The following is a 234,658-nucleotide window of genomic DNA, read 5'->3' as shown; positions in this document are numbered from 1 at the left end:
CTAAGAGATCGTTCTCAAGGTATTCTTGGATTATCACAAAAGAACTATATCGAAAAGATTTTAAGTAGATATGGCATGGAAAATTGTAGACCAATGGACACACCCGTAGCTAAAGGAGACAAGTTCAGTCTCAAACAATGCCCTAAAAATGATATTGAGAGGACAGCAATGTATGATAAGCCTTATGCATCAGCACTAGGGAGTTTAATATATGCTCAAGTCTGCACACGTCCTGATATATCATTTATAGTGGGAGTGTCGGGTAGATACTTGAGCAATCCAGGCATGGATCATTGGATAGCTGTTAAACACGTAATGCGTTATCTGAAGAGAACAAAGGATTACATGCTCACTTATCGGAGATCAGAAAATTTGGAGATCATTGGGTATTCTGATTCCGATTTTGCGGGATGCCAAGATAGTAGACGCTCAACTTCAGGCTGTATCTTCACTTTGGCTGGAGGAGCTATTGCATGGAAGTCTAACAAACAGACTCTTGTAGCTTCCTTAACAATGGAGGCATAATATGTTGCTTGCTTTGAGGCATCCAAACATGGCATATGGTTGCGAAACTTTGTCACTGAGCTTCGTATAGTAGATAACATTGAAAAGCCATTAAAGATATTCTGTGACAACAAGTCAGCAGTATTATACTCCAACAACAATAAGAGCTTGGCAAAATCGAAGCATATAGACATCAAGTTCTTAGTTGTCAAGGAGAAAATTCAAGAAAAACAGATTTCCATAGAACATATAGGAACAGAGTATATGCTAGCAGACCCATTAACCAAGGGATTGATCCCTAAAGTCTTTCATGAGCACACTGCTCGGATGGGTGTCAATAGTTGTGATGTCTTGGTTTAGTGGGAGTTTATGCTATATGTCCTATGACAGATATTGAGTTATTTTTTCTGCAGAATTAAGTTGATGGTTTATTTCATGTTATGTGAAATGTTCATTTTGCAATATTTGTATTGTGTTTGATCTCAATAAAGTTGGACCAGCTGGAAATAGACATGCATGAGATCACTTGGCATGTAATTTCCATATTACTCATCCAAATTTGATTTATGTCGTTGAGTATATTAGGATGGTGATTGGCGTGGTTTAGTCACGGCATTTAATGTGATAAAAGCTGCGGTAGTTCCATATCTAATGTATGAGACGGACCAGATTGTTAAAGTAATGAGAGAAATAGCATTCAGATGCGCGCATAAAGTTTATAAAGATGTGATTATGTCAAGAAATAATATATGTATAGCCCAAGTGGGAGATTGTTAGGAAATTATTTGATTTCCTAACTTATTTGTGGGCAATACATATATTAATTATAATCACAAATTATGCTATTTCAAATTAAATGACTTATATAATGATGATCTCATTTATTATTTTAAATGCTAATTGAATAAGTCATTATTACTTTTGATTTGGAATTAAATGAGAATAAAACCGGATGTTATCTTTTGTTCCTTAGATAATTATCTTTTTGGATTTTAGATATATTATCTTTTGGGATTTAGATACTATTTTATTTGGGCTTAAGGGTTTAATGGGTGCCATGCTCAAATATAAATAGACCTTCAGGATTTCGGTCCCCAATATATCAAAGCCGCCTTTGTTGCTCTTTCCCCATCAAAAGAGTTACAGTTCAGCCACCTAGGAATACAGAAGGCTTTGGTTGAGGAAGATCGAAAGAACCACAAGATCCAAACTCTTCCGATCGTATGATTCATGTTTATGAATTCAGGTACGCTTCCGCATTATGATATGATATATTTTTGATGATTCAATATGGATGATCTGGGTTATTGAAAATTAATTTATTCCAACAGTATTTCCCATTTTTTCTTTGCATTAAAACTTCCGATGGTGGTTTGAAAAATTCCTAGTAAAACAATTTATAACGTGCGTTTAAAATTTAATTTATATTTATTAGTTATTTATTTTAATACTGATTCATATTAATATAGTATGTATGTATTGTAAGTGGAGTCCTAAAGAAAACGTATATTATGCGCTACACTGATAAAAGAGGAGCCATTTTTGGAGAATGAAAACTTTGGAATAATTTCATGAGTCTACTATATATGTGAAATGGGAAATTGGCAATTTCAAATAATCGTATTAGAAAAGGGCACATGACATTTCTCAAGAAGGCATTCTTCTATATAATTAACTGTTATGGATTATTATATTATTTTCTTTCTGAAATTTTAAAAAATAAATGATTTGTTTTTAACCCGAACTCCGTTATATATTTTCAAATAATAATTATATCTTTAAATCCTCTTAGATTTTGTATAGAGGACGCTTCAATAAAGACGTCTAAAACGTCTTTTTTTAAAGATATTTTTTAATAATTAAAATTTAACACATATAATCGATTAAATCGTGTTATTTTTTGTCAAAATTAGGCAAATAAATTAATTTGACTAAAAAATGGTTAATCAAATTTTGAATCGGTCTAAATTAATATTATTTTTCATAAAAAATGATTACAATATCCCTATTATAGAAAATGACTAAAATATTCTTATTATATATATTAATATTCTTATTATATATATATTAATTTAGACCGATTTAAAATTTAATTTATTAATTTTTTGGCTAAATTGATTTGTCTAGCCTAATTTTAATAAAAATAACACAATTTAATTAATTATATATATTAAATTTTAATTTTTTAAAAAATATATTTAAAAAAGACGTTTTTAACATCTTTATCTAAGTGGCCTCCATTTTATATATATGTGCTCATTTTTTTTTTCTAATTTCTCTGTTGGGCAACATTTAAAAAACATTTGATGAGAGAAGGGAAAGGATAATCAAATGGAAGTGGAATCCAAAATTCATAATAATAATAAATTCCTAATTAATTAATATAAACGGTTTAAAAAAAACCACTAATCCCCATGAGTTTAACCACTGATAATGGAGCCTAATTGTCATTGACCACAATTAAAGCTCGTATATTCTGATTTAGGCTTCATTAAGGAAACTTATTAATTTCATTATTTTGGTACATATTTGTAAGTAAAAAATTTAGGATTTATTTCCATATGATATTCTGTTTTTCTTTTATACTATGTATAATTATTGTATACTATCTTGCTTAATACTTTAAATATTTCTTCTCAAAAAAAGGAATTAAATATTTTCACAATAAAAATACATCTTGTGAAATGTATTCTACTAAGATTTTTAGCATATATTTTCTTAATTTTTTTAATTGATGCATATAGTCGAGGAGAATTATTTTCCTAATATAAAAATTAATGGCATATTAAAATATAATCAATATTTAGGTGGTAAATAAAATTTGGAATAATATCTGAAAAATTATTTAAAATCATTAAATTTTTTAATCACAATAAATAAAAGTGATGATATATTTTAACATTGTAATTTTTGGTGTTTTTCAAAAGTGTGGAAGATACACAAATTGAAGAGTCCGATTTCTATACTTCAAGTTTTTTAATTTTTTTAACAGAAATTTCTCGGTCTAATTTCTGTTCTTTCACAAATCTCTCGGTTCGATTTCACAAATCTCTCAGTCTGATTTCTGTATCCTCACAAATCGGACGGTCCGATGTTTGTTTATCTAATTAAATGTTTTACATTTAAGAATAACACCCCATCAACCCACATTTTAAAAAAATACCGTTGCTACTCCAATATAAAAAATAAAATATGTACCACGAAACAATAATTAGAATAAGTAATAATATTATTTTTGTTGTGATAAGATAGCCTGAGGTGTATGCCCATTTTTCACAAGGCTCATGTTTCCAAAGAGAATCTTATTTAATGTAATTTGAAAAACTACTATCATATATGCCTATAAATAGAGGCTTATGTCTCTGATGATAACACATCAATAAAAAGCATTTCTTTCTCTCTCTACGAAGCTTTTCTTTCTCTTCATATTACAAATATAGTATTAATATATAAATCATAGTTATTATGGTAGGATGATATTAATATTAGTGAATATTAATATTAGAGTCTTTCATTTATATTTCTTTATTTTATATTTCTTATTTAGTTATTTCATAACACGTTATCAGCACGAGACTCTGATCAAATTTTTAGGAAGACTCAGGTAACAAATTTTCATTATGTCGAAGCTCTCTCATATTGAATTTAATGCTCTTGATATATCTGGAAACAATTATTTATCATGAATATTAGATGCTGAAATCCATCTTGATTCAATGGATCTTGAAGATACCATTAAGGCTGAAAATAATGCATCCCAGAAGGATAAAGCCAAAGCCATGATTTTTCTTCGTCGTCGTGTTGACGTATGATTGAAAAATGAATATCCCACATTAAAAGATCCTGCAGATCTGTGGAAAGACCTTGAAGAAAGATACAATCATGTGATACTTCCTCAAACCCGATATGTTAGGGAAAACTTTCTTGACCTTCCATGTCTCGAATGTGCTCCTGCAGCAGCAGTATCGAGAAAAAGAATTTAAAAATATTCTGAGTTAATTTCTTGCTTTCTTATTGCTGAACGCAACAATGAGTTACTTTTGAGAAATCATGAAGCACGCCTAGTTGGCGCCGCCCCATTTCCTGAAGTAAATGCGGCAATTAACCCCAGAAGAGGTAAATGGCAAGATTTTGATAACAAGAAAAATTATGGAAGGAAAAGAAATTATGTTCACAAGAAAGATCTCACCAGAAGTGGGATAAAGAAAAAAATATTGGGCCGAATAAATTAACAGAGAATAAATACTTCCGTTGTGGTGGAAAGGGTCATTGGTCACGTACCTGTCGTACCCCAAGGCACCTTGTTGATCTTTATTAAGCATCCTTGAAAAAGGATGACAAAGGAAAGGAAACAAATTATGTTTCAAATTATGAAAATTCTATCACTCATTATGATGTATCTAATTTCTTTGAGAATCCTGAAGGAAATATTGGCTATTTGATCAATGATGGAATAGTTTGATATGTGTATGTGTTTGTTAAGTATTCATGTGAATAATTTTACTATGCATGTACTTCTACTCATTTTATTATTATCATTTGTCTTTGAAGAAAAATGGCAAGGACATATTCTGAAGATATTTGCCTTGCGGATAGTGCAAGTTCGCACACTATTCTTAAAAGTGATATATATTTTACCCATCTTGTGCCAAAAGAAGAGTATGTTAATACTGTTATTGGCTCATGCAATGTGATAGAAGGCTCCGGAAGAGCTATAATTTTATTTCTTGGAGGAACAAAATTTATAATAAATAATGCACTATTATCTATGAAGTCTCTAAGAAACTTGTTAAGTTTCAAAGATATTCGCCGAAATGGATATCATATTGAGACAATGAATGAGGGAAATCATGAGTATTTATGTATTACAACTCATGATTTAAATAAAAAGGTTATATTAGAAAAGTTACCCTCACTTTCATCTGGATTGTATTATACCAAGATTAGTGCAATTGAATCACATGCCATTGTAAACCAGAAGTTTACTAGCCCAAATGAATTCATAACTTGGCATGATAGATTGGGTCATCCGGGAACAACCATGATGAGGAGAATTATTGAAAACTCTCATGGACATTCACTAAAGAACCAGAAGATTCTTAAATCTAGTGAATTTTGTTGTGTTGCATGTTCTCAAGGGAAGTTAATTTTAAAGCCATCACCAGTAAAGATTGGATTTGAGTCCCCTGAATTCCTAGAAAGGATTCAAGGTGATATATGTGGACCTATTCATCCACCATGTGGATCTTTTAGATATTTTATGGTCCTGATAGACGCATCTTCGAGATGGTCACATGTGTGCTTATTATCTTCTCGCAACCTGGCGTTTGCGAGATTACTGGCTCAAATTATTCGATTAAAAGCACAATTTTCAGAAAATCCAATCAAAGCAATTCGCCTTGATAATGCTGGTGAATTTACTTCCCAAGCTTTTGATGCTTATTGTATGGCTAATGGAATAAGTGTTGAACATCCAGTAGCTTATGTTAATACACAAAATGGGTTAGCAGAATCACTTATTAAGCGCCTCCAATTGATTGCTAGACCCTTGCTTATGGAACAAATCTCCCAACCTCGGTTTGGGGGCATGCTATTTTACATACCACAGCACTTATTCGTTTGAGGCCAACGAGTTACCATCAGTTCTCTCCTATGCAATTAGCTTTTGGCCAGCAGCCAAATGTCTCCCATTTAAGAATATTTGGGTGTGCGATATATGTTCCCATTGCACCACCTAATCGTACCAAAATGGGACCCAAAAAAATTTGGGGATATATGTTGGATATGATTCTCCCTCTATAGTGAGGTATCTTGAGATACAAACGGGAGATGTATTTAAAGTCCGGTTTGCGGATTGTCATTTTGATGAATCAAAATTTTTAACATTAGGGGGGAGAGAATAAGCTTCCTAAAAAGGAACTTAATTGGAATGCATCATCGTTGATGCATTTAGATCCTCGATCAGGGCAATGTGAACTAGAAGTTCAAAAGATTATACATTTGCAAAGAATAGCAAATGAATTGCCTGATGCATTTTCCGATACAAAGAGGATAACCAAATCTTATATACCAGCGGAAAATGCCCCAATTCGAATTGATGTCCCAGTAGGACAAGTAGCCACTGAAGCAAATTCACGCCAGAAGCGTGGCAGGGTGGAAAATGCCCCAATTCGAATTGATGTCCCAGTAGGACAAGTAGCCACTGAAGCAAATTCACGCCAGAAGCGTGGCAGGCCTGTCGGTTCCAAAGACAAAAATCCTCGAAAGAGAAAAGAGGTAAATAATATTCCTGTTGAAAAAGACATAGTAGAGACACCTGCAGTTGTCCAAAATTCTGATATAATGCCAGAAGACGTTCAGGTACCTGAAAATTGTGAAATTGACGAGATCTCGATAAATTATGTCTTTACAGGAGAGAAATGGGACCGAAATAAGACAATTGTCAATGAAATATTTGCATATAATGTGGCATTAGATATCATGCATGAAAGTAAGGATCTTGAGCCAAGATCAGTCGAAGAATGTCGACAAAGGAATGATTGGCCAAAATGAAAAGAAGCCATGAAGGCTGAATTAGACTCACTTGCAAAACGTGAAGTCTTTGGACCTGTAGTCCGTACACCTAAAGATGTAAAACCTGTTGGATATAAGTGGGTATTTGTGAGAAAACGATATGAGAAAAATGAAGTTGTGCGCTATAAAGCCCGACTTGTGGCACAAGGTTTTTCACAAAGGTCCGGTATAGATTATGAAGAAACGTATTCCCCTGTAGTGGATGCGATAACATTGCGTTATTTGGTCAGTTTATCTGCATATCATAAACTGCATATGCATTTAATGGATGTGGTAACAACCTATTTGTACGGCTCATTAGATCGGGATATCTATATGAAAGTCCCTGAAGGACTAAAGATATCTAGACCATCCAATGAATATTCGCAAGGGTTATACTCAGTCAAATTGCAAAGATCTTTATATGGTCTAAAGCAATCTGGACGAATGTGGTATAATCGTCTTAGTGAGTATTTGGCCAAAAACGGATTCAAGAATGATGATATCTGCCCGTGTGTTTTCATAAAGAAATCTGCATCTGGATTCATTATAATTGCTGTGTACGTTGATGATTTAAATATCATTGGAACTCCTGAAGAGATTCCAACAATTATAAAAACTCTAAAAGAAGAGTTTGAGATGAAAGATCTTGGAAAGACTAAGTTTTGTCTCGGCCTGCAGATCGAACATACAAAAAATGGGATCTTTATTCATCAAGCGACATACACAGAGAAGATCTTGAAGAGATTTTATATGGATAAGTCACATCCATTAAGTACTCCAATGATCGTAAGATCTTTGGACGTGAAAAAGGATCAATTCCGTCCTAAAGAAGAAAATGAAGATATCCTTGGTCCTGAAGTACCATATCTTAGTGCCATTGGAGCACTAATGTATCTTGCTAATAATACGCGACCTGACATATCATTCGCGGTGAATTTACTAGCAAGATATAGTTCCTCTCCAACTAGAAGACATTGGAGTGGAATCAAACAAATTTTTCGATATCTTCATGGGACGGTTGATATGTGATTGTTTTATCCCTATGGATCCAAGTCACAACTAGTTGGCTATGCGGATGCTGGATACTTGTCTGATCCACACAAAGGGAGGTCTCAAACAGGATATCTGTTCACATATGGTGGTACAGCTATATCATGGAGGTCCACGAAACAGACGATAGCAGCAACCTCCTCGAATCATGCTGAAATACTGGCGATTCATGAAGCTAGTCGCGAGTGTTTTTGGCTGAGGAGTCTGATTCAATATATTCTGTCATCATGTGAACTAATTGATCATAAGATAGCTCCAACTGTCTTGTTTGAAGATAATACAGCATGCATTGCTCAACTTAAAGGCGGATACATCAAAGGCGATAGAATAAAGCATATTTCTCCCAAATACATCTTCACTCATGATCTTCAAAATCAAGGGATAATTGATATCCAACAGATCCGCTCAAGTGACAATCTGGCAGATTTATTTACAAAGTCACTCCCAAAATCCTCCTTTGAAAGATTGGTACATGAGATTGGGATGCACCGATTTCGAGACATTAAATGATGTCGGCAAGAGGGGGAGACTGTATTCTTTTTTTCTTGGTCAGGTTTTTTCCCATTGGGTTTTTCTTGACAAGGTTTTTAATGAGGCAGTCCCTATCACTAAAGGATGTTGTACTCTTTTTCCTTCACTAAGGTTTTTTCCCACTGGGTTTTTCTTTAGTAAGGTTTTAACGAGGCAATAATCTTAAATGGTCATCCAAGGGAGAGTGTTGTGATAAGATAGCCTGAGGTGGATGCCCATTTTCCACAAGGCTCATATTTCCAAAGAGAATCTTATTTAATGTAGTTTGAAAAACTACTATCATATATGCCTATAAATAGAGGCTTATGTCTCTGATGATAACACATCAATAAAAAGCATTTCTTTCTCTCTCTACGAAGCTTTTCTTTCTCTTCATATTACAAATATAGTATTAATATATAAATCATAGTTATTATGGTAGGATGATATTAATATTAGTGAATATTAATATTAGAGTCTTTTATTTATATTTCTTTATTTTATATTTCTTATTTAGTTATTTCATAACAATTTTGTCATTTTTAACTTCAAAAGTCAAATTTAAAGAGAGCATTCACGTCACACAAACAAACAAGAGTAATGTAATAAATAATATAAAATCGTAAAAAAATAAAGGAAAAAAGAAACTATTTCCTCCTTCTAATATTACTTTGCTTGGATTAATTATTACTATTATTATAGTTATAAAAATAAAATTAAATATAATTTAAAAATAATATTTCATAATATTAACTAATATAAAATAGAATAACAATAAATTTTAACATTTACATAAATTAATAATATAATTGATAATTTAACAATAATTTTTAAAAAATAAAAAATAATTAAATACACACAAAATGACAATAAAAGAAACAAGAACAGGTAATTTTCATTATTCCTCTAAAGATAATTATAAACTAAAATTTTAAGATACAATTGTCAATATAAAATACATGTTAAAATATAAAATAATATTAAAAAAATTAAATAATACATATATTTAAGTAATTAATTTTTTGTGTACACATCAAATTTTGAACAAACTTTTATAATTCATTATTCTGCAGAATAAATATTTAACACATATAAATACCATTTATTACGTTAAATATATACATTAGAGCATCTCTAATAGAATATTTTAGAGTATTATTTTTGATATTTTTAAGAAATAAATTGAATAATTAAAATTTGTAAATTGTAATAGAGTTGATTGATGAAATGACATCAATATTAACTTAGAGATATGATATTACCTTGATAGAGAACTAATAAAATTTTGCTATTTATATAATAATTATGTTGATGAATAATTAAAAATAACATAAAATTCTAACACATATTTAAGTAATTGATTTTTTATATACACAACAAATTTTGAATAAACTTTTATAACTCATTATTATGTGAAATAAATATTTAATACACATAAATATCATTTATTACTTTAAACATATATATTAGAACATCTTCAATATAGTATTTTTAGAGTATTATTTTTGATATTTTTAATAAATAAATTAAATAATTGAAATTTGCATTAGAGTTGATTGATGAAATGGCACCGGTATTAACTTAGAGATATAATATCACCTTGATAGAGAACCAATAAAATTTTACTACTCATATAAGTATATTGATGAAATAATTAAAAATAACATAAAATTCTAATACATATATTTAAGTAATTAATTTTTTGTGTATACATCAAGTTTTGAATAAACTTTTATAATTCATTATTCTACGGAATAAATATTTAATACACATAAATACCATTTATTCTATTAAATATATACATTAGAGCATCTCCAATAAAGATTTTTTAGAGTATTATTTTTGATGTTTTTAAGAAATAAATTGAATAATTGAAATTTGCGTTGGAGTTAATTGATGAAATGACACCGATATTAACTTAGAGATACAATATCATCTTGATAGATAACCAATAAAATTTTGCTACCGATATAATTATGTTGACAAAAAATTAAAAATAACGTAAAATTCTAACACATATATTTAAGTAATTGGTTTTTTGTGTGCACATCAAGTTTTGAATAAACTTTTATAACTCATTATTCTGCGGAATAAATATTTAATACACATATATACTATTTATTACGTTAAATATATACATTAGAATATCTCTAATAAAGTAATTTTAGAGTATTATTTTTGATATTTTTAAGAAATAAATTGAATAATTGAAATTTGCATTAGAGTTGATTGATGAAATGACACCATACACTAGTATTAACTTAGAGATATATACGATATCACCTTGATAGAGTACTAATAAATTTTTACTACTTATATAATTATGTCGATAAATAATTAAAAATAACCTAAAATTCTAATACATATTTAAGTAACTGATTTTTTATATACATAACAAATTTTGATTAACTTTTATAATTTATTATTATGCAGAATAAATATTTAATACACATAAATATCATCTATTACTTTAAATATATATACTAGAGCATCTCTAATAGAATGTGTTTAGAGTATTATTTTTTATATTTTCAACAAATAAATTGAATAATTGATGAAACTTGCATTAGAATTAATTGATAAAATGACACCCATATTAACTTAGAGACACGACATCAACTCGGTATAAGACAACTAAAATTTTATTATTCATATAATTATGTTGATGAAATAATTAAAAATAACATAAAATTCTAATACATATATTTAAGTAATTAATTTTTTGTGTACACATCAAGTTTTGAATAAACTTTTATAACTTATTATTCTGCAGAATAAATATTTAATACACATAAATATCATTTATTTCGTTAAATATTTACGTTAGAGTATCTCTAATTGAATGTTTTTAGAGTATTATTTTTTATATTTTTAAGAAATAAATTGAATAATTAAAATTTGTATTGAAATTAATTGATAAAATGACACCGGTATTAACTTAGAAATATGATATCACTTTAATAGAGAACTAATAAAATGTTGCTACTTATATAATATGTTGAAGAAATAATTAAAAGGGATAAGTATGATTTTGGTCCCCAACGTAGAGGTTGAAAATTTATTTCGTCCTCGGCCTTTTTTTCGCTATAAAATGATCCCCAAGGTTTCAGTTTGTGTTAAAATCGTCTTTTTTACCAATTTTATTTTTTTATTACCAAATTACCCTTTATTAAAAAAATAATAAATAAAACAAATATAAAATAAATAAAAAAAGGAAAGAAAGGAATAGACAGAATCGGGGGAGGAAAGAAAGGGGGTGGGACGAGAGGGGGGAGGGAAAGGGAAGAAGGGGGAAGGGAGAGAGCACCGCCGCACCGCCACCGCACCACCGTCCTGCCGCACCGCCGATCCCGCCACTGCTCTTCATCTTCAGGGGGGTAGGAGGCGAGAAGGGGGGAGGAGAAGGGAAGAAGGGGGAAGGGAGAGAGCACCACCGCACCGCCGCTCTGTCGCACCACCGCACCCGTCCTGCCGCACCGCCGATCCCGCCACTGCCTGCTTCTTCTTCTTCTTCTTCCTCTTTCTCGCCGCCCCGCCGCTCTTTCTTCTTCTGGATTTTTTGTGAAATTTTTGGATTCTTTGGGAAATTTGTTGTAGAATATTATTGTTGTTGTTGAAATTTGAATTTGGAATATTATTGTTGCTGAATTTGTTGATTATTATTTAAAGGTCATGTTGCTTGATTTTTCTGATGATGATGATGATGATGATGATGATGATGATGATGATGATGATGATGATGATGATGATGATGATGATGATGATGATGATGATGATGATGATGATGATGATGATGATGATGATGATGATGATGATGGTGGTGATTTTTCTGGAATTTTTTTGTGAAATTTCTGGATTCTTTGGAAATTTTCTGGTTGATTTTGGTTGGTTTTGAGAAAAGTTCTGATGATGATGATGATGACCATGATGATATTGGTGGTGGTTCTGGTTGGGCGTAGGTTCTGTTCTGGTGGTGGTGATGGTTAATTTTGGGGTGAAAGGAGAAGGGTATTTTCGTCCGAAGGATGATTTTAAAACAAACTGAAATTTTGGAGACCATTTTTGAGCGAAAAAAAGGTCGAGGATAAAATAAATTTTCAGCCTCTACGTTGGGGACCAAAATCATACTTATCCATAATTAAAAATAATATAAAATTCTAACACATATATTTAAGTAATTGATCTTTTGTGCACACGTTAAGTTTTGAATAAACTTTTATAATTCATTATTCTGTGGAATAAATATTTAATACACATAAATATCATTTATTCCATTAAAAATATACATTAGATCAGAGCATCTCCAATAAAATATTTTTAAAGTATTATTTTTATATTTTTAAAAAATAAATTAAATAATTAAAATTTGCTTTAGAGTTTATTGATGAAATGACACGAGTATTAATTTAGAAATACGATATCACTTTGATAGAGAATTAATAAAATTTCGCTGCTCATATAATTATGTTTATGAATAATTAAAAATAATATAAAATTCTAACACATATATTTAAGTAATAAATTTTTTGTGTACACATCAAGTTTGAATAAACTTTTATAACTTATTATTCTGCGTAAAAATATTTAATACATATAAATGCTATTTATTACGTTAAATATATACATTAGAGCATCTCCAATAAAGTATTTTTAGAGTATTATTTTTTATATTTTTAAAAAATAAATTGAATAATTGAAATTTGCATTAGAATTGATTGATAAAATGACACGGTATTAACTTAGAGATATGATATGACCTTGATAGAGAGCCAATAAAATTTTTCTATTCATATAATTATATTGATGAATAATTAAAAATAGCATAAAATTCTAACACATATATTTAAGTAATTAATTTTTTGTGTACACATAAAGTTTTGAATAAACTTTATAATTCATTATTCTGTGGAATAAATATTTAATACACATAAATTTCATTTATTCTGTTAAATATTTACATTATAGTATCTCTAATTGAGTATTTTTAGAGTATTATTTTTTATATTTTCAACAAATAAATTGAATAATTAAAATTTGCATTAGAGTTTATTGATGAAATGACACCAGAATTAACTTAGAGATACAATATCACCTTGATAAAGAACTAATAAAATTTTACTACTCATATAATTATGTTGATAAAATAATTAAAAATAACATAAAATTCTAACTCATATATTTAAGTAATTAATTTTTTGTGTACACATCAAGTTTTGAATAAACTTTTATAACTCATTAATCTGCGAAATAAATATTTAATACACATAAATACCATTTATTCCGTTAAATATTTACATTAAAGTATCTCTAATTAAGTATTTTTAGAGTATTATTTTTTATATTTTCAAAAAATAAATTGAATAATTGAAATTTGTATTGGAATTGATTGATAAAATGAAACTGGTACTAACTTAGAAATACAATATATCCTTGATAGAGAACCAATAAAATTTTGCTACTCATATAATATGTTGATAAAATAATAAAAAATACAAAAATGCTATTTGTACACTAAAATTAGTCACTAAAATCAGTCACCAATATATTTGTGTATAAATACATGTGTGATTAAATTTATTTTCAATGTATTTATATTTCAGCATGTATTTTATACTAATGACTAATTTTAGTGGCTGATTTTAGTGTACAGGTAGCATAACTTATATAACATAAAGTTCTAACACATATATTTAAGTAATTGATTTTTTGTGTACACATCAAGTTTTGAACAAACTTTTATAATTCATTATTCTGCAAAATAAATATTTAATACACATAGATACCATTTATTCCATTAAATATATATATTTGAGTATTTCTAATAGAGTGTTTTTAGAGTATTATTTTTATATTTTTAAAAAATAAATTGAATAATTGAAATTTATATTAGAATTGATTGATGAAATGACACCAATATTAACTTAGAGATACAATATCACTTTAATAAAAAAAATTAATAAAATTTTACTACTCATATAATGATGTTGATAAAATAATTAAAAATAACATAAAATTCTAACATATATTTAAGTAATTAATTTTCTGCGTACACATAAAGTTTTGAATAAACTTTTTTTAATTAAAATATTATTTGTATATTATTTAAAGAAAAATATTATTTGTATATTAAATTAAAATTAGTTATTAAAATCAGCTATCAATGTATTTATGTATAAATATATGTGTGACTTGATTTATTTTTAATGTATATTTATATTCTATATGTATTTTATACTGATAACTGATTTTAGTGGCTAATTTTAGTGTACATGTAACATTATTCTAAATGAAATTAAATTATAATAAATGAATAATAAATTTTATTATTCATACAGCGTCATAATTCAGAAATTCCAGTTTTTTCTTGCAGAGAGAGAAAGAGAGCAAAGAACATTTGATTTTATTTTTTATTTCCTTCCTCTGCTAAAAAGACGCAATAAAAAGCAGTGTTTTCTTCTTCTTCTTCTGGCGCTTTCTGCATACTACTGTTCCTTCAAGCACCTCCATTCTCTCTTTCTTCTTAAATATTCTTCCTCCTCTTCAAACACAAGCTATATAAAAAAAGCTAACACCTTTGTCGCAGGAACAAGCTAAAACGGTGTCTCATTTATGGAGCAACACAACCCTCAACAACCCTCTAACCCCATTTTGGACCACACTAGCTCTTTCAACAACAACACTATCGTGCCGAACGAAGCAAAGGTGGCGGCGGTGCCTGATTCTGGAGGTTCGGACTCGGTGTCAAGACCCGAAGCTGGAGGTTGGGAGCAGCATCATCATGGAGTGGTGGTTGTGAAGAGGGGGAGAGGGAGACCTCGAAAGTACGTCGACACAGACGGCAGCGGGGGAGGGATGATGACGTCTCCGACGTCAGAGCCGCCGCCTTCGGGGTTTGCGGAAGCGGTAGCCTCCCAACTTGAGAGCCCTGCGGTGAAGAGGGGAAGAGGAAGGCCACGTGGTTCTGGAAAACTGCAGATTCTGGCCTCCATTGGTGAGTGTGTTTCTTTCTTTCTTTCTTTCTGTTACTACTTATTACTACTGTTTCATTAGTTTTTCCCTTCAAAAATGGGCTTTGCATGATTTTTTTGGTTTGACTTTATTGAGGAAGGGGTGGTCAAGTGGTTGAAATCATGAATGTAAAATATATATATTTTTTGACAGAAAGAAAAACCATCTTTCATCCGTAGAAAAACTAAATAACATTTACAAAGACGATAAAAACATAAATTTTATATTGATACCAAAAAAAAAAAAAAGAAAATATAATACTAGATTATTGAAAATGTTAAAAGATAAAAATAAAGACAAAAATAAATTTTTTGTGTTTTTAGATTTATATATATGTACTACAAGATAGCAAAATATATCTTTTTCTTCTCCATATAGGTTTAAATATTTTTTAGATTTGACAGTTTTTCTATGAACAATAACATCTTCTTAAAATATTTTTTTTTTTAGATCTGAAAAAAAAATCTGTAACATCCAACTATCATCGACAATTATAAAAAAAACCAAAAACACCACCACAAAAATGAAATGAAAACACTACATATGAGTTATTAAAAGAGAAACACAGAGTTAAGCTGAGGTACGAAACACGATCTGCGGTGAGAATCGTAGAAGGAGGAAAAAAAAGAGAAAAGGAATACGAAGGGGAGAGAACAATTACAGAAAAGTTATTTTAGATCTAGATCTAGATCTTAGATCTAGATTTTAGAAAAATAAAAAACAACAATCAAAGAAAAGTAACAAGGATAAGAGAAGAAAGACGAGTGAGAAGAAGAAAGAGTGGTGGGAGGGTATGGACGGTAGGAAAAAAAAGAGGAAGAGAAGAAAGGAAGGAGGTGTAAAGGGAGGGAGCAGAGGAGGGCCGCTGCAATGGCGAACAATTACAAATCTTGCGACGTGCGAAGGAGATAGTCGGCAGCGACGAGCCAGAGACACAACATGCAACGGAGATAGACAGTGACAGCGGCAGCAACATGCGAAGGAGATAGACAGTAGCAGAATGAAGAAAGATAGACCCAACAAAAATCAAATACTAATTAATGTTAATTATTTTCACGAAATTCTGTACAATAATGATATAAGACAAAGACTACCGTCAATACATAAATACATTTACATTGAAACTTCTAAAGTTATGAATTGAGAATAATTGACACAGATGATAAAGTTTTTTCTTGAAAAGACGTGGATTCGAGTCTTTTATTAACAAGACATAATAAAAAACAACAAAAATATATACTATCTATGTACACATAACAAAAACATCACTGTCCCCTTTCTTCTCTGTAACCACCACCATGGCACCATTACCACTACCTGATACTAATTAATGTTATTTGTTTCATGAGATTATGTACAATAATGATATAAAATAACAAGACACGTCAATATGTAAATGCATTTATATTGAAACTTCTAGAAATTGTGAATCCAGAATAATTGACACATACATGTGATAAAGTTTTTTTCTAAAAAGACGTGAATTCGAGTGTTTTATTAATAAGACATAAGACATAATTAAAAAAAAAAACAAAAAATACTATGTACACATTACAAAAACTTCATTGTCTCCCTTCTTCTCTGCAACCACCACCATAACGCCATCACCATTCACCACTAACTTTCTGATACTAATTAACGTTATTTATTTCACGAGATTATGTATAATAATGATATAAAATAACATATATTTTCTTAAAATTTTTAATTGACATATAGTCAAGGAGAATTATATTCCTAATATAAAAATTAATGCCATATTTAAATCTAATCAATATATAGGTGATAAATAAAAATTGGAATAATATTTAAAAAATTATTTAAAATTACTAAATTTTTTAATCACAATAAATTAAATTTTAATTGACAATATCAAAATTCACACATATTTTCTTTTATATATGATAATAGTAATAATAACTAATAAGATATCAAATTTACTGACATACTACGAAATTAGTATCAGTAATAATATTATTTTAGGTGTAAATTCTCTCAATTTTTTTCTTTTAATTATTTGGTAAAGTGTGATCTCACAAATTTTTTGACAGAAAAAAACTATTTTTCATTCATAGAAAAATCAAACAACATTTACAAAGATCATAGAAACATTAATTCTATATTGATACCAAAAAAAATAAATATCCTATATATTGAACTATAATTTGATAGAAAATACAATATTCGATTATTAAAAATCTTAAAAGATAAAATCAAAGACAAAATTAAATATCTTTTATTTTTAAATCTACACATATATGCTACAAGACAATAAGAGATATCTTCTTTTTCTCCATATCGGTCTAGATATTTTTTAGATCTGAAAGTTTTTCTATGAACAACATCTTCTCAAAGTATTTTTCTTTTAGATCTGAAAAAATCTGTAACATTCAACTACCGTCAGCAACCATAAAAGAAAACCAAAAATACCACCACAAAAATTAAATGAAAACACCACAGATGGGTTATTAAAACAGGAACACATAGCTAAACTCAGGTCCAAAATACGGTCTGTGGTGAGAACTGTAGAAGGAGAAAAGAAAAAAAGAGAAGGAGTATAAAGGGGAGAGAACAATCACAGAAGAGCTATTTTAGATCTAGATATGGATCTCAGATCTAGATTTAAAAAAAAAAAAGAAGAAAAACCAGAAACAACAATCGAAGAAAAGGAGCAAGGATGAGAGAAGAAAGACGAATGAGAGGAAGAAAGAGTAGTGGGAGGGTATGGACGATAGAAAAAAAAAAGAGGAAGAGAAGAAAGGAAGGAGGTTTAAAGGGAGGGAGCAAAGGAGCAGAGGAGGGCCACTGCAATGGCGAACGGTTGCAGATCTTGCGATGTGCAAAGGAGATAGTCGGCAACAGTGAGCCAGCGACACAACATGCGAACGAGATAGATAGTGGCAGCGGCAGCAAAATGCGAAGGAGATAGACAGTGGCAGAATGAAGGAAGATAGACCCAACAAAATCAAATACTAAGTAATGTTATTTGTTTTCACAAGATTATGTACAATAACGATATAAAACAAGACAAAGACTACCGTCAATACATAAGTGCATTTACATTGAAACTTCTAAAAGTTATGGATCGAAAATAATTAACAAAGATGATAAAGTTTTTTCTTAAAAAGACGTGGATTCGAGTCTTTTATTAACAAGACATAATAAAAAACAACAAAAATACTATCTATACACACATAACAATAATATAATTGTCTCCTTTCTTCTTTGCAACCACCACCATGGCACCATCATCACTACCTGATACTAATTAATGTTATTTGTTTCATGATATTATGTATAATAATGATATAAAATATCAAGACAAAGACTACCGTCAATACGTAAGTGTATTTATATTGAAACTTCTAAAAGTTGTGAATCGAGAATAATTGACACGGGTGATAAATTTTTTTTTTAAAAAAAGACGTGAATTTGAGTCTTTTATTAATAAGATATAATAAAAAAACAAAAAAAAATACTATGTACACATAACAAAAATATCACTGTCCTCCTTCTTCTCTACAATCATCACCATAACACCATCATCATTATCTTCCTGATACTAATTAGTATTATTTATTTCATGAGATTATGTACAATAATGATATAAAATAACATATATTTTGTTAAAATTTGTAATTGATGCGTATAGTCAAGGAGAATTATTTTTCTAATATAAAACTTAATGCTATATTAAAATCTAATCAATATTTAGGTGATAAATAAAATTTAGAATAATATCTAAAAATTTATTTAAAATTATTAAATTTTTTAATCACAATAAATTAAATTTTAATTGGCAATATATCAAAATCCACACATATTGTCTTTTATATATGATAGTAGTAATAATAACTAATAAGAAATCAGATTATTGGCATACCACGAAAGAATAATTAGTATCAGTAATAATATTATTTTGGGTGTAGATTCTCTCAATTTTTTCTTTTAATTATTTGGTAAAGTATGATTTCACATATTTTTTTTGTCCCACTTAAAGAATGAAAAGTGAGAGATCATACTTTACCAAACAATTAAGAAAAAAAAATTGAGAGGATCTATTTTCATAATATTTTGTCCTTTTAAACTCAAAAGTCAAAGTTGGGGAGGACATTCACGCCACACAAGCAAACAAGAGTAACGTAATAAATAATATAAAATCATAAAAAATACTGTGTGCACAAAGGAAAAATATCATTGTCCCCTTCTTCACTACAACCACTACCATGACACCATCACCACTACGTTTCTGATACTAATTAATGTTATTTATTTTACGAGATTATGTACAATAATGATATAAAATAAGAAGACAAAAACTACCATCAATACATAAGCGTATTCATATTGAAACTTCTAAAAATTGTGAACCGAGAATAATTGACACAGGTGATAAAATTTCTTCTTAAAAAGACGTGAATTCGAGTCTTTTATTAACAAGACAAAAAACAAAAATACTATCTATGTACACATAACAAAAATATCATCGTCTCCCTTCTACTCTGCAACCACCACTATGACACCATCACCACTACTTTCTTGATACTAATTAATGTTATTTGTTTCATGAGATTATGTACAATAATGATATAAAATAACAAGACAAAGACTACCATCAATACGTAAGTGCATTTACAATGTCATTTGTGATGCAGGTGGGTTTGTTGCAGAAACAGCTGGTGGAAGCTTCACACCTCATGTGATGATTGTTGGTACTGGAGAGGTAAGTGGTAACACAAAAATTAGACACTGCAAAACGATTAATTGTTCATATTTAATTTATGATATTTCAGGATGTGGTAAGTAGGATATTGTCATTTTTCCAAAAAGGCCCTCGTGCTGTTTGCATACTTTCAGCTACTGGTTCTGTGTCTAGTGTTGTAATTCGCCAACCTGGTGGTCTATTGAGATATGAGGTAACTATCAACAATAAGAAAGACATTGTTTTTCTTATTCTTTCCCAATTGATTTTGTGTTACATATATATACAGGGTAGGTTTGAGATTTTATCTTTATCTGGATCATGCACCTACACCAATGGCACTGGTAATGCATATCGCAAAGATGGCATGTTGAGTGTTTCTCTTGCTAAACCTGATGGCAGGGTTTTTGGTGGTGGCATTGAGAACTCTTTGATTGCTGCTGCCCCTATTCAAGTAAACCATTTCATATAAACATGTTCATATTTCATTACTACTGTTCTTTATGTTTAAAATAATGTTATTAGTTTTCAATCATAGATAGGATTCAAAGAATGCTTTATGCCAATGGCTAGTAGTAGGCTTTCCATATATAGAAGCAACTTGGAGTTATGGTGTTTGTATACTGTTCATACCTTTTGGTGTGGTTACGAGCTTACGAGATTCTGGAATCCTAACTTGAGTTATGTCTACACTAGATCGGGAGGACAACCTGCAAAGCACTTCGATGCTTAAGTCAGTAGTGCACTTAGAATGATTGTAGTGAATTATTCCTTACCTCATGAGTTTTCCTTTTTCCTATGTTATGCCTTTCGGACTGCCTGGATAGCCAGGGCGGTTCGGTTCGTTCGGACGGTCCAGTCCGTTTGTAACCGTTAGGCATTTACGATCTTAAATGTATGTTTCGATGTCATAACAGCTTTCCAAGATAATGATTCTATTTATTTTAATGATATATCTATTATCCATTAATAGAGTTGGTAACGTACTATTCTAATTTAATCGAATTCTCAGTATACTATTCTTGTCCAAAATACATACATTATATCCAAACACATTTTATTACTTGTTAGCTTAATGATTTACCGTATTGTTCAAAGCATAAACTATATACTTTGAGTCATTATTAATTATTAATGTAACCTTGCAGCTTGTTTTGGCCACTTTCAAGCAAAACATCAGCAATCAAATCAAGAAGAGGTACTCATCTGACCCTTCTTCTGATGGTGTCCCTTATGCTGCTGCTGCCGCTGTTGCTGTCATGCCGGATATTCCAAATTCCTCAAGGGGTAGCCACAAAGTTCTTAAGTTGTCATTGCAAGAACAAAGTTTCCCTTTACCACCAGGAACAACAAATGCAGTTCAAGATGGTGTCACAATTGTAACAACTAATGACATAGCAGATAATGTGACTCCTACAACAACTAATGGGGTGTCAAATAATGTCATTGCTGAAGATCTCAACATGCATTCTTCTTCAATCGAGGATGCTATTGACCTTGACCAAACAGCCTCACCAGCGGATGTGGATACTAATTAATGTTATCTGCTAAATGCTTTACAGAGTCTGAAAAGTTGAGTTGTTTATCTAGTTTTTGTAGGTAACAGAGAACTATTTATGTGATATAAACAAATTTAAAAATTACAAATGTTGTAATTTGTTTTATTTTATCAACTTTGTTTATGATTGTTAATGATATTTCTCGTACTCTTTTAGTGTAAGTAAAGTTTATTCTTTTCTTTCAGAAAAAAAAATGGCTCTGTTTTTTATTTTCTTGGGTGGAACTCATCATTTAGTTTATTTTTTTATTTGTGAGATAAATTGGACAATTTTCAATCCTAAATATTATAAACTCACGCATAATTTGCATTTACACGCACATTTAAGAGTTTTATCTACTATTTGTCCATTACTAAAGTTCCAAATTAGGTGTAGAATATTAAAAGCTTTAGATCCAACTCATTATCTAGTTCAAGTTAACAACTTTGGAGTTTGATCTGATTAGGCTACAATTTGGTTCTTAAAAAGACGTTGATTCGAGTCTTTTATTAGTAAGACCTAATTAAAAACAACAAAAATACCATGTACACGTAACAAAAATATCATTGCCCGTTTATTCTCTGCAGCCACTACCATCACCGCTACTTTTCTACAGTCATTCAACTAATCAAAAAAATCAATCAAATAAAACAACACAATATCTAATAGGCTTTTTATAGTATAATTGATCAATCTAACAAACATTAATCAAAATTCATATAAATAAACAATAAAATAAACATAAAAAATGTAAAGAACCAAAGGAAGAAAATGTAGTGGGAAATACAGGTGGAAGAAGAACACGATGTCATGAAAAAGAGGCAAAGATAGATGTACATCTATAGAAGAAGAGGAAGAAAGGTACATCTAGAAGATGGCAGTGAAGACATAGATTTGGACGCCAGACACCACATTGAGCAATGGAGGATGCCACCAATTCTTGTAGAGGTAGCAGTGGTGGAAAAGACTGATGAACAGCTGCAGATCTTGCGACGTGTGAAAAAGATAGTCGGCGGTGGCAGCACAACGTGCGAAGGAGATAGACGGTGGCAAAACAAAGGAGAGCCAACAAAAATCAAATACTAATTAATGTTATTTGTTTTCACAAGATTATATACAATAATGATATAAACAACAAGACAAAGACTACCGTCAATACATAAGTGCATTTACATTGAAACTTCTGAAAGTTGTGAATCAAGAATAATTGATACAGGTGATAAAGTTTTGAGTAATACCCCAAATAGGTCCCCAAGGAATTCACGTTTAGACAGATTTGTCCCCAAGAAAATTTAATTAAAATTTTGTCCCTAACCTTCTTAGCTACACACCAGATACGTCCCCACACCAGGTTCAGCCGGTCAGGTCTAAGATTGACGTCCTACGTGGAGGTAACTTGGCTGACGTGTCGGGTTAAGAGTGACGTGTCACGTGGAGGACAATTTGGTCCCTGTGCTTGCAGGACAAAACGACGTCGTTTTGGGGCAAAGGAGAACGACGTCGTTTTTTATGGGACAAATAGGTCCCCGCGATGGAGGGCAGTGCAACCAAACGATGCCATTTTATTTGGGGGGCCAATTTGATATACAAGTCTCTTCATATTCAATTGTTTGTGAAATTACTCCATACCCCATTAGCTCTGCTAGGTTTTACGAAGAAAACTCTTGCATACCTCCATCAACATTGTGCATACTCATTGCTCTATTCATAGTCACTGGTGACGTTGATCGTGAAAGTGGTTGTGAAGGAAGTTGGTTCAACACTCAACCGATCAAGGTAAGTGAAACGTTTTTTTTACTTAATTATTTTTGAATTTCTGATTTTGGTTGCATGCATTGTAGTGGATAGTTGTAGTGATTAGCGATATTGGATATAATAGAAAATGAGTTGTACTTGTTTATTTGTTGGCATTTAGATGTCGGAAGATGTGGTCCCAGTGTTTCATCATGGTGGAAGCTTTGTTCGAGATAACAAAGGTGTCTTGGTGTACATTAATGGGAAGGTGGAAAGGTTTCCCCCAATGGATGTTGACCTCATTTGTTTCTTTGACTTGAAGAAACTTTTTCTGGACTTGGGATACCATGATTATAAAGCTATGTACTGGTATGATCCCACATCTAAAACTCTGAAGTCTGGTCTACACCCGATTCATGAAGACAAAGAAATTAGAGCGTTACAGAAGAATAAGATACAGAATGAGGATACAGATGAATTTTACATATATTTTGACCATCCAGTACTGGAAGGGGTGGAGGAGATATTATCTGATTCTGATGAAGGTGCTGCGGAGGTAGTTGTTGAAGATGCTGGGTTGGACAATGATGCAGACATTGGGAGTAGTTCTAGTGATGATGATGGGTATGAATCTACAGAAGATGAGCCATATAAGCCCCCACCCTCAGGTTATGGATTTTCTGATTCAAGTGAAGATGAGGGGTGTTAAAAAAAATAGTGGAAAGAAAGGGAGAAAATGTGATAAGGGAAAGAAAAAAACTACAATGAAAGCTTCAAAGCCAAATGTCAATGTTACCAGAGGTTCCAAGGCTAAGACCCAAGGTAAAAAAGCAGGGTATAAGAAAGATGGATGTGCTGTAAGTGGTGGAAGTGGCCTGAAGTGAGGAAGAATGGTGATGGTGGGCCAAGGGCAGTTGGGCCTGACAGTGATGAACCAAGCCCAAATGACAATAATGGGCCTCATGAAGTTAATGGGACTGAGCCTAGGAAACCTTCAACCTTTGCAGAGGAGATTGGAGTGGAGCCAAGGGATGAGTCAGAAATTGATTTTGAGTATGAGTCAGAGGCCTTCTTGACTCCTCCAGACTCAAGTGATGATGGGGGTAAAGGATTTAATTGGCCTCAATATGATCCAAATGCAGATTTTGGAGAAGTTCAATTTCAATTGAGGATGGAATTTGAGACTTTAGACCAGTTCAAAAAGGCTCTAAAGGACTATACTATAGCTGAAGGGAGAAGAACATTTTACATGAAGAATGATAAGAGGCGGGTGAGAGCAGCATGTGTTCATGGAGGGTTGATGGCTGGAAAGGAGATACAGAAGGATAAGGCCAAAGCAAGACTAAGAGCTAAGAGGGAAGCTAAAGCAAAAGAGGGTGGATCAAACGGAGGCCAAGAGGAGAATTCAGTTGATGACATTCCAGCTGTGGCCAATTCTACTGAAGCTAACCCTGATCAAAATGCTATCAAGCCAGGGTCTGAGGCAGTAGGTGTTAAAGAACAAAATGCTAGCTAGCCAGGGTCTGACACAATAGGTGATAAAGCACAAAATGCTAGTAAGCCAGGGTCTGAGGCAGTAGGTGACAAAGCACAACATGAGAAGAATGATTGTCCTTGGATTATTTATTGTGCTAGGAACTCTAGGTCCGGGGCCTATCAGATTAAGACCTTTAATCCTGTGCATACTTGTGGTAGAGAGTTTGGAAGCAACATGGCCGATCAAAATTGGGTTGCGGAGAAGTTGGAAAAAAAGCTTCTAAGTCAGCCAAGGCTAACCCATGCAGAGGCTTGGGATCATATCAAAATTGATTATAATGTGATTATTAGTGATAAGATGTTGTACAGAGGTTTGAAGATAGCAAGAGAGAAGTATGTTGGTAATGAGAAGGCTCAATATGGAAAGCTTAGAGATTACCTACAAGAACTACACAGAAGCAATCATGGTTCAACTGGTTCAACTGCTCTGTTAGCAGTGGAGCCAATTCCCCAGTCCCCTCCACTGTTTGACAAGTTATATGTGTGCTTGGATGCGTGTAAAAAGGGGTTTAGGGCTGGTTGTCGACCGTTGATAGGGTTAGACGGGTGCTTCTTGAAGGGTTATTACGGAGGACAACTGCTGTCGGCGGTGGCACAAGATGCCAACAATCACTTTTACGTGATTGCATACGCAGTGGTTGCTAGTGAGACTAAAGAAAGCTGGAAATGGTTTTTAGACTTGTTGCAAAATGACTTAGGCCCTACTGCAGTTGAAGGGTGGAACTTCATCAGTGATCAGCAAAAGGTAAATGCTACCTTTGGCAAATTTTTTGTTACTGTTATGTTAAATTTACTCTTAATTTTGCAACAATGATTAATTTAGTTATACCACACTTCAATTTTGTATAGGGTCTGATGCCGGCGATGAAGGCGGTTATGCCGAATGCCCATCACAGGAACTGTGTTAGACATATATGGAAAAATTTCACCAATAAGTACAAGAGCAAGCAATTGAAGAATGTCGTATGGGCTTGTGCTAAAAGCAGTACGAAGGCAGAGTTCAAGGAGCACATGATGAGACTAAAGAAGGTAAACAAGGATGCATGGGCTTACCTTGCAAAATTCGACCCTGGATGCTGGACAAAATCACATTTTAGTCACTGGCCGAAGCTAGATAACATCACCAATAACATGACAGAAGTGTGGAATGCCAAAATAGTACACTACAGAGGAAAACCCATTTTGACAATGCTGGAAGAATTGAAATGCTACATCATGAGGAGGATGGCCCAGCATAAGAGAGTTTTGAGCACCTACACAGGCATAGTGGCACCAGTGCAACAAAAGAGGATTGATGACATCATGAAAGAATGCAAATACTGGACTGCTCAATGGACTGGTGATGATGCCAGACAAATTTTTGAGGTGCAGTATCACATGAAGAAAGTGGGGGTGGATCTAGGAAACAGTACATGTTCCTGTAACATGTGGCAACTTACAGGTAATTGTTACATTTTACTTGTATTAATTTCTTATATAGTGCTCCATTGGAATTTTTCTGGGTTTGAATCTTAAAGGTTATTTTCTATGGTGTGCTTAACATGCTGTTGGGTTTGAATTTCTGATATATTCATCATATGTTAATCACAACTCTAATTTACATGAGACACTAGGCATCCCTTGTGTGCATGCAATGGCTGCAATTGGCAAAAGAGGGGATAGACCAGAGGGATATGTCCATCAATGGCTGAAGATGGATGCATTCAGGGCTACCTATGCTCACTCCATAAGCCCTGTCAACAGTGAGGAATATTGGGATAAATCTGGAGTAGTTAGTTCCATACCCCCCAAAATTAAGAGACCAATTGGGCGTCCTGTGAAGCGAAGGCGACCTGATGCAGTGGAGGACGGACCTGATGGGACAAAGGCCAAGAAGACCTTCAGAGTTACATGCTCCAAGTGTGGAGATATTGGTCACAATTCCAAAACATGCAAAGGGGCACCCCAACAAGGATCATCTTCAAAGGCCAAAGGAAAGAAGAAGCAGGCCCAGCCACAGTATGAGATGGCTGACGATTGGATTTTTGACGGTTTAGAATTTCACAAATGAAATCTCGTTGCAAGTATAGTTTCTAAACCAATCACTAATCCTTTCATACAAAAAGTTGTTTGTCACTAAAACAAACCCCTAAATTTATAAACCGAAGTATTCGAACCTCGGGTCGTTCTCCCTAGGAATTACAATGAAGTGTCTTGTTATTGGTTATGGATTATTTTGGGGTTTTGGATGAGAAGCATGAAAAGTAAATGGCAATGAAAATAAACTAACAACTATAAAAGGCTCTTGGTAAGGTGTGAGAACTAGAAGTCCTATCCTAGTTATCCTTCTCAATTGTGATGAAAATTGTTCATTGCTACCACTTAGTTAACCCTTACTAATTAAAGGAAAGTCAAGTGGATGAATTGACTTGAGCTACAAGTTCTAGCCAACTCCCAAGGAAAGACTAGCTTTAGTGCACTTCAAACCAATTAGCAATTTCTCCAATTATCAATCAACAAAGGAATTAGATAACTCAAGTGTCACTAATTACTCTACCTAGGCCAAGAGGAACAAAACCTACTCTAAAATCCAACCAAGCATTTCATCAAACACTTGGAAGGCATAAAAGGAAAGCAAAGTAAATTGGTAACAAAAATAGAATCTAACAACAATTATGGCAATGAATTAACAACAACAATCAAAAGGAACACAATTATTATGAATTACCTCTAATTGAATTGAAAGAAAATAGAAGGAGCAAAAGTAGATCTACAACAAAACATAAGAACAACATAAAGGAAATTACAACAAAAGAATAGAAGAAGATTGAATGTAACTACAAGGAATTGAGAGATAGAAGTGGAAAAAAGCAAAGATTAAAAACATAGATCTAAGAATTAAACCTAATCCTAATCCTAATTCTAGAGAGAAGTGAGAGCTTCTCTCTCTAAAACTCTAAACTAAAAGTGATTAGTGGTTGGAAGTGATGATGATTGGTCAAAAGTCTTGATCCCCTTAATCCTTCATCCTTTTATTCCTTTCCCTTAGCAATTTGGCGCCAAAAATGGGTTCAGAAACCCTCTCAAATCGCCAGGCACGTGTTGCATTAGTGAGGTCATGTGCCCTCATCGACGCGTGTGCGGACGGTACGCGTGCGCGTCCCTGGCTAATTTCTGCGATGTGCGCGCGAGCGCCTTGTGCGCGTGCGCGTGCATGGCTGACTTTGCTTCTTTGACTTTTTATGCTTCTCTCCACTTGTATGCTTCCTTCCCTGCTTCCTTTGATCCATGCATAGCCTATTTCAATCCTGGAATTACTAGCAAACACATCAAGGCATCTTATGGAATCAAAGAAGAACTAGAATTCATCAAAATAAGGCTTAAAAAGCATGTTTTTACACTTAAGCACAAATATGGGAGAGACAACAAAATCATGCTAATTCCTAGGTTAAATGTGACAAAAGGTTATCAAAATACTCTAAATTCAATGCAAAACAAACCGTCAATTTGGGGTTTGTCAACCTCCCCACACTTAAGCCTTAGCATGTCCTCATGCTAAAATAAGAAGGAACTAAGGGTTATGACATTTATTGAATGCAACTAAACTATATGAGTCCTATCTAAATGCAATTATCTAAAGCAATTGGAAATGCTTAGTTCAAACAAATCAATTCTCAAGAGAGCATGTGTAAGCACAAGAGCTAGGCAATAAGGACTAAGTCCAAACCACAATTGTATTGAATTGTCAAAAAGAGCTCAAACTTGCAAGAATATAGATAAATTGGGTGAATACATGTGATTGAACTTTTGAACCCTCACCGGATGTGTATCCGCTCTATTCACTCAAGTGTTTAAGGGTTAATTCACTCAATTCTCTTCTAATCATGTTTTCCAAAATTTGATTTTCTTCTAACAATCAACACTTATTCAATGCATGCATACATTCATCATGAGGTCTTTCATTTAGGTTGTAATGGGGTTAGGGTCAAGGTAGGATCATTTATGGTCAAGTGGACTAGGATTTGAATCTTTGATTAGCATAGACTTTCCCACCTAACCTATTTAATGACCTATACAAATGCTAGCTATTCTAACTACCCATTCTTCACTTTTTCTTACATACTCATGCATTTTCTTTTCATTTCACAACACTTATGCATTGATTCTTATTGAGGTGCACTTTGGGGCATTTTGTCCCCTTTATTGCTTTTCTCTTTTTTTTTTCTTTTTCTATATACATTTTTTTTTCTTTTCTTTTCATCATTTTTTTTTCTTTATATATATATTTTTTTCTTTTTCTTCTTTCAAACTAAGTACAAGAACATCAATGCATAAGGTCTCTACATTTAATCAATACATGAATATGTGCCCAATTCCTAAACATAAAGGTGTACTGCCCCTTTTTATCCCATCCAATGTTCCCAAGCCTCACCAACTTTGAATAATAAAACACTCCCACTAGCCTAGGTCAATCAAAGATCCAAACAAGGACTTTTCATTGGTTTTCCGCCTTAGGCTTGTAATGTGCTAAAATAAGAATAAGTTGGTTAAGCATAGGCTCAAAATTGGCTAACAATGGGGAGTAAAAGGTTGGCTATTTGGGTAAGTGGCTAATGAAATAATGGCCTCAATCATATAAATGCACAAACACAAGAAATAAACGGATATATAGAATCAAGCAAATCAAGGATCACAATCATGGAAAGAGAACAATTTCACACAAGAATGGAAAATAAATGGTTATAAAATGTATCCACACCATTAGGCTCAAATCTCACTTGCTTATGTTCTTAGCTCAAAAACCATGTTCCAAAATAAATTCTTTCAAGCAAGTTCAACAAAAATTTTCAAATTGGTAGGTTACCCTAAAACGGTTTCTTGGAAAGAAAATCATCACCCTAACCAAGTAGTCCTAATAACAAAGAAGTGGTAAGAATATGTACAAATTCTAACTAACATGCAACCTATCATGCAATGCAATAGCTAATCTAATTAAAGAAAATAAAAAATTTGGTGTTGAAAAGGAAATTTTTACCCATGGAGATCGGTCAGACGACCTCCCCACACTTGAAGATTGCACCGTCCTCGGTGCATGCAAAGGAGAGCAAGGTGGATGGGTTGCTACAATTGATGAGCTTCTTCGAAAGGTTGTGCGAATGACTTGTTCGTTGCCCCATTTGAAAGCTTTTCCTTTCTCCCTTCTTGGTGGCCAACCTAAAAGGAAAGAAGAGGAAAGAAAATTAAGCCTACAACAAAGATATCAAAGTAAATAAAATATAGGCGGGGGCTAATGCCAAATAAGAGTATGATTTCCCACTACATGTTAGCTAAGCATGTGAGTGAGGAAACAATGTAAGTTAAGGCATATCATTAAGCTCGACGCAAGAGTAAAGTTAAAGTATGAAGAGTGTGTTGAGCATCAAGTTCAAATGAGAAAAAGTGGGTCATGAAAGACAATATGAGGTCATATCAATGCACAAAGACACAAAAGTCATACAAGATGAAGCATTGATTTAAAAGTTTCATCACCCAACAATATCAAACAAGTCAAGAAGCACCAAAATAATGTAAGAAAGTCTCAACAATTGAGTAGGAAAGTTCAACACCATTATTAAAATGGAAAACTTAGAAAATAAAATGAGAACAAGGTAAAAAAAAAAACAAAATTAAAATGCAATGAATGAAGATAAGCAAATGCAATAAAAGAAAATGGAGGAAAAGAGAGAAAAAAAAATTTTTTTTTTGTTTGTTTTTTTTTTTTAGTATTTTATTTATTTATTTATTTATTTATTATTATATTATTATTATTATTTTTTTTTATTAAATTTTTTTTTCATTTATATTAAAAGAAAAAAAAAATTCTAAGAGAGGAAGAAAAAAAAAATTAGAAAGAAAGAAGAAGAGAAGAGGAAAGAAGGAGAAATGAGGAAGGAGAAAAGCAGGGAGCGAATCCGCGCGCGCGCGCACAGCGCGCTTACGCATGGATGCAGCAGGGATAATCCGCGCGCGCGCGCACAGCGCGCTTACGCGTGGATGAGCTTGTGCTCCCAGCACAATGCTGGCACAACGCGCGCACAACTCTCTGGTTTTTGTACCAGAAGTTGCGGAAGTGCAATGTGCGCGCGCGCACAGCGTGCTAACGCGCCGATGGCCGTTTTTTTTTTTTTTTAAAATGTTTTTGCACCAATCTCAGCATTCTAAACCTCCAAGCATCTACCAAAACACCCTAAAACCTTATTTAACATACTAAACTACCAATTAAACTCAACTATCTAAACAAAACACGAAATTAAACTAATTCTACCAATATATACAAAAGAGAAAATGAAAGGATTTTACCATGGTGGGTTGTCTCCCACCTAGCACTTTTGTTTATTGTCCTTAAGTTGGACTTATGGGGAGCTCCTCATCAAGGTGGCTTGTATTTGAATTCATCCTTGAACATCCACCAATGCTTGGACTTCCATTGTGCTTCATCATTCAAAGTTAATAACTCCAAGCCTTGATGGAGTTCTTCACAAACCGTAGGCTCCCAAAGTTGATCCTCTTCTTGTAATCCGGGATCCCACACTTTATTTTCACACCCATCTTGAAGTTGATCATCATTATTAATCCATCCGGGTAGTGAACAAGATGAATTCTCTATGAAGTGCCCAACAATCCTCCTAGACCCATCTATTTGAGCACTACTCCAACCTTTATATCTCATGTTTGATGCATCAACCATAATGAGCCTTGATTTGCAACGCCAACCACGAAACATCTTTCGCTTACGCTTCATCCCACAAAGGATCCTAAGTTGACCATCCGTTTCAAGCAAGCCATACTCAAGTGGGACAATAAAGCTAATAGAAATGAATTTTACCCACTCAAGTGAAGGAGTAGATGACAACCTAGGCAAGGATGCTTCCAAAGATCTTGACAAAGCATAACCAACCCTCGTTCTTCTATTTCTAGGGACTTCCACCTCTTCACAAGATCTCTTAATCTCAATTCTTTGTTCAACAATTTTATCTAAACCTTTTCCTTTACTCAAATCGTAGTAGGGAGGGTGAGAGAAATTTACCTCCTCAACGCTTTCAAATCCAACCGGAGAAGGTTCTTCATGCTTAAAGGATTCTTCACCACTAAGACTTGATGCTTGATCTTCATCACCAAGGGGACTCAATTCTTTCTCTATCCCATCCAAGTCTTCATATGGGATATGCCTTGGAAGGTGTGCACTTTCCTCCCTAGCATCAATTTCAATCATCTTGGAGGGGTTTTGTTCCCATGGAGGCTCCGCATCTCCTAAGTCTTCTACCACTTCTTCCTTGTCTTCAACAATTAAAGCCTCCTCCAATTGTTCCAATACAAAGCAACTTCTGTCATTTCCCACCGAAGTTTCCAATCTCTCCTTCATGCTTTGTCCTTCATTCGATTCTCCACATGTAGCCATGGGAGTTCCTTGAGTGTTCAAGCATTGGGAGGCTAATTGATTTGTTACCGCATCCAAGGTGGCCATGAAATTTTGCACGTCCCTTTTCATCTCTTCTTGCCCTTGAACAAGAACACCAAAGGTTTCATCCATTAGAGATTGGGGTGGGTGGAAGGGTTCATTAAATTGGGGGGAGGATTCATAGTAGGAAGGTGGTTCTTCTTGGTAGGTTGATTCTTCTTGGTAGAGTTGTGGTGGTTCTATGTTTTCCACTCTTTCCACTTGTTGCACAACACACTCCATGGTTGCTTGAAATTGATCCAATGCTTCCTTGAGACGATCCCTTGACTCTTGTTCCTCTTGGATAATATGATTAGGATCATGTGGCTCTTGGATCAATGGATATGAGTATTCTTCCATGGAAGGTTGTGGTGGAAAGTAGTATTCATCTTGTGATTGAAAATTTTCATATATTGGAGGTGGTTCATCTTGGTAATAATGTGGAGGAGGTGGCTCTTGAAAATATTGATGTTGGAATGGTGGTGGTTCCATGTATGGTTCATATGGCTCATAAGGTGGTTGGTATGGTGGGTAAGAATTAGGGTCATATGGAGGTATTTGGTGAAAATAGGCTTGTGAGTGTAGTTGAGGTTCATGTTAAGGATATGACTCATAGGCATATGGTGGTGGTTCTTGAAAGTCACAAGGAGATTCACCATAGCCATTGGGTTGGTATGCATCATAGAATGGCTCTTCTTCATAGTGCATTGGTGGAGGTTGTTGCCATGAAGATTGATCATATGTATATGACTCCACCCACCTTTGGTCATCCCATCCTTGATGCACATCTTCATTGAAGTTCCCATTTCCTACAACATAGTTGTAATCACACTCATAGCCAAAGTGAGAATTCATAGTAAAAGTAAAAATAAGAAACAAAAGCTAACAAGAAATAATGAAACAAAGTCCTAGAACAAGCAAAACTAACAAGCAATCCAAAAATCAAGCTATTCACAATATTCACATATATACAATAACCAATAACATAACACCATTGCAACTCCCCGGCAACGGCGCCATTTTGACGAACGGATTTTTGACGGTATAGAATTTCACAAATAAAATCTCGTTGAAGTATAGTCTCTAAACCAACAATAATCCTTTCATGCAAAAATTTGTTTGTCACAAGTACAAACCCCTAAAATCTATAAACCGAAGTATTTAAACCTCGGGTCGTCTCTCAAAGGACTTGCAGGGTAGTGTTCTTGTTATTGGTTATGGACTTGTTTATTTTGGGGTTTTGGATGAGGAATGTGAATAGTAAATGGTAGGAAAACTTTATTCACAAAATGGTCTTGGCAAGGTTTGGTTGTCAAGGGTCTTCATCATTATCACTAGCCACAAGTATGGTAGTTGCAAGGATTAATCCCACTTAGTCATCCTTAAATCGATTAACAAAGGAAAGTCAAGTGAGTTATATCAATCCTAGTCCATAAGTCCTAGCTTTCCACTAATTGGATTAATGAAGGCTAGAGTTAATGGCTATCAACTATCAATCAATTGGACACTAGTGACTCAAGAAATCCTAAGTTACCTTCTCAAGCCAAGAACATAAAATTCTAGTCTAACATTCTTCCAAGCATTTAATCAAACACTTGGAAGGCACAAAAGAAAAGTATAGTCAATCACAACAAGAATGAATTCTAACTACAATTGAATGTAAAGAATTAACAACAACAATCAAGGAAATCACAATTATCATGAATTACCTCAAATTGCATTATTGAAAGAAAATAAAGAGAACAAGAGTATCTCAATTATAAAACCTAGAAACAAAATAAGAGGAATTACAACAAGAGAATAGGGATAAAGAGAAGAACCAAAGTGTAGCAATCATCAATTGAAGGTAGAAGTAGAAGGAGACTTGAATTAAACCTAGAACTATGAGATCCTAATCTAACCCTAATTCCTAATCCTAATTCTAGAGAGAAGAGAGAGCTTCTCTCTCTAAAACTCTAAACTAAAAGTGATTATATGTCAAAAAGTGATGATAATGATGATGATTGGTCAAAAGTCATGATCCCCTTAATCCTTCATCCTTTTATTCCTTTCCCTTAGCAATTTGGCGCCAAAAATGGGTTCAGAAACCCTCTCAAATCGCCAGGCACGTGTTGCATTAGTGAGGTCATGTGCCCTCATCGACGCGTGCGCGGACGGTACGCGTGCGCGTCCCTGGCTAATTTCTGCGATGTGCGCGCGAGCGCCTTGTGCGCGTGCGCGTGCATGGCTAGCTTTGCTTCTTTGACTTTTTATGCTTCTCTCCACTTGTATGCTTCCTTCCCTGCTTCCTTTGATCCATGCATAGCCTATTTCAATCCTGGAATTACTAGCAAACACATCAAGGCATCTTATGGAATCAAAGAAGAACTAGAATTCATCAAAATAAGGCTTAAAAAGCATGTTTTTACACTTAAGCACAAATATGGGAGAGACAACAAAATCATGCTAATTCCTAGGTTAAATGTGACAAAAGGTTATCAAAATACTCTAAATTCAATGCAAAACAAACCGTCAATTTGGGGTTTGTCAATGGCTGTTTCTCAATCAGTCCCATTATCTCAGGTAACATCTATTGCATTAGTTTTCACTTGCAGAGTCTTAGTTTGCATTATATTGTGGAGTTGACTATTGCCCTGTACGCGGGGACCTATCTGCACCATAAATGTTATTCTATAGGGACTTAATTGTCTTATAAGTTATTTCTTGGGTACCTAACTGCCTTATAATTGGTTATACAGAATGAAAGATCTGTAGAAGGTAGCCTGGAAATTCCTAATACTGCCTCTCATGAGACTCAAACTGAAAATCCTCCCTCACAAGCCACAACTAATGTCTCAAGCAAACTTAAGGTATGCTACTTGTAATTAGATTAATGTGTATGTTGAAAGTTGTAAGAAATATACTGATAACCATCTTGTAAATTTCAGGCTCAGCAACCGTTCAGACGTCCGAAGCAAACAATTAGGAGGTCTCAGGTACAGGAGAGTGTCCGTGCAGATACGACTGCAGCTACCACCAGTCAGACAGCATCTGGAATGTTTAAATTCATCCCAACACCAGGCTTGAACCAATCTAAGAAGAAATGACCCTTTTAGGAATTAGTGGGCAACTTATTATAAACACTATATTTTGTTATGTTTGAGGAAATAGAACCTCTTTGCTTGGTTTGTTTTGTTTTGGTGTTCTGTTATTATAAACACCATTGATTTGGTTCTGTTTGAGGAAATAGAACCTCTTTTCTTGGTTTGTTTTGTTTTGGTGTTCTCTATGTTTAATACAGCAGACCTTTTGTTTAGTTTGGTTTGCTTTTGGTGTATGTTGAAAGAAATAGACCTTTGTTTTGGTTCATTTGAGTTATGTTGCTACTGAATCAAATTATTGTGTACTTAAAATGTTTTGAATATCAGTTACTTCACCCATTTGAAATATGGCTGCAACAACCCAAAAGCAATGTATTTCTATTATCCTATTTGACCACAGTTGAGTTAATCAATATAAGGCATGTCCATCTAATATCCATCTAACCATGAATACACATTTCAATACAATAACTTGATTATTAACATAGAATCCAGTTTGCCTAAACAACCACCACAAATATGCAAAACACAACCACACCTACTAATGCACCACATATTACACCACTAAGAAAGTCGAACACATTATGCTTCTTCACAAATTGGTTATCCACATCTTTCTTCCACAATAAATCCTCCAATTGCTTCACTCTGTCTTCCAAGCCATCATTCAACCTTACAACACCTTCATCACCCGCACCAGTGTCCACAGAAGCCAATCTATGCCCTTCGACTACATCCTCCATCGCATACCCAAAAATCTCATCAAACCATGCAAAAAATTCACAATAACCTTGCTTCTCCTGCAATCACAACAACATGGCAAACAATTTTACAAACCCATGGTAATTATCACACATGACACAACAAAAACACTCTCCAATACCTTGAAATATGGACAACCAAAGAAGAACCTATTCGGGTTTTCTGCCGTGCGCGACCTGCATATTACAGCTAATGTCCTGCAGAAGCACTTGGGATGTTCTCCTTTTCTCAGTCGACCCCTCCCGATTCCAGTCGTCCCACTGTCAGCACTCAACTCGCCAGTAATGCTTCTTCCACATCGTCTCCGACATCCAGTTGACGTCGTTCCTCCACTAGTCATCATCAATTCCAGCAACCATCATCAACTACACGACCTAATTTTAAATTGAGCCCCCAAATAAAACGGCATCGTTTGGTTGCACTGCCCTCCATCGCGGGGACCTATTTGTCCCATAAAAAACGACGTCGTTCTCCTTTGTCCCAAAACGGCGTCGTTTTGTCCTGCAAGCACAGGGACCAAATTGTCCTCCACGTGACGCGTCACTCTTAACCCGACACGTCAGCCAAGTTACCTCCACATAGGACGTCAATCTTAGACCTGACCGGCTGAACCTGGTGTGGGGACGTATCTGGTGTGTAGCTAAGAAGGTTAGGGACAAAATTTTAATTAAATTTTCTTGGGGACAAATCTGTCTAAACGTGAATTCCTTGGGGACCTATTTGGGGTATTACTCTAAAGTTTTTTTCCTAAAAAGATGTGGATTAAAGTCTTTTATTAATAAGACCTAATAAAAGACAACAAAAATACTATGTACACATAACAAAATTACCACTTCCCCCTTCTTCTCTGCAACCACTACCATTACCACTACTTTCCTATAGCCATTCAACTAATAAAAAAATAAATCAAATAAGACAACACAATATCTAATAGGCTCTTTGGTCTTTATAGTATAATTGATAAATCTAACAAACACTAATCAAAATTCATATATATAAACAATAAAATATACATTAAAAAAAATAGAGAACCAATGGAGGAAGATGTAGTAGGAAATAGAGGTGGAAGAAGATGAATACGATGTCATGAAAGAGAGGCAAAAACAAATGTACATCCAGAGAAATAGAGGAAGAAAGGTACATCTAGAAGATGGCAGCGAATACAGAGATCTGGACGACAGACATGACATTAAGCAAAGGAGGCTGCATTGATTCTTGTAGAGGTAGCAATGGCGGAAAATACTGGCGAACAGCTGCAGATCTTGTGACGTGCGAATGAGATAGTCGGCGGCGGCAGCACAACATGCAAAGGAGATAGATGGTGGCGACGACAACAACATACAAAAGAGATAGACGGTGGCAGCAGTAGCAACATGAAAAGGAGATAGATGGTGGCAGAATAAAGGAAGAGTGGTAGAAGAGGAAGAAAGGAGGGCGATGGTGCTGACAACGACGTCTGAATTCATCATCTAGTTTATTTTCTTATTTGTCAAATAATTGCATAACTTTCTGAAGGTTCTAGAAGGCTTAGAGAAGGGGGGTTGAATCTATAGCTTTCTTTAACTTTGAATAATTAAGCCTTAAACACAGATCTTTGAACTTGATTTTTGTTAAGTTTGTGCAGCGGATCAGGAGACAATTTTATTTTGTCTCATAAAAACCAAAAAATAGAACTTAAGTAGAGAGGAAGAAGATGACATAGCCATGAATCCTGATTCAGTTATCTTGTGCAATACAACCTACATCTAGTCTCTACCACAAAGTTGGTGGAATTTTCACTATGATCCAAGTATTATATACACCAATTCCCTAGGACTCATCACAATCCTATCTAGGTACACAAGTTTCAACATAAACTTGACTTGGTTATACTAATACCTAGACTCACCACACTAAGTTTTTACCCAACTTAGCAAGGGATACCTCTCATGTACAAGACACAAGACAAAAAATACAACAAAAAAAAATCTGAAATTACTCTTGGCTTTTCTCTCAAGTATATCTCTCAGCCTTTTTCACTTTATGGCTTTTTCTTAATGCCTTTCTTTCTTGCCTTTTACCTCTCAAAGAAAACTAAGAAAGATATATATTGAAACAAAAATACAAAACAGTAAAACATGAAGGAGATGATGAATAACAGCTTTGACTCTATGCACTGAACCCAGCATCTGAACTCATAACCTTGTTCTACATCTTGGCGGAGTGCTCCCTTTAGTGTAGGTGCAATGCTTCCAAGACTTTAAACTCAGTAGTAAGGATTCACTCTTTGCTTTCTTTCTCGGGTTCTCTCTCCTTTCTTTCCAAACAGATTCAATTTTTCTTTTTGTACTTTGTTCTGAGCCAAGATTAGCGTTTCTCCTAAGTCAACTTCTTTGACCTTGAGCTTTCAGAATTCATCCATTCTCTTTCTTCAATCAACCCCCAAAATTAGGGATTTCAAATCTGGTTCTTGTTTAGACCGAGGAGTGCAGAGCAGCAGAGATTGAGTTTGCTAAGTGATATTCCCAAATCCAAATCCTTGAAAATGTGCTTTGGCTCCAGGTAATAATTTTAACCATTGATTCATAGCAGAGATTATCAACCACTATTTTCTTCATTTTCCTTTAAATGGCATTGCAGAGAATAGGAGATGAAGTGAAGAAATCAACTTGCATGCAAATGGAAATTATTTACCTTTACCTCTAATTTAGCTTAACATGCTTTGATTTGTGTGATTGGACCTTGCTTTCTTGGTTAACCTTTCTCTTTCTTTCTTCTCTGGTGTATGAACTTGAGGATGAAGCTCTCTCTCTCTCTCTCTCTCTCTCTCTCTCTCTCTCTCTCTCTCTCTCTCTCTCTCTCTCTCTCTCTCTCTCGTGTGTTTACCCAAAGTGCACTTGTGAACTCTTGCTGAGATTTGATTCAATGATGCTTGATAATAATTGGCTTGGTTTGTGGATCAATATTCCATTCAGGATACTTGAGTCCGTTAAGCTTCGTTACTTTGGGCTGCTACATAATTATTTGGGCCTGCATCACTCAAATGAAACAATTCAAACCAATTGGGTGTTTAACCCAATAACTCAATATTTGTCATCATCATTAAATTAATTGTATTATAAACTCAACAATCTCCTCCTTGATGACAAACATAGTTTTAAAAGAATTAACGGTTTTTCTTCGTTTAGAAAGGATTTCGGATTTTGATATCAAATCTATTGTTTTGAAAAAATGCATAAGGCGGTTATTAATCACTGTAACGATTTTATTTTCACGTTTCCTATTATGGTAATTCTGTAACCCCATAGTGAGAACTCTTTCGAGGACGATATTCTCACTCCCCTACAGGTCTTTTCTTTTCAGGTTATGGATGACGAATTTCGGGAGAGCTTAGTTATTTCATTTCTGTTTAAATGATGTGTTGTGTTGTTTTAGTTACTTTTTCCCTCGCCTTTATCCTTATAATTTTTATAAGAGGGATAAGAATTTGATTATGCAATAATTGTAAAATTATATATATATACTTTGTAAGTTTTGATATTAGTATGGATGTAAGTTAACTTTTAAAAAGGCTTTTGAACGGCAATAGCTAGGGTGTTACAACTCTCATTTGGTTCTACTTTTGATTTTAAGGCTATTCTCTTTTTCTTTGAGTATTGGCTTGTGTGTGTGGTTTCATAAGTAAGAAGTTTTCCTCTTAGCTCATCATAGGTTATATGACTCAGGTTGTTACTCTCAACTAGGATAGTGGCTTTTGTTTTCCACTATTTTGTGAGGCTTCTAAGGACTTTTCTCACTAGTTTGTTCAGTGTGTGTTATGTCCATAGCATCAAGGCTGTTGATGATGATTAAGTATCTCTCAAACATCTCATCAATACTTTATACATCCTTCATGGTAAACATCTCATATTCTTTTCGCAGCATATCAATCCTTATTTCTTTGACTTGTTTGGTACCTTCATGTGTAACCTAGAGTTTCTCCCATATTTATTTGGCAGTTTTGCATATAGACACCTTTCGGCACTTCTCGAAGCTGATAGCACAATGTAGCAGGTTAATAACTTTGGCATTCAGTTCCACCTTCTTTTTGTCATCATCGTTCCATTCGGCTTCCTCCTTTGGAGTCACCACTCCATCAGCACTAGTCTTTGTTGGGATTTTGGGACCATTCACCACTATCTTCCATATATTGTAATCTATTGATTGAATAAAGATCCTCCTCCTCTCTTTCTAGTAAGCATAGTTATTCTCGTTGAAGAAGGAAGGCCTGTTGTTTGATTGACCCTCTGTTAGCATGTAGGCCACAGTGGTTGTGCCCAAGTTGTTTGCCATTAGACCTTTACTCCAAGCTATTAAGCTTGATTCTTGAGACCTAGGCTCTTGATACCAATTGAAGGTTCCAGGAGGTTTAGAGAATGGGGGGTTGAATCTATGGCTTTCTTTAACTTTGAATAATTAAGCCTTAAACACAGATCTTTGAACTTGATTTCTGTTAAGTTTGTGCAGCGGATAATTCAGGAGACAATTTCGTTTTATCTCATAAAAATCAAAAAACAAAACTTAAGTAGAGAGGAAGAAGATGACACAGCCATGTAGCCTGGTTCAGTTGCCTTGTGCAATGCAACCTACATCCAGTCTCCACCACGAAGTTAGTAGAATTTTCACTATGATCCAAGTATTACATACACCAATTTCCTAGGACTCAGCACAATCCTATCTGGGCACACAAGTTTCAACATAAACTTGACTTGGTTATGTTAATACCTAGACTCACCACACTAAGTGCTTACCCAACTTAGCAAGTGATACCTCTCATGTACATGACACAAGACAGAAAATACAACAAAAAAAATCTAAAATCACTCTTGGCTTTTCTCTCAAGTGTATCTCTCAGACTTTTTTACTCTATAACTTTTTTTCAATATGTCTCTTTCTTGCCTGTTACCTCTCAAAGAAAACTAAGAAAGATATATATTGAAACAGAAATACAAAACAGTAAAACATGAAAGAGATGATGAATAACAGCTTTGACTCTATGCACTGAACCCAACATCTGAACTCATAACCTTGTTCTTCATTTTAGCGGAATGCTCCCTATAGTGTAGGAGCAATGCTTCCAAGACTTCAAACTCAGTAGTGAGGATTTACTCTTTGCTCTCTTTCTCGGGTTCTCTCTCCTTTCTTTCCAAACAGATTCAATTTTTCTTTTTGTACCTTGTTCAGAGGCAGGATTAAGGTCTCTCCCAACTCAACTTCTTGGACCTTGAACTTTCAGAATTCATCCCTTCTCTTTCTTTAATCAACCCCCAAAATTAGGGATTTTAAATTTGGTTCTTGTTTTGACCGAGGAGTGCAGAGCAGCAGAAATTGAGTTTGCTCAGTGATAATCCCAAATCCAAACCCTTGAAAATGTACTTTGGCTCCAAGTAATAATTTCAGCCGTTGATTCACATCAGAGATTATCAACCACCATTTTTTTCATTTTCCTTTAAATGGCTTGCAGAGAATAGAAGATGAAGTGAAGAAATTAACTTGCATGCAAATGGAATTCATTACTTTGGACTGCTACATAATCATTTAAGTCTGCATCACTCAAATGAAACAATTTAAACATAATTCGATATTTAACCTAATAACTTAATATTTGTTATACATCATTAAATTAATTATATTTTAAACTCAATACTTTCAATCCTAAATATCACAAATCATTCACAATTCATATTTACACACATATTTAAGAGTTTTATCCACTACTTAACCATTACTAACATTCCAACTTAAGTGCAAAATATTAAAAGACATTATTTTACCACTCAATCAAAGCTTTTGCTTCAACTCATCATCTAATTCAAGTTTATAACTTTATCTAGTGATGCATTATTACTAGAAAGATCATGCAAAAAGCTGCACTGAAGAGTTGTGACAGGATGTAAAATGTTTGTCACTTGTGAATTGTGATTGTCGCTTAGATATTTCTAGTTTCTAACCAAAGGTTGACAACTAGCAGATGACCCATACATACAAAATTAGAAACCATATATTATAGTATTACGATACAAAGTTTGGCAAATAACATGCTGAACTATTTGAGTTTGCTCCCACATGGAATGGGCATGGGCATGTGCTGAATGCTCCATAGCTTATTATGATTACTTGAGTACAAAATTTGTATATCGGATTGGACTATAACCATGTTAATTGGTCTAATAATTTGTAAGTGATAGTAAAGAATCTTAGAGGGATTCAGGGCTTATTTATGTGATGAAATTATAAATTTAATTTAATAAAAAAAAGACGCATAAATAATTATATTTTTATTTTTATTTTTTTAGACAAAAGTTTAAATTTTTTAAATTGTAAAAATTTTGATATCATATCATAAAATTATTTTGTCCTAATATTACAGAAAGGCATGCATTCCCTTCACTAATATTACAGAATTTTGTCCTACAATTGAGGTTAATTATACTTTGGTTTTCCTCTAAATAAAGCCTCAAATTTAGGGCATACAGATTTTCCATTTGGATTCCACTATCAGCCCATGATCTCTATTTTTCTTCCTTTTTTCCCTCTCCTTCAATTGAAACAACATTATTATTCAAAAGAAGACAACAAATAAAATAAATGTAACGTTATTTATTTCAATAGCTTATGCAATGAATTCTACGTATGTAATTAATTGGCATAAATTATAGTATATTTCTTTTTTCAAACTCTTGTCTCAATGATCTTCCGCTGCCGAATAATAATCCCTCCATTATTTTTTCATGGACATGTATGTATGTTCTTTCTCCGACAATTATCACCTCCAAATTCGATAAATATGACCACCATTATCACATTTTTTTTATTAACAATAATGCTAGGAACCAAGATGGTTCTAGCAAAAAACCAGCCAAATATCTTTGAGTGAATCTAAAACCTCTACGTGAATGGTGTTTATGTTAGGCATTAGGATATTTTTTGTCTTTATAAATTGGATGATTCTGAATCTGTTTTCTGATTTATCATGTTTTAGGCATTTGGAGAGGAAAAAAGAGCGAAGAGACGAAAGCTAATTGAATCAGTTTCTGTAATTCACGTTGCAATGATACTAAACGTATCTCCTCCTAATTTGAATGTGGTGAAATATTTAATAACCAATATTTTAAATCATAAATAAATAAAATTAATTACTATATTTATAATTAATAAATTGTTCCATTCTTAACTAATTTAGAGTTGGTTCCATATACTTTTCCTTTTATTTTTATTAATTATTTGCATGCGCAACCATATATCCTACTCCACAAAATCCCTTGACAGTTTAATGTCCTTGTCTACACATATTTTTCGTTAGACTAGCGCACTTATCTTAAATCACGGTCTAAATTTCTGAAACATTAATTGTGCCAAATATCAAGGATTAATTTGAGTGTTTCTTATTTTATATTAATTTCTAAAAAATAATAAAAAAGACATACATGCATCTAGATTTTTTGAGTTTTATTATATCTATATTTTTAATCTATCACTAATCAGCTACTATATACTATAATCAATATAATTTAAAAGGTTTTTAAAACCAAATTCATTCTCTTTCCCACTTTACAACACTAAGATGCTTTATTTATTCAACAATGCTAGGAACCAAGAGGATACCCGTCAAATGTCTCTAGGTGAATCTAAAATTATGGTGTTTATTTAGGATGTTTCTTCTACTAAGTATCAGAATATTTTTTTTCATACTAAATGAATGTTCTTTTATATATTTTATAAATTTTTTTATATACTAAGAATCAAATTGTTGGAAGTTTCATAATCTCCGCCCCTATTTCTCCAACGTATCATTTAGAATTTTAATTTGGGATGAGAAGTAATTAATATCAAATATTATAAATTAAAAACAAATAAAATTAATTAAATATAATTATAAATTAGTTAAGTTGTTTACTTTTTGGTTGATCACCTCTTGGTTCCATATACTTTTCTTTATTTAAATTAGTTTGACCGGTAAAATAGGATGTATAAAAACTTAAAAAGCATTTCTGAAATTTCTTCAGCATATCTTTGTTTGGTCTTATTAGCCGATTACTTGCCTAAGACTATTAAGACATGTAACAAGAGCATAGAAAAATGTTTGTTGATGATTGTCCAAAAAAATAAAAAAAATAAAAGAAGACAAAAGTAAAGAGAAAAAAAAAAAGAAATTGGCTTTGGATAAAGTAACTACAACCTAATTTGGTTTATATATGCGTAAAAAACAGATCGATTAGGTAGGCTAGAAAAATTAGTTTAATTAGAATAATGTTAACAAAGAAAGATTATATTTTAGGATGCCTCTCTTTTATTAATTATGACACTATTCATATTTTTAGGTCATTAAACTTAAACGTTAATTTTAGAGCATTCTTCGATCAAAAAGAAATCACTAAGACTATATTCATATATTTGCTACATATATATCTACATATTTATTTTTTAAAAAAATATTTTTTTAATAGACAAAATTTATTTTATATTTAAATAAAATTTTTAAAAAGAATTTTTAAGTATTAAAAAAAATTATTTTTTTAAAGTAAAATATTGCTAGCTTAAAAAAAAATCAAATAATTTATTTTTTTAATAAAAATATTTTTTTTAAAAGACGTATCCAAATAAATTTTAAATTGAATAAAAATACTTTATTTAAAAAAAATACTTTTTTTTTCACAAAAAACCAATTTAAACTAGCACTATAACACCTAAAAATAAATAAGTATGAAGCTATATTGTAGGACCAAGTAATCAGATACAATATATAGTTTAATGTAAGCTGTGTTTCTTCAACAGACATAGTAGGACCGTGTAATCAGATTTGGTTACTCATTTCTTTCTTATTAGATTATTAATAATTAAACTACATATTGTGAACAAAGATATGTAGGGTGTATTTTCATGCTTCATTTATTTATTTATCTACATCTTTAAGCCCATTTTTCTTGTATTAAAGGGCCAAGTGATGAGAAAGAAAAGGGCCTACATTATATTATATATAGTTATATACTACATATTGTTGAAGAGGTGGTAGTTGGTTAATTGACCGTTATTAATGGCAAAAAAAAAAAGACCTCCGAATGGTGAATTTAATTTTTTATATAAGAAATTCGTAAATGAAAACATTTTATATAAACATGTAATCAATATATACTATCACATCATCAATTAAAATATTTGACTTAATTACATATTAACATATTAAAGTCTTATAAATACTGATATTTAATTAAATAGCATTGTAACAATTAAAGTCTTGTTTCTATATGTGATTGATTATTGTAGAATTAAGATAGTAAAGACTTTGTGAAAGTGGGTTGTGACTAAGTATGTATATATAGGACAAAATTAATAGTTTCTACAACTAACCAATTGAATATTATTGATTATTGTTGGTTTTGGGTGAAATATCGAAATCATAGCAACTACATTTGGAGGCAATACACGAGGCCAGGGGTGCATCAGTGCATGAGAGAGTTCAAATTCAGAGCTTGGCGCAAAATAATGCGCATGTTACTGGGAAAATGGAGATACAACAATACCCATAACCAATCAAATGAAGACTTGTCTAAGTTTTTTGTTGTTTTGAAAGCGATGCCTTTCTTTGTATTTTGGTGCATTATGACTAGTTACTCTGTAGCCATAACTTGGTGTGTCTTGTTTATATTTCTTACTAGTTTTTATGAGAAGAAAAAGAAAGGTAAAAACTCAGATGAAGTCAACTTCATATGAAGTTGATACCTGAGAGTCGTTGGATTAAAATTTAGTCAAATCAGTCGAATAATTTAATGGCTCTCAGATATTAACTTCACGTAAAGTCGACTGCACCTGAGTTTCCACCAAAAGAAAAGAGCATTATTAGAAAAAAGAAGAATGGAATTGTCCAATTTGACTGCAAAAGTTGTTCTTGTTCCAAATTTTCTTGATATTCGTCAAACTTTGGATATTTATGGTAAACGTGGTCATTATGCCGAAAGGTTATATAAGAATATATGGAAAAAAAGAAGAAGCCAAGTTTGGGGTCTAAAAAAGGTAGGATTATAAATTGATCTAGTTCAAAGGATCAGAACTCAAGAAGGGTTGTATGTAGGGTTTAACTCATTTCGATGTTTGTTTTGAGGGTTAACTTTGGGGACATAAACCCATGATTCAGACGACTTTGTTTCATGTATTCCTTGACTAACTTTGTTTCATTCACATTTTTCAATTTTCACATTAGAAAGTTAGCTTATTTGTCTTTTAAGTTTAGAGTCTCCGATCCTAAAAATTAATTATCAACGATTTTTTAAAATTATATTAGATTTAATAGAAAATCTTAGAGACCAATAATTTTTAGTAATTTTGATCAGTAATTAATCAGTATAAATACTAAAGTATCTTTAATAAATAAATATTATTGATTTATGCGTGTAGATTTTGATAAATGTAGGATGCAAAGTATGTTGACTCATATGTATAAATTCTGATAAATATATGTGTAAATTATATATTTTATGTGTACAAATTATTGTTGATTAAGTACGTATTAACCTAAAAATGATAATATTTGACAATCATATAGTATTGTTGTTTACTTAATTCTAAATAATATGATATTATTTAGTCTATTTGGTAATGTATTAGAATCACATATTATTTCTTATAGATAAAGGCTAAATAATTCTTTTATTATAATTTTTTATCTTCAACTTGATGAGTTAATAATTTTTAAGATTGAATTTGACTAATTCTTAGCTTTAATATATATACTTTTTAATTTTCCCCCCTTATATCATGGGGAGGAAAAAAGAAGATGACTACTACAATTAAGGAAAACAATGCAAGAAACAAATTATTAAAAGAAGGTAGGGTAGATCCATAGATGTCTATAGTGTAGTCCACACTCAATGCGATAGCTAGGTCACATTTTTAATCTTTCTTTTCACATGAATTAGTTATGTATGGTTATCATCTGTGATGAACAACAATAGAGCCGAAAATTAAGATGCCAAATAAAAGGTTAAATAACCACATAGAAGTGATACTTTTATAGTTTCTAGGTATATTAGAATCTACAAACTCAAAATGTATAAATAATTTTCACTAAGCTTAAATGCCTGCCCGCCCCCAAATTTGGGACTCGGTTAAATAATAATAATAATAATAATAATAATGAAAGTTATTTAGAAATTCCCTACTACCTCTAGAAGGAAAAAATAGGGCATGATTAACCTTGGTATATTGTGCAAAATAAGCTTAAATTTTAGGAATTATTTTAAAGGTAAAATTAAGTGAAAAGTAAAAATTATAATTAAAATGTTTAAAATATTGTGTATTATATATGATGTTTCTATTTTTTTACTGTAAAAAGAACAATAATATTTATTTTTCACTAAAATATACTCTTCACTAAAATTATAATTTGACCATTATTTCCTACTAGTTTTGCAATGAAAGTAATTTTTTCTTCTTTTTCAGCACTACAAAAAATAAAAAATTTGCGATAATTTTTTTATAAATTTGTGGCGATTTTAAACTGTCGCAAAATAACATACTAGCGGAGCATTTTATATGTCTCCCAATCAATGATAGTCTCATATTGCTAAAAGGAGACAATAATAATCATAAAAAAATTAAAGAAGCACAAAATTAGCTATTTTGACAAGACAACAGACATAATTCCTTAATCAAAGGGTTATTATTAATTGTGAGGTGAATATGCCTACCTAATTAGATAGAGAAGTCCATAATTTAAAAAATCAATACTTCAGTACGGAGTATTTTACTTAGCATTAATCTTCTAGAGCGCTAAATTTCATGTCACTCATTAATAACCTCACGTGATTAATTAGTTCTTCTAACTTGCATTTGTGAAGTAGGTAAGTATTATTTCCCTTTAAAATGACCGAGTTAAACTAATAAACAAGTACTAGTAGTAATTGAGTCATCATGCTAGCTATATATAATATGCATATATAAATATAAATATAATTTAATAATTAAGATCGAGTTAACACCCGCATTGTGCATGGGCCTGATATCTATGACTCGTTATATATATATATACTAATTAGAAAAATGAGATGAGCTAATTAAAATTACTTTGTGTACATACAACTATATGCTAAATTGCACAAAATTGGCTTTAATTTTAGAACATCATCGTCGTATGTAACATCTAAGTTGTGCAAAACAAAACCAGTTCGGATAAGATAACATGCGAAGAGTTAATGATTTAATCCCAAAATTAGAATTGTGTATGTTCTAATGAAATGCCGGAATAATGAACAAAAAGAATATAATATTGATTAACCAACTTGAGTTGGTTGAGTGGTCAGCTCACTCGTCCGCTTAAGCAAGTGTCGGGGGTTCGAATCCCGCCTTGTGCATGCAGCAACTTATTGGCCATTTGCCAGCGGCAGACTCTTAAATGGAACTCAGATCCGCGACGGATTAGTTCTTGATTGGGGGGAAACCAAAAAAAAGAATATAATATTGATTGCAATCTAATAAATTGAGAGTTATTATTTGTATATAAAAAAAAAATAAATAGGGACCTAGGTAGAATAATGTTTGGGAATATTCCATTGTTACTTCTATTGAAATGTTGTGGTTTTCAGTTTTCTACGTATCAAGTCTCAAGTGTGAAGTCAAATTACGATAAGCGTCCACAATCACATTATGGGACCTTCTTTTTTTCACTGTTGAATCATGCTACTTTTTTCCTCCCTCGTTTTAAGATGAGAATTTATCAATTATATAGTTTCAAGTTTACTGATATTTTTGGAATTATTATTATTATTATTATTATTATTATTAGATGGGATCACAATGGATTGTACATTACTACATTTATATCTTTTGAGATAAAATTGTGGTGACTAGTATTTTTTTTTTTTAGTGAATTTATATAATTAACAATTTTTTACTTTTTCAGTAATATATATGCCTTTTCTTATGTTGATTAGATACAAATAAAATCATGATGTTAATACTTCATGCACATTACAAGCTATGCTTTTGAGTTTTGACTAATTATAACGCATAAAATATGGGAAAATTGCCTCATAGAATGGCACTACACGCGGAGTGATTGCATCTACATGAATTTCTTCCCTTTCCATGCAACTAAAAATCTAAAATAAGTAAATAACCATACCTACATGAAATTAGAAAGCAAATACATATATCTTTATACTTTCTTTGGTTTATAATTTAATTTTTAAGTTTTATTTTAGAGTTTTTTATTTTTAAAATTTTACGAGAAAAACGTAAAACTCAGGAAAAATTAGAGACTTAATATGTACACATTATTAATTTGTAAAACATTGCCCCCTTTCTACTTACGTCACTCCGCCACTGATAAAACTATTACAAAATAATAAATGGTATTTTTTATTGTTATCTTTTTTTTTTCTTTTACAAAATTCTTATAAAACATTAAAAATAAAAACACAATCCTAACATACCCTTAATTTTTCACACTAGGACCATATATAATATAACAATAGATAAGTATGTATTTAAATAAAAAATATAATAGTTAGTTGTCTTTATACATTAAATTCAGTAAATTTTTTGTTTTTGATATTAGAGTAGTAATGGTGTTTTTTTAAAATGTGGCCGTTAGGTGTTATTCTCAAATGTAAAATTTTTTAATTAAAAAAAATAGAAATTGGACCATCCAATTTATTAGAGGTACAAAAATTAAACTGTTCAATTTGTAGATATACAGAAATCGAACAATTTAATTTATGTTAAAAAAAATTAAAAAATTTGATATACATAAATCGAATTTTTTTATCTGTAAGCTTTTTATAATTTTAAAAAATATAAAAAATTACAATGTTAAGATATTTCACTATTTTTACTTTCATTAAAAGAAAACCGAATTTAGTACATAGTTGAAAGTTAATTTAAAAGAATAATGTAATAAAGTAGTGTTTTGTGTCAGACATTAACTCTGATGACAGATCGCCATTGGTCAGTGTGACTAGCTAGACACATAGTGAAGACCGAAGAGTATAGGAATGAATATTCCTTAATTGAACTCATAATTGCTACCACATTATCCAAATATTAAAACGACAATAATCATATTAGTAATGTGCAGGATTTCAGCTCAGTGTAAAGTAAAGAACAGAATATGCAAGCTATGAAAGTTTGTGTTCTTTAAGTAGCTTTTACAACCCTGAAGACTATGAAGTATGATTGGAGAAATTTACTAAAACAGTCTTAAAAAATTATTCTACTAGTCTAGTTCTTAATTTATTAAGGATTGTGTAGAAATTTTTTTAAATTATACTTTATTTCAATATTTCATCTCTTTTATAATTGTGCATCTAACCAAAATTACAAATGAAAATAAAAGTAATAGTAATGCACTACCAACTCAAGCAAACAAACTATTTTGCTACATAAACTCGGTTTATGTATTATACTTGTCATATAAAAATTTTGCTAAAAAGTATTTTAAATTTATTGGCTGGAGCCTGGAGGACTTAAAATAAAACTCTCTAACTCTTTCATTAATATAGAAAAAAAGCTTGGCAATTTCTTTCTCGTTATAGAAAGAAAGACCCATAAAATACTCCAATTTTACATAATTTTTTTTACGTAAAATTAATAATTAAAAATTATTAGATGAAATTGATAGTTAAAAATTATTAATAATTTGATAAATTTAATTAAATTATCACGTAACTATTCTTAACTATCTAGTTTTCAACTATAAGAAAGGAAGATGTGTAACCAAGATGGAACTATAAAGAAAGCCCTTTGTCTCTTCATTTATTGCCCTTCTTCACAAATCACAACCCCCTCCTTTTTTCTCACTCTCTCTGTCTCAGAGTGAATGCCTCTGTTTTTCTCTGTTTCAACAAAGAGAATGGCATTTATTCATCTGCACCAATTCTGAAAAAAAGTTACTCCAATTCACACACCACATTACAAAGAAAGAGGAAGAACCAAAATCATTTTCTTCTTTCCATATATAGATTTAGACACCAGAGAGAGAGAGAGAGAGGGGTCTGCACTCTGCAGCATAAAAGTAGCTTTAAGAATGGGTGAGTTTGATTCGCAGCCGAAGTTCATTATCCCAGAGAGAATCCAGGGGGTGAGTTATGACATAGCAGGGCAGATAAAGATGATATGGGAAGTGATGAAAGCGCCATTGATAGTGCCAATGCTGAAGCTTGGAGTGTACATATGCCTTGCAATGTCGCTGATGCTGTTCATGGAGAGACTGTACATGGGAATCGTCATAATCTTGGTCAAGCTCTTCTGGAAGAAACCAGAGCAGCGTTACAAGTATGAACCCATCCAAGATGATCTTGAACTTGGAAGCTCCAATTTCCCTGTGGTTCTCATCCAGATTCCAATGTTCAATGAGAAAGAGGTCTTCTTAATTTGCTTCCATTTGCTTATCTCTATTCTCTGTTTTCCTCTGCCTCCTCTGTTTTATTTCTGTGAAATTTGGTTGGTTTTTTGAGTTCTTTTTCTGTGTGTATATATAGGTATACAAGGTGTCAATTGGTGCAGCTTGTAATCTTTCATGGCCTGCTGATCGTCTTGTCATCCAAGTTCTTGATGATTCTACTGACCCTGCAATCAAGGTAAAAACTTTTACTAGAAATGGTATGATTTTTTAGTAGAAAGTAATATGAGTCTTAGGAAACATGTGTTGCTAATAAGAAATGAAAAATAATGCAGCAAATGGTGGAGATGGAATGCCAGAGATGGGGAAGTAAAGGCATAAACATAACATACCAAATAAGAGAGAACAGAACAGGATACAAAGCAGGTGCACTTAAAGAAGGTTTAAAGCGTAGCTATGTCAAACACTGTGAATACGTTGCAATATTCGATGCTGATTTCAGGCCTGAACCTGATTTCTTGAGAAGAGCCATTCCCTTCTTGATTGGCAATCCTGACATGGCTCTTGTTCAAGCTCGTTGGAGATTTGGTAAATAAAATCCCAAACTCATGCTTTCTTTCTTCAATTACTTTTTGGAATGAGTTGCTTAGTAAATTAAGTTAGTCAAAAATTAATAACTACCTGAACGTACTTATTGTTCTGATGATAAAGTTAAAAGGTCACATTTTACTTCCCTTGATTTTCACTTTGACTTCACTATTCTTTTTTACTAACTAGTAATATTCTAAGATTATTCTCTTACACAATTTGTTCTTTTATGAAATCCTTGTATTGATAGTGTCGGTGGCATATCATTATGTAAAGTGGTTTGAATGAAATAATAATTTTGTGGAATTTCAAGTTGGATAGTTGTGTAGTAGTGTGGACTTGTTTTTCATCTATGATGGGTTGACCTGACTTAGCATAGAAAAGAAGAAAAGAGGGACCCACGGAGACAAATCCTTCAATCACGGGTAGGGACCACTCCTTGTTGTTCCCCCCCAAAACAAGTAAAATAAAAAGTGAAAAAAGAAAAAGAAGAAAAACCAAGACTTTATGGCAGCGGCAAGTGGCAACTTGGTCGTTTCAAGTTTCAAAAATAGTAATAAAATGATGCTAAATTTCGTAGCTACAAATCCAAAAAGCTCACTTCCCACGTGCTTTCTCAGTGTTGAAAAGAAGAAGAACAAGAGACGGTAGTAGCATGTGGCTGATCACTGTTACGTCACATGCACGCTAACCAGTAACCATAACTCAAATATTCTTATGACTAATAAACTTTGCTACACTTGTACCCACGGAAGATGGTTTCCGTGTGCCAAGAGTAACCAAACGTTGGTCCGTAAGGGTATTCTTGGCACACAGAAGCCATCTTCCGTAGTTATAATTGTCGTTTTATTCTTATATGAGTATATTTGTCAGCATCTATATCTTTTATGGGTACAAATGGTAATTTATTCTTGTCTTATTTTACATTTTATAATTAAAAAATATTAAGTATAGTAGAATGGTACTAAGGGTGATGAAAATGTGTGACAGTGAATGCGGACGAGTGTTTGTTGACAAGAATGCAAGAGATGTCGTTGGATTACCATTTCACGGTGGAGCAAGAAGTTGGATCAGCAACACATGCTTTCTTTGGTTTCAATGGGACAGCGGGTGTATGGAGAATAGCAGCAATTAATGAGGCTGGTGGCTGGAAAGATAGGACCACTGTGGAAGATATGGACCTTGCTGTTCGTGCTAGTCTTAGGGGCTGGAAATTCTTGTACCTTGGTGACCTTCAGGTACCTCCCTTCATTTCTCTTGTAACAAATTTTCATTCATTCTCTCTCTTACAACACACTTTACACTCATTCAGGCCAAAAGTGAGCTTCCAAGTACTTTGAGAGCCTTCAGATTCCAGCAGCACCGTTGGTCTTGTGGTCCTGCTAATCTCTTCCGCAAAATGGTCATGGAGATAGTAAGAAACAAGGTTGGTTTTTTCCATTCACCTGTACTCGACTTTTCTCTTTCTATCGAATCGTTAGATGATAATTTAGTTAAATATTTATACAGAGAGTGAAGTTTTGGAAGAAAGTGTACGTGATATACAGCTTCTTCTTTGTACGTAAGATCATAGCTCACATGGTGACATTCTTCTTCTACTGTGTGGTGCTTCCCCTGACAATTCTGGTCCCTGAGGTTCGTGTTCCAATTTGGGGTGCTGTTTATATTCCTTCCATCATCACCATCCTCAATTCAGTAGGAACACCGAGGTCCATTCACTTGTTGTTCTATTGGATCCTTTTTGAGAATGTCATGTCTTTGCACCGAACCAAGGCTACATTTATTGGTTTGCTTGAAGCTGGCAGAGCCAATGAATGGGTTGTCACTGAAAAACTTGGAGATTCTGTCAACAACAACAAGAACAAAACAGCAGGAGATGCTGCTAAGAAGACTAATGCCAAATCCCCCAAAAGAACTAGATCCAAATTTGTCGAAAGGTTAGTTCTTATTATTATTATTATTTAACTTTATCCATATTCATTGCAAAAATAATTGTATCCATTTCTGTTTTTTGTCTTGGTTAGAAAAGTTTCCTCATCTAATATATTTTTTATAATCTTGTTTGAACATGAACAGACTTAATACATTGGAGCTGGGATTTGCAGCATTCCTCTTCATCTGTGGATGCTATGATTTTGTGCATGGCAAAAACAATTACTTCATATACCTCTTCCTTCAGACCATAACATTCTCCATTGTAGGATTTGGCTATGTTGGCACCATTGTGTAAAAAATGTACACTTTTGTGTCCACATCTCTGTTAGTTACTTAGTTTTGCTCCTTAAAAAGAATTGCATAAAGCGAGGGTTGATTTAAACTTCTAGAGGAAAGTCATTTTTCACTTTGTAAAAGACAAATTCTTCCCATGATTTCACTGTCAAAGAAGATCCAGAGAAATCACAGGGAAAAGTGATGTGATTAGTAGAATTTGCATTAGAGTGTCTTGAGGAAAGACAACAAGTTTAGTCAAAAAGCTCTTAAATTAATAGTCTTAGTATTAGACAAGAAATAGATAGTGTGATTTTCATTGCATAGGTTGTTTTGTGAAATTTTACAGTTATTACATAGTTGAAGAGGGATCCTCTTTTTTAAAATTTTCCTTAGTTTGATTGAGGTTAATAATCTAATAGGGAAAAAAAAAGAGGGGTTGCACTTGTTATTCTCTATTTGTCATTGCTGATTCCCTAAGAAATGAAATTTTATTGTTATATATGCTATAATCTGATAATATTTACTTATATTACCTTTTCTCTCTTTTATTTATTTACTTTCTTCTTGTGAAGGAATAGCATGGGATACTATATTTTCAATTTTTGTTCCTTAGAAAAGTGAAGATAGCATTTGGTGGAGAGACAGAGACAAAAAGACTGAGACTAAGGTAGCGTTTGGTGGAGAGACAGAGACGGAAAGACTGAGACTGAGAGACAGAGACTAAGAGACAGGGATTGAAATAAATCTCAGTATTCTGTTTGGTGCAAAATGGGAGACAGGAATTGAAACAAAAATAAAACTCTAATTTAATTTGCACAAAGGGTAAAATTGGAATTAATTAATTGAAATGAAAGTATTTTAGGTATAAAATGTTATTAAAGTTTCAGTCTCCATCTCTAAAAATTTTAGTCCCCTGTGTCTCTACTTTTTGGAGGTACTGAAATACTGAAATTTTAGAGACAGAGACAGAAATTTTAGTACCAGTCTCTGAACTAACAAACACGATACTGAGTCTCAGTCTCTCAGTCTCTGTCTCAGTACCTCAAAACAAACGCTACCTAAGAGACAGAGATTAAGAGACAGAGACTGAAATAAATTTCAGTATTCTGTTTGGCGTAAAGTGAGAGACAAAAATTGAAACAAGAATAAAACTCTAATTTAATTTGCACAAAGGATAAAATTGAAATTAATTAATTGAAATGAGAGTATTTTAGGTATAAAATGTTATTAACATTTCAGTCCCATGTGTCCCTACTTTTTGGAGGTACTGAAATAGTGAAATTTTAGAGACAGAGACAGAAATTTTAGTACCAGTCTCTGAACCAACAAACATGATATTGTGTCTCAGTCTCCCAGTCTCTGTCCCAGTACCTCAAAACAAACGCTACCTAAGATAAGGGATGAGATGCAACTAGAGCATGTGCTGCTTTGTTTTGTTGTCTAAACCTTACTATCAATCATATTTTCCTATCATCATTAGACTTATGCATCAACTGACCAATATTATCAATGCAAAAGGCTCAATCATAACTCCATCACAACCTTGCTTCACAATCAAAAAACACCCCCCCCCCCCCCTCTCTTTTCTCTTTTGTTTTTTATTTTTTAATCAAGCCATGGTATCCTTTTGGCGACATTCTTGCGTATCTTAGCATGCCTTGTGCCCAATCATATGACACTTGTGATCCCAGGTATCATGAATTGTCAATTTTTGGTTACGTAAGACAAAAGTTTTGTATGATCAACTTTACCTTTCATTTTCTCTTTAGGTAGCTTTAACTTTCTGTTAATAAGAAGAAAAATATTTGTCCCGGCCACATGCAATACTAATCCAAACATTCTTGATGTTAGTTTTTGTATCCTCAAATTTCGTCTTACAGGACAGTGTGACCCTAGTAAAAACGTGCTTGAGCCAATCACTACTCTTTAATGTCCAGTTTGAAAGTTGGATCATAACATTAGTATAACAAGATGGGTGTCATACAAATAAATTTATTTTTAGCCATTGGTTAAAAAGGTTATCAATTGTTGTCTACTTTATGCTAAACAAAACATACGAGGTAAGGTTATATTATCAAAACTGGTAGTCATTTCATAGCATTTTTGGTCAAGAAATTGGAGCAATTGGGCCATGAATACCATAAAGGCAAGTTCTTGGGCCACCAATAAACATAATGAAGCTTGATCGACAATTTGGGGTAAAAGTAAAATGCTGGCTGTGGGGTTCGAACCCACGCGCACTTATGTGCAGAAGATCTTAAGTCTTCCCCCTTAACCTCTCGGGCAAACCAGCTGAGTGATGATTGTCTTTAATATAGTTATATTAATTGAGATGAAATGAGAATCTGCTGTATTAAATGAACTAGAACTCGAAGGCTCTAGAAGGTGCATGCAGCGATGTCTTCTTAACCGAAGCCAGGGAAGAAAGCAGCAGAAACCCTAGATCGAAATGGCGGAGCATCTGGCATCGATATTCGGGACAGAGAAGGACAGAGTGAACTGCCCCTTCTACTTCAAGATAGGGGCCTGCAGGCACGGCGACAGGTGCTCCCGTCTGCACACAAAGCCCAGCATAAGCCCGACGTTGCTGCTCTCCAACATGTACCAGAGGCCCGACATGATTACCCCGGGCGTCGACGCCCAGGGCCAGCCCATCGACCCCCGCAAGATCCAGGAGCACTTTGAGGAGTTTTACGAGGATCTCTTCGACGAGCTCTCCAAGTACGGCGACATCGAGAGTCTCAACGTCTGTGATAACCTCGCCGATCACATGGTTGGCAACGTCTACGTTCAGTTTCGCGAGGAAGAGCATGCCGCTAATGCCCTCCGCAACCTCACCGGAAGGTTCTATGCCGGCCGCCCCATTATCGTCGATTTCTCTCCTGTCACCGACTTCCGTGAGGCCACTTGCAGGCAGTATGAGGAGAACACTTGCAACCGCGGCGGTTATTGCAACTTCATGCACTTGAAACGAATCAGCAGGTACTTCTTTGTGTTTGCCTTTGCTATCTATCGAGTTTAACATTGCTTAGGACATAGCCTGCCACGACTATGATACATACCCTTGATCAGAATAATCTTATTAGTTTTATGTAAAATAAGGTTAATGATCAGAATGCTCTTTTGAAAGATTGCACATAGGTCAATTAGATCCCTCAAGGACGAGATATAAGGTAGTTAGTATCTGTTATTTTGCACTATTACTGAAGCTTTTGGGATTCGCTGTGTCGCGATCATGAGATAATTTTTGGGATTGGGTTAGTGGGTTAGTCCACTCAACTCTGATGAGATTTTGTTTCCATCAGGGACTTGAGGCGTCAATTGTTTGGTAAGAGCCACCGCGGCAGGCACAGCAGAAGCAGAAGCAGGAGCCCTATTAGGCATCGGAGCCATGAGGAGCGGTCCCACCGTAGCCACAGCAGGAAGTATGATGAAAGGGATCACTATTATGAGAGCCGTAGCAGGAGACACCGGAGCAACAGCCCTGGACATAGGAGGGGGAGGAGCCACACTCGAAGCCGAAGTCCTGGAGGAAGGAGGAAGCGCAGTCCAGTTAGAGATAGTAGCGAAGAGAGGCGTGCTAGAATTGAGCAATGGAACAGGGAGAAGGAACAGAAAGAGAATCCTAGGAAGGTTAATTCTGAAGAAAATAATGGTGGCCACATTCAGAATGGTAGTAATGAACATCAGCAGCATGAGCAACAGCCCCATGACGAAGGATATGGATACTGAACTTTTGATGCTATTATGGTTTGTGTCGTCTCTCTCAATTCTCTTATGCATGTTCTCTTGCCCTAGCAGTAGGGAAAAAAAATTAATTCGAAACTAGACCACCCACAAAATAAATGTAGCTTATCACCCATTTTCCACTGTGCAGGTGGTACAGGTGCACTGTTCTGTGATATGGAATGTGTTCTCTTCTCACCCCCCACCCCTTTTTCATTTTGTATACATGATGCTTGATTTGATTGTATGTTTGTTTGTTCTATTTCATGCTAGGTTTTTCAGGAACTTCTACTAACTCATTAATTCAGCACAATTCTCTTTGAAGTGTTTTTTCTTTTTTTTTTTTCCTTTTAATTTCCCAAAAATATTATCAAAGCTGCTTTTTGTTGCATAGGGAGCCCCCTATTTCTTGTTTACACTGCTTGTATGTACTCGGTAGCTCTATAGGTAATGATGTGTAACATTTCCTGTTTCCCTTGTGTTCCTACAAATTTTCATACGCTCTGTCCAAGATTGTCGCAAATATTGGCCCCCTTTTTGTTTTTACCTTTGTCTCAACTCTCAATTATTTTGTTTTGGTTCATTTTGTCCAATGTTCTTAGAGTTACTTTCTTAATCCATATTCACAAGAATTAAGCAGACGCCCCTCAGTCCCATCTCCCAACAAACACAAGTTCTTGTTAAGCCTTGGATCTTGTTAGTGTAAAATGGAAACATACTTTGTCATGTTAAAGATATATCCTCTTTATTTTTTAAAAACCTTTCATTACAAAACCAGATTCCTGTCTTTCTTTCAACCTAAATATCTTTTTTACAAGGGATCGGTTATTAGTTTTACCATTCAGTTGATCATGTATGCTTGTTATTATGGTTGATTTGCATGTGTGCATGAATTCTTTTATTTTACAGTCAGGGACTGATCTCCATCATACATGAAGGGCTAGTGAACGACCAATTCAATGGTTCTGTATGGGTTTTGTATTCTATAAAGCTTTATTTTTCTCTAAAAAGTCACTTTCTTACATTATTTACAAGTTTTGCAGGTTCAGGGTTTCCTTCCTTCTATGAACCGAACCATTGATTTAATGCAATTTTACCGTGGAATTGTGTACAGGTTCTTGGAGTGCGCTGCAGGTTCCTGGTTTGATGATCTTTTCAACAAGCAATTTCGGGTGAAGCCGTTACTGGCATGTTTGTTTCTTGTAATGGCAGGCTATTTGAAATGGCTTTTTATTTTCCTAGCTTATTAGGATATATATGGTTCAGAGTTCAATTGGAGGCTGGATTTCGAACTTTAATTATTTCGTTATGTTGTGACTGTAAATTACCGTGGATGGTTAAAATGTATGATTAGCTTCCCTTTTATTTGTTTTTGCATTGGTAGAGAGGCATTGTTGTCATACTCGTATTAGGTGGTGGAATTGAGCTAACTCGGATATAAACTAGATTAAGTAGACTCGGTTAAACTAGGTTAAACTCGCAAGTTTAGGAAGAGTTTGCGAGTTTATGTGCCATTCGTTAATGATGGTGATGATGATTTAATGCATGAAGATTAGTCCATGCGAGTGGTTTACAAAACGAAAAGATTTTAAGGAAAAAAAAAACTAGGATATTGAAGGAGGGAGCCAAAGGAAGACGATGAACGTAATTAGGTAAATATGAATCTAACCATGGTTGCGTAGTTTGTTTGAGTATTCAGAATATTGGAGTTGAATGGTGTAGAACTGGGTTCACTATCTACCATGCGAGCCCCAAAATATCGTTTGCAAATGACCGAGATTCAAGTTCATATCGTTTTAAACAACGAAGGACGAGTTCCAAATCCCAATAAGAGCATTAAGGCTCAAATTTAAAACGAAGTTTTGATCCTGACACAAAGCATTTTTCATTGTTCAATACATAAAAGGTAAATGCTATTGTGTCTAAAATATGGTGTTTATCTACTAAAAATAGTCAAAAATCAATATTTAATTTAAAAGATATAAAAATAAATAATTTTTAAAAATTCAAAACTTACTAAAAAAAAAAATTATGCAAAATTTAGGCATTAAATCATAAACACCATAGAATTAGCCTACATAAAATAGCCTTAACAATGTCTTTAGAAATACCAAGAAAACAAATAAAAATCATGTAGTTTGCGTTATGAAAATCAAGGGGAATCAGAAAATAGTCAAAACAAGTGGTGCGCCATGGACGTTCTCAGCATTAGAGAGTAGCTCAAATTTGAATAATAAAGATAATTAATATATTTTAACTCAACTAATACAAAATAGTTGTCCAACAAAATTTTTGAGAACTTAACGAACTAGTAGCCTCTCTAGCAAACAAAATTTAGTAAACCTCCTATCCAAGCGTTCACCTTATAACCATTACACCGATTATGATATTCCAATGCAATTAAAGCAAAAATTAGTACATATAAGAAACTTCATGATCAACGACCACCCTTCTTTCCACCCTTTTTCTGCTGCTGTGAACCAGTTTTGGGTGACTGGAACTTCCCTGCGCTGTTCGGATTTCCACCTTTCTTCACGGGGTGAGGAGTTGGTGCATGTGCAATTTTCTTGCCACCTACAACACAAAGCACATTAAATATGATGGTGCACTTGGAATGCTATCAGGTGAGCATGCATGACATGTCGCAATATCGCATTGTAAAGATAGCTAATAGTCTCACCAGACTTTTCAGGAGTTACATTCTTAGCTTTCTTAGCAGCAGGAACTGGAGTTTTTGTTGCAGACACATTTGGTCTCTTCTTGCCCTGGTCGACCTTCAAAACATAAAGCTATGCATTTAGTTTTTAATGTCCAATAATAATAATACACAAGACAATATATGAGGAAACAGGACCACACAGTAATGTTACCTTCTTCACAGGTGTCTCTTCATCTTCATCACTCCCGTCCTCATCACTATCAGCATCCATCTACAATTATCAATAAAGATTTCCACAAAATTAATACTTGAAAAGAAGCGCAATGTTTTTATTTTTCCATTTAAGTTTCAAATAAAATCAAAAAGTAATATCAAAGTCATTGTGTTACCTCACTTCCAGATTCATCCTCATCATCAGACTCATCGTCAACGTCATCATCGTCGTCATCAGAGTCCTCGTCCTCTTCATCTTTCTTTGGAACAGCAACATTGACTTTCTTTGATGGGGCACCACTCACATCCTTTTTTGGTTCAGCAATCTTTACCTTTTCAGACTTGGTTTCAACTTTTCCTGAATGAAGATTAATAATTAGTTACTCACATCATAGAATGTACAAGTAAATAGTACATTTTGGATTGATCAGAACTATCAACCATTATCTTTGAGATTCAATGCAGCCTCTTCCTCATCACTCTCTGTACAAATCAAACAATGCAACAATGTTTGAGCAAGTGAATCATAAATCAATAACAATTCATCAAATTTAAGAGATAGGTCTGTGCCATACCTGAATAGTCATCAGAACCAAAATCACCAGGAACGCCCTCATCAGTGCCACAGGGAACACATCAAAAGTCAAGGAAAAAACATTCACAAGTAACAACACAAATCATTCAAACTTGCACTTTTCATATTCAAAATTTTCTAATGACAGGGGACCAAGACCAATTCAAAAACAACGAATAAATTAACATATACTAGTGGTGTAAAGGATATCGATCAGCCTTATATCCACAGAAATAGACACTGGCACTCTTGCAAGTGTGGGAAAGCTCAGCCTCTTGGTCGAGAACCAAATCCAAGGGTATTTGGGGGATTTCCTCCCTGTTCAAAGTTCCCAAAACAAGCTTCTGCACTCCAACTTTGAGGTAGACAACCACAGGCTCCTTAGATTTCTCATTCTTTGAGGCCTCTCCCAGCGCAACCTGAAAGGGGAAACGCTTTAGAAGATTTATTCCAAAAAACACGAGAAAACAATAAGCATGAAAAGAAGCGAACCTGAGAGATGTGGATGTAGTCATTAGCTACTTCCAACTCCTCTATTTTAACGCAATCCCCTGGCTTAACCTCAACACCTATTTTATTTTATTCAAATTAGAACAAAGATTACAGTGCCATAAACATAAAATGTTTCAACTATGAGAGTTTATAAATGAATTTTGGTTGGCTTTGAAGTAAAATCATAGCACAAAAAAACATTGAAAGAGAGAAGTTTACCCCAGAACTCCATTGAAATTGAAATTGAAACGCGTGATAAAGAGGAGCGAGTGTGAGGGGGGAGCGGCAATATGTGATGGTTGAAAAAATGAGAGGAGAAATGGTGTTAAGGGTTTAGTATTTATAGTGTCTTGCTAGCTACTAGGGTTTTTCTCATTCTATTCCTCCCCCCGCCTCTTTCCTTTTTCTTTGTTCTTTTCAAAAATACTTTTTTTTTCTCTTTTTGTTCGGTAGTTGGGCCTTGTTGAATACCCGGGTGAGTGTGTTCGTCATTGCTGGCTGGTGATACAAATAAGTGGGCTTACAAAAACTAGAGGGAATACTCTTCCATAGCCCAAAAACCAACAAAAAAGTTTTTGTTCGTGTATTTTGGATGAGTATGAAGTATAAAAAACTTGTCTTATAACAAAGATGGTTTGATTGTATTTTTAATAAAAAATATTATTTGTACACTAAAATTAATCATAGTGTATTTCTATATAAATACATATGTAGTTTAATTTATTTTTAACATGTATTTTATTTTATATTTTAATACATATTCTACACTTAGTAGAGTGTACGCGATTTTTTGTGTGAACAAATTTATTGGTGATATATCTCTTCAAATCATCGTTTATCTCTTACTCTTTTAGTTTACAACAACTGTTGAAATAGATAATCTAGTATTTTTTATGGTGGTTATAGCTCTGCTCGTTATAAATGTATAATAGCTAATTAGCTATGCAGGTAAGCAACTATGATAAATATATGAAGTTGAGGGCCTCTTATCTTTCGAATTAGCATATGCCTTCACTGGGTTCTTTTTTATGTCGACTTTCTTTTCAGTCTCAATAACTATTATAGAATTTTTTTATAATAAAAAAACAGTTGGAAAGTATAGAGAGGTATTGAATTAAGTGAAAATTCACAAGCATACAGTAATGTTGATAATTGATAATAGTTAAATAATAATCTAATCAATTGTGCCAAATCATTTAATGATTATTGGTTATTAACTTCACATAGAGACAATTATATTAAATTTTTACCATTAAATTATTGTAATTGAAAGTAGGTGAAATACAAATTAAAAACCGTAATTGTTTAGGTAATTGTATGTTTAGAGTTGTTTGTGAAGCATTATTCCTCTTGAAATTTGATCCACACATCCCAACGGAGGTTACAAATAGTCTGGGTACGAATTCTCACAATAATAATAAACTTTTACCATTGCAAAATAGACCTTAATATGTTCAAGTGCGATTATCAACTGTGTTACTACAATCCCAGTGAAATACACCAAAGTAGTAGATGGTATAATACAAAGACTTACAAGATGGGCTTTGCTTGCCACCAAGGAAACGAACAGCAAACAAAAATATTCAAAGAAGATAACAAAGTAGAAAGAGTGACCCAAAAGGGAAAAGAATCTAATGAACTAAATAGCTTTTTTTTTTGTTATGAATCTAACAATCATACACGCATAATGCATTCCCTCACTTGTGCTAATGCATAAATGCATTCCCATGCCAACATATCTAAAACTAGCACCCCACTAAATCGCCGACCTAATTTTTTAATAATTTTTACAAAGCAACCAGCCAATGATACATGATACTTTCTATTATGCAAGGGAAAAAAAAAGATTTTTTATTGCAAAAAAATCCAAATGAACAGCATTCCTCAAGTTCTGAGCCAACCAACCAAAAAAGGAAACGGTTTCAGAACAAGAAATCAATGAACCTAAGCCAACCACCGCCCTTTCCTCCTTTTTGAACCTCTTTCGAACACGAACCAAACGACGCCGTTTTCCCTCCGCTGTCCGCGGTGATGCCAGAACCGCACCTCCTCGGACACAGGAAGAAGTTTCTAGATCCAAGCTCCCTCAACTTATCATCCCTCTCCAAACCTAAACCACAAAATAATCATAAATAAATACTATATTCACTTTTTATTATAGACTCCAAAAAAAATGAAAATAAAAAGAGGAATATATAATTTGCTTACTTTCTAAGCTAAACTGAGAATAATGGAGATCGAAGTGGGACGGGTCGTGGGATGGCAGGATTGGGCGGCGGCCTTCCTTCACGTATTGTCGGACCGCCACCGCAACCAAATCCGCCACCGTGGATTCTGGAGGCATGACCACCTGCACGGGGCCAAGGCTCCCCATCATCGTCACCTTCACCAGCATCTTCGGTGGCTCTCTTCGAACAAATTCAGGCACCGTCGCCGTCGCCTCGGGGAGTTTCCTGTGTGACACTAAGTCCGGCATCGTCTTCGGCCTCCGAATCTGTCCCCCAGCGGACATGGTAGCCGGGGCCGCCGTGGCCGCAACGTGAAAAGAAGAAGATTTCTCCGATAACAACCTTCCACGGCGGTGAGAGTCGACGTGGGCACTCCGCTGGTTCTTCATGATGGAATATAAGAGCTTGTTTTTTCTTCTACTGTGGTTAATTGGTTGGAGTTGGTTAGCAGTTACCTCAATCGGCGGTACCTAACGAATCTGGGGCGGGGGAAGCCCAGGGAGGGAGAAGGGGGCGCGTGGTTGGGAGCTATCATAACCAGAAGGGTAGAACCGTAAATACGCCAGAGTGAGCTTGAAAGAATGATGCAAGAAGAGTGAGGTACAGTTTTGCGGGCTTTAAGATAGATTCTGTGGGTTTTTATAAGATAGAGAGAGAGAAGATGAGGAATTATGGAAGAGTTGAGTTTCTTTTTAAATTAAGAAAAGATAAGAAAGTATCGTGTGTTGCCAGTTTAGGTTGGGTACACTCTTGGGTTAGGCAACCCTGCTACACCTGTATGGACCAGATTCACTGGGGTTACTATTATTCTCTTGCTGTTTTATTTTTCTTACAAATTATTATTATTATTACCCACTTTATAACCTATCAGTTGACTACTTTTATTTATCATATAGTTTAAAAATACTAAATACTATAGTATGAACCAATGTAAATTAAAAAAATAATAAATTTTATAGTTAATCATTTCAGTTGTTTTTTTAGTCTTATTTTACGTCTAAATATTTTTATCAACAAAAATTGTTCACAGACATACATGTGAAATTACTTTTTTTTTTCTCATGAAAAATAACAATAACATTTTTTAATCGTGATGCAGAAATTTTTTAATTTTGACACAATTTTTTTTTATTTTAACACTAAAATTTTTTAAAATTTTAAATTTGATGTTGTAAATTTTTTTTAATTTCTTTTCTTTTTTTTTCATGCATAATTTTTATATTTTTATTTATAAAATTATGTGTTTTCTCTTTAAAAATTTGTATTTATTGTCAAAAAAGATAAATCAAAATAAAAAATAAAAAATTACATAATTATTTTTTTATTATTATTTTTTATTTTTATTTTTCTTAGAGGATAAAACAATAAGAATTGTGTGAGTGTGAAATAAAAAGAACTGTAAAAACAAAAAGAAAGAGAAAGAGAAAGAATTTTTTTGAGAAAAACATAAAACATAAAATGTGTAACACCCTAATATTCAAATTCTTATGCTCGAATTATAAGTCAATAATAGTAAGGTGGTACGACTCTTAAAGGTGGATTATAATACATATACATCTATATAATTAAAAGGATTTAATTAACAAGAAGCCTGAAAATGAGCAAAATAAAATCACAATCGGAAACACTCTCGTATCAAAGAAAAGAAGATAAAATGTATTCGGATAACGAATCAAGATAAGGTATAACAATAAGGAAGAATAGAATAAAGACAAGGTATATATATGTATATAGACATGAGTATAATAGCCACTAGTCGTGACTTGCGGAGTCTAGGCCAACTAGGATACAGTAATAAAATCAGTTGACAACAGTAATTTTTCTATCTCTCAAAAAATATACGTCAAGACCTCTATAGGTAAATTTTCAAAAGGATTAAATAGATACATAGCATAAGTTTTTCAAATGGAGAGAAATCTAAATAAAATAAGTAGAGAATCCAATAATCTTCGCTATTTTTCAGATAAACCACCGTTCAATGCTAAGAACCTGAACCTGCATCTGAAAAACAGAGAATATATACATAATGAGAACCCCCGACCTATTAGTTCCCAGTACGGTAAAAGTGTTAAATAAATATAATGCACTATAATACGAACTCACTAAGTATCCTAATATCCCTTTCATCAATTATTCACCCTAGGTTCTCACTAATCCATAACTTAGGAAACTGTCCTAAGGGATATTAAGTCTAATTTAATCTCTCATCTTTTCCGACCTTCCAAACTTTCCAACTTCCAATTCATTACAGAACCAACACCAACTAATTCGACTCAGTGATTATATATCAATACTTCACATTTTCACCTGAAGCAAGTGAAATCACTTCCCTGTCCCTTAAATAATCTCTTTCAGTATTTATCATTGTTAATCAGTTATCTCATCATTTTATTTCAACAAAGACAACCCTCAGCGTCAACTAATATCAGCATGAGAGACCTCTCAGTTGTACAAACACAAGCAATGTAAACAAGTAATACACAAGTAAGACAATTAATGCAAGTAAGCAAGTAGCAGTTAAGCATGTAACATATTCAATTAGGCAAACTCATATAATTAAGTAAACCCAAACAAATCAAACATATGTGAATGATGTATGCCTGCCCTATGGCCAACGAGCTCATCATCGGTTATACAGCCAATGCAACCCGACACACCCAATAACTAACCTGGATATCGTCTTTCAACACGAAGGGAATCCTCAACCTTTAAGGAGGGAATCCTCAACCTCCCATTTTAGAGAGAGACTGTGATGTAATGATAGAGAATCCTCAACCTAACTTATTCACACCACAGCCAGGAATCAAATCGAAGGGAATCCTCAACCTTCTCCATTCAATTTTCCGATATAGCAAGAAAGGGATTACTCACCCTTATCTTGTTCATCATAGCAAGAGAGAGAATCCTCTATCTCAACTTACCCTTCCCAACATTCAAATTAATAATCACATAGTTAAACCGAAAGGAATTCTCGACCTTCAATCCAATCCTCTGGTGCGACAAGTGGGGGAATCTTCAACCTCAAACTTGCCCACCCTAACAAGAGAGGGAATCCCCGACCTCAACTTGTTTATCACAGCAAGTGAGAGAATCCTCAATCTCAACTTGCCTTTAAGTGAGCGGAAAAATACCAGCGTCCTCACAACGCAAATGTTATTACCTCTTTAATTATAATCGCAACACGAGAGAGGGAATCATTTACCTCAACTCGCCTATTCATCCCGGTATATAGTTCCCGTCACACTTCACCATCATCCTCATTATCAATCTTGTGATCATTGTTATCCTCATTATCAATCTCATCTCAATTCATATTCAATGTTAATTAAGTTCATTTATCATTATCCATTCATAATCTTCATATATCACTTAACATCTTGTTCATTGCTCCCAATTTTACTAACTCAATTTAACTTTATCCCTAAGACCCTAACTCGTTCATCCTCGATTCCACCGGCACTAGGCTCATATCGAAATTTATAAAGGTTTAGAAGGCCAAAAGAATGGTTGAAAGCCATAAAAACCCATTTTTCCAAATTTTGGGTGTTGCGTACGCATACATGTGGTATGCGTACGCACAAGTTGAAACTTGGGTGTCTGCGTACGCATATAAAGGTCCACGTACGCATACACCCAATTTTGGACCATACCGCATACGCATGCAGTGTCCGCGTACGCGGGAGAACTTGGCAGAGGCCAATGCCCATGTACGCATGTCAAAGGCCGCGTACGCATCTATATAAAAAAAAATCTGATATGTTGCAGAAATTAATTTTTCAGTCCAATTTTTAAAACCTCGTAACTTTTTCCACAAAATTTCTTTTTTCGACCATTTTTGAACCGTTGGAAAGATCGATAAATGAATTTTCATAAAAATATAAATTTAAAAGTTTTTCGACTTCGAGGACTGAATTACGGCCCACCGAAGTTGGCCCAAAATCTTTTTTTTTTTTTTACCAAAAACACACATTTACCAATCCTTCCAATTGTTCACAAGCCAAATTTGTTTTTCTCAACCACAAACCAACCTATTTCAAATTTTTACACTCAACCAAATTCAAACCTTCTCCAATTATACAATTCAACTCAAATTCCACCAATTTCCCATCTCAAACCTCAATTTCTAATTTCCTAGCAATCATGCCTAATTTTCCATCATTCATTATCAATTTCCATTCAATTACATACGTCATCACGCAATTCAATCATCACTTACCGTTATTACTTTTTTTCTGGCGCCCAAAATTCACAAATTAATACATAATCCACAAACCAATAATCATTATTCAATTCATCAAATATTTCAACACTCAAACATACAAATTCACACAATTCTCAATCCAATCATTAATTTCTACAACGTATCAACTGTATATATCAATACTAACTAATTACCAATCAAAAACTAATCTTAGAGGTATCTAACCAAGGAATCCTCATCACACCATATGGTACTTAAATGAAACTTAAACCGTACCTCTTGTAGTCACAATAATTTGACATTTCCTTGCAAATTTTTCACCAAGCACTAGCTCCAAGCTTCACCAAGAGTTTCACAGACCAATTCAAGTCCTCACAGTGTGCCAAATTCACCCAACAGCACTAACATAACCAATTTCACATATACATTTTGTTAGGATTTAAAAAATCTCATAAATCACAAGATTTGGAGGATTCTTACCTTAACTCACGAAAATAGTTGATGAAACTCATCAATAGCTTATATTAGAGAACTCATAAATAACAAGATTTTCTCAAAATTTAAAGCAAAACTCAAAATTACAAGGAAAAATAAAAATTGGATAGAGGAGAACAAAATATTCACTACAATACCTAGTTAGAATTGAAGAGAATGAAAAGAGGGACGTGTGGTCGCAAACGGCTCGTCAATCGGAGTTTCGGAGAGAAAGTTATGGTGATTTGAAGTTTAGAAAGCTAGGTTTTCTTTCTCTCTTCTCTCTATCCGCCCCTCCCTCTTATTTTTAGGGTTAAATGAGGTTCAATGTCATAAAGGATGCTTATATACCTTGGGTTTGGGTCTCACTTGGACCCGGTTCACGTATATGACTTGTTGGCCCAATTTTAGACCAAAACATTTAAGATTAGCGTTTTAAAGTGCGTTTAGATATTTTTATTTTCTAAATCATAAATTCTAACTATTTTTTCTTTCTCACTCATAAATTATTTCTCATCTGTAATATCGGACAGATCTCAATTGGTACTGCCGATCAAATTTTCATTGTGTGTTTTCTAAAAAAAATTCACTGAATCCAAATATCATATTTAAATTGTCAAATTCTTATTGCGAATTTTTTCTAACTATTGTTGCCCATATTCAATTAATTACTTAATTAATTACAGTTTGATCAAATTTTACAAAATATCACCAAAATTTCTTAACCGTGACACATAAAACAAAATGTTACAGTTGATGAGTTTGGACCACTGATAACCATCAGCAATTATTTTTTATTCTTCTTATTTTTATTCCTCCTTCATGCAGAATTTTTCTGTTTATATTTATAAAGTTATATATTTTTCTTTTAAAAACTTTTGTATTTATTATCGAAAAGAATAAACCAAAAAAGTAAATAAAATGTTGCACAATTTATTTTTTTTAAATTTGATTGATTTATTTATTTTTTATTCTTCTTAGAGGGTGAAACAATAAGAATTATGAGAGTGTAAAACAACAAAAAAAAAAGAAAGAAGATAATGAAAAAGGTCAACGAAAACAGGGCGCACGTGATGGTGTCGGAAATTCGGAATAGCAGAGTTTGTATACGCGGAAGGAAAGGATGAAGAAAAAGAAGTATGAGTTGTGGAGGTTGCTGTCGTGAGGCTTTGATGTGGGAGAGAGGGAAGGAAAAAGAAGAAGTTGTGGAGATTGCTACCATGAGGCTTTGGCTGCCATGGAACTTTGGTGTAGAAGGAAAGAATAAGAAGAAGTTGTGAAGGCTGTTGCCATGATACTTTGGTGCGAGAGAGAGGGAAAAAGAAGAATAGGAGGTTGCTACCGTGGGATTTTGGTGCGGGAGAGAGGGAAGGAGGAAGAAAGAAGCAATTTTGGTGCGGAAGGGAAGGAAGAGCGGAAGGTAGAAGAAGTAGAAGTTGTAGAGGTTGCCGTCATGGGACTTTGGTGCGGAAGGGAGAAAAAGAGAAAGAAGAAGAAGAAAATGTTCTATGACAAAGTGACGCCATGTCAAGACTTCTATAGCTGATTCATCGTTGGAATGATGCTTAGGATTATTACGGTATCCGAAATTCTACGTAAGAAACCACAATAATAAAATTAAAATCTCAAAAATCACATTAAATAATCACGTAAATATCATGAATTATTATGAACTCTAATTTACTCTAAGTCACAATTAAAATGGGAGAAGTCAGCCAATCATAATGAATGTCATATTTGAATTTGACAATTACAAATTAAAGTTAAATTCATAACGTCTATTTTCATATTTAATTAAATAAAATTAGACCAAACCCCCGGCCCCGAATTTTTTTTCTACCCATTGACTGAGAAAGAGAAACCATAAAGCCAAGGCATGATAATCCAATCCAAAAAAACAGATTGAAAATAGAAATGGAAATTTTTTTATAGAAGTAGAAAATTGACAGGTTAATTATGTCCCTAAATTATCATAGGCATTGTGGTATTCAGAGGATAGAAAAATTGAAGGACATCATGCGCTGAAGTTAATTTAGAACAGATATAGGAACAGATATAGGAAGTTGACGAACAGATATAGGAAGTTGACGAACGTTGCCGCAATAGGGCACCAGTGACTGAGATTGAACTAAACCTTAAGTTAATTTTTAGATTAAACCTTTGAAATTTAGGTATCCTCATGAAAAAGATCATAATCTTTAACCTTTTAAATCTTAAAACTTTAAATACTTAATTGCTAAATTTTAATGTTGTGTAAGATTGTGTTATTTAAATTAATAAATAACAAGAATATACCTTTTAGTTGAAAATTATACATTGTTACAACATTTAAGATAGCGAAATTCTTTTGTGCGTTAATGATAAGGAGATAATTAAATAAAAAAAAATTACATTAATATTAATTATATAGTTTCATTTTTACAAATACATATTTATCTATTACATCATTGTTAATTACTTAATTTTGATTCGTTTGTTAATTACAAAAGAAAGGAATATATTCTTACAAAAGAAAAACGTGTTTATTTATGTGGAGTGAATTTCATGGATTAGAACACGTGGATTTTTGTTTGTTAAATAAAAAAACAAAAAACAAAAAATGAGGATGGTTCGTGATAAATCCAGACTTACAAAGAAAAGACAGGAATACAGAAAAATAAAATTATATTTGACAAAGAAGATATGGACAGAGATATTGTGTTTAGAGACATTAAATTAATGTATTTTGTATTCATCCTGATAGAAAGAACACAGAGATACTAATAAAGAACACAATTTATTTTTTATTTTTTTATTATTCTTGTTAATTTTTTATAATTCTATTTTTTATTATTATTTTGTTCGTCTCAAATTTTTTGAATGAAAGAAAAATGAGAATAAATTGAATTTTCATAGTTTATCACCAAACAAAATATAAAAATATAAAATTTTGTATCTCTGTCTTTTATGTCTTGTTCTCAGTATCTTGTCTTTGTCCTGTTCTCATAAACAAAAGCAGCCTAAACCCTAAAAAAAGTAAATATATGTTTAAAAAAAAAATTACCGTTGAATGACCGAGGTTCCCATTCAAATTTTTTTAGTTATTAAATAATATTATATATCTAATTTTTTCTAAATTAAGTTCAATCAAATTAAATAATATAATTTAAAATAATATTAACTATAACTAATTTTTATTATATTAAATTAATTTGATTAAATGTAATTAATAAAATAACTTGGATTTATAATATTATTCTTAGTTAGAGTTATTATCCATCTGGTTGGATAGTAGTGCACTTCAAGCATACTATGTGGCACATGTAATCTTTTCAAATCACAAAATTTCGGATAAACGAATCCACAAAGATTGTAAGTTTTATACGAGAAGTAACTTCAATGATGCTTGTTACGTTTCTGCTTTTAATAAACAACATGATTGGTGAACGGAGAAGATTCACATGCTATCTTACCTTACTTAATTGGTAGTTGAAGATTATATATACAACCATTTGCATGCTCTCATTTATTTATTTATTATGATAAACCTAAGATACTAATTAATAAGCACTCGAAATCACTTACAGGAACAAATTTAGCTTAACCAAAATTCTTGGGTTTTAACACCAAATACATAGCTCCACTTCACTACTTGGTTACTTTATAGCCTGTTCAACTAAGGTTGATTTAGATTAAAAAAAAAATTCTCTTAAAAAAAAGATACTAAAACAATTCCAGTAGATAATGGTCAAAATTTTGCGACAATTTTGGGAAAATGACCGTAAAACGACAACCTGCGGCGCATATAGCGACGGTTAGGAGTTGGTATTGCAATTAGGACTACATTTAATGACGGTTTTGCTGTAGTGAGAAAAAGAAAAATAAATACCTGTAAAATAATAGTATATATAGCACAAAAAATATAAACATAAGTTCCATGCCTATTTGTCTGTTATAGGGGAGGCTACAACTAAAATTTGTGAGGTGCTCCAAGTGTTGAACGTTGAGCATTGAGCAGAGCAAAATACAAGACATGCATAATAGCAAAGAAAAGAAAAACAACTTGCACAACCACACACTGTTTAATTTGTCCCACACTGATAATATACAATCCAAATATGCTCATATTTTGTTCCCTTTCTTCAAATCCTATCACTTCCCAATGCTTTTAATTGGTTTTGGTACCTCTATTTATCTGAATTATTCTATGTATGTTAAAAGTACATATTATTTTAGTATATCTTAAATTCATTTAGGTTAATATTATACTTTTAAAAAAATAACCTATTTATTTATCTATCATGCACACTCATTAGAAAACATACAACTTCGTTCTTACGTTGGTTGGATATCTTTTTCGGAAGCATACAGAATTCTACATGCTTTATACAATCATATCCTCCCAGCTACCAAGATATATCTTGTGCAGCATTATTTGGGACTTTGGGAAAATAATTGTGATACGTATTCGCCATAATTTATTTATTTTTAAGATATTATTAATGATTTGGCAAGGGTCTCAAACTTTGGATTCTCTCATATCACGTGCACGTGTGTGAGATATATAATTTACCTAACTTAACCATACTCTCGTAATTATTACTATGTCTTTTGAGGACTTGATTAATTGATTATAAGTTATGCTACTTTGATAAATAAGTTTGTTTACTAAAATTGAACTTGCCGTGTATCTCATCACAATGACTAATTTAATCAACATTAAAAAAAAAAAAAAAAAAAGCTTAGCCTCAATTATTGGTGGGGCTTATGGTACCGTGTACTCTATTTATGATAAATGACTATTTCAGATAGACAAGCTGTGCAACTGTGCAAGGCAATTGATTAAGTGGAAAATTGTTATGTATATATGTTATTAGGTGCGAATATTAATTTAAATTAATTTATATTTTATCGAACAAAAAATAATATGCGAGGCAATATGATTCTTTTTCCTATATATTTATACATAAAAACAAAAAACATTGCTGTAGCGACGGTTATAAACGAGACAAAGATGTCACTGTGTAGGGCTGCCATATATAAATTAAAACAGTGGCCTAATCCAGAATGATCTATATCATATAATAAATGAATATTCCAAAGTCGTTAAAATTTTTATATGTACTATCACAATAACTTATGAATTCTGATTAATTTTTTTAGAAAAAGGAAAGAATCACCGCAACCTTATCATATATGATATATGCATGGAGAGCCATTCGTTAAATCAAGGCTTTATTAATGTATATAAGCGAGTGTGCTTCTAAAACGATGCTTTTATTTTCTTACTGTGAAACTCTTGGTATTTGCTTTGTGTTTTAAATATAACAATCCCGCTACGTTACTGTTGGGCCAACCGTGGGGAGCTATCGACAATGGGGAGAATTCGGGGAGGAATCAAGTGAGAGAATATAAGATGAGAAGACACCACATCCAACTCAAAACCTTAAGGTGTCAAGTTAATGGGTCTCTCATCTTATAAACTCCTCACTCTTCCATGCTTTCTTTGATGTGGGACTAACTCCAACACTTCTCACACTTGCAACACTAACAGTTACCAACAGTATTTCTGTCAATATCTGCCAACTCTTATTTATAATTGTGTTTAATGAAAGTATCTTTGTAGATGTGTCTAATAAAAATATCTTTTTTATGGATGTGTTTAATAGAAATGTCTTTATAGATATATTTTCTGGATGTGTCTGTTTATATATGTGTTTAAAATATAATAATTAATTATTGTTGGCAATAAGTTGACAGATAATATGTTGGTATCTTATACTTTTCCTAAATATAATGAGTTTAGATCTCTGAATAAATTTTTCATTAATTCTTTTTATATATTTTCCATTTATACATCATAATAATATTGAATTAATAATCTATAATACTCTTTATAATAACTAATATCCTAACATTAAATATTTTTGCTTTATATTTTGACACAATAAACACAAAAATAATTATAATTCAATAGTTAAATAATATGTAAGCAGTATGATTAAATTTTTACACTATGCTATAATTATCTTGGAATTATCTAAAGAATTTATTGTGAAATAAAATGTTAAAAGATATATATACATTTATTTATATTTTAAATTAAACCGTAAATTGAATTATTAAAAAAAAAGTGAAATAATATTTATATACATTACTCTATAAATTAAACAGTGTGTCTTTCCCATCGTTATTGTAATGTTGTTCGAATCGATCCATCAGCATTTGAATAATTAAGTAAACGCAGTAGCCAATCATAAGCTTTAAACTAAATTAAAACGCAATATTGAAGTGACGGCATCTGTCACGTAGGGTCTATGAAAAAGACGCATGCAAAATGCAAGAGACATATTCAATTAACATTCAATTGCCTATTTGCCTCTATTATATGAGTAGGGTCATTATAAACTTGGTTTTTTCGCAAATTCAAAATCCCATACTATTAACTTATAATTCTGTAAACTTATAAGATAAAAACTCAGGTGTAATCAATTTTATATAAAGTTGATAATTGAAAGATGTTAGATAAAAATTTAGTTAAATTATTTAACAGCTTTCAACTATCAATTTTACGTAAAATTAACTGCACTTGAATTTTTACTAATTTATAAACAATAGATAAACTTAATTAATTTAAATTTTAAAATTAAAATTAACTTTTATTTTTTAAATTATTTATGCCATTCAAAGAAAACGTTATTTCTCTATACTTTCTCGTTAACTTATTGTTTAAAATGTATGATTATAGCATTAGGTTAGCTTTGTATGCATTATTCATAGTAAAAAATATCGTTGTTAGACTTTTTTTAGTTATCAGCTTATGAGAATCTTCATTTATGATATCTCAATAATTAAAGCTTAACAAGGAACTTAATTAACTAATAACTAATATGCCTTCGGGCGTATTAACGAATGTGGTATGCAATTTCCGTTACATCCATCTCTTAATATCATGATGAAAGGTCAGTCATATAAACAATTATTTATATTTATTTGCTTGCGTTATAGCTAGTAATATTTAATCTTTTATCAAATGGCTCTTGGGCTTTGAATATATATTACATGCTTCTTTATATGTTCATGTCACCTATAATTTTACATCATCCTTCTCATGTATGCAAGTAACAAATAAATAAATAATATATAACAAGGAAGTCAAGCATTATTATTCGTCATTATTCAGTATTTTGTTTGGTTTAAGAAAAATATGCCACGTATCATAGTTTTAAAGACAAATTTTCAAAGGGCACTAGTTTTGATCCAAAGGAAAAAAAAAAGTTGGGATTATATGAAGGATAAAACTTGCTCCAAGTTATATTTATTCTACTCTTGAATAGTTTTTCTTTTATATTTATTCTTGGTCCCACTTATAAAATTAATGGTAAGAGATCACACTTTACTCTCTAAAGTAAAATTCAAACTTTAGAGGATCCAAATCCATCCAAATTAGTGTTTTTAATTAGCTGGTTAAAAATATTTATATGCCATTATATATTCGACAACCAACATAAAAATATAGTCGAATCCCCATGACATGAATGAAAGACATTATATATATACCATTACATCACAAATGATGCACTAATTTGCTTTCACAAATCTTGGGTAATTAGTCAATATTTTATCTTTAAATTTGTCTTTTATTTGAGTTATTATTAGTCAATTACTCTTTTTTTTTTTTAACTAAAATTTTGGTTTCCTAACATTCTCAAACTCACATTGCAAGTTGCTACTTGCTATACAACCATGTAATTATGTTTGAAGAGGTCACTCTCTTCTGCTTTAGTGTAGTTGGATGCATTGAATCCTTATCACTCCTACAATATTGGTAACATGGGGTGCTTGCTATAATAAGCCTATAACACTAACTACATGCAATGATTCATGGCCATTGAATATTCTTCTCTTGCAGTGATGCTTTCTCTGTGCTTTGGGACCCCAACAACATATGTGGACAGAATGTTGGATATAATCAGTGGACCTTAATGTCTTGGTGTCTTACACTTGTACTATTTATTATATGGACATGCCACTTACTCTCAAAAAGATGATGCTAATCGTCAAAACCAATTCTGTTTAGTCGGTTTGACTCTTCTTTTTGGATGGCTAGAAAATAATACCAATAATAAGGGATATCATTGGGAGTTTGATTACATTGAAATTGTTTGTGATATATGGTTTGATCTTAGGAGGAGAATGGAGACACATGGATGAAGTGAGGATAGAGATCAAGAAAACTTTGCTGATAATCATCACAAGGGACAGTCCACCGTCTACTGATGGAGGTTGATTATTGTTAGTTTGTTACTACCTCTTGCATATTCATTAATTTTGTATCTATTAATTAATTATTAAATAATAAAGTTTAGGAAACAAAGTGTAAATCCTTTAAGTTTTGAACTCCTAACTTCACTAATAAAATTTGATTAAAACTCAATCCCCTTTTAATTGCCTTAACCTCATTGGATGCCATTTCGTGGCCTTTTAACGAGTGTTATCAAATAGGCCACTAAAAATAAAGTGATAAATAAGTTAAGGCCTTCCCCGAATATACCGTTTCTTTGTTTAGGGTTCTAGAAATGATTTCCCGTTTCAGTCTAGTATCCAAATTATGAATAAAATAAATAATGTATTTGAAAAAAAACATGCAAGTGCAGTCTACTCATAGATATTAGTATCCAAATGTAACTTGGCCCAAAAGAAAAAAAAAAAGTGCAAGATGTAAATAAGCATAGATGTTGCTTCAGTTTATAAAACCTTTTCCTTTATCATTTCTTGTTCTTATTCCTAATATGTTTACAAGGCACTACTAGTATTAAGAGATTTCTCTGCATCGTCTAAGATCTCTAGTGTAGCATATTCTTACCAATGCTGTGAAACAATCTCGTATTCAACTGTAAACAGGACACTAAACATAATTAAATTATTGCACATATCCCATTTTTCTTCCATGATGACACATAACGCTAATTCATATCATTTGGATGGTTAATAGTTAAAATAATCCCTAAAAAATCACACATGCTTTGTCTTGATTCTCATGGAAAGATCAAGAACCTAAAATTGAACCCTAAAAAATGATACCACCTATTGGTCTTTGCATAGACTGACTGTTATATCTGACCAATTTCTTCCATAACCAAATTGATAGTTATCTTTCAGATGCTATTTTGATCATTAATCCTATCTTATTTTTAGATAAATAAGAAAAAAAGATAACAACTCGAACAGGATCTGTATCTATAACACGATCCATTGCCACTATTAACAACTATGAACATGACTTTGCTCATTAGCTTCTTCACGAGGCAGCAAACAAGGAAGAAGAAGAAAATAAAAATTGTGCCACAAACAGCATGAGGACTTATACTTAGATATGGTTTACACAACATTGGTAAATTCATCGGAAAGAAAAGAATAAGTTTGGAACACTACACTCTGGACTTGTTATTATTCTTAAAAATTAAAATCTAAGAGCGGTTGTCCATGTACCTTGCACACTAGGGCGCTTGGTTACATGCCTTGTCCTCAGTTTGATCACCTTTCTTCCCAACGCATTCCTTAGCCTCGTTGCGTGGTGAAGTACATCTTCTGGATCCATGTTCTTCACGCATATAACTCGCTCGTTTTTGTTCTCTGTAATTCCCATCACAATCACTCATTCAACGTCTAGTAATTAGCTAAGATCAGATCCCCAGAGTGAGTTGTACAATCCAAGTTTTGTTAATTAATTAACTAACAAAGAAGAAATCTTACTGTAAAAGGCCTTCAAATGTGGATGCTGACCACGAATGAGTTCAGTAACAACCTCTAATTGAGGATTCTTCTCCTTAAACACAGGCAATTCTGACTCCATAAAAGCCCTATTATTATTTAAAACAAAAGTAAGAATCGGCTCAGTAACCTAACAGTTATACAGTGATAGGAATCAGGGATTTTCGATTAGGAACGACGAAAGAAGCAGCATGTTAGTAAATGCAGCATAGAAAGAAGAAGAAGAAGGACGAAATGGAGGGTACCTTATACCTCTACTGCTTCCACCCCAATTGCAATAGCTAACAATGAGTTTCTGAAGTTGCCATACTCCTCTCAGAGCCATCACACAAAAACTGGAATGAGATTATGAGAGCTTAGTCCTAGTATGTCTCTGGATGAATATTCTGAAAAGAGGAAATAGCCAACTTAGAGGGAGCATGTGATTGACTATCAATATTGGAATCTGGAGAATTATCAACCAAATTATTACAAGATGCATTGCTATCCACATGTGCTTCTTGATTATTAATATTGTCCATAACTGAAATAAGAAAATCATAACTAAATCTAATTCTAATAACCAACAACAAGAACAACTAACACAGCAACAATAACAGCATAGCAAAATTTAACTTAGATATTGAATAATATTTAGATGATATTATATAAATTACATCTCATAATATAAATCAGTCACAAAATAATCTGATAATTTAAAGTAAATTGTTGAGATGAGAGGCAGCAATCAGCATACAAGTAATGATTCACGCACCAATTATTTAGTAGCATTTCTAGCTAAAAGTAAGTAGTAACATATCATTGTGCCAAAAACTCAAATTTTAAGACGAGCAATATGAACATAGCACCATTAACTCAGCAAGGGATCAAAGAGGAGTAGAGGACCTACCTCGGGAACACGGTATGGCGACGACGACGGCAACGGCAAAGGAGACAGGACTGAGGAGAGTGCCTGAGATTTCATTCACGAATTAGGTTTAATTTTTTTGCTCTTTGGGCTGGGTTTCTCTTTTTTATTGTTTTTGGTCAAGTCTTTGAGTTTGTTTCCTCATGGGCCCATTACTTGTGATGGTGGGCTTAAGTCTAAAACTTTTGCCATTGTGACTTTTCAATAATTTTGTTGGGCATTATTATTAGCCAATACTTATGATGTATTAGACATGAAATTATTTATCTGTATTTACGTAATAGTTTTTATAAGAGATTAGTTATGATATAATGACTACCACATTTTTTGTCATTGTCACCAAATGTTTTGAAGTGCAATATAATGATAAAATATATTTGGAAGATAATATTATAAGAAAAACTAATTAGTAGGTAATATATATTATTTTATGGTCCAAGAATATGTGTACAATTCTAAGATATTATATATTTTTATTTTAGGAGTATATTATATATTCTTTATAGCATATTATATTTAGTTTACATATTCTTTTCAATTCTTATTTGTGTCAAGGGTAGTACAATTGTCTTGATTTATTAATATATATATGATACTAAATGATTGGGTGATCCAATTAAGAATTTAACATTGATCAGCTTGAAACATCATCGTAATATAACCTTGGCATATCTTATAAACTATACATTACACCGAATCCAACTGAACTATCATGAGTTCTGCGGATTGAACACTTACAACAACCCATGAAGAATCATAAGATATCGTTGTCCCATCATAAACAATAACCTTTTTTTTTTTTTACCGAAGATATAAAAACTCGAACCCGCAACCTCTTAATTGAGTATAGAGAGACTATGCCATTTGAGCTATTACTTCTTGGCATCGTAAACAATAACTTCACTGGCTGCTATTTATGAAATATCATCCACCCAATTCATATATAAGGCGAATTAATTAGTACATAGAAAATTAGAAATAAGGGAAAATTAAAGAGTGGAAGGTAATGGGAGCGTGTCCGTCACATAATTAATTAAGGGTTTAATCGTGCTCATTAATGAAAATAACAAAAACACATATCTCCTCACCTACCACCATTTTCATCATCATGCTCACCAAACCCTCTTTCTCAACCCACCCTGCCGCCCCCACCAATTAAAATAGAACACACATATTATTTAAATCATGAGTTCCCAACAAAAAAATATTAATTATATATGGGTTGGGTTGATATTTCAATTTCAAGCATTAATAGATCCAATAAATTATTTATTAAAATATATCCCTAGCTATTATACAAAGTCTTCATATATAAAACTTTCACAGCAGTAAATTAAAGCATGAGAAATGATGTCTTAAATGTTTTCAAATAGAGTAATTAACATTTCAAACATATAGTGAGATTTAAAAAATAGTTTCGAAGCGTGAATTAGAAAAAGTGCATTTGGTTGGTACAAAGGTAAGAATAATTAACGATGATGATGATCAACTCACGAAAGACAAGTCCTTAAAGCATTTTAGGTTTCGACTTATTATGCTACTTCTCTTCAGCAATCAATTTTGAATTGTTTGAATTGAAATGTGAACATCTATCACCTTGGGTTGGTGAACACCTAGCCGAGATCTTCGTTAGAATTTCTATTGAAGGAGTTAATATTATTTTTTATTCCGCACTATTATAACTATTTACAAGAATATATTTACGTATACGTTAGTTGGTCTTTCATTTACATGCATTAAGTTGATATTAGCTGATCTCTCAAAAATTTATAAACTTAGTATATAGGTTTGTCCTATTTTCGAGTATTATTTAGATTAAAATCGTGCATGTGCTAGGTAGATAATTTAGTACTGATAATTTATTACTATTATTAATTTATTATTATTATTTACAAAATATTCTCTTTATCAAAGGTAACTAGTTAACATGAATTCAAAAACAAAAATATTTTGTTTCATTTTATAATTAGACATGACTTGCCCCGAAAGTTTAAAATTCAGTAACATTTCCCAAGAATATTTCTAAATCAAACTCTTTAGTATAATGATTTATATACGGTGAAAACTCAGGTGAAGTCGACTTCACGTGAAGCTGATATCTGAGAGCCATTAGATGAAAATTTAGTCAAATCAATCAAATCATCTAACGGCTCTTAGGTATCAACTTCACGTGAAGTCGATTGCACCTGAGTTTCCACTTTTATATATACTATACTTCATATGAAACTACTGAAAGAGCCTAGTTTTAAAAATTCTTTTTGTTAAAAAGATATTGTTAATTGAACTTTATATATATTAATTCTAGTCTCTATATACATTAAGCTTTTAGTTGGGAGAAAGTTTTCACAAATTGACAAATCATAAGGTCAAGTTCAGACGGTTTACAAAACTAAACACAAGCGCACTTAAATAAAGCATGGTTACCTTCACCTAACTAATTTGTAAATCGGATAAAGAGTCACACTACACGACTAACATTAAAAAGAAAAACGAGACAAACATATTCTCATTTGTGTAAAAAAATTGACTACATACATAATGAATAAAAAAGTTATTAGTCATGCAGAAACTTTCGACATGTATATGAATAATTAATGATTCTACAACTACATACATAATGAATTACTAATTTATTAATGGTTCTACAACTATATGTACTGTTTATTAATTAGACACTTACTATTAAACCACTCTTCCACCTTAGCCCATGACAACAATAAAGACGTCTCACGGCCCACAAATTCAGCCCAACAGAATACACAAATTAAATTATAATTTAGTCTTTATCTTATCTTATAGTTATCTTTATCTTTATCTATATCTTATCTTTATCTAATTTTATCTTTCATAGGCCAATACTCTATATATACTTAGTTTTACCTTCAGAGTTTACAATTCATTCAATCAACAATCAATAAAATTTCTTCATCTTTTTCTTTCACAATTCTTTTATTTTCCTATTCTTTCACAATTTTATTATGGTATCAGAGCTCCTCTTGAGCTCTGCTGACATCCATAGATCAAGGAGAAAGGGCACACCAGCAACTTCATCCGGAGTCTCTTTTGGACCTTTCGTCAGCCCAACACTTTTCTTTCATGACACTTCCTTTCAATGAAGAAGCTCGTCCTTCAAACCAACTTGAGCTTCTGCCAAGTCCAACTACTCATTATCTTTGTTCTTTCAATACTTTTTCTACTGTTAACAATTCTTCAAATCGAGATTCATTCTTGAATACTTGGATCATTGATTCTGGTGCCACAGATCACATTGCATCAAATTTGTCTTGGTTTATTTCTTACACACAAATTTCTCCTATTATTGTTCATTTACCAAATGGTTCTCGAACTACTGTTTCTTATAAAGGCATCGTTCAATTTTCACCATCCTTGGTTCTTCATGATGTTCTTTATTTACCTCATTTCAACTTTAATATTATCTCTGTTTCAAAAATTACTTCAGCACTCATATGTGAACTCACTTTTTCATCTTCTTCTTGCACTCTACAGAGCAACAATTTGGGGACAATTGATTTGGCCAGAATGAGAGAGGGATTATATGTCTTTGAACCTAATTTCGGTAAAAATTCATCCACTACACACTCCATAAATTCCATCCAATCTCCACCCATTACACCTTCCAATATATGGCATTTTCGTTTAGGACACCTTTCTGGGCAAAGACTTAATCATTTACATAAACAATTTCCTTTTATCTCTATGCATCATGACGAGGCTTGTGACATTTGTCATCTTTCTAAACAAAAGAAACTTTCTTTTTCTCAAAGTTTTAACAAAGCCAATGCAAGTTTTGATTTATTACACTTTGATATTTGGGGTCCGTTTCGACAAAATTCTATTCATAATCATAAATATTTTTTTACTATTGTTGATAATTTTAGCCGCTTTACATGGGTTACTTTATTAAAATCAAAAGGAGAAGTACAGAATCAAATAAAAAATTTTTATTACTTTAATTGAAACACAATTCAACTCCAAAGTCAAAACTATTCGTTCTGATAATGGACCATAATTTATTTTACCTGATTTTTATGCTTCAAAGGGCATTATTCATCAACGTAGTTGTGTTGAAACTCCTCAACAAAATGGAAGGGTAGAACGCAAGCATCAACATATTTTGAATATAGCTCATGCTCTTATGTTTCAATCTAATTTACCATCATCTTTTTGGTCTTATGCTGTTAGACATGCTGTTTATTTACTTAATAGAGTTCCATCATCCGCAATTAATTTTAAAACACCATTTGAGATTTTACTCAATCTTCCACCAAATTATCATGACATTAAAGTTTTTGGATGCTTATGTTTTGTTTCTACCCAAATGGCAAATAGATCAAAATTTGATCCAAGAGCCAAAAATGCTGTATTTATTGGCTTTCAATCTGGTTTTAAAGGGTATATTGTTTATGTTTTAGAAGATAAAAGAATTGAGATTTCTAGAAACGTAATTTTTTATGAAAAGATCTTGCCCTTAGTCACAAAAAATGTCCAATTCCAGACACTTAGCCCAACATTGCCAAACACACCTTCTCAAAAACAAGATTCAGTTAGTCTTCCAGTTGAACCCTCACCTATACCCATTGACCCAACTCCACCTAGTTCTTTATTTTCTCCAACAACCTCTCCTTCTTCCTCACTATCGTTTCCTAACCAAGTTGAACCCATGACCACCGAATCCCTTTCAACACTAGACACCAGCCCACCAGCACCTTCTCATCCCCCGTCACCTTCTTCACCACCTGAGCAACCCCATCCTCGTCATTCCGACCGGCCTCACCGACCTCCAGCATATCTCTCTGATTACTTGTGTAATTCCTCTCTCATCTCTACAAATCAATCTCCCTTAAAGTGCAAGTATCCTTTATCTTCAGTCATGTCTTTTTCTTCTCTTTCATCTTCACATAAAAAGTTTCTTTTATCTCTACATTCTGACGTTGAGCCAAAGTCTTTTAAGGACGCCAATCAACACTCTAATTGGCGTAGTGCTATGAAAGATGAGTTGGATGCTCTTGAGCTGAACAAAACTTGGCGTCTTGTTGATTGCCCTGCAGGGGTTAAGCCGGTTGGCTGTAAATGGGTCTATCGCATCAAACGCAAGCCTGATGGTTCAGTTGATCGATATAAAGCACGCCTTGTGGCTAAAGGGTTCACTCAAACTAAAGGTGTTGATTTCTTAGAAACTTTCTCCCCTGTTGTCAAGCCTGCCACTATCAGATTAGTTTTGGCATTGGCCTCTATGAAGCATTGGCCTATACATCAGTTGGATGTCAATAATGCTTTCTTACATGGGGATCTTTCTGAGGATGTTTATATGACTCTGCCACCCGGATTTATATCTCCTCAACCGAATCAATGCTGTAAGCTACTAAAGTCACTGTATGGTTTACGACAATCTAGTCGTATGTGGTATGACAAACTTTCTCATCTTTTGCTATCTCATGGATATCAGCAGACCTCATCTGATTATAGTTTATTTGTCAAATTCATTGGTGATCAAATTTCTATCCTTTTAGTCTATGTTGACGACATTGTTCTCACTGGTAATTCTATTTCTGAACTTGCTGCCATCAAGTCTATTTTACACCAACACTTCCGAATTAAAGACTTGGGCCCATTAAAATATTTTTTGGGTATTGAAGTTGCTCAATCAGAGAAGGGAATTTGCTTATCTCAGAGAAAATATTGTCTTGATCTTTTGGAGGATTCTGGTTTATTAGGTGCTAAACCTGCCTCTGTTCCAATGGATAGTACCACAAGACTATATCAAGACCAAAGTCCCTTGCTATCCGACCCTTTTGTATATCGTCGTTTGGTTGGCCGTCTTATCTATCTCACCACTACTCGACCGGACATCATGTATGCTACTCAACAATTAAGTCAATTCATGGCATCTCCTACTGAATCTCATCTTCAAGCTGCCAAGCATGTGTTACGATATCTGAAAACTAGTCCCGGCAAAGGACTTTTCTTTCCAAGGGAATCAGAAATTCAGCTTCTCGGTTTCAGTGACTCTGATTGGGCCGGATGTCCTGACACTCGGCGATCTTTAACAGGTTATTGTTTCTTCTTAGGCAGTTTTTTAGTCTCTTGGAAGACCAAGAAACAAACCACCGTTGCCCGCTCTTCCACGGAAGCAGAATATCGTGCACTTGCCAACACAACTTGTGAACTTCAATGGATAATAAATGTGTTACAATTTTTACGCATCTCTCCTATTCGCCCACCAGTTTTATATTATGATAATCAGAGTGCTCTTCATATTGCTGCTAACCCGGTTTTTCATGAACGGACCAAACATTTAGAGGTTGATTGTCACTTGGTTCGACAAAAAGCTCAAGCTGGAGTGATGAAACTTCTCCCAATTCCCTCTTCTGGGCAACTAGCTGACATCTTCACCAAGCCTTTGTCTCCTCAACCCTTCCATCTTAATCTGAATAAGCTTAGTGTTCTTGACATCTTTCATCCTCCAGCTTGCGGGGGCGTATTAAACCACTCTTCCACCTTAGCCCATGACAACAATAAAGACGTCTCACGGCCCACAAATTCAGCCCAACAGAATACACAAATTAAATTATAATTTAGTCTTTATCTTATCTTATAGTTATCTTTATCTTTATCTATATCTTATCTTTATCTAATTTTATCTTTCATAGGCCAATACTCTATATATACTTAGTTTTACCTTCATAGTTTATAATTCATTCAATCAACAATCAATAAAATTTCTTCATCTTTTTCTTTCACAATTCTTTTATTTTCCTATTCTTTCACAATTTTATTACTTACACATTGTTTGGATCGAGAGAATTTGAAGGAAAAGAAGATAGAAAGAGAAAAAATAGATGAAAAAATAAATTTTTTGTTATTTGGATGAGAAAAAAAAATTAATGTGGAACCTACTAAATTATTTTCTCTCCACAAATGAGATGAAAATGAAAAAAAATGTTATAAATATGAATAAAATTACATATTTACCTTTTATCATTAATAAATTATAATTTACATATAATATAGATAAAGATATTAATATAATTTTATATTTTATGATTTTTTTTTCTTTTCATTTTTCTTTCTATCCAAACAAAAGAAGTTTTTCTCTCTATTTTCTTTCTATCTATTTTCTCTTCATCCAAATAATATACAAATAACTCATAATTTTCTTTCTATTTTCTTTCCTCTTATTTTTTTTCCTATACCCAAACAAACCCTTAGGTAGCGTTTGTTTTCGGAGGCAGGACACGGAGACATGGACAACACTTGTTTAAAAAGTGTTTGGAAGCAGAGACATGGATAGTGGACATATTGTCTCCGAGACAGTTTTTTATACTTTTGTGTCCACTCTTTCACGAAGGACAATGATGGACACAGGATTTGAAAGAGTGGACACTGACAATTTTATAAATTTTGTTTTCCTTTTTTTCCACTATTATCCCTTTTTATTTTTTCTATTGCGTTGTTCAGAGATACTTTTTTTTTTTCCTGTTCTTTCTCTATCTCTTTCTTTTCCAGGTACTCTCTCCTTTCTGTAGAATTTTTTATTGGGGGTAGATAATTCTTTTCTTTTTATCGTTTTACTTCAATACTATTTTAACCTTATATTATATTATTTGATTTGTAATAAAAATAATAACAAAAATAATTAATCTTAAAACTTTTGAAAGATAAATATTAGCAAAAGTAAAATTGATCTTTTAAAATGTTAAAAAATAATTTATAAATTATAATTGATTTTATATAATTTAAAGAAAAATCAGTTTTTTATAAAGAAAAATCAGTTTTTAGATAAAAAAATAATTTTTTTAAATAAAAAAATATTTTTATATGCAAAAACTAATTATTTTTTCATGTAAAAATAGATTTTTTTTAAAATTAAATTTTTATTTAAAATTAATTTGGCTTATTAACTTAAACAAATTTTTTTATTAATCAAACTCAAATTTATTTTTTTGTTAATCTTAATCATATGTATTCCTACATATTAATAATAAATTTTAAAATAAAATAATTATATTTATAAAATTTATTTTAATATAAATACTAATATATTTTTTATTAAAATTTTTTGCCTCTTCAAATATTTTTTTAAGTTCTGTCTGTATTTCTACGTACTCTCATTTTTTATTAAATTAATTTGTATTAATGTAAAAAATTTAGAATCATAGGACTATTTTAGTCATTTCATATAATATTTTAATCTTTTTTATATGTATCCAAACTAGACATTACATTAGTGTCTTGTCCATCGTATCCAAACACAATACACAAAAAATATTTTTTAGTGTCTCCGTCCTATTGTCTCCGTTTCAGTGTATTGTCTCTGTTTCAGTGTATGTTCTGTCATGTCTCTACAAACAAACACAGACTTAATGACGTTCCATAATAATAAACTATATGGGATAATTATACTCACAACATACAAGTTGCTTTCATGTGTGCAAGTTGAGTGCCTCAGTGGCCAGTGCTAGCTAATGGCTAATGCCACGCTACCCCACATGTCTTTTAATTTACCGTACTAATTAACTTGAGTGGGACAACTTTATACCAGTTATCTTCATGCACCAAATCAATGTGATTAATAATCAATAATAGTTATAATAATAACTGGCTCTACAACCTGAAAGCCTAGCTACCACAACAACAGTAACAATAATAACTGAGAAGAGAGTAGTCTGTGCTTAGAATACAGAAGCTAGCTTAGTCTAGAGTGTACACACACACACACAAGAGTCAAGAATGAATTGACTTGAAAATTAAATGAAACTAGAGGGTAGTGTTTGATGTTATGGCTTTCTAAACAATTAATATTATTGTAACAAAAGACAAAAGATTTATGATACGTTCTTTTCATTTTCATTTTCATTTTCTTATTTCAATGTGATTTTAATTTGAATTTGTTCGTGGTGGGGTAGGATTTGATAAATTGAATGAATGTAAACAACATATATAATCTAGCTGTATCTTCAGAGGACCTACCATGTACTAACAACTATAACATGTATCATGTGGAAATGGAAAAAAAATGGCATATCAACATGTGAAACAACAGTTTATAAAAAAGTCACTACCTGTTTATGGTGTGCTACGTTATTCTTTAAAATAAGTGTCTAATTTCAAATGAGGCAGCCAAAGCAATACTATATGAGGTTTCATGTTGGCTTAGATATTAGTGAATAATTCTTCTCTACCAAAAGAAAATATATTAGCAATTAATTAAGCCTTCAAAAATTTCAAACAAATACTGTCCCTAACCTAAACATAAAACTTTTACGTTAGTTTATGTATATATAATATTAGTAATATTACGTATCTATTTTTTTTATAAATCAAGTCCAACCAATTTTAACAATAAAATTTGAAATAATGCTAATTATAATTAATTTTAATTATATTAGAACAACTCGGTTAGACTTACATTTGGTTCTTCAATAATGTCCAAACATAAAATATTGAGTATCATCCCAAACATAATCAACCACCTAAAATGTAGGTCGTCTTAGTTGACAAGTGCATTTTTTCATCAAAATCATATAAGGAGGGCACAACCTCACCTAACACCTATTATTTGACGAAAATCTACAATGACTCTCTCCTAAATCCTTCAACAACCCACTTTTTAAAAGCTCTACTAAGAAATTCAGATCCCAAGTTCTAAGATTGTTTGCTCAAACAAAGAAACACAAAAGTCAAATATAATTCAAAAATATATACTGTAAAATCGAATCGAACCAAAATATTAAAGGATTATCTGCACAATTTTGACAATGATCAAATATATAATCATATGGCACAATTATGTGTTCAATTACGTTTTATGAAAAAAAAAATAATAGAGAAATTGCTAAATTCTACTCTCCCTAGAGGAAGGAGAAGCAGAAGGGCTCCACGGTGTCATATCCATGGGATAACTACCCAAAACCCTCAGAAAGGAGGTGAATTCTTGAACCTCAGCCAGGGCATTCTGTGCTCTGACCTCAGCCATGGATGCCTCGAAATCAACATAAAACATGTACTCAAAGTGCTTTGCTGTCCCTTCATTCTTGTCATCGTCAACAATCCGGATCGGACGGTTACGATGCGGCCTTGACTCGATCTTAGTCAAACTGATGTTCCTAAACGCAAACGCCGAGAGCACCTTAAAGAGCACGGAGGTCCCTTTATCGTGCGCGAACACGATACTCGTCTTAAAAGGCCGGTCCGTGCGAGGAATGATTGGTTCTCGGGCCAACATCACGAACCGGGTCACGTTATTCGGGTCATCTTGGATCCCATCCGCCAGGATCTGAAGACCGTACAGCTCTGCCGCGCGTGCGCTAGCGATTGCCGCCGTGTCTCGGAGGTTGTTGGTGGCCACGAACTCCGCGGCGCCGGCGGTGTCGTCTACGGCTTCGCGAGCCACGTTGAGGCCGAGCTTGGTGAGAGTATGCTCGCACTGTGCGAGGGCCTGAGGGTGAGAGATCACGCGCGTCAGGTACTCCGATCGGACGCCAGGAAGGGCAAGGAGGCAGTGGTGAACGGGGAGCTGGACCTCGCCCACGATGTGGAGGCGATGGCGGAGGAGGAGGTCGTAGTTCCGGTGGATCGAGCCGCCGAGGGAGTTTTCGACGGGTAAAACGGCGCGATCGGCGATCCAGAGCTCAACGGCTTGGAAAGCAACCTCGAACTGATCGCAAGGTATGGCTTCTCCGTTAGGGTAGGCTTTGCCAGCGGCAGCCTCGGAGTACGCACCGGGGACTCCCTGGTATGCCACGCGCAGCTGCGAGCCGTGCATCGGTGCTGGCGATAGGTCGGAGATCGTGAGCGGCTTTGGAGGAAGCGTTTTTTCGCCGCTGACGTGGACTAGGTTCAGGTCTGTTCCGGCGGATTTGTGGCCGTTCACGGCGGCTATGTTCTCTCCTGCCGCTGTGGGGTTTGAGTCCTCGTTCTGAGAGTCGACCTTGCTGGATAGGATGGCGCATGCGCTCTGCCAGTCCGTTCGGGTCGACCCGACTCCCTGCGAGAAGCTTGCTGGTTCGAACCCGTAACCGCATTTAACCGTTATTCGGGTTGGAACTACCCGAAATGTGGGCTCACTCCCCCGGTGGAGGTAGCTGAGTGCGTTAGAATACGGCGGTGAGAGAGTGTGCATTTTTGTTCCAATTTGGTAATTAAGAAAGAGTAGGGGTGAAATGGGAAATCTAACGTAGGTGATAATCTTATGAATAAGGTAGCTCTAGCTTGGAGTTCTCTCTGGGAGAACGGAACTTCAAGCTGAGAAAAGAATGGATGCGGAGTTGAGGGTTTAAATATTGGTGCGTGACAAATTTTGAGGGTATGGTGTGTGCGTGTGAAGGTGGTTTGGTCAATCTCACACCTACCCCCCTCTTCTCTCTTTTCTATCCCTTGTTACTACTAATAGGTCCCCTTCGTTGTTAATTTTTTAAAGTATTTTATATTGACTTATAATGGGAAGTTTATATTTGCTTTCAAGCTTGGATGTTTCCTCTTTTGCTAGGAAAAAAAGGGGAAAGAAAAAGCAAAATGTTTTGGTGAAATATTCCAGGCTTTCAATCATAGTTGTGTAAAACTCTCCTAGGAATTGATAGCATAAAAACACACATGGCTCTTCTACAAATGAAGGGATTTCACGTGGCTTGTGGGTGCTTATTGATGACATGAAATCTTGGTGATTAGTGTGATGTCACCTGTATCACTTGGGTAGCGTTTAGTGAAGAGACAGAGGCAGAAAGACTGAAATTGAGAGACAGAGACTAAGAGATAGAGATTGAAATAAATTTCAATATTCTGTTTGGTGCAAAGTGAGAGACAGAAATTGAAACAAAAATAAAATTCTAATTTAATTTGTACAAAGAATAAAATTAAAATTAATTAATTGAAATGAAGGTATTTTGAGTATAAAATGTTATCAAAGTTTCAGTCTCCATTTCTAAAAATTTTAGTCCCTTATATCCCCACTTTTTGGAGGTACTGAAATACTAAAATTTTGATAACAGAGACAAAAATTTTAATATCAGTCTCTAAACTAACAAACTTGATATTAAATCTCAGTTTCTCAGTCTCTAAACCAACAAACTTGATATTAAATCTCAATCTCTGTCTCAGTATTTCAAAACAAACGCTACCTTAAAAACTGGAGCAGTATTATTATCAGTATTTGAACATTTGAAACTACACCAAAATATGAGAATAGTAAAGTGAACGCTTATGATATGAATGTGTGGTCAACATTTTCCTCTATCACATTCTTCGAACAATAAATAAGAGATAGAACAGATGATTTTAGTGACTTTTCAACCAATAAGACAGCATTCGATGCTCCATGAATGAACCTCAAATATACCAGATTCCACTAGAGACGATAACCCAACAATAATATTAACCTTGCTTCCTGTAGGAATTACAATGAAGCTGGATGAAACCGGCAAAAAAAAAAATGTGTATATATACATTCAAAATGATTTGTTATAGTCCGCTTCAAGAACAAAACAAAAAAGTTACCCAGCTGGAGATTTTGATGAATCAAAACTAGATACAATGATTAATCTAATAAATTACAACACGGATAGATCCCTCTGGAGATCTCCAATGTACACAAATTGATTTTTGTAACATGACCTATACTAATATCCATCACTAGCCCAACAGAACCATGTGAATCTTAGACTCAGTTGAGCCATTTGAAAGACTGAAAATCTCAGCCCATGAAATCATCGTTCTTCAGAGGCCAACCCACTTCACCCATCTGAAAATCCGACCAACTCTCAAGGGCAACTCGTAGTCGCTCGCAACAGCAGGTTCCCTTCTAGCAACCTCGGCCTCAGACCAAACATATACCCCACGTTCCTGCTTACTGCCAGGAACAGTGTTGTCCAGGATAAAAGCAACAAGAAACGCTATCACCATGTGTAGTGAAAACAACGTGTTCAAGACATAGTTCAGCTGCAAAATGAACCAATATCGTGTTATTTTAGGAACTTGACCCTGAATAACTGGAGCATAGTAGTTTAGAGAAAGCATTCAAGTGCAAAACGAACAGGCCCATTGCAAAACTAAAGCTATATATATATATATATATATATATATATATATATAGTAGCTTTCACCGCATCTTGAATTCACAAGTCACATGAACCCACATATTAAAATATTAAACATATACACGCACATTAACAAGATGTAATGCAGTACCAGTAAAATAAAAATAAAAAAAAAAGGAAAAAAGAAAAGATGATTATGCCGCAATTACTAATTAAATAAGAGCAGGCAGGAGAATGTCAATGATGCGGAATATACAGTCAAAACCAAATAACAGAAAACTGCAAATAACTATTCCCTATTGAAAATTATTTTAGTTTACTTCCATTCACCAAATAATTCAGATATTTAGGCAGTGAAACAATTTTATCTACTGCAGTAACCCCAACAGATGAAATAGACAATGACACTTCTGAATATCTTTTTCACAAAATTTGACACCAAGAATGCAAGCATAAGGTTCGTTAAAACATGAGAAAGACATACCCCTCCATTCTTGCTCTGTATAGGTCCATGAGAAGCCACAACATAAGGCTGGAAATAATTCGGCACTGACATGTTGGAGTTTGGAGAGAGACCATATTGTTGAAAGTAGGCAGGTATGGAAAGAGAGAAAAACAATGATAACCCAACAATGATGATATTCCGAGAGCTTCCAGCCTCACTATACCGTAGGTTTGACAAGCCCAATGCGGTAAGCATTGCCCACATAAAGCAGAGTAGACCAGCAACAATGACATCAGGAATTGAAGCAATGAAACCTCCAACCTTACCTGTTGTATAGCATAAGCATAGGTAAACACAGATTGCATGAAAAGAAGTTCTACAAGTGACAGAACAAAAAAAATATATTATATATTTATATGCACATCATTTCAAACATGATACATTGAATATTTCAAACTAAAACAAACTGCTTTCCTGAGTAAAATATATATAGTTACAGTCTTGAAGATTAGCTTCTCAAAGAACATTATTCTGAAAAGGCTATTTATGTGCAGAACCAATAGCCTCTGAGATGGCTTAATGCACATTTCGTGAAGGTTAGATCCAAGAACAAAATGATAAAAGACTTACCCACAAGAGACAACACTATTAAAAAGCAAGCGCCCAGTTGAACTGCCCTGCGGCTTCCCATTTTAGTCACAGCAATTGTGTGGACATTTTCAGTTATAGTTGTCGACCCAGTTCCAGTTCCCCAGAGACCAGCCAAGACACTTGTAAGACCTTCCAAACCAATTCCTCGACTTAGAACTCCAGGAGTTGGAGGTCTGGATGCCACCAGTAAAGAAGATGCATGGTATGATCCAACCTACAAAGTTTAAAGCAAATGAATATCAACACCACAGTATAATGATTTATTAATCCTGTATACAGGGAAAAGGGGGAAAAAAAAAGTAAAAGAACAGTAAAATTTTGATATACTGTATTGTTAATCTGATACATCAGTACCACCTTATTATTTGACTGATCATATTGTGAATATTTGCAATCAAAAGAATTCTAACACTTCATACCATGAAAGCACTACATTACTCTTCAGTATAGTTTAAACAAATGAGAACGAAATAAGGAATTAATAAATAGAGACTGACTGAAAAAATGCCTTACAAATTGACAACCACTGTTTTCTAGTTTCAATCTGATAAATTATAAGCCTACCACCAGGCTCTTTTGGTCTTTCTATTTTTTCCCTTCCCATTTACATTCATTGTTGTAAAAGCTTGCAGCTAAAATGAAATGACACATAAGTGAATAGCAATTGCAACTTTCATCAGCTGCTAGTACACTGCGGTAATAGAACCTAGTGGATGGTTAGTTTTTCTAACTTAACACAAGCAAGTTAAATTATTGACATGTTCAAAGTTAAGATAGGACAGTATCATTTGATTTATATAGACAACCCCAATAAAAGGTTAAAGGCATTGTAATCATTGTTAATCTAAATCAAGATAACAAAATACAGACCAGGAACCAGAGCTAAAAAGAGACAAGAAACTAACCGAATCCACAGATGAGATTACAGAAACCACACACATCACAAGAGCCATTTTCCAGTGGAAGACAGGTGTACCCCATTGTAGTGGATAAGGAAATCTAAACCATGGAGAGGATCTCAGTGCATGAGAAGTATCAACCCGGCAATGTTTCATCCTTGAAAAATTCTTTCTGCAGTGCTGTGAAACCATATTTGATGCAGGTATATTTATATCGCACCCTTTGTAGTTGTACAACCCTGCCTCAGTCAACATGAAAGCGAATGCCCATGTAATTGCCAGACCCAAAGGAACCTGGCATTTAAAGGGAGAAATAGCAAACAGGCATCATGTTTAGAATAAGTCAGTTGCAGTCGCACAAACTTTTGTTTCAACTACTGAAGAGTAACAGAAAGATATTTTAACATTGAGCTTACCGCGTATATTAGAAATATGCGATGTCCGAGAATAGATATTTTACGAAGGTACTGCAGAGAACAAGAAATAATATATTACATATGTTAGCAAAATGCTCAAGCAATACCATGAACATACACACAGGGATTCTGAAGTAATAATAAAATAATGATATAAACATTCAAGATGAACTCAACAACTTACAAGAGAAAAAACAACCACCACCAATATCTGTACTGCACCAATCTCAAGACATGTACCAACTATTGGGAAACCATAACTGAAAAATGAAAGTCCAACAGCAGCAATAGTGGGGGATACAACTACAGGATTGATCAATCTGAAAGGAGATCATAAAATGAAGTTCATTATCAGCTACACAGAACAGAAAATCTAAGACATAAAACGATTAGGAAGAGTGATTGAAGTTCTTAGGAAAGTAACAGGTCATAGCTCCATATTTTTTATTTAAAAATATAAAAATTAGGAAGAGTGATGCATGTAGACGGGAAGGAACCAAGTGGAAAAATTAATCAAATAAGCTAAATTAATCACAGCTTGTTGATTTTGGATTAGAATATATTGTTAAGCTAAGAAATCAATTATAAACCTTAATTAATGACAACCAACCTAAGAAATAACTTATCCACCTTTATGACAACCAGAGATATTGAACCAACCCAACATTTTTTGGGGAAGGCGACAAATAATTTTAGGTCTGCAACTGCAACATAAATCCCAATTCAAATATCCCCCGCGAGAATACTATCAACTATATATATGACATCACTAAATCTAAATGTTTTTGCTTATTCTTACAGCATTCTTCTTCACAGATTATCCTCTATAATTGCTTCTAGTCAAATTTCATAAATCTATAGGCTTTAGAACTAAGAACTAAATAGCACACAGCCCTAATCCACAACAATGCATACTGCTTGGTCAGACGATGAAGCATGTACTCATAAAAAGACAAACAGACCCCCCCCTTCCCCAAACACACACACACACATGCAAAAGAATACACAAACACATGCATACCTTACTAAAAGCGACATAAGCCCTGTATATCCCAGTAGAGCTTGAAAAGCTGATCCAATTATTATAGCCCCCTGAAGCTCCTTCATTATGTGTTTGAACTTCTGCAAACCGAGATAGAAATAGAAGCCTTATCAGCTGCCATTTTTAACTTGTTTCAACTATTCCATCAGAAAATCTTTAAGACAACTCAAATTCCTCAATAACTATATATAACTATAAAGTAGAAACTACTCAATTTCATTGGATGAACAATTGTACAAAACAAAACAGACACAATTATCTTAAAACATAAAGAAATGGACAAAGGATACATACATTTCCATTTAATCCTTGAAACTCTGGCGAGTTGATGATAGCAAGAGCCGGAGCCAAGTATACAAAAGAAGGGCCCTGTATCAATGGCAATCTGGACCCAAAAGTAATATGCAGGAGTGTAGTGACACCAGAAACGAAGAGCACAGTCGATACCACCATAGCAGTTTCCTCCTATAACCACTAACACATCAGAATAACAGTACCCCATATAACAACTTCGCCGCAAAACAAATAGACTTCAACATTTTTTCTTTTTTAGAAAAAAACATAAACAAATAAGTAAAGAATTCAACTAAGTCTAAAGTTGAAAGCTGAAATCAAATCACACTCACATGACTGCCACCCATTGCAGGAACTATTACAAGTGGAATCAGAATCAACGAACCCAATATCGAAACGTAATGCTGAATACCGTACACACCAATTGGAACTACACACAGAAGAACAATTAACATCATCGTCAAAATATATCAAATTATCAACCCTAAAAAAAACTAATAATTCCACAGAGTAAACAAAACAAGAATTTACCAAGACCAGGTGAATCTCTGAGTTCGTACTTCATGTGAGAGTGCCGAGGCACAAACCCGTCGTCTTCAACATCCACTACTTCTTCATGCCTCGACGCTCTCCTAGCATGCTGTGGCTGGTCCACCGGCGCAGCAGCCGCCGTCGCCGGTGGCGGAGCTTGGCCGTTGGTGCTTGGCACTGACCCCTTGGTTCCGCCGTCGGAATCTCTCCGCTTCTTCGCAGTCTGATCCTTCGGCGGAACCGGAACAGGAGCCGCTGGAGGTACCTTATCGGTGGCCGGCGCTATACCGTTTGCCGGAGCCCGAGGCCGGCCCGCTTCTAGATCCGCGATAGCGGGTGCGGGGTGTGAGGGCCTGGGAGGGAGCGCGAGCTGGGCGGAGTCGGTGGCATTGGTCTCGCCGGAGAATTTAGGCCTGAATCCCGTCTTCTTGGCCCACGAAGAGGGGGGCAATGGCTTGGCGTCCGGCGAGGGAGGACGGTTGCGGTGGTTGGGATCCGAATTGGACATGTTGGGAAGCAGAAGAAGGTCAGTGAAGCATAGCTTGAAAAAGCTTGCAGATCTGGCAGCGGAGGTGCAATGCAGAGCAAGAAGAAGAACAAGAAGTGGTTTTCTTGTTGTTTTAGGGTTTTTTGTTTTCCGCGCCAATGAAAGTTATGGCGATGAAATGAAATGCAAGTTGAGTATGTTTGAGCTGCCAAGTGAAGTGAAGTGAGTGTGTGTGGTGAGATTTTTTTTAGTTGGAGCTGAAAAGCGCGTTATGATTAAGTGTTTTAATTTTGTTTCGTGTTTGGTAGTCTTGTATCTCACGGGGGAAACGGTGGAACCACAAAAGTATAAGCTGGAATTCAACAAATTCATTTAAATTCCTGCTGCCCTCAGCTCCCGGAGTGACTTTGGGGAAGATTATTATATTAATTAACTACTTAATAAACTAACTCAAAATACATAAATTTCTCAACATTTAGGGTCAAACACTAATTTACCCGAATTCAATTTCATTAGTTAATTTCTTTATATTATATGTTAAAAATAGATCAATTGAAATTGAAGAAATATGCAAAAGTACAGAAAAAGGTTTTGATAGTCAGCTACATGTTTAGGTTCTACTACCTTTTCTCAAGAATAAGCTAAAATGGAGTTTTCAGCAACTCATTTAAATGTAATCAATATAGCTTGACTTGGAAAAAAGTTAGTATTTTATTGTATTTTTCAAGCAATAAACATTGAGATCTACATGCCAATGAATTATAACTCAAATGGTATAGTCCCCCATACTCAATTAAAATGCTGCAGGTTCGAGTCTTTTATCTTTAGTAAAAAAAAAAAACATTGAGATCTACATTTTGACATATAAATGGTGGTATAATGTAATTTAAGTCGAGCAGTATAATATACATACACATATATTCACATTTAGGCAGAAATTACTAGGCATAGTGGTGAATGAAAAGGAAGAGTGCAAGAGAGACCTAGTGTATTTACTACTGACAAAAGTCACAAAACTCACAAGTAGAGGTAATTTTGCCTTATATACATGTCATTAAGACATGAGAATAAATATTAGCCACAAACTGATCATTAACTCTTTTAACATCACTAACTACATTTTTTAATTTGTGCTTAATTTTCTATAACTATTAGTATTAGTTCAGCTGGTAGCAATTGTTCATTACGTAACACTTTGTACCAAAAATCACTCTCATGCAACAACTGCATAGGTTAAGGAATGATATAACTAATAAGCTCAAATTAAATTGGTTTAATAAAAAACTATATTATATGAATTATTCTTGACTACTAATTGATGGGAATGGGTTACATGTCCACCTTGAAGTACTTCACCTGTGTTAAATAAGGTTTACCTTTACTCCACAGCTAGTTACGTTGCTCCACAACTTAGAAAAAACTATTACGTGATCATAGAGTAATAAATGGATTAACTTACAACTCTATACAATAACATAGTGATTATTCACAAAAAAAAAAAAACATAAATAATCCTAGCTAGAACTAAAATTGTAATGTCATTGTTTCTTTTCTTTTCTTATTGAGTTGAAATGTCACTCTATTGTTTAGTTTAACCTACATTTTCCCCATAATCTTGCAATATATTAAATATTAATATAGTTGACTGAAATTCAAACAGAATTATTATCTCCCTATGTAGTATATATGACATAGTATTACTCCATTTATTTGTTTTTCAAAAATACATATTATCATTACTCTTTAAATTTTAGTTCACAAACTAACACATCGTAATTTCAATTGTGGTTGATTAAGAAGATTTTAGAAAAGAAAGAAGGGGGGGGGTCCTAATGTGTGATGAGTCACAAGTGACACATGTTGAAAATGAAAGGCTGATATATGATATATATATATATATATAATGGTGTGGGGGTTCCCTTCACAAGACATGCATCAGGCACCATAATTAATTATTAAGAAAAGTAGATAAAAGGGGCACCCAAATAAATAAGACAGTAAACAATAATATTAATAGTAATGATGAAAAAAATAGAAAATAGAAAATAGAAAATGCTAGCTGTAAACAATGGTGCAAAGCAAAGCAAAGAGCGAAGGATTAGAAGAAAGGAACGGCTAATTTTGGAGGTTTTTGGAGAGAGAGTGTTATGGATATGACCCAAAACTACAGCACAAGTAGCCGTTTGAAGAATGAAAGCAACATCTGTGGGACTGTGTTTAAGTCTATCTGTCTAACAATGACATCCTCCAAACCACCATAATAATTATTATTTTGGATATAATCGGAATTAACATTTCATAAAAATTTCAGTTGTTTTTGTTGTTAATAAATGTGATTAAAATATATTGGAACCTTGCTTAAGGTTTGATTTTTGTGCATTATGATGAGTCAGCGTCCAGTCATTGTATAGCTACCTGTCAATCCTGATGGGTTGGAACTTCATTATTTGTTAACAACAAATTAAAGAAAAATGTATTAGCTCAAATGAAATGATGCTGTTTCTGGTTTTCAAGATTCAGGCTTATAAAATTGACTTATCCATTGATATGCTTAAGAAAAGAAGAGCAGAAATCGGAGAAGTAGCAAGCCAGATTGCCATTAAAACCAGTATTATATACATATATTCAAAGGGGTCATCGATTGGTATTTGGTCGTTGCAACCGCGAATCAAGAATGGGGAGCATCTATTTTCCGCACTAGTGCCTTTCACCACAATTATTGATCAACACCATGCATTGTTCTTTAACAAAATTGGAACAATCATCCATCAATCTCACTACGTGAATATTCTTCAAACAAATTTATCTCACGTCGTTTCACAAAATTCAAATAAATAAATCTACTTATATGAATATTACACACACAAAATCTGAGCCATGAAATTGTATAGGCCTTATTTTCTGGGCTTTTTAAGTTTTTTTTTTTTTTTATCTTGTCTGAGCTTCTCTGATATATAATATAACATCCTTTTATGGGCCAATGATAGAGAGGAGGCTAGCCTTAAGTTGTTTGCAGCTTAGTAGCCCGCTTCATTTTTTTTACTGAAGAAAGCCCATTATATTAGAACAAAAATATAGGATACCATAGAAACAAAAAAAAAAAAAAAACATAATAATGAGAATTTGATTTTGATGTATTATAAAATATTTTGAGTGTTTATATATTTATATAATTTTTAAGTAATAATTTTAAAAATTAGTTATTTATATTAATGTAAAAATGCATGAAAAACTCTTTTACGTTCACAATGAATAAAAATTAAATTTTAATAATATTGTGAATGACCGAATGGTATGAATTTTGAAACAATAGTTTTAAATATGGAGGATAGGTTGCAATGTTAGTGACGATATATTTGGAGGAGAGACAAATTTAAAAATTTTAATATGCTGGTGTCGAATTTTATAAAAAAATTTTAATTATTTTTTGTTATCTTTTATTATATAAAAATAATTTATGTATGATATGTAATTAATGAATTACTCTTTTTTTAGATTTTATTAATATATATATAAAAATATAGAATTTTTTAATAATTTTTTTATATAAAAATTACATAGTACTCTATAGTACTCTATAAAATTATAAGATATCAATACTTTTATAGTATGTTTAGGTAAAAAATTGTTACATATCTTTTTAATTGAGATCAATTCTTTTAAAAATTTTAAAAATTTAAAAATAATTTATAAATTATTAATTATTTCAAAAATATTAGTACTTTTATAGAATATAAAATACAACTCTCAAAATAAAATTATAATTAAAATAAATTATCATAAAAAAATTTAAGATAAAAATTTTTTAATAATATAAATTTAGAAGAAAACTTAATATTTTTTACAAAACGATATAATTATTAAAATAAAATAATATAAATAATTATATTCATAAAAATAAATATATAGAAATTAATTTAAAAAGTATAAAGACTTAAAGTATATGCTATAAAATTGATTAAATTAAAATATCAATAAAAAAATTAAAATTTAAACCTATCACATTATTAAAAATAATTACATACAAAATCACTGAATATTTTTTATTTTATGAGATGGTTATTGTGTTAGAGATAGAGTCTTGTTGGTTGTTAGGCCACGTGTCATTCCCATTGCCTGTTCCTGGAAATAGAGCCATATTAGAAAGAACCAATACCATAGAATAAAAAAAAGCCGCAGTAACAGTCTTAACGGTACTGAAAACTCAAATGGTTTTGGTTCTAACACCTTCTTCTTCTTCTTCCTCTGTTTGTCTTCTCCGTCGCAGTCCCCCAAGGTACGGCGCCGTTCGATGCTCCTCCAGCGTGCAGGAGATACAGAAGCCTCCCGGAGAAGGGCTCAGCTCGGATCTCCGGGCATCGGAGCCTTTGCCTCCGTTAAAGGTAGCGAAGAGGGTTGTTCTGGTGAGGCACGGGCAGAGCACGTGGAATGCAGAGGGGAGGATCCAAGGGAGCTCTAACTTCTCTGTGCTCACCAAAAAGGGCGAGTCTCAGGCGGAGACTTCCCGCCAGATGCTCATTGATGACAACTTCGACGCATGCTTTGCAAGGTATCACTTAGTTACGGTTACGGATTCCTTCAATTTGTTACAGGTTAGTTCAGATTCTGTAGTTAGTTCATATAGTTATTACTAGCCACTGAAGTAGTGGTTGATTCCTGACAAAGTTGTATGCATATAAATATAGTGAAGTCGACTTTTGAGCATTGAATTTTTTTATAGGTGATCTCTGAGTAAACTTAAGATTTGTTTTTTGGTCCTCAATTTTTTCAGCTCACTTGATATTGGATGTATTTCTCAACATGAAATGTGAACAATTTAGCAATCGTCATTTGCTTGAGAGCTGTGATAAAAGGTTTAGAGTGGTTTTTGGTTTTTGTAGTCCTTTGGAACGGTCCAAGAGAACAGCGGAGATCATTTGGGGAGGACGTAAAGAATCAATAATTCCCGAGTATGAATTGAGGGAGATTGACTTGTACTCATTTCAAGTATGGTTTAGAATAATATAATTTAGTCATGAAAAACATATTCAATTATTCATTATCTGATTGTTATTTAGTCCATTGTAGATTGATCTAGGTCAGCTTGTGTTGTTATTGTGATCCAGGGTCTGTTGAAGAATGAGGGGAAAGAGAGATATGGTTCTGCTTATCGTCAATGGCAGCTGGATGCTGCGAATTTCATCATCGATGGTCATTATCCGGTGAGAGAGCTATGGGAACGTGCTAGGAACTGCTGGACTAAAATCTTAGCACATGATAGCAGGTCCGTTCTTGTGGTTGCTCACAATGCCGTTAATCAGGCTCTTGTTGCTACAGCAATTGGTACCTGTTTTTCTCCTTCTAAGAAAATTTTGATGATGGAAAAAAAAGGAATCTTATCAACTGGAACATTGTTCTCACCTTTTCTCCTTTGTTCCAAACAATTAGGTTTAGGGGTGGAGTATTTTAGATGTTTACTTCAGAGCAATTGTGGTGTAAGTGTGCTGGATTTCATTCCCAGGCCTGAGGGCGGATCTCCGGACATTTGCCTCGATCGCTTAAATCAGGTATGTCCGAGTCTTGACTGGCTTTGGTTGTGGTTGTGGTTGTGGACTTGTGACAAAGCTTTAAATTAGAGAAAATGTGAATTTCCTCACATTTGAGATTGTATTTAGGATTGTTATCAAACTATTTTATTAATGCAGACCCCTGGTTCACCAGTGGCTGGTGGAAAATCTGGAGGCAGAGATACAAATAAGCGGATCATACTTGTTTGTAATGGATCTACGCAGGGAAATACGGAGGTATGAACCATAGGCTAAAATTTATCTTGATAGAGGTAGCTGGCCAAATGTTATCAGTGAATATCCCAAAACTTTGATTTTTGTATTTGTTCCAATTTCTATGAAAGCTGCAGGTGATATGCAGAGGAATAAACTTTAAAACTTTGCAATAAACTTTATTTTAAGTACGTTTTTCATGTCAGGTTTTGTAACAAACTAGCTTATTTTGAACAGAATAGTTTTCCCTTTGCTGGTGATCAACCAATGAACATGCTTGGTGTTATACAGGTACTATATTTAATCATCAGAACTAGGTGTTAAAAAGTTATTTGTCTGACCTTTCAAATATTTAACAGTCCCAGAAATCTGCAGAGCTACTTCTTGATTTGAAAGTGAGTTCCATAATTAGCAGTCCTAACAAGGCTTGTTTTGAGACTGCCATGACCATCTCCAAGGTATGCTACGGTTATTTCCTGTTTAAATTGATTTATTGAAAGTATATATATCTGCTTATGAACCGACTTTAGTTATAAGATGTATATTGCATTGCATTCCTGAACTAGTCCATCTCGATTTCCATTATTAATTCGTTTGATACAACTTTAGGTACAAGAAGCTGCAGATTGCTTGGGTGCTGACTGTGTGCCACGCTATGTTGAGTTGAAGCAAATCGGTAACCTAGATGTTGAAACAATCTTTCAGCAATCCAAAATGGTAAGCAATAAAAACCTCACCAAAATACCAAGTGTTTGAACTAGCAAAGTATTTTACCAAATGTATGGTACTGATGGTTGCTTCTAATCTTGATGTACATAATTAATAACTATGCTTCATTATCGGTATGTTCTGTCTAAAGTTTTCCTTTATTGCAGGATTTATCCAATTTTCCCCCAATTCAGCCTGGATGGTTAAATAGGATTGATGATGGGTTGAGAACAACATTATGGGATCAATCTGGAAAGGCATGGCAATCCTTGTTGGATGAAATATCCGATGAATCGAGCGAAGGAGTCTTGGTAGCGGTTGCTCATCCAGCAATCCACATAGCACTAATGGGGCACTGCCTTAACTTGACCAAGGAATGGTTAGGGTCATTTCATCTAGACGAAGGGAGTGTTAGTGTCCTTGACTTCCCTGATGGCCCTAAAGGAAGAGGTGTCATAAGGTGCATAAATTATACTGCACATTTGGGGAGATGGTCCATCCCTATTACAAGATCAACAGAAGATGGTGAAGAGTTTTAACTCTATAATATTGCAAATGTATCATTCCATTTATCAAGCTGAAGTGACCCCATGTCCCTAGCATCCAAATTTTCAAGCATTATCATGGTGGTTAAATATTCAAAATAATGTAAAGACTCTTCACCATCTCCAAACAGGAAATAATATTTAAGCGTTTGCAGTGATGGACCTAGAAAAATTTAGCTATTGGGGCAAAAATATAATAAAATTTAGGTATAGATATTTTTTTTGGCTTTCCACGATATCCAACAAGATAAGGACCAATCCGTCGTGAATTTGAGTTCCATTTAAGAGTCTGCAATTGGTCGACAATGAGTTGCTACACATACGAGACAGAATTCAAACTTCCAATACTTACTTAAGTAGATGACTAAGCTGATCACTTGATCAATCCAAATTGGTTTAGATATATTTAAAATTTTAAATTAAAACTATCTATACATATTAATAAGAACTAGAAATATATACACAATCACTTATTATAATGTTTAAAATAATAAAAATATAATTTCACACACAGTATAATATTCAAAATAATGAAAAAAAAATTATAATATGACTAAATATTATTTTTCTATATATATTCTTAAACAATTATTTTACTTTTTAGTATCTCATATTTAATTGTCAAATCTACTTTTTATAGTTTTTATGGTATAAATAATTTTTTTAACCAAAATAATTACAGTATATTAATATATAGATAATATTTGTTTGAAAAATCACTAATAATTTAAGTTATATTTAATTATCAATTAATTAACTAATATAATGAAATTAATTATCACTATTTTTTTAGTTTATTTATTTATTTTTATACTAAATCAAATTTAAAGATATAATTATTATGTGTTAAGTTTAACAAAATATTTTTTTAACATACAACATGAAAAAATTATTTTTATATTTAATTTTAGGACAAACATAATATAACAAGGTATATATATATATATGCACTATTTTATAAAAAGAAAATTGATTGATTAAAAATAGTACATATGTTTTGAATAAAAAGAATACCATATCTGAAGAATTATATTTGAGCTTTTGTCTGCAAAATATTAGTACAAAAGTTTGCACGATGAGTGCTCAGCTCAGTGTTCCAGGTCAAAACAAACTGCTATTTTGTTTTTGGTGCTGAAAACATACGGCTGTTGGATTAAATCCAGAAACTTGAAAAGGAGCTCAAAATAAAAATTTGCATAATGACTTGAAATCTGCAAAGATACTAAGCATTAACAAGGTGAAGAATAATATAATCCCATAGTTGAAGTCTTGAAGAACTTGATGGCACTGTTTTCCCCCTTTTATTTTAAGATATGATATTGTTGCTCTTTTATGGTGGAATAGTTATATTAGCAATTCCATGCACTCTTTTAAAGTAAAGCTGATAAGGCATCTGACCATCTTATCCACTAGCTCTTCATCTGTTTATCCCAGCACTAAATTTATCATGTACTATACACAGTGCTACAGCAATTAGATGGTGAGCATGGATCTTCGATTAATTAAATTTCTAATAATAAGGTTTGGACTTTGGATAATAGGGGTAGCCATAGGATTTACTAACCAACCATTTATATAAAATAATGGAATTATTTGCCATTGATGCTGCATGTGAGTGTGGCAGAGTAGACATGATGCGCAAATTGCGCATCTCCTATTATTATTATTAGACGTGAAACATCTTCATTTACTTACGCTACAATTGTTCTTTCAATTTTAACTGCTAAACTTAGAATTTCAGAGGAATTCACTTCAACTATATATATGGTTGGCAAGTTCACACAAACTCAGTGATCAAGCATATCTATCATTTGATCTATCCCATCACACGGAACTGGTTCTTGAACTTGCCGACATTGTCAGCTTCTTATTACATGTAGATTTTTTATTTCTTTTTGTGCTGACACAATAATTTGTACAAGATATATCAATTCAAACTCAAAATTTAAATTTTCTTTCTAATGCTGAAATTGGACTCTTCAACAAACTTCCAAGAAGCCATGCCAAATCTCGTGTCATAGTTTTAAAGATTATGTTTCTTAAATTTTCATATTTATAGATTATGTTAGTGCATATAGCAGTTTTCTACTCGTCTACTTTGTAAGAGATTGAATTAAAAGACCAAGTAGTCGTTGTATTGTACATGCTATGCGGTGTGCTTTTGCTTTTAATTATTTGTAAAGTTTTTTAATTCAAACTTATTTAAATTTTATGAGTTTATTTGAATTTTGAGTAAAGTATCGTTTTTGTCCCAACGTTTGGAATAAATCTTATTTGTGTCCCTAACGTTTAAATCGTCCTATTTGTATCCCTAACTTTTGTAAAAGTTATTCAATGTTATCTTGCCGTCAATTACACATCATGAACGCTTTAGTTTGAGTTTTAAAAATCTCTTCTTGAAGTTAGAATACAAATGTCTGGAATTGATGATCCACTCCAAAAAATAGCTCTATCAAAAGTTGAAACTAATTCCTACAACATTTACATAATTCATTTTTCTAGGGATATAATTGAATCTAAACACAAATAGTGGGTATAATATTAAAATCAAACATATCCAAATGAGACCTAATTGAGAATAAATACATCCAAGTGAGAATAATTGAAAAATATAATCTGATTTATTAGTATAATTGATAGTAGGATAACATTGAATCACTTTTATAAACGTTAAGGATACAAATAGGACAAACAATTTAAACGTTAGAGACACAAATAAGACTTACTCTAAACGTTGGGACAAAAACGATACTTTACTCTTAAATTTTTTAGTTTAACAATTTAGTAATTACAGTTAAGAAAATACATATAATAAAGAAAATAGAAAAATTAGTTTAAGAGATTCAGGTCAATTGACTTTATATATATAATTTTTGTATTACCATATATCTTTACTCTATCTATTCCTTTGTCTGGACTTAATATTTTAGGAAAAGAAAATTTAAAAGACAAAAAGAAATTATTTGTCAGTCCTTAGTTGGCTATAAGGTCAAAAGCCTTATGTATATCCATAAATAATGAATACAGCAAAATCTCTTGTCAGGATCACCAATTGCAAGCAGGATTAGAATAATGTAATTGTCAAATAGCCATATGTGCCCATATGCAAACAAACATGCATTAAATTTAATAAAAATAAATAATCAAAAGAAATTGCTCTGCCTTCTTTTGTTCACCCACATCCATTTAATTTAATTGTTTATTTATTAATCACATGTTTTCTCTCTGAGAAATCATATTCATAAGCGCTGTTGGCTATAGTATCCAAATTATGTCGGTAATATCCTTCTGACAAGCGTATAATAGAAGAATGAGATCAAGAAAAACTTAGCAGTTAGCATTATTATTGACAGCATAAATAAAGAGTTAGTTTCCTTCAAGTTTTACTTTAATATATATTCCACATACACTAATGATTAGACAAAAATGATTGGTATATATGATCGGTAAGAAATCTTATATTCTAAAAGGATGAGAGTTTGGTTTTAATTATTAGTAGTAGTATGTGAGTTATTCTGGTAAATAACAGGCAAATATATTTGTAAAGTTTTATGTAGTAATTGTTTTGGGATAAAAGTATAAAGATTTTGAAAGTACAGCTTTACCCTAATAATAAAATTGCCAACCTATTATTTATATAGATGATATTATATTTACAAATTTTTTTAATCAAATTTAATTAAGTTGGTACAAATTCAAAAAAAAAAGTGTGTATATATTATTTTTTTTTTTGTATTTTTTCAGCATATAAATTTTTATTGAAGAATACACAAATTTATTGACATAACACATAAATTTTTGCACAAAATATAAATTTATCAATATAGCATAAAAATTTTCACACATAATATTAAAACTTTTGCACATAGTACATAATTTTTTGTTACAAATGTGATTTGTTGGTCAGATTAGTCAATATTTTAGACATGTAATTCTTTAAAAATTTTGTGCAGTGCATAAATATTTATGTGTTGTGCGTAAAAAAATTTTATATCATACACCAAAATTTTTTAATATATTTTGTTGGTTGGATCTTGAATATCAATATTTTAAACATATACTCTTTTAAAAAATTTTGTTTTGTGCACCAAAATTTTTATATTATATACTAAATTTTTTGAACTGTGTATTAAGGTTTTTGTATTATGCCTATTTTTTTAGTTGGATGTCAATATATTTAGGTATGTGATCTGTTAAAAAATTATGGATTGTGTATCAAAATTTTTATGCTCTAATTTTTTGAATATATATAGAAGAAGAAAAGACGACGAAGATGATGATAATAACAGATGATAAAAAAGAAAAAAAGAAATTAAATAAAAAAAGACGTTGAAGAAGAAAAAAAAGACGAAAATAATACGTTGAAGAATAATAATTAAAAAAAAAAGGAAAAACATGCTATGACTTAGTTAAATAAATTTAAGAAAACTTTAACGCCTAAGCTTTATTGAATTTATATATACTTCAATGAAAGAAAAAAGCAGGCATCATATATATAGACAGGTAGATTAATAATACTATAGCTAGTTTCATGTACTATGGATATTGTTGGCCACCTGCGACCAAAACCTTCGTCTCATAAATTAAAAGAATGTGGTCCATATAGCAATAGTGGTGACATTAAATACTATGCATATTTATAATCTAAGTTCATTTAAATGGAATATTAATACTGAATTCATTGGTAGTCGTCTAGGATTGTTAGTTACATTAATTCAACAACCATACATATCAAAATAAACACGAAACTGGATTATTCAGTCTTTTAGGCTGCGTTTGTTTTCGAGAACAGAATAGGACAAAACATTGAGGACAGGATAAGACAAGACACTGATGGACAGAGACATAAAATTTTGTGTTTTTATATTTTGTTTGGTGATAGACTAGAACAAATTATAAAAATTTAATTTATTTTTATTTTTTTATTAAAAAATTTGTGATGAAAAATATAATAATAAAATATATAATTATAAAAAATTAACAAAAATAAAAAAAGAAAAAATAAAAAATAAGTTGTGTCCCTTGTTAGTGTTTCCGTGTCCTTCCTGTCAGGATGAACACAAAATACACTAATTCAGTGTCTCTGGACACACGGTCTCTGTCCATGTCTCCTTTGTCGATCAAACACAATTTTGTGTCTCTGTAAACAAACGCAGTATTAGTTCTCTACCATCTCAAAACAGAAATGTTTGGTAATCAAATAAAATCAGCAAAAAACAGTCATAACTTGTCTTATTTAACATTCATTAATTATTGTGATAATTAATTAATATTAAATAAGGCAAGTTCTGTTTTTTTTTTCTACCTAGCATCAATTACTTCCACAATTATTTGTGGTTTTGAAATTTTAGTAGTAATTAAATATTACTACTAACTTTTTTAGTGTCAAATTTGTCTAACTTTTTATTTGAAGTAGTTTGAATTGAACAACATAGGCCCCTTATTAAAAACAAAACAATTAATAAAAAGTAGAAAAAGAAAGAAAAGATTAATTATTATTGATTGTGAGGATGATCTATCTATCTAGCTGGCTGGCTGGTCCAACATGTGATATTTCACATTCTCGCGGTAGTACCAAGCTTCCTTCAACTTTCATCAACAAAAGGATTCTAAAACTCTCATGGCCACATCAAAAAAGAATTTAACCAACCTTTTTTTTTTCTCTTTCAGTAAAAGATAATATGCTCCCAGTTTTTGTTGTGGAGAATTTCTTGGGTATTACATAAGGCCAAGACACAAAGAGTTTCACTTTTCAGTTGGATTCCATTCTACCCTTTTGAATTGTCACCCTCACTTTCCGTTTCAATTCTAATCCATTAGAACTAATCAGTTTTGTTCTCTACACCAAGAGGATGGAAAATAACATTCAAAAGATGAATAAATTAAAGTGAAGGGACTGGGGTCTATATCATACAAGTTAAAGTTGTTTTTGTAACGGTATAAATTTATGTGACATTCTTGAGTTTTCATATTGATATTATAAGATAGGTTAATATGATATATATAATTAAAATTTTAAGATCATAGTACGTTAAGTTAATCATGGTAGATGTATTTGATTTGATTGCGGTTTAGGTCCCAGTCCCTACCATGGATCTTTAGTCTCTATCGATAATATATTAGTTGCTAGCTAGTTGCACCACCACGAACTTTCGTAATATGAAAAGGGTGAAGGAATGAATAATTCATGGTTATTGATGAAGTGAAAAACATATACATGTGTTTGTTTGCCATCAGCTACAGCTATTAGCTTAGCTATGAAATTATGAAATTCTTATATGTTATTGATTATGCATGGTTTTTTGTTTTTATTAATTTAATTTGAGAGAAACATGTTACTACTTGGGAAGGAATAAGGAATCTAATTTATTCCACTTTGTTTGGGGAAAGTTAAAAACTGTCAATTATATTGAAATGAAACGAAAAGAAGAGTTGTTAGCATATGCCTTCTTTTACACTCCAGGAAGTTTCACAAGCAGCATGCATTCATATTCACTTTTTTCTTTTTTTTATTTATATGTGGTTTTTCTTTTTATTTCTACCTCTTCTTAATTTTTTTTCTTAAAATAAAAAAAAAATCAATTTTCTTGTACATAGGAGCACCGACTAATTTCAATGTTCAACCTCAAGTTGGTTTTTAATAGTGCAAATATAATTAAAACATAACCACACAATATTATTATTAGCCACTTACCCCTCCTCTTTGTCTCTAATTAGTTTTATAACTAGTGTGATTATTGGTACTAGATGCAGTTACGTTTAGCATAAGCAAGGGTGAGAAATGAATAATGAGGAAGGAGCATGCATGCCCCATCAAGTGGACCATAAGTCCTTAGTTTATGGGGTCCATGACCCAAACAATATGCCCTCATACACTGCTTTGTACCTCAAAAAGAGAAAGCATTCAATCAATAATAATAATAATAATGATAACACCTTGTGTGCTGCTCTTTCATCACCATCTTCTTCTCTCTCTGGATTATTTTTTATTTTCCCCTCTAATTAATTTAACGTACCACTCCTCTCTAACAAAAAATATTGTTAAGTAAGATGAAATTTCATTATTACTTAATTAATTCAGTCTTGCCAATAAAATTGTCTAGTACTCAATTTTATTTATGCGAAGAAGTCATGATGTTGGATCTATATATATATATGGTTTTGGTTGGAGAAACTACTTAAAATAGGGAGAAAGAGGGGGACTTGGATCTGTTGACCTAAGCTTTTAATTAATAATTCATGCATGGGCATGTCTTGTTCCAAATGCTTTTCTTTTATTTTTCTTTATCTTTTTCTCTACAACTGCAACCACATGATTTTTCTTTTTATGTATTAAAGAGTGTAACGAGAGCAGACCGGAAACCAATTAAAATAGTCACACCTCTTTAGAATGCATCACATTAAATATTGAGGAGTGTTAGGGGTCAATAAAGAAATAAAATGAGAATAGTAAATACCCTTGGAATGAAATTATTTATTAATTTATAATGAGTGAAATATGCTCCCATTACTAGCTATTATATGAGTTTGCATTGGGAGGAGGGGGGAGTTAGCAAATTTATTTTGTGGGACCAATATTCAGTATCACATATTCATGGCTTCCCTATTGCATTGTGTTGGTGGTTATTACAAGAAAGAGGTAAAGTTTTTTTAGCCACCAGAAAGAAAGAAAAGGGGATGACAAATCTATATACCCTATCACATTTTTAGCTTCAATTCAATGGTCCCATAATGAAATATCAACAAATTTGAGAGAGTTTTATCCACGGTTGATGACTTGAGGGGCCCCTAGTAATGGCAAATTTAGCATATCTAACTTCAATATCTCTTTTTTTCTAGTTTCTTCATTCTTCACCAAACAAGTATAGAAGTTTAGGCTTGAAGTGATGGTGTGAGCTAGACTCACACTTGGAAGCACAAAGAGTTTTAATCACATTTGGACGTACAAAGAGTGGTGTTATACTTATCCTCAAAACACTTGTTTTTTATTTATTTTATTTTATTCTGAATTTTGGTATTAATAAGAAACGTCCACAAATACCCAACAAACTAATAATTGTAGTTACGTACACAAGAAATACTTATAATAGTTGTCATTCAAAATTCCATATTGAAAAAAGAATAATGATATGGTATCATACAAACCTTCCGAAATATTTTTTTTAAATATTGAATGAAGTAAAGAGTATATATATTTAAGAGTCCGTGCTATACATTTAAATATTTTTATTAATTAAATTTAATTAAGTTGACCTAAATTTAATAAAATTGCTTTTAGACATGTGCATAAAATCAGACACATTTTTTTTTTTTTGTAAAAAATAGCACTGAAATTTTATAATCATGACATAAAAATTTTTTAAATTTTGACACTAAATTTTTTTAAAAATAACACATAAAACAGTGTTATAGTTTTTTTTTTTATTTTTTTTTTGAAAGAAAAAGAAGACAATAACGACGTTAAAGAAGAATTGTGCAGAAAAAATAACATATAAAACAAAATATTGTAATTATTTTTTATTTTTTTAGAAGAAGAAGACAATAACAATGACTACCTTAAAAACTAATTGTTTAGAAGAAGAAGAATGAAAAAGAAAAAGAAGAAGTAGAATGCCAAAAAAGAACAAATGATAATGATGATCATGACGAGAACTATGACAGTAATAAAAGAGAAAGGAAAAAAAGAAGAAAAAAAAATTTACAAAAAAAATTATGCATATGTAAATTTGATTTTGTTGGATTTGGTTAAAAAAAAGAATTGATTGCCTAGTATTTTTAATATCTTAGAATTTTAATAAATAATGATTTTTCTACTTAATAATTAAAATTATGTTTACAGAAATGTCTCTTTAAATAATTAATTGTTTCTCATAAAAATAAGAAGGAAAGTAGATTGAGTAGTAAAAAGGTAAGAAATAAAAAGGATTTTTTTTTCTTTTTAATTGCGTTTTCCCTTTTAAGTTGTATTATTCCCTTTTTTTTTTTTTTCAAATCTTGGCCACTAACCAAAGCACCTAATCACTAATGATACTGGTGATTAAAGTTTCTCTTCAATTGCGGCTCTTAATACTGCAAAACCTAATGTAACACATATTAAAGCCAAAAGTAGAACATTTATATGGTATTACATATAGTGATAATTCAAAATATAAAAATGTAGTGTGTACAAAAAGAATTTATCGAATGAGTTACGATAAATTTATTTATATAGACTGTATTATTTTACATGTTTTTAATATGTATTTAATATATATTTTATATTATTTTAGTGACATATAAGATAACTAATGTAAATTGATTATATTATATGTGTATTAAAATTAATTATTAGTATAAAATATATATTAAAGGAAAAGTATATAGAACCAACTCTAAATCAGCTAAAAATAGAACAACTTAATTAATTTTAAATATAGTAATTAGTTTTATTTATTTATGATTTAAAATATTGGTTATTAAATATTTCACCACATTCAAATTAGGAAGAGATACGTTCAGTATCATTGCAACGTGAATAACGAAAACTGATTCAATTAACTTTTGTCTCTTTACCCTTTTTCCCTCTCCAAACACCTAAAACATCATAAATCAAAAAATAGATTCAGAACCATCCAATTTATAAAAAAAAGAAACATCCTAATGTCTAGCATAAACACCATTCACATAGAGATTTTGGATTCATCCAGAAGTATTTGGCTAATTTTTGGCTGATACTCTCTTCTTCCCTAACATTGTTATATATTAAAATATAAATATAAATTAATATGTTAATAATTAATTTTAATGAAAATTTTGATATACAAATAGTATTACAAGGAGGATCAAACTTTTTAGGCATCCCTTTTTGCTTTTGCTTCCCTTTCTTTTACATTTTTAAAATTGTAGTATTAACTGGCATAACACAACAATCTCCTAATCTTTTTCCCTTTCCATAAATAAATGAATAATAAGATGCAGAGTGATGGACACAAGGGAGAGAAAGAGATAGGAGAGAGAGAGTTTGTGTCATGTTAAATGGCATTAGACCTGTCAGGACCAAATAAAATAAAATAAAATAAAAAAAACCATTTCATAACCACCTTCTTCTAATTCACCTTCCTCTGAGTTCCCCCCAAGGCACTTAGAAAGAAAAAAAACGAGAAATGTACCTTTGATCTCACTTTCATGGTTCTTAGTGCTCATGATTCCTTCACAGAATCCAAAAAACAAGAAAGACCCATAATTTGCTTCACAAAAAAGTTCAGATCTTTGTGCCTTCCCACACAGTATGAGGGACATAGTATCTTGTTTCAGTGAAAACGCAGTGAATGTGTCTAATTACACTTCATGTTCTTCAAGCTACGCATCAATCAACAACCCTTGCATCATTAACCAAACAACACTTTCTTCTTCATCACCTTCAATCCAAAACTCAGTTTCCAGTGTCTACAAATTGGTCCTCTCCACCTTGAAGCAGCTCTTGTTCACTGTCACATGGTGCAGAAGCCACTCCAACCAAGGACTCACCATAAGCTTCGGTAATCATCTATTCATACACATACAAAATTGTTGTATTTATCTTTTTTTTTTTTTTCATTTAGTAATTATATTTGTATTTGTGTAAGATAGGTAGTAATGAGGTTCATGACCCTTCATCAGCACCACCAACGTTTAGGCTCAACACAAATTCAAGGTTCTTTAGGAAGAAGAAAGGAAGCAAATTGATTGAGTTATGTGATGAATCATCATCGAAGATTGAAGTGTTTTGGGACCTGTCAAATGCAAGATATGAATCTGGGCCTGAACCAGTTGAAGGTTTCTATTTGGTGATCGTTGTTGACTCAGAAGTAGGCCTAGTCCTCGGCGGCGACGCGGCGGAGGAATTCACCTCAAAAAAGCTCAAATCGAACTCCATGGTAACGAAAACATCGCTGCTATCAAGGAGAGAGCATTGTTCAGGGACAACACAGTACACAACAAAGGCTCAATTCTGTGAAACTGGAACATTTCATGATGTGTTGATAAGGTGCACCATGGAGAATGAAGAAGGGGTGCACAGTAAGAATCACCACCACCACCATCCTCACCCTCACCCTGTTCTCTCTGTTTGCATTGATAAGAAGACAGTGATCCGCGTGAAGAGGCTTCAGTGGAATTTCAGAGGAAACCAAACAATTTTTGTTGATGGGTTGCTGGTGGATTTGCTTTGGGATGTTCATGATTGGTTCTTCAATCCGAATGCAAATGCAGGTTCTGGTTATGCAGTGTTTATGTTCAGAACAAGAAGTGGCTTAGATAGCAGGTTGTGGTTAGAAGAGAAGACACCACACAAAGATAAAGACAGAATTGAATTCTCCTTGTTGATCTATGCCTGTAAGACCTCATAAGCTAAGGCAAAAACACTAAATTATTTCTTCATCCTAATTAGAACTTTTTTTTTTGTTTCTTTTCATTTTTGTTAGTCGGATCCTATTATCAGAAATTCGACTAATGCAATTCAAAAATTGGAGTCACTTTTTAGTACAGGTTTTTAATTTGAAATCTCATCACTTGACTTACCCGGTGATGTTGGATTTTTTGTTTGTTTAACCTTGTTAATTTTTATCAAGTTCTTCTTAGTTCTTACTTCTTAGTGAGTTGTTTGAAAAGGAAAAAGAGGAACTTGCTTTAACTCTAGTTTTGCCTTTCAATCTTAAAAGGGTACACAGTCATTAATGTTTTCATGGGAAAGAGGAAGACAACAGTTTTAAGAGTTACAGAAAATTTAGTTAGTGTTTATGACAACAGAACTCAGAACAGTTGGCTATTATTCTGCAGTAAGTCTTCTGTTTGTCTATATTTGTTTTCCCTTCTGACATGTGAGATAATGATTCCCTTGAATGTTGCAAGATATTAGAGTTCTGTCATTGGAGAAAAATGTCCAAATTCTTAATATTATTTTACTTTTTTACCTCTGTTTTTAAGAAAAAGAGAATGCATAATGTAGCTTTATTTGGGGATCATGACATGATGAATATCTATGAAGATTTGTCAAAAAATTTAAAAACACCATGATGAACAATATCTTGACCATGTAGTTTGCAATTTTGTTTGTAACTATCTGTAATGTTCACCTTAAAAAGATAGAGTGATTTTTTTAATTTTTTTTCCTTTTTAAATAATTACTGTCCACTAAAGAAGCCAAGTACAAGACAGGTATAAATTATAGAAAAACTTTTAAGTGTACTGATATACTGGTGTTTCAGTAATTTTTAACTGTTGATTTTAATTATAAAAAATATAAATAATATATATGATTAAGATCAACGGTTAAAAATTAGTGAAACATTAGTGTAGCAGTATACTTGAAAACTTTCCGAAATTATAATGCATTGTCATTGGCTTGTGATATGAATATATAGTTGAAGTACCATAATCAAAGGCCATCCATAAGGTAAATTAGAGGGCCTTTACGCTTACCATGATATGATATGAATAAATTTAGAAGCAAAAACAATAAGCTAAGGTTTGGTCTTTTTGGGGGGTGTCATTTTCACATTGAGATCATTGAAACGAAACTCCAACAAATTAAAATAATAGTCTTGTCTTTAGTGGCGTGGTGGAACCTTTGATTACTTATGAATTATGATGGCCCTATTCCTTTGTCCTCAGATACCTTGACATGTGTTTATGACTCTCCGGTCCCTTCAATTCTCTTCTCAATCTCAATTATTACTACTCACTTTTTGTGCTGACATGGTAAAATACGGGTAAATTAACCATTATGCACGTTAAAATAAAACACTTAATTTAACTAAATTGGATTAATTTACTGATTAACTTACTAGTCCGCTTAATTATGTGTTGAGATTCGAATCCTGCTTTGTGCATGCAACAGTCTATTGCTAGCAACAAACTTTTAAACGGAATTTCAATCTACGACAGATTAATCCTTAATCTATCGAATTGGGAGATACCGTAAAAAACCAATGAAACACTTAGATGAGTGCATCTATAGTATTTCTCACCTAAGAGAATGCTTCCATTATGCTTTGTAATTACAAGTTAAGAACTATATATAGAATGCAAGTAATAATGAAAATGCCAGAAATTAAACAAGTCTTGCATCTTAGTGCATATATTTCTTTAGTATTTATGTTTTGGTTGGTGGATGTTTGTTTCCGTGAGTTGAGAAAATTTGTATATGTTCTTAAGAAGAGCGTGTACGCTAATTAAGTTGGGTGAATGATTTTGATAATTTTGATTGTATAGGTAAAGTAGTGAAGCATGCACATTGCATCATTATTAGTGTTTGCTATATTTTTCAAATGTTGATTTTTTAGCTACTCCACTAGACTTAGAAGAAAATCTATTTAAGTTAGGTTTGTTATCACCTTTAAGTTGAAAAGGATCCGCAATATTACTCAAATCACGTGGCTCTATGATTTACAATTAAAATAATTTCCTTTTCTTAGCCTGGGCCTAATTATGGATATAGTATCTCAATAAAAATAATGGAGGAAGTAAATCCAGCAAGTTTTGCGAGTTATTTGTTTCTAACTTGATTTGTTAGTAGTAATATTTTATTTTATAAGTTTAAAGTAATTTCGACCGAATTTTGTGCTTATTATAAGCAGTAGTTGAAGTAGTTGGTATTTGAATTTGAACTCGTATGACATGACAAAAATATGATAAAGTTTAACAGTGACGTGCATACAATCATTTGGATTGACTTGAATCATGTTTCACGTTGTCTTTTCTTATCAATTCGTCAAAATCATAGGTGCCAATTAATGTTGATTAACTATACTCAAGTCTTGCTTTAATTTTAAATTAGCGGAATGTATTTGTTAAATGATATATATGAAATCAATGAATGTTGAATTGTGGTCAACTGGGAAATGAATGTTGTATGATTGAAAACTTAAATTGACATTGTTTTTTAGAGCGATGGATTATGGAAATTATGGGAAGAAGAAGAAGAAGCATTTGTGAGAGAGTACGGAAGAGGATGAATGCGTGCGTCCAGCTCAAATTAGATGGCATGTGAAGGTGATGCGAGATTTTCAGTCTATTAATGATGCCAATAATAGAGCATGGAGTGTGTCTTAATTTTCACACTCTAGAGGAGATTCAAATTTTTGACATTTATTTAGGTTCATTTTTTTTTTGTTATCTACGGTATCCCCCAACTCGACAGATCAAGGACAAATCCGTAGAGTCTGCCGCTGGCCAATGGGTTGCTGCATGCACAAGGCGGGATTCAAACCCCCAACACTTGTTTAAGTGAACGAGTGAGCTAACCACTCGACCAACCCAAGTTGGTTAACCTAATTTCATTTTTATTGGCTAATATAATACACTCTTGCTTTTGCTTGGGCCAAATAGGGATATGAAAAAAGAGTGATGGGGGTAATGGATCAAAGCCCAAGCCCCAAGCAACTTATGATATGATATGAATGCTTTAATGCAAAATGTTGACCAAGGGATATTCAATGATGTTTCTCATGGTACGATGCACATTTCATTCAAAGTGCTGTTGAAGCACTTACAACTTACAAGGACCTTAAATGACCACCACATGCTTGTTGAAATGAATGAACATCTTTTTAAGCCAAACATGGTGGAAGCACCTTCAAGGCTTGGTCACTTTTTCCTTGCAAGATGCAACAACTCTATCAGAGATGCTGCGGCAGCAAGAGACACTGCTAATAAAGGATTACAAATAACAATTTGATCCCCTTTTTTCCCGGTACTTGTCATGTCCTTGCTGCATTTATGTAAAGGATAGGCTTACTTCAAAGATTACATGTTTCAATTAGATAATGGCATCATTTATGCCACGTATTATCGTCTAACTGAAAAAAGGATCAATGTGATGCATGATGAAGAGAGGAAGTGGCACTCGAGCTGTTATTATGGTTTTAAACTGCAGTTGCAGGTAATAGAAGCCCTCCTAGTCACCCTTAAATTCTGTTATGTACTAGTTACATTCAATAGATGAGATTAAAGTATCATATAGCAAATAATTATATAAGAACAGAGCACTCCAACCTAACTACCTAAGTACTCCCTACTCACTCCTTACATATAATCTTGGTTAGACATACCATAAGAAGAAAGCTACTAAACCAATGAGAGAAAGCTAACTAGCAAAGCCAAATAAACGGTACCAGTAAATGTTATGGATCCAACCTCGGATATGACCTTGTCTTCTGCAAAATCATATAGCACCAATAAATGAATCAAAATTAAGAATATTTGGACATGGGAAAGATCATTCAAGGTAGGACTTACTGCATTCTTTTGCATGGCATAAACAATTCAACCCGGCACCGCAGGTGTCATTAGGCTTTTGGCACCCCTTACAAATATCTGGCACATGAGTGTTGAAAGATATCCTTGCTCCAAACTTCAATTCTCCATGATCTTCACCATGTGAAGAACTTTTATGTGCCCAGGTATAATGGGAGCAGTTCAAATTTCGAGGATGAAAACCCAGACCCACTTTCTTAAGGTCTTCAATAACTAAGCATGAATAAGGACTTTTCTCATGCTCTTCAGCACCTCCACATTTATATATGTGTGTGCAGTTTTTCAAGAGTGGCAAAAAGGGGTATCTTGTGATTGAACAATTGAAGAGAATAAGTGAGTTAGGTTCTGGTGGAGAAGGTAAACCTGCTGTGACAGCCAGAGGAGAAAGGTATTGGAGAGAAGAAGTACAAGGTGAGTGAGAGATAGTTAGTAAGCTACCATTTAAATCAACTGAAGAAACTTGGAAAAGGCCAAGGGAAGTTTTGAAGTAGAGGTTCTGAGATCTGCACAAGATGATGCTACTTAACATTGAAGGACTGGGATTCAAGAAAGGTGTTTGAGCTCTTCTGATATTACCACAGTAGTAGTCTTTCTTATCATGGTTGGCTATAGAAGAACCTAACATGACACTGCATAATACTAGAAAACAACGAAGAAGGTGTAGTTCCTTGGATGCCTTCATGTTCATGTTCATGTAAAAATTGTTTTCTTGATTCTTATGAAATTATGTAGTGTTGAGTTCTTTCTAGATAGGTAGGCATAAAGTTTAGAACTAGAGAAGCTCTGATATCATGTTTTGGATTATAGTGTACAAAATTTCTTGTAAAATAATAAAAAAGCTACTTAATTTTCTTGGCCTTCACTAATCATGCTCTAATACCTAAAAGCATACTCAAAACACAATCTAATAATAATTTTTGTCTTCTTTTGCGGCAAATCAAAACACTGAACTCCCAATTTGCTACTTCCAAATTGCTTTCCAAGTGGCAGAATGGTTTGGTTTAATGGCTTTGCTTTTCCTTCTTTTGTTTGTACCAGAAATAAAGGTTACACTGCTTTGGTATATCTTTGGCCAACAAAGTTAAATTCTTTTTTCTTTGTTATTTGCCATTCCTTGACATGAAGTGGAACTTTTGAGGTCATATCCTTCATAAAGTAGTGTTAATTATTTCAAATCAGGTCATGCATGATTCAATTTCTTTAACCATTGATAATCATTTCTTGCCTTCCTAGTGTTGCTTTTATGTTTAGGCTTTTTTAGCCACCCCACAGTGAATGATTGTCCTGACCAAAATTTGTTATGGTATTCTCTTTTAATTTATCAGCAATGATTTAGATACTTAAATGGTTATATGATAATTGCAGTTCAATTAACACTATTTTGAATTGCAATCATTCAACATCTATGCAGAATGTCATTTTTTTAATAATTATCTAGTCAAGAACTGAAAAGTGGAAGATGCAATTTGAGGCCTCCTCTCTCTAGAAAAATAAAAAGAGAATTAGTTTGTGTGTCGATTGATTTACTTTTTACTAGTTTCTCTGTTACAATAATATGTTTGTGTGTGTGTGATTGATTTACTTTTTATTCATGGACAATGGAGGCCTAGAAAAAGTGCCGGAACAACATCAGAAGGTAGTGGAAATTGGAAGAGAATCATTGTTATTATCAAGTACTAACTCCTTCAAATTTACCATCAAGTTAAAACAGAAGGGAAATGAAAAAAGAGCTTATCATTAAGCATACACTTCCAAGGCTGAGACTCTAAAAACTGCTTGAAAAACCTTCATTCTTGAGGATCATATCATATGCTTATGCTTTGACAATGGTAGGTGGGAAATCCAGCACTAAAATATTCTCAACAGCAGGTGAGAATAATTTGGAAAACTCAACATGATTTGGGTGACTCTGAAATGCATCAAACTCCTCTTTCCCATTGAAAGTCATCAAGAAAGCATGAGTGAAGCCTTGTCTCAGAAAATCAGGTCCTCCGATATCTTTTCCCCTTTTAAGACAAACACAAAATTACATGAGAATTCTATGCTCTCTATGATACCGAAAGGATTATACATAGGCATCATAAAAATCTTCAGAAAAAGTAAAAACCATACCATTGGAAGGACTTAACATGCTCAATCCCTGAGACCATTTTCACCAACCCTTCAGTGAGTTCTTCAACTGCTACACCATCCTTGAACTTCACAACAACATAGTGATTGAATCCCCCCATCATGTCTCTGCAACACCACACCTATGAAGCAAAACCAGTCACAAGTAGCCAAATATATAGATATGCAAAAAAAGGATTATTTCTTTTGGTACCTTTGTCCTTTTTCTATATTCAAATCCAGTGATGTAATAACTAGTTTTATAAGTCTTGATATAAAATATCAAAGTTAGTTAATAAGATATGCAGCTAATATTTTATCACAATTTGGTCGTCAACCATCACAGTTCCAAATTTTTGTCCAGTGTCAGATTCTAGTGACTCATTTCACCATTTTTTTTGTATCAATCAGTGAACATAAAATCTTTTAGGAGACAACATCTCCTACTGAATTCATATATGTCTATAGACCCACCATTTGAGCAACTTCTTCTGCCAATCACACAGTAAAATTTGTCATGCTTCAATCCTTTGCACATGAATATGGCAGTGACCCTTCCATGTCTTTTTCCCATCTATCAAGTTTCCAGACATACACAGAACATTATGATAATATAAGGCCAAAGCCTATTGCTTCATATATTAGCTTTCTTCTCTATTTGCTTGCATGAGGAAATTATTGGACTTGTAATATATATTTATCATGACATGAGAAACGGGGAATCGAAAAAAAAAAAGATTATATTAATTAAAATGTGCATTTTTCTTATTTATTATACAATGAGATGACATAAGCATAATGTCATGGAAATAATAATTTGAGTTCTCCATCCATCACATGATGTAACGTATTTAACTACTTATATTATTTAACGAAGTATAGAAGTATTTAAAAACATAAAAACTTGGCCTCACCAGCTACAACCTATAAGGGTCTTTGTCAGGTGAATAAGTTAAACTATAATGATGTCTGAGTTATCTTCATATATTATACAATACTGTAATGATTGAGAATTTTCAAAAACTAAAAGTCAAAATAAAAAGATAGTGCATGATGTAAATATATAAATTAAAAGAGTTAATTACTTTAAGCTTTAAAACAGCTTTACTTAGACATCAGTTCAAAAAGAAAAAGAAGAAATGAAATATAGCTTTAGAGTTTAGACAACTTTCATTTTTAACCAACAAAGCAGCATGGTAACAAAAGTAAATTAAAGGAGTATACAAAGCTTGAAGCCTTCAACCAACCATGTATTAATGATCAACCATTTTTTATTTCTCATAATTTTCTTCAGAAAAGTTGCCTAGCTACTAAGTAATTAAAGTCCCGTTTCCAATATCAGTATTGAATAACTAATGATTGTTTTAAGATAATGAAACTGGTAATAATAATATGTCTTAATCAGTAACTATATGTGATGTATAATATATATTGAGCAAAAAGACATTTATGACCATGCATTATTTGTGCTGACTGTTGACGGAGCTAGATAGCTAGGCTAACGCCTAAAGACAACGAAAACAAAACTAGTCTTATAGAATTAAAGGGGAATGCATCCTTTCAATTTTTTTTAACAATTGAGGGAGTAAAGTGTGATCTTCTACCATTAATTTTATAAGTGGGACAAAAAATAAATATAAGAGAAAAAATAATGAAGGATTAGAAATTACATTTTACACTCTCAATTTTTTTTTTAATAATTGAGAGAATCTATTCTCGAATTAAAGTAATTAAATTAACCTTAGAGTGTACAGAGTAACCAACCCTAAGCAAACAAGCAATAGCCAATAGCCCCCTTTAGGTTCATTTCCAACAACACTATATATAATGAGTTTAGATATTATAGTTTTACTAAATTTGTAATTAGATTTTTATTATTTTTAATTAAATTTTTATATTGTTTTTAATTTTGTAATTAATTTTTTTATATAAAAAACGTTAATTTATTTCTTCTAAAAAAATATAATAAAAGATTTCATTCGAATTTTAATTGTGAATATCTTTAATTAATGGATTAATATTCAGTTAACTCTAATATTTTTTATATTAAAAATAATTTAATTATAAAATTAAAAATAATATAAAAATTTAACTAAAAAAAATGTTGTAAAAATTTAATTATAATTTAATAAAAATATAAAGAGTAACATAGTAATTAAAGTTATATAATGCATATGGCATGTGATGTGCCTACTAGAAATTTAAAATCCCCAAATATATCAGCAATAAGAATAATAATTGATGTAGCAAATGGTAAGCAATTTAGTATGTCCAGAGATTGAAGTGTATTTGAGAAGAAGCAGTGTGATGTTCATGTTGATGATCCCAATCCATTGCCCTAATCATAGATGGAGGGGTTATAAGCAAACCCTCAGCCATGCTATCCAAAAAAACTGGCATATTATACAATGCCTCCTCATCAAAGAACATTCTTCTTCTTGACACGTCATCATCAAATTCATGTGCATTGATCTTCAAACAAGATGAATAATCCACAATATTTGAAACTGCTTCTCTAATATGTGAAGGTGAAGATGAAGTTGGAAGAGGAAGAACAAAGGGTAGGTGAGTCAGGGAAATTGAAGATTGCGGGATCGGATATATTTAGTGCATGGTATATATATATATGTATGCACTATATATTAAAGATTGTTTGGATATTTATGTATGTATGTATGTATGTGGAAAAATATGACAATTAACGCGTAGAAGCATATAGTAAATGTATACACAACATATAAGGCACGTTCCACACACACATAAAAGTGATAAAACGGAAGCTAACCTATTTTGGTCATGTGTCTTAATTCATGGAGCTGGAGATAAATTAAACCCGCACGTCACAGCAAAACACAACTTATATTTAATTATACCCAAACTCTATTGATTTACTCGTAAACATATCCTGTACAAAATCAGTATAAATAAAAAATTAGCTACTAATTGATTATTTGTATAAAATATATAAAATAATACATGCAAAAATATCACAGAACTTACTGTTCAAATCCGTACTTTTACAAAAATGATTTTTTAAATTCAACTCGACTTCGAAAATCATATCACAAGTTTTTCGAATTGTATATAAATTAATTTTAGAATAGCTTAAGAAAAGTTCAGCACTTCTTCTAGAATGTATGTCACCTTTTTAAAATGGTTAAATCTGTCTATGACTACACCTTTTGTTCCTCTGCCTATCATTAGATTAGTTACTTAGTATGTCATGAATTAATCAAATTTAAACAGGTGTGTCGTAGCATTCTCCCTTTTCACATATCTACATAGAAATATCTCATTTTCTTCGTAAACTCAGAAATATTTAATGAACTAAAGTACCTTCATTAAACACGTGCGATAGAGGAGAGAGGAGAGAGGGAAGGAGAAAAATGGTTTATGAGAGAAAGTGAAATGTATAAAATAAATAAATGGACAAAAAGAAAGAGATAAAGTATTTTATCACCTAATTTAAAAAATGGAAGGGACCAGAGAAGTGAGAGGTCGGTCATTCACATTGCAACAAACAAAATAATTAAGGAGTCCCCTCGTGCCTCATCCAACCACACATCACACGTAATATATACCAAACTTTTGCTTTTAATTATTTTTCACGAGTATTGTTAACTTGTAAGTAGATTAGAAACAACATGGAAAATCATAATAATTCGAGTTCACAAGAAGGTGTTGAAAGACTGGTACAGTGGTACCCTCAGTAATCAATATTTCGAACATACACGTGCTGCGTATCATTTTGTTTATGAAAACAATGAAGGATATAAGTAAACAAGAACCACACATCTCAATATCTCATTCCTAGGTGATTATGAACGAAATCAATGAGAGACGTGTGTATTTTCTTTTGGATTTTTGTGATGGTCTTGACAAATGAAACAAAAAGAAACATACTGAAATGCTATTAGTCATTCAGTGGTAATATTACTGTGAAATATGTTTCATAACTGGAGCAGGTTGCAAATTACAATACATAAAACTATTTGCATTCATAGTAATCAAACGTTTTGTCTAAGGTACCAAGACTTTGTGCCTTGCTCTTGAGACTAGAAATACGTTTCCTGTGGCCACGACCCTTTTTGTGTTGTTCCCATTCATGTAATCCTCTTAGCACCCTGTCTCCACAGGCCTGCCAAAAAGCAAGTACATCATCAAGAAGCAAACTTTTATGAACCACAAAAATTAGATATTGCAAGCAGCACCTGCAAGTGCTTCAAAAGTGGCACATTGCACGTCACTAGTTACATGTTTAACTTATACTGCAATACTTTCGGCATCCAAACATGGATTTTCTGGTAGCTTAATAGTTTAAAACGAACTGTTTCCCCAAAAAGCTTTTCTGTAAGTAAATGTTTGAAATTTGTGGTATACACCAAGAATACAAAAGCAACATAAAACTGAAATATAAAAAGTAAGCAAACAATGCAGTTTTCAAGAAATTAAAATTAAAACTTGCTAGCCGGATTCTAAAAAGCATAACAGACCTTGCATATGTATCGAGTCCAGAGGTCCCTTTGATTAATTTTCACGTTGGTGTCATTTGACATGCCACAAGTAGATGACAAGCTTCCATTCTCACACAAGAAGGAACTAACTACCTTTGTAGCTGACTCAACCACTTGGTCAGTCCATACATCCTCTGATTTGCCTAAACAAAAAGTGACCTAATCAATACTTTAAAATGTTATTTTATGGCAATAAACAAAGAAAAGATAGAGGGAATATTATTAACGCAGCATACTTGATATTGACTCTGTGGAATCAACAAAATGTATGTTCCAACCAAATAGTGTTTGCAGTCTATTGAGCATCCTCTTCTGCAATGATCATAGCTGCTTTATCAATCTCAGGCTTCAAAATTCAATTTTCTTTTAATTCCAGTCATATCAATGTAGAAAGGCAAAGACAAATGTCACATACGAAACATTTGAAATTTGATCCATTATATCAATTTATCTTGAATGAACATTGTTTCTGGCCACAATATGCATTAAATTTAGATGGAACCAAGTACCGACAAGAAAGAAAAATCAACAGCAGCTTTACTAGGCCTATATATATATATTCCTGTCAAGAATGCTTGTTTAAGTAAGTCACAGAAAAAATAATAATATATATTTACCTGTCGTCGAACAAGTCTCCGGGTATTAACCTTCACTTTTTCTATTGCTTCTTCTAAAAGAATTATGGTATTAGTATCAGAGGAAGATTTCAACCACCCCATCAGGTTACCATCAAACAATTTCAAACCCTTTTCTATTCTGGAACCGTTTAACAGTTCCTTCTCTCTTTTATAGATGTCTTCAACAAGGCAACTTCTAAGAAGTGGCTCAAATTCTCGGACACCAATGGCTTGCCGCAATCCTCTAGTATAATCTGCATTCACGTTGTAAACATCATAGACTTCATTGAGTAATCCAGCATCCATCATACAGTCTACCCTCTGCTCAACATATTTGTCCAGCACAGGGAGAGATGCATCCACACATATAAAACAGCAATCATATTTTAAGTTATCAACTTGACCCCACTTCTGCCCTGCCACAAGCAATACTGATATTATTTACAAGAAAACAATGAAAGAATAAAAATATGTATTGCAACAAAAACCATCACCAATTAAGTGTCCTTTTTCCACTTCATGTCTAACACCAACTGACCAGTAGAAATAGAACAAAAAGGTATGATATGAGAAATGGGTGACTATGGAATTGTTGGGTAATCAACCAAGATGACTATAAATCGAGAAACGGCATTATATGTCATAATAATATAGACGAAGTAAGGGATATGTCATATATGAATTGCAATCAACCAATGAGTGTCAAAGAAGATGACAAACCTCTGCTGCTTTTCCTTGGAATACTTTGCTAGGAACAACACCAGTACGTGAATACAAATTAATATATTGATTGATCTGAAATCACCAAATAAACATAGTGTAGCAGTGTTATGAGCAGTGAGGCAATCCATAAGAATTTATGAAGTTAAAAAATGTACTGAACAGGAATTTTCAAGGATTGCGTACAAAACATAAAAAACCATGGAAAAGTTGAATGTGTAACTGCACTGTAAAAATAAACTGGCCCATATACACTGATATTACAATCCAACCTTTCTATGGTTATTTGGATGGATTCTATTTGCAGCAACTGGATCGATCTCTTTAAGCAGGTCATAACCATTACTTGAATTGTCATTATCGGCGGGGAAACTCATATCAGACCGTGTGGCACCTGAAAAATTACAGATATAGTATCCTAAGAAAATATGGAACTGAATGGGAAAAGAAAAAAGAAAATATTTTAGGACACTGAATATCAAAATACCAGATGGATCACCATAACAGCCTTCGTTCATATAATCTGCCAAATCGTCTAGGAGAAATGGACTCACAAGAGCCTGAAGAAGATAACAGACAAGAGTGTAAAAATATGATACAAAATGTGGAACTCGCTAACTTGAATACACAAGCATTAGTGGAATATAATTTATTTTTCCTACTCAACTCTAATTGATAATTTCAAACTTACTATCTTGCCAGAGCAATGAGCTGGTAAATTTAGACCACAATGGTCGCATACTTAGATAATCACACATAAAATATGCAATATGCACAACATGACACATAAAGATACAAATACAATCATGTAACTCAATTCAATAACTATAAGATTTTTTTTTTTTTTTTTTGAATGCCAAACCTGGATATAGTAATTTGTACCCCCAACTATAACAGGCAAGTGATTGCGAGCTAGTATTTCATCTATGATCTGAAAATTAATTAAAAAATGCATGAATATTCATTCTTAACTTCAGAGTCAGCTTAGAAACAGTTACAAACAACAGCGAAAACTTACCGGAATAGCAGAATCCCTAAACACTTTAGCTGTAAATTCAACGTTTGGGTTTACGGTACCTAAGAGATGGTGCGGCACCCCTAAAACAAAACAGAAAAGAGAAGGAAGTTTCAGGAGAGAGAGAGAGAGAGAGAGAGAGAGAGAGAGAGAGTATGGGAGGACCTTTGTGTTGGGAGAGAGGGAGTTTGTTGGTGAGGACGTCGAGACCACAGTAGACTTGCATGGAGTCGGCGTTGATGACTTCAATGGGAAAGTGTGAGGCCAGATCGACGGCGAGCTTGGACTTGCCGGAGGCGGTGGGGCCCGTAATAACAACCACCTTGGGCTTCTTTGTTCCGCCATCGATAGGGTTTGAAGTTTCACTGTCTCTGTTATTCATCGATCGTAATTCGTAACCTCACAAGTAACAACCCTTTCGCCCCTCAAACTTCAAACTTCGTGGCTCACCACTTGCTTCATTCATTCTTTGAACTCAAGTTTCAAGCACCTCCTATGTTTACTACTTTACTTTTTTTTTTTACTTTGCTTCCGAGTTTATTTTAACACGTCAAACAAAAAAGCCCAAAATGTTGAAGCCCAATAAACTCGTAAACTTTACCCAATATATGTACCAACTCAATTGAATTGGGCTTATGTATAAATCAGTGGCACTTAATCTAACCCCTTTTTGTTTTTAAGATTAGTTAAGATAACAGATTTTTTAATAAGTCGGGTTGGTGTAGTAGTTAATTCAAAAGTCTACTTAAACAAGTGTCCAGGTCTAAAAAAAAAAAAACAAGTGTCCGAGAGTTTTAATGTGCAACTTAGGGCTTGTTTGGATGAGCTTCTAAAAAAATATCTTTTTTCGAGTTATCTTTTTTAAAAGATTTTATGAAAAAGTAAAAGTAATTTTATGTTTGGGTATCTCATGCAAAAAGGTCTTTTTATCTATCAATTATGTTTGGATATAACAATATAAAAGTACTTTTTGTTTATTTATTACATGAAAAATATATTTTTTAAGGAAAAAATATCTTTTAAAAAAAGATGTAAATTACAGCTTCTCAAAAAAGATGTTTTTCTGATTTTTCTAGTGCTTTTACTTTTACTACTCGAAATTTGCCAAACACGCTAAAAAATAAAAAAAAATATTTTTTCATTGAAAAAATTTTTTTTTATCAAAATAATAGCACCCAAACAAGCACTTAGTATAAGATATACTCTTATCTAACCAGAAAAGCATAGCAGAATGTCCTAAAACTAAAGGGAAAGTCTAGGGACCAGCAGTTTTGTTGAATTTTGGCCAATATGTAACCAGCACAGAAAGGTGAGTCATTGGATGAAATCTCACACCATTAAATTATCATTGATAGCTATTTGATGGCTACTAATCACAAAAGTTGCTGGCCCTAGCATTGCTCAAAACTAAATTAGTTTCGCTACTGCTTGGATAACTTCAAATGTTAATTTCTTGGCAAAATTTTTTCTTTCGATATGTTAAATGAATTTCTAAAGTATAAACAAAGATAAAATGAACTTTGTAGATGGTGTCCTCTAAAGAGTTCAATTGTTTTCCAAACTTGTATTTTACAGCTAATCCTTCGACTTGTCCATGTTGAAAAGAATGTTTGAACATTGGAAAGTAGTATGTTTCTTTCTCAAAGATGTTTTGTTAACTGCAGGGGAAATACTTTTTAAATATTCAAAGTATTATATTCCATTTTGACATTTATTTCATTATTCTTAAATTTTGGTATAAACCCTGTTTCAACATTTAAATGATATAAACATCAGTGTAAACACAAAATATTATAAGTTAGGTGTAACTTTTTCAAGGATATCACAACTGTCTCAATATTTACAATAGTAATGTATTGCTGACACTAATTAGGTAAGTTGAATGAATGGATGGATTAGTTTAATTGCATCTTTCTAGTGTTCAATTTGTATTTGATGACAGAATCAGCACACCTCATAATAAAAAGACAAGAACTTTTTGCAGCAATTCAGAATTCAAGAGTCTAATTCACACATTTTCATGGACAATATTTCCTAATTTTTTGTCAGCAAAATAACAAACGAAATCACAAAATATGGCACATTGAAGGAGTAAAAATAATGATTCTAGTCAAAAGCACACTGAAGTAAATACAAAAAGGTTATATTAATTAGCATCTCAATGGAGGCTATCTACGTTTTTGCTTAGCTCTTCAAGCTTCTTCATCCTCAACTTCTCACTTTCAGTCACCAGCTGAAAGGAAAAAGGAAAAAAGAATGAGAATGTAAGTTACTTAGATCAAATTATCCTGTTTTCTTTTACTTAGTGACAAATATTGATTCCTTTTTATAATAGTAGAAAATATAAATAGAACTTCTAACCTCCATCAATTTTGTAACTAGTTGAGTCTTTTCTCTGTTTTTCTCATTGAAAGCTTCAAGGGCATCCTTGTATTCTCTCTCCTGTGACCCCAAAAAATATTCAAAAGGAAAAGAGTAAACAAATAAATTAAGAGTTTCATTGTTATATAAAAGTGTAACAAGGTTTTTTAAATTATTATTATTATTCAATTCAATTAAACAATTTTACTAGTAGAATAATACACATAATTGTATAGTCATAATGAATAATGATGGTAAAGAAGCTTGCTTGCATGGAGATTTTGGAATCTCCCACTGAACCAATTCTATCATTTTCTACGTGGATATTTGAACACAATTATTATGAATTATCACCATAACCACTGAAATAATCATGTTCATTTGCCTCCCAATTGATAAGACAAGATGGGGCCAAGAAAGCAACATGAGGCCACTTGAATAAAGCAGCAAAATATGGTCAATTTGATTAAACTCTATACCCAATGCTTAAGTGGTTTTGTATTAAAAGCTGTGTAACTATTGTTATGTGGATCACTTTGCCTCCTTGAACCAAATCCTATGGCTTAAGTAAAGATTTTTAGAAAAAAGTAGCAAACATTAAGAACTTGTTCGGTAACTTTCATAAAATATAACATATTTAGAAATTATGTCTTTTTGTAATTTGTTTGAAAATGTAGTTGAACAACATGAAACTATGTCACCTTTTTTTGGCAGGTCTGACCCAGTGGCTTTAACTCTTTGTTAATAATGTCTATCCTCTTGCGAATTACTGCAACATCTTTCCTCAATGGATCTGTGAGAGACTCAAGCTCCTGAAACAATGATCATATGCAGTTTCTGAAGCAGTTACTGCTTTAACATTGATGAAACAGACCTTGTTCCATTTTAGAAACACTTGTCTGTACTTGTTTCAGAACAAGCACATGGCACAACACTTTGCATTTTAAATAAACATGTTCTATCACACACACTAATATGCATAATTTCAAACTAAGCAAACACAAAATTAAGAGCAAAACCAATTAAAGAATGCATGTATCAAAGGACTTACTTCTCTAATCTCAGCCAAGCGCTTTGTTTCTTCTTCAACTTTTCCCAGATAAGTATGAACCTTATCCCTCACCTCCATTTTCTTCCTTTCAATCTCTTCTTCCTTGGCTCGAAACATCGCCAAGGCTGATCTCGACATCTCCTCTTCCCTCTCATCCCCTGTTGGACTCTGGCTAGAGTTGATCATCCCCGAGTTCCTAGCTCGCTGCTGCGCATTCAGTGGCTGCTGTTCATAAGACTGTTTTGGTGTTGATGCCATTGCTGCACCACAAAGCCACAGCACTCACTCCTTTCCCTCTTCTTTCTTATTTCTCTTTTCTTTGGAATAATAACTCTCTTTCTCTTTGCCTTGTGTGTGCTTATAAGCAACACTTGCTTTTAAGGCTATGCTTATTTTACTAACAAAACCATAGAATAAGCCCAAACAAATGGAAAGTGCCTAGTGACAAAACTATATGTTATGAATAGTTAATTAACACTGAATTTAAATTTCTCTGCCAACTTTACTCAAAAATAGCACCATCAAAATTCTAGTATTGAGTTTAAAAGGGTTTTATACATTGAAATTGAAAGTATAAACAATGTTAAATCTTTGCCTAGACTTTATTACCATTTTGTTTTATTTATTTAACTGAAGACTTAGTGAAGAATAATCTTGATGAGCATTCTTTGGTTAGGTAGCTATTTTCTTAAGTTGGTATATTGGCTAATTCAGCTAACTACTGCTTCCACAATGGTATCTATAGTTTTTATGTATGGACCAGAACTTTTTGCCAAAGACACATGAGTACATGACATATATGTATAGTTATATTACCTGCCACCATGCCTTAGTCCAGCTAATCAGATCCTATGGTTGACATAAATATGGCAATTGCTTATTGTTTTTGTTTAGTTGGAAATACAGTATAAATATAGGTGAATTTGTTTGAAAGTTTTCGAAAGGAATATTGTAATTATAATATATAAGGTGTTGTTTTCTTTAAGATAGAAAGGTGCTTGGAGAAGAAGTTTTGGTTGAGGAGTGGACAGAAAGAGTAGAGACTTAGAAAACAAGATAGAGTAGGAGAATTGGCAGCACCTAGCTTGCTAGCTAATGAGGTTGCCTTTATGACAAATCATTGATTGCCCATATGCCTGCATTTTTTTTAGAACACAAAGTTTTTGATACCCTTCACAGCTTGGCTATGCAAGAAAGGAACCTCCAACTTGTGTTCCAAATTATTGGTCTTTTGCATTGTTGGACCAAGCATTATTGACTCCACAATGAGCATAGGTGTGACAACACAAAAAGGGTTATCACAGAATCAAATTCAATTTTACTTTGTGATTAATTTTGAATACTTTTGTCAAAGTATTAATTCATGATTGAATATTGTATAGTGCTATTTTTTATACACTGACAATCTATAAAAATCAAATTCATTTACATGTGTTTCCCTCTTATTGATTTTTGCTTGAAGAAAAGCATTTGGGGTTGTTTAACATTAATTTTAACAAGTTTTCATAACCTTAATGATTTTAAGTAGGGACAAAGACAACACACGAAAATGTATGAGTTAGCAGACGATTTTCAAAACTGACATATCATCCTTTTTGGTTACTAACTGTTAATTAGCAATCACCAAAGGTTCATGTTGGAGAATGTATATTGATAATTAGTATCTTTGAGCTAATGATACACTTGAATACTTGTATTTAGCAGGAAAGAAAAAGATTAATCTAGTTTTGCCAATCATAGTGCGTCCATTCAAAGATCAGCAAAGGTATGCTCATTGTGGAATTGAATATTATACGCCAAAAAGATTAGTGTTTTGCAGCTGAGTGGTTGCAGGTGTTGACTGTCAAGCATCACCAACCACTGGAGCCTAGAGAGTACGTTGTACTAATGTCATTTCTACTCTCAGCCTCTCATAACATCTACACCATTAAGAGAATTAATCCATTTGTCAACTATAAACGAGAACGTAATCTATTCAGCTGTCAAATAACACATTCCAGTCCTAGACATGCTAGATTGCTAGCCCATTGTCACCATTGCACATTAGAGCTTTGGAACCAAACCATAACTGGTCTATCCACCACACCAACGGCAAATGCAAAATGGAAATGTTTAGGTAGTAATAACATGAGCAGATCATGACAGAACTAGTATTAAGTTATTAACCCAGAATCCAAAAAATTGTAATCTGAATAATCAATTGATTATATCAAACAAAGAGAAACATTTTCATTTGAGTTATAAACCTTTAATAGTGATCAGAGTATGCAACTAAGCAATTTATTAAGAGAACAATCATGAATGCAAAGAAAATCACTGGTCCATTTTGACCAAAAAATTCTTTAATGTTTGTGCGGCAAAACACCCCACTTCCTCAATCATAATTTGCAAAGTCATGCTTTCTTCCCAATTCCATGTGACATATTATAGATCCCTCGTCCCTGAAAAGTTGTCATAGAACAATGTCTATTAATAATCTTGCAACAAACAAAATAGAGAGTTAAAGCAACACAAACAACTTCAACTCTGAACAAATCAGACTGATAAATATGATATGGTGAATTCTGGTCGCAAAGCAAACTTACAATCATGAAAATTGAAGTTCCTGCCAGAAAAAGCGGTATTGCAACAGATGTAATCTTATCATATGGTCCTTTCAAGTGTGTGTACTTGTGAACATTCTGGTAATATTTTTGCTGCTCGAAAAGCTTTTCACGTGGTCTAAATGGTGCTTCCGACATCCTGCACAAGGCGAATGTTTACGTTAACTACACGTAAACAAAAGGGGCAGAATAAAGAAGAAAACATGGCACCATGAAATGGAGTGGAACAACATAGAATTCATATCATGATCTGAAAATGTCACCCCTACCAAACAAAGAATAAAATTTTCAATCACTCTCCATGTGTCTCACAACCATAACAGAATCTAGAGAAACGCTTGCAATAATGCCCTAATAAGAGGAATATAACAAATTGGGGATAAAACAAACATGACAAAATAAATACAATAAATGTATAAACGAGGAAGCATATTTTGATGATATTGAGCTACAAAATGATCCACCATAATCGATGATTTCATGAACAAAAGAGGGCATTTCAAAATGAACAATACAACAACAAACGTAAGTTCATTAACCTAGCCCCGATCTCATGTAACATCCAGAGTCAAATTGCATAGGGAAAATAACAACTTTACTTAATAATTCAGCAAAACACAGCACAAATGGAATGCCCCAAAGAAAAACCAGATCATAATCAAATACAGAACAATGTTTTGACAATGAATCAATGTACTAAAAGGGGGGAAAGCAAACGTTTTAGATGCAACGGATGGATACAAATTAAAATAAAATCGAATAAAAACAGAGATTCGGGATAGAAAATATTAGACTAATTTAATTATATATTTTAATATTGAGAACAGAAGAAAATTGAAAGCAATGAGATCTGGAATAGGTTACATGCTTACTCTGAGTGAAGGCAAGGTGTGATTAGGGATTGAGATTGATGCAGAGAAAATGGAGGAGAAACAACTTCAAAATGCGGGAGGGGTGAGAGAAGTGAAAAAGTGGAACTTTTTTTATTATAGTGGCTCCGTTGATCTTTCTGCTATAATCCTTTTGACCCGATCCGAACATGAATTATTAATTTAACTTTTTATTTTTTTAAATACAACAAAAAAAATATTTTTTATTATTTTAACAACTTATTAGGAGTTAGGATAAATTTATCCAATTTTTGTAAAACTATCTCAAATAAATTAATTTTATTATGAAAAAAAAGTGGTGTAATGCAAAGATATAGAACAATGTTGAGATATAGAGATATGTGGACTAGCAATGTAATAGGGTTATAAAATGCAGATTGAGTTTGGCAGAAATGTTATATTTTTTTTTTTAGAGTAACACGTGTCATGATGAATATAATAAGAGACCCAATTAGAAATTAATTTTGTTACAAAAAGAAAAGCAGTATATTGCAAAGAAATTGGATAATGGTGGGATATGTGGCTATTTTTTTTTATAAAAAAAAAATATTGGTATTTTTGTTGAAAATAGATTTATTTGGTGTAATTATATGTGGATAGATTTTGTAGGTGGAGAGTCAACATGTAGGATATTACAACACACAAGATGCGTGTTAGGCATGTGTCATCAGTGTTATCAGAATCAGACCGACCCACCAGGTCGGACCGAAAACCGTCACCGGTAATAAAGCTAGTTCAAGGTGAGCCAGCTGAATGGACACGGAAAAGAATCGGCAAGATCCGGTTTGAACCAGCCGAATTTGACGAAAACTGGCGAACTGTCAAGTTTGAAAAAATCTGGACCGGTTTCGGACTTTTTTTTTTCCCCTTCAAATGAAACGACGTCGTTTCCATTATTAAAAAAAAATGAAAGGCTGAAAGCCTGAAACCCTAACTCGATTCCCAATTCCCACACATAAAGTCCCAAACTTCAAATGGCTGAGACTGAGAGAGACCCGTTCAAGTTCAGTCCTTCTCGTACCACTCGACAGTCCCGACCATAGCCAGCTCCACCTCCACCGAATGGTGCGGCGTCGTCGACTACTGCTACTCAAAGTCGTCGTCTCGGTGGCCCTTGTGTAGCTCGGCTCATCGCCTCTTGTCCTGTGCCGCTGTATGTCCGTCGCCGTCCTCTTTTTGCTGGTCCAGTCATCCAATCATCCCTGTCGTCGGCATCGTACTTCTTCTTTGGTCTCCTTCTTCTTTGCCAGCTGTGCGTCAGCCATAAGGTATGTATTTTTATTTTTTTAAGTTATTGGTATTTAAATTTTTCAATAATTTAATACTTTTGTTAGAATTAATTGATTACTGATGTTGATTATCCATGTTGACTATATTTAATTGATTATAAATTTATAACTTGTTGATTTTTGTTATATTTTTATTCTATATGTTTTATTTATGTGGGATCGGATTTATCGGTTGAACCAATGATCCACCGGTTGAACCAATGATTTAGTAGTCTGATCGGTTCTATTACTGGTTCGATTCTAACAACTATACGTGTCATCATTCTGACAACATGCAGGATCTATATTCGACTCGTGTCATCATCCTAACAACAAGCAGGATGCATGTTGGACAACTTTTTTATACTTCTACAATACTGTAATACACTTTAAATATCAATATTCAACCAAAACACTATTTTTTATCTCCATATTAAAAATAATTTATGAAAATATGTAAATATATGGATTATCAATGTGACAGAATTATAAAATGCAACTTGAATTTGACAGAAAGATTATTTACATTTTGCATATGCAAAAGCTCTCAAATAACAAACACCTAGCTCGTTATAGACATATAAAAGATAAGACCAAATATAATTTTATTTTATTTTTTTAAATTTTTTTCTGAAAAAACTTACATTTTGCATGTGCTGACATATAAGTGATAATGGATTTGGAAAACACAATTTGTGTGTTTTTTTTTGTTTTTTTTTTTTTTGAGAATGAAACGTGTCATGATTAGTAGAATGAGAGACTCAATTAAAAATTAATTTTATTATAGAAAGAAAACTAGTGTAATGCAAATATATTGGATAATAGTAGGATATGCATATATGTGGACTTTTAGTATGTCATAGAGCTGCAATTTGCAGGTGAGAGAGTACTCACGACATATCACTCGTTGTAGGTATGCTGAAGATAAAATATTGCTCATTCTTTTTAAAATATGACTTCTATTTAATCACATTGATCATTTGTAGCTCCACAAATATCATGATCATGATATATAGAATAATAAGAAAAAATAAAAATTTATATACAAATGTCACGCCCTCATTTATATGTGGTATAATTTTACTGTTTTAGTATACTTCTAAACTTGTAGTACCTTTTATTATTTCTAAAAATTTCAATCTCACTCTCTTAAAATTTAACACCACTAATAATTATTAAAGCCTCACAAAAATAAAAGAAAAAGATGACAATGATATTTATACTTAAAACTTACACAAATCAATTTATTAGAAGACAAAGCAGAAGCAAATTATAACCTGAGTTTTTCTTAAAAGAATCCTAAAAACTTAACTTGCATTTTACAAAGAATAAAAATAAAATAGAAAGAACACAAAATTTAACTTATCCTTTTTGGGCAACAAAAACAAAAACGGGCCTGCTACACATACAATCAAAAAGGCCCTACAAGTTTTACAAGTTTCCAGCCCACACTTCATTCACACGCGCACTCATCTTTCTTTAAATGGAACGTAAACTACACGCGCCCCACTCAACGGTTGCTCTTCGCAAAATAGCGTTCCTTAATGACGCACTATTCCACTTCTCCAAGTCCTTCGAAGAAAACACAAACCGTCCGTTTTCGAGCAACATTCCAACACAACATAGGACTCGTCGTGAAGATTAGAACTCTTCATCAACACAACATAGAACTCTCGATCAACAATCTCCAGAAAAAACGAAGTTATAATACTCAAGGTACGTTACGTTACTATTTTACTCATATTGTATATTTTTCACATTTCGAAAACGAAGAACTAGGTTTTACTGTTCTTCTACATTCTTCTAGGTTTTACTGTTATTCTTGTTCTAGGTCTCATTTTACAGTTTTTAATGTTCTACTTGTTCTAGGTTTTACTGTTATTCTTGCATCTAGGTTATTCTGTTCTTCTTAGTTGTTCTAGGTGTTACTGTTCTTGTTGTTCTAGTTCTTCTGGTAACTGATTTTTGGGAGTATATTGCGTGATTTGGTGGATGTTTACTGAGTATTTTGTTGGGTGTATATTTCTGAACTGATATACTGTAATATAGTCAACAGTTGCAACTGTTCTAATATTTGCTTGTCCATGGGTGTATATTGCTTGACCTTGTATATTAATGCATGTTTGAGTGATATCTGACTGATATTTATGGGTGTATCTGACTCATATCTATGGGTGTATCTTACTGATATCTATGGGTGTATTTTTCATTTCAGAAAAAATGGCAGGCAGAAACCAAGCTGAAAAAATGTAAGAACAAATATATGTCTTAGATGAAATCAGTTTTATATAATAGAAATATATCTGACTATAATTTTGCTTTGTTTACAGCAAATCAAAGACCTTAAGCGTGCAACACATTTGTTAAGTGAGAAATTCAGAAACATGAGCGAGGAGAAGAAAACAATTGTTAGGGATTTGAGATTTGGTGGCCTGATGCACATCCCGCCGCTAAGGGTGCATCACCAAATTGTCAGATAGATTCTAAGGATATTGACACTGATTAATGTAAATGTTATATAGTCCTGTAACAAATTGAACACATGCTGTAAAAATTTTTCAATTATAATCCAGTTTATTGTAAAATTTCTTTCAATAATTAAACTCTCTCTGCTGTATTCAAAATGTATGAATTACAGGTACTATAATATGAAGGAAAACATCAAACTAAATATACACCCATAACTTGCCATTTTTTACACCCAAAGAAAGTTGAATATACACCCAAAAATCTATCCCCCTTATGCTTTATCCCTAAAACCTTGAACCCTAAACACTTAAAACCTAAACCTTAACCCCTAACCCGTAAACCCTAAAACCATAATACCTAAAACCCTTAAACTGTTGTAAAAAAAAAACAAACAGTATTTTATAACATAAAAACAAGATTCTGAAGTATATATATGTATATATATGTAAAATGTGAAATACAAGAAAATTCAGAAATACACCTAAAAGAACACTGCTTTTACACCCAAAAGAAGGCATGCTCTCGTTCTTTTGTGTGCTTCTCATCCCTGCCCAGAAGTGGTGATCCAGATAGATTGGATATATGACGGTCTTCATAGAGATCTGCATAATACACCCAAACACAGACTATAAATACACCTGAAAAAAATTAAATTTACACCTCTACTGCATATTTTAAACAAACATTACCTGAAAGCCACTTGTTGTCCACAAGACCAAAATTCAGCAGAAAATCATTCCAATTCCTATCAAATGAGTCTTTAAGCACACCCACGCTTCTCGCACTTCTCTCGTAATGTAATTCCTCACATTCTTTTCAATGAAATTTAACTCGCGATGACCCCCGGCAGCCACAACAAATGATTGGTAAGTTTTGCTTGGTCTAATACCAGCCTCCTCGTTATTCTCTATTGTACGACGAATGGACATGCTTAGTTCCCTGTGCTGTTTGAGATATTTTAGATTTCCATTTTCCCTTTCTGCTACATGTAATCAATTGATTCTTAATCTCGTTTTCCTTCCTATTTGTGCTCCGAACTCTTGTAGAAAAACCTGCAGCCTTGGTGTAGTTCCTGTAAAATTTTCCAGCATCTTCAAGGGTGGTAAAGGTCATTCCAGCCTTCGGAACAAACTAGTCATCAACAACAGAGAGAGGCTGCAAAATACACCATGTCAAAAACTAAAAATACACCCAATCATTGCTGATATAATATACCCGAACCGCAACAACTCAACTAAAATAACAAAAAAAATCACAAACTGTAAATACACAGGCTGCAAAATACACCATGTCAAAAACAAAAAATACATCCAATCATGTCTGATCTAATACACTCGAACGACAACAACTCAACTAAAATAACAAAAAAAGCCATAAACTGTAAATACACCCACACTTCTCCCAAAAATACACCCAAAAAAGTTCTGAACTACACCCGAGCGTCTGCTATAAATTCCAGATAATTAATCAAAACTAATACATTACATTGAATCTACAGATTCATGTTAACGTGTTAGTTTCACAGTCAATGTTCACAATTATTCAGCTACACAATGCTATTCAAATGATTGCAACAAAATTCAAAGTAATCGTATGTAAATCAAACCTCAAGAACTACGTTAGATTCAAATTCATAATCCACTTCGCCCTGATTCAGCTGACAATCTGAGGTTGAATCATCCATTATCTTCAAAACGAGTTCAAACTTTGATTTCAGAAACCAGAAAATCGAAAAGAAAACGAAGCTGGAGTTACAGATAGAGGAACTAACGTCAATGACGAAGAACAAACCAATGAGAAAGGAGGAGAAAAGAACGATCGAAGGAGGAGAAGAAGGAGGAGAAAAGAACAAGCAAATCTGGAAATAAGGAGAACGAAGAAGGAAACAAATCTTTTAAATTTGGTAGTTATATATACGGGAGATCTTATATAGCGCTGTGTAGCAGCGCGTTTTTTGGGTTTACTCCTTAATGAACTTGTAAAACATACAAGCCCTAATGACTTGTATGTAGAGCTTTTCTGAAACAAAAAAATGTTAGAAATATATGAGTTTTACGTTTTTTCACATACATATAATTATCCCATATAAATCTCTTCCAAGGTGTATCACTAACATTTTTTATTGTTGATATTGGATTGATAATAAAATATTTTTAAGAAATAAATTATTAGAATATTAATCTTAAATGTGATATCGTTTAATTTGAGATAAAGAAATTAGATCTTTTAATTTTTAAGAGATATAAAAAATTAAACTATTCGATTTATAAAGTACAAAAATCAATCCCTCTCATTTATAAAATTAAATAGTTTGATTTATTTTGAAAAAATTGAAAAATTTGAAATATAATAATTAGACATTTTAATTTATGAACTTTCTATAATTTAAAAAATATAAAAAATTATAATATTTAATTATATCACTCAACTTATTTTCATGAAAAAAAAAAGCCGAATTACCAAATGCTTTTGCATATCAATGAAAAAAAAAAAAAAAAACTCTTCATAGCCAAGTTATTTCAGTGCTGTAGTTCAAAAAGTGGGGACTATAAGTTATAGGTAAACGTAAAACGACGACGCATTATATACAGCTTTCTCCAGTTCGGTTTGTTTCAGCTCAGCAAGCGAGAGATACAACAGAAGTGAAACTCTGATTTCGATAGCAATGGCGTTCGCAGCATAGTAATATTAAAAATCTATAATTCCATATAATATTGTCATTCCTCTCAAATTCATTCTTCAAAACGCTCTCTGCAACCAGAACGACATGCGCTCCAAGGACAGAATAGCTTATTTCTACGACGGTGCCATTTCCTCACTTCCCAACTCCACAAACTTATAATTCACCTGCTTCGTCTCTGCTTTTTCTTTTTATTGCTTGCCCTGATTATTGTTTGGTGGAATTGAATTCGCCAAACTCTGATTAGGATTATTTTTTGTTGCAACGACGCGATTTTCTAATCCATCGCATGACGAAACCCTAACTTTCTCGTGTGTAGTCCCCCCCCCCCAAAAAAAAAAAAGGCCATGTTTGGTTGTGTGTTTATAAGGAAATTGATTGCTTAAAATTTAATATTGCAGGGGATGTTGGTAGTGTTTACTTCGGGCCAAACCATCCGATGAAGCCTCACAGGCTATGCATGACTCACCATCTTGTTCTCTCATACGAACTTCACAAGAAGATGGAAATTTATGTTAGTTACATACACTTTCTGTTACAAATTTTATATGTATTTGGGGTTATTGTTACCTCATCTGTTCAATATTGTGTGCTTCATTGCGTAAACAATGATTTCCTCAATGTATGATGCAGCGCCCACATAAAGCATATCCTGTTGAGCTTGCCCAGTTTCATTCAGCTGACTATGTTGAGTTTTTGCACAGGATTACACCTGACACTCAGCCTTTGTTCTCCACAGAATTGGCAAAATGTATGTCTTTCCATATTAATATACTATCTAGTTCGAGTGCGTATTTATTTAATTTTTTTAATTAAACTAATGCGGGGAACAGTAAATGAATTTCTTGTTGCTTGTTGAATTAGACATGAGAGAGCAGCCGCGGTAGAAGTAGTAGGTTTATTGATTTGTAGCAAGTGTTAAAAAGTCAAGTTTTAGAACTAGGCTGACATATTTGGGGATAGCCTCTTTCATATTGTTACCATTTTCTTTATTTCTCTCTTCTTTTTTATTTTATTGTTCTATCATACTACAGTGTTGCCTGATCCCTGAAGTAGACCTACATGTGGGGAAACAGCTTAGCTTTTTGTGTTGTTATTGTTGTCGTCGTCATTGTTGTTGCTGCTCTATATTTTATACCTACCAGACTTGCAAATGAGCTTATGCCTTAGTTTGCTGCTTTAGAGAAATAGGGACGGTGGCGGTGTTGTTGTTGAGTGGCATATACCAAAAAAATTAACAAGTTTCTTCTATGTTATTCATCTTTCAGATAATCTTGGAGAAGACTGTCCTGTATTTGACAACTTGTTTGAATTTTGTCAGATTTATGCTGGAGGAACTATAGGTAACATGTTTGTACTCGTGATTGTCTTCATTTTTTGTCCTGGCTTTTTTTGTTGTATAAAAAATGATTGACAAGTTGACATCTACCTGCAGATGCTGCCCGTCGACTAAACAATCAATTGTGTGATATAGCTATAAACTGGGCAGGTGGGTTACACCATGCTAAGAAATGCGAGGCATCTGGATTTTGCTACATCAATGACTTAGTTTTAGGTATCTTGGAGCTTCTCAAACATCATGCCCGAGTTCTGTATATTGATATAGATGTCCACCATGGTGATGGTGTAGAAGAAGCCTTCTACTTCACTGACAGGTTAGCTATTTATGTATATCTTTGCAAATTTGATTATTTGATAGTTATACATGAGGATATTATTATCAAGAAACGTAAAGTTGTCAAGGCAATATTTATGTTAATTAGTGAGCCGAATTTACGTTTCTTGGTAAATACTGGCCAGCCTTCTCGTGTTTTCTTTAAGTTTGTCTTTGGACTGTAGCTGTAGACAATCTTTAATCTTATGATGGCTATAAATATTATACACTTATCTTTACTCTTATGTTGGCTATAGACAAGCATGTATTCATGAATCTTGATACAAGCTTCATATTATGGTCATGACTAGCACACTTCTCAATAAGCTTGGCCTTATGTGGAATGTGAATTTTCTGCTTGGGGTTTTTCTATTTTTTGTTGAATGGTCGATTTTTTAATGACAGGGTGATGACTGTCAGTTTTCACAAGTATGGAGATATGTTCTTTCCAGGTACTGGTGATGCTAAGGTAATTTTCTTTACTCTCTATTTTTTGTAAGTTGTCTGGTTTCAGGCACCACTTGACAGTGACACATTGCTAGTTGCATATTTGTTAAAATTGAATATTTTATTCTTTGAAACATTCTGAAGCTCTATTTTTGAATGATTTGAACTGATATTACTGTATTGAAGGAAATAGGAGAAAAAGAAGGCAAGTATTATGCCATAAATGTCCCATTCAAGGATGGAATAGATGACCCTAGCTTCACTCGACTTTTCAAGACTGTAAGTCTCTCTCGCTCTGTGCATTATTTCTTACTTGATTGCATTTAATCTGAAACTCTGGAAATTTCTATGCTGTAGATTATCTCTAAAGTAGTGGAAACATATCAACCTGGTGCAATAGTTCTCCAGTGTGGAGCTGATTCACTTGCTGGAGATCGCCTGGGCTGCTTCAATCTCTCTATTGATGGTGCATATCTCCCAGTAAATTTTCTTTTCTGTTGAAAGTGTCATTGCTGGGTTTTTGTGTTGGCTCATCTATACAAATGCTAGTACCCATCCAATTATTTGGTGGCTTGGCTTGATTGAAAGATTAACTTTTGATGCTTCTTTACAGGTCATGCTGAATGTGTCAGATTCGTAAAGAGATTCAATTTGCCCTTGCTGGTGGGTTTATATCATTTTATGTTTGCCTTAAATTCACTTATTATTTTGATTCACATATACATGAGTGGACTTCTGTCACAGGTCACTGGAGGTGGGGGATACACAAAAGAAAATGTTGCTCGGTGTTGGGCTGTCGAAACTGGAGTTCTCCTTGATACGGAGCTTCCTAATGGTACACTTAATCAGCCTTATCCTGCTCTTAAATTGATACAGCTTGTAAACGTATTTATTTAAATTTATTTATTCACTGTAAAACTGTTGATGTAGAGTTACCTGCTTGATCTGACATGCAGAGATCCCAGATAATGATTATATTAAATATTTTGCACCAGACTTTTCCTTGAAGATTCCTAGTGGGCACATCGTATGTGTTTCTCAACCTTTGATTAATATTTAATCTGTATTTTTTCATTGACTTTGGTTGCACTGTCTCTGTTTGCCACATGACATTGCCAATTTACATACCAATTTAATTTGGACTTATGTGCATATGGTGTGCAGTAAAATGTTTTTTTGGAATACAACTGGTTGTTCTTATTATCTTTTGCTTTGAAATGAACAGGAAAACTTAAATAGCAAGTCATATCTCAGCACCATAAAAATGCAAGTCTTGGAAAATCTTCGTTGCATCCAACATGCGCCAAGTGTACAACTGCAGGAGGTATATTTCCCCCTGAAACAGGAACATTCATCTAGTTGAGAGCTAATTTTCTTGAAAAATATTTCATTTCTTTTCTGTTGGTTGTCTTATGATTTTACATGCAGTGTTCTTATGAACGTGGTTATAAATCAATTAATTTTTCTCGGGATTGAGGGTTAGTGTTCAAGTAATTGAAATAAATAAGTCCTTCTTATAGGCTGTTCTAATTTATTTTCCCAAGATCCACTAGTAGATTGGGGAGAATGGAATGCACGAGTTGGGTGGAAGTCGATTATACATATTAACTGATACAGTAAATATGGCTAGGCTAATCCACATTTAAATTACCTACGACACTAATCTAATACAAAGGTTTATGCATGCGTGTAAACTTGGAATATCTAGTCAATCCTTGATGTTGGAGGCACTCTTTATTTTGTTTGAATTTTTTGGTTTGGATGCAAACTTGTGACTTGCTCCTTACCTAAATTAGTAATATTTATTTGCTTGTTTATTTAAATTTTTTTTTTCAAAAATGCAAATGATTTGTGTTGCACAGGTTCCACCTGACTTCTACATTCCTGATTTTGATGAAGACGAGCAGAACCCAGATGAACGCATTGATCGTAAGCAGAAAAATATATTCCTATTCCCTCACGAGTTGGTGGCAAATCATTTGTTTATTGATTTTGATAATTTATCTTTTTCCAGAACACACACAAGACAAACACATACAGCGTGATGATGAATACTATGAAGGTGACAATGATAATGATCACATGGATATTTCATGAAGATGGGCTGAGCTATGTGGTTCCCCGTTTTTTGGTAGAGTGACAACTTCACTAGACAAGGAAAATGTAATTAGATAGAAACACCCTAGTTGTATCAACGAAGCAGTATAGTTGAACTTACCCAAATCATTGATTTTCTTTTGGGTAAAGTATACTTTTTGTTCTTAAAGTTAGTTAAAAATTTTAAAAATACTCATAAGTTTCATTCTGTTTTGATTTTATTTCAAAAATTTTTTATTTGCATCAAATATATTTTTAGTGACTAATTTTTAAAAAAATTATGACTAATTCAACAATTTCACAAGAAAAAATTTCAACACTAGCAAATCAGATATAATTATCATGTATTATTGTTAAATTTATCTTAAATTAATTTAGTTGTTAAGAGTATATTTGAAATAAATTGAAAATTTTGAAATAAAATTATAACAATAAAATTTAAGAGTATAATTGTAATTGAAATTTATAAATTTTTTTTGGCGAAGGCCTATTTTTATGGAGTGGGCATGTTCCACACACGTGTATGATTCATTATGATAACTGATAAGTATCAAGAATTGAACAAGCTTGGTATTCGAAAGAACTCGAGGATTACGTATCATTGACAATAATATTGCAATTTAGCTAGCTTACTTAGGATTGGAAGTCAATACAAGAAGTTGGTATCTTCCCTAACTTGAGAAATGCTAACATTCGGTGCTAGCTTTAGTATCAAGTGCAAGATAAATGTTGGGTGCAATGCAGCAAATGCAGATAAGAACTAGTATCTGTCCCTTGGAAGGACTTGGAACAATATAATTTTTTTCTGCTATAATATCGTGTCGGGTGTTCATTCTGGTGCACAAGATGAACAAAAGAATCGTATATATTTTATGCGTGACAATGGGTTTACATTCATTGAAATTGGGGGGTTAGGAAAAAAGGCACTAACTAAAACCACCAAAATAAATGGTAATTTTGACAATGATATAAAAACAAACATGTTTTTCACCAAAACTGGACCTATTGACCACGTAAAACGTATTAGGATTGTCGTACATGTTCATTTTCAGCCAAAATATTTTCCAGCAATGATCCGCAAGCATCTTCAAGCAAATCTAATACCTGCAATGACACATAATAATGATATAAAAGCAGAGCATTAACCAAGGGTAAATATTTTCTTACAACAGTACCTGTTTCGTTAAGTGGATTTCCAATATGACCAAACAATAATTATATGTGAAAAGGAAAAAAAAATGTATTATTTCCTGAATAAAAAGTATAGCTCACTGCTCTTACTTTAAGAAATCTTAATAATAGTTATAAGAAAGATGCATGTAGAAAATTGACCCATACCAAAATGTTCTAAGCACAAAGGATAAAACAATTTACACTTAATGAGGAAACTCTAGTTAGAAAATAACAAATGAAAGATAACCATATGACACTGGAAAGAATGTCTCAACTCTCAAGGCACCAACCGTAGAAGAAATATATTTAATTAGGCTTGATTGAACAAAATAAGAGTATTCACAATATAATTTCAGCTCTCAAACCAATTTAACTAGACATGACAGTATAATGCTTGGTCTTCTTTCTCAATCATTTAGTTGAGTTTACCAAACAATTCATTGTTATTTTCTAACTAGAGTTTCCTCATTAAGTTAATATAAATGGATCAGATGGCAATGAATAGCAGAACATGAATACCTTCTCAAACCCTTGCGGTCCACCATAATAAGGATCCGGGACTTCACTTTCATCATGCTTCTTACAATAGGAGCACATCAACTTAACCTGTATCATCATATTCGCACTAAATAAACCAAAAGTTGACAGAAGAAACAATATGAATACGAATTCCCCAAAGACAAGTGAAATTTCATAGTACCAACCTTTTTATGTGCATCATCTGGTAACTTATATCTGGCTCTCCAACTATTGAAAGACTCCAATATGTCCTCTGAGCAAAGAACAAACCCCATTACTATGTATAGCCGAAAAACAAACACGAAAACATAAAAGGTGGACTGCAGTAACATGTCACGTCTGGATGTCACATTTAACATCACAATGTTGCATCATAATGAAACATGCTGATAAATTAGAAGCTAGAACTTGAATTGACCAATTGATGTATATGTAGAAAATGTAATGTTAAGTAATCCAAACATAGTGAGACATAATACTAAGAGAGAATTGGCTTCAATCACAGTTCACTTCCACAATCCAAATGGAAATTACTAACCTATGTACTCCCTCCATTTCTTTTTATGTCACGATGAAAAATTTGAAATATTATTAGATGTTGAATCAATGTAGCTGGATAAAGTACCAATTTTCAAGAACGGGCACTATACTAGATTACCAACACTGTATCAGATGCCATTATCTAATAGGCCAAGCTACCTACCTCTGTTTTGCATGTCCATGGCTAGAATAAGATCAAAATCAACGAAATCAGATGGCTTGATCGGTCTCGAAATTGAAGTTATCTGAATCCCACGCTTCTTTGATGCTTCCCTCATCCTCGGATCCGCTTCATTCCCCTTCGAGATCAATAAACATTCCCAAATATTAATTTTTCTCTCTTTATCTTAAAATATATATATATTTTTTCTCATACATGAAGAATTCACAACATAAAGTAACGACAGCTAAAACAAAAGTATAGTGAAATGCCATAATATTTTTTCACTGTATCACCCTCGCGAATCTATCCTATAGTACACTAAAATATAGATTTGTTTTAGAAGTTTAACCTACCTCGTGATAATCGATGGTGCCACAAGAATCGATGTTGAACTTTGAATCGAGACCCCTTTTCTTAACCAAGTCCTGGAATACTCCTTCCGCAGCTGGGCTTCTGCATATGTTGCCGAGGCACACAAACAGCACAGAGAATCGCTCTCTCTGTGTTGGGGATGACGTGGAAGATGCCATTGATGCTCGAATCACCCAACGACGATAATTATTATTCACACATCGACGGTTGATTCCGCAGAGAATGGAGGAAGATCGAAAGGGAAAGGTTTTTGTTGTGATGGAGAGGGTAAAGTTTGGAACTTGAATGAGAGAAACGAGGAATGAGGATTTTGGGGTAAGGGTGCGAACTTGGGAACAGTGGCAAAACCGTAAATTTGTGAGATTCCCATCCTTGCTGTACACTGTCCTCATATTTTTCGGTTTTCTCTCCTCCTTCTTCTTCTTCTCTTCCTTCAACTCCACCATTACCATAACAATAATAACTGAACCAATACTGGATTGGGCCGATCAATTAGATTGGATCAAACTGATTGGGCTCAACCTGGCCCACCATATGGCCCAATTTGCAAACAGCTCGGAGTATGATTGTTGGGCTTGTTATTTAGTGGGGGTATTTATGTCATTTTGTCACTATCTCTCCCACGGGAAAAAGCGCGGGAAAACGCACACTAGTTCTAGCTTCAGCCTCTACCTAAGATCAGAGAACAGGATTTTCTTCCTTCGTTTTGCTCTTCAACTTCACATAACTTCCCAACTTCGCCAGAAAACTCGCCGATCTCCTGCCACCAATGAACGGCGATGCCCGGAGACGCGACCGGAGGGACAACCCCAAGAGGTCGAAGAAGCAGAAGCTGATTTGCAGTGCAGAGGAAGAACTTGAGGCCAGATTAGGGTTCGATCTCTTCTCTGAGGGCGAAAAGCGTCTTGGATGGTTGCTCAATTTTGCATCTGTAAGCCACTTCATTTTCCTTTGTTCGTTTTTTTTTTCCCCGTTGCTTCAAATGTGTGGTTTTGTTGCTACCATCACCGATTTTCCACTACCTCATATTGGTTACACTTGACTTTCTTGTTTTTATTTTCACTAACGATTTTATGCAGTTGCAGCAAGTTGGTTTTTCTCTAAGATGCTATTCCAAGGGACTGATAGTTGCTTTACTATATTTTGCAGTCTTCTTGTGAGGATGAAGAGACCCACAAAGTCTACAGTTGCGTCGATCTTTACTTTGTTACACAGGTATTGCCGTATTGCTTGTATAAAATGCTTCTCCTGATTCTCTTTCCACGCAAATAGTAATCTGGTTAGGTAAATTGTTCACTGAACGGAGTATGCTTGCAGGATGGATCTTCCTTCAAGACTAAATACAGATTTCGTCCTTATTTCTACGCAGCTACAAAGGTGAGCAAGCACAATCGCATGCATGATTGTACAGACTGCAAATTATCAGGGTTTAATCATGTGTATATGTGTTCATCAATTATCATGCTCATTGCTTTCAACTTCTGCTAATAAGCATCATGATGTTGGTGCCATTTATGGTTTGCATAACTGTAATAGAATAAAATGGAGATGGATGTTGAAGCATACCTGAGGCGCCGTTATGAAACTCAGATTGCAGACATTGAAATTATAGAGAAAGAAGACCTGGATCTTGTAAGCAATTTATGCATCTCTCATCTGCTTCAGTTTAATCAACTTTACAAATCTGCATTTCACATTATTTTTTTATGATCTGTTTTCTTGAATTTTAATTATTTCCGTAGTCTTAAAGGTCAAGTCAATGACATAGCCAGCCTTAGTATCTTGCTACTGTTTGTGAATTTTACAGTGTTTTCTGAAAAAGAAATCTAGCATTTATGTTTCTTTGAACTATTCATTTTGGCTTTAGTTCAATATTACTATGCTTGCTTTGTTTCTCCTCATAAACAAATTCTGATTTAATTCCATTACTCTCCCAGAAAAATCATTTGTCTGGCTTAAGAAAACCTTATCTAAAGCTATCATTTGATACCGTGCAACAATTGATGACTGTAAAGAGTGACCTGATGCATGTTGTTGAAAGAAATCAGGCAAAGTCTGATGCTGCAGAAGCCTATGAGTCCATATTGACTGAAAGAAGGTATATTGAAGTTTAATGAGACATGGAATTGTTGGACTGAATTATCATACCTGACTTCCTTTAACCATGCAATGATATATTTTAACATTGATTGGTTTTTCAAAGATAACTTCTCTTTTGTTATCTTGTCTGATCCTTTACTTGTTTCTTGCATGACAGAGAACAAAAACCACAGGACTTTATAGATTGCATAATTGATCTCCGTGAATATGATGTTCCTTATCATGTTCGCTTTGCCATTGACAATGGTACTTTTTTTATAGTTATTCCAATGATTTAATATATATAATTGGTATTATTAGTTACTATGACACTCAAATTCACATGTGACCCAGATATACGCTCTGGCCAGTGGTATGATGTTTGCGTGTCCAGTACTGGGGTTACACTTGAGAAGAGAACAGATCTTCTGCAGCGTGCCGAAGTTCGTGTTTGTGCATTTGACATTGAGACCACAAAACTTCCACTCAAATTTCCTGATGCTGACTATGATTTGATTATGATGATTTCATACATGGTAGATGGACAAGGGTATTTAATCACAAATAGAGAGGTAAATCTAAATTAGTTACACTGATGTTTGATCAATCTCTCTCTTACTGTTGTTCATATATTATTACGAAGCAAATCACTGAAAACATGTTTCATCAAAAACCTCTTATCAGCAGTCTCATAATAAATATTTTTTTATTTCTCTTTCTTCTCTTAACAGATTCTTGTTATTTAGATTATTAATCTGCAAATGGTTTGTGTTCCCAAGCATCCTGTATTTTAGATTTTTAGGTGCACATCAGGTTGATTAGTTTGCATCGAACTATTGAATATAATGTGGGTCTTTGATTCTATATTTGAGATATATAACTAGAGGTTAGAGTAAATAGCATAGGCATATCCAATGAATCATACACGATCTGGCAAGTTGAATTAGAGTAAACTATATAACCCTTGTGCACCAACTGTAGGTGTTAATTGATCCAGAAGTTGTGCATCCATCGAATGTATCAGAAAGATTGAACTGTTATCTTGCTGATAGCCATAACAAATTGTTATATAATTATGGTGCTTTGATTTGCAGTGTGTTGGTGATGACATAGAGGATTTAGAGTACACTCCTAAACCAGAGTTTGAAGGCTGTTTTAAGGTTACAAATGTTCAAAATGAGGTAAAGGTTTACATCAATTCATGAATAATGTGTTATTTTACGTCATTTGCTTACTAATTACTTAAAATCTTTCCCTTATGTTTTATTATGATGCTTTCTATTTTGTTCAGGTTTATCATCATCTGTTTTCCTTTTCATACGAATGAATTTTATTGCTCTTGCAGATTGAACTTCTTAGATTATGGTTTTCTCACATGCAAGAGGTGAAACCTGGTATTTATGTGACGTATAATGGTGATTTTTTTGATTGGCCATTCCTTGAGAAAAGGGCAGAACATCATGGGTTCAAAATGAGTGAGGTATGTCACAAGTTTCTTTTTGACAGTACTATAATTTATGCCAATTGTTGTTAATAGCTCACCTTGGAGAATGATTCTTGCTTCTTGTAGTCTTTGAGGCAATTTTTTTGCTTTTGACTGCAATAGTTATGACTTTCTTATTTATGCCATAGTTAATAAACGGATTTTTTTCCCCATCTTGGAAGTTCTGGGAGAAGAAGTGTTGTTTAATGGCTTCTAGTTCATATCTTATTCTGAAGAATATTATTTTAGAGGTTAAATTACTTTTCAAGGTCTTTGTAGTTTCAATTAAATTTTAATTAGATGCTTATAGTTTGAAACTTCATATCTAATTTTTGTATTGTATATTTTCAAATAGTTCTCCATGGTTTAAACATTTCTAATCAAGTGCCTATGCTATACAAACATTTTTCAAATATATCCCTCTAGTTTAAAAATGTGATCAAGTGTTTCTATTTTGGATGAGAAATTGCTGTTTTCTGCTAAAAAGTTTATTGTATAGGGACTTGATCACAACATTTTGAAAGATAAGGACCTAATTGAAAAATATTTACGTAGTATACCATTTAATGAGAGATGTATAAATTATAGGAATCAGTTTCAATTTTTTTTTGTACAATACTAAATTACAAACTTTAAATTATAGGAAGCTAATTGAAAGTTGAGTGAGCTATAGAGTATGCAGAATAATTAAATCTATTTCAGATGATTTCTCATTCAAACTTGTTAATAGAATATTTCTTTTTCAACTTTATTATTTAATCTTGCAGGAATTGGGGTTTCAGTGTGACAAGAATCAAGGGGAATGTCGTGCTAAATATGCTTGTCATTTAGATTGTTTTGCTTGGGTTAAACGGGACAGTTATCTCCCTCAAGGAAGCCAAGGCCTAAAGGTAAAAAGTTTGTATTCCTAAGTTCTCAATCTTTTTGCATATTATTTTGTCCTTTTTAGTAAATTAGTAATATTTTTAAGAGTTCAATTTTGATGTAGTAAGAAAGCTTTATTACACTATCTTTCAATTAAATTCTTCCATGTACTTTTCTAGTTAACCATATTTTTTGCTGTGTTCGCAATTGGATAATGGTCTAATCAGTTTTCAGCATTAATACATGTTTAATATGAAAGTTTTAGGTTCACATTGATTTTATCTTTGAAATTTGAAAGATCTAACTTCTCTCCACCGGCTATAATCTCATGAATACTGAATAATGCTAATGGCAGTTTTCATTGAAGACCTTATTTAAGTTGAAGTCCTCTCAAATGGAATCATCAATGACTTCACAGTAAATTAGTAGGCTGGAAATTTACGATTAATTCTCGACTACTAGATAAGAGAATTATAAATAGTTTTGTCTAGTTACTGATGGAGGATGTGCTATTTACATACAAGAACAATAATGCCTTGTCCGACTTGGTGGGGTTGGCTATCAATTTGAATAATGTAATTTATTTAACTTATTAGCTACTTAATCTAAGTTTTATATTTGTCAAATGTGAAAATGAATGGTTATTTTTACATTGAATTGAACTGTCAGCTTCCTAGAATTTTTATCCTTTTTTGCCTGACTTCTTATTTTTTCCCCTAAATTTATTTAGGCTGTTACAAAAGCAAAGTTGGGTTATGATCCCTTGGAGGTGAACCCTGAGGATATGGTTTGCTTTGCAAAGGAAAAGCCTCAGGTATGATTGGTTTTGATACTGACTAATGTCTTTTTTGCCTCTTTGCAGACTGTAATGATTGTGAACAAACTAGATGTTCACTTGGTTGCCTTGTCCCAACTGTTTAATTTCCATTGAAGGAAGTGTAGTATAATTGTGATCTTTTTTATTTAAGATAGATAAATGTTATTATTTGGCTAATAAAAATGTAAGACAGTAGGTTTTGAATTAGAATTAGTTTTCTGTGTTTTGTTCAAAGGGGGACTTCTATAATATGCTAATTTTCTAGGAGAAACAAAGCTCTTCTTATTTCTTGGGTCTTTTGGATTCTGGTGAATATCTGAACCGTGGGGTTTGCATATCTTTATACCAAATTCATGGATGTGTAGTATACCGATTGTTGCCTGTTTAACTGTGAGATCTACATTATCAAGAAAAGATGGATGGGAAGTTTCTTAAGTGCCGTGCCATTTTTTTTCCATGTTCAAAGCAACTGTGCAGTCTTAGTTCTAGTTGGAAGGGATTATTATTTTTTGTCCCTGTTTTTTAATGGTATGCCATAGTTTGTGATTGGAGTTCTCAATCTGAAAATTTATGCTTCCGGCTTGTCCTGAAATATATTGATAATTTTATTGATTTAAGTTTTGTTAATTTTAATCGTTATTGCCAATGATGGCTTCCTGATTTCTCTTTTTATTCATTTATTTATTTTGTTTGTTTTGAATTGTTACTGCAGACAATGGCTTCCTATTCCGTTTCTGATGCAGTGGCAACTTATTACTTATATACAACTTATGTTCATCCCTTTATTTTCTCCCTTGCTACTATTATACCCATGTCACCAGATGAAGTCTTGCGCAAAGGCAGTGGGACCCTCTGTGAAATGTTGCTCATGGTTCAGGTGGGCTCTTATGCACATGTTCAGTGAAATTGATTTTTTTTTTCCATTTCCTGGTTACTTGTTTCCCTTTTAATTATTTGCATCTGTTTCAGGCATACAAAGCGAATGTTATATCTCCTAACAAACACCAATCCGACCCAGAGAAGTTTTATAACAATCATCTTCTTGAGAGTGAGACATACATAGGTGGCCATGTAGAATGCCTAGAAAGTGGTGTTTTCAGGTCTGATATTCCAACTAGTTTTACACTAGAGTCATCTGCCTATGAGGTTTGTTGTTTACTACATTTTTAATTATTGATTCTTGACTATTTACTCCTTTCTGTATTATACATGCCATTCAATAAGAATTTTCATATCTAGATGTTATTTATTCCCTGCATGGTTATTTTCTCACTCCCTGCAAAATAGGGAAAGTGGATTGATTTGTGAGGCCAGAGATGCAAACATTAAAAACCATTTTTATCTACTCAGTTCTGGTTATTTGTAATGTATGTGCGTGTATCTATATTATCATGTTAGTTCTGCAGATTTGTTTCACTAACTGCTGACTGGTGGTGTTCCAGCAATTGATCAACAATCTTGATAGAGATCTACAGTATGCTATAAGAGTAGAGGGTAAAATGGATTTGGAATCTGTCTCTAATTATGATGAAGTAAAGAATGCCATCATGGAAAAGGTACTAACTGTGGTTTTTAACAGGCCAAAAATTTTCATTACTACTTACTGTCCTGTAATGATGTCTAAAGTTGTAATTGTTTGGTTTCTAATATTTTCAAAAACAGTTATGTCATTCAATGCCATCATGGTGGCTAATAATTAGTTTATTTCTTGAATATGTTGTAAGCCTGAAAATTAAAATATTTATTTTTGACACCAATAAAAAGATTATCATGACCAGTTTCTCCCTGTCAATGCAGCTTTCAAAATTACGAGATGTTCCAATACGTGAAGAATGCCCCCTCATTTATCATCTAGATGTAGCTGCTATGTATCCAAACATAATTTTGACAAATCGACTTCAGGTATGCGTTCCACAATATTATAATAATACTCGGTAGCTGGAAATGCAATTATACGAGCTTTTTTAACTCAGAAGTACGTCTTTATCCACTATAACTTGAAGAATTTAAGCTATGAGAGGAAAACAGAATGAAATAATTATGTTTGTCTTTTTGAGGTCTTATGTACTCGTGAGACTTCCTGTGCATAATAATGCATATAGATAAGTTTGGTAATTCTCGAATATCAACATTTTCTCCAATTTTACTTGGTTGGATTTCTTAAAAAATTGATAGTAGGAGGAACCTGCAGAAGTGGCCATGCATCTCACCACAATGTCACAATGATTTCTTAGCTTTTTCTGGCCAGATTCATGTGGATTATCACTTCTGTTAGAAATGATATCTTCTTGATTCTATCAACTTCCAAGTAAAAATTTGGAAGAAAATTTAAGAATGTTTGTGCTGCTTATGCTGTGTTATTGGGATTTATCTTTCTAAAATCTGAAGTTATGATGCATGCTGGTGCCTTATGTGACGTCTCTTTCCTATTTGTAGCCACCGTCAATTGTTTCAGATGAGGTTTGCACTGCATGTGATTTCAACCGTCCTGGAAAGACATGTCTACGCAAACTTGAGTGGGTTTGGCGTGGAGAAACATTCATGGCAAAGAAAAGGTGTGCCTCTCTTTTTGGTTAATGCTTGCTATCATTAGCATATTGCAGATTTATTTGTGCATAACTGACTGAAATATCTATTTGAAATCTTTCAGTGACTATTATCATATAAAGAAGCAGATTGAGTCCGATTTTGTTGATGGTGCTAACGTGAGGTTATCAAAATCTTTTCTTGACCTGCCCAAGGCAGAGCAACAATTAAGGCTGAAAGACCGTTTAAAGAAATACTGCCAGAAGGTTGGTATTGTTTTTTTAACAACTTTGTTTCATAATAAAGGTCATACTTAATCAAGATGGCATTCACAGGCATACAAGCGTGTTCTTAACAAACCAGTTACAGAACTCCGTGAAGCAGGAATCTGCATGCGTGAAAATCCATTTTATGTTGACACTGTTCGCAGGTGAGTTAAGATAATTGTATATCGATTGAGTAGTAAGTTAACCTTTACAGTATTTAGTTGATGATAGATAATATGCCCTTATGGTGTATAATCTGCAGAACATATTTGTTAATATAAGTTCATAAATTTAATATTGTCACATTAAACTTCAACTTCAAACATAATCTCCTCAATTTTCCTTGCTCCATTGGTTGGTTGCTTTCTGTTATAACTTCTAAACCTTGGTTTTGTGCTATCTGGTTCATGGTTCAAGTTTCCGAGATAGAAGATATGAATATAAAGGCCTTAATAAGGTTTGGAAGGGAAAACTTTCAGAAGCCAAGGGCAGTGGAAATCCTATGAAGATCCAGGAAGCACAAGTATGGATTATATTTATAGGCTTGTTCATGGTCAGGTTAATATGGTCAATACATTTTTATGTTAGGTTTCATTTTGTTTGATTATTTTGTGATCCAGGACATGGTTGTGCTTTATGATTCATTGCAACTTGCTCACAAGTGTATACTTAATTCCTTTTATGGATATGTTATGCGCAAGTGAGTATATTGATCTCTGTTTTTTGAAAATTTCATACACGGGATCTATTCAATAAGATCTATTATTCTTCTTTTAATCATCTTGTGTATCTATATTTATTTTATAGGGGTGCTAGATGGTACTCCATGGAAATGGCTGGAGTAGTCACATATACAGGAGCAAAAATAATTCAGAATGCCCGCTTGCTGGTAGAAAAAATAGGGAAACCACTTGAACTAGATACTGATGGTATCTGGTGTGCACTTCCTGGGTCTTTTCCAGAAAATTTTACTTTTAAAACAAAGTATGTTTTATTCATGATTTGTGTGGTTATTTATTTAAATGACTATAACCGTACTTGAAATATAATATACCTGTAACCTTTGGTTCTGCTTTCTGTTTTTAGAGTACTTAGGACTGCACTAACGATTTCTATCTTTTCACCTTGGTCTTGGATGTGCTCATAAAGCACATTCAAGATGGGTGCCATGGAGCATATAGTCCTATTAGGAGAATCAAGATAAAAAAAATAAATAAATGAATTACTAGAGTTGTGGAGACAAGCTTTGGATGTGTATGGCAACTCTAGAGGATTAAGCTATAGCATCCAAACTGAGTGGTCAAATTGGAGAGTGCTTTGGCTGTTATTTGCAATAGAAAAGTACGACTGAAGCTTAAGGGTAAAAATAAATCTTAACTGCATATTGACAATGTGTATGAGACTAGGTCTTGGGCTAGCATGGATGGAACGTTGCAATAAATGAATGGGTTGAGTAGACAAGATATAATAAGGAATGGATGCATTAGAAAGAGATTTGGGGTACTGCCACTTGTAGAACAGATGGTAGAATTAGGTGGTTTGAATATGTTTGATGAAATCTTGTAGCTAAAGGTAGGGGGGACCTAAAGAAAACCATATGCAAATCATTAAAAGAGACTTATTGGTTTAAACATGAACATGATTTTTGATAGAACATTATGCCATTATTAGATCCAGGAAGCTGATCCTGTTACTGGGACAAGGTTTAACTGTTCACTTGTTCTTGTTGAGGAATACTTCAGAAATTGTTAACTGTGCTAAAATTTGTAGGCCAGATTTCGGTGATTGTTTTTAGGGTGTAGGCAATTCATTCAGCTTCACCTTTTTAATCTTTACCCTTCTTTGTCTCTCTTCCAAAACTTAATTTTCTCTGCCTACTTTTGATGGTTTAGAATCTTGGTAGTTAGAATTCTGAAGAATCTTTTTCATACTTATTGCATTGTAGAGATTCGAAAAGGAAGTTGACAATCTCATACCCTTGTGTAATGCTAAATGTTGATGTGGCAATCAATAATACAAATGATCAGTACCAGGTAAGCTTGGAATTCTTTTATGTAAAAAGCAACTAAATTCGCAATATGCTACATGTGCTTCTTATATTTGGTGCTTTGCAGTTAATAGATTTGCAATCTACTGTTTTCTTTACTTTTATTTATTTTAAAAGTTAAGTACTTCATATGTTATATTTCCAATTTTCTGGTAGACACTCACAGATCCAATAAGGAAAACATATACTACCCGTAGCGAATGCTCTATAGAATTTGAGGTGGATGGACCATACAAGGTAAACTAGAACTGTAGTTTATGATTTGAATATTTTCCCGTGCTTCACTATTTGTGAATGACTTATATATGGTTTGCTTTGACGTAGGCAATGATTCTTCCTGCTTCCAAAGAAGAAGGAATTTTAATTAAAAAACGATATGCTGTTTTTAATGATGATGGAACCCTTGCAGAGCTTAAAGGTTTTGAGATCAAGCGAAGAGGTGAACTGAAACTAATAAAAGTTTTCCAGGTAATATTGGTTAAGATCGTTAGCTTCAAGCACAAAGCATCATAGTATTTAATATGGATAAATCATTAGGATTAAGGATATCTGTTCCTACTTTCTTCTTGATGGAACACATATTCAAGTGAAAGTTGAAAGTGGAAGACAAGTTATATTTATTTTGGCAATTTCTATTCAGCCATTTGCTTATTTCTTTCCTGATATTTTTTTTTTTTGAAAAATACAAATACTGTAACTTAGCTAATATCATTTCGAAACTTGGCAGCTGCCTATTCACTGACTTGGTTCATGTGATAATTTTGTGAAAGTTCTCTTTATGTTTAGAATGATTTTATGACTTTGTTTCTTCTTTAACACATTCTTGTCACAGGCTGAGCTATTTGACAAGTTTCTCCATGGCTCAACCTTAGATGAATGCTATTCAGCTGTTGCTGCTGTGGCAAATCGCTGGCTTGATCTTCTTGATGTATGCTAAAGATCCATGGTTTACTGTCTAATTTGATTTTTGTATTAAGAGCCTTGGGATTTGTTTGTTTAAATTAGTTTGTTGAGGATATATTTGGTCATGATTTGATATAACCTTTGTTTCCTTATTTTGTCATTGCTTTCTGACATACAGAACCAAGGGAAGGATATTACAGACAGTGAGTTGCTTGATTACATCTCAGAATCAAGTACCATGAGCAAGTCATTAGCTGATTACGGTGAGCAAAAATCTTGTGCTGTCACCACTGCCAAACGTCTTGCCGACTTTCTTGGTGATACAATGGTCAAAGATAAAGGTCTTCGATGTCAGTACATAGTAGCAAGTGAACCTAAGGTACAATAAAAAAAAAATTATCTCTTTTGCATCCACCCACAATATTTTGCTAGTTTATTGCTTAGTGATAAGGAAAAACTCATCGTCTCTGCAGGGAACACCTGTAAGCGAGCGTGCTATTCCTGTTGCAATATTTGAAACAAAAGCTGGTAAAATTTCTTGTTTTATGATTAACAAATAACAATTCTATTCTTCTTTGCATTTTAAACAAGGAAGCATTTGCATAATGTTTGCAGAAGTAATGAAGTACTATGTTCGAAGATGGTGCAAGGCCTCATCAGATGTTGGCATTCGGTCCATAGTTGACTGGTCCTACTACAAGCAGCGGCTTTCTTCAGCAATTCAAAAAATTGTCACAATTCCCGCTGCCATGCAAAAGGTTTTAAGTTTTCCTTTTGGCATATTGAAGTAATTGATTCTTGTATTTTTCGTATTTTCTCTGAGGAGTTTAATACTTACAGATTGCAAATCCTGTTCCTCGGGTAGCTCATCCGGATTGGTTGCATAAGAAAGTTCGTGAAAAAGAGGACAAGTTTCGTCAACGAAAATTAGTTGATGTCTTTAACTCATTTAAAAGGGATGATCGCTCAAAAAGGAATAGTGATTCTAATGGTGTCAGCCTTATGGCTGATGAAGAGACTGTGATTGACTTGGAGGATTTTGGAAACAAGGCCAGGAATTTGCCAATTGGTCCTAGACCAATTATACGGCATTATAAAGCTAATAATGAAGGGAATTCAATTAAGCTCAGTGGTCATGGAAATTCTGAGCAACAACATATTGATAATAGCAGCAAGGACGAGTCACTTTCACTTTTTCAACAAAAGGAAATATCATCTGAAATTGTAGACAGAAATGTTGATTATCAAGGATGGCTTGAAATAAAGAAGAGAAAGTGGAAAAGTATCCTGGAAAAGAGAAAAAAGCGAAGGTAAAGTTCTCATTGCAATCTTAGTATTGAAGTCCATTTATATCAATATCTATGATTATATTTTGGTGTGATTATTCTAAGATCAAGCACCAGAAGTCAATGATGGATTGTTTGGATCTTCTACCAAAAATGATTTGTTTTCTGTGTTGGGTTTATTGATGTTACCCACCACTATGATTGTGACAGTTAACTACGACAGCACAAATGAAAGCCCAAAAGGGGTCACAGCCAAATTGGGCAATTACTTGTCTTTGGATTTTGTTTGAAGAAAGTCTTATGTATATCTCTTCAGAATTTAGTAATTGCTAATATATCCTAAACTTTGGGGAAATGTAATTTGTATCATATGAATGCCTAAAAATTTTCTTATACTTAGCTCCAGCACCAGCAAAAGGGCCAATAAAAAATGTTTTCCACTGACTTCGCTGGTGAGCCCCTGTCATTCTTGTACCCTACCCATTGGCCACTTTGTAGGGGTTAACTCCTAAGTCCTGCTTAATATCTGAATGTTCATCTCTGGTTTTATTTTTGTGAGCTTCCCATTATTATTGATTGAGTAAGGAAGCGAGTTGACTTTTTCAGATTGGAGAATTCAAAGAAAGCTGATAGGATGAATGATGTTCCTGAACAAATGAATGGTACAACTGGTAGAACAAATGTCAGTTCATATTTTAGAACGAATGAAGTAGCCCTGAAGCAGTACCATTGGCAGGTAAGTGCAATTAAATTCTGTAAAGACCAATTGGTTTTAAAATAAGTATATGGTCTCTTGATTTCCTTATTCTAATTTTCCTGTGGTTCAGATAATACAACTACTTCAGAGCTCACAGATTGGCCAATTTTTTGCCTGGGTAGTTGTTGATGGGATTATGCTTAAGATTCCTGTTTCGGTTCCTAGAGTCTTTTACCTCAACTCAAGATCACCAGTTACTGAAGAATTTCTTGGCAAAAGCGTCAAGAAGACACTTCCTCATGGAAAGCAAAGTTATAATCTGTATGAGGTACTAGTGATTTTCTTGTATATATATATATATATATATATATATATATATATATATATATATATTTTAAAAAAAACATTTTCTTCTTGTTCTTTTATTTTTCCTTCAAAGCAAGATATTAATTGTGCTTTGGAAATTTTGCAGGTTTCAATTGACGAAGTTCAATTTAAGGAAGCAAGCAAAAAACTTGCAGCTCTTCTAGCAGATCCTGATGTTGAGGTCCGCATATAGGACTAAGTGACTGTTGCAAATATGCAATTATATTCAAGTACTGAACTCAACTTAAAAGATTCCTCTTTTTTTATTTTTGGGTCAGGGAATATATGAAACTAAGGTGCCACTGGAGTTTAATGCTATAGTCCAGCTTGGTTGTGTATGTAAGGTGGACAAAAGTGCCAAACAAAGAAGTCTACAAGACTCATGGAATTTGAGTGAATTGCACATGAAGACCACAACCGAATGTTCTTATCTCGAACAATTGATATCCTTTTTTTACTTGTATCATAGGTAAGTGGAGATTCAATACTTACCAAGATATCTTCTCAACAATTTTCGTCACTCAACTGTTGGCTAAAAGCTGGATTATATTTTATTCAAAAATAAATTTCATGCATTTTCATTACTTTGCAAATGATAGTAGTGTTTATATTTAACATTTTTTTAATGGACTTCAGTATCTCTGAGGGACGGGCTATATACGTTGGATATTTTCCAGCATCAAAAGCAATAACAGTCGTGGTAGTTAATCCATATCAAAACAAGGATTTATCACTGGCTTATCTTGAAAGACAGTTTCACGATGCATGCCAAGCTTTGTCTATTCAGCCACCTCCCCGGAATAGCATTAGTTTTAAGGTAGATGAACAACACTTGTCTGATCATAATTTTGTTTCCTTTTAGTAGATCTTAATATCTAATATGTAGATGTTCCTTTGACTATTGCTTAAAATGGTGCTTCAATCCTTCAAAGATATAGGTGTCACCACTTCTTTTGGTGATAAAAGAATAATATTAATTTAAGACTAAGAATAATACAAGAAGATGGGCAGATAAAGGATTTCCTTATAAAGGCCACAAAAGAAAAGACTATGAATGAAGTGTCACTTTCCAATTATTCAATATTTCTAAGAGGGGAAGTCTACTAAAAAGATCATGAGCTTTACACCAAATAGATCCTAATACCTAATCTTATCCTATAAAACTTTCTTGTCTGAAAATCTGTCATTGAAGGTGTATAAATGGCTCTCCAACCAATTACTCAGAACAATGGCACACAATACATTGCTTCGTAGCTTTTGCCTCTTTCCTACTCTCAAAACCAGCAAACTTAATCTAGAAAATTTTATCTAAGGTCGGAGGGCACTCCCTCATTCACAAAAGTCATTAAATTAGTTGTTCTTTGTCAAACTAAGAAATGAATTCTAATTTTGGGACTAATTTGATGACATTTTGCTTGCTTGATGGTCTAAATTGATATTGATAATACTTTACAATGCTGAAGAATTAATTTGGTGCTGAAAATCTATTGAGGCGTAAAACAAGACACTTTGATTCATTGAGGGACTAAATTGCTGACATGAGTCTCTTAGGAACTGTGGTGTCGGCCCTTATATCTTTGGATGATGTTAATAGGAGTTAACTATTTCCATCTTTTGGCATTTCTCCATATAAGTGTATGAATACTTATCCATTTCCATGTTTTTTGTTATAATTATATCTTATGTTCAGGTGGACTATGTTTCACATGTCAAGGATGCTGAAACTTTGATGCAAAGAGCAATAAATGATCGCAGGTTTCTTCTCATATCTTATTTTAAAGAAAGAACCAGAATTAGGCTGCCTTTTTCAAATGAGACGATGCTTCCTTGTTCTCTAAATATTCCTTTAGCTGCTTAGTGCAAATAAAATTAACGGGATACAATGTAATTTTTTCTTTATGGAATGCATTATAATAGTATATAAGTATCTCAATTATAGTTGACCGCAGTGCCCAAAACTCTCAAGTGGGCAACCCTATTGATAAATCTCCTTTCCTTGACTGCCATCAGTTGATATTGACGTTTCTTTCTCCATTTGGTCTCTCAGAGTATAGTAATTAGTATCTGAACTCCGTACAAACTTTTTCTTTTCCCATAATCTGTTACGAAAATTCTGGAACAAGTCATTCTCAATTTCCTTCTAATATAATTTACATGCAAGTGAAGTCTTGCATCGGGACCATAAACCTAATATCCAATAATAAAAGCCATGACCTTAATTGAGCTTTGGTAACCAACAAGGAAGTTGGTTTGTGATAGAGCACATTATGATCTCAGGGGACTAGGTTTAGGGTTTGAAAGTTGGTGTGGTGGTATAACATTTGTGTCTACAATGTTATGTTAGTGTTACTAAATGTTAGTGCAGTGGTATAACATTTGTGTACAATTTATATTAATGTTTGAAAGAAGACTAAGAGTGATTAGTGTTTGAAATTTAGAGATGCTTAATTTCTTCTAGCTTAATAAGGTTTTGAAGCTATACTACGCTACCATAAAATTTATGATGTTTGTTGTATACGCCTCATTCATAAAATATCAAAATTCATTTTTTTCCACTACCTGTCTCTATACTGAATTATCTTTTGTCTTCTCTGATACTGTTTATCATAGGAATGAATATCATGGACCTATGGTTGCTATCATTGAATGCCCAAATGTTCAACTTTTGAAATTGGGTATTCGATCTCTAGATGATTTTCCATGCCTGAGTATTCCTTGTAATGCCCGTGATAGTCAATATCAGGTAAACTTGGTTCTTTTCATGGGTGTTTGCATTTAAAGCTCTTGTGTGTGTGTGTGTGTGTGTATATAAAATATTGGTTTAAAAGAAGTATTCAACAATGTCTTCACCAAGGTGGTTGTCTTAACTTGAATTCTTTTATCTTGCTACCTCTAATTTAGTTTCCAACATGTTAATTAATTTTGGCTCCTTGTAGATTCTTGGATGGCAACAAGTTGCTGGAAAAATTGGAATGCAACGTTGTGCTGCATCAGGCCAATGGCTAAATGAGAGAATTGCTCTCTCAAGATATGCCCATGTAAGCACTATAAATCCTTGGCATATTTGGAAAAGCTACAAAAGAAATAGATGATTCATTTTTATTGCTCACTGCCAGTTTAGGAATACTTAACCAATCTAAATTTGTTATTTAAGTCACAAGTAAAAACTCAATAAAACTTGATCCCATCGTTAACCTGCTGATTGGTTAATTGTTCTTCAAGTGGAAGTAAATTATTGAGAAGTTCTGTTTTGCAACTTTCACAATTGCATTTTGTTTTTATATGCATATGAATTTCTTTTGCAGGTACCACTTGGGAATTTTGAACTTGACTGGCTTATATTTACAGCAGATACCTTCTTCTCAAGAGCTTTGCGTGATAGTCAACAGGTTCCGATTTTAAGTTTATGTATATGAATGTTATCTGCAAACTGAAACTTCATGACTTACTGGTTCATCCTTGATTGTATTGTTTGATGTCCCTCCCTGCACTTGATGATTTCATAAATGTTTATGTCCAGATAGGTGTCCGTTGTTTGTGTTTCTTTAAAGGAAAATGTTATTCCCTCCCTCCCCCCCCCCCCCCTCCCCCTCTCCTTTTTCTCAAAAATTAATAACTAGGCATAGCCCCATTTATCTTATGAAATTTTATTCATACTTATATAGGTACTTTGGATATCGGATGGCGGTCTTCCTGATTTAGGTGGCATTAATGATGAAGAGACCTGTTTTCTTGACGAGGTAGGTCCATAGATATTTAACTTGTTAAAGCTTCAATGTTTTTTCTTCACTTTTTCCGAGATTTAACCTTGTGTTCTTCAGGGATCATTATGATTACTATTCAGGAAGAAACTTGTTTCCAAGTACCTCAGACACCTATTTTTCATTCCAGAATGAGACTTTGAATGTTGACTATACTACTACATTTTTTTTTCTTTTAATTTTTGCGGAGTGAGGGGAGGTGGGGGGGAGGGTGAAGTAACTGCTATTTATGATATAATAACCACTTGTATTCATTTTAATTTGTTAAATCTGCTATATTGTTGGGGGAGCATCTGCAAGTTTTAAAAACAACTTAAACAATGAATCAAGCAGCCACTCTCCATGACAAAATGATCAGGTTTCAATTGTGGTTACTTAAAAAGTTTGCTGGGAAAGATTGTACGTAGGAATAGTTTCTCCACGCTAATGCTGTGATTATTTGATTAATGAGCATGCTCATTTTGGTTTTTTTGAAATTGACTGCTGTGCTATCTGGATATAGGTCCACCAACCTGTTCTTACATATCCTGGAGCTTACAGAAAAGTTACTGTTGAGTTAAAGGTTTGATATTAACAGAGTTATGTTCACTAATTGATTGAAGTACATATAACTTGGTGACGTTTATAAATATTTTTATTTGTTTATGTTACAGATACACCACCTAGCTGTGGATGCCCTTTTAAAAAGCAACCAAGTCAATGAAATGGAAGGAGGCGCTTTATTAGGATTCGATAATGAATTTAATTCTGGAGCTAATCCCACTATTGATCAGAGTGGCTTTGATGAGGCTGCCTCATGTACACATGCCTTTCGAATCCTGAAACAATTGATTCAGCGGTGCCTTGCAGATGCAGTTACATCTCAAAACACATATGCGGATGCAATGTTGCAACATCTGTATCGATGGCTTTGCAGGTTTTTACTATGTTTACTTGTCTCCTGCTCTCCTCTTTTTTACACATAGCTACTAAATTCCTTCCCATATTGCAGCCCTCAGTCAAAACTTCACGATCCAGCTCTTCACCAGCTACTTCACAAGGTAACAACATTCATCTTCTTTTCCTCTTTATCTTAAAATTTTTAATCTTTCCAAAATGTATAGCCAACTTGACAGGGCAAATAAGAAGGTTTAGTGAATTGGATAACCCCTGAGATGTTACAACTTGTTCCCACCTTTAAAATAGGTTTTCCATTATTTTGGTTTTATGCTTGTTGGCCTTTTGTCAGTTCATTTCATTGTGACTTGAATATTTAAGTTTTAATCTCTTACTACTTTTTTCTTTATTATGTCTTTTTATTGCTTGGTATTATAGGTCATGCAAAAAGTGTTTGCAATGTTGTTGGCAGAGTTCCGCAAGTTGGGTGCAACAATTGTATTTGCAAACTTCTCAAAGATTATTATCGACACAGGGAAATATGATCTTGCTGCAGCCAAAGCTTACTGTGACAGTTTGTTAAGAACTATACAGTCTAGGTCTGTCTTGTAAAAGCCATAAGTTAAATATTTTTCTTCCCAGTCCTGTTATGGAGCCAACTTTCTCCGGCCAATAATCAGCCAACTTTCGTGGTGTTACGCATCCAAACTTCAAAAAATCTGGCGTCAAGGTGCTGGTTCTAGCACCATGGCATCACGACTGCACAAACAAAAGGAAACTTCTGGTGCCGCGACTTCCCAAACAAAAGAAAATTTTCCCACTGTCGCAGCACCAGTTCTAACACTGAGATGTTGGCTGAAAAATGTTGGGATAATCACATTTAAACCTATTTACTTTTAGGAGATTTTTGTTGACTTCTTTAAAAGTGAAAAGTCTACAATATTTTACTGAACAACAATATTGTCCACAAGCTCTTACTTTGTCTTGCTGATTTTGTAGAGACTTATTTGAATGGATTGAGTTGGAACCACTTCAGTTTTGGCGGTCATTGCTATTCATGGATCAGGTTTGATCATCATGCATTTTTGTTAATTGTTTAGTCCTCCCCCTAGGTTGTTGGTAATGCATCTAATTATTACTTGTGAATCATAATGTAATTTTGTGCAATTTGAAGTGCATGTAGTTGTGCAGTCTTGCAATCGTTTCACTCTTATGTTATTTAATTCAAATCAGCATCATTGCCTAGTTATTGTTCTTTTCCCCCTGTAGTATAACTATGGCGGAATACCAGCAAAATCAGATGAATCTCAAGTTGACATTATATCAAGCTGGAATATTGCTGAGTACTTGCCAAAGAAAATCCAGGCAAGTTGCCTTCCATGAATCTTACTTTAAATATAAGTTTGAAGGCAAAGAATTGCTACTATGAGAATTGATTTGTTGAATTCTAATTGGTTAGCCTTTAATATTGAAGCTATATTTGTATTCTTCATCTCTAATTTGTTTAGTTATATTATGTCTCCCTGTAGGATCATTTCATTGTCATTGTTTCTCAATTCTTGTATATTCCTTGGAGCTATGCACAAAAGCAAGCAGGAATCAGGGAATCAATGCTGAATGGTGATTCCTGCACCCCATCGATTAACATTGGAGCTGCAGAGGCTTTGGAATCAGAAATGATAGAATATATCAAAGAACAGGTAAAACAATTACAGAGCTTTGGGGAGTAGGGACTGAAGTCTGATATTTTGATTCAAAATATTAGTTGTTATATTATTTTGCCTTCTATTCCACAGATCAGCTCTTACTTCACAGACAATCTTTTGCGAATTGTTCGTGATATTGTTCTTCACATGAAAGGGGCAAGCAAATCAGAAGATGACCCAAGTACATCATCTGGCCTTCCTCAAATTGTGGGTGATCAACATAGAGGGGATGCATCCTTGGAATTTATCAAGCATGTCTGTGCTGTGTTGGCCCTCGACCAAAGTGTGCAGCATGATGTGTTGGTAATAATTGTTTTCCCGAGTTATATTTGTTAAAGGCCTGGTATTGTTAAATATACTTGCAGCAGTTATGCATTATATTGGAAGATTGTTAATATGTGATCAATAGGATGATTATGCATATTTCCTGAGTCCAAAGAAAAAAAAAGTTGGGGGGGGGGGGTGGCGCGGGGTGGGGAGGAGGAGAAAAGAAGATAAAGTTAAATTGATGTGCAGCTATCCATGTATAATGAATTTGGAATGGCTTCGTTTTCCATGGGCTGTTGATCTTTGTCTCTATGTTCTTGGTCTGCAAATTGATAGTCTCATTGTACCCTTCACAGGTCATGAGAAAGAATTTGTTAAAATATGTTCGTGTTAGAGAGTTTGCTCCAGAAGCTGAGTTTCGTGATCCATGTCATTCCTTCACCCTATCCAATGTCATTTGCAGGTAAAGAAGGAAATTAAATAAGAAATGTTTGCATAAATCATTTCCTGTGTATTTACTTACGAATGATCACAATAGGATGAAGTGTGGGTAACAAGATAATGAGGTGATAAGTCTCAAATACTAAATGAATAAACAAAAATGAATCATTTAGTCATCCTATCATTACTAAAAGAAACAGAAAAATCAAAGAAATACATAGATTTCTATTACGCAACAATACAATGTTTTTCCCGCAAGTTTTCAGAATATCAATAGATTTCTATCTCGTGTTTGTGTGGCTGCATATTATTCCCTCAGCACCTTATTATTTGTCACTCATTTTTCTTTGCATTATTTATTGTTGAAGTATCATTATGCTTTTAATTTATAAAAGTATTGAAAAATATTCTACTATTCTATCTCTTCGTTAGTGATTCTAAGTTTCTTAATGCAAAGTGATAAAAAAAAAAAAAGAATGAATGAAGTATTAATTAGTGTCCAAACTCCAAACTATTAAATTTGTCAAATGAAAATCATCATATAATTTGGTCACCATTCATTATAAATTTTTACGGGGTTCCATATAGTTTTATTATACTTTATCTTTCATTATTGATTTAAAAGGTAGGACATAGAGAAGACATGTGACATAAAAAGATAAAATGATTTCACACAAGGTCATGTGAAAATTTATCTTTAGAAGATCCATTTTTAGGAGTAAGTTGGTGGGTTGTGTAAATTTTTTTGCTCAAGGGTTTAATGCAAAGAGAGGAATTGAAGAAGTTAAAGTCATTTTTACGATTTTCTCATAACCTGATTCAGTTTGTCTTTATATATGTTAGTTCTAACCTTTTTTCTTTTCCTTTACGAAGAAATATCGATGCTTCCCTTATTCACATATATATAACTCTCTTTTGTTGTGTTCCCCCCTCCCTTGGGACAGCTATTGTAATGACTGCAGAGACTTGGACTTGTGCCGTGACTCGGCTTTATTGAATCAGGAGTGGCGTTGTGCGGTGCCACAGTGTGGGCAGCCTTATGACCGCGAGGTGATGGAGAATGCGCTTCTTCAGATCGTACGACAAAGAGAGCGGCTTTACCACCTTCAAGATCTGGTGTGCCTCAGGTGCAACCAGGTCAAAGCTGCACATTTGTCTGAGCAGTGTGCTTGTGCTGGCTCATTTAGGTGCAAGGAAGACGTTACTGAATTTCGCTCAAAGATGCAGGTTTTCTTCAACATAGCTTTTCGTCAGAAATTCCAACTTCTCCAGGAATGTACCTCTTGGATTTTAGAACTTAGATTGTAAATATTTCAACAAAACACCTAGGAACTAAATGTGCACAGGGATGTGCTCGGGTGGCACTGTTGTAACCAATTCTTTTATTCTTGTTACATGCATGCATGATGTGAAATGTGTATATGAAATGTTTATCGTCATCAATTTAGCTTAGAAGCGTATCAAGCTTCAGCCTTCAATGGAATCCTTTCAAACAATTGATATATGACGAAATTGTTTATATATCAAAGCGCAAATGACTAGTGTATAAAATGCAAAAGTTTCCTTTTTATTTTAAATGCCATATTATATTTGACGAATATAGCGGCATGCCACAGCAACCGATTTATTTTTAATAATAAAAGTAAATATATAAGTTTATCCACGTTACTTTTGAGTTATTTTTCTTTTTCTACTAATGTTATATCAGCAACATTATTTACTTGACAAAATTTTAGAATCAACCACTCAATTTTTGTCAAATCATCTATTATTTCTAAATAAAAAATAAATAAAATATACCAAAAACAATACAATAATTACTAACGACAATAATTAAAAATTAATAATGTCTAACCAAATTTGTAACTTACAAAGACATTAAATGCATATTTCTGTATTTATTATATCTTTTTTGCCAAATCATCTATTATTTTTAAATCAGAAAAAAAATAAAATATACAAAAAACAATACAATAATTACCAACGACAATAATTAGAAATTAAGTGTCTAACCAAATTTGTAACTTACAAAGACATTAAATTCATATTCTTATATTTATTATATCTTACCGTTGTAAACAATACAACAAATTTATAACTCCAATAATTAATTTATTAATTTCTATAAATAACTCATTCAATATAATAAACATCCATATTACAAATGTCATAATAATATTATTAATTATAATAAATTTTACGTTACAAATATTCAAATTCCATACTATTTGAACTACTTATATAAGTCTATTATCACTATTATTTCAAATTACATCGAATTTAGCACAAAAAAATTATTTTCGAACTACACAACATCTCAAACTTACTCAATGGAGATAACTATGTTGAATGTGAAAAGTGTACGAAAAAAACATATGAAAAAAGAGATAACTACATTTGTGGCACATGTAATCAAATACCACAATATCCAACAATAAGGTAACTCTATATACTTTTCATAATCTCATCTATCAAATTATTAGTTACTAACTCAATACTTATTTGAGGTTCAAAATTTAATTAAAGGTTTCAGATCAAAGTGGTACAACAACTTTTGTACTATTTGATGGCGAAGCAAAAAAATTGTTGGGTACAACTGCTTCAAATCTAATAGCACTCCAAAAAAGTAATGACATTGAAGGACCACCCCAATTGAAAAATTTGTACAATCTCACTTATATTTAAAGTCAATGTAAATTATTTTAATTTTTAAAGAAAGTTTTCAACAATACATTATTACCAAGACATTTGTTTCAACCAAAAACACTAAATTTCAACACCCATTACAACAAGTAAAACAGGTAATACTGAAAAAAATCACTTATTTTAATTATTTTAGACATCATTTTTATTTCTAATTTAAATTATTCATTGATTATAGGAACCAACTTCGCCAACACTAATATCATCAGACGAATATCACATACCCATCAAGAGATTAAGGAGAAAGAAAACTATACAAATTCAAAACACATCTTCGAAAAAAGAACATACTTGCAAAGATGGAACAAACAACACAATAGAAAGTGCATATAACTCAATAATTCATAAAGAACATGTCTTCACAAGAACTTACCCAAAAAGAAGAAAGTAACAACTCTAACAACAACTAATAAAAAAAAGGAGGACAAGCGCCACATAAGAAGACTAAGTTGATCAACTAAAACAAATACAAAAATCAAACCACCAAATAAAAATGTCATTTTGTATATATAACTCTAATATCCAAATCTTTTGTACTACCAATTATTTTAAATAAAATACCTTTTAAATTTAACTTTAGTTTACACATTTAATTTAATTCTACAAAACATAATAATTTTTAATATTTATTATATACTATCATTAATTTACTGCTCCGTGCGATGCGCGGGTCTCATTCTAATTTAAATTTAGTGTTACTGCACCTTAATCCAAAGAAAAAGTATGGGAAGATAATATAAGAATAAAAAAAATTAAGATTATATAATAATTAAGTTAATTAATTATTAACAATTACCCTTTTTGAATTAAAAAAAAAACTAGGATTTAAAATTATGATCAATTACGGAGAGAGCAAATCCGTCTCCTTCTCATGAGTTTTCTTTGTCTCTCCCATTCTCATCGGTCCCTCACATGTGGTCTCTCCGTTGGCGTATCGTATCCCTCGGCAGGCCCTTCGTTTCTTCCCCATCGTCGTGGCCACGTCTGGTTACCGCACAACCGGCAATCGTTCAACGCTGCATCTCCTGGATCCGGCAGTCGAGCTCAGATTCAACTCGCACCCAATGGTCTTCGTGAATGTTCTGTTACTGTCAGAAAGTAACAGAATCTCGTCGTTGACTTTCAGGCCCTTCTATCATGCCTTCATCATGAATTCATCGTTGACCGAAATACACGCGATTGTGTCCATGCCTTTCGCCTTCAGCTCCGCTGACTTCTCCACGAATCCCGAAACGTGCTTCTGCGAGTAGGTTGGTGTGAAGGCTCTTGGAATGGCGAAGAGGATGGCCTTTTTGCCTTTCGTTAGGTCAGAGATGGTGGTGGCTTGAATCTCGCCGGCGTCGTTTAGGTAGGAGAAGGTCGCTTCCGACAAATTTAAAATAGATCCAAACTCAACAAACAATCCAGATAGCTATTAAAATAAAATGAAATGAACATCCAACATTTGTTAATTATATATATTTAAACTAACTATTTTCGTAAGAATTATAATAACTTTTTGCCAAGTGCCAACCTAAAGCATGGGTGAGGAAGGCATAGGTGTGGCTATGAGGCTGCGGGAGTCACATTGTTAAAATTTAAAATTTAAAATTGGAGGATTTAAATTTTGAAATTTGATGGTTATTTTATCATATATTTTAGATGATTTTTTTTGTGGTTGAACATAACATAAAGAAAAAGGACCTAAGAGAAAGAGTAGTACTCCTCTCTAATAATAATGTTTAAATTATTAGGGGGCAGTAACCACCACTCTAGGTACACCTGCTTGTTTAAAGTAGCAGTTTTAGCCATTAAATCAGCCGTTCTGTTTGCTGTGCACTAGATGAGCACTAAAGTAGCTGTCCAATTGCGCTGGAGCATCTCTTTGATCTTGTCAAGCAGATTAGAGTCATTCCTAATTATGCTGGTTGTGCCTCGCAAAACAAAAAAAAATGCATCAAGATTATCAGTTTCACATATGACCCCTTTGTACTCGTAATCCCAAGCCATAATAAAATGATAGTAGGTAGAAAATAATTAAAGTAGGGGTGTTCAGATTCAAACCGATCCAAATTAAATCGCTCATCTAATCCAATTCAAACCGAAAACTGCACTAATTCGGATTTAATTGGATTCTATTTTTTGCAAACCGCTGGATCAGATCGGATTTCGGATCTACTTTTCATAACCGATCCAATCCAATCCAAACCGAACAATGTGCTATAATATTATTATTTTATTATTACATTTACAATTATATTTATAACATGTTCAATTTGTTATACATTTTTCTATTATTCATGTATTATTATTATTCAATAAATATTTCATGTTTAAAATATTATTTATTTATTTATTTTAACTAATCTATAATTTTATTTCTATTGTTATGTTATCGTTGACTTTTTAAGATATGTTAAGACTTGTTATGTCATTGTTGATTATTTAAAATTTGATATTAAGACTTGTTATATGTATTTAATTTTTTTATTTAAAAAACTGCAAATCCAAACCGATCCAAACCGCTTGTAATCGGATAGGATCAGATCGGATTTTCAAAAAAGGTTCATTCAATTCAAACTGCATCGCACATAAATTAAGCATTCGGATCGAATGACTTTTCCCTTAAAACCGAACCAAACCGCACCACAAATACTCCTAAATTAAAGTTTGAAAGTGAGGGTAAAAAATTTTATTAGAATTTAAGAGGTATTTTTTATTTTTTAATCCAGGCCAATCAATCAGCCCATTGTTATTAGACATCCGAGCTGGCAACTATAAATTATTTTAGTATCGTGCTTGCTTAGCTGTTTAATATAAAACTTGAAAAAAATACATATGAGAAAGCAACATATATATTAAAAAATTATTACATTAACCATCTCATTGTTTTCTACTCATCTTGAAAAACATTATAATTAAATAAATTTGCTCTCCAAATAAAATCTTAATATAAAACATAATAAAAATTGAAAAACCCTTATCTAAAAGATATAGCAGCAATCGGAATTCTTTATCCAAGCGCTCCATATATATATATGAGTAGTGTTTTAACGCATAATAAAATCGAATGAAAAAGATTCATTCTCTTAGTTAAGCGTTAAAAGTTCAATTTATTTTGGATATGGAAAAATTTAAAAATTTCGGACTAACTATCTACCTATTAAAATAGGGAGCCACTCAGATAAAGACGTTGAAAACGTCTTTTTGTAAAGATGTTTTTTAATAATTAAAATTTAACATATATAATCGATTAAATCGTGTTATTTTTGTCAAAATTAGACTAGACAAATTGATTTGACCGAAAAATAGTGAATCAAATCTTAAACTGATCTAAATTAATATTATTTTTTATAAAAAATAACTACAATATCTTATTATAGAAAATGACTAAAATACTTCTATTATATATTAATTTTGAGAATTCTAAATTTTAGTTTTTTATTTTTCTATTGTAAGATTAGGATTTAAAATTTTTAAAATTAATATATATATATATATATATATATATAATAATAATAATAATAATAATAATAATAAGAGTATTTTAATCATTTTCTATAATAAAAGTACTGTAGTCATTTTTTATTAAAAAAATATTAATTTAGACCAATTTAAAATTTGATTCACCATTTTTTTGGTTAAATTAATTTGTCTAACTTAATTTTAACAAAAATAACATAATTTAATTGATTATATATGTTAAATTTTAATTATTAAAAATATTTAAAAAAAAATGACGTTTTAGACATATTTGAGTGCCCTATCAAAATAGCTATAAGAAATCAGTCATCATTCTAAAATATGATATTCCTGAAGAATAAAAGAAAGAAAGAAAAGTGGTCCTCTGTTACCTCCATGACCTATGAAACATCACAAGTGGCTGGGTCACTTTTACAAAGAAAAGAAAAGAAAAGAAAAGAAAGATGCATGGAATTTATTTTGCACGTTACTTAAATTTGGAAGAAGCCACCTCACTCCTTGTGCAATAATTGAAACTACAATTTATGTAAGACGATTTGAGCTCCACGCATTGGTTTAAGATTAAGGAAATTGACCGGAGCATGTGTATATGCAGGGGAGAGCTCAAATGTGAAGCGTTGTAAAAGCAATGTGAAGAATATCTTTGCTTCCATTAAGGAGAAATTTTGGCCGATGCACATTCTAGGCCCCCATCCAAATGGAAAATATGAGACCCGACCTTTAGTCGCTTTAGCAATTCCTTCTGAAAATCTTTCTGGTTTGAACTCTCTTGCATCATCACCCCATAGCTCACGATCATGGTGGATCATAAGTATTGGTAATGTAACTTTAACTCCGGCAGGTAGTGATAGGTTTTCCATCTTTATATCTTTGTGGAGTGTTCGACTGAAAAACAGGGTTGGTGGGTATAGCCTTAACACCTCATTTAAGATCATTGATACCTATATATATATATACATGCCAAACAATATCAACACCTCAAGACTAATACAATTATAGCAAGTAAAACAAATTATATATACATGCTTACGGTTTTAAGGCGATTCAGGCCATCACTGTCTGGCTTTCGGTTGCCAAAGACTTGGAAGACTTCTTCCCTCGCACGTGATTGCCATTCTGGATACCTACTTAGCATCACCATTGTCCATACTATCAAAACAGCCGTGGTTTCTTGTCCTGCTAAGTAAAATGTGTTGCATTCTTCCACTATCTCTCGATTACTCATTCCATGTTCTTTTATTTCTTTGCTGTTTGATTCCAAAAGTATCCCTAATAAGTCACTCTTGTTAACCTCCTCACCATCCTTCATTGCTTTCTCTCTTTTCCTGATGATAGCTTCAAGTGATGCTTGCATCTCTCTATCAACTTTAATCATACTCCTATTAACACTAGTAGGAAGCAACCTGCAAGATACATGATGAGTACCTAACTAGAAAGATTTGAACTTAATTAAAATGGTTAGTTATATGTCTTATTACCACCATCCTGGAATGTGAATATGTTTTAGTCTCATTATAAGTCTAGCTTGCTTAGTAAGGAGTTCAAATATTCTTTTTCCTTCTTGGTAACTGCTTCCAAAGGCTGTTCTGGAAATAACATCGCAAGCCAAATTCTGGATGAAAGGCTCCACATCAATGTCGCATTTACCCTCTGAAGACAGCATCTCCTCCCATTTATGAATCACATCATGGCAGCATTGGACCATTGTTGATGTTAGAACCTATACACATAGTTAGTAATGCTTAACATATATACATACATGTTTGAATAAAAGCAAATTAAATTAAACTAACTTTCAATTTCTCCATATGGAAAGCAGGGTTGATGATCTTTCGATGTGTGTGCCATTGTTGGTCCTCATAATTTGGAAGTCCAGAGCCCAATAACTTGGCCAGACGGCCTAGCTTAGGCTTCTCTTTCTTGAAGTAACGGTTATTGGTAAAAACTTGTTTAATATGCTCAGGGTTTGTGATGTTGACCTTCAGTGTCTGACCTTCCCAATAAAATGAATTCTTGCCTGTCCATTACATCATTATTAACTATGATACGATATATGCAATAAATGTGAATAATATAGGTAGGAGTAGGAGCAAACCAAATTTGATGATAGCATGATCGGCTTGAGAATAAACACGTGGAGCTATGTCCTTGTCATCAGAGAGAGTCATTGGCTTCATGCTAACAGAAGAGTTGTTGTTGTTGTTGGAGAAGAGGGTGTAGGGGTTGCCATGGAAGCCTTGCTCCCTGAGAAGGGTCTCAAGCTTCTTAGGCCTCAGGAAGAGCCAGTTCAGCAGCTTCCATCCGCCCACCGCCACCACCAGTAGTCCAACCGCCGTGACAAACAGCCCCTCCTCCATTAATTAGTGCTTGAAGCCAAGTGTGGGATCGGATTGGATGGCAGTGCAGAATGAATATTTTAAGGCAGGCAGACACGAGGAACGCGAGCCGGTGCCTCATGTTTATTTTATTTGAAAAAGAGATGGTGTTGGAGTATTTAATCACTTAATCTTTCCAACTACGAAACCATGCAAATGGTTTTTTATTGCTTGCTGCCTTCTATGGTCAATGCTAGCATGATGAAGGGATACTTTTTCTTACGCTGAGGAAGTTACGTGGAACAATGGTCACGCGACGGGTGGGGCCCTCTGATAGTCACGTGTCGACAACATCTGCATCAGTAATTGAGGTTGCAGGTTGCAGGTTGGTTGTCGGGTAGTGGGTTAATTAGAGAACTAGTAACATTGTTTTCTTATATTCTTATATTCTTATACCCTAACAGCCACCTTTGCCTCACAGTGTCGATTTGAAACTTGGTAGTATCAAATAGGGTTGTCAAACATTCTCAGTAGGGGGATCTCTGCGGGACCGTTTTGAATGGGATTTTAACGGTGGAGAATTTTTTTTGTAGGGATGGAATGGAGAGTGAAATTTGTCCGAGAAAAGCGTGGGAACTTAAGTGGGATCCCGTCCTATCTTCGATAATTTTTTGGATTTTTTAATTTATTTAATAACCCTTACTTTATTTCTCATAAAGGATTTTTTTTAGTAATTTTACTTATTGAAAAACTTTAACTTTATTGTTTAAGATTTTATTTTATGAACTATGATTTGTTATGTTATATTTCTGGAATTATAATTTTGGATAAGATATATTTGTGTGTTTGTAATAATATTTTGTAATATTTTTTTTAGTTTTTTTAATATTTTTTATTATAATTTTCATATGAATGTTAAAAATAGGGAGACGGGGAATGGGACCCGCAGATAATATGGAAAACACCGAAAACGAAAATAGGAATAATTATTCTCCCATGACGAAGAACAGGACAGGAACAGGATTAATTCTAGTAGCAAAAACGAGGAGTAGAGAGGCATCTCCCGTCTCCATCCCCACTTCCACCCTGCCCCATTGACATCTCTAGTATCAAACGATGTAACTTTCTAAATAACAATTAACCATTGACAACTTATTATAAACACATCAGTATAAACAAAATTAAAGAGCACAAAAATGATCTTGTGTGTAGTAGTCTAAGATTTTTATGACAAATATTTTATCTTTCAATTCATAGTGTTTCTGTTTTTTTTTTTTTCCCGGAAATGAACAGTGTTTCTGTTAATTATGTAGAAGATATGTATAAGTCAAAATTAACCAAGCTTTAAAAATCGAGTTTAAGATTGGTTTGGTACTTTCGAAGATTGTGAATCTCGTAGAAAAAAGTTTATTGACAAGAAAGATGGATTCGATTGGATTGACTCATCAAAGAAAAGTAAAGTAATTAAAATGATAAGGAGGCTAACAAATGAAGATAACTGGTAGTAATTACAAGATCATCTAAAATTGTGAAAACAGTTATCAAAGAATTTTTATACATGAAGAATATGTTAAAGTTTAATTGGTCAATGATTCTTATAAAAAGTTGAAGAATGGAAGGAATAGAAGTTAGAATTCATTTTCAGAAAACACTCTTTACACTAACATCTTCAACGATTTTTTTAGCCTACAAAAAACTTTTTTTTTTTGTAGGGTTCCTTTCATTTCTTTTAAATTTCTTGTAATCTTTCTCTTTCTCCAAATTTATTTTTTTGTTGCAAAGTCGTTGTTTTTCTTCTTTAACATTTCCATATTGTTTTTTCGTTTTCAAAGTCTTTTGACCTTTGTTAAAGGCACTTTATTGCTTTGATTTAATTTTAAGCCATTTACCTTATTTTGTAATTTTTTATTTGAAGTCATCTAAATTTTATTTACATTTCAAGTTTTTTCTTTTCTTTCTTGTTCGTTCAAAATTGGGATCTTTTAGTGCACAATTCAAAAACTAGTACTATAAGAGGAGTAAGTTTCGTTCCTAAATTATTAGATATCAATTCAACCCATATTTAAGTAAAAATTTACATAACAATGTGTATGCCACTATAGTAAGACTAACGGTGTGTTTGGGATTCACGTTTGAAAAGGGAGAAGCTCGTCTGAGTGTCTTGAATGTCCCATGTTTATGTTTGACAATCTTTTAGAATTCTGAATCTAGAAGTATTTTCACCTTTAAATGTACGGTCATTTAAAGCAAAAAAATTTTAACTTCTGCGACACGTGAGAGAAAGCTGGTTATCGTTCAGAAATTAGCTGAAAATTTTTTTTCTTATGCAAGTAACTGTATAACATTATTTGTGTATGTTCTTCGTTCCATTTTTTTTTCATCAAAATTTGTTTCAATTACTGACAAGGTAACTATTTTAATTTTTTTATTATTTTTAGTATTTTTTTATATTTTGATTTTTATATTTTTTATTATATATTTTTATTTATATGATAAATATTTTTTATTATATATATATATATATATATATATATATTAGTGTTTTGATATTATTTTTTTAGTATTTTTTTATTGTATTTTTATATTCATATGACAACTAATTTTGATATAAATTCTTGTTTTTATTAATTTTTATTAATTTTTATTATTTTTTGTTTATATAAATTTTTTTTCTATCTTTTATTGTACTTTATTTATGTTGTGCATGAACTTTTTATTTTTTTATTTAATTTTATTCATATAAATTTTATTTACTTTTTATTGTAATTTTTTTATTTATATAATATATGTTGTTGGTTGTAATTATTATATATTATGTTTGCATGAATTTTTTTTTGTTTTTTTCGTTTTTATTGTACTCGTCATTGTATTTTATTTTTGTCTTTATTATATACTAATTATAAGTAATAAAAGAGTCATAAATAATAAAAATTTATACTCCAAAATAATACTAAATTAAAGAATACTAACGATATTAAAAAAATTATAGAATATTTTCTTTTTCTTTGACATTATAAAATGTACATTATTCTCTTTCATATTTTTATTTTTATTTTGTATTTATTTTATTTATATGATAAATATTTTTTATATTATTTTTTTAGTATTCTACTTTTTCATGTATATTATTATTTTTTATTATTTTTTAGTTTATATGAATTTTTTTATTATATGAATTTTTTATGATATTTTTTATGTATTTTATTAGTGTTTTATCATGTCTTTTAATAAGATCTATTCAAATATTTAAAGTAAAATAATAGGATAATATAAAAAATTATTTAAATTGACGTCTCTTTTAGTAATTTTTCATCTAAAATTGATTTTGAGTAATATAATCCAAACGATATTTATTTTACTATAATCTATTTTGATATAAAGATTACCAAACATAAATCACATTAACACAAACTTACTTTTTATCAAAATCAAATTTGCAAAATCAATTTTATGCAAACTCCTGTTTGCAAACTATAATCCAAACACACACTAAGTAATTAGAAATTTCTATGTAACATTGTAATAAACTTTTATCATTTATAACTATGTTATGTAAATTATAGAAATTGAGTTTGTGTACTACATTCTCAGTGTGGGTTGTTATTGATGTGATTATGAATTTAATTTGGATGCTGAATTTGAATTTTTTATTTAATTTTCCTGTTTTTAGATTCTCTAGTTTTGGATTTAATTCTTTGTTGCTCATAGTTTAAATTTTTGTATACGTTTATGTTTTTCATTGTTGTCCATTATTTGAATTACTTAAACTCTACTGTGTTGCACTTCTCCACCCTTTTCCTGCCACTCTTCCTAAAAAATCCTGCTTATCAGTAGCTTTGACGTGCGCATTTAAATTGCTATTTCCGGCAGAAGTCCACGAGATAGAGACACTCGATTTGAAGGAAGCAATGATATCCCTCGTCGTCTGCGGTGTAGGTGACTAGGTGGAAGCGGAGGGTTTTGGCACTGTTATCACCGTATTTGGGTTCTCTTCGTTATTTTAGTGATAGAGTTGAGGATAAAGAAAAAGAACGAAAGTAATTTAAAAATTTTATTAAAAAATTAATAAAAAATTAGAATTTGGATACTTTTAAAACAGAGAACTCATCTTACATGATACAACGTTAATTTTTTTATTTGATAAATATTTTTGTCAACATTCACAAAGTTTATAGATATAAATAGTTATTTTATTCTATAAAAAAAGAGAGATGCAAGGCATTTCTTTTTCTGTCTCTATTTAAATACATGGTAAAAGTGTACAGAAAATAGAGAAAAAGTGAGAGAGAATGATCAAATATTCTTCCACCACCAAATATATCTAGTATCTGTATTCTATGTACATAAATCTGGAGGCGCCACTTGGTATGAAAGTAGAGATTCCAAAGGCTTGAAACTACAATTTATGTAAGATGATTTGGGCCCCATGCATTGGTTTAAGAGTAAGGAAAATGAGTGGAGCATGTGCATATGCAGGGCAGAGCTCAAATGTGAAGAATATGTTTGCTTCCATTAAGGAGAAGTTTTGGGCGATGCATATTCTAGGCCCCCATCCAAATGGAAAATAGTGGCTTTAGCAATTCCTTCTGAAAATCTTTCTGGTTTGAACTCTGTTGCATCATCACCCCATAATTCACGATCATGGTGGATCAAAAGTATTGGTAATGTAACCTTAACTCCTGCAGGTAGTGATAGATTTTGCATCTTTATATGAAAAAAAGGACCGGCGGGTATAGCCTTAACACCTCATTTAAGATCATTGTCACCTATATATGTTTAAAATTATGTTATCAATCAACATGTCACAATAAATTATACAAAGTAGAACAAATTATATATACTGTCTGGCTTTGGGTTGCCAAAGACTTGGAAGACTTCCTCCCTCGCACGCGTTTGCCATTCCGGATTGTCCATACCAACAAATCAGCTGTGGTTTCTTGGCCTGCAAGGTAAAATGTGTTGCATTCTTCCAAAAGTATCCCTAATAAGTCACTCTTGTTAACCTCCTCACCATTCGATGGATGCTTCTATCTCTCTATTGTTAACACTATTAGGAAGCAACCTACAAGATAAATCATCATTAGCAACACACTATGAGAACCTAAATAGAATAGAATAGATTTGAACTTAATTAAAATGGTCTTATTACCACCATCCTGGGATGTGAACATATTTTAATCTCATTATAAGTGTAGCTTGCTTGGTAAGGACTTCAAAAATTGTTTTTCCTTCTTGGCCATACATCAATGTCTGAAGACAGCATCTCCTCCCATTTATTGATCACATCAGATGAGGCTTCTCTTTCTTGAAGTAATGGTTATTGGTAAGAACTTGTTTAATATGCTCTGACCTTCCCAAAAGAATGAATTCTTCCCTGTCCATCCCATGAGTTTTTCATGTTATCAACACCTGAACCAACAAAATTATATACCAAATTTGATGATAGCATGATCGGCTTGAGAATAGACACGTGGAGAAGGGTCTCAAGCTTCTTATGCCTCAGGAAGAGCCAGTTCAGCAGCTTCCATCCTCCCACCGCCAGCAGTAGTCCGACCACTATCACAAACAGCCCCTCCTCCATTAATTACTGCTTCCATCGCAGAGCAGAATCAATATTTTAATGCAGCCAGACACGAGGAATGCGAGCCGGTGCCTCATTATTTTATTTGAAATACACAATGATCGCGCCACGCGTGGCTCCACAACATCTGCAACAGTCATGCTCATGAAGAAGAAACCATCCCCTCCTCCATTAATGTATGGGACTGGATCGGAGAGCGCAATCAATATTTTTACGGAAAAGTCTAGGGGCCAGCAATTTTTGTGTTTTCTGGCCAGTACTTAACCATCAAAACAAAAGTGAGTGATCTCCCACCATTAGATATAATCTCACATCATTAAAACCACTATTGATGGCCAATTGATGGTTACAAAACACCAAAATTGATAGCCCCCTAGCATTCTTCTATTTTTACTAAGGTGAAAATTGAGATGCAGCTATCTTCACAAGAAACTGATAGTTCAGAGCGGTTAAATGATTTGACTAATTTGACTAAATTTTATCTAAGGACTCTCAAATATTACATTTAGTCAAGTTAACTATTCTTGAATTTCCATTTTTTACTAAACTGTTATGCATTCTTGACTTCATATTTTTGTATTAATGCTAAATATCTTTTTTGTGAACTTTAGGTCACAATGTCTTTAATACTGATTTCTTTAATTTCTTTTTTTTTTGGTGAATTTCGTCATCTGAATGGTTCATCGACAAACAAGAGGGAAAAAAAATATCTGATTAATCATTTGGTATATTCCTCTTTTATGTTTTTTGCGCTGTATAATTTGCCACCTCCCCCTCTTTTATGCAGAGAGACACAATTTGTATTTCTTTTCATTTGAGCCCAAAAAAATATAAAAGAAAGAAAAGAAACATGAATCCATGATACATACAGAGTCGGCAAAATGAACTATTTTATAGAACAACATAAGCTGATGATATACATTATACAGTCTTACACCAAAAAGCAGGAATGCTAGATTTAACATTTTCCGCCAGGCATATATAATGCTTAGAGATGCTGCAACGGTGTGGAAGTCATGTGTTCAGTGTTCTTGTTAAATGTTAATCATCCTTAATTTTCTTCTCTACCTTAATTTCTTTTAATAAAATGAGTAAATGAATCAATGAATAACGTTTCAGTGTTGTTTCACGCCCTAAACTTACTAACACTCAAATTATTTTTTATATATATTTATGTTACATGAATCCACTAAGATAATAAACAATGCCAAATTGGACTAATTCCTAAAGTGGTGTGTGTTCAAACGTGAAAACAACATATGCCTGTTGTCGCACGTTTTATGACCAACAAAAGCTTAAATAATTGTTGTTTGCTGTATATATATTAACCTATTCAAATATTGTTTCTTATGCATCTTTCACATATACTATTTATATAACTATTCAAATTTCAAAGGCGTTATTATGTAAATAATAATTGTTCAGTTGTTCGCTAGAGTTGTGGATCGGATGGACTTCGGGTTAAGAGCAACAGGTTGATCGAGAATGTTTCTGGATTTAAGCACAAGCTTTACGGAGATATTATCCCGAGCGTTGGTAGATCGGCGAGTGAAGCCACTTGTAAAAACATTCCAATATTAAATAAGTGTTCGTACAATGAGACATTTAATTAAGATAAGAGTAACGTACCTTTAGAGAAGGGTAGATCCTTTCTCATTTATACCTTGTAATCGAGTGAGTCTTTTGACTCGGACTCGTTCCTTTAAAAGCTTATGCCAGCTATTCAGATTTTCATCCAAAAAGAACAATACGCGGGTCATCTTCTTGTGCGGGTCGAAACTCTTTCGGATGTGTAAGAGTAAAGGACTTGTCAAAAAAGAACAACAATAATAATAATAATAATAAAATGTAGATTTGATAATTAGAGATGTTTGAAGAGAAGAATAAATAGCTAGAAAAAAGAACTTCACATATTACATTCGATTGCTTTTTCAGGGACATTTAAAATTGGGTTGTTGCTACTACATACAATAATGCTTGACAAAATGCAATCAGATTTCATAATATTATGTATAAGCACAACATCGTTCAGCCACATATGACTGACCATATTATTCGTGAGTTGATTGATTGCCACAGAAAATAAAGCCCTCTTCAATTAAATAATATATTATATGATATAGCAAATGCATGTGAATCTGAATCATTTCATTTTCTTATGAGTTATCAGTTATGATTTATGATCTCCTATAAAATATAATGTCATCTTCACCATCATGAGACAAAAGCTTAGGTCAACTATAAATTATAGAGTTGCGTATGATTATTCCCCCTAGGAGCCAACAAATTAAACTTAACCTCCATTTGTGAATTGAGATATACTATAATTAAAATTTAAAATGATGATATAAGATTACTTATAAAATCCATTATGTAGTGCTGCGATACTAATTAATAGTCGGCAATAAACACATGGAGTATAGTTTAAAGAGTGATTATATTAATATATTTATATTATTTTATTTGAAGAATTCATTATAAGCATAGAAGGAGAGAAAAAGACATTATGTGTGTTTTTTTAACTCTTTCTTTCTTTCTTTTCAATATTTATCATGTTATGCCTTTCTTCCTCATTTTCATATTCCAATAAGTTTACCATTTTATTTCTAGTTTAAATAACTATGGACACATCATAGTTTCTAACATGAAAATTGTTCGGTAGGTCGAGTACCGGACGATTTGGGATAACTGGTCGGGTGTAAAAGTGAGTCTCTATTTCAGCTTGGGTCCTGAAAATAAATAGTGCGAGCGGCCGGCCTCCCAGATTCTTTGCGGGTTGAGGGGGATGCCACCTGCAAGGACACTCTGACACTCAAGTCAGTGGGTGTGCAAGTGGTGGAGAGAAAAAGTGGTGGTGACGTACCTTGGGAGAGGGATAGGACGGATAGGACCCTCCCTTTATATACCTTGTCAGTGGGTGGGCCCCACGAGGGGAGGCCTCCTTCCATAAAGTTTTGCTTCCTACAGCTGTCATATAGCTGTCAGCCAGGACGCGTGTCCGGGTCGTAGATCCGGCGGACTATACCTTCTGACCCGATCGCGCAGATCAGTTTTTTCCTGGGCCAGGTGACAATTTCGCTTAGCTGGACTGGGCCGTAACAAAAATTAATTAATAAGCATATATTATCGCGAAACAAATTTTTTTTTTTAATTTTTGTCTCCTTAACAACTATTTGTTTGAGTCCAATATTTCCTTTCATTACTATTTAATAAGATGAGCTATACATACACGAGCAATCATTTTCTACTTTTTAGAAATACATTTTGCTTATCTGAGATATTGGTTAATTATTAGAATACTCAAAGAATTATAGTTTTACTTTGTCTCGTGTACTATTCAGGACTTGTGTATTTTACATTTTTAAGATAAACTTGTTTTTCATTTTAATTTTTAAATAATGCTCTATAGGACATTAAATAAACCTGTTAAAAATTTTATGTGACCAAATTAATAGTTCAATTAACCTTGATTGAGCAAGCAGGGGATTGAAAATCAGAGTGCCCCATCCATGGTTTTGCAGGAATCAGAAAACTACAGGCTAACTACTACTTGCTGGTTTTATTGTTTGTGTAAGTATCAGTATAGGTTCTCCTAGACTTGCAGATTTAACCAATTTGAATCAAAGGTCACTTGAATATAATTAACTACACTGTCAAATTAATTAATACATCTATCTATTATAACTGGACATTAACTACCATGATGGAGCACCACAATAAAATACAAAACTACGTGGTCCCAAGCTCAAGATCTTAAAGCAAAAAATTAGTTACTACAAACTATTACTTTGAATTCAGGACATTAATACTATTTATTAATTTATTTATAATATTAATACTAGCTAGCTATTAGAATGAGTAGAATCTATTTTTATTAGGAAACTAAGGCCCAATTTAAAAAAACAGCTTAATTAAGTTATTTTTAAAAAAATAACTTAAACAATAAATAATTATATTAAAAATAATTTATAAATAAATTATTTTATATTTAGATTTTTAATTTTAAAAGTATTTATTTTATAGAAATATTATAAATAATAGTAATATTATGAGAGAAGTCATTTTTTTAACTTTTTTTTATAAGTTTTTAAATAATTTTTTAAAAAACTACAATTTAATTTTAAAAATTATACTAAACATTAATATTATTACTTTTTATAAGTTAAAAATTCAAAAAAATTAGTTGTAAAGCTTCCCAAATGACCCTAAATTCTACTAATAAGTAATAAGGAGTCATAAAATAATATTCGTGTTTAATTGATGTTTTCAGCCATTTGCGTAAGTGTCTTTTCTACTATTTGTAAAGAAATATTTGCATATTATTATTTATTAAAACTACCTGTGAAGTGATACTCAAGAATGGCATTTTTTATTTTCAACCTACCACTGTATCAATACTAACAAATGAAACCAATACCCAATAGGTGAATTAGTGAACACCTAATGAGCTTTAATTAATTTTGGTTGGAACACTCCCCCAGTAGTGATCTTAACATTTGGGAAAAGGAATAAGACCCAATAATAGAATGACAAATACAGCGAATGATCATGAAATACTCTTTTTTTTTCTATTACTAAAAAATGCATATACATATTATTAGAAACATAATATAATTCAAATGCATGGTTTTTTTTTTTACTTTTTTCCACTTACATCAAAACCTTTGTTTCCGAATGCCTCGAATTTAATTTTCACAACCCCCCCCCCCCCTCTTCTCCCAAAAAAAAAAAAAACAATTCCGCATTTTGACAAAGAGCAAGCACATGGATTATTGTTCACATGAAAATTAATCTATTTTCATGTTATACAAGACTAAATAATGATATAATAATAGAGGAAGACAAATTAATTAGATTTCCTCCATGTGCCAACACTTTGACATTATTCATCAAGGTGGATGGATTTGGGACTTTGTGTGGTCACCGAACATGGAATCGAATTTTCTATATCCCACAAGCTTCCAAAAGTATTTTTTTTATTATTATTTCGGCTGCATTTTTTAAAAAAGAAAAAAAAATATTATCCATGTCATTGTATCTCTTACTTTTCATAAACTGTTTAAGTAAAGGCGAGACTCTTTGATACATGCAACAATACACAAAGATTGTAAAGACATGGAAGTAATTAATTGTTATCACTATATAATGATTTTAATGTTACAATGTATAATCCTATAAATTTAAACAAGATAATTATTATTGATGAAAGATGACAAGATAACTTTAAAAATTAAATTACATGCACGCTGAGAAATTGTTACCTTATTAGTTTACTTAGCTTGTCTTGATAATGGCAAACATTAGGAGAAATTTTAGGAGCACATTTCTCTCATCTCCTCAATTATCATCCTTTAATTTTCTTCTTCATCCAAACATGCGTGCACCTTATCTTTCTCAATCTCTACATTACAAGATAACATTGTTATAATCCTCACTACGTAAATCCCAATATTATCTTTTATTTTTAAGGGAAAAAAGAAGATAGGAGAGGAAAGTGTGGCTGTACCATTTATGTGTATTTCCTTTTCCTCACTCAATTATAGGAAATGTAAACAAGAGATTAGGGGTACTTTATACTTTATATATTATTTATTATTTGACAAATATTAAAACCGGCTCCCCTCTACATTGAGCCACAACTTTTTTAATATTGTTCTCAATTAATTTTTATGCAATGATTCTCACTCTACTTGGCAACGAATTATGGGGTGGTGTGTGGTCGGTTGGAATAAAATTATATATCGTACATAATACATATAATAACACGCAACATAAACCTATGATTATTTAAACTGTAATAAAAAATAATTTTGTTTATTAAATACGCAGTCTGAAAATATTATTATATGATAAAAGTTTCCTAACGCTAATGATGAACCTCGTTTTATTACAACATGACAAAAAGGAAAGATGAAAATTGTTTTTGTGTTGATCGATGCCAACAAAATAGAGAGGTATCAAATGATTTAAATATAAGTCTAAACACAAAAAGGAGTTTCAATAGTCAATTATTTTAATTAATTATAAAATAATAATACTTTCAGTTATTAGTTTTTTCTTCTTCTTTAAAGACTTAAGTAATATCGATACTTATTCGATTGAAAAACATCAAATGTTTGCCACATTCGTAATATATATCTTAAGTTCACAATAAAAAATATGAGCATCTATCATTCTATCATTTCATTAAGCGGAAACCATCATAACTCTATTCAATCGTAATTTATTTATTTTGTTGACAATTTTAGATAGAGATTCTCCGGTCCTAAAGACAATGAATTATCACTTGTTGTTGGACTATATTTCTCTAAACTAATTAGCTCATTATGCTAAAGGAGCACAAGTTAACTTTGTTGTCAAAAATTAATGAGAAGATATAGACTAATGATGGGCTTAGTAGAAAGATAAAGGGGAGTCTCCGTTTAACTACCAAAAATAAAGTTGAAACCAAAATATTAAAAATAAATGCTACAATTAAGAGTTATAAAACCTATATTTCATTCATCTAATCATTAATCTATTTGTGTACTATTGTTAATACAAAACGTATATGAATAATGTTTCACAAAAAGAGAGATATTGCAAGTTTAAAAGAAAAATATTATGAGGCCAAAATAGGATGGATGTGACGTGTGGGTTAAATTAAAGCATGTCATTTTCACATATCCCTTGATGTTGATGTACTATATTATACGAATTTAACAAAGCAAAGATGCAGTTACTTTCTTCTAATACCCAATCCATGGGGGATCTACATTTAAATTCAAGACAAATTATCAAATTCAAAGCTTCCTCACATTCGACATAATGAAGCAAATCCAAAAGCTTGTAGAGCTTGCACAACCCAAAGAAAGAAGGCAATAATTCCAAAATATATATAATAATATGCAATGTGCTCTTGCATACTATATATGTACTTAATTATATATACTTCCAAATCTACAACTGAAACTAAAAATAAAAAGCTGGCTTGCCTTTAATTAATTCATTTGCGAAATTATATACATAATATCCGTGTATCTATAAATAAGTCCATAATAATATGGTGCAATAATTATAATTGTTCTTTTTTTTTTGGATCTCATGACCATCATGATCAACACCTTTGGGTAACTTGAACCGGCAACCCGCCCCGCACAGTGGCAGTAAGGCCTGGAGCGAAGCAGGGCTCCGTATTAGGCCCAACAACCCGGACATCAAAGCGGCGGAGAATGGCAGCGGCAATGGACTTGATCTCCATCAAGGCCAAGTCTTTTCCCAAACAGACTCTCACCCCGGCTTGAAAAACCGGGTACTTAAAGGGACATTGCTGAACGAAAACACCATCTGTATTCAACCACCTTTCGGGTCGAAACTGAGCGGAATCGGGGCCCCAAATAGTGTCCATCCGACCCATAGCATAGGGGTGGTAAGTGACCCGACTCCCTCTCCTGACAAAAGTGCCATCTGGCAAGACGTCATCTTCTTGAGCATACTTTGAATCAAACTGAACCGGAGGGAACAGCCTCATGCTCTCGTGAAGCGCTCCATTCAGGTAATGCATGCTCCTCATTTGCTCAAAGGTGGGTAATTCCTGATCCTCTTCCATCACCCGCTCCAGCTCCTGCCGGATGGTTGACCCCACATGCGGGTTCTTCGAAAGCAGAATGAAAAATCCGGTCAACGCTGCTGCGATTGTGTCCCGACCCGCTAGCAAGAAACTGATCACTATGTCTCTTAGGTATTTGTCGTCTTCGATGGACTCCATGAATCTAGACAACAAGTCTGATTTGTTCAGACCCGCCATAGTCACCATCTCCCTCCTCCTCTGCTTTATGATGTCCATGGCCACATTGTCTACCACTCCAATGGCTTCTTTTAGCTTTTTTTCCGAACCAATATTGAGTAATCGCTTCATCTTCCATATGAGCGGTGATGGCGACATTGCTCGCTCTGCTGAGAGCTTAGATGCGAGGTCGAAGCTGTCTGCCAATTTGGACTCCGGCAAAGAAGAAATGAGACACTCAGGATCCATTCCAAATGAAAATTTACAAATAATGTCGAAAGAGAATCTTCTAAGGATGTCTTGAATGTCTAACAATCTATTTTGTTGGCCGGAAACCGATTCGAGGAGAGGAATCAGCCTGGTTTGGATCTCTTGGTTGACAATTTGGAGGGCATAGGAGCGAATGGCGACGCTGCCGAGCTCAAGGCTGGCCATCTTGCGTTGGAATTGCCAGAAATGGCCATCGGAGTTGAAGATTCCGTTGCCGAGAAGGTCGCCAAGGAGAGTAGAAAAAGGTGTGCCCTTAGGATAATTGTGGAATTTAGTTTTGAGGATGTGCTGAACGTTATCGGGATTGGATGTAATAGTGTTATTGAGGACGTGGAGATGGATGGTCCCGGTGGGTGAAGCACGAAGAAGATGAGTATACCAGTCGCAAAGGTTTGGAAAGTGTATAGTCCAAGAGATATTGAGATAGGTGCGACACGTGTCACAATTACACCATGGCTTGATTCTAGAGATGAAGAGGAGAAATGAAAAGACAGAAAAAAAAAGTGTAAAAGTGAAGAAAGAGACTAAGAGAGCTGTGGACATGGCTGAAGTAGTCATGATATGCAGCATCTCCATCTTTCTTGTTTCTTTGTTTCTTTCTTTAGTTGAATTTGGGGGGATGGGAGGACATATTAGGTATGTATATATAGAGAGAGAGAGAGCGCAAGTGGGGTTAAGAAGGAGGAGGAGGAGGCATAATTAACGCGTGCGCTACACAAAGTAGCTACTCTTCTACTACGTCATTGCTTTCCCTTTCTTCTTATAATTTTGCCCACGTGACTCTATTGTTTCTTGTGGCCCAACCTTTTTCATACGTTTTTCGGCTGCTTTCTCTTTCTCTCTCTCTTCATGACAATTCCCAATTAATTTCCATGCAACTCCTCCAAACTCTTCCGTCTCATTAAAATAAAATTTCAAATATTCATAATTTTGTTTCTTTTTATCAATAATTAAAAAACATTTTTATAGTACCTACAATTCTTTTTAAAATTATTTAAATATAAATGTTGAGAGATAAAACTAACTCACCCTCTCATGAAATTATAAGCATATATATATATATATATATATATATTCAGCTATACATACAATAGTCAATTAATTTAAAATATTTGTCTATTGTCCAATTTGTTATATATTTTCCTTTTCTAGTATGCAAAAAAATCTGTTATTACTAAAATTAATATTAATTTCCCAACTAAAAGGTCTACTTACCATAAAAACCATACATGCATTTAACCAGTCCGATTATAAATTAGTGCGATTTTAATCGATTTTCAATTTGAATTTGATTAAATGAACGGTTTAATTTGGATCAATTTAAATTTAAACACTCTTATTTATAGATACTTTTGAAATATAAAAAAAAAGTATAAGGAGCCAATGGAGTATCTGTATGTGTACAATAGAGTATAGGGATGTTCGATTCGATAGGATATCAGATGTTTATTATTTCTGATACCGAATGGTTATTTTGGATAATATGAGTGTATTGTGCTTGAAAAATTAATAGTATTTTATCTTAAATCTTTAATTTTTAATTCATATTGAGTCAAATAAATAGTTCATTAAACACATTGTACAAATATTCCATTAGTTCCCTAGCGAAATTCATAATAAAAATAAGAATATATTAATGTTCATCCCCTAATGAAGAGAAGGAAGATGATATAGAAATTAAGAACTCTGATCAATAATGTATGAGCATAAATTAAAGTTTTATGAATCAAATTGGTCAACTCTAAAAAGTGGTAAAAGGTATAATTGTTGAATTTACTCTTACTACACGGCAAGTATGAAATAATTTTATATTTGTATCTAATCAAGCAATACTATATTATAAAAAATAATTATTATTTTTATTAATTATATAAATAATTATTTAAAAATATGAATATAAAAATATATAAAAAATATTATATATTAATAAAATATGGTGAACTACGATGAAATACCATTAAAATTATAGAATAATTTTATTAAAATTGTGAAATAATTTTGGAAAATAAATTTTGTAAAATGAGAGTACTTTTATTAATATATAATATTTTCTGTACATTTTTTATTTTCCTATTATTCATTCAAAGATTTTTTTTATTTTTATTAACCAATTTTATTACTTAATATATATAGACACTATATAGTATATATAGAACACGTCATAATCTAATTTCTTCAGTAAAATAGTAATTGGAACTTGCATCTTAAAGTAATCATTTACTTTCCACTCCTAAAATACGTAGGCACAAGTTACGATGAATGAGAGATCGCCTATTAAAACATGCATACGACTATACATTCCCCTTAAATATTGAGAAGGATTTATCTATCTTTTGTTTTAACAGCATGTGCTAATATTATAAATTTAAATTTTTTATTAAAAATATATAAAATTTAAAATTTTAATTATTATTTTATATTGATTAAATAAAAATTTAAAATAACAAGAATATATGTTAGGTAAATTTTATTGAGAGAGCAAATGTTACTCTTCCATTTTGTTCTCTGCCTTACAAACCGCGTCAAATTTGCAGGAGTTAATTCTGGAAGCAAATTAAATGTAGTAGCGTACACTATCATAATTGCAGATGTTGACAATTTGAAATGCCACGAAACAGAAATTAAACAATTTGCTAGATATGCTGGGTCTATTTTCTTCTCCAGCGGCTGAGATTCTTCGGCGTAAGTCGGTCCCATTTCTCATTCTTATATAATTCATTCCTATTTTAAATATTACATGTTCACGGACGTTGATTCCGTCCCCTAACAAATATTGAAGAATTCCAATCCTATATGCTATGTTTTAATTTATTATTACTATATATACTCCTATATTACCTATTCTATAATTTTGTTTCAATACTAGTTTATAGTAAGTTTTGGAAAGACTTCAACTAATCCCATGGTCAAATTAAAGCATCATATATAGTAGTCATAGACCACGTACCTATTATTAAGTCTTCAACCAATCATCTTCTTAATTGTTTGTTTCTTTGGTTTACTAAAATATTGATCAATGAAGTATGCATCACGTTTGAGCATATATATATATATATACTCGATCTTTATGTTCTAATTATAAATTAAAATGGGTTGAGTGAAAGCTTATAAGTTATAAATGCCATTTTTGATTTATAATAGTTATTATTTTAACCTTTTTTTTTTTATAGAATATTGACAAATTAATATATTTAAATATATAATAATATTGTGTTTGACAAGAATATATAGAATTTGAAAAGATTGAAGTATATGTTTAGTACTTAACATATTCGTAAATGAAGTGCAGAGTAGATAAAAAGATAGTTATTAATAAAAGGATAAATGATTAAAACTTTCTCAATATTAACATTCGTAGTGTATAATAGGTGTTCTATAACTTTTTTGAATTTGATTGTTTCTTTATTATTATATGTTGTTTTGTTTAATTTATGCTAAAAAGACTTATGATAATCATCTTATCGTAGTAGTGTAAAAGTTGTAGGTATTATATTTACTTTGTATGCTCTTAAATCTCATGTCCTTGATGGATATTTGTGATTGAGTAATTATTAAAAGAAACTAGTTTAATATCTATTTTATATTCTATTTAAATTATAATAGTGAGTAAATATTTTTTTTTCAAAATAAATAATGCGATTTTTTTATAAAAATAACGTTTAAATAATTGTGAAATTAGATTATACCACATATGATGATAAATATCTTGGCATTAGATCTGCTATAAAACAAATTTTTAAGAATATTATGTTGTATTATATAATTTAGTTATATTTTCTTATCTTCAATCTATATTATTTAGATGGGTATATTGCTAAAAAAGGTTATTCAATTTTTTTAATTATTAAATCAAATCAATTACAAACTAATTAATTTGGTTGATTAAATATCTAGATATTTTATAATTTAATTTATATAAATACATGACTTTTATAGTTTTACTATTTATTGTAATAAATTTTAGAGATAATTTTTGCAAGTTATAATTTATTTTTTTATCTGCATATTCAACTTTTAATAATAATTTTTTTAATTTTGTATTTATAAATAATTTTTTTTCTACTTTAATATATAAATTTTTTATGATTTTTTTATTGTGCAATTCACTTTAACAAAAATAAATTAATTTATGAAAATTTAAACTTGAGCGCTTGCTATAGTTAAACTCAAAATTTAATTAATTTTGTCATATTATTATATAAATATTAAATTCTTTGATTAAACACTTATTTGATTACAAAATGATCTTATATGTTACTTTCATATTGGCAATTAAATTTTAGTTACTATACAAATATTATATTTTAGGTAATTGTATATTTTTTTATTATTTTAAAAATTATTATATAATTTTAAAATCATTTAATTATGTTTATTTTTTTTAAAAGCATTGTCATTATTAGATAGTAACTAATATTTGTGACAGTCTAAAATTGAAAAATAAAAATACAAAGTATTAATATACTAAGTTTTCGAAGTATAAATCTTAAAATAAATATATATGATTATAATTAATAATCATAATTAAAAATTTTTATTTTATTTTAATTTATTCCGGACATGCTTATCTTAAATTTTATTTTTTTATTAATTAGTATTTTTTGTATATTTAATTCTCATTAATTTATATAAATTAAAATGTATAATTTAAAAAAATAGATATGTATCTAAAAAATAAAAAATATATTTTTTTGTTAATAAAAAATTTATGTCACTTTAGCTTCTTTTTTTTGGCATCATATCTTACATTTTTATTATAATTAAAAGTTAGAGGTAAATTATTAAATATAAATTAGTAAAAAAATATAATACTTAATGAATTATTATAATCACATTTAAAGATATTTAAATTATTTTCATATAATAAAAGTGATATGCTTCAAAAAATATTTGTATATAATTTACTAATAAATATATGAAATATTTATCATAATTTTTATTTTTAATAAAAATATCATTGTATTAAGGTGGTGCATTTTAAAGATATATAAATAAGACTTTTATTAAAAAAAATTACAAGATATAACAAATTCAATTTTATTTAATTTTATCCTTAATGTTTAGTTTTAATTTTATCTTTAGAGTTTTAATATGTTTCAATTATACCATTAGGGTGAACAACATTAATTATAACTAATCAATTATATTATTTGATTTGACCAAAATTAAATAAACAATGAATTATTTAATAAATAATAAATAAAAAATAAAATAAATAAATTTAATTTAAATTATTCTCTTATTATTTTCTATATCTAGGAGTCAGAATGTACTTTTATGTATTTTGATTAATAATTCTTAAAGGAGTTACTATTTATAATATATTCACAATTAAAGGAGTCAGAATGTACTGTTATAATATTTCATAAAACTTAATTAATAGGTTCTTCTTCACAATGTTTTTTTTTTTAACAAAAATATATCTTAATTTTTGTCTTTCATCTTTTATATTCATTGATTATACTAATTTTTTTATAGTGTATTTTTATCAACTACATGCATTGTTTTTCTATCTTTTTTTACTTTTTTTTTAATTGTTTTATTACCTTATTTTTAATTATTTATTTTACTTTCACTCCTCATATATTTATTATATTTCACTTTATCTTAGTTTCAATTCCATAGTTAAATTTTTATTATATAAAATTCGGATTTAGATCCTCTAAAGTTTGAATTTTACTTTAGAGAGTAAAGTGTGATCTTCTATCCTTAAATAGTTTCTCTTTCATATTTATTCTTGGTTCTACCTATAAAATAAATGGTGAGAGATCTCACTTTACTCTCTAAAGTGAAATTCAAACTCTAGAGGATCCAAATCCATAAAATTCAATAGTTTCTTTCAAGACATGCTTAAATATATTATCTATTATATATAATTATTAGGATAAACAAACAAATAAAAATTGAATATATAATTTAATTTTAATAACTAAACTAAATGAATTATCAGAAAAATAGCAACCAATTTTGTTTTTAATTTCTCTATAATTTATTTAAAGGTAAAAATTTCTCTATAACCACTAACATCGCCGATAATAAAATTATAAGTCTCTATAAAATAAAAAAATATATAAAAAATAACATATATATAATTTTAAAGTTATTAATCACAGACCATGGACAAATTTTTTGTTTTTAAAAAATCTTATGAATTAACATGTAATTTTTTTATATTTTTTTTCTAAAATTTTTCAGACTTATCAACATTTAAGTTGTCTATACATCACTTCTCAAAATATTATGATTTCACAAGTTATAATATGTAGGGTAAATCACCTTTATAAACTATTTGCAAACCAATTTTACGTATATTCTCCAAAGTAAAAAAGGCTACGTGCATGTCTCAATTTACATATCTATGTAATTAAATCAAATTTATGGAGTTCAAATTATGTGTTTTTGTAGTAAATCGAATCTATAAGATTCGAATTACTTGGATGTTATCTATGCTACTAAAATCGAATGAAGTAAATTCGATTTACAATGAGATGGATTGCTACTAAGTGAATATAAATCGAACATTATTACTTTGATTTAGCATGGATCATATAAATCGAAATTTATAGATTCGATTTAGTAGGGGATGACATAATTCGAATTCTTTGAATTCAATTTACTTTTGAATCACAATGTCAAGTAATTCGAATCCTATAAATTCGATTTACTACTTATTACCCTAATTCAAATTTATTAAATTCGATTTATATAAAAATTTAAATGGAGACAACTAGGTAACGTTTTTGGATTTGGAGGATTCAGGTAATTTTGGGGTGGTTTTGGTTTATCAACGTAAATTAATCCAATATGTGATATTAGTTATTGTTATATATATATATAATGTGACTTATTTATGCATTGTTTGGATTAGAATAATTTGTAGGAAAATCAAATGTTGGAGAAGAAAATGGATGGAAAAATCAATTGTTCATTGTTTGAATCAACAAAGAAATTGAATGAAAAATATAAAAGTGTATGTGGAGCTCATGTAAATTTTTTCTCTTCAAAATTGCGAAGAAAGCTGATGCAGAAGTGCAAACATGGGTAAAAATACAGAATTATCATTTGAATTATAATTTATATATAACATATAAAAACATTAATATAATTTTACTCGATTATAATTTTTTCTCTTCTTACTTTTCCTTCCATCCAAGTAAAAGATTTTTTTTTTCTATTTTTTTTCATTCATTTTTTCTTCGTCTAAACAACACAAAAAATATATACTTTTTTTCTATTTTATCTCCTCTCATTTTCTTTCTTTCCATTTTTTTTCTTTTATTTTCTATCTTATATCCAAACAATAGCTTAGTATTTATCCATTTATCTTTTATTAATATTATTATAATAAGGATACATGTGACTTTGTAAAAATGATATAACCTAAACTTTGATTATCTAAGAATTTATTGAGTGGCTAAAATAGCTTCATGTCACGAACCAATGAATGCTAGCAATAAGGATGATCACAAAAACAGCCGAAACGGGTATTTACAGGGATTACTTGCATTTTACAGCTAGATGGGGACTCGTGAAATCCTCACGACTAGCCACGCGAAAATGGATGGGGACTAGGGGTGGCAAACAAACCGAAATCTATCGAGATGTCTCACACAACCCGCTAAAAAAGGCTGGTTGGACTAGAATTTTGATACTACCAAATTTAAAAAGCTCGCCTATCCCGCACCGCCTAATCCATGGATTTTGGCAGGCTTCGGCGGGGCGGGAGCGGAGCGGGGCGAGGCAGGTTTTACCTCTGGGCCAAGTTTTTATTTTGTTAGGGCCATTTTTTTTACAAATTTTTATGATGATATTGATCTACAAGAGGAGGAAGATGATAATTGAAAATGTTCTAAGTTATATTTTGGATTATGTTTTATGTTTGATTGATTATAAACTTGAAGATGTTTAATTATATATTTTGGACAATATTTGTTTTGCTTTGAACAATGTTGATTTTATTATTTTGTTTCAAAAAATTTAGTTTATAATTATGTTTATTACATATTTTTAATTATAAAGACTTTAATGTGTGTGAATTTAAAAATTATATTTTTTTATGTTTTTAGAAATTATAAATTTATTAAAATTATTATGAAATTATATATATTATTTAAATTATATTATTTAATATTTAATATTATTTAATATTTAATGGTTTAATATTTAATATTTAATAGAGCTTGAGGAATGTTTGGATGGAATCCGAGAAGGGTGGCATAATCCAAGTTTTAGAGAAGATGCTGTCCAAATTTTTATAAAATTGGAACTTTTGTTTGAAGTGCTTGTTAGAACGCTTTGGATTTTTAAAGGATTTTATAATTTGATATTAAGTTATTCAAAAAAGGATTATGTTATGAGTTTTGCTTTATTTAAAAAAGAATGAATTGTGGTTAAGGAAATACGAAAATAATGATTTGTGAATAAATGAGACATATGACCCCGGGTAAGAGGCAGTGGCATTGTCCACTTGTTCCGAAAAAGAGATGAGGAATAAGAATGATGAAAACTGGGTTTGAATTGTGAAATTGAATTGAATGATATTGAGAATGGATTGAAAATGAAAATGAATTCTAATTGAGATATATGTGACCGGGTAAGATGTAGTGGTGTTATCCACCACTTGCTCCGGATAAGAGTTCTAGGCTTCGGGTAAGATGCAAGGGCTGAGTTCTGTCGCTGCTTGCTCTGGGTCGAGAACTGTAACACCGCTTGGGTAAGAGCTGAGGCAGTGGTAAGGTTGTCCCCTGCTCCGGGTACGCGGGTAAGATGCAAGGGTTGCGGCGTTGTCCCACTTGTTCCGTGTTTGGTGTTCTGTCCAATGGTTAGCTATCAGGACATGTCGGGTTGGCTGTATAACCGACAGATGAGCTCATTAGCCATAGGGCAGACATGAATCATATGCATTTGCGTGCTTTGTTTGGGTTTGTATTTGTTTTGGTTTGCCTAACTGCTTAACTATCTCTAATTGCTATATGAGCTACTTGCTGTAACTGCTACCTATACCTGTATTTTTTTTGTCTGTTTTGCCTGTGTTTGTTTTGGTGTGGTACTTTTGAGATTGAGTTTTGGTGCTGAATTGATGATTGTGTTGATTGATTGCATGATTGGTTTTTGACTGAAGTTTTGTAAAATATGAAATATCAAACTAGTTCAACATAGACTTAATGAACCTATGTTTAGAATAGGTTGATTATTCGTACAGTTAAAAAACTTTTAAGATTCTTTTATGAGAAAAGTGAGTTTTGGATATTTGGATACTTAATTGATTTCTTTTAAAAAGGCTTTGAATATTTGAGTGATTAAACCATCGATTTTTTTAAAAAAGATTCATAAGACATCGATAACTAGAAAATAGATTTTTATTTAAATATCTTTTTATGACAATTTTGAAACTCAGAGGTGAAACCGTGTAGTTAGTTTCTCACCCCCTACAGTTTTATCTTTTCAGGACGGACAAGGAAACTTGCAAAATTTTTGTTAAGTTTCTAATTATGTTATTTTTGTTTGTATACATATGTTATAGACTTTCTCTCGTTTTTATGATTATATTTTTGTAAGAGGGATAGGAGTCATGACTGTAATAACATGTATGTATATAATACTTGTAAGTTATTTAAATAAGAAGTTTTGTATATGTGTATAAGCTTGTTTATCTTCGATTAAAAAATATTTCCGTTTTTATTGTTGATAAAGAAAAAATAGCGATACGATTTTGAGTCAAAGACTCTTATTTTATTATTAAGTATATGAAGTCGTCGTAATACTTCTTGTTATCAGAGTGACACAACCAGAAGCGTGACATTCTGATAGTGAAGGTGTTACAATTAATTAAGTTAATTACATAATTAAAAAATTATGGAGAGTTAAATAATAATAAAAAATAAGATCACTATTTTTACATATTATAAAATTTATGAAAAAAATTTTGGATAATAAATCAATTCTCAATATATTATAATTAATTCTGTAAAAAAAAATAAATAACCAATTCATTGGATATTATTTTTTAGGGATAAGTATTGTTTTGATCCCTAACGTCGAGAGTCAGAATCGAAACCGTCTCCAACGTAATTTCTGATTTAGAATCATTCTTAACGTTTTTTTTTGTATTAAAATCGTCCTTTTAATTTTTATTGGACAAAAATACCCTCACCACTACCAACACAATTACCTCCTCCACCACCACCAACACCAACACCACCACCACCCTAAACCACCACCACCACCACCACCACCACCAACCAATACCAACACCAAGAACACCAAACAACAGCAACAACACCAAACCAAGAAGCAGAAACATAAAGCAAGAAAACAGAAAGCAAGAAAGCAGAGGCAGAGGCAGAGGCGGTGAGGCGGCGGCAGTGAATCGCATCTCCTCTCTCCCTCGCGATCCCCAATGGCGATGGCCACGACGACGGCGACGGCGGCTCCAAGCTTCACCGCCGCCGCCATCCCCCTCCCCCCTTTCCCCTCCTCCTCTTCCCTTCCCCCACCCCGAACTCGCGTCCTTTCCCCTTCCCCCACCCCGAACTCGCGTCCACTTCATTTTCTTCCTCTTCTTCTCCAGCTTCTTCCACTTTCCCTCCTCTCTCTCCTTCATCACCACCACCACCACCAGTAGAAGCACTTGATTTACTCCCGCCGCTGCCGCATCGGAGCCATTCACCGATCTGGTGGGAATGTTCAGGAGGTGGGACTCGAAGGTGGGGTGCCAGCGGTTCAGGGAGAAATGGGGTAATGGGTTGGTGCTGGGTTTCTTGACGGTGACGGCAGCTCCAAGCTTTGCCACCGATGCCGTCCCCCCTCCCCCCTTCCCCTTCCCCCTCCCCTTTCCCCCTTTCCCTCTCATCCCCTTCGTATACCCTTTTCCTCCCCCCTCCCAACGCATTTTTTTTATTTTTTTTAAATTTATAATTTTTTTTATTAAAGTAGGGGTAGTTTAGGAATAAATTTAAAAATTTTATTAGAAAAGACGATTTTAAAATGAAATGCAACATTAAGGACGATTTTAAGTAAAAAATTATATCAGGGACGGTTTCGATTCTGACCCTCAACGTTAGGAACCAAAACAGTACTTATCCCTATTTTTTACGTACTAACATAATATATATTATCGATTATTAAGTTTATAATTAATTTTTGACCCAATTTTTGGTAATTAAAATTTAAATGATTGAAATTATTAAATGTTGAATATTTTGCATCTAACTAATTTATTTTTTTTATTGAAATTAAAAAAGGATGAGTTGTTAATCAATTCTAAATTTAAATTTGAGTAAGAAAATAAATAAATTTAAATTTTATCTCACTATCCAGAATTAATTTCAAGATAAGAATAGCACGGTCATTTATTATTTTTTAATGGTAAATATTGTCAAATAAAATAGTGTAAGAAATTAAAAAAAAAATGTATTTAAAAGTTTAGAAAATATTAATTTATTTTTTAATAGATTAAATTATATATTGAATAACAAAAGTTGTTATTGGTTTCTCTTCATACTAACTAATACTCAACGATATGTGCTTCGGTATACCATGTTAAAGAAATATTAATCGATCTAATATCTTTTGTAATGACATAAGTTTATGAATTTGAAAATTTAAAAATTATTTCATAAAATGTGAAGTTTTAACAAGTAACAATGTTGATCATATTGTTTTGACTTCAAGAATGAATACGATACCAATAAATAAAATTGTCCCAAGTAAATTTTAAGAAAGACAAAAGTCTATAAGTATTGCTATTTATGAAAAATTAATCTATTTTAAAGACAAATACAATTTTGTTTTACGGATTCCTAACTCGGCAAGTTGAGGACTAATCTACCACATATTGATGTTTTATTTATTAAGGGTCTGTCGCTTACTAATGGATTATTATACACACAATGCGAGATTCGAACTCCAAATACTTGCTTAAGCGGACAAATGAGATGACCATTCAATCAATCTAAATTGATTAAAATAAATATTAATTGTTTTTAATATTTTTAAGTGGTAAAATATTTATAATAATTACTATATATATTTTTCATTTAAATTTTAATAAAATTTTTTTATATAATTTTATACATTACTCGGTATAGGAGGGTATGGAAATATACACTAGTATTATTTAAATTTGGGTCTTTAAGATAGGTCCCAATAGGGTTGGAAGTGAATCGAGTTGAGTCGAGTTAGACCAAGTTCAAGCCTGGCTCACAAAAATTGAGATTGACTTATGGCTCGACTCATTAACAATCGAGCCTATTTCTTAAGTTCAAACTCGGCTCACCAAAAGTTCACGAGCTGGCTCGAGCTCAGAAATTAGCTTAAATAATAAAAACATAATCTATAATTCTATATCAATAAATTATAAATTTTTTATTTATATTCTGCATCAAAATTATATATAAAAATATAAAATTTTAAATAATTAAAATCATTAATATATATAATTATATATTATTATTTTATATGTATATATATAATGGTTAAAGTATAGATTAAATGCGTATATATATATAATTCAGCCAGCTCACGAACTAATGAGTTGAGTTTATTTAAGTTCAAATTTAGCTCATTTAATTTATAAGTTCAATTTCAGGCTCAAACTTGACTCACTATCTCATAAATTTAACTTATCAAACTATTAATGAGTTGAATTCGAAGTGACTCGTTACTAACCCAGGTTCCAATCTTGTGGTCAATTCCAATTAATAAATAAATGAAATGATGTACTTCATGGCTAAAAATTTTTGATATGGAAGTAGAATGAGTGATATACTTTAACATGGTAATTGTTGGTGTTTTTTAAAATTGTGGGAGTACACAAATCGGACCCTCCGATTTGTGTTTAAAAGTTGAAAAAAATTTAGAGTACACAAATCGGAGGGTCCGATTTGTGTTAAAAGAATTAAAAAAACTCAGAGTACACAACTCGGACCATGCGAGTTCTTTGGTCATGAAATTTTGCTTCACAAATCGGATGGTCCGATTTGCAGCTGATGGAATTTGAAATCTGAAACATGGAATTCGGACCCTCCGTTTTTCTTGTTCTGAGTAATTCACAACTCGCAGGGTCCGAGTTCTGCTTCCTCTAATCCCACTACAACGAAGTGAAGCACCCCTCCTCCCCATACGCGAGTCTAACACGTTCTTAGCCTCCATATTCAAATTAATTAGTGGTACTTCATCCTAGCAGATATTAATATAATATCTTCCTCTCCGTTGCTTATAATTTTAGACATTTACGCATTAGCTAAGAAATATAGAATCAATTATTATCGCAAATATGCATTTACTAAACTATTTTTATTTAAGAATAACTAATCTATTCATTTAATATTATCTCAATTATTTCAGTAAAAAATATGTAATAGATTTATCATATAATTATACATAATAATGAATAGTTTATTCTCTAATAATGTTCAGAAAGTATTGGAAAATTATCTAGTTAGTTAATTTATTCGTGAAAACAGGTTTTAATGGATATTCGTAGGTATTAGTGTATTACCCTTGCACTGTGACTGTTGTGAGTATATATACTACAGGCAAATTCTTTGGTACTTTTCAATTTGATGTCAAATTTGTTAAGTTTGACTTTTAAAATAAATATTAAATATTTAAAAATTATTTATTTATGGGGTATTGAAAGTCAGCAGATCTAGTCCCACATTCGGAAAATAATGTATGGGATTTAGACAAGATAAGATGAAATCATGAACGATCATATCTCAACTCATCTCGTGTCATCGTGAAGAAAAAAACGAAAACGAAGCTCATGTGAGATTAAACCTTGCTAGCTTTATATGTAATAAATTGGATTCGTATCTTTGATTTGAGGCTAGCATTGCATTCTCTTAGCGTTGATGGTATTTGATTATTAGCGTACTTGGTCCTACATTATTGATCTTTAGGACGGTGTGTTGAGTTCGCAACAAGGAACAAGACTTATATATCACGGATTACGGATTCATTCCGATACAAGAATAGAAATGTTATGGGTAAATCAAAATCAACCACTAAATATTGGTTTACAAAAAGATTATTTGTATATTAAAATAAATGGCTAAAATCAGTCATTATATATATATATATATATATATATATATATATATATATAATTTTTTTAATATATATTTTATATAAGTGACTAATTTATTTCATTTGATATTTATTTGATGTTGACACATATGTCGATTAAATTTGTATCAATAATTTCAATTCGAAAAATAAATATGACTCTCTCCTGAAGAGAGCTCAATTCGAAATTTATCGATTTTAATATCGATATAAACTTTGCATGTAGTAGACAAATACTAAAACTCTTGTATTATGATAAAACTTGTACAAATAGATATTCAATAAAAATAAAGATTAAAATAAAATCAAATAGACATCCAACATTTAAAGTGAAACTTAAGAAAAGAAATTGCTTAAATATGAATAAAGCTGGAAATTGAACCAAAGAATCAAACTAAAAAAAGAAACAATCCAGTATTTCTGTCAATTTCTGCCAACTCTTATTTATAATTGTGTTTAATGAAAGTATTTTTGTGGATGTGTCTAATAAAATTATATTTTTTATAATTGTATTTAATAGAAGTGTCTTTATAGATATATTTTCTAGATATATCTCTTTATATATATATATATAAAATATAATAATTAATTATTATTGACAATAAATTGACAGATAATATATTGGTAAATACCCTATACTTTTCCAAAAAGAAATACTTAAATAAAATGACGAACAAAAAGTGAATTAATTTCTAACACTTTCATACGCTTGTATTCTATGATCTTTTATTATGTCCGTAAGACTGAGTATAATTTGTGGTATTTGAATAGAGGTTCCCCTTCTATGGTTTTTAATTCTCCAATTTATGGAGGAAAAAAAAAACCTTAAACAATTTTTCTCGTTAATTATCTAGACTTATCCACGATCTTACTAGCTATTATTTATTTTACAAGTACTACTAACCACTTTCTTACCACAACTTGAGAACCAAGTAATCTTCTCCACGTTCATACTGGTTTTATCCATTAAGCTCAAATTTTAAACACGTGTTATTTATGGTTTTTTTTTTTTCTTTTTGTTCGACTATTTTGCCATACTAGTCCATATTATAGTGATGAGCTTTCCTATCTTTCTTTCAACTTCCAGAATTATTAGTTGGCACTTGGCCAAAACTTCCTATTTACTTATCATGTCGCCTAATTGATACTGGATATCCACCTCAATTGTTTGTTGTCGAAATTACTTGGTCTAACTTTCTTTGTACTAACAGGTATACACCTTGAAAAAGTAAACGTATATGTTTTTTTATCAATTCTACTACGTTACCAAATACCAACAGCATTTCTGCTAACTCTTATTTATAATTATGTTTAATGGAAGTGTTTTTGTGTATGTGTCTAATAAAAATATTTTTTGTATAACTGTATTTAATAGAAGTGTCTTTATAGATATATTTGTTAGATATATCTTTTTATATATGTATTTAAAATATAATAATTAATTATTATTGACAGATAATATGTTATTATCCTATACTTTTCTTTTTTTTTTATTTAGAGTGAGTTCAATGAAAAAAATAAATAGAAATGATTATATATATGCGAATGACGATAATATAAGTCTATTAACTCTAAAATGTATGTGTAATGTATAGTGGAGCAAAAGAGAGATAAATTTGTGGAAATGAAAGTTTGGATGAGAAAAGAAAGGTCGACAAGTAAGACAAGGGTGAGCAGTGGTACTATTATTGCGGCGGTGAATGTCGTTGTCGTGTGTGCATATGTTTTAATTATAGCATGTGTTATATAGTGGCCGGATGAATTTCAATTAAATGAGGAGCTGGTAATAGTATTAATAATCCGTCGACATAAACGATGTGCGTTCCCTTGATCCATATTACTTTTAGTGATGACATGTGACCTGTTTTTGTTTGGTTCCATGATTAGCACGGCTACCTTGCTTAATATTTCTCGTTCACACATTATTTATTTAGAGACTACTTTAATTTACAATAATACAAGACTGTTGAAAACCACAAAAACCAGATTTGAAAACCACCAAAACCAGATTTTCTTTAAAAAAATGTATAGAAATTGTCAACACCAACTAGCTTGATCGGTGTTTGGAGTGGGTTATGAAGAAGTAGCTAGTGAGTGATGAGTGTTGTGCCGACCTGGGGAAAGAATACGTAAGTAGCACGCACGTTTTGTAAAATGACATTTCAATAATTGATATGATTGAATTGCATGGAGAATGCAGATAGTGATGCCTTATTGGCCTTCAATTTGTAATAGCCAGATAAGATGGTTGTGAATTGTGATCATATATATGGACCAGCTAACACACACACCCCACACGCGCAATGCCCATCGATATGTTTTAGGATCACTAAACCCTTAATAACACATGCGCCTAATACCTCCAAATTATTTTTCTTTTTTATTTATACGCCTATAATTCGCCATTTTTTAAATAAATAATTGCTACATATATATCCATAACTATGCATTAAATATTCCAATTATACCTCACTACTCGACTATTTTTCTCAAACTATAAGCCTATGTTTGGTACATAATATTAGGATTCAAATTTAGTAATATATTCGGTAGTTAGAGTTTAGAATTAAAATTTTAGTTATAAGATCATATGGTTGTTATACATCATTCGAAAAATTATAGCTTGGATATCACTCCTGTAACTGATTTTATCGAGTTATGATCGTAACCGATCTTTCTGAGTAACGCACCAAAAAGGGATTAATTCCTCCTTAATGCTAGAAAACGGATATCCTCGTCTCCTAGCTATAAAATGGAGCTATCAGAAATTGAAAAGGTAGATTCTCTTCTCGAAGATAATAACTCCTCATATATTCCTTAACTAACTTGAGCGTCGGAGTACTTTTTGCAGGTGCCCCCTCTTTTCACTACATTAGCTGGCCGAGGTATACTGGCTATCGGCTGGACAACTGCTCGGCTTCCGACAAAGCACAGGTTATAGCTCGGATTCAACCAAGCAAGAACATTTGGCGCCCACCGTGGGGCCGAACTTCCCTTTCTAGGCCTCAAAATCCCCAACATCTGCTAATGGCTGATGCACCTCCTCCCACTCCGTCCGAACTCCTCCAGATGGTAACTGAGATCCAGCAGACAAATCAACGCATGGCTACAGCAAACCAGCATATGGCGGAGGAGAATCAGAGAATGCAGCAACAAATTCAGCAATTAATTAATGCTCGTCTTGAACACAATGATGATTGCCAGGAGCGACATGGAAATGATGAACGCCAATCCGAGCCAACTCATATCTCGGAGACGCCCCAGGATGATGACGCTAATCCTCAAAACGAGGAAGCTCAGCCAGAAGACGAAGATCAAGAGCCTGATAACTCTGCTGGATCATTTACGCCGGAGATCATGAATTTTCAATTGCCCAGACAGTTCACGCTGCCGACAACTTTAACCCCTACGACGGACTAGGGGATCCTAAACAACACATAAAGAAATTTTGATCTATTATGATCGTTAACGGTGCATCTGATCCGATTTTATGTCGTTGTTTTTCCTCTTTTTTAGATGGTCCTGCACTTGACTGGTTTTGCTCTTTGCCTGCAGATTCTATCTCACGATTCCAGGAGCTGGCAAAACAATTTGAAGATCATTTTGCAGCATCGGCTATATACTTACATGATTCCGATTATCTGACTACTATTAAGCAAGGTCAACAAGAAAGCCTAAAGGACTACATTACTCGTTTTACTAAAGTTGCTATGAGAATTCCTGATCTCCACCCAGAAGTCCACTTGCATGCCATCAAAAGTGGCCTCCGCCCGGGTAAGTTTCAAGAGGCCATTGCAGTAGCCAAACCCAAGACTCTGGCCGAGTTTAGGGAAAAGGCCAAAGGACAGATAGATATTGAAGAACTCCGTCAGGCCCGAAAGGCAGAGAAGTCGGCAATTGCGAAGGATGACGATAAACCTCGGGAGAGCAAAAAGAATTTCCGACCAATGCCCCGTTACGAGTCATATACCCAGTTCAATACAAAGCGGGACGACATCATCAAAGAAATATTGAATTCTAAGCTAATTAAGACACCCCGCAAAGCTGGTAGTTATCCTGAGCCGAAGAACATTGACAAATCCAAGTATTGCATGTTTCATCAGAAATACGGTCACACGACTGATGAATGTGTGATCGCAAAGGATCTCTTGGAACGTCTAGCAAGACAGGGCCACCTTGACAAATTTATTTCAGGTCATATATAGAAAAGGACAGTGCCGACCACCGAACAACCTCCTGTAGGCCAGTCATCATCAACAAAAGACAAAGAAAAAGCACATGCTCAGCCCAGGGGTATAATCAATTGCATCTTTGGAGGATATGTTGGGGGTGGAAGCACAAGTTCGGCCAGGAAGCGTACTTACAGAGCAATGTTGGCGCTTGCAGATACCACCAGCAGTCCCCAACAAGGTCAAGACCTCCTAGAGATGACCTTCCGTTCAACCGACTTTATTTGTAAAGATGCAAACCTAAATGATCCTGTAGTCATCTCTATCCAGCTGGGTGATCTAATTGTTCGAAAGGTCCTCCTAGACCCAGGGAGTAGCGCTGATGTTTTATTCTTTACTACATTTGAAAAAATGAAACTAAGTACTAACATTTTGCAGCCATCTATTGGAGATCTCGTAGGCTTTTCAGGAGAACGGGTACCTGTCATGGGTTCGGTATGGCTGCAAACCACACTGGGCGAGCAACCGCTCTCCAAAACATAAGATATTCAATACCTTGTTGTTGACTGCTTTAGCCCTTATAATCTTATTTTGGGTAGGCCCTTTTTGAATAAATTTGCTGCAATTGTATCCACAATCCATCTCTGTGTCAAGTTTCCAGTATAGGATAAAGTAATAGCCACGGTTCACGGCGACCTTCAAGAAGCTCGGCACTGCTATAACGTGAGCCTAAAACCTATAAAGAGAGTGGCTGAACGACGAATCAACTCCATACATGCTGACCAGCCGACCTTAGCCGAGCTAGATCCCAGAGCTGATTTTGAAGATCGTCCTATGCCAAATGAAGATGTAACAAAGGTTTCATTGACCGACGATCCAATGAAATTCACCTTTATTGGAACATCCACAAACGGCGAGGAAAGGGATAAGCTCGTCCACTTTTTAAAACAGAATGCCGATCTCTTCGCATGGACCCCTGTAGATATGCCAGGCATAGACCCATCTGTGATCACACACAAACTTGCGATAAACCCGGCAGCCCGACCAGTATCTCAGAAAAAATAGAATCTCGGAACCGAGAAAAGGCTCGCATCCATGGCCGAAGCCAAAAAGCTTATTGACGCCCAGTTCATCCGTGAGATCAGGTTTACAACGTGGTTAGCCAATGTTGTAATGGTAAGAAAAAGTAATGGTAAGTGGCGCATGTGCGTCGACTTTACAGACTTAAATAAGGCTTGTCCTAAAGACGCCTACCCTTTACCATGCACTGATACTTTAGTAGATAATTCTTGTGGTTATGGTACCTTGAGTTTCATGGATGCATATTCTGGTTATAACCAGATCCTCATGCATCCATCAGACCAAAAGAAAACAGCCTTTATAACCGAGTATGGTAATTATTGTTACAACGTAATGCCTTTTGGTTTAAAGAATACAGGGGCAACGTATCAGCGGTTGATGAACAAAGTATTTAAACAATAGATAGGTCGAAATATCGAAGTATACGTGGATGATATGGTCGCTAAGACAAAGATATGCCAATCTCACATTGCCGACCTTACTGAAATTTTCGGCCAAATCTGAGCATACAAAATGAGGCTCAATCCTGAGAAGTGTGCTGGCGTCCGTGTAGGAAAATTTCTTGGATTCATCCTCACCAGTAGAGGAATCGAGGAAAATCTAGAAAAATGCCAAGCAGTCCTTGATATGAAAAGTCCCACAACAATAAAAGAGGTTCAGAGATTAACAGGGAGTTTAGCTGCTCTGTCCAGATTCTTACCATGTCTAGCAGCAAAGTCGGTCAACTTTTTTCGGTGCTTACGGAAGAATACAACTTTTCAGTGGGATGAGAAATGCGAAGCTGCATTTAAAAGTTTAAAGCAATTTCTCTCTAAACCTCCTATTCTGCAAAAGCCTAAAGTCGGCGAAATGTTATACTTGTATTTGTCAATTACTGATACAGCAATTAGTTCTATTCTTGTTGCAGAGGATGAAAGGGGTCAACAGCAGTGGCGGAGCCACGTTATAGAGAAGGGGGGCAATGCCCCTCCCCCCCCCCCCCAAATAAATAATATGTATGTATGAGTTTCAATTTTTTAATTTAGTTTTTTTTTTAATTTTTAATTTTCTTTTCTTCTTAACTTATATTTTTCATGTTGGCCCCTCTCAAAAAAATTTCTAGCTCCGCCCCTGGTCAATAGCCAGTTTATTTTGTCAGCAAGTCCTTGCAGAACGCCGAGCTTCAATATCCGAGGTTAGAGAAGCTCGCCTACGCCTTGGTCTTCTCCGCAAGACGGCTTCGTCCTTACTTCCAAAGCCATACAATCAATGTCAAAACAACACAACCATTACGCCAAATACTCGCCAAACCCGAGCTAGCAGGGAGGTTGATTAAGTGGTCCATTGAGCTTTCCGAATTTGATATTCAATATCAACCTCGGGGATCTGTTAAATCCCAATACTTGGCTGATTTTGTGGCCGAATTTACTGGACCAGGCCCAAACGCACAAAACACACAGTGGGTGCTATTCGTCGATGGGGCGTCCAATCTTCAAGGATCAGGAGCAGGAATTCTTTTGGAAAATCCAGAAGGACTTGTCATAGAGCACTCTCTCTGATTTTCCTTTAAAGCCAGCAATAATCAGGCCGAATACGAAGCTCTGATTGCTGAACTCAGGTTAGCCATTGAATTGCATGTTTCTGAATTAAAGGTTTACTGCGATTCCTTACTAGTGGTTCAACAAGTAAATCAAAGTTTTCAAACGAAAGATCCTATTTTATTAAAATATCTAAATATTGTCACCCAACTTAGGGACAATTTTTCAAAATGTGAAATAATTCATATAGCTAGAGATCAGAATCACAGAGCAGATTTACTTTGTAAACTGGCTACTACCCAATCACACACGGCCACGCTTTTACAATCCACTCTCACAGAGCCGAGTATAAATATAATCGGTACTTTTACTATTTCTAACAAAAATAGTTGGCAACAACCATTTATACAATTTCTTAGAAATGGGATCGTTCCAGATGGAATCCAAGATCAGAAAAAGTTTAAAAGATAAGCATCTTTCTATACACTGTTAAATAATACTTTATATAGGCGAGGTTACTCTCGACCTTTACTAAAATGTTTAGACAGATCGGAAGCCGACCTTGTTATAGATGAAGCTCACGAGGGCATATGCGGGATACATTCGGGAGCAAGAAGCCTCGCACAGAAGGTTCTCCGAGCTGGCTTTTATTGGCCCACCATCTGGGACGACAGCCGAAACAAGGTCCAAACTTTTGATAGCTGCCAGAAGCATGCTTGAATCATTAACGTACCAGCCGAGAACCTACATCACTCAATCGTAAGCTGGCCATTTAACCAGTGGGGAATCGATATCCTCGGACCGTTTCCCACTGCGCTAAGACAGGTCAAATATTTAGTTGTTGCAATTGACTATTTTTCTAAATGGATTGAAGCTCAACTCTTAGCCAAAATTACTTCAAGTCAGATGATTTCTTTTGTATGGAAAAATATAATTTGTAGATTCGGTCTACCTCGTCATATTACTACTGACAATGATCGTCAGTTTACCGACCATAATTTCAAAGATTTTTTGCAGAATCTAAAAATAAAGCAACACTTTTCATCCGTCGAGCATCCACAATCAAATGGGTTGGCGGAGGCAGCAAATAAGGTCCTCTTACAGGCTTTAAGGAAGAAGGTGGATGACGCCAAAGGCTTACGGGCTGAACTCATCCCCAAAATATTGTGGTGATATAATACTACAGTACACTCCACGACCAAAGAAACACCATTCCGTTTGGTATATGGCTCGGAGGCCATGATACCAATTGAAGTCTCGCATGGTTCCCTGCGGGTGGAGGCTGACGACCACACATAAGCTCGTCAAACCGAGCTTGACCTCGTCGAAGAAATACGAAGCACAGCGGCAATTCGTCATCAGGCGTTACAACAACGTCTAAGTCGGCGCCATAACAAAAGGGTAAAACCGAGGAACTTTGTCGTAGGCGACCTGGTCCTTCGAAAGACTGAAAATGTCCGAAAACCTTCCTCCCATGGAAAGCTTGCAGCAACTTGGGACGGCCCTTACAGAATACATGAAGTCCTTTGAAGGGGAGCTTATCAATTGGAAAGACTGGATGGCACAAGGTTACCCAACACTTGGAATGTTAGCTCCTTAAAACAGTATTATAGTTGAACATACAAGAACACTAGTACTCTTTTTCCTACCACGAGATTTTTTCTAAATAAGGTTTTGCTCGTGGAGGTTTTAATGAGACTAGCTTACCTGATCTAAATTTATTCAGGTAATACATTCTGGTAATAATTATGTTACTTTAATCCTTTCTCATTGCACTTCTCTCTAAAATACAAAACAAAGATCGCAAAGCCTGATGTTAATGGCTGTAACATCACTATCAATTTGTGAAAGCAAAAATCGCTTCAGACAACTAGTTGCATTATATTTCGAATGCGCACAACATCAGTCAGCTAAGATTGGAAAAAAAGATCCTTTTTTTTAGAGAGGAACAAACAAAAATTAGGAACATACCACACCTAATTTGACAGACATTAATACAGTCGAAAAATGGTTCTACAATCAAAATATATCTGCTAAACATCAGTTTTTTCAAAACACTGATACATAAAAAATAAGCCTCTCAAAGGCCAAGTAAACACAAGTCAACGGCAAAATAAACAGATTCTTTAATCAGCCAAATTGTCCCCATCTTCTTCGGCAACTTCTTCATCATCCACCAAATAACCCTCACGAACAACCTTACTCGGATCCATAGCAGTAAAATCCCCGTCCGGTACCAAGAATTTTGCTTGGGTTACAGCACGTTCGAAACCCTCAGCAAATGCATCTAGGATCTCACCTTCTCGGCTAGATTCCATTTTTTTCAGCTTTAATGTCACCCCAACAACCTGCTCACTCATATTGTTTAAATCTTTTTCCTTTTTACTCAGCTTTTCAGCATCTTTCTCATGGCTCTCTTTCTCTAACCTTAGTTCCTCCTTAACTGCAGCAATTTCTTTCCTAAGTTCAATTAGGGACTTTTCCTTTGTTTCCAATTGTTCCTTGATCGTAGTACTCTCCGCAGCAGTTTGCAACATTTTCTTATGCTTTTTCTCTTGAGCATGGCCTACGCTCGCCAATCGAAGCCCAACAACCTAGGCAGAAAGCATAAAATCGCCATCAGTACCACAGATTGCACATGTAATGCAAACACAAAGATTAACACTGACCTGGATGAATTGATCAATACCGACGTCTCCAACCCCCTCAATACGACCCAGATCTGAAGAAGCCTGAACAACCTCGTCAACCACAACACTAAAAAGAAAATTCCTATCCCAGACTGAGGATCCATCCACCTCTTCTTCAAACATGTGTAGCCTCTCTTGCTTTAGGGTAAAGTTCGACAAATCGTTCAGATGAATCCCCTTGGCAGTTTCATCATTGTCAATATTAATTACATCAGATTTCCTTTTCTTAAAAACAAATCCTTTCTTCTTCAGCTCTGGTTGATTGACCTCGGCCCCACCTTCCATTTTCTCAGGATTGGACGAAGACCCCTCGAAGTTCTTTGCTTTGAAACGAGCCCTTAAGCTTGAAGCCGAAACACCAGGATACTTCCCGACTACAAAAAATAGAGAAAAAACGTCAGAGTTGAAAATTTTTCTTCAAATATCAAACAAACCAGTTCATAAACTCTCACCCAGATAATTTATAACCGCTGCCCTATTCTCTTCCCACGGAAGTAGTTCCGACACAGACAATAAACCACCCTTGTCAACCATTTCCATAAGAAAGCTAACTATGCACTCATTTCGAGGCGCTATAAGATCGGGACCAAGTATATGCTACGGATGACAGCACCAGTATAGAGGGAACTTCTCGCCCAAATGTTCATCAAGGTAAAAAGGAAAATCTTCGTCAACAAACTTTACTTTAAGAAACATTTCTTTGAAATCCTTGAAAGAGGACTTGTACAACTTGAAAACAGAAAACCCAGGGGTGCTATTCAGATTAACCCAAACACCCTTCCAGACCCCTTTAGCTTGAAACAGAGTAAAAAACAGTTCTATTTCTGGCTCGATTTCAAGATATTGCATCAAAAATTGAAAACATTTCAAAAATGCCCATCCGTTTGGATGGACTTGAGAAGGGGCACAGTTCATCTGTTTCAGTATGTCACATTCGAAGGAAGTAAAAGGTAGTTTCACAAAAAGTTCTTCCAATACACAACTGTACATATAAAAATGTTCAAAATCCTTCTTTCTGTGAAAAACGCGATCCGTACGGTTGCATGGCAGTAATTCAATTCTAAAACCTGGACTAGTTATCTTCGCTACATTCACCTCACTAACACTCTCCTTATCTGTAAACAGAGAAGCCCTTATCTTAACATCCCCATCTACCCAATCATACGAATCATCATCATCAATTTTAGGCAAAGCCTTTGCTTTCTTCTCTGCCATCTTTCGTTTTTGACCAAGAATAAAAAACCAGAAAGAAACTATAGAGTGAAAGAGTTCTTACTAACCTCTCTTGGTCATTCTCTTCAGAATTTCGGAACAAGCAACAGTTAAAAACCTAAAATTTTCCTTTGATGAGTGTAACTTGAAATAAAATCCAAAGAATGCATTTAATAAACCCTTGAGTTCCATAAAAAATACTACCCCTTCATTAAAACCTACAACAACGGTTACCAGGCAGCTTTGGAAATTCCACCATCTTTTCAGGTTAAGACCAATTTTAATGAGCACTTATTGTGCCTTTTCCAATTTCAAGGAAAACAAAAAATGAAGAGCCAACACTCTCATTTTATAACGCCTGAGACGCGTTGATCTGGGGACTTCTTACACCGAGCTATAACTCGGATTAAAAAGCTCAACCCGCCTCATTTAAAGCCAGGCTAAGCTTGGGGGCTGTGATATGGCCGTTATACATCATTCGAAAAGTTATAGCTCGGATATCACTCCTGTAACTGATTTTACCGAGTTATGATCGTAACCGATCTTTCTGAGTAACGCACCAAAAAGGGATTAATTCCTCCTTAATGCTAGAAAACGGATATCCTCATCTCCTAGCTATAAAATGGAGCTATCAGAAATTGAAAAGGTAGATTCTCTTCTCGAAGATAATAACTCCTCATATATTCCTTAACTAACTTGAGCGTCGGAGTAATTTTTGCAGGTGCTCCTCCTCTTTTCGCTACATTAGCTGGCCGAGGTATACTGGCTATCGGCTGGACAACTGCTCGGCTTCCGACAAAGCACAGATTATAGCTCAGATTCAACCAGGCAAGAACATAAGACATAAAATTTAATTTCTTTTGTGCCTCCAAAAAGCGAAAACAAATGAGATTAAAATTTTTAAATGAGGAATGCTAGCCAAATTTAATAAAGTTGCTGACTCCTAGACTTTTCATTTTTAAATATAGAAACTGAAATTTTGAATTCTTTTTTTCAAATGCCCTTATTCAAAATTTAATATTTCAAATCTATCATTTATTGTCAACACTTCACAACCCTCATCTCTCATCACCTCCGATTTTACCCCACCTCTCACTTCAATTTTGTCTACTACATTTTTCGAAGTATCTGAATTATATTTGGAGACAAAAAATTTACTGTACAAAACGAGCTATACCTCAAAATTAAAGTTGATCTATATATATACAAAAATATTTTTGATATACAATAATTAGTTTTCTGATTTTGTTGTATAATATTGCATAGTATGTAATAAATATTGAAATAAAACTTTTCATAAAATATGTGATTCTTATTTTTTTTATTTAAAAAATATATATAAGATCATATTAGGATAAAAATGATTGGTACCTTCTTATTGGAAATGAAAATCCAACATTTAGTCTCTCATTTTATTTTATTTGTTTTTCTTTTTACAGATTTGAATTCATATTTTCTATATCGAGAGTATATATATTGTTTACATCTATAACCAAAGATTGTTGATAGGGAAATAAGGACATTCAAGATTTTAAAATCAAAACGTGAATACATGATGATAATTATATAGAATTTTTGTTGGGGAGGTCAAAATTATAGATAGATATAATAGACATGAATGTCAACATGATAGAGATAATTAAGAGATAGATGGCTGCCTATCTTGGCATGCATGACTGATGACGGCTCTCTCGATAGTCAACTCTACTATTCTCTAGCATGTCACACAATCACAAACACAACATTCTATTTTGTGGAAAAACAAATACTGTTGTTCTTTTTATTATTATTATTATTTACACACATGCTTTTCACGTTTTACATAACCATAATTCAACTTCGGCTGTTATCTTAGTGGCTAAGTCGTACATACGACGATTCATCGGCAACACTTACAACCCTATGGTTTTTGTCCATATCTATATCTTGATATTGTCCATGTGTCTTTCTCTTCTTGAATGTTCTAAAAAGTTTATTATTATTTAATGATGAAAACTCAGTGAAGTCGACTTCACGTGAAGTTGATATCTGTGAGTCGTTAGATAAAAATTTAGTTAAATCAATTAAATCATCTAATAATATCAGGTATCAATTTCACGTGAAGTGGACTGGATCTAAATTTTCACATTATTTAATAGAATTACAACAAAAAATTGTGTTTTTCAACTATCCCTATTTTTCATAGAAGAATAATAATACGGGGAACCCACAACTTCAAACCACGTGTCCTATGTCGACATTGGCACCTATCATGTATGACGTACCCACATTGAACTTAGATATGGTTCTTTATTTTTCAGTTTCAAATTCTGCAACAAAAATGACCTAAATGATGATTATCTGTGTAGCAAATGTCAAAGGAAAAGTCTAGGAGACTAACAATTTTTTTAAATTCTGCCCAGCATATAATCAGTAAGAAAAAGTGAGTTATTAGATAAAAATTTATACCAATTTCACACCATTAAAATTATTATTGATAGTTATTTGATGGCTACAAATACCAAAAATTGTTGGTCCCCTAGCATTTCTCAGTGTTAAATATATGTATCATATATGCTCATAGCTAGATTTGTTAAGAATGTTGTTAACAAATAATGTCCTATTGCCATTTGTTGAAAAAGTAAAAAAAAAAAAAAAAAAAAAGAGAGTTCTTAGTAGACTACTCTTTGATTGAATCGTTTCAATTAGTAACCCACTTGTAGTATTTTAAATTAATTACCAATTAAATTAGGCACGTCTACTATGTAATTGTGTTGTTAGAAATAAATACCAATTAGGCCTCTGATCTGTTTCTACTATGTCACCGCTCCCTTTTTTTTTATGGTCAAAGAGGCGTGAGACTTTTGATGTTCAAAGGCGAGAAAGAAAAATCGAAAACCTATCCTTTTCTGAATTATATTATATATGTAGAAAAAGTATAAGTTGCAATGTTGCATTGATGAGGTTTTTTTTTTATTAAATTATTGTTTTGGAATATTATATTGGTGGGTGACTTAGTTAAACATCTACTTGTGTATATATATCTCACATGAGGAATTAGTTAATAATGGAATTATCTGTACTGCAATATGATGATTAAATATTAATATGTACCTATGCATCCTAATCGAACTCTACTAGCTAGATGCATAGAGGTAAGGGGAAAGAAGCTAATAAAGGCTCCAAATTTGCAAATAGTAAGGCTTGAGTTGAATGTGTGAAATAAAAGGAGCACTTGTATGAGTTTATGCATAGATGAAGCTGTGTGAAAAGTGAAAAGGCATTTGCCACTAAAATAATATATAAGCCATGATATACAGATTGGTGGAATTAAAACTTGCGCGCATAGATTTCATTATCGTTATTAGTTTTTACTAGAACATGTGGTTTTAATTGAAGGCCAATGTTATGGTGCTGAAAGTTGAAATGACGCAGACATATATTACAATTTACAAACGATCGATGTGTGTTAGTGTGGATGTGATAGAGTAAGAGATGAACTCGGTAGAAGCAGTAGTTGATAAGAATTTATCGGAAACATATAAGGTAATTATGTGAGTGATTTATTGAGTGAGTTGGGTGATTAACTAGTATTTTTATTCGTAATAATATTATGGAAATATAATTTTTTTAAAATTATAGTCTATTTTGTTCTAACAATATAGATTATCCATAATACAAAAGATTTATAAAATTAAATAATTTTTATAAAAAAAAGTGTTGTAGGTTGACAAAAATTTCTAACTAAAAAGATTAAGGTATTTGTAGATAAAAAATCAAATAATAAGATTTTTAATTATGATTTTTATATGAAAAAGTCTAATTTTTTATTAATAATTAATTTTAATATTCGTTATCTAAAATTCTTTTTCACATCAATAGTATAAAATTTTTTTTCACATCAACAATATAAAATATAATAATTCCAATAGTATATTATAAAATTATAAAATACCAATAATTATAGGATATTTAGTTAAAAAATTATCATGTATCTTATCAATTAAAATTAATTCTTTTAAAAATTTTAAAAAATTTGAAAATAAATAATAAATTATTAATTATTTGAAAGACATAGTATCCTTATAGAATACAAGATATTTTTTCTTTTAACAACGTAATTTAAAAAAAATGAGTATTTTTATAAGAAAAAATTATCTAAAGTATACAATGTGATTATCATCAAAACATAACTACGTAAGTCATTATTAATATTCTATATAATAATATAAATGTTAAATATGTTAATATAAAAAAAATTAAAAAATAGATATAAAAATTATTATATAAAATCTAATTAAAAAGTAAAAAAATTTGAGGTATAATATTAAATTAATTAAGTAAAAAATATTAGTAAAAGATATAAATCCATCATATAATAAAAAATAATATATATATAATTTTTTAAAATTTTGGGAGAAACCTCTCTAAATCCGTTCTTAGTTATAGTATTTATTTAAGTAGTATTAAGTTATTAAAAAAATAATTTTTAATAAATTTTTTTATTTTTTAGTGTATTTGACAAAATTTAAACAATAAAATTAAAAACACTAAAAAATAATTTTTTTTACCTAAAAAAATATTTTAAATATAATAAACAAATATTCATGAGAGACTGTTTTGGAGGAGAGCTACATATAAGTTAATAAAAAAAGTTTCATAGACTATGTTCAAATCATATAAAAGTCTTCTTAGAGAAACCTTTCCTTAAAAAAAAAGCCCACACACAACCTTAAAAAAAAAAAACAACTCAATTCGTTTGAAAATTAAAAAAATAATTAATCACTCAATTTACTCAATTAATCACTCACATAATTACTTCATGTGTCTTGATAAATTATTTATTATTCCTGCCAACTACTATTTCCATTCAGTTCATTTTTCTCCCTATTACATTAACACTAATACGCGTCATTTATAATATGTATCTGCGTTGTTTCAGCATATGCTGAAAATTTTTCATTTCAGCACCATAGCATTAAGCATATTAAATTCACGCAGTTTGTTTTTGTGATAGTGAAGATTGATTATATAAATTGATATAAAATATTCAAATAATATGATTGATTGAAATAGAGTCCCATGACGCATAAGGCCCATGGTTAAGGAATAAAGCCCGTAGGCCTAGTTAATGCATTCATGGTGAGATGATCCTAGCTAGGCCTTGTTTTTAGCATAAACTACAATAAATGAGTCTATAGTCTATATAGTCTATATTGGTTTCACTTGAAGACATATTTGACAATGCCAGGGAAGTGGACATTCATAAAGTAGTCCTCCCAGTCAATGATTTTTGGGTCGAAGTAATACAAATCCATCTCTGCTCCACCTTGCTTGGCTGCCATCTGCAATTTCTCTCTGTTCATGTCATCAAATCTGTGTGTCCAAATCAAATAAACAATTATATTTATTTATAAGAACCAAGAAATAAATATTAACAATGCGGGTACTTAGTACTTACATGCCACTGAAGAACAAATAGGGCCTGTAAAGTTGAACCAAACGCTTAACAATAGAGATCTTCCTGTTGATATCTAAATAGGTTCCCTCAAAGTAGTGGCAAAATGCTACGTTCACTAGCTCTAACCCCTTTAATGGAACCAAGTAGCGAATGAACAAGTATCTCTGGAAGCTAGCCATGCTCTCCAACACCGTAACCTTGCCAACTCTTATGGCATTTCCTTCCTTGTCTAAGCATGGTTTTGCGCTGAAATATCTGAATCCATAGTCACGCAGATCATGGTATTTCACTGGATTTGCCATCGACGACCCTACATGATATATCATCTCATCACATGCTTCATTATTGCTCCCATGACCCACCATCGCTGCAAGGATTGCATTCACTACCATGTCTGCTGGTATCTGCTCCTCCATGCATTTCAATTCATTCATTCATTAATATACATTAACAACATCATCAACCTTAATTATTACTCACTCTACTTACCACATCAAACACCTTCTTAAGGTCCGCAAGGAAGCATGTTAATTTTCCTTTACCATACGCAACAATTAAACTATCGATGGTTCTGCAACACATACAGAGATATATAATTAACAGTTAAACTCATTGCCTTAGCTTGGAAAGAAAATTGTTAAATGAATTAGTTACCTTACGCCTTCCACCCAACCAGGAAATGGTTCTTTGTAGGTGCTAGTAACGATTGTAGGACGTAGAATAACAACTGGCATATCTTCTTTTAAAGTTTCAACTAGCATTTCTCCCATTGCTTTTGTAAACACATATGTGTTTGGCCATCCATATTCATTTGCTCTGTTGTTTAATTTGTTTGTTAGTATATTCCTTAATTAACATGAATTAATTAGATTGTGATTGATTGATATATATAGATAAATCACCTTTCCATGCCCAAGTCCTTCATGGAGATTTTGATTTCTTCCTCTGTGGCTCCATCCTGTTGAAGTTGCTTCAGCTTCTTCTCCACAATCTTCTTTTCCTCAACAATGTTGAGTCCTTGCACTCCATTCAGTGAAACACCCATTTTGTGTGGATCCTCTACTATCACTCCTCCTCTCTCCCCACATACATATGCTATCCATCATCAATTATTTAATTATATTCTTCACATAAATTAATTGGTAATCACATAATTAATAATTAACCAAATTTGCAACTGACCTGTTGATACATGGACAAGCACCTTCAGTTTAGTGCAGTTTTTGGCAAAGCTTAATACATGCTTCACTCCAAATGTATTTAAACCCAATGCAACATCGTATCTGCATTATTAACAATCATACATTATTTATGTACACAACTTGATGTATAATATAACGGAAATGTTTGGTAACCAAAGAAATTCAGTCAAAATCAGTCATAACTTACATTATTTAGCATTTATTAATTGTTGCGACAATTAATGAATGCTAAGTAAGGTAAGTTCAGACTGTTTTTTTTGTCTTCCTAGCATCATCCATAATATAATATATTTTTATATACCTTTCGTCGAAGTTAGTTGTTGCAGCTAAGTTAACTATAACATCAAGTTCATTGTAAAGCTCTTGGCGTAGAATGGAGTCCTTCAAATTAAAGTCTTCATAAGAGATATCTCCAGGAACAAGAGTCAACTTTTCTGAGACAAAGGAATTGAACTTTGCACCCACTTTTTCCTTCAATAATCTGAACAATTCCTTCCCTAAAATCTATGATATCGCCGGGGAAAAAAGGAAAAACAAATTATATATTAGCTATACATTATCATCTTAAAGGTCGTGAACATTATTTTACCACATATATATGTACATTAGTGAATAATATATATACTACTTACTAGCTAGTCAATTATATATATGTGTTTTTAAAAGGCCAAGAATAACAGATATATACATGAAGTTATTCTTGCTAATATATAACATATTTCAAACTCTTGGTTATATAAAAGTTGTAACCAATCACCTCATTGTGCAATCGGCGAGTGGCAGATTCAGCATCTTTGGCTCTCAAAAGAAGATACAGTTTCTTCACATTGGGTTGGACTCGCAGTATCTTCTCTATAAAAACTGTGTGAAATAATGCACAATAATATATAAATTAATATAAGCAAAGAATAATTGAGATATAGAGAGAGAGAGAGAGAAAAAGAGAATCACTTTTTGCAAGGAAGCCCGTGGCACCAATGACCAAAACATTCTTATCCTTAAGGAACTCAGTTATGCTTCCTATTTCCATTATTGGGATGTGATGAAAAAAAACCAAGAATAGAAACTTATTTAGTTAGTGGATGATGAAATGTGGTATCCCATGCCACATATATATATAAGTGTTGGGTTATATATTAGAAGATAGAGCGCTATATAATAAGCTAATAAAGTAATAATTTGCTTGTGGTCCTAACTTAATAACCTTCTGAGGAGTGTGAAACGTGAATATGAAAAAGCCTACTGTTCACCTACTTGACACTCTTACGTGGCCACCCAAATTTAATAAAACAAAATTGGCGGCAATTATATTATATAAATCATGCTTGTTTTGTTGGAAAATACTATATTAATCACCTAATATTTTACATTTAGTGTATAATTTATCTAGGATTATTACTTTTAGCATTTTAGGTCATATTCATTTTAAATTTTAACTTAAAAATAAAGCATGATGGTTTAATTTCGCACATTAAGGCAAGCCTAACATACATGCCATGTTAGAAATATCGCAGCGGCATCCACATGCAAGTAAGCAAACATTAACTGTGAACGTGTTTGGTTTCTGTGCAAATAGTAATACAATGTTGACTCTGAATCGTAGAATGATAATGCCTCTCTCTCTCTCTCTCTCACCAATTTGCATGCATCAACGTTCAACGCCCAACATAATTAATAAATTTGAAGGCTGGTTGGTCATTTGCCTCTTTCTCGTGGGTTAGCAATCACATATTTCGAAATAAAATAAAGTGCACATTACATATACCATGCATCAGTGGCATACCTATCTTATTGTAAATAGATCTTATCAAATGTGTGCAAAATATACTTTATCTTTCTTAATTTTTCATTTTATAAAAAGATTTTATTAATATCATTTTTAGAATATCATAAAAACATTTATATAAAAGAAGGAATAAAAATGAGACGTTTGCTCAAAGAAAGTCCCACCTAAGTAGTTAGGGTGATATTAATTATATACGGTAGCTTAGGTCCACCACATATGAAATATTCGTAGATATACCTAAAAGCGAGTATTCTTCTCTTGAAATAAAAATGTGCTGTCTCCCATGTTCTAGGGGCGGAGGAAGAAGTAGTCATATACTGTGATGTGAAAAGTCAAAAGACTCATTATTAGTTGCTGTATTTTTGTTAGGTGGTTACTCCAATGAAGATTTTATGATTGTCATCATGTGAAGATATTTCATTTTAACCATTGGATGATAGATTGTAGGGCTTAATTTTTATTTAAAGTAAAAGTGTTACCTTTATTCAAAGTGTTGCTAAACAAATAAGTTACACTTTTTAAACAAGGATCATCATGAGAAGATGTTTTTGGCATCTTCATGAGAGTAGTTGCCTTTTTCTTATATACGTATGTAACCATATTTGTTTGTGCATGCATGGGATAGCAGCATAGGGATGGAGATTCTAATAATTTCAACGCCAACCATGTGCAAATGTTTTCTCAGTTAACATATGTTGATGAACCAATTGCAGGATTACATATTAAAAGGGTAATATAATAGTTTATGGGCTAAAAGAAATGAATGTTCATCTGCATCTTCTTTTTAACTTGATATATGTTTTATTACCCTTTAATTAAGAAAAAGTATAGGGTACCAACATATTATCTGCCAACTTCTGCCAACTCTTATTTATAATTGTGTTTTATGGAAGTGTGTTCGTGGATGTGTCTAATAATTAATATATTTTAAATACATATATAAAGAGACACATCCAGAAAATATATCTATAAAGACACTTCTATTAAACACAGCTATAAAAAAGACATTTTTATTAGACACATCTACGAACACACTTTCATGAAACAGAAGAGTTGGCAGAAGTTGGCAGATATACTGTCGGTAACGTAGCGAAACCGATTAATTAATTACTATGTTGACTGACCAGACCGCCATAAAAAAGTTGGCAGGACCACAGTACAGCCCAGAGCCAACTTAACAATGCAAGTTTCTGAATGACCATCATCATCGTTTGGATATAGATATCATTGCTGGTTCTTTTTTCTCTAGAGTAGTCTCCTATTTACTAAAAAGAAACATAAATGGTTTATCCGAGGACTGAATTGAATTAATTGTTGGTTACTTAGCTTGGAAGAGTTGGTCATCCATATTCAATGTATAGCAGCATAGGGTAGTAAATGTTAGTTCCTAGATATAACTAAAAAGCTTACACATCGGTCCCATTTGCATTCAAATTTGAAAATACGTATCAGCGCCATCACAGGGAAGAGGCACGCAGGCCTAACATATTTAGCAGCACAGTAAATAGCAGAGCGCTCAACATTATTAACACAACAGTGATCAACATATTTCAAGTTTGAATATGGCAACTATAATCATATATGTAGGATACCAAACATTTTCTCCACCTCTTTATTGCATGATACACGGTACCCTTAAAACAGTTATATTAGAAATTTTCTATTTTGGAGAATAATTAACGTTAAATAATGTTATATATACCATTTTCTTATTTGACATTTGTAAAATATTAAAAAAGTAACGTAAAATAAGTCTGCAATCTTAAGGATCATGTTGTGGACATTTGGTTAATAAAAAAGGAAGAAAGAAAGCATGGTGAGGATAATTATATATATTAATTATGATATTGGATACATATATATTTGGCGGTTTGCTAACAAGTTAATACCTACTGCCTTAGCTAGCTTGCTTTAAGAAATAAAAATAAGATATATTAATAATTCTTATTATTGAAGATATATTTGACGACACCAGGGAGATGAGTGTTGAGGAAGTAATCATCCCAATTGATGAGCTTGGGATCGAAGTAAAAGAGATGAGTGTCTATGAGGACAGCTTGTCTCAAGTTGTGTGTGTTGAGATCATCAAAAACTCCCTTGAAGAACAAGTAAGGCTTGTACAGGTCAACCAAGCGCAGGACGATCTGAATCTTCCTGTTGAGATCAAGATAGGTTCCCTGGAAGAAGTGGCAAAAGGCAGTGTTGGCCAGCTGCAGTCCCTTTAAGAGAAGAAAGTAGCGGAGGAACATGTGTCTGTTGAAGCTGTCCATGCTGCTCAGAATTTTGCATTTGCCAACCTTCACTGCCTTACCATCCTTGTTGATCCATGGTTTGGCCGTGAAATACCTGTACCCCACGTCTTGCAGATTCCAGTTTCGAAGTGGGTTTCTAACAGAGGAAGTAACATGATATATGCCATTACCATTAGCACGATGAGTTGCATGAGCTGCCGTGGCCACTAGTATTGCATTGACCACCATATCTGCTGGTATGACATCAACAATGGCGTTGAGATCTCCAAGGAAGCAAGTGAGTTTTCCTTTACCATAAGCAACAGCAAGACTGTCAATGGTTCTAACACCCTCGGCCCAACCGGGGAAAGGGTCCTTGAAGGTGCTGGTAACAATGGAAGGACGAACAATCACAATATCAACACCCAAGTCTCCTTTGACTTTCTCCTCCTCTACTATCATCTCTCCCATTGCTTTTGTCATTACATATGTGTTTGGCCATCCATACTTCTTTGCCCTACACACACACACACACACACACTTTTTTTTTATTCATATGTTTTTGGGCTTCGGCCCAATTCAATATCAGCAGAAAAACGGGACCATGCAGTGACTCAATTATTTATGAAGCCTGATCAAATGTGGCCATGTTGGTCACTCTCATCATATGTGTACAACAAATTTTCTTTTTTCTCGTGTTTGGTAAGGGAGTTATTTCGGGATTTAATGGACAATAAACCAAACCCTCATTTTCTTTATTTAATTTCCTAACACCACTAAATGTACTCCACCGCCTATTTATATAAGGGAGGATTATTTATTTTCTTTTCTTTTTTTTTCCCTAACTAACAAGTCACAAAGATATATATCATCATCATCTTATTAGAACTAATTTCTTAGATATTCAAAGTTAAAATATATATAAGGTAGGGTTGTCTTCTTGAAATTGACTGGTATATTTAATTTGAGCATAAATTATCGTTCATTTTCTTCGGTAGTAATATAATTTTGATAAAATGTAATGTGGTCATTTAGTTTATATTTCAAAAAATAAGCAATAAACTCGACATATTAAAAACGCACGACCAAAATACATAGGCTCTTCATTTTTTCTATGGAAGATGCTCCCATAAAGACACGCAAAGACACTTATGTGTCGCATTATTATTGTACGTATTAATGAATCAGTTATTTTTAAATTTTTTAACAAACTAAAATAAAACCTGTTTTTTTATAACAATAATAATAAAATCAATTGTTATCAGATCCGGTTGAACCTACTAATTTACATAATCTACTGGATCATTTTTTTTTAAAAAAAAAATCAACGATATATTTATTTTTTTATAAAAAAATTTAAACATGACTCGGTTTAAATTGTGTAAATCAGTCGAATCAAATCGAATCTAATAATTATAGTGTGGACAATTAGATTTATTATTTTTGCTATAATAAACTGATTTTATTTTGATTTATTAAAAAATAAATTATTAATCAATTTAATAAAAATGTCCAATAATATTATGACACATATAAGCATCTTTAAAAAAATATATTTTTAATGTCTTATCGAAGTGGTCTCCTTTTTTCTATAGGTCGTTTTCCCACAAAATAGCAATAAATATTGGAATCTAAACAAAAAGAATGAAGTCTCCTCCCATATCTATGTTGATCATTTTTTCTATTTGCTGAAAGATGGAGACATGATACTTTGATAATAATCATCAACAAGGAACAAAGACTCGGTTGTTGGCTTGTTGCTTTCTTATTAGAGGAAAAGCTACTATATATAATTCTGGTCCTCACCCCTCAATGAGTAATGACAATGTTTCCTACTCTATATCTACCGTACCGTATAGTCACATACACGTGTCAATGTCTAAGGTAGTGTGCCAATCAATGCCTAACATGTTTTTTATTAATTAAGTGTTGGTAATCTAATATAACAATAATGTTAGATAAATAAAAAAAATAACTAAAATTTATTTTATTTAATATTTATTAATTATTATAATAATTTATAAATATTAAATATGATAAGTTTGGACTAATTTTAATTTTTTTGATTATTAAATATTTTCGCTAATATAAGATGAAAATTTATATATAATATATATAATTGATAGAGAAACTAACCTGGTAATACCCAAGTCCTTCATGGCAATTTTAATTTCGTTCTCTGTGGCTCCCTGATGTTGAAGGTCAGCTAATTTGTGACGTATGAGTTTGTGTTCGGCATCGATGTCTAATCCAACAACTCCATTTAGTGAAACACCCATCTCATATGGCTTCTCCATTATTAGACCTTCTCCCTCTCCACACACATAAGCTGAAAATCATGTAACAACAACACTCCTTGTCTCATTTTAATAACTAGCTTATTAGTACCTAATATATAATCAAGTATATATACAAACCTGTTGATACATGCACAAGCACTTTGAGTTTAGTGCATTTTTTGGAAAAATTTATGACGTGCTTAACTCCAAAGGTATTTAGGCCCAACGATATATCATACCTGCAATATAATATTCATTTATTAATTATATATTAAAAAAAAGAGCATGAGAATATATGTATGTATGTACTATGTACCTTTCATCAAAGTTGGTATTTGCAGCTAAATTAATAATAACATGTGTTTGGTCGTAAATTTGTTGCTTGAGAATAGAATCAGAGTCCAAACCCAAATCCTGGCGAGAAATATCCCCTGGAACGAGTGTCAACTTTTGTGCTATGAAGGAATTGAAGTTTGGACCTAAGTTTTCTTTTAGCAATCTAAACAAGTCCTTGCCTATGATCTGCAAAACAACATGCATATATATTAGTTGGAAAAGCAAGCAAGTGTAAGAGAGTAATTAAGTGAGTATTAATATATAGTACCTCATTTTGCAAGCGATGAGTAGCAGACTTAGCATCAGCAGCTCTTAAAAGAAGAAATAGTTTCTTAACATTTGGTTGAACCCTCAGTATCTTCTCCACCAGAACTGACAGAAGCAAACAGATAAATACATTTAGTAATATGAATGAATGATACATTGAAAGAGAGAATAATATATGTACTTTTGGCAAGGAAACCAGTGGCTCCAGTGATGAGAATGGTCTTATCCTGAAGGAAGTGGAGTATGCTTCCCAACTCCATTATTGAAAGAGAAGAGAGAGAGCGAGGAAAGAGAAGATGATGAATGTGTGTAGTGAATGTGTTGTGTGGCCATTTGGCAATTGCATATATAATGGAGATCAGCAATTATGACATCAAGTCTACGCAACCATGCTTCATTTTTTTTTTTTTTTTGGTTTTTTCCGGTATCTCTCAACCCAGCAGGTGAAGAACTAATCCGTCGCGGTACTGAGCTTCATTTAAGGGTTTGCCGCTGACCAATGGGTTGCTACATGCACAAGGTGAGATTCGAACCCCCGACATTTACTTAAGCGGACTAGTGAGCTAACCACTAGACCAACCCAATTTGGTTAACCATGCTTCATTTTTTACTACACATACAATTCAAATTCATATTACTATAATATTCTAGTATTCTATCTCTCACCCACAGCTCACAACATGCATTTATTTGAGTAAATTCCTAATTTCCAAAAACCATTTTAAAATACTTTTATTACGTAAAGAAAAGGTTATAGTTTAGTCCAATACTACTAGTATTTTGAAATTAATGTATGTAGGTAGAATTGTAGATAGACATATGACATATGAGACAAATTAAAGGGGTGTTATGGAAGGTGAGAGTTAGATACTTAGATCTCGGTTGATGAAGGCACCATGCACCCCATACATACATACACACAGTACAAGTTGACCAACCACACTCAAGTCAGAAGCAGCAGAGATCAATACCTATCTCCCATCATCATATAGTTGCCAGCATTTAAGTGTTCTCTCTACAGATTACTCCCTTTTATGACCCCAACTTCAATTCCGCTCATATCATAAACTATACTATATATCAGTACTCTTATTTATATCTCAATTTTGAAAGGATCATATTTTTAATCTTTCATCTTATTTACAGAATTTCTATTCTTAAATCTTACTAACTTAACTTGAGTATGTTTAAATATTAGTGTTGGGTGGATAAAATCTGAAAAAAGGAGTAGTTATCTCGCTATCATCATAAATGTTTGATCATGGAAGAATATGTAGGCGTGCAATTTTTACTAGTATCAAATGGAAAACAAAATCATATATAAACCTCATTCCTATTAAAATATCAATGTTTCCAGAATCATTCACTCTGTTATTTACAGAGGAGCAGATTTCTGGTCCCATATTCTCAATCACATGACCTAGAGAGCTAGGGGTTAAGTATACTGTTGAGGGAGCAATTAATATACATCTGTACATACATATATGGCAACTACTCTCATGAAGATGCCAAAAACATCTTTTCATGATGATCCTTGTTTAAAAAGTATAACTTATTTATTTAGCAACACTTTAAATAAAGATAACACTTTTACTTCAAATAAAATCAAGCCCTACAATCTATCATCCAATGATCAAAATGATGTATCTTCACATGATGATAATCATTAAATCTTCATTGGAGTAGCTACCTACATATATTAGCCACAAGATGTTCTGTGTGCATGCATATATACCATAATTTTAGCATATATCAAAAATGTAAAATTAAATAAACTTAATCTAGGAATTCAGTATTATATTTTTAGTCAATATTTTTTATTATTGATGGCTACTGCTAAGCAAAAATAATAAATTGTTAGTTTTGTAACATTGTTCTATTGTATATATTATAAGGATATACGATGGTTCGATTCAAATTAAATTTGTTTTAACTGGTATGTGGATCGGATAAATAATGCAAGAAAATTTATTTCGTTAAACCTTGACAGAGGGTAGATAACATCTTCAATTCAGGACCATCCTAATTGCCAAACACTACGTATACTTACTTTTACAAATTAAATTCACCAAACTAACTAAAGACAAAGAAATAATTAAACCAATTAAAGAGTATGCATGGGTATCTTTGACTCTAGTGATGAGTATATCTCCACTTTTATAATAACAAATTAATTAATGGATTATAAATTAAAGAGAGGTAATAACATCAGTAATCACCTCAACAATTTCAATTTAGACAAACTTTAACTTATTTTCTGGCATTATGTTTTATCCAAAAAATGATAAAATTATTGCAACACCTTAGCTGGACATAATAAAGATCATAAATATGGAACAAAAGAAACGAAACAATAGATGATAACTGGTTCCATACACAACATTATATTGGATAGGAGTCAAGTTCAAGTGTTCCCACCTATCATTAAATTGTTACATACTTCATTTTCAATTTCAAACCTTTTATTCCTCTTTCTTACGAAGCTCCATGAAAGTAGTCGACAACGTACCCAATAAAGGATAGAATATAATAATAAAAAGGCGAATTCTCCCATGCCTTTAACTTTTGTGTCGAAATTGGCGAAGTTACTTTTTATAGTAAATTTTAAATATTAAAAAATTGTTTATTTTTATATTTTTTAATTTAAATATTAATTTTTATCTCTTTTTAATAAGTTGTGCAAGTATATATAGGCACCATAGCATACACCTAATAAAAAAACAAACCAATAACATCATCATCATATCATGTGTATAGTTTGTAAATGCTTTCCTGTTTACTGATTATAACTGGGAACCATAATATATATATACTCAGTAATACATATATACATCAAGTCATCAACAAAAAACATAACGCCTAATAATAGTGATCATAATAAATGAGAAAGTATGGGCCTTTAAGGGTTGGCATGCATGAACTGAATTAACGATTAACATTATATGTCTTTTGAAATAAATGTGTTTGGTTTTTTGGTTGGAAAATTTGTTTTCCATGTTGTACTAAGATTTCAACTAGGGAAAATTTTCTTTTTCTTTAAAAGATATTTAAATGACATTCTATTTTTATTTATTTGTAAACTTATACATTTCTTTTATGTAGATTCAAGATTAACAAAGACTCACTCTATTACTTTTAATTGTCTATTAGAATTAATTGATAATTAATAATGATATCATTATGTTATGTATAGGTAAAAAATTAATTATTTGTATAGAATATATATAGGTTAAAATATAAAATATATTAAAAATAAATTAAATAATAACATATTTATATATAAATATATCAAGAATGTTAGAGGATTATTAGAATTTATTTTTTTTATCATTAATTAATTATCAATATTTAAAAATATATAGAATAAAATATATTATTAAATTATTAAACTAAAAAAATTGAATTGATAATTAAAAGTGATGGCAACAAATAATAAATTGTGATGACCTCTGATATATTAATTTTTTTTATAAAATTTTTAGTTTTTTTTTTGTCAAGTGGATTGGACAACCTCCAATTCTAAGTACCACAACACACACCTATGCACCTATATTTTGAGGTTTTATCAAACCTCATCTCAGTCTCAGCTGGAGTTCGAATTTGGTGCAACTTGATTAAGAGGCGATATGATTGTCACTTGATTAAGATAGACTTTTAACGTGAAATAGAATAAATGGGTGCATGCATAGAAGGATATATAGCAAGCCCAGGCCAGTTGAGAGGAGAGAGTTGATTGGTTAAAGAAGTGAAAAGTGCATGTCCAAAAAAAAAAAAAAGAAGTGAAAAGTGAAAAGAAAGTTAAAAAGGAAGGCATGTGATCTTTTAAGGACTACTATGGGAGTATGTATACGTGTAGTAGCCTAGTAGGTGGTAATAATAAAGCTGGATTTTTGGACAATGATACATATTTTTTAACTTGGTGGTTGGTTGTACACAGCACATAAATTAATTTACGAGTAGTTTAATCAATGTGAGGGAGAAAGATCAGATGCATATAATAATAATTTAATTTAAATATTACAGAATTGGGTCACATACAATGCAACTTCACAAACAAGTGACTAAGTGAGTAGCAGTAGCTGCAAGTAGGATGGCAACACCATCGGAACCTCCGCCCTTATTCATTCGGGGGGTAATTATTCGCACCGGATCGAGTTTTTAGTAGGGCAGATTTTTGGGAGGAGGCATGGTCGGATTTAGGTAATACCTGCTCTTAACTGGTTCGGTATATATATAATATATATAATTTTAATATATAATATGTATAATATATGTAAAATAATTAATAAATAATTAATAATATTATATTATATTTAAAATTTTTACTTTAATTTATATTATGTATGTGATGATGGTTATGTAAAATTTAAATTTAAATTTTATTTATTAGATTTTAATAATTATAGGAGCGGATAGGGCCGGAGCGAGTACCCGCAATAGCGGATTAGAATTCAACATTTTACTACCCACAAGTAGAAACGGGACGGGTTTTACGCATATTATTGTACGGCAAAACGGGGTCGGGTAGAGCAAAAACCCACTCCTACCCGCCCCGTTGCCACCCCTAGTTGCAACCTAGGTCATCATAGTCAATTTCTTGCATGGAGCAATATATATCACCTTTCTTTGTTATATAATTTCTTAGCTTGTTCTTATGGTGAAAATTAAGTTTGCCGTTTGAGTGTTAAGAAATAGCACGCCTGCTGCATCTCCTTTGACTT

General features: G+C 32.7%; 24 protein-coding genes, 1 non-coding gene and 1 pseudogene across 34 annotated transcripts; 9 read left to right on the top strand and 17 right to left on the bottom strand.

Moving 5' to 3' along the window:
• The first annotated feature begins 14,999 nt into the window (after nt 1–14,999).
• On the top strand, nt 15,000–21,941 carry LOC107632385 (AT-hook motif nuclear-localized protein 11-like). Its single transcript, XM_016336069.3, has 5 exons — nt 15,000–15,610; nt 20,283–20,350; nt 20,421–20,543; nt 20,619–20,783; nt 21,478–21,941. The coding sequence occupies exons 1-5, from the start codon at nt 15,229–15,231 to the stop codon at nt 21,865–21,867; spliced, it is 1,128 nt and encodes a 375-aa protein (XP_016191555.1). The 5' UTR covers nt 15,000–15,228; the 3' UTR covers nt 21,868–21,941.
• A 1,841-nt stretch (nt 21,942–23,782) lies between these two features.
• LOC107632386 (uncharacterized) lies at nt 23,783–35,679 on the top strand. The gene is made up of 6 exons (XM_088510234.1): nt 23,783–25,882; nt 25,987–26,578; nt 26,751–27,141; nt 35,122–35,155; nt 35,332–35,442; nt 35,521–35,679. Exons 1-6 carry the CDS (start codon nt 25,313–25,315, stop codon nt 35,677–35,679), a joined length of 1,857 nt encoding a protein of 618 aa, XP_088366360.1. The 5' UTR covers nt 23,783–25,312.
• A 15,495-nt stretch (nt 35,680–51,174) lies between these two features.
• LOC107629299 (glucomannan 4-beta-mannosyltransferase 2) lies at nt 51,175–55,085 on the top strand. The gene is made up of 7 exons (XM_016332054.3): nt 51,175–51,808; nt 51,927–52,025; nt 52,123–52,375; nt 53,366–53,613; nt 53,688–53,801; nt 53,885–54,312; nt 54,452–55,085. Exons 1-7 carry the CDS (start codon nt 51,473–51,475, stop codon nt 54,603–54,605), a joined length of 1,632 nt encoding a protein of 543 aa, XP_016187540.1. The 5' UTR covers nt 51,175–51,472; the 3' UTR covers nt 54,606–55,085.
• A 1,711-nt stretch (nt 55,086–56,796) lies between these two features.
• TRNAL-UAA (transfer RNA leucine (anticodon UAA)) lies at nt 56,797–56,879 on the bottom strand. The gene has a single exon. It is a non-coding gene; the product is annotated as a tRNA-Leu (tRNA).
• Nucleotides 56,880–56,922: 43 nt separating this feature from the next.
• Nucleotides 56,923–59,677, top strand: LOC107629300 (splicing factor U2af small subunit A). Of its 2 annotated transcripts, none has more exons than XM_016332056.3 (3): nt 56,923–57,568; nt 57,892–58,336; nt 58,464–59,677. In XM_016332056.3, exons 1-2 carry the CDS (start codon nt 57,036–57,038, stop codon nt 58,316–58,318), a joined length of 960 nt encoding a protein of 319 aa, XP_016187542.1. In that variant the 5' UTR covers nt 56,923–57,035; the 3' UTR covers nt 58,319–58,336; nt 58,464–59,677. The 2 variants fall into 2 exon arrangements, with proteins under 2 accessions (XP_016187542.1, XP_016187543.1); XM_016332057.3 differs by having other exon boundaries at nt 56,959–57,568; nt 59,427–59,677.
• Nucleotides 59,678–60,537: 860 nt separating this feature from the next.
• On the bottom strand, nt 60,538–62,675 carry LOC107629301 (histone deacetylase HDT1). Its single transcript, XM_016332058.3, has 9 exons — nt 62,470–62,675; nt 62,251–62,327; nt 61,969–62,177; nt 61,760–61,803; nt 61,626–61,667; nt 61,361–61,542; nt 61,183–61,242; nt 60,993–61,086; nt 60,538–60,886 (listed from the first exon to the last, which is right to left on the bottom strand). Exons 1-9 carry the CDS (start codon nt 62,480–62,482, stop codon nt 60,750–60,752), a joined length of 858 nt encoding a protein of 285 aa, XP_016187544.1. The 5' UTR covers nt 62,483–62,675; the 3' UTR covers nt 60,538–60,749.
• Nucleotides 62,676–63,701: 1,026 nt separating this feature from the next.
• On the bottom strand, nt 63,702–65,244 carry LOC107629302 (uncharacterized). 2 transcript variants are annotated; one of them, XR_015907687.1, is made up of 3 exons: nt 64,459–65,244; nt 63,933–64,360; nt 63,702–63,897 (listed from the first exon to the last, which is right to left on the bottom strand). XR_015907687.1 is itself a non-coding variant. In XM_016332059.3 (2 exons), exons 1-2 carry the CDS (start codon nt 64,865–64,867, stop codon nt 64,173–64,175), a joined length of 597 nt encoding a protein of 198 aa, XP_016187545.1. In that variant the 5' UTR covers nt 64,868–65,187; the 3' UTR covers nt 63,702–64,172. The 2 variants fall into 2 exon arrangements, 1 of the variants encoding a protein (XP_016187545.1); XM_016332059.3 differs by having other exon boundaries at nt 63,702–64,360; nt 64,459–65,187.
• Nucleotides 65,245–78,396: 13,152 nt separating this feature from the next.
• LOC107634128 (large ribosomal subunit protein mL43) lies at nt 78,397–79,921 on the bottom strand. The gene is made up of 4 exons (XM_016337703.3): nt 79,796–79,921; nt 79,152–79,292; nt 78,889–78,995; nt 78,397–78,768 (listed from the first exon to the last, which is right to left on the bottom strand). The coding sequence occupies exons 2-4, from the start codon at nt 79,229–79,231 to the stop codon at nt 78,596–78,598; spliced, it is 360 nt and encodes a 119-aa protein (XP_016193189.1). The 5' UTR covers nt 79,232–79,292; nt 79,796–79,921; the 3' UTR covers nt 78,397–78,595.
• A 9,663-nt stretch (nt 79,922–89,584) lies between these two features.
• On the bottom strand, nt 89,585–91,356 carry LOC107629304 (arogenate dehydratase 3). Its single transcript, XM_016332062.3, has one exon. The coding sequence runs from the start codon at nt 90,954–90,956 to the stop codon at nt 89,670–89,672; it is 1,287 nt and encodes a 428-aa protein (XP_016187548.2). The 5' UTR covers nt 90,957–91,356; the 3' UTR covers nt 89,585–89,669.
• Nucleotides 91,357–92,182: 826 nt separating this feature from the next.
• Nucleotides 92,183–98,266, bottom strand: NAT12 (nucleobase-ascorbate transporter 12). Its single transcript, XM_016332063.3, has 10 exons — nt 97,144–98,266; nt 96,945–97,042; nt 96,613–96,783; nt 96,298–96,398; nt 95,461–95,596; nt 95,277–95,327; nt 94,867–95,154; nt 93,941–94,175; nt 93,350–93,636; nt 92,183–92,767 (listed from the first exon to the last, which is right to left on the bottom strand). The coding sequence occupies exons 1-10, from the start codon at nt 97,649–97,651 to the stop codon at nt 92,546–92,548; spliced, it is 2,097 nt and encodes a 698-aa protein (XP_016187549.1). The 5' UTR covers nt 97,652–98,266; the 3' UTR covers nt 92,183–92,545.
• A 3,517-nt stretch (nt 98,267–101,783) lies between these two features.
• LOC107629306 (putative 2-carboxy-D-arabinitol-1-phosphatase) lies at nt 101,784–104,800 on the top strand. Its single transcript, XM_016332066.3, has 9 exons — nt 101,784–102,179; nt 102,511–102,616; nt 102,736–102,952; nt 103,058–103,176; nt 103,315–103,413; nt 103,627–103,680; nt 103,749–103,847; nt 103,999–104,106; nt 104,265–104,800. Exons 1-9 carry the CDS (start codon nt 101,839–101,841, stop codon nt 104,634–104,636), a joined length of 1,515 nt encoding a protein of 504 aa, XP_016187552.2. The 5' UTR covers nt 101,784–101,838; the 3' UTR covers nt 104,637–104,800.
• A 9,745-nt stretch (nt 104,801–114,545) lies between these two features.
• On the top strand, nt 114,546–116,538 carry LOC107629307 (DUF868 family protein (DUF868)). The gene is made up of 2 exons (XM_016332067.3): nt 114,546–115,159; nt 115,251–116,538. The coding sequence occupies exons 1-2, from the start codon at nt 114,910–114,912 to the stop codon at nt 116,006–116,008; spliced, it is 1,008 nt and encodes a 335-aa protein (XP_016187553.1). The 5' UTR covers nt 114,546–114,909; the 3' UTR covers nt 116,009–116,538.
• A 2,950-nt stretch (nt 116,539–119,488) lies between these two features.
• Nucleotides 119,489–120,800, bottom strand: LOC107629309 (uncharacterized). Its single transcript, XM_016332069.3, has 2 exons — nt 119,898–120,800; nt 119,489–119,815 (listed from the first exon to the last, which is right to left on the bottom strand). Exons 1-2 carry the CDS (start codon nt 120,607–120,609, stop codon nt 119,727–119,729), a joined length of 801 nt encoding a protein of 266 aa, XP_016187555.1. The 5' UTR covers nt 120,610–120,800; the 3' UTR covers nt 119,489–119,726.
• Nucleotides 120,801–121,552: 752 nt separating this feature from the next.
• Nucleotides 121,553–122,750, bottom strand: LOC107629311 (stress-response A/B barrel domain-containing protein At5g22580). 2 transcript variants are annotated; one of them, XM_016332071.3, is made up of 3 exons: nt 122,499–122,750; nt 122,028–122,167; nt 121,553–121,921 (listed from the first exon to the last, which is right to left on the bottom strand). In XM_016332071.3, the coding sequence occupies exons 1-3, from the start codon at nt 122,499–122,501 to the stop codon at nt 121,729–121,731; spliced, it is 336 nt and encodes a 111-aa protein (XP_016187557.1). In that variant the 5' UTR covers nt 122,502–122,750; the 3' UTR covers nt 121,553–121,728. The 2 variants fall into 2 exon arrangements, with proteins under 2 accessions (XP_016187557.1, XP_088365056.1); XM_088508930.1 differs by lacking the exon at nt 122,499–122,750 and adding an exon at nt 122,239–122,451.
• Nucleotides 122,751–125,845: 3,095 nt separating this feature from the next.
• IPT2 (tRNAisopentenyltransferase 2) lies at nt 125,846–129,368 on the bottom strand. Of its 2 annotated transcripts, none has more exons than XR_001617946.3 (10): nt 129,056–129,368; nt 128,894–128,973; nt 128,738–128,806; nt 128,363–128,435; nt 128,148–128,269; nt 127,876–127,950; nt 127,156–127,566; nt 126,775–126,850; nt 126,518–126,697; nt 125,846–126,162 (listed from the first exon to the last, which is right to left on the bottom strand). XR_001617946.3 is itself a non-coding variant. In XM_016332068.3 (10 exons), the coding sequence occupies exons 1-10, from the start codon at nt 129,270–129,272 to the stop codon at nt 126,013–126,015; spliced, it is 1,437 nt and encodes a 478-aa protein (XP_016187554.1). In that variant the 5' UTR covers nt 129,273–129,368; the 3' UTR covers nt 125,846–126,012. The 2 variants fall into 2 exon arrangements, 1 of the variants encoding a protein (XP_016187554.1); XM_016332068.3 differs by having other exon boundaries at nt 126,518–126,681.
• Nucleotides 129,369–130,852: 1,484 nt separating this feature from the next.
• On the bottom strand, nt 130,853–133,486 carry LOC107629312 (uncharacterized). The gene is made up of 5 exons (XM_088507218.1): nt 133,119–133,486; nt 132,303–132,562; nt 131,953–132,063; nt 131,252–131,332; nt 130,853–131,123 (listed from the first exon to the last, which is right to left on the bottom strand). The coding sequence occupies exons 1-5, from the start codon at nt 133,126–133,128 to the stop codon at nt 131,049–131,051; spliced, it is 537 nt and encodes a 178-aa protein (XP_088363344.1). The 5' UTR covers nt 133,129–133,486; the 3' UTR covers nt 130,853–131,048.
• Nucleotides 133,487–134,483: 997 nt separating this feature from the next.
• LOC107634129 (uncharacterized) lies at nt 134,484–135,926 on the bottom strand. Of its 2 annotated transcripts, none has more exons than XM_016337705.3 (3): nt 135,778–135,926; nt 134,888–135,044; nt 134,484–134,743 (listed from the first exon to the last, which is right to left on the bottom strand). In XM_016337705.3, the coding sequence occupies exons 2-3, from the start codon at nt 135,041–135,043 to the stop codon at nt 134,696–134,698; spliced, it is 204 nt and encodes a 67-aa protein (XP_016193191.1). In that variant the 5' UTR covers nt 135,044; nt 135,778–135,926; the 3' UTR covers nt 134,484–134,695. The 2 variants fall into 2 exon arrangements, with proteins under 2 accessions (XP_016193191.1, XP_016193190.1); XM_016337704.3 differs by having other exon boundaries at nt 135,770–135,911.
• Nucleotides 135,927–142,099: 6,173 nt separating this feature from the next.
• HDA9 (histone deacetylase 9) lies at nt 142,100–146,658 on the top strand. Of its 2 annotated transcripts, none has more exons than XM_016332075.3 (14): nt 142,100–142,336; nt 142,614–142,726; nt 142,846–142,963; nt 143,481–143,555; nt 143,648–143,867; nt 144,272–144,335; nt 144,500–144,592; nt 144,671–144,779; nt 144,927–144,976; nt 145,058–145,148; nt 145,270–145,340; nt 145,539–145,637; nt 146,176–146,242; nt 146,328–146,658. In XM_016332075.3, exons 1-14 carry the CDS (start codon nt 142,300–142,302, stop codon nt 146,408–146,410), a joined length of 1,290 nt encoding a protein of 429 aa, XP_016187561.1. In that variant the 5' UTR covers nt 142,100–142,299; the 3' UTR covers nt 146,411–146,658. The 2 variants fall into 2 exon arrangements, with proteins under 2 accessions (XP_016187561.1, XP_016187562.1); XM_016332076.3 differs by having other exon boundaries at nt 142,132–142,336; nt 142,917–142,963.
• A 599-nt stretch (nt 146,659–147,257) lies between these two features.
• Nucleotides 147,258–149,629, bottom strand: LOC107629314 (uncharacterized). The gene is made up of 5 exons (XM_016332077.3): nt 149,159–149,629; nt 148,806–148,941; nt 148,288–148,355; nt 148,103–148,189; nt 147,258–147,514 (listed from the first exon to the last, which is right to left on the bottom strand). The coding sequence occupies exons 1-5, from the start codon at nt 149,627–149,629 to the stop codon at nt 147,434–147,436; spliced, it is 843 nt and encodes a 280-aa protein (XP_016187563.2). The 3' UTR covers nt 147,258–147,433.
• Nucleotides 149,630–149,812: 183 nt separating this feature from the next.
• On the top strand, nt 149,813–171,055 carry LOC107629315 (DNA polymerase epsilon catalytic subunit A). Of its 3 annotated transcripts, none has more exons than XR_015907395.1 (49): nt 149,813–150,108; nt 150,327–150,392; nt 150,495–150,554; nt 150,714–150,809; nt 151,115–151,275; nt 151,435–151,523; nt 151,611–151,828; nt 152,351–152,437; nt 152,602–152,736; nt 153,507–153,629; nt 154,334–154,417; nt 155,133–155,297; nt 155,390–155,566; nt 155,863–155,976; nt 156,218–156,322; nt 156,857–156,975; nt 157,071–157,212; nt 157,282–157,376; nt 157,630–157,735; nt 157,833–157,912; nt 158,020–158,196; nt 159,158–159,245; nt 159,416–159,496; nt 159,584–159,727; nt 160,092–160,187; nt 160,341–160,541; nt 160,636–160,690; nt 160,778–160,920; nt 161,003–161,472; nt 162,055–162,184; nt 162,276–162,473; nt 162,618–162,692; nt 162,790–162,980; nt 163,148–163,328; nt 164,202–164,266; nt 165,122–165,254; nt 165,448–165,549; nt 165,817–165,900; nt 166,177–166,251; nt 166,775–166,834; nt 166,926–167,188; nt 167,264–167,312; nt 167,621–167,747; nt 168,148–168,214; nt 168,418–168,513; nt 168,678–168,848; nt 168,945–169,157; nt 169,478–169,584; nt 170,507–171,055. XR_015907395.1 is itself a non-coding variant. In XM_016332078.3 (49 exons), exons 1-49 carry the CDS (start codon nt 149,947–149,949, stop codon nt 170,868–170,870), a joined length of 6,624 nt encoding a protein of 2,207 aa, XP_016187564.1. In that variant the 5' UTR covers nt 149,813–149,946; the 3' UTR covers nt 170,871–171,055. The 3 variants fall into 3 exon arrangements, 1 of the variants encoding a protein (XP_016187564.1); XM_016332078.3 differs by having other exon boundaries at nt 167,587–167,747; XR_002358645.2 differs by lacking the exons at nt 169,478–169,584; nt 170,507–171,055 and having other exon boundaries at nt 167,587–167,747; nt 168,418–168,517; nt 168,945–169,080.
• Nucleotides 171,056–176,039: 4,984 nt separating this feature from the next.
• LOC107629316 (11-oxo-beta-amyrin 30-oxidase) lies at nt 176,040–178,182 on the bottom strand. The gene is made up of 5 exons (XM_016332079.3): nt 177,823–178,182; nt 177,521–177,744; nt 177,206–177,447; nt 176,758–177,130; nt 176,040–176,668 (listed from the first exon to the last, which is right to left on the bottom strand). Exons 1-5 carry the CDS (start codon nt 178,082–178,084, stop codon nt 176,243–176,245), a joined length of 1,527 nt encoding a protein of 508 aa, XP_016187565.1. The 5' UTR covers nt 178,085–178,182; the 3' UTR covers nt 176,040–176,242.
• A 4,194-nt stretch (nt 178,183–182,376) lies between these two features.
• LOC148569660 (11-oxo-beta-amyrin 30-oxidase-like) lies at nt 182,377–183,623 on the bottom strand (annotated as a pseudogene).
• Nucleotides 183,624–190,575: 6,952 nt separating this feature from the next.
• CYP94C1 (cytochrome P450, family 94, subfamily C, polypeptide 1) lies at nt 190,576–192,300 on the bottom strand. The gene has a single exon (XM_016332080.3). The coding sequence runs from the start codon at nt 192,232–192,234 to the stop codon at nt 190,720–190,722; it is 1,515 nt and encodes a 504-aa protein (XP_016187566.1). The 5' UTR covers nt 192,235–192,300; the 3' UTR covers nt 190,576–190,719.
• Nucleotides 192,301–209,186: 16,886 nt separating this feature from the next.
• On the top strand, nt 209,187–209,933 carry LOC107632389 (uncharacterized). Its single transcript, XM_016336073.1, has one exon. The coding sequence runs from the start codon at nt 209,187–209,189 to the stop codon at nt 209,931–209,933; it is 747 nt and encodes a 248-aa protein (XP_016191559.1).
• An 11,465-nt stretch (nt 209,934–221,398) lies between these two features.
• On the bottom strand, nt 221,399–224,127 carry LOC107634130 (fatty acyl-CoA reductase 3). Of its 2 annotated transcripts, none has more exons than XM_016337706.3 (9): nt 223,990–224,127; nt 223,796–223,899; nt 223,340–223,542; nt 223,019–223,119; nt 222,739–222,931; nt 222,491–222,652; nt 222,326–222,407; nt 221,837–222,240; nt 221,399–221,751 (listed from the first exon to the last, which is right to left on the bottom strand). In XM_016337706.3, the coding sequence occupies exons 1-9, from the start codon at nt 224,066–224,068 to the stop codon at nt 221,598–221,600; spliced, it is 1,482 nt and encodes a 493-aa protein (XP_016193192.1). In that variant the 5' UTR covers nt 224,069–224,127; the 3' UTR covers nt 221,399–221,597. The 2 variants fall into 2 exon arrangements, with proteins under 2 accessions (XP_016193192.1, XP_088365119.1); XM_088508993.1 differs by having other exon boundaries at nt 221,399–221,720.
• Nucleotides 224,128–226,628: 2,501 nt separating this feature from the next.
• LOC107629319 (fatty acyl-CoA reductase 3) lies at nt 226,629–230,242 on the bottom strand. The gene is made up of 6 exons (XM_016332082.3): nt 230,119–230,242; nt 229,939–230,042; nt 229,651–229,856; nt 229,473–229,573; nt 229,192–229,384; nt 226,629–227,572 (listed from the first exon to the last, which is right to left on the bottom strand). Exons 1-6 carry the CDS (start codon nt 230,195–230,197, stop codon nt 226,759–226,761), a joined length of 1,497 nt encoding a protein of 498 aa, XP_016187568.1. The 5' UTR covers nt 230,198–230,242; the 3' UTR covers nt 226,629–226,758.
• Nucleotides 230,243–234,658: the final 4,416 nt, after the last annotated feature.

This window comes from Arachis ipaensis, chromosome B3, assembly GCF_059453495.1.
Source record: "Arachis ipaensis isolate K30076 ecotype BB chromosome B3, ASM5945349v1, whole genome shotgun sequence".
Taxonomy (NCBI): Eukaryota; Viridiplantae; Streptophyta; class Magnoliopsida; order Fabales; family Fabaceae; genus Arachis; species Arachis ipaensis.
The sequence above is the reverse complement of the archived record's forward strand: the minus strand, read 5'-3'. Positions and strand labels throughout refer to the sequence as shown.

What these genes read in the sequence shown, in the direction of transcription:
- LOC107632385 (XM_016336069.3), top strand. Translation starts at nt 15,229, where the DNA reads ATGGAGCAACACAACCCTCAACAACCCTCTAACCCCATTTTGGACCAC. An exon ending in GCAGATTCTGGCCTCCATTG is followed by an intron (nt 15,611 to 20,282) that starts GTGAGTGTGTTT and finishes TTTGTGATGCAG; the next exon opens with GTGGGTTTGTTGCAGAAACA. An exon ending in TGATTGTTGGTACTGGAGAG is followed by an intron (nt 20,351 to 20,420) that starts GTAAGTGGTAAC and finishes ATGATATTTCAG; the next exon opens with GATGTGGTAAGTAGGATATT.
- LOC107632386 (XM_088510234.1), top strand. Translation starts at nt 25,313, where the DNA reads ATGGCCGATCAAAATTGGGTTGCGGAGAAGTTGGAAAAAAAGCTTCTA. An exon ending in TAACATGTGGCAACTTACAG is followed by an intron (nt 26,579 to 26,750) that starts GTAATTGTTACA and finishes ATGAGACACTAG; the next exon opens with GCATCCCTTGTGTGCATGCA. An exon ending in ATGTCTCAAGCAAACTTAAG is followed by an intron (nt 35,443 to 35,520) that starts GTATGCTACTTG and finishes TGTAAATTTCAG; the next exon opens with GCTCAGCAACCGTTCAGACG.
- LOC107629299 (XM_016332054.3), top strand. Translation starts at nt 51,473, where the DNA reads ATGGGTGAGTTTGATTCGCAGCCGAAGTTCATTATCCCAGAGAGAATC. An exon ending in TGTACCTTGGTGACCTTCAG is followed by an intron (nt 53,614 to 53,687) that starts GTACCTCCCTTC and finishes ACACTCATTCAG; the next exon opens with GCCAAAAGTGAGCTTCCAAG. An exon ending in AGATCCAAATTTGTCGAAAG is followed by an intron (nt 54,313 to 54,451) that starts GTTAGTTCTTAT and finishes GAACATGAACAG; the next exon opens with ACTTAATACATTGGAGCTGG.
- LOC107629300 (XM_016332056.3), top strand. Translation starts at nt 57,036, where the DNA reads ATGGCGGAGCATCTGGCATCGATATTCGGGACAGAGAAGGACAGAGTG. An exon ending in CACTTGAAACGAATCAGCAG is followed by an intron (nt 57,569 to 57,891) that starts GTACTTCTTTGT and finishes TGTTTCCATCAG; the next exon opens with GGACTTGAGGCGTCAATTGT.
- LOC107629301 (XM_016332058.3), bottom strand. An exon ending in ACTACATCCACATCTCTCAG is followed by an intron (nt 62,178 to 62,250) that starts GTTCGCTTCTTT and finishes TTCCCCTTTCAG; the next exon opens with GTTGCGCTGGGAGAGGCCTC. An exon ending in ATTGAATCTCAAAGATAATG is followed by an intron (nt 61,543 to 61,625) that starts GTTGATAGTTCT and finishes ATCTTCATTCAG; the next exon opens with GAAAAGTTGAAACCAAGTCT.
- LOC107629302 (XM_016332059.3), bottom strand. Translation starts at nt 64,867, where the DNA reads ATGAAGAACCAGCGGAGTGCCCACGTCGACTCTCACCGCCGTGGAAGG. An exon ending in TTCTCAGTTTAGCTTAGAAA is followed by an intron (nt 64,361 to 64,458) that starts GTAAGCAAATTA and finishes TTTGTGGTTTAG; the next exon opens with GTTTGGAGAGGGATGATAAG.
- LOC107634128 (XM_016337703.3), bottom strand. Translation starts at nt 79,231, where the DNA reads ATGGCTCTGAGAGGAGTATGGCAACTTCAGAAACTCATTGTTAGCTAT. An exon ending in GGAAGCAGTAGAGGTATAAG is followed by an intron (nt 78,996 to 79,151) that starts GTACCCTCCATT and finishes AAATAATAATAG; the next exon opens with GGCTTTTATGGAGTCAGAAT. An exon ending in ACATTTGAAGGCCTTTTACA is followed by an intron (nt 78,769 to 78,888) that starts GTAAGATTTCTT and finishes TGGGAATTACAG; the next exon opens with AGAACAAAAACGAGCGAGTT.
- LOC107629304 (XM_016332062.3), bottom strand. Translation starts at nt 90,956, where the DNA reads ATGCACACTCTCTCACCGCCGTATTCTAACGCACTCAGCTACCTCCAC.
- NAT12 (XM_016332063.3), bottom strand. Translation starts at nt 97,651, where the DNA reads ATGTCCAATTCGGATCCCAACCACCGCAACCGTCCTCCCTCGCCGGAC. An exon ending in TTCAAGGATTAAATGGAAAT is followed by an intron (nt 96,399 to 96,612) that starts GTATGTATCCTT and finishes CTCGGTTTGCAG; the next exon opens with AAGTTCAAACACATAATGAA. An exon ending in TGGTGGTTGTTTTTTCTCTT is followed by an intron (nt 95,328 to 95,460) that starts GTAAGTTGTTGA and finishes TGTTCTCTGCAG; the next exon opens with TACCTTCGTAAAATATCTAT.
- LOC107629306 (XM_016332066.3), top strand. Translation starts at nt 101,839, where the DNA reads ATGGTTTTGGTTCTAACACCTTCTTCTTCTTCTTCCTCTGTTTGTCTT. An exon ending in GCCTCGATCGCTTAAATCAG is followed by an intron (nt 103,177 to 103,314) that starts GTATGTCCGAGT and finishes TTATTAATGCAG; the next exon opens with ACCCCTGGTTCACCAGTGGC. An exon ending in TCTTTCAGCAATCCAAAATG is followed by an intron (nt 104,107 to 104,264) that starts GTAAGCAATAAA and finishes CCTTTATTGCAG; the next exon opens with GATTTATCCAATTTTCCCCC.
- LOC107629307 (XM_016332067.3), top strand. Translation starts at nt 114,910, where the DNA reads ATGAGGGACATAGTATCTTGTTTCAGTGAAAACGCAGTGAATGTGTCT. An exon ending in AGGACTCACCATAAGCTTCG is followed by an intron (nt 115,160 to 115,250) that starts GTAATCATCTAT and finishes TGTGTAAGATAG; the next exon opens with GTAGTAATGAGGTTCATGAC.
- LOC107629309 (XM_016332069.3), bottom strand. Translation starts at nt 120,609, where the DNA reads ATGAACATGAACATGAAGGCATCCAAGGAACTACACCTTCTTCGTTGT. An exon ending in ATGCCATGCAAAAGAATGCA is followed by an intron (nt 119,816 to 119,897) that starts GTAAGTCCTACC and finishes ATGATTTTGCAG; the next exon opens with AAGACAAGGTCATATCCGAG.
- LOC107629311 (XM_016332071.3), bottom strand. An exon ending in CATGTTAAGTCCTTCCAATG is followed by an intron (nt 121,922 to 122,027) that starts GTATGGTTTTTA and finishes TTGTCTTAAAAG; the next exon opens with GGGAAAAGATATCGGAGGAC.
- IPT2 (XM_016332068.3), bottom strand. Translation starts at nt 129,272, where the DNA reads ATGAATAACAGAGACAGTGAAACTTCAAACCCTATCGATGGCGGAACA. An exon ending in ATCCAAATAACCATAGAAAG is followed by an intron (nt 127,951 to 128,147) that starts GTTGGATTGTAA and finishes TGGTGATTTCAG; the next exon opens with ATCAATCAATATATTAATTT. An exon ending in GGAGACTTGTTCGACGACAG is followed by an intron (nt 126,851 to 127,155) that starts GTAAATATATAT and finishes TGATCATTGCAG; the next exon opens with AAGAGGATGCTCAATAGACT.
- LOC107629312 (XM_088507218.1), bottom strand. An exon ending in GTCAGACCTGCCAAAAAAAG is followed by an intron (nt 131,333 to 131,952) that starts GTGACATAGTTT and finishes TTGGGGTCACAG; the next exon opens with GAGAGAGAATACAAGGATGC. An exon ending in TAGTTACAAAATTGATGGAG is followed by an intron (nt 131,124 to 131,251) that starts GTTAGAAGTTCT and finishes TTTTCCTTTCAG; the next exon opens with CTGGTGACTGAAAGTGAGAA.
- LOC107634129 (XM_016337704.3), bottom strand. An exon ending in GAACTTCAATTTTCATGATT is followed by an intron (nt 134,744 to 134,887) that starts GTAAGTTTGCTT and finishes ACAACTTTTCAG; the next exon opens with GGACGAGGGATCTATAATAT.
- HDA9 (XM_016332075.3), top strand. Translation starts at nt 142,300, where the DNA reads ATGCGCTCCAAGGACAGAATAGCTTATTTCTACGACG. An exon ending in TCACTCGACTTTTCAAGACT is followed by an intron (nt 144,593 to 144,670) that starts GTAAGTCTCTCT and finishes TCTATGCTGTAG; the next exon opens with ATTATCTCTAAAGTAGTGGA. An exon ending in GATTCAATTTGCCCTTGCTG is followed by an intron (nt 144,977 to 145,057) that starts GTGGGTTTATAT and finishes CTTCTGTCACAG; the next exon opens with GTCACTGGAGGTGGGGGATA.
- LOC107629314 (XM_016332077.3), bottom strand. Translation starts at nt 149,629, where the DNA reads ATGGTAATGGTGGAGTTGAAGGAAGAGAAGAAGAAGAAGGAGGAGAGA. An exon ending in GCACCATCGATTATCACGAG is followed by an intron (nt 148,942 to 149,158) that starts GTAGGTTAAACT and finishes TTGATCTCGAAG; the next exon opens with GGGAATGAAGCGGATCCGAG. An exon ending in GACCGCAAGGGTTTGAGAAG is followed by an intron (nt 147,515 to 148,102) that starts GTATTCATGTTC and finishes GTGTCATTGCAG; the next exon opens with GTATTAGATTTGCTTGAAGA.
- LOC107629315 (XM_016332078.3), top strand. Translation starts at nt 149,947, where the DNA reads ATGAACGGCGATGCCCGGAGACGCGACCGGAGGGACAACCCCAAGAGG. An exon ending in GGTTGCTCAATTTTGCATCT is followed by an intron (nt 150,109 to 150,326) that starts GTAAGCCACTTC and finishes TATATTTTGCAG; the next exon opens with TCTTCTTGTGAGGATGAAGA. An exon ending in ACTTGCCAAAGAAAATCCAG is followed by an intron (nt 168,514 to 168,677) that starts GCAAGTTGCCTT and finishes GTCTCCCTGTAG; the next exon opens with GATCATTTCATTGTCATTGT.
- LOC107629316 (XM_016332079.3), bottom strand. Translation starts at nt 178,084, where the DNA reads ATGGAGGAGGGGCTGTTTGTCACGGCGGTTGGACTACTGGTGGTGGCG. An exon ending in TCCATATGGAGAAATTGAAA is followed by an intron (nt 177,448 to 177,520) that starts GTTAGTTTAATT and finishes CTATGTGTATAG; the next exon opens with GTTCTAACATCAACAATGGT. An exon ending in GCCTGAATCGCCTTAAAACC is followed by an intron (nt 176,669 to 176,757) that starts GTAAGCATGTAT and finishes ATATATATATAG; the next exon opens with GTATCAATGATCTTAAATGA.
- CYP94C1 (XM_016332080.3), bottom strand. Translation starts at nt 192,234, where the DNA reads ATGGAGATGCTGCATATCATGACTACTTCAGCCATGTCCACAGCTCTC.
- LOC107632389 (XM_016336073.1), top strand. Translation starts at nt 209,187, where the DNA reads ATGATCGTTAACGGTGCATCTGATCCGATTTTATGTCGTTGTTTTTCC.
- LOC107634130 (XM_016337706.3), bottom strand. Translation starts at nt 224,068, where the DNA reads ATGGAAATAGGAAGCATAACTGAGTTCCTTAAGGATAAGAATGTTTTG. An exon ending in ACAACTAACTTCGACGAAAG is followed by an intron (nt 223,120 to 223,339) that starts GTATATAAAAAT and finishes TTAATAATGCAG; the next exon opens with ATACGATGTTGCATTGGGTT. An exon ending in TATTTGTTCTTCAGTGGCAT is followed by an intron (nt 221,752 to 221,836) that starts GTAAGTACTAAG and finishes TTGGACACACAG; the next exon opens with ATTTGATGACATGAACAGAG.
- LOC107629319 (XM_016332082.3), bottom strand. Translation starts at nt 230,197, where the DNA reads ATGGAGTTGGGAAGCATACTCCACTTCCTTCAGGATAAGACCATTCTC. An exon ending in CACTGGTTTCCTTGCCAAAA is followed by an intron (nt 230,043 to 230,118) that starts GTACATATATTA and finishes TGCTTCTGTCAG; the next exon opens with TTCTGGTGGAGAAGATACTG. An exon ending in GCTTGTGCATGTATCAACAG is followed by an intron (nt 229,385 to 229,472) that starts GTTTGTATATAT and finishes CATGATTTTCAG; the next exon opens with CTTATGTGTGTGGAGAGGGA.